This window comes from Carcharhinus amblyrhynchos, chromosome 5 (assembly GCF_965287045.1).
Source record: "Carcharhinus amblyrhynchos chromosome 5, sCarAmb.v2.hapA, whole genome shotgun sequence".
Lineage (NCBI taxonomy): Eukaryota > Metazoa > Chordata > Chondrichthyes > Carcharhiniformes > Carcharhinidae > Carcharhinus > Carcharhinus amblyrhynchos.
The window spans coordinates 30,098,539-30,386,896 of record NC_137328.1 but is presented as its reverse complement, the minus strand read 5'-3'; the positions used below and the strand labels follow the sequence as shown (position 1 = coordinate 30,386,896).

The 288,358-nt window shown below is 43.3% G+C and overlaps 3 protein-coding genes across 6 annotated transcripts; 2 read left to right on the top strand and 1 right to left on the bottom strand.

Moving 5' to 3' along the window:
* The first annotated feature begins 11,052 nt into the window (after positions 1 to 11,052).
* mboat4 (membrane bound O-acyltransferase domain containing 4) lies at positions 11,053 to 24,110 on the top strand. The gene is made up of 3 exons (XM_080189583.1): positions 11,053 to 11,087; positions 14,515 to 14,739; positions 23,132 to 24,110. The coding sequence occupies exons 1-3, from the start codon at positions 11,053 to 11,055 to the stop codon at positions 24,108 to 24,110; spliced, it is 1,239 nt and encodes a 412-aa protein (XP_080045709.1).
* Positions 24,111 to 48,096: 23,986 nt separating this feature from the next.
* LOC145343410 (bone morphogenetic protein 2) lies at positions 48,097 to 67,103 on the top strand. Its single transcript, XM_080189635.1, has 4 exons — positions 48,097 to 48,402; positions 53,769 to 54,369; positions 63,829 to 63,924; positions 64,015 to 67,103. Exons 1-4 carry the CDS (start codon positions 48,111 to 48,113, stop codon positions 64,130 to 64,132), a joined length of 1,107 nt encoding a protein of 368 aa, XP_080045761.1. The 5' UTR covers positions 48,097 to 48,110; the 3' UTR covers positions 64,133 to 67,103.
* An 8,899-nt stretch (positions 67,104 to 76,002) lies between these two features.
* Positions 76,003 to 275,520, bottom strand: ttc39b (tetratricopeptide repeat domain 39B). Of its 4 annotated transcripts, none has more exons than XM_080188564.1 (20): positions 275,386 to 275,511; positions 237,576 to 237,610; positions 189,212 to 189,316; positions 186,331 to 186,462; positions 158,817 to 158,893; positions 152,372 to 152,439; positions 136,407 to 136,471; positions 125,862 to 125,964; positions 125,679 to 125,744; positions 123,754 to 123,862; positions 121,627 to 121,694; positions 114,791 to 114,850; positions 111,880 to 112,041; positions 109,656 to 109,747; positions 107,982 to 108,102; positions 103,994 to 104,105; positions 103,219 to 103,336; positions 101,590 to 101,706; positions 94,287 to 94,408; positions 76,003 to 76,283 (listed from the first exon to the last, which is right to left on the bottom strand). In XM_080188564.1, exons 1-19 carry the CDS (start codon positions 275,416 to 275,418, stop codon positions 94,312 to 94,314), a joined length of 1,740 nt encoding a protein of 579 aa, XP_080044690.1. In that variant the 5' UTR covers positions 275,419 to 275,511; the 3' UTR covers positions 76,003 to 76,283; positions 94,287 to 94,311. The 4 variants fall into 4 exon arrangements, with proteins under 4 accessions (XP_080044690.1, XP_080044691.1, XP_080044689.1 ...); XM_080188565.1 differs by lacking the exon at positions 76,003 to 76,283 and adding an exon at positions 88,636 to 93,756; XM_080188563.1 differs by lacking the exon at positions 76,003 to 76,283 and having other exon boundaries at positions 88,636 to 94,408.
* Between the last annotated feature and the right edge of the window lie 12,838 nt (positions 275,521 to 288,358).

Genomic DNA, 288,358 nt, shown 5'->3' with positions numbered 1-288,358 from the left:
TGGAACAATGCCCAGGTATGTCCTGCACACAAAAAGCAGAACAACTATATCAGATCAATTATTGTTCTATCAATCTAATCTCAATCATAAGAAAAATGCTGAAAGTTGTCATTGACAGCGCAATCAAGTGATGTTTACTCAGAAATAACCTGACACAGATGCTCAGTTTTGGGATCTGCCAGAGCCACTCAGCTCCACTGAAATTACAGTCTCAGTCCAAACATGGACAAAAGAATAGATGTGAAATGAGAATTACCACCTTTGTTATCAAGGCACTAGTTGACCAAATGTAGTATCAAAGAGCACTGGCAAAATTTAAGGTCATTGGAAATCGAGGGAAAAATTCTCCAATTGGCTGGCAGAAAGAAAGATGGTTGTAATTGTTGAAGGCCAATAATCTTCATGCCAAGAAATTCTTGGAGGTGTTCTTCAGAGCAGTTCCCTGCACCAAACCACCTTCAGTTGCTTCCTTTCAATGCAAGGTGAGGAATAGGGATGTATGTTTAAGATTGCATGGTGTTTAATAATGCAGTTTGTGACTAAATGCAACGAGACCTGGACAGCATTAAGCTTGGATTAATGAGTGGAAACTAACATTTGTAACACAAGGGCCAGGCAATGGCTATTTCTGGCAAGTGAGGACTAAGTGAGACAAGCAATTAGTAAGAAGAACAAGAGCAACAGGCATCACCATGTGCATGTTCCCTCCAAGTCACAAACCATCTGATTTGGAAATATATCTGTTACTTTATCGGCACTAGGACAAAATCCTGAAACTCCCCAACAGTACTGTGAGAGAACATTCAAGGCACAGACTGCAACGGTTTAAGAAGATAACCCCCCACCACCTTCTCAAGGGCAATTAGGGATGGGAAATATACACAGGTTTTGCTAGTGATTTTCATATCTCATGAACAACTTTTTAAAATATTAAAATTACTTCAAAGATGTAATTTTTAAAAATCAACACTAAGTCAAAGAAAAAATACTAGGAGGAGGGACAAAAACTTGGTCAAAAGCAAAAGAGCTTAAGGGGGTTAATTCCAGAACAGGGTGCCTATGTAGCTGACGACTTGGCCATCAGTAATGGGACAAAGATAGGGCAATAATCAAGAGGCCCCCATTATTTTTTGGCAGTGCTTTGGCTTTCAATTTGAAGCTCACTATTCACCTTTTCCTTTGTAAGAACCCTTCTACATAGAGCATTATGGAGGACTAAGTTGAAAAACAGTGTGAGGTAGAACTTTTAACAAAATAAACAAGCATATTTACTGTTGGGTTCTGCTGACACAAAACAGAAAACCAACACTATAGATATTGAAATATTATTTTTTATTCTTATTGCTATCACTTATTTTTAAATTGGATCCTTCTGCTAAACAAAGACATTTAAGATGGTTGACTGTCCTGAAGTTATCACTGGTTCATGAACAAAATAATTCTCCTCTCAGTTTCGAAAATGCTCATTACGCTTAAGGAGCTAGTAACAGACAACTAGGGATTGATAGATCAATTTCAAAGGGAGCAACAGAACGCCATTTGCATTTGATAAGCCAATCTAATTAGTGGAGTCAGTGGGCCTATCGAGACCTGCCCAATGTCAGGCCCTCAACAGAAATAGCACCCCTTTCGACTCATAATGGCTGAGACATTATCAGTCCTGGAAACAAAGTCAATCTAGAAATTGAATAAACATCCCCTTTTTGAAGTCATTGAGGGGAAGGAATTATACATTATACGCAGCACAGTGGTGCAGTGGTTAACAAGTTCAATTCTGGTCTCAGGTGACTGTGTGGAGATGGCACATTTTCCCCGTGTCTGCATGGGTTTCCTCCAGATGCTCCCACACTCCAAAGATGGTTAGGTGGATTGGCCGTGCTAAATTGCCCCGTCGTGTCGGGGGATTAGTGGGGTAATTACGTGAGGTTACAGGGATAGGGCCTAGGTGGGATTGGGGTTGGGGCCGGCTCAATGGGCTGAATGGCCTCCTTCTACACAGTTGGGGTATTCTATAATTCTATAAAGTCTCTGGCCTTCTGAACAGTTGCATATTACCTTTCCTGAGCTGCACACCCATTTTGCTGTTTTACCTTCCTATTGGCTAACCACAAAGAAGCTGGCTGTGTCCAGGAAGGATAACTAAAAAAGAACAGAGAACAAAGCAAATTACAGCACAGGAACAGGCCCTTCGACCCTCCAAGCCTGCACCAACCATGGCACCCAACTGAACTAAAACCCCTACCCTTTCGCGTACCATACCCCTCTATTCCCATCCTAGTCACGTATTTAACAAAGAACAAAGAGCAAAACAGCCCAGGAAACAGGCCCTTCGGCCCAACGAGCCCGCGCCGCCATTTTAACACCACCAGTCCACCCCTCCACCCATGACCCTTATCTATTGTTTTATGGCCATCCACATTTGTCCTGACATCCTCAAGAACTGGCCCATTTATCCTGACTCTGCTGAAAGATCTTGTACCATCACCTGCAGAACTGTCTCAATCTCTGTGTGCCTACTTTATCTTGTGACATCAACACCACCTGAAAACCACAGTCAACCAAATTCTAAATGTTTTTGTGAAATAATTCCCCATTGGGCTCGGACTTTGGGATTCTGAAATGTATGTGAACCAATGTTCAGTTTTTCTGTGATCCTTGTGCTGTAAACCTCCTTCTGTCTATCCCTCCCTTTACTGTGTGAATATGGAGTGGGGCATTGCACACACTCCTTTCATGGACTTCGGATGCATGAATAAATTTACCATCCGAGTTAATCTTAATTTGAGTTTTATGCAGGATGATTAGTAAAACTGAATTTTAAGAAAATGAAGGGATTGGGAAAGAAAACGCCTCCGCTTGTTCTTTAAAACAAACTAAGCCAAAACACTTTCTGTTTACAGAGAAGTGGTAAGAGAAAAATAGTGCAGTTTGAACTGTTCATCTCCAAAAATCAACAAAATTTTAATTGGGGACCATGGGACAAACATATTGAGATATGGGATGCCAGGGGAGGACTAGTATACCAAGGAATTTATAGTTTTTGTTGGAGCTGACTGTCTTATTAACAGCAGTTTCTCAAGCCAGGACTTTATAATTCTGTTTGTGGTGAGACCTGTTGTAGGTGAGATGAAAAATTTGGAGAAACAGATAAACATCCATTTTAAAATTTTTAGTTTAAAATGTATTTATTCATTAGTGTTACAAGTACGTTTACATTAACATTGAAATGAAGATACTGTGAAAATCCCCTGAATCACCACATTCCAGTCCCTGTTTGGGTACACTGAGGGAGAATTTAGCATGACCAGTGCACCTAAGCAGCACATTTTTTGGACTGTGGGAGGAAATTGGAGAATCTAGAGGAAACCCATGCAGACATGGGGAGAACATGCAGACTCAGCATAGAGAATGACCAAGCAGGAATTGAACCCGGTCACTGGCATTTTGAGGTAGCAGTGCTAACCACTGTGCTACTGTGCCACTTTGACTTTGGGTAGGAATTTTGGTGGGACATGAAAATCCCACCCTCAATGTTTTTCTTCCTGAATTCACATGAAGTGGGGGTGAGTAAAAGCATCCCAAAGATTGACAACTCTGGTTCATCACATGATGGTTCATTCCATGTTTCCTGGCATGTTGTGCCCAGTTCCACCCTCCTTTCTTGCTCTCAGAATTGGTGATTGTCTAATTCCTCCATCCTCATTGAATTGATTGGAAAGCAAACTGTTTCTTCATCAACAGAGTCTTGATTATTAGTCAAACTGCCTTTCATTCTGTCTCCATTTTTTAAAAAAAACTAACGTTTTGAAGAATAAATATATATTTTTAACACCCTATGAGTTTTCTTGCAGCTGGTTAATCCTTAATTCCAGGAGACCATAAATCAGGATATAAACATATTTGACTGGACTAATAATGCAGACAACTTGAACTCAAACCTTACTATAGCAATTTAAAAGTTTGAATTCAGGTGAAAAAAAGGAAATAAAAAGTTTACGTTAGTAAAAGTGATCCTAAAGCAGCTGGATAACCAAGAAAACACAACTCATTCACTAATCGTATTTAGGGAATGAAGCCTGAAAAAATCTTACTGGGATTGGCCTCAAGTTTCAGATTAATCTAGCTGACATTTAACTGCTCTGTGAAGTAGTTTAGCAAGTCTTCCAGGTAACATGGAATGGGCAGTAAATCTCATATTTTCATTAACATTCTGGAGAGTTGGTAACTTCTTTCCCAACCATAGGTTGGTCTATCAACAAAAACTTCTTACCTCCCATTCCCACTGGCTTCCCCCACAACTCTGCCCTCACCCCAGCCCAGAAATGCATTCTCAGTAGAGCTTGCTGGGTTTTCACACCCCTTGGTCTGCCCATCAGTTAGATTGGACATCTGATGGAAGGCTGACCCATATAGCCAGTTACTTCCTTCCTCAAGGGATCGTCGAACACATCTTTAATGGTGGGCTCATTAAAGTATCTACTTTGTTGGTATCTCGGCAGCTGCAATGTTTGCATGCAAGAAGGATTTCAAAACTACTTTCATTTAAAACAGACCACATAAAGTAACTCATTGCTATACCTGTGGATAAATGATCAATTTTAAAAAATGGCACGGTTTACAGGAACTCACTAAGGCTTCTTGAATAGATATTCCCAAGCCTATGATCTCCACCATCTAGAAGAACAAATGCAGCAAGCGTATTAGAACATTATCACCTGCAAGTTCCTTCCAAGTCAATTACCGTGCAGGTGTGAAACTAGCTCCTATTTATTCACTTTCACTAGGTGAAAATACTTGAACTCTTGTCCTGACAGCATTGTGCGAGTGCTCACATTACGTGGACTGCAACAGTTCAAGAATGTGGCTCACCTTCTCAAGAGTAATGTTGGCCTTGCCAGTAAATCCTACATACAGAAAATCTAGAATAATAGAATGGTTACAACACAAAAGGCCATTCAACCCATAGTGTCTGTGCCAACTCTCTGCAAGAGCAGCTCAGCCAATTCCACTACCTGTCTTTCCAAAAAACCTGGAAATGACCTATTCCATTTTAAAAACCATAACTTAATCTGCGTCCACCACACTTTCAGCAATGCATTGCAGATCCTGACCAATTGCTGCTCAAAAATAATTGTCCTCATGTCACCTCTGGCTCTCTTATCAAACACGTTAAATTGGTGTCCTCTGGTTGTCAACTCTTCCACCACCAACTGGAATTGTTTCTCCCCATGTACTCTGTCTAGAACCCTCATGATTTTGAACATCTCTACTAAATCTTCTCTCAGCCTTCTCTATGGAGAACAAGTCTAACTTCTCCAAAAATCCTTGCAACTGAATTCCTTCAATTCTGGAATTCTTGTAAATCTTTTCTGCATCCTCGCCAATGCATTTGCATGTTTCCTAAACTCTGCTGTCAATCAATATTCCAGTTAAGGTCAAACCATTATTTTATAAAGTATGAAATACTTTATTACTCCCAAGCTTTTGTATTCTATGCCTATAATAAACCAATGCCCAAGAACCTGTGAAACTTATTAACATTTTCTCAACCTTCCCTGCCACTTCAAGTATTTGTGCACCCACACACCCTTCTGTTCCAAACCTCGTTTAGAATTATATATTGCTTTTCCTCTTCTTTTTCCTACCAAAACATATAATTTCACACTTCTTTGCAGTTCTTTTCATCTGCCACATGTCTGTCCATTCCACTAGCCCCTTGCAGTCTTTCACTATCTTCCTTACAGTTCACAATGCACCCATGTTGTGTGTTACTGGCAAGTCTAGGTCATTAATATAGATCACAAAACACCTGGGTGACAGATGCAGTTCTGGAGATATTTAGTGATTTAGCTGGGCAACAGGAGAGACAACATTGTTTCAACAAGGGCCAGAAGACCTACAAGGATCACTTACTAAAAGCAACGGGACAGACTAAGTCAACTCCCAGAGTCTTGGCACAAGGACCCAGTAGCAGTTTTACAAGAGATCTAATGATCACACATAGGTGGTCAGTGAATGCATCGTCACATGACTATCCACGACCCATCAGAAACCAACTTCTCAGACTGCTCAATGTCCCACACCCTTATCATTCACTGAACAGCAATCACTATCAGTCAAGACTAACAGATAACATCCAGGTATCCCAATTCATCCTCAGACATAGAACATAGAACATAGAACATTACAGCGCAGAACAGGCCCTTCGGCCCACGATGTTGCGCCGACCAGTTTTTTTAAAAAAAAACACTGACCCACTAATCTAAACCAATCCCTTTTCGTCCATAAACCTATCCATAGATCTCTTAAACGCCCCCAAACTAGGCGCATTTACAAGCAGGCAGGGCATTCCAATCCCTCACCACCCTCTGGGTAAAGAACCTACCCCTGACATCCGTCCTATAACTACCACCCCTTAATTTAAAGCCATGCCCCCTCGTGCTAGCATTCTCCATCCGAGGAAAAAGGCTATCACTATCCACCCTATCTAAACCTCTAATCATCTTATATGTTTCAATAAGATCCCCTCTTAGCCTCCTTCTTTCCAGCGAAAACAACCCCAAATCCCTCAGTCTCTCCTCATATGACCTCCCCTCCATACGAGGCAACATCCTGGTAAACCTCCTCTGCACCCTCTCCAAAGCCTCAACGTCCTTCCTGTAATGTGGGGACCAGAACCGCACACAGTACTCCAAGTGCGGCCGCACCAGAGTTGTGTACAGTTGCAACATGACGCTGCGACTCCTAAATTCAATCCCCCTACCAATAAACGCCAAGACACCGTATGCCTTCTTAACTACCTTATCTACTTGATTCCCAACCTTCAGGGATCTATGTACACATACACCTAGATCCCTCTGCTCCTCCACACTATTCAAAGTCCTCCCGTTAGCCCTATACTGAACACATCTGTTACTCCTACCGAAATGAATTACCTCACACTTCTCCACATTAAACTCCATCCGCCACCTCGCGGCCCAGCTCTGCAACCTGTCTAAGTCACCCTGCAAACTATGACACCCTTCCTCACAATCTACCACACCACTGACTTTGGTGTCATCAGAAAACTTACTAATCCACCCAGCTATACCCTCATCCAGATCATTAATAAAAATTACAAACAGCAGTGGCCCCAAAACAGATCCCTGAGGCACACCGCTCGTAACCAAACTCCATGACGAATATTCACCATCAACCACCACCCTCTGTCTCCTATCTGCCAGCCAATTCCTGATCCAAGTACCTAGATTACCCCCAATCCCATACATCTGCATTTTCTGCAGAAGCCCACCATGGTGAACCTTATCAAACGCCTTACTAAAATCCATATATACCATGTCAACTGCCTTACCCCTATCCACCTCTTTGGTCACTTTCTCAAAGAACTCAATAAGGTTAGTAAGGCACGACCTACCTGCTACAAAACCATGCTGACTGTCGCTAATCAATTCATTACTCTCCAGATAACTATAAATCCTATCCCTAATAATTCTTTCTAAAACCTTGCCCACAACAGAAGTAAGACTCACCGGTCTATAATTCCCGGGGAAGTCTCTGTTCCCCTTCTTAAACAATGGGACAACATTCGCTGTCCTCCAATCTTCCGGTACTATACCAGAGACCAACGATGACCTGAAGATCAGAGCCAGAGGCTCTGCAATCACCTCTCTAGCCTCCCAGAGAATCCTAGGGTAAATCCCATCCGGACCAGGGGACTTATCTATTTTCAAGCCCTCTAGAATATCCAGCACATCCCTGGTTTCAACTGCAATACTTTCTATTTTACACCCCTGCACCCCAGTGTCCTCCACAGCTACATTCATGTCCCCCTGCGTGAACACCGAAGAGAAATATTGGTTCAATGCCTCTCCAATCTCTTCCGGTTCCACACACAACTTCCCTCTACTGTCTATAACTGGCCCTAATCTTGCCCTAACCAACCTTCTGTTCTTGACATACCTATAGAACGCCTTAGGATTCTCCTTAATCCTATCAGCCAAAGTCATCTCATGTCCTCTTTTAGCCCTTCTTAACTCCCTCTTCAACTCCCTCCTAGCTAATCTAAAGCTTTCTAATGCACTACCTGAGCCCTCAAGCCTCATCCGAACATAAGCCTCCTTTTTCTTCCTAACCAACGAATCAACTTTTTTAGTGCACCACGGTTCCCTAGCCCTACCAAATCCTCCTTGCCTGACAGGGACATACCTATTGCAGACCCACAGTAGCTGTTCCTTGAAAAAATTCCACATTTCGGACGTTCCCAGTCCCTGTAATCTCATAGTCCAACCTATGCTTCCTAATTCTCTCCTAATAGCCTCATAATTACCCTTCCCCCAGCTAAAACTACTGACCCGAGGTTCATGCCTATCCCTATCCATCACTAAGGTGAACGTAACCGAATTGTGGTCACTATCACCAAAATGCACACCAACTTCCAAGTCTAGCACCTGGTCTGGCTCATTACCCAGCACCAAATCCAATATAGCCTCACCTCTAGTTGGCCTATCAACATACTGAGTCAAAAAACCTTCCTGCACACTTTGAACAAAAACTGACCCCTCTAACGAGCTAGAGCTATAGCAATTCCAATCAATATTAGTAAAGTTAAAATCCCCCATAACAATTACCCTATTACTTTCACTCCTAACCAGGATCGTCTCTGCAATCCTTTCCTCAACCTCTCTAGAACTTTTTGGAGGTCTATAAAAGACTCCCAACAGGGTGACCTCTCCTCTCCTATTTCTAATCTCCGCCCATACTACCTCAACAGACAAGTCCTCATCAAACTTCCTCTCTGACACTGTAATACAGTCCTTTACCAATAATGCTACCCCACCCCCCCTTCTACCTCCTTCTCTACTCCAACTAAAGCATTTGTACCCCGGGACCTGCAACATCCATTCCTGACCCTGCTCTATCCATGTCTCTGAAATGGCCACAACATCAAAGTCCCAGGTACTGATCCACGCTGCAAGTTCATCCACTTTATTGCGAATACTCCTCGCATTAAAGTATACGCATTTCAAACCCTGCTCCGCCCCACCCCCACAATGCCGTGCATTGCAGTCCCCAACTATGTCCCCCTCATTTTCACCCCCTCTACTCAGGATCCCACCCCCCCTCTGAATCAGTTTAAACCACCCCGCATAGCCTTCACAAATTTACCCCCCAGGATATTTGTTCCCCTCTGGTTCAGGTGTAAACCATCCCTCATATAGAGGTCCCACCTTCCCCAGAATGAGCCCCAATTGCACAAGTACTTGAACCCCTCCCTCCTGCACCATCCCCTCAGCCACAAGTTCAAATTTTCCCTCTCTCTATTCCTCTCTAAACTATCCCTTGGCACAGGCAAGAGTCCAGAGATAACCACTCTGTCTGACTTGGCCTTTAGTTTCCACCCCAACTCCATGATTCTCTGCTTAATATCCCCTTCCCTTAGCTTCCCTATGTCATGTGTCCCCACATGAATTATAACTTGGGGTTGATCTCCCTCTCCCCTAAGAGTCCTGAATACCCTTTCCGATATATCCCGGACCCCAGCCCCTGGTAGGCAACACACCAGCCCTGAGTCCCTACCATTACTACCGACTCTCCTATCCGTCCCCTTGACTGTGGAGTCCCCAATCACGAGGCCCAATCTTTTGCATCCCCTAACCACCTGAGCTTTTTCAATAGGCTCACCCCCAGAGACCTGCTCCCTTTGGCTATCCCCAGTTGATTCCTCCTCAACTGTAGCCTCCAGGACCGAAAACCTATTTTGGAGGGGAACAGCCCCAGGGGATTTTCCCCCCACTTGCCTCTTTCCCCTCCTCTTGGCAGTGACCCAAGACTGATTTCTAGGAGTGACTATCTCCTTATAACTCCTATCTATGTCCTCCTCTGCCTCCCGAATTATGCGGAGTTCCTCTAATTCCCCCTCCAGCTCCTTTACACGCTCCTCCAGAAGCTTCAATCTAACACACTTCTTACAAGTAAAATCCCCTGAAACACTACTGGAGTCCCTCACCACATACATCCCACAGGAGATGCAGCTCACTGCCTGAACTGCCATCCCTGAAACAATTACCAGCAGAAAAAAAAGACAAAAAAAAACTTTTCCACACTTATAATTTAGGTTAGAGGAGGTGGGAGGGTGGGATTCTCTACCAGTGTAGAGGATCGGGTATCCTCTCTGCGCTAATTTATAGGATTAGGGGCTCAAGAAAAAAAAACTACAACTACCGGTAAGTGTCCTAGTGACGACTTCCGGTTTCTAACTAATTTTAAAAAAACCGCTGAAAAACTCGCGACTTAAATTAGAAATAAACAGTTAAACAAAATAAACAGAAAAATTTACCTTTTATGCTGCCTCTTCACACGCCCAAAAATCGCTGCCTCTGGATACTGCTCCTCAGGAACATGTAACCAAAAGTTACATCCACTTTTCACTGCCTCCACATGCTACGAACTATTCAGCTGTGGTAGGCATATCACCAAACACAATGCTAAATAATCAGGAACATTCTGCCATCTCTCTCTCAGGGTAAAGTGACACATGAATTTGTAGGGCACAAGAACACAGGCTGCAATGGAGCTAGATGGCATCTGATGTCCCTGAGAACATTGAGGATGATGGCACCTCCCTGCCTTTCACCCCATTTCAACTCAGAGCATATTTGCTATTTCGCATTATGATGCAGATTGATCTCTTATTTTCAACCCCACCTGATTCCTACACACTAACTTCCCCCTTCTAAGTAAAACCCACAAATTGCCATTACACTGCCACAGCAGAGCAAGGAGAAAAAACTGGACAGAACAACAGGACAGTGTTGATGAAACAGCTCAATTACATGATCTATTGCTCATAGAAGCTCAGATACCAGGACTGCACTTAATCTTTTAGGCAAGACTAGTGTAGAATTAGGATCAGCACATGATGAATCACTGGACACAAGTGGGCTGCAAGCAGGCCAAGGATAAAGGATAATTCATTTACCAGCTCACTGGAGAAGGGGGTGGAAGGAAAATATCACTGTACAGGATTTGCAATAATGACCTAACTGGATTAGCATGCAAGAGAATGTTGAACGGAGATATGGACACAGGTTAGTTGTGAGCCTTCTAACACTGTTAAGGAGCATGAGCGAGGCTGGCACCAACTTAGCAGAGCAAGACAGGGATCTTGCCCTCTCTGCAGCCTCTGCCACGCTGTGGTGCTGCAGATCCAAAGGGCATTGTCACTGTTGCCCCCACATCTGTTGCAGCCTTATTGTGGACAGGTCACCAACTCCTCTGCTATCTCTGCAAGGGGACAGCAATACCCTCTGGTAAATGGGTCAAAACACTTCCAAAAACCTGCCAGAGTATTTTCAGATATTATCCGAAGATTTCAGTTACCTGCAATGAGGATGCTTGGTCTTTTAAATAGTGCTTCCACAGAGTTCAGCTTGCTGCTTCCTGCATCTTTTTCCCATTGCTAGGACCACCATTGTCCAAGTTTGGTATCCTCGCATCACAGCAGCTGGTTGGACTATTGCATTAGGATAGAATTGTACACAAGAGGATGGCTGTGTGCACCCATATTAATGAAGGATGTTGCATGGACCACACCAATAGTGAATGACCTGCATCGCTGCCTATTGCCCAAGGGAAGGTCAGTAGGCCTATGTAGCACTGCTGCTAATGATGCCACACAAACAAATCTCTCAGCTGTGGTCTATTGCAAGAGTGTACGTTCCACCATTTAAACAGTGAACCACAGATGTAAACTATAGTCTCCTATGGGAGGACATTGAATTATTTCAATATGAATTTATATTTACCTTTTATCCATGGTGATGCAATGTGGGGAATGTAATACCAAGTGAAAGACCAATGGTGCATGGACCCATGTTCCCTGGATACACACAGGTTTGCTCCAAACAGTCCAAGAAAACTAAAATATTTTGCTTTTAATGTAAGCTTTAGGCAAATACTGTAATTGCTAGAAGCCAATTAGCGTGCCAATTGTTCGCAGTAGGAATGCTAAGTGTCAAATAGTGCAAGCTGCTTATCTGGCACCCAGATTGAATTCCTCTCTGGAGCTGTTCAGTTACTGGGAAACGAGTACAGTAATCAGTCATTTCCCCTTTCTTATCAATTGACATTTCTCTCGTTGCATATTTTCTCAAGTTCAGTTTAAATATGGACAAGCATGTGTCACATTAGTTTGGTACTGCTGTGTGGTACAAATTGGGGTTCCATTTAAATATTGCCATTTGTGCTTGAATATAATTGCAGTTGTAAGAATAAGTTGCTTTGACCTGTGGTAATTCGTGTCCCAGGATGGATTTAGGATTTTTACAATTTGAGTTAGACTATTACCCAGTCACCATCTACCAGATTGTGAGTGTCCCACTTGCACTTATGTTCTATCACCTGTCCATCATAGGACATCTTTCTCTGACAGCAAGGTAAGAATGCCTAAAGTTTGTCAATAATGAGTAATACCAAGCCCTAACTCTTTTAATCATTAAAAGTTCTTAATTGCACCCCATACGTTCTACAACCTGATTGTTGTGAACATGTACATTATTAATTAACTGTTGGGTAACAGGATGGGTGAAATGTCTTTGGTAGGTTGAAATAAAGCAGCAATATCCAATTATATGCATTCCTAGATAAAAGGACTGGTTGGCAAATTGAATTAAAATATCATGGAATGGAATAAAAGGAAGATGAGTATCTTGTAACTTTATTTTGCAGGCAGATTGCTCCATTTGTAAATCACTAGTTTGAGTGTTTACCGATCCAAAAGAAAACTATGAAAATTGAGTTAAAGTTTCAGGTTGATGACCTTTCCTCTGAACCCTGATGAGAAGTTATTGACCTGAAATGTTAACACTCTTTCTCTGTCCACAGATGCTGCCTGACATCCTGCATATACCCCACATTTTCAGTCTTTTTATTTCAGATTTCTAATATTTGCAATACTTTTCTTTCGTACAAAAATGGAGTTGTGAAGACAAAAGAGAATAGTCGGTGGGGAAAAAAATCTAGCACAGTAGATCATTTCTTTCACTCTTTTGTTATTATGTAGAACATATCAGGAATTTAAGGAACAAACATAATAGTTTTAATTTGAGTGTAAATTATGTTCTTTACTTTTTTTTGTTGATCAAAATGGAAATTAGGGTTTCCTAAGTGGAACTCGCACTGTTGCAAGTAGCTGCCTCATTTAATATTAAGAAAAACCCAAATAAGTAAGTTCAGTCAGCTGTTTCATGACAGCTGAAATTATTGTAAAACTGTTCAATTGTTCAAAGTGCTTTAATTATATCACATAAAATACAATTTTTCTGTGTTATTCCTTACGGTAAGTCAAAGTTACAAACTCAATTTGGTTATGTAGTTAGCTCCACTGATACAATGACATGCTGGTGACTTTTCAAGATTAATTAACCAGAGGTTAAATGTTCATGAGCTTTATTCCAGTAATGGTTACATATTTGTTTTAAGTAGAGATTTTCTGTGTGAAAGCAAGCATACATCTATTTTAACTCTGGATGATCTATGAAAGAAATAATTTTTGTTATGTAGCACCCGCAGGATATTCTGAAGTGCTTCATAGGCATCAAAGGACGTCTTGAACTGTAGTCACAATGATAGGCAGCCAATTTGTGCACAGCAAAGACCCACACACAACAATAAGATAAATGATTTGATAATCTAGTGTTAGTGATACTGGTTAGGATTTCTCACCTGTCTGTGAGGGCAGACCTTAGTTTAATGTTCTCTCAGTAAAGTTTATTTATTAGCCACAAGTAGGCTTACATTCACACTGTAATAAAGATCCTGTGAAAATCCCCTAGTCGCCACACTCCTGTTCAGGTACACTGAGAGAGAATTTACCATGGCCAGTTAACCTAACCTGCACATCTTCGGACTGTGGGAGGAAACTGGAACACCTGGAGGAAACCCATGCAGACACAGTGAAAATGTGCAAACTCCACACAGACAATGACCCAAACTGGGAATTGAACCCTGGTCCCTGGTGCTGTGAAGCAGCACTGCTAACCACTGTGCCATTGTGCTGCCCCAACTCATTGATATGTTATCTGGTAATGTGTGTTTAATTCTTTGTGTGTTTTATTCTTTGGAGTGGAGTTGAACTGATATATTCCTTCATTAGAAGTAAGAGTTGCTACCGCTGAGCACTGTGTTCATGTATGTCAATGAACATGAGTTGCCATGAGAGCATACATATTATAAACAAATATACATACATGTATATATGAGCTTGTAACTATGTCTATATGTGTGACTACATAAAGTCTGTGTGTGTATGTTTGTGTATTTCAGTATGATTGAGTGTATGCTTTGATATATCAATGTGGGTATGTGTGGGTTTGGTTATGTGTTGGCACACATGTGCATCTCTGTGTTTGTATTTGTTTTAGAAAAATCAATTAATAAAAAAGTGCTGATGTGCACACTTAAGTAGAAGTTGATATGGGTCAAATTTAAAGAACAGAATTTGTCATATTTCTCCAGATACACATTCCTATTGTTCGGAGGACTCCTCATTGCGATTGTTTCCATGGGACCTTATGCTGTTCTGGTTCTCATACCTTCTGTTCTCTCAATGGTATTCATATTCTCTCTGGAGCCCAGAATTGTTCACAAATGTACCTTCCTCGCTCAGATGGTATGGCAGACAATGTGCCATCTCTGGCTACACTACAAAGACTATTATTTACAAGAAACAGCAGACATTAAGTAAGTATGTAATTTATAAGCACTTATTACAAATACCACTTGGTGATTAATTGGTCCATTACTCAGGCAAATATTGCTCTCAGATGGTGTTATAATTATGTTCCATCTTGCCTGGTCCTATTACTTTTCCTTTGTAGCTGTTTTGCTGGTTTGTCTGGCCTCTTTATTTTATTATTTTGCTTGAAAATAATGCTTCATGTTCATGATCTCATTTATGCACATGAGTATTGGAAGAGCTAACCAACACTAATATCCAGACATCTGTTCAATAGACTCCAGCGTAGCTATTAGGACTAACAAGCATTTGTGGACACAGATTTCACAGACCCACTGTCCAAATGAAGATCTATTTAATTGTAGGTCGATCAGCGCAAGATCCCTGGCAATCATGAAAGACTGGAGATTAGACAGGGGATTGGCACCCAGGCTAAATTTTGCCTGAGGGGCTGGTGGAAGCAGTCCTGCATCCCCTGATCCATAAGCAGTGTTCTAAAAACCACTAATCAATTCTATAGCCAATTATTCCATCTCCAATTAACTGTCAGAAGACTGGAAGCAAGATAACAAGTGTAAAAATCAGCAGCAGCAGGTTGAGCCATGTGCCCAGTCTCACTCAAGACCAATATTTTGCAAAAGCACAGACCTGTGAAAGAAAACTATTTTAAGATTAAACTTATTTATTATTGTCACAAGTAGGCTTATATTAATACTGCAGTGAAGTTACTATGAAAATCCCCTAGTTGCCACACTCTGGCTCCTGTTCAGGTACACTGAGGGAGAATTTAACCTGACTAATGCATCTAACTAGCGCATCTTTCAGACTGTGGGAGGAAACCAGAGTACCCGGAGAAAACCCATGCAGCCATGGGGAGCACATGCAAACTCAGCACAGACAGCGACCAAACCAAGAATCAAGCCCGAGTTCCTGGCACCATGAGGCAGCAGTGGTAACCACTGTGCTAATGTGCCGCGAAGGAGGAAAGCATTCAAAACATAAACATGCTAATTTGATTGTTTCAGTTAAGCTCATTGTTAATTTATTTTCATTCAACAAGTCCCAGTAACTGTTTGAGGTGTTACTCGGTTTACTGGAACTGTTCAAATAAGCTTAGAAACACTGATTAACACTGATCGATCCTTTCATCATACAAGAACAATTGTATGTAACGGCTAACCATAAATTAATAGCTTAGCATAAAGATTGCAAATATTTATTTTCTTCATTTCTTTCAGGAAGCTGGTTAGTATAATCTTTACTAACGTGTGTGTGTCCTACTTTCTGCAGGCTTGCTTTCGTTAATTTTTCATTAAATTAAAATGAGGCTTCTTCTCCTCCACACTGCAAGTAACTTATGGGGAACGATAGAAGAGCATGTGTCCCAATAACAACAAAAAAAATCAGAACCTGCAGACGCAGCAACACTGGAAATACCTTCCAGCACCAATGGGAAAGAAAGAGAAAATAAAACTATTAGTGAAAGTAAAAAGCCAAAATAAGTAGTGGTCCAAAATTAATACAATCAAAGTACATGACAATTAAAACACACAAGTGCTGAGTACAGAAGGCCTGTATTAATGTGAATGAATGATGAGATTCACTCCTTGGTGCAAATTAATAAGGGCTCTGGATAAAATTTCAGCAAGTTAGCATTACTGCCTCCCAGTGCCAGGGACTCGGGTTCAATTCCAGCCTTGGATAACTGTCTGTGTGGAGATTGCACATTCTCCCCATGTCTATGTAGGTTTCAAAGAACAAAGAAGAACACAGCACAGGAAACAGGCCCTTCGGCCCAACAAGCCCGCGCTGCCATTTTAACATTGTGAGTGCCCTTTTTGACCTATGAGCTTTGTCTACGCCTATTGGACTCCACAATAAAGGTGTGCAAATTTAGAGAATTATAACTAGATTGAGGGACAATTTGTTAACACCAATCAGCCTAAGAACACGTTTTTGGGGTGTGGGAGGAAACCGGAGCATCGGGAGAAAACCCACGCAGGCACGGGGAGAATGTGTAAACTCCCACATACACTGGCCCAAATACATGTATCTGCACAACAATCAGTGATAGTCACTCAGCTGTCATATTGCCCATCAGCTGGTCCAGTTTAAGCATACACTAATGACGTGAAGTACGAGACAACTCTCGAAGCAACATCCAAGAGCAGCCCTCGCACGACCCACCGTGTGTATGCCCCTTGTTTGACAACAAGGTGGACCGATTCACCTGTGGATGTAAAAAAAAGACATCAACCAACATACACAACTTATACAGACATTCACGGAATCCCCAGAAACTCAAACATAAGACAGGTGAGCCATAAAATATGGTGGACAGTCCATATGAATCTTTTGATTCCCAGGAACGTCCTGAGGCTCTTGATCCTTATTTAGAACAATCTTTTGTATCCCTCCATCTCTAGTCCGCTCATGTGCCTATCTAGGTAAGCCTTAAACAACTCGAGCGTGCTTTCCTCCACCACCCTACTTGGCAGTGCCCCCACAACCCTCTGTGTGAAAAACCTCCCTCTAACATCTGAATTATACCTCACCCCTCTCACTCGAAGCCCGTGGCCCCTCGCAATTTTTTGATTTCCTCCTGGTGCGCCAGTTTTCTCCCATGCTCCAAAGATGTACAGGTTAGGTGGATTGGTCATGGGAAAGGGTGCAGGTAAGGTGCTTTTTTGTAAAATTGGGTGCAAAATTGGTGAGCCAAATGACCTCCTTCTGCACTGTAGGGATTCTTTGGTTTCTAATTTAGAGGTCTGGAATTAGAGATTGGTATTTCTATTCTGCTACCAATCAGCCAATGGGAGGAGAATTATGTATATATTGGGCAGTTGCAGTAACTATGGTTTTTCCTTCACTCACTCATGTGCTGTGGCTCCCCCATTAGCCTCTACAGAAGGTCAGTCAGTCCCCAATTTTTCTTACACTGCCGTGTAATTCTGAACTGCCTAATAGGTGACCATAGAACGTAGAGCAGTACAGCACAGTACAGGCCCTTCAGCTTTCGATGTTGTGCCGAGCTATGTCCAAATCCAAGATCAAGCTATCCCACTCCCTATCATTCTGGTGTGCTCCATGTGCCTATCCAATAACTGCTTGAAAGTTCCTAAAGTGTCCAACTCCACTAACACAGCAGACAGTGCATTCCACACCCCAACCACTCTCCGAGTAGAGAATCTACCTCAGACATCCCTCCTATATCTCCCACCATGAACCTTAAAGTAATGTAACCTTAATGTAACAGCTACATCCACCCAAGGAAATAGTCTCTGCATGTCCACTCTATCAATCCCCCTCATCATCTTATAAACCTCTATCAAGTCGCCTCTCATCCTCCTCCGCTCTAAAGAGAAAAGCCCCAGCTCCCTCAGCCTTCCCTCATAAGACTTACCCTCCAAACCAGGCAGCATCCTGGTAAGTCTCCTCTGCACTCTCTCAAATGCTTCCACATCCTTCTTATAGTGAGGTGACCAGAACTGCATACAATATTCCAAATGTGGTCTCACCAAGGTCCTGTATAATTGCAGTATAACCGCACGGCTCTTAAACTCAAACCCCCCGTTAATAAATGCTAACACACTATAAGCCTTCTTCACGGTTCTGTCCATTTGTGGCAACCTTCAGAGTTCTGTGGATATGAACCCGAAGATCTCTCTGTTCTTCCACATTCTTCAGAGCCCTTCCATTGACCCTGTAATCCGTGTTCAAGTTTGTCCTACCAGAATGAATCACTTCTCAGTATTGACCAGTTACTGGGAGATTAAGATTAAGAAAATCTCTCATCTGCTGATGTTGTGCAGTGCAGTCAATTGCTGCACGAGGAGGGATCCCCTATACCAGCAACTCAATTCTTCAACATTTGCCCTGAATTTCTCGGTGTATAGCAATGTTTCAAGAGAGCTGGTGTTACCTTGTCTTTGATAAACTGCTGCCACAACACAGTTATCTGTTCCACTTGGATCCTCTGCTTTGGCTGAATAAATCTTATCTACATGTGTCTATCTTGGAACCTGCTGACTTAAATCTCATCTTCCTAAACCTCAGGCAAATTTGCACACATATCTCTGCCTGTAATTGGCTGCAAAAGTCATACAATCTACAACCACTTCCTGTTTTCTGTCTCCAATATTGTGCTTGTAAGAGATGCCATTTTACCTCTATTAAGTAAAGATTATTGAAACAGATTCTGAGAGTGTCTGCCAAGAGTTGTTCCAAACTCTTATACTCTTGTATAATTTAAATTCAAAGAAAATTGACCAATAGGACATGCTTCAGAAGATTTATTTCCAGTGGCAATTATTTCTAACAGTGATTTAAGGGTTCTGGAAAATCTCAAGTTAATGAAGCATAAATACATAGGCATGCCAAGCTACACTTCTTTTCCCTTAACATCTCGGTCTTTCTGTCTATCAAAATATCTTACTCAAGACAAGGCATATATTTATATCCCACTAATGAGCTGTTGCTGGGCACAATATGGAGCTGGCCTGTTTATCACTTGTAAGGAATGTTCTATTTAAGTAAACCTTTTTGATTTCAATTATCTCCCATTTCCCATCATTTATTCATATTGTGTAACCTTTAAGTGGAAACACCAGTTTGAGATTATTTTCATATTTTGTTTATGCTCTGTCAAAGTTTAAAGACATCATTGGCAATAACATTGTCACTGGGAAAGCCAGTGTGGTGAAATTACTCCCACAATGCACTTAGATATAAAGTTCCAGGATTTTAACCCTGTGGTGACAAAGGAACTGGGATATATTTCCAAGTAGCATCTCCACATCATATATTTCCAAGTCAGGACTGTGTGTGACTTAGAAACCATAGAAACCCTACAGTGCAGAAAGAGGACTTTGGCCCATCAAGTCTGCACCAACCACAATCCCACCCAGGCCCTGCCCCCACATCCCTACATATTTACCTGCTAATCCCTCTAATGTACACATCTCAGGACACTAAGGGGCAACATTAGCATGGCCAATCAACCTAACCTGCACATCTTTGGATTGTGGGAGGAAACCAGAGCACCTGGAGGAAACCCACACAGACATGAGAAGAATGTGCAAACTCCACACAGACAGTGGCGCACGGCTGGAATTGAACCCAGGTCCCTGGTGCTGTGACGCAGCAGTGCTAACCACTGTGCCACTGTTCTGCTCAATGTCTGATCTCTGCCCCCCATCAAATGTCTGAACCCTTCCCCTCCTCGAATGTTTGACCCCACCTCCCCTACCGAATGTCTGAGCTCTCTCTCCCCCCAAATGTCTGACCCCTCCCCACAAAATGTCTGACAATTTCTCCCCCACACCCCCAATGGAACAACCTCTCTCTCCCCTTAAACATCTGGCCTCTCCCGCAACAAATTACTGACAATCTTTCCCCCCACGCCCCCAATTGTCCAACCTCTCTCTCCTCCCCTAAACGTCTGACCTCTCCACCATCGAATGTTTGATGTTTCCCCCTGAATATCTGACCACTTCCCCACCCCCTGAACGTCTGGTCCTCCCCCGCACCTCCACCATCCCACATCCTATCAACTTACCATAGACACTTAATCTTCTAGGCCAGTAATTTTGAATGGGATCTTTGAACTCACCTTCTTTACGGCAGCTAGTATTGTAAAAGGGGCCATGTCCTCCATTACTCTGCTTCTTTTACACTTTGACACTGGAGCCTGTGTTGCTGAATCACAACTGGACTGAATCAGGAAGATCAGGCAAGACAGGCGCTTAAGAATTTTAGTGCAGATATACTGATTGCAACTCTGAGAAAGTTATGGCCCAATATCTTTGTAAATACCTATCCAGAAGACAGCTGATCTGGCTCAAGAGGTATCACTCCACATCAAGTGTGGCTGACCAAGAGGCTCTCTCACTTTTACCACCAGCACGTTTGGAAGGATTTGTAAGTTTACAGATTTGATCTATTTGACTGTGTAATAAATGTGCCTTCCTTGGTCATCAAGTCCTGAGGCAGGATTTGAATCTGGAGGTTCTGGCTCACTAAACACTACTTAATACTTCACCAAAACTCCTAGTTGTGCAAGAGTGGGACCATTTTACTGCCTTTACAAGTTAATTGTGGGGATGTGAGGGTGCCAGACTGAAGACTCACCTAGGGCAGAAAATGGTCTTATGCAAGGACCCTTGCTGTTTGTCATTTTCATAACTGATCTGGATGAGGAAGTGGAGGGATGGGTTAGTATGTTTGCAGACGATACGAAGGTTGGTGGTGTTGTGGATGGTCTGGAGGGATGTCAGAAGTTGCAGCGGGACATAGATAGGATGCAAGACTGGGTGGAGAAGTGACAGATGGACTTCAACACGGATAAATGTGGAGTGGTCCATTTTGGCAGGACCAATGGGATGAAGGAGTACAATATCAAGGGCAGGAGTCTTAGCTGGGTTGAAGAGCAGAAGGATCTTGGGATCCGGGTCCGTAGGACTCTTAAATCGGCCTCGCAGGTGGAGGATGTGGTCAAGAAGGCGTATGTTGTACTGGCCTTCATTAATCAAGGGATTGAGTTTAGGAGTCGGGAGGTAATGCTGCAACTTTATAAGACCCTTGTCAGACCCCACTTGGAGTACTGTGCGCAGTTCTGGTTGCCTCACTATAGGAAGGATGTGGAAGCTATTGAAAGGGTGCAGACGAGATTTACAAGGATGTTGCCTGGATTGGGAGGCATGCCTTATGAAGATAGGTTGAGGGAGCTGGGACTCTTCTCCCTGGAGAGACTAAGGTTGAGAGGCGACCTGATAGAAGTTTATAAAATGTTGAGAGGAATAGATAGGGTGGATTCTCAGAGGCTATTTCCCGGGGCTGAAATGGTCGCTACGAGAGGACACAGGTTTAAGGTGCAGGGAAGCAAGTACAGAGGAGATGTTAGGGGAAAGTTTTTCACTTAGAGGGTGGTGAGTGAATGGAATCGGCTGCCGTCGGTGGTGGTGGAGGCGAACTCGCTGGGGTCTTTTAAAAGACTTCTGAATGAGTATATGGGATCTAGTGGGATTGGGGGTTATAGATAGGTCTATGGCTTAGTAGGTATAGAAGTGATCGGCGCAACTAGTGGGCCGAAGGGCCTGTTTGTGCTGTAGTGTTCTATGTTCTATGTTCTAAGCCTGCGCCTTAATGTCACAGTAAGATAAATATCATTACCTTCTATCAGGACAATCCAACTTGTGGAGTGCAAGGGATGTAGACAAAAGTTGTAGGAAGAAGAAGGATTGGAATGAGGCACTCACTGAGTGTTAAAATGGGCAGCGCATTTCACAGTTGATGTTTCAAGTTCAGATGACCCTTTGTCAAACCTTTGTCAGAGCTTTGACAAAGAGTCACCTAGACTTGAAACATCAGCTTTTTTCTCTCCTTACAGGTGCTGCCAGACCTGCTGAGATTTTCCAGCATTTTCTCTTTTGCTTTTTAATGTTGTGTGATCTGAAATGCAATAATGACTGCCTGAAAGTGTCATGGAGTTAGATGCTTTAGTAAATTCAGAAGATTGAACTGAAAGGATAGAGACCTGAATGGAAAGCATTAGCAGGGCTATAGAAAAAGAACAGGGGATTGGCATTAATTGGATAATTCACAAAAAGCTGGCACAGATAAAGTGGATCAAATGGCTTCTTCAGGCACTGTGTCTTTCTTTGGCTCTATGGTAAATACAAACTAGTCTTTGCACTAACAGAAGGTTGATACTTGGAATAGGCTCAAAGTGGACAAGAGACAGTTGGAGGCAAAAAGAGTTCAGCAGTGCAATTGGAAGACTATGTATTTCAATGAAAAGATGAGGTGGGTTGATGGTCACCTTCATCCCTTGTGAAAGGGAATATTCAAAGAACATAGAATCCCAACAGTGCAGAAGCAGGCCATTTGGCCCATCAAGTCTGCACTGACTCATCTTATCCAGAGCCTATCCCCGTAACCCCACGTATTTATCCTGCTAATCCCCCTAACCTATACATCCTGGGACACTAAGGGTTATTTAGCAAGGTCAATCCACCTAACCCACACATTTTTAGACTATGACAGGAAACTGGAGCACCCAGAGGAACCCACACAGACACCAGGAAAACATGCAAACTCCACACAGATAGTTACCCAAGGCTGGAATTGAACCCAGGTCCTTGGCAGCAATGCTAACCACTGTGCCATTGTGCCAATCTTCATTGTTTTGAGGATTGTGTTCCTGTAAAGTTACAATTAATGGACAAAGAAGTCAACTGTAATGAGAAAGTACCTTAAAATTACACATTCTACCTGTTGCTTTCTTCCAATCTTCAGAATATTTTGATAAGTATCACTCCAGCAATAATTTAATTTATCATTGTAAAAAATAAGTTAATACATCACTATTCAGAGGTCTATGCCTGGTTTCACATCTAGGTTCACAATAGCGCTGTCATCCCTGATGTTGTTAACACAAAGAATAACATCAATGACATTGGACGTTCACGAAGGTGAAATCAGGATTCCAGCTCGAATTATGCAGCAGAAAGGTCTTGGCTCTAAAATTCTCTACTGTTCACTACCATACTTCAGCTACATGCTCTATTTCCCTGCACTACTTGGAGGACCTCTGTGTTCTTTTCAAATGTTCAGAATTCACATGGAAAATCTTGAAAAGACTGGTAAGAAAAACATGGCCAAACCCTTGTGGTCATTTTTTAAAAAGTGTGTCTTATTTTTCATGTTGAATACGCTGAGGATGTCTGTAAGAAACTGCATCGGTGTTATGGAGCAAAGTGACCAAGGACCCCTTCAATGGGATGTTTCTAAGGATATTTTACTGATTTGGATTACTGCTTTGATGTTCAGACTAGCATATTACTCTCAATGGTTTCTTAGTGAATCTCTTAACAATTTAGTTGGTCTCGGATTGGACAAGGACAGAACTGGAAAAGCTAATTTCTCTGATGTTGACATCTGGGCACTCGAGACAAGCAATAAGATATCTGAAGTTGCTCGAACTTGGAACAAAACGACAGCTTGCTGGCTAAGGAGGATGGTGTATGATCGCTGCAAATTTCAGCCTCTGATGTCAACATTTGTCTTTTCAGCTTGGTGGCATGGCCTTCACCCTGGCCAAATCTTTGGATTTATTTTGTGGGCTGTTACTGTAAAAGCAGACTATCATGTTCACCAATATATGGACTCACTTACTGCAGGATCAAGGTTCCTGAGAGTATTCTATAAAGTCTTGACATGGATGCAAACTCAACTGGTAACTGCATACATTTTAGTAGCTGTGGAATTACGGAGCTTTTCTTGCGCATTGGTGCTATGCAAGTCTGTTTGCACTGTCTGCCCGTTGTTGTATGTACTGGTACTAATAGGTACGCCAAACAAGCCAAGCAAAAATTAAAATGCATTTTCATTTTACCATGTGCTCTATATTCTTCTCATTTAAATAAGGTAGCATCACTTTCAGCTTACAAATCAACGGTGTTTTATCATAATAGCTATGGACGGTATCAGGTAGCTTCAGTGGATTGGAGATACTAATTTGCTGGAACTAGTAGATCACTTCAGCAAATGGGCAACCAAGATGTGCCTTTTGTTGTAGGGGGAGGGTTTGCACTGCTACCATAAATAATACTGGGCCTCCTGTCCCAGTCAACTTGGGACTTGTACATGCACATTCATGCTTGGATGCTTTGCTCCCACAAATTTTGACAGTCCAGACCATCATCAATTCATGTCAATTCATCCAGCCAGCCATCTTTATTCAGTCTTAATCCCCAAACCCCATATCTTTTTCTCAGGCTTTGTGAAATACATGTTCACATTCAGCAATGATTAATACTTCCATTAACCATTTAAAATGGACAATATTTTTTTGAAAACATTGTGGCAACTACCTCACTTACAAATCTTATCCACCCGGTTGGGATGAAGACTACTGTACAAATAAAAAAAACAATATCAATATGAAATGAAAGAACATTTGGATGGTGCCACAGTAATTACAATGAAATGCCTGTTATAACAGACTATTCAATGCAGTCGGTTCTTTCACTGTAGATTGATCTTCCTGGATAATTACAATTTTAGAATGTTGTATCCTGACTATCACATCTATCTACTCATCTGTAAAAACATCATGTGGCCACATACATTTTGTCCAATCATATTTCAGCCATTATACTTCTCCATATGTAAGCTTTGCACTATACTCATGTATGATTGGCTAGAATAGATAGGTTAGGAGAGTGAGCCAAAATGAGGCAGGTGGAGTTTAACGTGGATATATTAGGTTATGCATTTTGGTTGGAAAGATGGAAAGGTGACTTATTATCTAAATGGGGAGAGACTTCAGGCTGCTGCAGTACAGAGGGACCTGGGTGTTCTCATTTATGCATCACAGAAAACTACCATGCGGGTTCAGCATATAATAAAGAAAGCAAATGGAATGTTGGCATTTATAAGCTAAAGAAATAGGATATAAAGGTAGGAAGTATTGTTGCAACTAATCAAGGTATTGGTGAGGCCGCACCTGGAGTATTGTGCACAGTTTTGGCCCCCTTATTTGAGAAAAGATGTAATGCTATTTGAGGCAGTTGAGAGGGAGTTCACTAGATTGATTCCAGAGATGAGGGATTTGTTGTATGAAGAGAGATTGAACAGTTTAGGCATTAAAATCTCTGAAATTCAAAAGAATAAGGGGAGATCAAATTGAGGGATAAAAGATTAGTCCAAAAATGTGCAGGTTAGGTTGATTGGCCATGCTAAAATTGCCCTTAGTATCCTGAGATGCTAGGTTAGAGGGATTAGTGGGTAAATATGTAGAGATATGTGGGTAGGGCCTGAGGGAATTGTGGTCGGTGCAGACTCGATGGGCCAAATGGCCTCTTTCTGTACTGTAGAGATTCTATGATTTCTTTAATGATTTCTATAATAAAAGGTATGGATAAATTAGACGTGGAGTGGATGTTTCATCTTGTGGGACATTCTAGGACAAGAGGTCTTAGGATAAGGGGTAGCAAATTTAAAACAAAGTTGAGAAGAAACTACTTCTCACAAAGGGTTGTGAATCTGTGGAATTCACTACCCCAAAGTGGATGCTGGAACAGTGAGTAAAATTAAGAAGGAGTGAGGCAGATTTTTAATTGGTAAAGGATTGAAGGATTATGGGGAGAAGGCAGGAAAATGGAGATGAAGAGTGCATCAGCCATGCTCGAATGGAAGTTGGCAAACTCAATGGGCCAAATAGCCTAATTCTACTCCTATATCTTAACATAGAACATAGAACACTACAGCACAAACAGGCCCTTCAGCCCACAAGTTGCGCTGATCACATCCATACCTACCAGGCCATAGAATTATCTGTAACTCCCAATCCCATTAAATCCCATGTACTCATCCAGAAGTCTTTTAAAAGACCCCAGCGAGTTCGCCTCTACCACCACCGACGGCAGCCGATTCCACTCACTCACCACCCTCTGAGTGAAAAACTTACCCCTGACATCTCCTCTGTACTTGCTTCCCAGCACCTTAAACCTGTGTCCTCTCGTAGCAACCATTTCAGCCCTGGGAAATAGCCTCTGAGAATCCACCCTATCTATTCCTCTCAACATTTTATAAACTTCTATCAGGTCACCTCTCAACCTTCGTCTCTCCAGGGAGAAGAGACCAAGCTCCCTCAACCTATCTTCATAAGGTATGCCTCCCAATCCAGGCAACATCCTTGTAGATCTCCTCTGCACCCTCTCAATAGCTTCTACATCCTTCCTGTAGTGAGGCGACCAGAACTGCACACAGTACTCCAAGTGGGGTCTGACCAGGGTCCTATAAAATTGCAGCATTACCTCCTGACTCCTAAACTCAATCTCTCGATTAACGAAGGCCAGTACACCATACGCCTTCTTGATCACATCCTCCACCTGCGAGGCCGATTTAAGGGTCCTATGGACCCAGACCCCAAGATCCTTCTGCTCCTCAACACTACTAAGACTCCTACCCTTGATATTGTACTCCTTCATCCCATTGGTCCTGCCAAAATGGACCACTCCACATTTATCCGTGTTGAAGTCCATCTGCCACTTCTCCGCCCAGTCTTGCATCCTATTTATGTCACGCTGCAACTTCTGACATCCCTCCAGACTATCCACAACACCACCAACCTTATGAACTTATTTCATATTCACAAAAAATGGACAAATTAGAACAAATAGGGAATATACAAATTGGGTCTGGCGAGAAGGGTTACATACATTTCCAATGGGATACTGCTAAATACAAATGAAAAGGCTTGTATATGCAACCATCTTCAGCTGGAAATATCAAGTGGATTATTCCTCTTGGCAACTTCTTGAGGTTCTCACCATTGCTAATGTGTCTTCAGCCAACTTGATTAGTTCCAGCCAATATCAACAAATGTCGGCATTCACTGCAAACAGCAAAGGTTGTACACCCTGATCATAACTCTTGTAGCAATGTCCTTGGACTGAGATGATTGCCATCCAATAACCACAGTTAAATTGTGTTACAAATGACTCCAACCCCCTTTATATCTATTGACTTCAATTTTACTAGATTTTCTTAATGCCACACTCAGTCAAATGCATATACATTGTGGTGTGGCCTATTTTACCTGGAGATACTGTAGCCTGACTCTGGTACATAGGAACAGGGTTAGGCCATTCAGCCATCGCCCTTGCTCAGTTAGACCATGGCTGATCATGTACCCCAACATTACTTTCCCACTCTCTCTCCATATTCCTTGATGTTATCAGTCTCCAGAAATCCATCGATTTCTGTTTTGAGCATACTCAATAATTAAGCCTCCACAGCCCTCTGGGGTAGATAATTCCAAAGATTCACCACTCTGAGTGAAGAAATTCCTCCCCATCTCAGTCTTAACTGGCCGACCCCTCATCCTGAGGTTATGTTCCCTGATTTTAAATTCATCAGGAGGTGAAGATGACAGCTCAGTGACTATCGCCGATTGCTGTGCAGACACATGGATTTGGGCCGGTGTCTGTGGGAGTTTGCGCAGTCTCCCCGTGCTTGCGTGGGTTTTCTCTGGGTGCTCCGGTTTCCTCCCACACCCCAAAGATTGGCAGGAATAAATTGTCCCTCAATCAGTTTCCCTCAATCTGGATGGCCATAAAACATTAGACAGGGGTCATGGGTGGAGAGGGGGGCTGGTGGTGTTGAGATGGCGGCGCGGGCTCGTTGGGCCGAAGGGCCTGTTTCCCGGGCTGATTTTGTTCTTTGTTCTTTTTATCTACACCCACCTTGTGAGAATCTTCTATGTTTCATGAAGTCAGCCCTCAATCTTTGAAACTCTGGGGAATACAGAACCAGTCTCCCCAATTTCTTGTCATAAGACAATCCCACCATCCCAGTGATTAATCTGCTACGCTCTATTCCAATCCTCCCATGGCAAATATATTCCTCCTTAGATAAAGGGAGAAAAACTGTACACAATACTCCAATGAGGTCTCACCAAAACTCCGTACAACTGCAGCAAGACACCTTTACTCCTGTATTTAAATCCCTTTATGCTGAAGGCCAATATACCACTTCTTCCCCTTCCCAACCCAGGCGTGCTTTTACAAATTTTTTTTGAACTGCGCACGCGCAGTTCAGAGCTCCGATCATTCCGGCAGTACTAAGCCCTGCCCACAGCACGGATTGGACTGGAGCCGGTTGAAAGCTTATGGGCGCACTGCAAAGTGGATTTCAAGGTCGGATCTGTACTACGCCCAGATTCAGCACTTAGAATCAAAATGGTAAAATTGGACCCTAACTGTTCTGTATTTCTTCATTCTCCTTCCTCCCTTCTTAAATAGTGATATTTCATTTACTATTTTTACATCTGCAAGGAATCTTTCCAGAATCTATACAATTGTGATAGATAACCACCAATGCATTCAATTCTCTCCAGCTACCATCTTCAACACTCTGGGATGAAGTTCACTTGGTCCGGGGGATTTATCAACTTCCAATCCAGTTAATTTTTCATGTACTATGTCTTTACTGATACCAATATATTTTAATTCCTCAGTTTCACAAGTCACTTGGTCACCTAATATTTAGAGTCATACAACACAGAAGCAGATCCTTTGGCCCACCTTGCCTGTGCCAACAATTAAATACCAATCTATACTAATCCCATTTATCAGCACTTGGGAGATTTTTTGCATATTTTTTCATGAAAGCAGACGCAAGCAACTGTTTAGTTTCTTTGCCATTTCCCTGATCTCTGCTATCCTAGTATCTCATATAATGGGGCCACATTTGTCCTAGATAATCTTTTCCTTTTAGGTTACCTGAAGAAGATTTTACAATTCACTTTTACATTCTACGCTAGTTTGCATTCATATTCTCTTTTCTCTTCTTAAATCAGTTTCTTGGTCCTCCTTTACTGCATCCTAAATTGCTCTCAATCCTCAGGCTTATCACTTTTTCTGGTATCCTTATAAGCCACTTCCTTTGGTCTAATTTAATTTTTAATTTTCTTAATCATGGTTGATTTACCTTTCCGTTTGGGTGTGTGTGTCTTAGACCGCGTATAAGCCTCATTGTAATTTTTCAACTACTAGCCATTGCCTGTCTACCATCAAATCCACCATAGCCAATTTGCCCCTCACACCTTCACACTTTTCTTACTTCAGAATGAACTGTATCACATTCAAACTTAATGCAAAATTCTAACATTGTGGATCTATTGTGGATCATGCCCCTGGAGTCACTCAAGTCTGACTCCTACCTGTTCTCTGGATGCACGTTGCCACCTTGGCCCACATAGCAGGAAGGGTTGTGAAGACAAGCGTGGGGGGCCATCAGTCGGGGGTGTCAAAGGCAATTTCACTAAGGGTCCGGTGGATGGTGGGGAAGATAGGGCAGTAAAAAGTCTGACAACACCAGGTTTTAGTCCAACCAATTTATTTGATAGTAAACTCACAAGCTTTCGAGGGGACTCCCTCTTCGTCGTGAACTCTCTATTCACCTGACGAAGAGGGAGTCCCCTCGGAAGCTAGTGAGTTTACTATCAAATAAATCGGTTGGACTAAAACCTGGTGTTGTCAGACTTTTTACTGTGTTTACCCCAGTCCAACGCCGGCACATCCACATCATGAAGATAGGGCAGGCAGTTTGTAACATGTGGCCAAGTTCCACACAGTACACCAGTCAGTGCTTTGATGCATGGGAACGGGGAGCACTCAGCACTGCGGGGGAAGAGTCAGAGACACATTAGTCACACCTGTGAGGTGCAAATAAAAGTTTATTGTGCCCTTGATATTTAGCCTAAAGAAACCCTGACTACTGGTGACCTTCACCTGAGCCCTCTTAGTGAACCTACAGCTTTCTAACTTTGTGTGGGCTGCTGCTTTGTCTAGATACCATCCCAAGATGCACAAGATGGAGGTGTCCAGCTGTGCTGCACGCCCCATTGCCTGTGATGCCCCTGGCAGACATCCCCTGGGTGGCCGGGACCTGGAGGGTCCTGGCTGACTTGCAGATGGTACTGTTTGTGTTCCACCCTGTTCATCTAGCTGGCACTGAGAGCCACAATGTGAGGAAGGAGGGTATTGGAAAGTCTCGGGACGTTCAGAATCTCCTGCATGGAAGGCCACGGCATGGGCTCGAGCCCTTCCTCCTCCCTTTGGTGCCTAGAGGCCCCGGGGATACTCCATGGAATGTCAGGGTAGCTGGACTAATCCCCAGAAGCTCCGGCATCACTTGGATCCACCAGTGCTGAAGTCACACATGCATCTGCTCCATGGTCTGTCATCCCTCAGCCATGGCCCTCTGAGACTGGGTCAAGCTCTGGAGCCCCTCCTCTACAACATTCTGTGAGCCAGCCAGGCTCTGGAGCCCCTCAGCATTAGCCCTCTGAGATGGACTAAGTTGTTGAGGCTCACAGCCATGGCCTACAATGTCTCCAGAATGCCTGTGAGAACTCTGGCCATGGCCACCAGTGTTTCCAACATGCCCCTGATACCTATGGCCACGGAACAATGTGCTTTCTGGGTGTCAGGAACACCCTCAGCCATGGCCCACTGTATGTCCAGGATGACCGGGATCCTGTTACCCATGAAGATAGATCTCTGACCCAGACTTTCCATTGCGGACTCCACCTTGCATGTTGGCCTGGTTCGCACACTGTGCCAGCACCACCTCCTGCAATAGCAATGCAATTGCAGCATGGATGCTTACGGATCAACCACAACTCCCCGGGTTTGCTGATGCATCTCCACCAGCCTTGGGATGAATGAACACTGAGGCCCAGCATCTGGCTTGGGGACTGTTGAATCCTTACCTCTAGCAGACCCCCACTGTGCCTGAGCCCTTGGATGTGCCCACCCCCACCCAATGTGCATCAGTGTCTGTGATGTACTCACCAGTAAGTGACCCAGAAGCCTCAATATAAAAGTGCCCATTGTGGTGATAGTCTCTGTGTTGGTGGATTGTGTGATAGATGCCAGTGCTACTTCACTGGTGCTCCCCTCAGAGGATTTTTCAGGGCCTCCCTCTGAGGTATCACCTGGGGTGTTGTGGGGACTTTGCTCCAGAATGGTTGGGGGGGTGGTGTGGAATGCCAGAAGGGCCGGGTTCCTCTGGGTCCAGGGCTGTAATAACAAACGCATATTAGGGGAAGGGAGGGAAAACATCCTGTGCAGCATTGCACTTAGTTCAAAGAGGACTTAGGAAGAGGACTAAGCTGATGCTTACTTGCAAGCCAAACACCGACCTGGCTGTCAGTCACCATCCTGGCACTTGAATCACCCCCTGCCAGCTCCATTGTACACTGCTCAAACCCTGTCAACTGCTGCAGCTCAGGCACACCACCTCCAGTCTGTGTCCTCTCTCACCGGTTGGGTGCAGTTTCTTCCTGCAGGAATATAAGCTGGATTGTAAGCATTAATATACTGAAGTGCAATGTGTGCCTGTGTTTCAGACCTTGTGTTGGCAGTTTCGAGGAAAAGGGGCACCACTGGGGAAGTGCTACTTGAGGGGTGGGTGGCTAAGGGGTTAGATGCAGTTCTTTGAATGGGGGGTGCAGGGGTGGCTTTGCTGGATGCCCTTCAGGTTTCTAAACATAGTCTGAGATCCATCCCAACCATGTGCAGGTTTCAAAATGGGATGCTGCCCAAAGAAGGTCGTATAGTTTCTTCTTACACTATTGTTCAGACCGAGGTGTCAGGCTCCTGGCATTTAATGCAGCTGCCACCTTCTCCAACAATGCCCTCACAGTGGGTGTGCGACGGCCCTGATTGGGGAACAGCAGCTGGCGTCTCTCCTCCACTAAATCAAGCAGGCGGGCCTGGTAAGCCTCAGGGAACCTCGGCAGGTTTCTTGCCAGACATCTTTGTGACGTGACTAGCTGCGCATCCATCCTTGCAGCTTATATACAACTCAGCTTGTCAGGTGTGGTCAGTTTGGGTGAGTCACGGGCCAAATGGTAAAAATTTCTTGTGAGAAATTTGAAGGGAACCTGGTTTCAATTGAGAGTGAGCCATCTCTTGGAGTGCTGATTTGCTCTCATTCAACAAGCTTCTGTGTCGAATGGGGTGCAGTCTCAAGGCTCTCATTCAACAGGGGGAATGCTCACAAGCAGGGGTGGTGCATGGCAGCACAGCACAATTTCTGTGAAGGCATCAGTGAGGTCGATGTGTTCGGTGGTGGCGGTGGGGGGGGCGGGTGCGGTGGGAGCGGTGGAGTGGGATGGGGTACCTGCAATATCCAGCTCATGAGGGCATGGGGGCAGGGGAATAGGGTGAGAGGCCAGTGATGTCTGTATGGGAGAAATGGGGTGAGAGGCCAGTGATGTCTGTGTGGGAGAAATGGGGTGAGAGGCCAGTGATGTCTGTGTGGGGGAAATGGGGTAAGAGGCCAGTGATGTCTGTGTGGGGGGAAATGGGGTGAGAGGCCAGTGATGTCTGTGTGGGGGAAATGGGGTGAGAGGCCAGTGATGTCTGTGTGGGGGAAATGGGGTAAGAGGCCAGTGATGTCTGTGTGGGGGAAATGGGGTGAGAGGCCAGTGATGTCTGTGTGGGGGAAATGGGGTGAGAGGCCAGTGATGTCTGTGTGGGGGGAATGGGGTGAGAGGCCAGTGATGTCTGTGTGGGGGGAAATGGGGTGAGAGGCCAGTGATGTCTGTGTGGGGGGAAATGGGGTGAGAGGCCAGTGATGTCTGTGTGGGGGAAATGGGGTAAGAGGCCAGTGATGTCTGTGTGGGGGAAATGGGGTGAGAGGCCAGTGATGTCTGTATGGGGGAAATGTGGTGAGAGGCCAGTGATGTCTGTGTGGGGGAAATGGGGTGAGAGGCCAGTGATGTCTGTGTGGGGGGAATGGGGTGAGAGGCCAGTGATGTCTGTGTGGGGGGAATGGGGTGAGAGGCCAGTGATGTCTGTGTGGGGGAAATGGGGTAAGAGGCCAGTGATGCCTGTGTGGGGGGAAATGGGGTGAGAGGCCAGTGATGTCTGTGTGGGGGGAAATGGGGTAAGAGGCCAGTGATGTCTGTGTGGGGGGAAATGGGGTGAGAGGCCAGTGATGTCTGTATGGGGGGAAATGGGGTGAGAGGCCAGTGATGTCTGTGTGGGGGGAAATGGGGTGAGAGGCCAGTGATATCTGTGTGGGGGGAAATGGGGTAAGAGGCCAGTGATGTCTGTGTCTGTGTGGGGGGGGTGGCGGGGATGGTGTGAGAGGCCTTAGATATCTGCATGGGGGAGGGTTGTGGGATGAGGTGAGAGACAAAGCTGTGTGTGTGGAAGGGGAGTGAGAAGTAATACAGTCATAGAGGTTTACAGCATGGAAACAGGCCCTTCGGCCCAACTTGTCCATGCCGCCCTTTTTTTAAAGCCCTAAACTAATCAACTAAACTAATCAATGTTATACACTAGATACATTGATGACATTTTCTTCCTTTGGGCGCATGGTGAACAATCACTGAAACAACTATATGATGACATCAACAAGTTCCATCCCACCATTAGACTCACCATGGACTACTCTCTGGAATCAGTTGCATTCTTGGATACATGCATCAAGGACAGTCATATCAGCACTTCACTGTACTGCAAGCCCACAGATAACCTCACAATGCTCCACTTCTCCAGCTTCCACTGTAAACACGTTAAAGAAGCCATCCCCTACAGACAAGCCCTCCGTATACACAGGATCTGCTCAGACAAGGAGGATCGCAACAGGTACCTCCAGACACTGAAAGATGCCCTCATAAGAACAGGATATGGCACTTGGCTCATAGATCAACAGTTCCGACATGCCACAGCGAAAAACCGCACCGACCTCCTCAGAAGACAAACACGGGACACAGCAGACAGAGTACCCTTCGTCATCCAGTACTTCCCCAGAACGGAGAAGCTATGACATCTTCTCTGGAGTCTTCAATGTGTCATTGGTAAAGACGAATATCTCGTCAAGGCCATCCCCACACCCCGACTTCTTGCCTTCAGACAACTGCACAACCTCAAACAGACCATTGTTCACAGCAAACTACCCAGCCTTCAGGAGAGCAGTGACCACAACACCACACAACCCTGCCACAGCAACCTCTGCAAGATGTGCCAGATCATTGACTCGGATGCCATCATCTCATGTGAGAACACCACCCACCAGGTACACAGTACATACTCTTGCAACTCGGCCAACATTGTCTCCCTGATGCGCTGCAGGAAAGGATGTCACGAGGCTTGGTACACTGGGGAGACCATGCAGGTGCTACGGCAACAGATGAATGAACATCGCTTGACAATTACCAGGCAAGAATGTTCTCTTCCTGTTGAGGAACACTTCAGCGGTCATGGGCATTTGGCCTCTGATCTTTGGGTAAGCATTCTGTAAGGTGGCCTTCACGACACATGACAACACAGAGTCGCTGAACAGAGACTGGTAGCCAAGTTTCGCATACATGAGGACGGCCTCAACTGGGATCTTGGGTTCATATCATACTATCTGTAACCCACACGACTTGCCTGGGCTCGCAAAATCTCACTAACTATCCTGGCTGGAGACAATACACATCTCTTTAACCTGCGCTTAACCTCTTTCCACTGTCTGTACCTGTAAGACTTGATTACCTGTAAAGACTCGCATTCCAACCATTACTTTTAAAATTGAGTTTGTGTCTTTATATGCCCTGTTTGTGAACAGAACTGTAAGAAGTCTCACAACATCAGGTTAAAGTCCAACTGGTTTATTTGATAGTAAACCCACAAGCTTTCGGGGTTTGCCCCTTCATCAGGTGAGTGGACTGACCCACAAGTTAGTCATAGAATCCCTACAGTGCAGAAAGAGGCCATTTGGCCCATCGAGTCTGCACCAACCACAATCCCACCCATTCCCTACCCCCATATCCCTACATATTTACCTGCTAATCCCTCTAACCTACACATCTCAGAACACTAAGGGACAATTTTAGCATGACCAATCAACCTAATCTGCACATCTTTGGTCTATAGGAGGAAACTGGAACACTCGGAAGAAACCCACGCAGACACTAAGAGAATGTGCAAATTCCACATAGACAGTGACCCAAGCCAGGAGTCAAACCCAGGTCCCTGGAGCTGTGAAGCAGCAGTACTAACCATTGCACTACCGTGCTACCCTAAAGTTGTGTTCTAAGACTTTTTACTGTGTCGCCAATATAGGCAGCTGTATTATATGCTTCAGTCCACCACGCAACCTGCTTGCCTTTGTGTACCAGGCACTACCCACCAACAGACACACGCTCTTGAACTGATGGGTGTTAGGGATGTTAGCATGGATGTTAGGGAGCTTGGAGAAATAAATGGTGATGTCTTGACGAGTGTACAAATCACAGAGAAGGAAGTTCTAAAAGTCTTAAAGTGCATCAAGGTAGATAAATCCCCAGGACTTGAAGTGTGGGAGGCTAGGGAGGAAATTGAGTCCCCAGCAGAGATATTTGAATCATCGATTCTCACAGGTGAGGTGCCTGAAGATTGGAGGGTGGAAAATGTTGTGCCTTTGTTGCTGCAGGGAAAAGCCTAGGAACCACAGTGAGTTGTGGGTAAGTTGTTGGAAGGTATTTTGACAGAGAGGATCTACAGCATTTAGAGATGCAAGGGCTGATTACAAACAGTCAGTATGGCTTTGTGAGTGGAAAATCATATCTCACAAATTTGATTGAGTTTTTTGAAGGGATAACCAAGAAAGTGGATAAGGGCAGTGCAGTTGATTTTGTCTACATGGACTTTAGCAAGGCCTTTGACAAAGTACCGCATGGTAGGTTGTTGCATAAGGTTCAATCTCACTGGATCCAAGGTGAGGTAGTTAAATAAATACAAAATTGGCTTGATGACAGAAATCAGAGTGTGGTTGTAGAGGTTGTTTTTCAAACTGGAGACCTATGACCGATGGTGTGCCTCAGGGATCGATGGTGGGTCATTTGTATTAATGATTTGGATGAGAATATAGGAGACATAGTAAGTTTGCAGATGACGCCAACATTGGTGGCATAGTGGACAGTGAAGAAGGTTATCTTGGATTGCAACAGGATCTTGATCAATTGGGCCAGTGGGCTGATGAATGGCAGATGGAGTTTAATTTAGATAAATGCAGGGTGATGCATTTTGGTAGATTGAACCATGGCAGGACTTACTCAGTTAACGTTAAGGCACTGGGGAGAGGTACAGAGCAAAGAGATTGAGGGGTACAGGTTCATAGCTCCTTGAAAGTGGAGTCACAAGTGTCCACTTGTGGCGCAGAAGGCGTTCAGCATGCTTGGTTTCATTTGTCAGAACATTGAATACAGGAGTTGGGACGTCTTGTTGAAGTTGTACAAGACATTGATAAGGCCATATTTGGGACACTGAGTACAGTTCTCGTCACCCTAATATAGAAAAGATATTATTAAACTAGAAAGAGTGCAGAAGAGATTTACTAGAATGCTGCCTGGACTTGATGGTTTGAGTTATAAGGACAGGCTGGATAGACTGAGACTTTTTTCTCTGGAGCATAGAAGACTGAGGGGTGATCTTATAGAAGTCTATAAAATAATGAGGGGCACAGATCAGCTAGATAGTCAATATCTTTTCCCAAAGGTAGGGGAGCCTAAAACTAGAGGGCATAGGTTTAAGATGAGAGAGGAGAGACACAGAAGTGTCCAGAGGGGCAGTTTTTTCACACAGATGGTGGTGAGTGTCTGGAACAAGCTTCCAGAGGTAGTAGTAGAGGCAGGTACAATTTTGTCTTTTAAAAAGCTTTTAGACAGTTACATGCGTAAGATGGATATAGAGGGCTATGGGCCAAATTGGAGATTTGGGACTAGCTTAGGGGTTTAAAAAAAAGGGCTACATGGACAAGTTGGGCTGAAGGGCCTGTTTCCATGCTGTAAACCTCTATAACACTATGTATGTAGTAGTAATGTGTAGGGATGGCACAGTGGCCAGCACTGCTCCCTCAAAGTGCCATGGACCTGAGTTCAATTTCGACCTTGAGTCACTGGCTGAGTGGAGCTTGCATGTTCTTTCTGTGTCTGCATGGGTTTCCTCCGGGTGCTCCAGTTTCATCCTACACTCCAAAGATGTGTGGGTTAGGTTGATTGGCCATGCCAAATTATCCCTTAGTGTCAGGGAGATTAGTAGGGTAAATACATGGGGTTACGGCGATAGGGCCTGGGTGAGATTGCTGTCGATGAAGGCTCAAAGGTCCAAGTGGCCTCCTTCTGCACTATAGAGATTCTATGATTCTCTCATTGAACTAGTTATTCAGAGGTCCATGATCACAGAACAAAGATGTGTGGGTAAGGTAGATTGGCCATGTTTAAATGCCCCTTAGTGTCAGGGGGCTTAGCAAGTAAAGACATGGGGTTATGGTAATAGGGCGTGGGTGGGATTGTTATTGGTGCAGGCCTGATGGGTCAAATGGCCTCCTTCTGTATTGGAGGGATCTATGATTTTACACTGCTCTGGAACACAGACTCAAATCCCACCATTGCAGTTCGTAGAATTTAAATTCAATTAATAAAACCTGAAATTGAAAGCTAGATGATCATGAAACCATCACTGTTGTAAAATCTCATCTGGTTTACCAAGGTCCTTTAGAGAAAGAATCCATTATCATTACCTGGCCTGACTCCTGACTCACAGCAACATGGTTTAAACTGCCCTCTGCGGGGTAGCTTAGTGGCACAGTGCTTATCACTGCTGCCTCACAGCACCACAATCCGGGTTTGATTCCTGGCTTGGGTCACTGTCTGTGTGGAGTTTGCACAATCTTCCTGTGGCTGTGGCTGTGTGGGTTTCCTCTGGTTTCCTCCCACAGCCCAAAGGTGTGCGGGATAGGTGGATTGGCCAGCTTAAATTGTCCCTTAGAGTCAGGGGGACTTGCTGTGGTAAAATATTTGGGGTTATGGGGATTGTTGTCGGTGCAGACTCAATGGGCTTAATGGGCTTCTGGACTGTAGGATTCTATGATTCGATGCCCTAGCAAGCCACTTCAGGATGAGCAATAAGTGCTGGCCTTGACTTTATAGCCCAGACCTCATGATGGAATAAATATTGAAAAAATCAAAACAGTGCAGACCCCAAATACACAAAATTTGTAGACGATAACCTCCCTGCGTATGTCTAACCAGAGAGTTCATTAGTGGCCTCAAGGGAAATATCAATGGATGGGAGTTACGAAATCAGGAGTGAAATGTGCCAGAACTCTAGCCTCCATGTCCCCTACTGGCATTAGCAGAATGAAGGAACCTATTGTTATTCCAGCTGAAATGATGGGAGGAAAACTAAAGCTGGTATGGTCCTTGTTGCTTGATTTTCACCCCTTTGTTACTGATGATATAGAGAAAAGCCCAGTCCAAAATAGAAGTATTTTCTTGGCAGCCTCAGAACAGTGCACTCCGAACATTCAGGACCTCAGGAGGGCAGAAAGGTAAGGGGCATACACTTGCAGATGCCAAGGTGCACACATTGACTTTCCCCACATTCCCCTGCACAACATTCCCAGACCAACTTACTATATAACTCCACTTGGTCCTGTCTCTCCAGGCAATTCCTCACATTCCCATCTGAGCTGTCAATATGCACACTCAGACATCCTGTTGTCCTCAGATACCCATACCTCATGGTCACAATGCACAAATGTTATTTTTCCCTGCTAGCCACACAAGCCCACTGCAAACAGTCCTAACTCTCTGCTTTCCCTCAGCATGCAATCTTAGGGAGTGACAGAGATCTGGGAGCTAGCTCTCCAGTGACAGGCACCTAGTTGGCCATTGGTGCTGAGTTCCCACTAGGTCCAGAAGGAAAGAAATCTTGTCCAGAAGGCTACAGATAGCAGCAGCAACCTACCATGAAGACATGAGCCTCCTGATACACTGGCGCTCAGACATGTCAAGAGGACTGACCCTCCAGTGTAGATCCTGTGTTGGAAGTTTTGTCTCCTTGGAGCTCAATGTCCATTCCCTCTGCTCTATGTGGCATGTAACTGAGAAAAAAGCAGATGGTGTTTGTGTTCGTCCTGTGGTATTGGCATTTTTGCTTTTCCTGTTTTCCAGAAGTACGAGGTTGAGTTGCATAAACTACTCCCATGCTATACTGAAGAGTGGCAGCAGAAAAGTGCAGCTGCAAGACAGGTTAAGTGGCAATTACCTGTCAAGCATTGAATTCTCCAAATCACAAAATCAGAGGCTTGAATTTTCCATCCGTTGGCCACGTGTTGTTGGATCCAGATGCGGGTGCAAAATGCCACACTGGCTGGCCAATTAATGGGCACCTGGTGTTAAATGCGTGCTGAGAAAGTCTGGGCATTGCCAGGGGAAGGTGGGAAGAGGGTAGGTACCAAGAAAGGAGAAGGTGCAGGCTAGCACTTCGAATAGGCTCCCTCAAGAGAACAGCCACTGAAGACCTGTCTCTAAACTCCATGTCCCCCACTGGCATTAGCAGAATGAAGGAGCCTATTGTTATTCCAGCTGAAATGATGGGAGGAAAACTGAAGGTGCTATGGTCCTTGTTGCTCAATTTTCACCCCTTTGCTACTGATGATATAGAGAAAAGTCCAGTCCAAAATATGTTGCAAATTCTGGAAAAATAAATTCTGATGGGAAAACACTGCAAACTGTGTTCAGGCAGCATGCAAAAACACAAACCTCAGGCTGAAATAAAATTTTAAAAAGTATCTAGGGACTGACATTTCATCCTCTGGATCAATGTTATAGCTGAAAAGTAAAGGCTGCCTTGCCAATTGGCCCACCTGCCAACCATAGACATGGATTGCCACATTCAGTTGGCCTCTCAATGGGCTAAATTACCTGTTTGATTGGCAGCAGGTGCACTTCCAACACTCCAACGCATCTACTGACCAAAATATCTTGTAAGAGCGCAATGACGCCGGGATAAGAGCCCAAGATCATTGTGAGCATTTCACATGCTTCCAGGTTGGATGTGTACCCACCGGAGCAGCATAAAACTCTGGCCATAGAACTGTTCATGAGTAGAAGGAGTCACTTGACCCACTGCGTCTCCTTTGGCTCTTTGAATGAGAAATTCATCCAATGCCATTTTCCCTCCTCTTCGTAACCCTGTACAGTCTTTCTTTCCTGATAACAGTTTAATTCCTATTTAATTCCAGATCAGCCATGATCTTATTGAATGGCGGGGCAGGCTCGAAGGGCTAGATGGCCTACTCCTGCTCCTATTTCTTATATTCTTATGTTCTTAAGTGCTTCAGTTTAAAGGTCCTCCACCACACTCTCAAGCAACGCACTCCAGACCTTAACCACTTGTTGTGTAAATAAATTTTTCCTTATATCACTTTTGCTTCTTTTAGCAATTGTTCTAAACCTTGCCCTCTTCTTCTCGATCCTTTCACGAGTAGGACTAGTTTCCCATAGCTATGCTGTCCACATCCACCATGATTTAAAATATTGCTATCAAATCTCCTCTCAGCCTCCTCTTCAAGGAAAACAGCCCTAACTTTTTCAATCTATCTTCATAACTGAATGGTATCATTCTTGTAAATTTTTTCTTCCTTCTCTACAATGCCTCCACATTTGGAATCAATGGGTGCTTTTCTGGTTGGCGGTTGGTGACTAGTGGAGTGCCGCAGGGATCGGTGCTGGGGCCTCAGCTGTTTACCATTTACATAGACGATCTGGAGGAGGGGGATGAGTGTAGGGTAATGAAATTTGCTGATGACACGAAGATGAGTGGAAAAACAAATTGTGTGGAAGGCGCGGAAAGTCTGCAGAGAGATCTGGATAGGCCGATTGGGTGGGCGAAGACCTGGCAGATGGAGTATAATGTTAGTAAATGTGAGGTTATCCACTTCAGTAGAAATAATAGTAGGAGGGAATATTATTTAAAGGGCGAAAAGCTGCAGCATGTGACGGTGCAGAGGGATCTGGGGGTCCTTGTGCATGAATCGCAAAAACCCAATCTGCAGGTGCAGCAGGTGATCAAGAAGGCGAATGGGATGCTGGCCTTTATAGCGATGGGGATAGAATATAAAAGCAGGGAGGTCTTGCTGCAACTGTACAGGGCACTGGTGAGGCCACAACAGGAGTACTGTGTGCAATTTTGGTCAACGCATTTGTGAAAGGATATATTGGCCTTGGAGGGAGTGCAGAGAAGGTTCACTAGGCTGATACCAGAGATGAGGGGCCTAGCATATGAGGAGAGATTGAATAGACTGGGTCTGTACTCGTTGGAGTTTAGAAGGCTGAGGGGGGTTCTTATAGAGACGTATAAGATAATGAAGGGGCTAGATAGAGTAGAGGTAGAGACATTCTTCCTGCTTAGAAAGGATAGCAGAACTAGAGGGCACAGCCTCAAAATAAGGGGGGGGGGGCGGGCAGTTTAGAACAGAGTTGAGGAGGAACTTCTTCACTCAAAGGATGGTGAGTTTCTGGAATTCTCTGCCCATTGAAGTGGTGGAGCCTACCTCACTAAATATATTTAAATCACGGGTAGATAGGTTTCTGATAAGCAAGGGAATTAAGGCTTAGAGCAGGAAAGTGGAACTGATCCACTTTAGATCTTGTTGAATGGCGAGGCAGGCTCGAAGGGCTAGATGGCCTACTCCTGCTCCTATTTCTTATGTTCTTATGTTCTTACATCTTTCCTAAAGTGTGGTGCCCAGAACTGGACACAATACTCCAGTTGAGGCCAATTCTGTACCCTTGTTAATAAAACTTAGAACCCATTATCAAGGACTTTATAATAGAGCATTTAGAAAGCAGTGTCAGGATCAGACACTGTCAGCATGGATTTATGAAGGGGAAATTATGCTTGAGAAATCTGTTGAAATTCTTTGATGATGTAACTAGTAGAATTGACAAGGAGGAGCCAGTCAATGTGATATACAAGGATTTTCAGAAAGCATTTGACAAAAGTCCCGCACAAAAGATTATCATACAAGATTAAAGAGCATGGAATTGGGGGAAGTGTATTGAGATGGATAGAAAACTGGTTGGCAGAGAGAAAACAAAGAGTAAAATTAATGGGTGCTTTTCAAATTGACAGGCAGTAAGTAGTGATGTGCCACAGGGATCAGTGCTGGGACCCCAGCTATTCATATATATTAATGATTTGGATGAGACAATAATATTAAATATCTCAAAATTTGCACATGATACCAAGTTGGGTGGGAGGGTGAACTCTGACAAGGATTCAGAGATCTTTCAGAATGATCTGAACAAGTTGGATGAGTGGGCAAATCAATGGCAGATGCAGTATAATTTGTATAAATGAGGTTATTTACTTTGGAAGTAAAAACAAGAAGGCAGATTACTACCTGAATGGCTGTAAATTGGGAGAAGGGAGTGTGCAGCAGGACCTGGGTGTCCTTGTGCCCCAGCCACTGAAGGTAAGCATGCAGGTGTGGCAGGAGCTAAAGAAGGCAAATGGCATGTTGGCCTTCATTGTGAGATGTTTCAAGTACCAGAACAGGGATGTGTTGTTGAAATTATACAGGGCCTTGGTGAGACCACACATAGAGTATTGTGTGCAGTTTTGGTTCCCTTTTCTGAGGAAGGATGTTCTTGGTCTTGAGGGAGTGCAATAAAGGTTTATCAGGTTGATTCTGGGGACGGCAGGACTGATGGATGAGGAGAGATTGAATAGGTTAGGATTGTTTTCACTGAAGTTCAGACAAATGAGGGGGGGATCTCATTGAGACTTATAAAATTTTAACAGGACTAGACAGGGAAGATGCAGAGAGGATAGTCCCGATGGTGGGGAAATCCAGAATCAGAGGTTACAGTCTGAGGATTCAGGGTAGACCATTTAGGTCAGAGATGAGATGACATTTCTTCATCCAAAGATGGGAAGCCTGTGGAATTCATTACTGTGGTAATTGATGCCAAAACATTGAATGTATTCAAGAGGCAGCCGGATATAGCGCTTGGGATGAATGGGATCAAAGGTTATGGAGAAAAAACAGGATTAGGCTATTGAGTTGGATGATCAGCCATGATTGTAATGAATGGCAGAACAGGCTCGAAGGGCCAAATGGCCTCTTCCTGCTCCTATTGTCTGTCAAAGTTAATCACTTCACATTTCTCCACATTGAACTGCATTGAATCCAACTATTTGCCTATTCCATCAATTCACCTATGTCCTTCTGAAGTTCTTCACGATGGTCACCATAATTGGAAGCTTACAATACTTCCAAGATGCATATTATCTGCAAACTGTGAAATTATGACCTGTACACCAAGGTCATTCAGGAAAAGCAAGGATCTGAACACTGATCCCTGGGGAGCTCCATTGAAGACGTTCCTCCAGTTCAAAGAATATCCGTTGGCTTCTCTGTTTCCTGTCACTCAGCTAATTTTGTATCCATATTGCTTCTGTTCCTTTTATTCTATGAGCTATAACTTTGCCCACAAGTCTGTTGTGCAGCACTGTATTAAATGCTTTTTGGAAGTCCATGTACATCACATCAACTACATTACCCTTATCAATGCTCTTCAAAAAGCTATTCAAACATGATTTGCATATACTAAATCCATGCCAGCTTTCCTTAATTTTGTTCAGGGGTATTGTTTCTCAAAGTTTCCCCACCACTTAAGTTAATCCGATTAGCTTGTGGTTGTTAGACTTATCTTTACACTCTTCTTGAACAAGGATGCAATGCTTGCAATTCTCTAGTCCTCTGGCACCATCCTGAGTCCCAGGAGGATTGAAAAACTCTGGTCAGTGCCTCCACAATTTCCACACTCACTCCTTTCAGAATCTTTGGACATCTTTAGGTCCTGGGGCCTTGTTAACTTTAAATACAGAAAGACTATCCAATACCTCCTTATCAATTTTAAACTCTTCTAGTGTGTGAATTATCTCCTGTTTCACCATGGCCTAGGGAGCATCTTCTTCCTAGGGAATCACCCATGCAAAGTATTCATTCAATATCTCCATGTTTAAATTCCATTTTCGGTCCCTAATTGGCCCCACTGCTCCTTTTACCACCCTTTTACTATTTATATGCCTATAGAAGACTTTGGGATCTGCTTTTAATCGTGATGTAGAGATGCTGGCGTTGGACTAGGGTGAACACAGTAAGAAGTCTCACAACACCAGGTTAAAGTCCAACCAGTTTATTTGATAGTAAACCCACAAGCTTTCAGAAACACAGTTCCTTCGTCAGGTGTGTGGAAGGTTCTGATCAGAGAAGGGCATATGAAGGCACACACAGTTTACAGAATACTGATTAGAATGCAAGTCTTTGCAGCTAACCTGCTATTCAAGTCTTAAAGATGCAGACAATGTGAGTGGAGACAGCATTAGCATAGGTCAAAGAGATGTGTATTGTCTCCAGACAGGACAGTAAGTGAGATTTTACAAGCCCAGGCAAGTCATGGGGGTTGCAGATAGTGCAACATGAACCCAAGATCCCGGTTGAGACCAGGAAGAAGCTGCTCTTGAGTTGATTGATACGTGACCTCAGACTTTTAAATCTTTTTCCTGACGGAAGAAGGTGGAAGAGAGAATGTCCAGAGTGCAAGGAGTCCTTAATTATGCTGGCTGCATTGCCGAGGCAGTGGGCAGTGTAGATAGAGTCAATGGATGGGAGGCTGGTTTATGTGATGGATTGGGCTACATTTACAACCTTTTGTAGTTCCTTGCAGTCTTGGGCAGAGTTGGAGCCATACCAAGCCGTGATACAACCAGAAAAAATACTTTCTATGGTGCATCTGTAAAGGTTGGTGAGAGTCGTAGCTGACATGGCAAATTTCTTTGGTCTTATAAGAAAGTAGAAGCGTTGGTGGGTTTTCTTAACTATGATGTCGGCATGAGATGAGGACAGGGCCACCTAAAAACCTGAAGCTCTCGACTTTTCTACTTTGTCCCCGTTGATGTAGGTAGGGATATGTTCTCCTTCATGCTTCCTGAAGTCAATGACAATCTCCTTCATTTTGTTGACAAATTATTGTTGACAAATTATTAACAAATTATTGTTACCATACCAGTTCACCAGGTTCCCTATCTCATTCCTGTACTCTGTCTCATCATTTTTGAGGTACGACCCAATATGTGGTATCATCAGCAAACTTGAAAATTGAATTGGAGGGAAGTTTGGCCGCACAGTCAAAGGTGCATAAGGAGTATAGTAGGTGGCACATCAATGTTGAGGATGATCGTGGAGGAGGTGTTGTGCCTATCCTTACTGATTGTGATCTGTGAGCTAGGAAGTCTAGTCCCAGAGGGAGGTGCCAAGGCCATGGAGTTTGGAGATGAGTTTCATGGGAATAATAGTGTTGAAGGCTGATGTATAGACAATAGATAGGAGGGAATAATAGTGTTGAAGGCTGATGTATAGACAATAGATAGGAGTCTGACATAGGTGCCCTTGTTATCTAGGTGTTCCAGGATTGAGTGCAGGGCCAGGGAGATGCTGCCTGCTGTGGACTTACTGCGGCAGTAGGTAAACTGAAGTGAATCCAGATAGTCCAAATGATCAGCAAAGGATAAAACACTTTCCACCTTTCTAGAGTGCATCATTATCCTCTTGGAACTTCCACCTTAATTTAACACATGAAAACATTATGGTAATTAAAAATTAGCTACTAAGTTATGGTAACTTTGTAACTGGTAGACATTACTAGATCATTATCATCAGAACATAAGAAATAAAAGCTGGAACTCTTATGTGGCCCTTCTAATTTGTTCTGCCATTCAACAAGATCATAGTTGACCTCTGACAGCAGCAATAACTTCCAGTGCAGTCCCTGTATTTCTTAATCCCCTAAGTACAAAACACCTTGTATCTTGAATATACTCAACATGGAACATCCCCAACTCAGAGTTATAAAGATTCGCAACGCTCAGTGAAGAAATTCCTCTACCTAAGTCCTAAATGGCCAAGGGTGCCAGGGTAGCATAAAAGGTGGCATGGTGGTACAGTGGTTAGCACTGTTGCCTCACGTCTTCAGGAACCTAAGTTCAAAGCCAGCCTCGGATGTCTGTCTGTGTGGACTTTGCATGTTCTCACTGTGTCTGCGTGAGCTTTCTCTGAGTGCTCAAGTTTCCTCCCACACTCCAAAGATGTGTTGGTTAGGTTGATTGGCCATGCTAAATTGTCGCTTAATGTGAGAGGGATTGGTAGGGTAAATGAATGGGGTTAAGGGGATAGGACCTGGGTGGGATTGTTGTCGGTGCTAACTCGATGGGCCAAATGGCCTCCTTCTACACTTTAGGGATTCTATGATTCCATTCTCTTCTCTGATTCTATAATCTCCTTATTCTGAAACTGTGACCCCTATGTTCTGGATTCTTCAGTCAGAAGAACCATTTTCAAAACATCAACTCTGTCAAGCTCCTTAAGAACTCCAGCATGATGCCACCACCAAACAAATCTTCCCTCACCTTCCCAGTAGAAATTGCTCCCTCCATGACATGATGGTCCATTCTTCCATTATACTTAACACTGCGTCCCCTTCCCACTGCACTTCCCTTGCAATTGCAGCAAGTACAGAACCTGCTCTTTTACCTCCTCCTTCCACACTGTTCAAGATTCCAACAACTCCTTTCAGATGAAGCACTTGCACCTCTTCCAATTTGGTCAAATGTATTTGCTGCTCCCAATGCAGTCTTCTCTACATTGGGTGGACTAAACCCAGACTGGGTGACTGCTTTGTGGAACACCTTTGCTCATCCACAATGACCTTTGCATTGCTTGCCATTTCAACTCACCATCTTGCTCCCATGCTCACATTTCCATCCTTGGCCTGCTGCTGTGTTTCAGTAAAGCCCAACATAAACTGAAAGAATAGCACCTCATCTTCTGATTAGGCACCTTACAGCTTTTTGGACTTAGCACTGAGATCAACAAAATCAGACCATGAACACCATCCTCCATTTTGATTCTTTTTCTTAACTTCCCTCCCCTACGAGGCCATCTGTAGCTTGTTTTGCTATCACAGAACACTGATCTTCTGCTATTATTCTGTTCTTTTACCTTTATGTTATTATTAGCACCTTCTTTAGTCTTTAACACTACCCTTAACGCTCCCTTTGTCTTGCATCTGTGACATCTTTGTCAATTTCTCCTAAATTTCCACCTATGCCTGAACTTTTATTCTGCTACACCTTCTCCACCCACCTCTCCAGCTATATAATCCATCACAATTCACCCCACTTCAGCTCTGGAGAAGAGTCAACATGGACTTGAAATGTTAACTTTGGCCAAGAATCACCGGTCGTTCACAGCCTACTGCCAGGGGGTAGAGAACTTGGTGCTCAGCCAAATCGCCATTCACTGCACTGGGATGGCTGGTGCATCTAACCCCCGATCTCTCCACAGATGCTACCAGACATGCTGAGTCTTTCTAGCATTTTCTTTTTTATTTCAGATTTTCAGCAATCGACAATGGTTTTATGGTCATCATTAGACGTTTAATTCCAGTTTTTTTTACTGAATTCAAATTTCACAGTGGGATTCAAACCTAGGTCTCCAGAACATTACCCTGGGTCTCTGGATTACTAGTACAGTGACAATACCACAGTGCCACTGCCTCCCCTAATATTCAACACAGAAAAATAGTTTTGAAACTAAAAACAAAGTAGGAATTGAAATGGAAAGTATTTGGAGTGCTAATTGATCACCTACCAGTAAGCTTTCAAGTATCCATTTCTAATCCTATGTTTAACTGCACGCCAAACATATTTCTCTGTCCCTAGGGGGTTAACTACAGATTTCCTGCAGTTTCTTAATGTTATTAATGAGATTCAAAAGCTGCCAAATGTTTAAAGAATTTGCAATTAATTACAAGTTTCCTGGCTGGAGTTCATTATTATTCACTCTCTCTCTCTCTCTCTCTCTCTCTCTCCCCCCCCCACCCACCACCCAGCCCCCCTCCCCCCCACCCCCACACTTTCAGGCTCATATTCAGGACACTCACAGCGATCAGCTAGGGGTGTGCTGGGGAAAAATGAGTTTAGAAAACAAAATGCCAAGGGAACCGTTCCGCTTTCTTTCTGGATCTTTGTTGTTCATCTCTTTTTTAACATCAGGGATGAATTGCTACGCAGAAAGTAATCAGATACAGCAACCATTCAGTAAGGCCATTTTGGAGATGTTGCATATAAACACACTTACATTTCCACGGCGTATCAAGCTTCACCCTTACATGAGAATGATCTATCAGCAACTCAGCTCATCGGAGACCAAGGACTCCACTGCAACTGAGGGAACTCTAGTCCAAAGCTTCCGCAGTATCAAAGGTACAATGTATTATAAATTCATTCATCTTGGGTGTCTTAATTCAAAGATGCTTCAGTCAAACTTATTTTTCGAATTAAATTCTCACTTTACCTTGTTTTTATGTGAACAATTGAATATGGACCCAGTTACATCCATGCAAGGAGGGAAAGAAGGAAATATTGGACATTATGAAGTTGTTTATTTCAAATTGCTGGATTTTTTAAGCATAAAAAATGATTGAATGCTAACAAGCATAATATATTAAAACTATCTGATAGCATACTCACTAAGTGGAAGATAAAACCTTTCTTGAAAATAGCAAAGTGACTTGTTTATGTTGTACAAGAGGCAAAATAATTCACTATCAATCTCGACATTGATAGTGAATAGACTTGAACACTCAGCAGGTTCTGACAAACCTGACATATTCTAGTCAGGTATTAAGGATTCAGTTTTATGTCACACCTAAAACTCCAAAAGTGCAACATTACCTCCACACTTTATCAAACAGTAAGCATTGAATCTGTGCTTTTCAAAAATTATTTCATGTGATGTGGGCAAAGCCAGAATTTTGTTGCCCATCCCTAATTGCCTTTGAACTGAACAGCACGTTAGGTCATTCCAGAGGACTGTAAATAGTCACCCATGTTGCTGTCAGTCTGGAGTTACATGTAGGCCAGTTAAAGGTAAAGACAGCAGATTTCCTTTCCTAAAGGACATTATTGAATCAAATGGGTTTTTACAACAATTAATGATAGTTGTCATAATCTTATTAAATGGTGCAGCAGGCTCGAGAGGCCAAAATGCCCATAGTTGAACAACCTTTTCTTCGCTTTTTTTATGATCATTATTACTCGCTTTATATTCCAGATTTATTAATTGAACTTAAATTCCACCACCTGCCATATAGGATTTGAACCCATGTCTCCAGAGCATTTCCCTGAGGCTCTGCATTACTAGTCCAATAACATTATCATGACACCAACATCATCCCTAGCTAAAGTGTGGAGTTTGCACATTCCCCTCGTGTCTGTGTAGATTTGCTCCGGATACTCTAGTTTCCTCCCACAGTCCAAGGATGTGCAGGTAAGGTGGATTGGCCATGCTAAATTTCCTCTTGGTGTCAGCGGGACTAGCTAGGGTAAAATGCATGGGGTTATGGAGACAGAGCCTATGTGGGATCGTGGTCAGTGCAGACTCGATGGGCCAAATGGCCTCCTTTTGCACTGTAGAATTTTATGATAATTACTAAGTCTCTCGATCCCCATGATCTTGTGACTCTGAGGTGAGAGTGCTATGACTCAGTAGCTTTAAACATAACTAGAGGGAAATTCTCCCAGTGCATGTAGCGCATTGTCACTGCGTCTCCACTGACCTTAATGATAGAGCACGATGCCGAGCAAAAAATGAAGGAGGGGTTGGATAGACTGGAACTTTCTTCTCTGGAGCTTAGGAGGCTGAGGGGTGATCTTATAGAGGAGTCGGGAGGTAATGCTGCAACTTTATAAGACCCTTGTCAGACCCCACTTGGAGTACTGTGCGCAATTCTGGTCACCTCACTACAGGAAGGATGTGGAGGCTATTGAGAACATAAGAACATAAGAAATAGGAGCAGGAGTAGGCCATCTAGCCCCTCGAGCCTGCCCCGCCATTCAATAAGATCATGGCTGATCTGAAGTGGATCAGTTCCACTTTCCCGCTTTTTCCCCATAACTCTTAATTCCCTTGTCTGTCAAAAACCTATCTACCCGTGTCTTAAATATATTTAGCGAGGTAGCCTCCACCACTACAATGGGCAGAGAATTCCAGAGATTCACCACCCTTTGAGTGAAGAAGTTCCTCCTCAAATCTGTTCTAAACTGCGCCCCCCTTATCTTGAGGCTGTGCCCTCTAGTCCTGCTGTCCTTTCATCTGTCCTCCATCCCTTTCATTATCTTATACGTCTCTATAAGATCCTCCCTCATCCTTCTAAACTCCAACGAGTACAGACCCAGCCTATTTAGTCTTTCTTCATAGTCTAACCCCCTCATCTCCAGTATCAGCCTAGTGAACCTCCTCTGCACTCCCTCCAAGGCCAAAATATCCTTGCGCAAGTGCAGCGACCAAAACTGCACACAGTACTCCAGCTGCAGAGGAGATTGAGAGGCTGCAGAGGAGATTTACAAGGATGTTGCCTGGATTGGGAGGCATGCCTTATGAAGATAGGTTGAGGGAGCTAGGTCTCTTCTCCCTGGAGAGACAAAGGTTGAGAGGTGACCTGATAGAGGTTTATAAAATGTTGAGAGGAATAGATAGGGTGGATTCTCGGAGGCTATTTCCCAGGGCTGAAATGGTCGCTACGAGAGGACACAGGTTTAAGGTGCTGGGGAGCAGGTACAGGGCAGATGTTAGGGGTAAGTTTTTCACTCAGAGGGTGGTGAGTGAGTGGAATCAGCTGCCATCAATGGTGGTAGAGGCGAACTCACTGGGGTCTTTTAAAAGACTTCTGGATGAATATATAGGAATTAATGGGATCGGGAGTTACAGATCGTTCTATGGCTTGGTAGGTATAGATGTGATCAGCGCAACTTGTGGGCTGAAGGGCCTGTTTGTGCTGGAGTGTTCTATGTTCTATGTCAACAAAATAATGAGGGGCATTAGATCAGCTAGATAGTCAATACCTTTTCCCAAAGGTAGGGAAGTCTAAAACTAGAGGGCATAGGTTTAAGGTGAGAGGGGAGAGATACAAAAGTGTCCAGAGGGGCAATTTTTTTATATTGAGGGTGAGTGCCTGGAGCAAGCTGCTAGAGATAGTAGTAGAGGCTGCCTTAATTTTGTCTTTTAAAAAGCATTTAGATAGTTACATGGGTACAATGGGTATAGAGGGATATGAGCCAAATGCGGGCAATTGGGAATAACTTTGGGGTTTAAAAAAAAGGGCAGCATGGACAAATTGGGCCAAAGGGCCTGTTTCCTTGCTGTGAATCTCTGCGACTCTATGGGCCCAATTTTACCAAACATTTATGCCCATTTTTGGGTGAAAAATCATGGTAAATTTGCGTGTCGGGCCTTCAATGCGATCTGCACCCAAATCCAAGCAGATCGTGGCTTTACTGACACACGATTTGGGCACGGATCTGGTCTGCGTCCAAATCGGGCAGTCCGACGATTTAAATGTATTAGTATGCATTTAAATCGATTTAATGAACCGCGTACCCAACTTTACTGCCAAATCCCACTTTACCTTCGTTTGGTCCATTCCAGATCCATGCTGTAAGCAATCTGCAGAATAAAAATCTGAAACCGATTCCTATGCTGCAGGGGAACCTCTGAAGCCCATCCTCCTCGACCATCCTTCTCAGACCCCCCGCTAACCACCCCGGCTGCCCTCCCCTCCCGCCACCCCCATCCCGGGGGATCGGAACCCCGCCCCCGCCGAGGGAGGCAGGCCCTCCATCAGGCCCCCCCTCCAAGATCAGCCTCCCCCAGGAGGCAGGCCCCCTCGGCAGAGCACACCCCCAACCTACCTCGATCACTGGTCTCCCTCCACCATCCTTCTGACCTGCAGTCCTTCGAGAGCCTGCAGCAACTTCCTGGCCTTCCGCTGACGTCCACCGGAGGAGGGGGTGGGTTCAGATGGATCTCTGGTTTGCCGGGGGGGGGGGGGGGGGGGGGGGATGGGGGGATGGTGCGGTAGGACAGACTCGGAAGAATCTTGCAAACTGAAAATAATGTTGCATCTTCTTTGTGCTGCCTAATTATTTATGGGAAAGGTAATTAAACAACAGTGTCCTAGTGAGCAATTAGTGACCCGTATCATACACTTGTGATCTGTAACTGGATTGTTGATCTCACTGTAGCCATGAACCAGGTATTCAAACGTTCAGAGTCATGTGGCGAACTTGGAAGAATTGTCCCCGTGGTGGAACTTAGTTGGAAATAAGATTCCAGGAGATTACTAAATCTGGGAAATCAACCATAGTGAAAAGAAGTTTGTATTGGCAACTTTTCTCTCACATTCCATGGCAGTTGTGCCCCTACTTATGAATGTGATTTGTATGGGCAACGTTGGGTGCAGCTAATCTGCCTCTGCAGCAGCCTTGGATCCTTTTTTCATCTTGTTTTCATATGAATAGCACAGAATTAGAGGAATTCCCGATGGAAGATAATATCAAAATTATAATTGTAGGAACTAAAAACCTGACAGTCAAATAAATTGGGAAAATATTTCAAAATATATATCCCCCATCCATATTTTGAAATATTCCTGCAATTATAATTTTGACATTACCTTCCTCTAATTCTGTGCTATTCAGATGAAAACAAGATGAAAGAAAGGATCCAAGGCTGCTGCAGAGGCAGATTAGCTGCACCCAACGTTGCCCATACAAATCACATTCATAAGTAGGGGCACATCTGCCATGGAATGTGAGAGAAAAGTTGTCAACGCAAACTTCTCTTCACTATGGTTGATTTCCTACATTTCGTAATCTCCTTGAAATCTTATTTCCAACCAAGTTCCACCACGGGGACAATTCTTCCAAGTTCACCACATGACTCTGAACGTTTCAGCACCTGGCTCATGGCTACAGGGACATCAACAATCCAGTTACAGATTACTTTTGTATTATGTAGGTTACTAATTGCTCACTAGGACACTGTTGTTTAATTACCTTTCCCATAGATAATTAGGCAACACAAAGAAGATGCTACATTATGTTCAGTTTGCAAGATTCTCCCAGGTCCATCCTCCCCCCTCTCTGCTCTCTCTCTGCTGTTTTCCTCATGTGCGCCCAAGCGCGCTATTTCAGATTTTTTCAAACTGCGCATGTGCAGTTCGGAGCTCTGATCGTTCTGGCAGCGCTCAGCCCTACCCTCAGCGTGGATCAGATCAGAGCCAGCAAGAAGCGTATGGGCGCGCTGCACAGAGGATTCCGGGCTCAGATCCGTATTACACCCAGATCTGGCCCTTAGGCTCTAATTGGTAAAATCGGGCCCTATGACTCTATAAGTAGCTGAAGAAGTTAAAATGGAAATGAAAATATACAGTAATCTAATAAAGCAATCCCAACTTGGGAAAGTAAAAGTGAAAAGAATGAAATGTTTGGTCAAGATATAGATACTTCAGTCTTGTGAATTTAATCCATTTCTGAAAATATTTGATATTGTTTCTCCTTTTTACAATAATCTATTGATCTACCTGCCTCTGGGGAGAGGATCTGTCAGTTCAAAGACAAACATTCTGCTGTTAACACGATCACAGCAACTCCTTGCATTTGTATTGCACTTGGAATGCATTGAAACATTAGAACAGGATGGATAATGGAAGTCCAGCAAAAGGAAAATTTTCATAAAGGAATCAAATAAACCTCATGCTGATAAATGTTTTTGTCCCTGTTCACTTTAGTTCCTGAATATGACAATCCAGGATGGATATGGTTTAACATATCCAAGCTCAAGCCCTCCATGATGACAGCAGAGCTGGTGCTTCTGCGGAGAACTCTTCACCCAAAGTCACTGACAGTCAATGTGACAATACACAATATTGGTTTGCAAGGGAACAACCTCACCATTAGCGATCCACTGGACAAGAAGATTCTGAATCTGAGTGAGTTACCATCCTCTGGCTATGACACGTTTAACGTTTCCACCATACTGAGACAGTGGACAGTGGATGTGATAGGATTTCAGTTCCAGTTTACTGATGACAGTGGGAGTCTGGTATTGCACGATGCTCTGACTCAAAGCCTCTACTGCCTCGACACCAGCTCTCAGGATGAGCCACTACTTGTTGCCTATCGGTTGGCACTGTCTGAAAGGAAAAAGTTGGCAAATCTGCGCAGCAGCAGGAACAGCGGGAAGAACTCCAGAGAACAGAGATGGAAATCCCCACTCAGCAGAGATATTTCCAGAATGTGTAGCTTGCACCTGCGCTACTTGAACTTACAATCTTTGAAGTTAAATGACTGGATCCTTGAACCACAGGGTTTCTACGCTAATGTCTGCAGGTGAGTTCTAAACCAGTACTGGCTCTAGTATGATCCAGGTGAACTTTTTTGGATCGAAACAGACCAATTCTTTGCTTTCATTTTTGAAACTTTTCTTTTTAAACCTTCCTGCTTTCCAACCTCCTTCCAACTATCATTCCCACTCATTGTCCATCAATTTGACAAATATATAACATCATGGCCTGGAATGCCATTCACACTGTATGCTACTTTTATTATATTTTATAAAATAATGGAACCATACAGCACAGAATGAAGTCATACCACCCATTGTTCCTGTGCCAGCCTTTTTGAAAGAGCTTTCTGGTTTGACTTGCTCCCCTGTTCTTTCACTGTCATCCTGCATTTTATTTTTCTTTCAAATTCCTTTTCAAGTATATACCAAATTCCCTTTTGCAAGTTAAAGTGGAGCTGCTTCTATCGCTTTTATAAGGAGTGCAGTCCCAGGCTCTCTAGTGTTGTCACATCACTGATGGAGTCTTCCACCAGTGGTGAATGAAGTGTGTCTCCTTGAGGTGATCTTTACTGCTGGTCACCATCAAAAGCTCAGTGAAGGAAGTGTGGCCCCTGCTTGAAACTCCCATTCAGTCACAGACCTTTATTTATGTTTGATTGTGTATGGATGCAGGAGCCAAAGCTCAGACTCAGTGGAGAGGAAAATGCTCTTCGGATAGACTACTTCTGGATTTAGTTTTGCAGCAAATTACCAGGTGCAGTAATGGTCAAGATAAAACCAACACAGAAGACCAAATGCTCACCAACTCAGGGAAAGAAAGGTAGGAGCTTGCATTTCTAAAGCATCTTGAAAGCTTCGAGAGACCCCATCATGCTTTATAAATATTGAAGAACTTTTGGGACTGGATTTTCAAATTGGGATCAGGAAACCGAGGTCCTGGATCTGTTCCCGAGCTGTCACAATTCTACTTATAGATCAAAATGGCCTGATTAACCAGGAGGTGAGTTCAGTGGGTCTTAGTGCCCCAAAAGACGAAAGCTGTCTGCATGGTACAAGTGACAAAAATATGTTGGGGGTTGCAGTTGCCTTGCCAATTAGAGCAGAATGTCGGGAAATTGAATGTGGCAGGAAGTGGCCATGAAGGACAAGGTTCATGCCAGCACTAGTTAGTCCCACACAACTGAATAAATATAAACTACAACAAAACTTGTAGTTTTGTTCAAGGGAGTTCAAGGGAACGTTAATGTGCAGTCATAGTGTATCCCACTTCCTCCACCTAACAGACCCTTTGAAAGTCTCAACATTCAGATCTCAACATGACCACTGGGATATTTTATTTGGTCGTGGAATATGGGTGTTGCTGGCAGGGCCAGCATTTATTGCCCATCCCTGAGGAGCATTTAAGAATCTACCACATCGCTGTGGATCTGGAGTCATATGTAAGCCAGACCAGGTGATGACAGCAGATTTCCTTCCCTAAACTATATTAGTGAATCAGATGGATTTTTACAGCAACCAACAATGGTTTCACAGTCATCTTTAGAATTTTAATTCCAGATTTTTATTGAATTCAATTTCACCATACGCTATGGTGGGATTCAAACCCAGGTCTCCAGAACATTGCCCTGAGTCTCTGGATTACTAGACTAGTGACAATACCACTACATCACTCCCTCCCCATAATTTTTGAATTTGAACTCCTGCTTAGAATCATAGAGTCATAGAATTCTACAATACAGAAGGAGGCCATTTGGCCCATCGAGTTTGCACTGACCACAATCCCACCCAGGCCTAAGCCCAATAACCACATACATTTACCCTGTTAGTCTCCCTGACACTAAGGGGCAATTTAGAATGGCCAGTCTGCACATCTTTAGACTGTGGGAGGAAACCAGAGCACCCGGAGGAAACCCTGCAGACACGGGGAGAATGTGCAAACTCCAGACAGACAGTGACCCAAGCTGGGAATCAAACCCAGGTCTCTGGAGCTGTGAGACAGCAGTGTTAACCACTTGCCTTTTGTTCTGGGTCTTGAACTGGTGGCTCTTTGAAAGTCCAGCCCTTGTAGAGCAGTAAAGAACAACAATGCACATAGCAGGAATAATAGGTCCTACAAACAGCAAGACCCTTAAACATGGACTGCAGTGGTTCAAGCTGGTGGTTCACTACCTTCTCAAGGGCAATTAGGAATGGGCAATAAAAAGGCTGGCTTAGCCATTGATGTCCATCCCACAGAGTCACAGTGTTATAGAGGTCTACAGTACAGAAAAGGCCCTTCAGCCCATCACATCTGTGCCAGCCAGAAATAACCACCTAACAATTCTAATCCCATTTTCCAGCACATAACCTTGTATGCCTTGGCATTGCAAGTGCACATCTAAATACCTTTTGAATGTTATGAGGGTCCACATCTCCACCACCCTTTCAGGCATCGAGTTCCAGACTCCCACCACTCTCTGGGTGAAAATGTTTTTCCTCATAACCCCCAAACCTCTTGCCCCTTGCCTTAAATCTATGGCCCTAGGTGTTTCTTCCTGTCTTGTTATAACCATGCCTCTCACAAGTTTATACATCTCAATCTGTCTTCTCTGCTCCAAGGAAAACAACCCCAGTCTATCCAATCTCTCTTCATAACTAAAACTCTTCAGCCCAGGGAACGTCCTGGTAAATCTTCTCTGCACCCATTCCAAAGCCATCACATCCCTCCTATAATGTGGATTCCAGCACTGCACACAATACTCTAATTGGGGTCTAACCAACGTTTTATATGGTTCCAACAAAACCTTCCTGTTCCTAAACTCTATGCCACAGCTAATAAAGGCAATTATACAATATGCATTCCATTTTATCCACCTATTCTGCTCTGTTAAAGGACTGTTATATAAGCACACCTCAATGCTTCCCAGGGCCTGCCATTCACCATCTATTCCCTTGTCTTATTTGTCCTGCCCATGTGCATCACTTCACACTCATCCTGATTGAATTCCATTTGCTGCTGATCAGTCCTTCTATATCCTCTTGTAATCTAAAGCTATCCTCCTCAACATTTATCACCCCATCAATTTTCGTATCATTCACAAACTTACTGATCAACCCTCCTAAATCATTTACATACACCACACACAGCAAGGGCCCCAAAACTGATCCCTGCGGGACCTGACGAAGAGGCAAACCCCAAAAGCTAGTGGGTTTACTATCAAATAAACTTATTGGACTTTAACCTGGTGTTGTGAGACTTCTAACTGACCTCACTGGACACAGGCTTCCAGTCAGAAAAACATCCCTCGACCATCCCCTCTGCTTCCTGCCACTTAGCCAATTCTGAATGCAATTGGCCTAACTTCCTTGGATCCCATAGACTCTTACCTTTGCTATCATTGTCTCATATGAGACCTTATCAAAAGTCTTACTGAAGTCCAAGTGCATTGCCCTCATCTACACACCTGGTCACCTCTTTGGAAAATTCAAACAAGTTGGCCAGACATGACCTCTTTTTAATAAAACAATGCTGACTGTCCTTGGTTAACCCCTGCCTCTCCAAATGCAGATTAATTCTGTCTTTCCAAATTGCTTCCAACAATTTTCCCACCACTGAGGTTAGACTGACTGGCCTGTAGTTTCCTGGTATATCCCTTCCTCACTTCTTGAATAATGGTACCACATTGGCTGTCCTCCAATCCTTTGGCACCTCTCCTGTGACCAGCGAGGAATTGAAAATTATTGCCAGATTTTTCCTCAAATGTCTCATTCAACAGCCATTTCATACATTTCATCCACCCTGATGATTCATCTACTTTTAAGCCTGCCAAACCACTCAGAACCTCCTCTTAATTTCTTTAACTGTATCACAGTCCTTCTCTCTGATGTCTATACCCACATCATCCTTACTAGTGAACACCAACACAAAGAATTCATTTAGAATTTTACCTATGTCTTCCAGCTTCACACACAAATTGCCACTATGATCCTTACTGGGTCCTACTCTTACCCTAATTATGCTTTTACCCTGATTTGCCTTTATTTTACCTGCCAGTACTGTTTCATGTCCCCTTTTTGCAAACTTAATTTCTTTTTTAAAGTTCCCTCCTGTACATTCTGTTTTCTTCTAGGACTTCTGCTGTTTTGAGCCCTCAATATCTGCCATAAGCCTCCCATTTTCTTTTGATCCAATGCTGCATGTTCCTCAATATCCAGGGTTCACTTGATTTGTTCGTTTTCTTTATTGGGTAAAAAGTCTGACAACACCAGGTTTAAGTCCAACCGATTTATTTTCGGTTGGACTTAAACCTGGTGTTGTCAGACTTTCTACTGTGTTTACCTCAGTCCAACACTGGCACATCCACATCATTTCTTTATTGGATCATATTGGCCCTGCACTCTTCCTATTTCCTTCTTGAATGCGCCCCACTCTTCCGTCACAGATTTGCCGAAAACTGTCTGCCCTCAGTCCACTCAATTTGCCTGCATATCTGTTCTAATTCAGTCTGACTGTTAGGGGGCTATAGAACATTCCCAGCAACATGATTGCTCCTTTTTGGCTTTTAAATTCTACCCATATTCTTTGTTTGAAGAGTCTTCAAAGATGCCATCTCTCCTTTCTGCAGCAATTGATTCCCTGATGAAATTCCGACATCCCCTCCTCTTTTAACAACTTCCCTGTCTCTCCTCAAGATGCTATATCCTGGAATATTGAGTTGCCAATCTTGCCTCTCTCTCAACAATGTGACAGCAGTTACATCATACACTATGTTTTAATTTGTGCCCTCAACTCATCTGCCTTGCTCGTCAGATTCCTTGCATTAAAGGCCATCCAATCTTGCCAAACTCCCTTGTGCCTTATCTGGCCTATAGCTTCTATGCCTTCTTTACTTTTATAGAGTCATAGAGATACACAGCATGGAAACAGGGCCTTCAGCCCAACTTGTCCATGCTGACCAGGTTTCCTAAACTGAACTAATCTCATTTGCCTGTGTTTGGCCCATAGCCCTCTAAACCTTTCCCATCAATGTACCTGTTCAAATGACTTTTAAATGCTGTACCCATCTCTACACTTCCTCTGGCAGCTGATACCATATACGCACCACCTTCTGCGAGAAAAAGTTGCTCTTTAGGTCCCTTTTAAATCTTCTCCACTTACCTTAAACCTTTGCCCATTTGGACTCCCCTACCCTGGAGAAAAAAAACCTCGGCTATTCACCTCATGATTTTATAAACCTCAATAAGGTTTAAAAACCTTATCCTACTGCGCTCCAGGGGAAAAAGTTCCAATCTATCCAGCCTCTCCTTAAAATTCAAACATTCCAGTCCCGTTAACACCCTTGTAAATCTATTTTGAACATAGAACATAGAACATAGAACATTACAGCGCAGAACAGGCCCTTCGGCCCACGATGTTGCGCCGACCAGTTACAAAAACAATGACCCACTAGCCTATACCAATCCCTTTTCGTCCATAAACCTATCCAGAGATCTCTTAAACGCCCCCAAACTAGACGCATTTACAACTGCAGCAGGCAGGGCATTCCAATCCCTCACCACCCGCTGGGTAAAGAACCTACCCCTGACATCCGTCCTGTAGCTACCCCCCCTTAATTTAAAGCCATGCCCCCTCGTGCTAGCTTTCTCCATCCGAGGAAAAAGGCTATCACTATCCACCCTATCTAAACCTCTAATCATCTTATATGTTTCAATAAGATCCCCTCTTAGCCGCCTTCTTTCCAACGAAAACAACCCTAGATCCCTCAGTCTCTCCTCATAGGACCTCCCCACCTTACCAGGCAACATCCTAGTAAACCTCCTCTGCACCCTCTCCAACGCCTCCACATCCTTCTTGTAATGCGGGGACCAGAACTGCACACAGTACTCCAAGTGCGGCCGCACTAGAGTAGTGTACAGTTGCAACATTACACTGCGACTCCTAAATTCAATCCCCCTACCAATAAACGCCAAGACACCGTACGCCTTCTTGACAACCTTATCTACTTGATTCCCAACTTTCAGGGATCTATGTACACACACACCTAGATCCCTCTGTTCATCCACACTATTCAAAGTCCTCCCGTTAGCCCTATACTCGACACATCTGTTGCTCCTACCAAAGTGAATTACCTCACACTTCTCCGCATTAAATTCCATCCGCCACCTCTCGGCCCAGCTCTGCAACCTATCTAAGTCTCCCTGCAGACTATGACACCCTTCCTCACAATCTACCACACCTCCAACTTTGGTGTCATCAGCAAATTTACTAATCCACCCAACTATACCCTCATCCAGATCATTAATAAAAATTACAAACAACAGTGGCCCCAAAACAGATCCCTGAGGCACACCACTCGTAACTGCACTCCATGATGAATATTTACCATCCACCACCACCCTCTGTCTCCTATCTGATAGCCAATTCCTGATCCAACTTCCTAGATTACCCACAATCCCATACATCTGCATTTTCTGCAGAAGCCTACCATGGTGAACCTTATCGAACGCCTTACTAAAATCCATGTATACCACGTCAACTGCCTTACCCCCATCCACCTCTTTGGTCACCTTCTCAAAAAACTCAATAAGGTTAGTAAGGCACGACCTACCCGCTACAAAACCATGCTGACTATTTCTAATCAATTCATTACACTCCAAATAACTATAAATCCTATCCCTAATAATTTTTTCTAAAACCTTGCCCACAACAGAAGTAAGACTCACCGGTCTATAATTCCCGGCAAAGTCTCTGTTCCCCTTCTTAAACAATGGGACAACATTCGCTATCCTCCAATCCTCCGGGACTACACCAGAGACCAATGACGACCTGAAGATCTGAGCCAGAGGCTCTGCAATCACCTCTCTAGCCTCCCAGAGAATCCTAGGGTAGATCCCATCCGGACCAGGGGACTTATCTATTTTCAGCCCCTCAAGAATTTCCAGCACATCCTCTTTATCAACCGTAATACTGTCTATTTTACACCCCTGCAACCCAATGTCCTCCTCAGCTATATTCATGTCCCCCTGCGTGAACACCGAAGAGAAATATTGGTTCAATACTTCTCCAATCTCCTCCGGTTCCACACACAACTTCCCCCTGCTGTCTGTAACTGGCCCTAATCTTGCCCTGACCAACCTTCTGTTCTTGACATACCTATAGAACGCCTTAGGATTCTCCTTAATCCTATCAGCCAAAGTCTTCTCATGTCCTCTTTTAGCCCTTCTCAACTCACTCTTCAACTCCCTCCTAGCCAATCTAAAGCTTTCTAGTGCACTATCTGAGCCCTCCAATCTCATCCGAACATAAGCCTCCTTTTTCTTTTTAACCATCGACTCAACTCTTTTAGTGCACCACGGTTCCCTAGATCTACCAAATCCACCATGCCTGACAGGGACATACCTATCAAGGACTCGCAGTAGCTGCTCCTTGAAAAAACTCCACATTTCAGACGTTCCCAGTCCCTGTAATCCCCTAATCCAATCCATGCTTCCTAATTCACTCCTGATAGCCTCATAATCGCCCTTACCCCAGCTAAAATTGCTGACCCGAGGTTCATGCCTATCTCTTCCCATCACTAAGGTGAACGTAACCGAATTGTGGTCACTATCACCAAAATGCACACCAACTTCCAAGTCTAGCACCTGGTCTGGCTCATTTCCCAGCACCAAATCCAATATAGCCTCACCTCTAGTTGGCCTGTCTACATACTGAGACAAAAAACCTTCCTGCACGCTTTGTACAAACACTGACCCCTCTAGCGAGCTAGAACTATAGCAACTCCAATCAATATTCGTAAAGTTAAAGTCCCCCATAACAATTACCCTATTACTTTCACTCCTAACCAGGATTGTCTCCGCAATCCTTTCCTCAACCTCTCTAGAACTTTTAGGAGGTCTATAAAAGACTCCCAACAGGGTGACCTCTCCTCTCCTATTTCTAATCTCCGCCCATACTACCTCAACTGACAAGTCCTCATCAAACTTTCTCTCCGACACTGTGATACAGTCCTTGACTAGCAATGCTACCCCACCCCCCCTTCTACCTTCTTCTCTACTCCGACTAAAGCATTTGTACCCCGGAACCTGCAACATCCATTCCTGACCTTTTGAATCCTTTCCATTTAATAACATCCTTCCTATAGCAGAGTGACCAGAATTGAATGCAGTATTCCAAAATGTGGCCTTACTAATGTTTTATAGAGTTGTAACATGATGTTCCAACTGCTGTACTCAATGCTCTGACCAACAAAGGCAAGTGTGACAAGTGCCTTCTTACCACCCTGACAACCTGTGATGCCAGTTTCAAGAACTTCAAACACTTCGGTGGTCACAGGCATTCAAAGAACAAAGAACAACACAGCATGGGAAACAGGCCCTTCAGCCCCACGAGCCCGCGCTGCCATCTTAACAATGTGATTTTTCCTCCTCCACCCTTGGCCCATGTCTATGCTAATGGTACCCACATTGGAAACCAGATTAAGGGGAGAATAATTTAGGGACAATTTGTTACACCAATCAGCCCAAGAGCACATCTTTGGGGTGTGGGTGGAAACCGGAGCACCCGGAGGAAACCCACGCAACCACAGGGAGAATGCGCAAACTCCCACAGACACTGGCCCAAATCCATGTATCTGCACAGCAAACAGTGATAGTCACTGAGCCCATCTGTTGCCCATCTGCTGGTCCAGTTTTAAGTGTACACAAACAACGCGAAGTACTAGGCCACTCTCGAAACATCCAAGAGCAGCCCACGCACGACCCGCCGTGTGTATGCCCCTCGTTAGACAATAAGGTGGACCGACGCACCTGCGGAGTAAAAGAGAAAAACATCAACACATGTAACAGTTGATTTCCAGGAACGTCTTCAGGTAAGCGTTCCCAAGGCAGCCTTCACTACACACAACACAGAGTTGCTGAGCAGAGACTGATAGCCAAGTTCAGCATACATGAGGACAGCCTCAACTGGGATCTTGGGTTCATGTCACACTAACTGTAACCCCCACGACTTGCCTGGGCTTGCAAAATCTCACGAACTGTCCTGGCTGGAGACAATACACATCTCTTTAACCTGTGCTTAACCCTCTCTCCACTCACATAGTCTGTACCTTGAAGACCTGATTACCTGTAAAGACTCGCATTCCAATCATCATTTTGTAAATTGAGTTTGTGTGTTTATATGCCCTGTTTGTGAAGAGAACTCCAACTCGCCTGATGAAGGGGCAGCGCTCCGAAAGCTAGTGGCTTTTGCTACCAAATAAACCTGTTGGACTTTAACCTGGTGCTGTGAGACTTCTCACTATGAGATTTGATCCCAGAACCTTCCGACTTGGAGATGCTGCTACTGAGTCATGGCTAATATTGAAAAACGCAGGATACACATCTAAATCCAACTTTAGTGCAAACTGAGTTAAGGAAATCTGCACAATTGGAGCATATCTTTGAAGACCGTGTACTTTAATGACCTTGACATAAATGGCAGAATTATTTAATTTGTAGATGAATCTACATTTTGTATTTCTCCCCAGAGGTCAGTGTTTCGGCTCAACCTCCAGGGAGGAGAAAATGGCAACAACAAGCCCTGCATGGGGAACAGTGAAGGAAAACATAACCACATCACAAAGGCAAGGAAACCGCTCAAATTTTCTCTTGTTCTGTTTTCAATTTTTGAAAAATTCACAGGCCATTAATTTGTTCTGTTTCTTTTCCCGTAGGTGGCACTGTATCCCACAGGAATATTCTTCAGTCAGTGTAATGTACACAACAGAGTCTGGAGATATTTTTATTGAGAGGTTGAAAGAGATGTGTATAGAGAGTTGTGCATGCAATTAAGATCTTTGTCAGAATGAAACAGTGATTGCCTAATTCTCCCTACATTATCTATACTATATATTTTCATATTCCAGACAAGAATTATAGCACAAGAGAAATTAATGGATTAAACTATAAATAGATAATGTTTAGCATAATGTTTATGCAAGTGTTTAGCATATATAATATTCACACTACTTACATTACAGCTTTATCAATTGAGTTATTAAGCTAATGAGAGTCAACTGAATAAATTGGTCAGTCCCAGTTCAATGAAACTAAGAAAAAGCTTGAATAATGAGTAATTCCATAAATTTGTTGATTTTAAGGTATTATGATGGGCGACGCTTTACATTCCCCCACTTGCAGATTTGAAGGTGGCAGGGATTGTAAAATCCAAGGGCTGGTCTTCCTGTCAGCTCCCTGCCCACCCACAACTGTCTGAAATTGGAGGGGGGGAGGCATTAGGAGGCCTTTGGCCTATTGGGGCTCTGTTACAACCAGTACTTTAACTTCAGAGGTGGGAGGCACACGCCATGCAGTAGGGTTAGCAGCTTTAACTGTACTAGTTGGTTGTGAGCAACAGCAGGGAGTGGTTGGGAAGCACCTTCTGTGGGGGCCTCTGGCCTCTTTGGAGATACTCTCATATTTAATCTTTCCCCTGGTCTCTTAAATCACCCACTCATCGCCCTGAATTCCTGACCCTGTATTTACCTGGTTTCCTTAGCATTGGGAACTGCGTGCTGTGGCATGGCTGAGAGCACAGAGCAACCAGCAGCTCTCAAAGGTGGATCCTTCTTCTGAGAAAGGGGCAGAATTCTCAAGTAATTAACCCTGTTCCGAGGATGGAGTAGGGGAGGTGAGGAGGTGGGGGGAGGTGTGTGGATTCAGGGATCATGGTGACCTGTTAAATTCAGTCCCGTGTTTCAAAGTGAAATTTGATTTACTGCTTAATGTTAGTATTCTTGCACCACAAAGCCATGATCTACTATTTGGTTTGTCTTTCCTTCCTCCTATAATTATAAACTTCTAATTCTTGATTGTCATTTTCTGCTGAATTCATTTAAAACATGATGCTCAGCACTGTATGCTTTTACCCATCACCTAGATTTCTCACTAAACAAAGCTGTTAGTTAACAATCATAGTTAGAATATATCCTCCCTAATTCCACCTACTTTAGCTTCCAAAAGGACTCTCACAGTCTGCTCAATTTTTGCAACTTATGTAGAGAAAACACAATACAAACATAAGAATAGGCCATTGAGCCTGCTTCACTATTCAAACAGATCCTGGCTGATCACTCCATTTATCTCCACTATCCCCTTGATGTCATTAGTATCCAAAAATTTTTGTCTAAACATGCTCAATGATTGAACTTTCACTGCCCTTTGGGGTACAGAATTCCAAGATTGACCACCTTGTTTCGACAAGGTCTTATGTAACAGACTATGTAGATATCACATGGGATTGTCTTGAAATGGACAGAAAGCTGGTTAGGAAGCAAACAGTTGGCATAAATGGGTCTTTATCTGATTGGCAGTCAGTGACTAGTGGGATTTCGCAGGAATCTGTGCTAGGATCCCAACTGTTCACATTATATATTCATGATTTAGAAGAGGGAACTGAATGTATTATCTCCAAATTTGCAGATGATACAAAATTGGGTGGGAGGGTGAGCTGTGAAGAGGATGCAGAGACGCTTCAGCGTGATTTGGACAGGCTGAGTGTGTGGGCATTTGCACAGCAGATGCAATATAATGTGGATAAACATGAGGTTATTCATTTTGGAAGCAATAATAGGAAGACAGATTATTACTTGAATGCATGTAAGTTGAAAGAGGTAGCTACTCCATGAGACATTAGAGTCTTCATGAATCAGTCGCTGAAAATAAGTGCGTAAGTACAGCAAGCAGTAAACAAAGCAAATGGTATGTTGGTCTTCATAGTGAGAGGATTTGAGTATAGGGATAGAGATGTTTTGCTGCAATTGTATAGGGTGTTGATGAGGCCACATCTGGAGTATTGTGTGCAGTTTTGGTGTCCTTATCAGAGGAAGTATGTCCTTGCCACAGAGGGAGTACTTTGAAGGTTTATCAGGCTGATTGCTGGGATAGCAAGTCTGTCATATGAGGAGAGATTAAGTCGGTTAGGATTATATTCACTGCAGTTCAGAAGAGTGAGAAAGGATGTCATAGAAACTTACAAAATTCTAACTGGCTTAGACAGGGTAGATTCAGAAAGGATGCTCCCAATGGTGGGGAAGTCCAGAACTAGGGGTCAAAGTCTGAGAATAAGGGGTAAACCTTTTAGAACTGAGGTGAGGAATAATTTCTTCACTTAGAGTGTGGCAAATGTCTGGAGTTCACTACCTCCAAATGTAGTTGAGGCCAAAACATTGTCCGATTTCAAGAAAAAATTATATATAGCTCTTGGAGCTAGAGGGATCAAGAGATGTGGGAGGAAAGGAGGATCCAGGTATTGAATTCAATGATCAGTCATGGTCAAGGTGAATGGTGGAGCAGACTCATAGGACTGAATGGCCTACTCCTGCTTCCAGTTTCTAAATAAGTTCTTCCCCATCTCAATCCTAAACCTTTATTCTGAGACTGTGTTCCCTAGTTCAAGGCTCACCAGCCAGGGAAACATCTATCCACTTCTAACCTGTCAAACGCTAAGCATTTTGTAAATTTCAATGAGGTCTTAGAACATAGAACATAGAACACTACAGCACAAACAGGCCCTTCGGCCCACAGGTTGCACCAATCACATCTATACCTATCAAGCCATAGAACTATCTGTAACTTCCAATGCCATTAGATCCCATATACTCATCCAGAAGTCTTTTAAAAGACCCCAGCGAGTTCGCCTCTACCACCACCAAAGGCAGCCGATTCCACTCAGTCACCACCCTCTGAGTGAAAAACTTTCCCCTAACATCGCCTCTGTACTTGCTTCCTAGCACCTTAAACCTGTGTCCTCTCGTAGCGACCATTTCAGCCCTAGGAAATAGCCTCCAAGAATCCACCCTATCTATTCCTCTCAACATTTTATAAACATCTATCAGGTCGCCTCTCAACCTTCGTCTCTCCAGGGAGAAGAGACCTAGCTCCCTCAACCTATCTTCATAAGGCATGCCTCCCAATCCAGGCAACATCCTTGTAAATCTCCTCTGCACCCTCTCAATAGCTTCCACATCCTTCCTGTAGTGAGGCGACCAGAACTGTGCACAATACTCCAAGTGGGGTCTGACAAAGGTCCTATAGAGTCGCAGCATTACCTCCCGACTCCTAAACTCAATCCCTCGATTAATGAAGGCCAGTACACCATACGCCTTCTTGACCACATCCTCCACCTACGAGGCCGATTTAAGAGTCCTATGGACCCGGACCCCAAGATCCTTCTGCTCTTCAACCCAGCTAAGACTCATACCCTTGATATTGTACTCCTGCATCCCGTTGGTCCTGCCAAAATGGACCACTACACATTTATCCGCGTTGAAGTCCATTTGCCACTTCTCCACCCAGTGTTGCATCCTATCTATGTCGCGCTGCAACTTCTGACATCCCTCCAGACTAGCCACAACACCACCAACCTTCAAATCCTCGGCGAACTTACTAACCCATCCCTCCACTTCCTCATCCAGGTCATTTATGAAAATGACAAACAGCAAGGGTCCTAGAACAGATCCCTGGGGCACTCCACTGGTGACCGACCTCCATGCAGAAAAAGACCCATCCACAACCACTCTGCCTTCTGCAGGCAAGCCAGTTCTGGATCCACAAGGCCAAAGCCCCTTGGATCCCATGCCCTCTCACCTTCTCAAGAAGTCTTGCATGGGGGACCTTATCAAACGCCTTGCTGAAGTCCATGTAAACCACATCCACCGCTCTTCCTTCGTCAATGTGTTCAGTCACATTTTCAAAGAACTCAAGTAGGCTCGTAAGGCACGAGCTGCCCTTGACAAAGCCGCGTTGACTATTTCTTATCATTCTAAACTTCTCTAAATGCTCATAAATCTTGTCCCTCAGAATCTTCTCCATCAACTTACCAACCACTGAGGTCAGACTCACCAGTCGGTAATTTCCTGAGCTATCCCTGTTCCCTTTCTTGAAAATAGGAACCACATCCACAATCCTCCAATCCTCCAGAACCTCTCCCATCTCCATTGACGATGCAAAGATCATCGCCATTTCATTGCCAGGTCTTCTTTCATTCTTTGAAACTGCAGCGAATACAGGTCCATTTCCCTCATTCTCTCCATCTAAAACAATCCTGCCACCCCTGGAATTAGTCTGGTGAACTGCTTTTTGCACTTTCTCTGTGGCCAGTATATCCTTCCTTAAATAGAAGGCCAAAGCTGTATACAATTCTTTCATGTTTTTTCTCATTGTACCTTAGCCAACAGCCCCATTCCACATAACTGAACCGAGCAGTTCTTAAATTTTGAAATTTTAGTGAGCTTCGAAACCAAACTCCTTGTCAAATTCATTTGTAAAAATTTTATGGCAAAGAAATGTACTAAATTGAATGTCATTGTATGAACACCATGTAATGTAACCTGTAATTTGTTATATGCTTAAAAGGTGTTGAATTGTACTGAACTATACTGTACTGAATTCAATAAAGAACATTCTCAGAAACAGAACAAAAATATCTTGCAGTTGGACCAAGGGGAAAATGAAACATACAAAATTTACAGCACAGAAAAGGGCCACTCAACCCAAAGTTCTGTCCCCTCTGAAAAAGAATTATCCAGCCTAATCCCAAATTTCAGCTCTTGTTCTGTAGCTTTTGTTGTTTGATATCCCACTGAGAGGTCTGTAGACTTGTACTGTAGTGAATCTTTGGAACTCGGTGTTCCCTCCCTTCCTGGCCTCTGCATTAAGATCCCTACCACACTATTTAGAGGGATGTGAGGGGATTTGATAGAAACGTATCAAATCCTGATGGGACTGGACAGGCAAGATGCAGGAAGGATGTTCCTGATGTTGGGGAAGTTCAGGACTAGAGGTCACAGTCTAAGAATAAGGGGTGAGCCATTCAGGACTGAGATGAAGAAGAACTTCTTCACTCAGAGTTGTGAACCTGTGGAACTCATTACCACAGAAAACTGTTGGGGCCAGTTTGTTAGATGTGTTCAAGAGGGAGCTGGACATGGTCTCTTTGTGACTTAAAAAGATCAAGAGATATGGAGAGAAAGTGGGAGCGAGATTCTGGAAGTGCATGAATAATCATGATCATACTGAATGGCACTGCAGGCTCGAAGAGCCAGATACCTATTTCTGCACCTATTTCCTACGTTCCTATGTCTATCTATTAGGCGAGATTAGGTGAGATTTAGGATACATAGGTTGGAGTAGGAAACTGCAGGGGCTGGGAACAACTGAAATGTGGAGCTTATCCAAGGAGCCGCTGCTGTGAGTCCTTGATAAATATGTACCTGTCAGGCAGGGAGGAAGTGGTCATGCGAGGGAACCATGCTGTACTAAAGAAGTTGAATCTCTAGTGAAAAGGAAGAAGGAGGCTAATGTAAAAATGAGACGTGAAGGCTCAGTTAGGGCACTGGAGAGTTACAAATTAGCCAGGATGAAGCTAAAGAGAGTGTTAAGAGCTAGAAGAGGACATGAGAAGACTTTGGCGAATAGGACCAAGGAGAACCCTAAAGCTTTCTATAGGTATGTCAAGAATAAAAGATTGGTTAGGGCAAGATTAGGGCCAGTCAGAGACAGTAGTGGGAAGTTGTGCGTGGAGCCTGAAGAGATAAGAGAAGCACTAAATGAATATTTTTTGTCAGTATTCATGCAGGAAAAAGTTAATGTCGTCGAGGAGAATGCTGAGATACAGGCTTTTAGACTAGATGGGATTGAGGTATATAAGGAGGAGGTGTTAGCAATTCTTGAGAGTATGAAAATAGATAAGTCCCCTGGGCCGGATGGGATTTATCCTAGGATTCTCTGGGAGGCAAGGGAGGAGATTGCAGAGCCTTTGGCTTTGATCTTCATGTCGTCATTGGCTACAGGTATAGTGCCAGAAGACTGGAGGATAGCAAATGTTGTCCCTTTGTTCAAGAAGGGGAGTAGAGACCATCCTGGGAATTATAGACCTGTGAGCCTTACTTCTGTTGTTGGCAAAGTTTTGGAAAGAATTATAAGGGATAGGATTTATAATCATCTAGAGAGAAATAAATTGATTAGGGATAGTCAACATGGTTTTGTGGAGGGTAGGTTGTACCTCACAAACCTTATCAAGTTTTTTGAAAAGGTGACCAAAGAGGTGGATAAGGGTAAGGCAGTTGACGTAGTGTATATGGATTTTAGCAAAGCATTTGATAAAGTTCCCCATGGTAGGCTACTGCAGAAAATGCAGATGCGTGGGATTGAGGGTGATTTAGCAGTTTGGCTCAGGCACTGGCTAGCTGATAGAAGACAGAGGGTGGTGGTTGATGGGAAATATTCAACCTGGAGTTCAGTTAGTTTTGGGGCCACTGCAGTTTGTCATTTTTATAAATGACCTAGAGGAGGGTGTAGAAGGATGGGTTAGTAAATTTGCTGACGACACTAAAGTCGGAGGAGTTGTAGACAGTGAGGATGGATGTTACAGTTTGCAGAGGGACATAGATAAGCTGCAGAGCTGGGCTGAGAGGTGGCAAATGGACTTTAATGCGGAAAAGTGTGAGGTGATTTACTTTGGTAAGAGTAACAGGAGTACAGAATATAGAGCTAATGGAAGGACTCTTGGTAGTGTCGACGAGCAGAGAGATCTCGGTGTACATGTGCATACATCCCTGAAAGCTGGCACCCAGGTTGATAAGGTTGTTAAGAAGGCGTACGGTGTGTTAGCTTTTATTGGTAGAGGGATTGAATTTCGGAGCCGTGAGGTCATGTTGCAACTGTACAAAACTCTGGTGCAGCCGCACTTGGAATATTGCGTACAGTTCTGATTGCCACATTATAAGAAGGATGTGGAGCCATTGGGAAGGGTGCAGAGGAGGTTTACCAGGATGTTGCCTGGTATGGTGGGAAGGTCTTATGAGGAAAGGCTGAGGGACTTGAGATTATTTTTGTTAGAAAGAAGAAGGTTGAGAGGTGACCTAATTGAGGCATACAAGATGATCAGAGGGTCAGATAGGGTGGATAGTGACTGCCTTTTTCCTCGGATGGTGACGGCTAACACGAGGGGACATAACTTTAAATTAAGGGGTGGTAATTATAGGACGGATATCAGAGGTAGGCTCTTTACTCAGAGGGTAGTAAGAGCGTGGAATGCCCTGCCTGCAGCAGTTGTGGACTCGCCAACTTTAAGGGCGTTCAAATGGTCAGTGGATAGGCATATGGATAACATTGGAATAGTTTAGGTTAGAGGGTCATTAGATTGGTCGGCTCAGCATCGAGGGCCGAAGGGCCTGTACTGCGCTGTAATGTTCTATGTTCTATCTTTCTATCCCCACCAATTCCTTTGTGCACTCCAATCTCTTCCCCGTGACACTCCACCTACCTAGTCCTGTGCGCTCCACCTCTTAGACTGGTGAGATTAGTCCTGACAGTGGCCAGCGATCCTAATGGCACTGCTGGAATGACAGAGCTAGATTGGTAGGCAACTGTCTGAGGCTACATGTCTTCCTGAGTGAAGAGCATGAAATGACTATGGGATCGTCAGTATTCAGGCAGTGGGGCACAAAACCTTGCAACTCATAAAACTCTAAGGAATATTTCTTTTTGTTCCCTCTCATCCCGCCTAATTTATGGTTCCACAATCATGAGCAATTCAAAAGGGTCTCACCTTACTTGCTAGTGATATCAACACAGTATTCAAAGATGGAAGACATTCCAGCCGTGTCTCACTCTCTTTCCACATATTAACCACGTCTTCCAGCATCAAGTAGCAGGACACTGGGCTCATTTTAAATATGGGACACAGGCTGTAAAGGTGATCAGCTAACTCAACAAAGACTGTGAAATGAACTTGGAAAATTTAGGCCTTAGTGGTTTATTGTTGATCTGGACAGTGCTCACTAAGCCTTTGAAACCTGAGGGTTTCTCAACTATTACCATCTACAAATGAGTGAATGGGTTCTAGTTTGCTGTTATCACTCTCATAGAGTCATAGAGTTTTACAGCATGGAAACAGGCCCCAAGATAGTTCCAATTGCCCGCATTTGGCCCATATTCCTCTACACCCATCTTACCCATGTAACTGTCTAAACACTTGTTAAAAGACAAAATCGTACCCCCCTCTACTACTACCTCTAGCAGTTTGATATGGACACTCACCACCCTCTGTGTGAACAAATTGTCCCTCTAGACCCTTTTGTATGTCTTCACTCTCACCTTAAATATTTGCCCTCCAGTTTTAGATTCGCCTACCATTAGGAAAAGATACTGACTTCTAGATGATCTATGCCCCTCGTTATTTTATAGACCTCTATAAGAGCGCCCTTAAACCTCCTACTCTCCAGAAAAAAAAGTTCCAGTCTATCCAGCCTCTCCTTAAACTCAAATCATCAAGTCCCGGTAATATCCTCGTAAATCTTTTCTGCACTCTTTATAGTTTAATAATATCCTTTCTATAACAGGGTGGCCAGAGTTGCACACAGTATTCCAAGTGTGGCCTTATCAATGTCTTGTACAACTTCAACAAAACATTACAACTCCTGTATTCATTGTTCTGACCAATGAAATCAAGCATGCCAAATGCCTTCTTCACCATTCTGTCTACCTGTGACTCCACTTTCAAGGAGCTATGAACCTGTACCCCTTGATCACTTTGTTCTATAACTCTCCCCAGTGCCCTACCAATAACTGAGTAAGCCCTGCTCTGGTTCGAGCGACCAAAATGCATCACCTCACATTTCTCTAAATTAAACTCCATCTGCCACTCGTCAGCCCACTGGCCCAATTGATCAAGATCCCATTGCAATCTGAGATAACCTTCTTCATTGTCCACTAGGCCACCAATCTTGGTGTCATCTGCTAACTTACTAACCATGTCTACTAAATTTTCATCCAAATCATTAACATAAATTATTAATAATTTATATTAATGATTTGGATCTAGAGGGACTATGATCAGGACTAGATGATCAGGACTAGAGGGCACAGCCTCAAGATAAGGAGGGGGCAGTTTAGAACGGAGTTGAGGAGAAACTTCTTCACTCAAAGGGTGGTGAATCTCTGGAATTCTCTGCCCGTTGAAGTGGTGGAGGCTACCTCGCTAAATATATTTAAGACACGGGTAGATAGGTTTTTGGTAGACAAGAGAATTAAGGGTTATGGGGAGAAAGTGGGAAAGTGGAACTGATCCACTTCAGATCAGCCATGATCTTATTGAATGGCAGGGCAGGCTCGAAGGGCCAGATGGCCTACTCCTGCTCCTACTTCTTATGTTCTTATGTTCTTATAAATGGCAAATAACAGTGGACCCAGCACCGATCACTGAGGCACACCATTGTTCATAGGTATCCAGTTTGAAAAACAACCACTCTCTGTCTTCTGTCAAGCCGATTTTGTATCCATTTGGCTACCTCATCCTGGATCCCATGAGATTTAACATAATGCAACAACTTACCATGTGGACCTTGTCAAAGGTCTTGCTAAAGTCCATGTAGACAACATCAACTGCACTGCCCTCATCTACCTTCTTGGTTACCCCTTCAAAAAACTCAACCAAATTTGTGACACATGATTTTCCACTCGCAAAGCCATGCTGACTGTCCCTAATCAGTCCTTGCATTTCTAAATGCCTGTAGATCCTGTCTCTCAAAATACTTTCTAACAACTTACCCATTACAGATGTGAGGTTTATCGGCCTATAGTTCCCATGCTTTTCCCTGCAGCCCTTCTTAAACAATTTAGCAATTTAATCTTGTTTTACCAATAGCTGGCTAACAACCATTTCAAATTGCAAAGTATATGAAGCGTTTTATATATATATCCTGATTCTAGAATTCATTATGTAATGCAATATACTTGTTTAAACCTGGGGCTCCATTGGGAAGCAGTGCAATATCATATATTCAATTACAGATAACAGCATGACATTTCAGACTTATGGAGCAGGTGTCAGTTCTTATGAGCAGAATTCTCCTAACCAGCTCATGGCAGGTTTGCTAGTAGGTAGGTGCAGTGAATCTGGTGGGTGGGAAAAAATCAGAAAACTCACCGGCATAAGACCCCATTGCAATTCCCCCAGTGCTGGGTTGCTCTTCCCATTGACAGGTGACACAAACGCCATTTGCATCTTATCAGCAAACAACCATAGTTTTAAGTCATCTATATCTGTATTCATGAGTATTAGAAATAAGGTATAATTGGATTAAAGCTTTTGAAAGCTTCATGTCAAACAAACATAGCACACGTCTGTGAGTTTTAATTTCAAACTGTGCTACCTTAGTAAATCAAGGATTTAGTGTGTGAAAACAAACAGGTTTGAAAAAAGATTAGGCTGTTGCTTAGCAACCATGGCCCAAACTGTAAATCATGAACATTTCTGGTTCAGTTGGTATCAGGGCCAGAATTCTCTCAAAAAAATTCTAAGTGTCCAATTCACATGAAAACTGGAGTAATTCACATTGGTTTATCTCAGTGGGAATTCAGAGAAGAATCTCTCACATTCTGTGAAATGCAGAGATCATTAGTGTGTATATCATTAAAAATCAGAAGGTGTGGCTGATTCCCACTGGGGACGCCCACAGCATTAGTGCTGAGTGGACCACTGCGTGCGCAATTCAATTGGAATTTCAGTAAGACCAGTAGGCTCACAGCGTGACAAGCACCTGAGCGGATTTGAGGAGAAATCCAGAAGTTCTATAGGGTGGCAAATTTCACTGGTTTCAGAGTGTGGTGTGTCTGATCACACTTGACCTGTTGGTTTAAATGGACTGTGTACTTACCGAGAACATTATTGTATAAGATATATTTTGTAACTTGTGTTATCCTTAAAAATGTGTCCATCTTTGAATAAATAGGTCAGGTAAAGGGGTATTGCGTAATAGTCAATCTTTTCATGTTATAACAACAAGAGAAAAACATTTATTCAACATGAACAATTGATTATAATACAATGCTTTTAGCATAAAGTTCATGTCAGGATTTTGGAGTAACCCCTTTTCATTTCCTCTGACTCAATTGGCTTCCACTGATTTGGAAGGCCACAATTGCTTTAACTTTCAAGGCTCAGATTCTTATTAAATTCACTTCAAACCCAGCTTGCAGGTGCAGCAGGTGGTCAGGAAGGCGAATGGGATGCTGGCCTTCATAGCGAGGGGGATTGAATATAAAAGTAGGGAGGTCTTGCTGCAGCTGTATAGGGCATTGGTGAGGCCGCAGCTGGAGTACTGTGTGCAGTTTTGGGCGCCGCACCTGCGCAAGGATATTTTGGCCCTGGAGGGAGTGCAGAGGAGGTTTACTAGGATGATACCGGAGTTGAGGGGATTGAGCTATGAGGAGAGGCTGAATAAACTAGGCTTGTACTCGTTAGAGTTTAGAAGAATGAGGGGAGATCTCATTGAGACGTATAAGATGATGAATGGGATGGATAGGATAGAGGTGGAGAGACTCTTCCCGCTCAAAAAAGACAGTAGGACTAGGGGGCACAGCCTCAAGATAAAGGGGAGGCGGTTTAGAACGGAGTTGAGGAGGAACTTCTTCACTCAAAGGGTGGTGAATCTCTGGAATTCTCTGCCCGTTGAAGTGGTGGAGGCTGCCTCGCTAAATATTTTTAAGAAGCGGGTTGATGGGTTCTTGATAAGAGAGGGGATTAAGGGTTATGGGGAGAGGGCGGGAAAGTGGAACTGAGCCACAATAGATCAGCCATGATCTTATTGAATGGCGGGGCAGGCTCGAAGGGCTAGATGGCCTACTCCTGCTCCTATTTCTTATGTTCTTAAACGTTTCAGTTTCCTCTTAAGATCTGCTCCCTACTTTAAATCAAGTTAAATGCAATTGTCTCTAACACAGAGTACTTGGTTCCCTCTTCCTTGAATGTTTGTGAACCATACTTAGTCTCTATTGACTTAACTTCAGTTTTCTGCAATCTTCTTTGTCACATTTCCTCTGAACTGTCCATTAGTCCTTCTGGAGCTGACTTTCTTGCATTTTCCTCCATTGTTCTGCTTTTCCAGAGGATTGCTGACAGCTGTCTTCTAGCTCCTTTCCAGTCTCCAACTGCCTTCAGCTGAAACCCAAGAACAAAGAAAGCCATGTGCTTTACCTTACAGGGTCCAAAATTTCTAAGCAATGATATTTATTCTTCACACCATAGCTCTCTAACTCAATAGTATCTCAACTGGAACTGAAACTAACCAAAAAAACAAACAAAATTGTTCAGCATAAAATCTCACTACAACTCCTTTCCACGCACAGAAACATTAAATTAAGCCTACCTATAACTATATCTTATTTCTAATGTTTACCCATACAAATATAAATCCCTTAAAACTACCTTTGGTTTCCAAACGGTACAGTATATCTGTAATATGAAATCTGAAAAACATATTATGTACACTGAATCCTCTGGACAGAGTGGATAGTGAGATGCTCTTTCCTAGGGTAGCAAAGTCATGTACTATGGGGCATAGGTTTGACATGCGTGAGGAAAAGTTTGGAGGAGATGTGCGGGGCAAGTTTTCTTTAAACACCAGTGGTAAATGTCTGGAACACGCTGTCCAGGAAGATGGTGGGAGCAGGTATGATAGCGGCATTTAAGGGGCAACTGGATGAATACATGAATAAGATGGGAATAGAAGGATATGGACTCTGTAAGTGCAAACAGTTTTAGTTTAGACAAACATCATAATCAGTGCAGGCTCAAAGAGCCGAAGGGTCTGTCCCAGTGCCGTACTGCTCTTTGTTCATCTCAAGTTACAGTTATATATATGTGTCCGGGGAAAATTGTAAAACTTCAGAAATGTAATGATTACTGAAATAGTTGGAAATATTTATGTTCTTGAAGCAACCCAGCGATAATTGGAACACAAAAGTTACTAGAATGAAAACGACCAAGAGCCACTTTGTTTACATTCCACTATCCTGCTAGTTGCACTATGCAGTAATAATTGAGTTCTTAGTTCATCAATCATAGCAATTGATCTTTATCAGTTAGTCAAAACGTGACAAGGGAACCTCAGTGATTTAATTCTAGTACTATTTGATTATAGCACACAATAAAGCCACTCTTGCTGAAAAGACATTGGGGGAAATTTTCTGAACTTGTCGCACCTGGCGCAGATCGTGACAATCCCAAAAAATGGCTTGCGGGCCTAAAAATCATTTCTGCATGTGGCACCAAATGATTTGCAATCATCCAGGTCCCTTTCTGCTTGTGCAAATCTGATCTTGCTCAAAAGGCTGATTAACATGAGACTGACTTGACTTAAATCTCATCGGCGAGTTTGGCACACGCTCATCCACCTCCTGGAATGTTCCCTGGCACCACCCACTGGAAGTGTCAAGGGGACAGAGCCTGAGGACACAGGGTCAGACCAGAGGCAGACAGTTGGGTGGTGGGGAGATCACTACCACTCAGAGGCGGGAGGAGTGGCAATCAGCCATGGAGCCCTGCACAAAAATCTACACATGCACAACGGCTCCCTCTGCTGCTATCAGATGGCTTTCAAGGGATTTGGACGTCATCCACTCCTCCTGCTGGTGGATTCCCAGTTTGGCAAGTGTTTTTGATTGTCAGCTAAGATTTGACTTTTAAGTTGCCCAGAAAAGAACGACGCAAATTTCTCCTGTTTTCACACTCGTTTGGGCCTTAGAATTTTTTGGCTAAGATTGTCCCCTTTGTTTTTTTTTTAATTCTATCTACTATCGCTGTGGTGTTATTTACTCTCCATGTTTATAATAGCCAAATCAACATAATTTGTGTGAATGTGTTATGCTATTTGCATTATGTCAGCTACACTCTACTCTTAAAGCTGGTTTTATTTCAGCTGTGCAGGTTCGGCCCCTTACAACCATGACAGCGAGGTTTCAGTACAATTTGAACTGATTTCTTTTGGGTCAGTTGGAAATCCAGCATGAAATATTCTTAGATGACTGGATGTAAACTCACAGCAGAAAATTCTCACCATCTTATTTATGCCATAAGGGTGGCTGTTGGAAAAAGATGTAGCTGAGGAAGATCTTCAGATATGGGATTAAAGTATAATTTACTCAGAGCTCTGCTCCATTTATAAATATGCAGCATCTAAATTGGATGCAAAAACAACTCTGATGAACTGAAAATTTGCCAAAAGATGGATGCTATTTCAATTTTTCAAAATTAAAATCCAGCATCCAAAGTGGTACCCTCCTACAAATGTATCTCAGAGTACCAGTAGATAGAGTTATAAAGGTTTACAGCATGGAAGCAGGTCCTTTGGCCACCCTTTTTTTAAATCTCAAAGCTAGTACCAATTGCCTGCATTTAGCTCATATCCCTCTACACCCATCTTACCTATATAACTGTCTAAATACTTCTTAAAAGACAAAATTGTACCTGCCTCTATTACTACCTCTGGCTGCTTGTTCCAGACACTCACCAGCACGTGTGAAATAATTGCCTCTCTGGACACTTTTGTTTCTCTCCCTTCTCATCTTAAATCTATGCTCTCTAGTTTTAGATTCCCCTATCTTTGGGAAAAGATATCGACTATCTAGCTGAACTATGCCCTCATTGTTTTATAGATCCCTATAAGGTCACCCCTCAGCCTTCTAAGCTCCAGAGAAAAAAGTCCCAGTTTATCCAGCCTCTCCTTATAAGTCAAACCATCAAGTCCCGATGGCACCCTGGTGAATCTTTTCTGCAGTCTTTCTAGTTTAATAATATCCTTTCTATGGTAGGTGACCAGCTCTGTACACAGTATTCCAAGTGTGGCCTTACCAAAGTCTTATACAACTTCAACAATATATCCAAACTCCTGTATTCAATGTTCTGACCAATGAAACCAAGCATGCTGAATGCCTTCTTCACTACTCTGTCCACCTGTGACTCCATTTACAAGAAGCTATGAACATGTACCCCTAGATCTCTTTCTGTAACTCTCTCCAATGCCCTACCATTGACTGAGTAAGTCCTGCCCTGACCCAACTGATCAAGTTCCCATTGCAATTGGAGATAACTTTCTTCACTGTCCACCATGCCACTAATCTTGGTGTCATCTGCAAACTTACTAATCATGCCTCCTATATTCTCATCCAAGTCATTAATATAAATAACAAGTAACAGTGGACCCAGCACAATCCCTGAGGCACACTGCTGGCCACAGCCTCCAGTTTGAAAAGTAATCCTCTACAACCACCCTATGGCTTCTGTCATCAAGCCAATTTTGTATCCATTTAGCTACCTCACCCTGGATCCCGTGAAATTTAATTTTATGCAACAACCTACCATGCAGTATTTTGTCAAAAGCCTTGCTAATGTCCATGTAGACAACATCAATTGCACTGCCCTCATCTACATTCTTGGCTACTCCTTCAAAAAACTGAAATTTCTGAGACATGATTTTCCACTCACAAGGCCATGTTGACTGTCCCTAATCATTCTTGTGTCTCTAAATGCTTGTAGATCCTGTCTCTCGAAATACCTTCCAACAACTTACCCACTACAGATGTGAGGCTCACTGGCCCGTAGTTCTCAGGCTTTTCCCTGCGGCCCTTTTTAAACAAAGGCACATTTGCCTCTCTCCAATCTTCATGCACCTTACCTGTGACTATCAATGATTCAAATCATCTCCTAGGGGACCTGCAATTTCCTCCCTAGCCTCCCACAATATCCTGGGATACACTTCACCAGGTCCTGGGGATTTGTGTACCTTGATGCACTTTAAGACTTCCAGCATCTTCTCTGTAATATGTACACTCCTCAAGACATCACTATTTACTTCCCTAAGTTCCCTAACATCCATGCTTTTCTCAACGGTAGATACTGATGAGAATTATTAATTTAGGACCTCACCCATCTCTTGTGGATCTGCACATAGATGACCTTGTTGATCCTTAAGAGGCCCTACTCTGTCCCTTGTTACTCTTTTGCCCTTTCTGTTTTTGTAGAAGCTCTTTGAATTCTCCTTTGCCTTATCTGCCAAAACAATGTCGTGTCCCCTTTTTACCCTCCTGATTTCTCTTTTAACTTTACTCCTATACCCCTACACTATTCAAAGGATTCACTTGATCCCAGCTGCCTATGCATGTCATGTGCTTCCTCCTTTTTCTTGACCAGGACCTCAATATCCCAAGTCATCCAGGATTCCCTACTTCTGCCAGCCTTGCCCTTCACTCTCAGATGAATGTGCTTACCCTAAATCCTGGTTAACACACTTTTGAAAGCCTCCCACTTAACAGATGTCCCTTTGCCTTCCCAAAGACTCCCCCAATTAACTGTTGAAAGTTCCTGCCTGATACCATCAAAATTCGCCTTGCCCCAATTTAGAATTTTAACTTTTGGGTCAGACCTATTATTCTCCATAGCTATCTTAAAACTAATGAAATTATGGTCACTGGTCCCAAAGTGATCCCTCACTAACGCTTCTGTCACCTGCCCTTCCTTATTTCCCAAGAGGAGGTCAAGTTTTGCCCCCTCTCTATTCAGGCCATCCACATACTGAATGAGAAATCCCTCCTGAATGCATTCAACAAATTTCTCTCCATCCAACCCTCTACTATTATAGCTGTCCCAGTCAATGTTGGGAAAATTAAAATCCCCTAATATTACCATTCTATTTTTTTTGGAGCTATCTGTAATCTCCTTGCATATTTGCTCCTCAATTTCCCGCAGACTATTTGGGGGCCTATAGTACAATCCCATTAAAGTGATTTCCCTGTTCTTATTTCTCAGTCCTACCCATATAGGCTCAGTGGCCGAACCCCCCGATATATCCCTTCTCAGTACAGCCGTGATGTTTTCCCTAATCAAAAGTACAACTCCCCCTCATCTCTTACCTCCTGTTCTATCTTTCCTATAGCAGCTATACCCTGGAACATTCAGCTGCCAGTCTTGTCTCTCCCTTAACCATTTTTCAGTAATTGCTATAATGTCCCAGTCCCATTTACCCATCCATACCCTGAATTCATCTGCTTTGCCCATCAGGTATCTTGCATTGAAATAAATGCAGCTTAACCTGGACTTCCCTTGCTCTCTGTCTTGCTTTTGCCTGATCTGTCTGGTACTAGGATGACTGAACTGCCTTTACTACTTAACATGCTCTGTTTAACTTCTTTGCTGTCCTCAACCTTCTCTTCATCTGATCTATTTGAAATACTGAGATGTTGTACATTTGGAAGTACAGATAATCATACAACCTCCCCAAATACTTCTGGTCTCTTGATTTCTCCTTCGTATGTCTTTGCCTGATTGCTCTCCCTTTCCTGAGCAACGTTTCAACTGTTTCATTTCATGTCTCTAAATTTTGAGTCTTTAATGTATGGTTTCTTTCCTCTGGCACTACACTTCTACATCCATCTCCCTGCTGCAGGATATCCAATTCTTCTTCCTCAGGTCAATAAAAAAATGCACTGAATAGCAGTCCTATTGTAAACCCATCATTCAGAGCAAAATGAGTCCACTTACAATATTGAGAAAAGCATGCCATACTTGATGGTAGGTTTTCCCCATTCTTGTTTAAACAGCAGTGGTATAAATATAGGGACACCTGAGGCATCAGTCTGAGAACTTTGACATAAACAAAATGGACTAAGGCTTGAATGCAAGGGAGCAATGCAGAAACACCTTCCTAGGAGGTCACAAGGAAGGATTGCCGCAAGTTGCCTTGGATGAGTACTGGTAGATGGTATTGTAGAATATCAAAATAAATTAGCTTATAAAGCAAACAACTTGATTCCAAGATTGTAGACAATAATGGGTATAATAAATTATGATGTGGGTATGCCGGCGTTGGACTGGCGTAAACACAGTAAAAAGTCTGACAACACCAGGTTTTAGTCCAACCTATTTATTTGATAATATTCTCACAAGCTTTCGAGGGGTTACCCTCTTCGTCAGGTGAATGGAGAACTCTCCATTCACCTGACGAAGAGGGTAACCCCTCGAAAGCTTGTGAGAATATTATCAAATAAATAGGTTGGACTAAAACCTGGTGTTGTCAGACTTTTTACTATAATAAATTAGACATGGCTTGCTAGTAAAGCTACAAGGTTTAATGCACATGACTGAAATTGGTAGATTTAGTTACAATACAGCATAAATTATAGATGGAATTGAACTCGAGTAATTAATGTATTCTGTGTCTTTCAAAATATACACAAATGTCACACCAGTATCAGTATATTCTTTTATTGTAAACATAATAAGAGATAGAACTGAAAATTGGAATAAACTATTATGTTTTTGTTTTGGTTTAATAAATAGTTGTAAGGGATAAACATAATTACCAGCAAAGCAGACAAATTACAGTGCAACAGTCTAACATGTAATTCAATAGCATGATGCATCAGGGAATATACATACAGAAAAAAAATGAGAATTCCAATCTTCAGATTAAAAAAATACATATATGCTGCATATAGCTGAGCAGTCTTTGTCAATATTACCTCATTATAATTATACATTCATAATATGTAGCAACACATCACAGAACAGACAATGAATGTATACTGTGATCAACATAAAAATATACAACATTGCTATCCACTTCTCCCAAAATATAGTTTGAATACAATTGTGTCTAATGTTCTTCCATTTTAGAGCTAATATAAGTCAATTTGCGTTAGTTGGACAAAATAAATAATACATATCTGCAAATCCAAAATGCATTTCTTGTATTTCTATTTTAATATATCAAGATTCATGGAATGTTGCTTTTTCTGTATTAAAATGTACCTCATTTTCTGTTGACATTCAGAAAGCACGTGGCAAATTCTGACACCTTCACAACTATATTTATTATTTGACTCACCAAATATTGTACAAAAATATTCCAAGAAAATGCTCTGGTAATTAAAGCAAACACAATATTTTGTCCATAACAGCATTTTCAGCATGATGGTATGGAGTATCTTTTTTTCATTCATTGGGTTTAGGGTAGAATTCTCTTATTGTGAAGGACCTGTGCCATTGCTCATACTACCTAACACCTTGATTGAATAGTCATGGTGGAGTTCCAGAGTTCGAACCATCAAAACAGAGCAACAATAACAGTTGCCTTGGAAACACATTAACTGTACAGTTATGTACAGCTATAGTGCCATTGTGAAGAAGATCAGCAACTAAAAACAAAAATATTCTGGGAAGGAAACCGGAATGGAGAGGATCTATGAATTCCTTACTTCCAGATAAGTACCACAACAAATCAATTCTCTCATATTGGCATGTCGAGAGAGTAGACCCACACCAACTGAAAACTGGATTTAAATGATAGTCGGCTATCATTCGGAAAGAAAGGGACAGTCTGAATAAATCTTCTCTCCAAAACTAGTGTTTCCAGCCATTGATAAAATTTAGTGATCAAGGATTGAGTTAGTGGAAAAAAAATAATAAATTTTACTTTTACATTTCCTGAATAAAAAAAACATTTTAAATGTTTTGAAGAATATTGTGGTCTCTAATGATAACCTTGGATCAGCTAAGAAAAATCTAGCTTTGATACCTGACCCATCTTTTGTCCCTGTACATGTCCCATTATCATCTCCTTTTGCCATTCAATTATTCCTGCCCCCCACCCATCACAGACCTCTCTTTAGTTCTTTCCCTGACCCTCCACCCTTCTTTTCACTGGTTTTGTACTTGCTTAGAAGCTGTATATCCTGTCACTTTTAAGGTATGCAATAAAGGTCATCAATAGTCTAAGTGAGCAGGCGAAGGTCTGGCAGATGGAGTACAATGTTGGTAAATGTGAGGTCATCCATTTTGGTAGGAATAAAAGCGAAATGGACTTTTATTTAAATGATAAAAAGTTGCAGCATGCTGCTTTGCAGAGGGACCTGGGTGTCCTTATGCACGAATAACAAGGAGTTGGTTTGCAGGTGCAGCAGATAATTAAGAAGGCAAATGGAATTTTGTCCTTCATTGCTAGGGAGATGGAGTTTAAAAACAGCGAGGTTATGTTGCAGCTGTATAAGGTGCTGATGAGGCCACACCTAGAGTCCTGTGTATAGTTTTGTCTCCTTACTTGAAAAAGGATATACCAGCACTGGAGGGGGTGCAGAGGAGATCCGTTAGGTTGATTCTAGAGTTGAGAACGTTGGCTTATGAGAAGAGACTGAGTAGACTGGGGCTATACTCATTGAAATTCAGAAGAATGAGGGGAGATCTTATAGAAACATAAGATTATGAAGGGAATAGATAAAATAGAAGCAGGGAAGTTGATTCTACTGGCGGATGAAACTACAGCCAAGGGGCATGGCCTCAAAATAAGGGAAAGCAGATTTAGGAGGAGTTGAGGAGGAACGTCTTCACACAAAGGGTTGGGAATCTATGGAATTCCCTGCCTAGTGAAGCAGTTGAGGCTTCCTCATTGAATGTTCTTAAAGCAAGGATAGATAAATTTTTGAACAGTAAAGAAATTACGGGTTATTGTGAATGGGCAGGTAAGTGGAGCTGAATCCACAAAAAGATCAGCCATGATCTTAATGAATGGCGGAGCAGACTCGAGGGGTCAGACAGCCTACTCCTGCTCCTAGTTCTTATGTTCAATCTGAAACATTAATTACGTTTTTCTTCACAGTATGGCAAGCATGAACTTGTGTCAGTTCTAAACTATCTTATTCCTTTCATCCAGAAGTCTTGCATTCAGAACATGAAAATTATTTGTCTATAACGGACCAGTGATTTTTGAAATCAAATTATGATCATAGGAACAAAAGAACACCAATCAAACCCTTAAGTCTGTTCTACTATTCAAATAAATCATGCATGTATGCAGCACAACCACAAAACAAAGGATAAATGTACAGGCCCACAAAAGGACTAACTATCATGCTTAAAATGCAAAAGGTTCAAGCTTGAACTAACCAACAACATAATTTTTTTCTCCCCAGTTGTAAACCTATGGCTGAATATGCATGCACTGAGATTACATGGCAGCTGGGAAGTCTCCTGCCAAAACAAATCCCTTGATTTACTAATCAGCAAATCAGCAGCAAATTGTTAAATTAGGAAGTGGCTGAGCGATTTACCCAGCATCTTATCAATGGATTGAAAGGAAATCCACAGGCACTTGGGTGGAGAACCCTTTGTCCATTGAGGCCACTACAAGTATTCATAAAATGATCATTTCAGGTCCAGAATTTCCCAGAATTGTGCATTTGGTCCTGATCACCAGACGTTTGACCTTTACACTCCTTAATTCCCCAGTGGTAAATTTAACTCAAATCGTGCTACAGAATTGATCTGCATCTGCCATGATGATCAGAAATGGGGATTGAATTTAGGAGTCGCAGCGTCATGTTGCAACTGTACACAACTCTGGTGCGGCCGCACTTGGAGTACTGTGTGCAGTTCTGGTCCCCACATTACAGGAAGGACGTGGAGGCTTTGGAGAGGGTGCAGAGGAGGTTTACCAGGATGTTGCCTGGTATGGAGGGGAGGTCCTATGAGGAGAGACTGAGGGATTTGGGGTTGTTTTTGCTGGAAAGAAGGAGGCTAAGAGGGGATCTTATTGAAACATATAAGATGATTAGAGGTTTAGATAGGGTGGATAGTGATAGCCTTTTTCCTCGGATGGAGAAAGCTAGCACGAGGGGGCATGGCTTTAAATTAAGGGGGGGTAGTTATAGGACGGATGTCAGGGGTAGGTTCTTTACCCAGAGGGTGGTGAGGGATTGGAATGCCCTGCCTGCTGCGGTTGTAAATGCACCTAGTTTGGGGGCGTTTAAGAGATCCGTGGATAGGTTTATGGACGAAAAGGGATTGGTTTAGATTAGTGGGTCAGTGTTTTTTTTTAAAAAAACTGGTCGGCGCAACATCGTGGGCTGAAGGGCCTGTTCTGCACTGTAATGTTCTATGTTCTATACAAATTGGAAGTGGGAGCGGAGCAGTCAATTTCCGATAGATATTCAATTCAGGCTGAGTTGTGATGATTTCAGTGATGACATAGGTTGCAGATTCTCTCAGGAGGGAAAGACAAAAGAAATGGAATGTTTGAAATGAAAGACCAACAGCAACCTCTTGAAGACAGAGTCAACAATAGTGGAGAATGGAAATTCCCGTCAAGGTCAGAGGAAATAATAAAGTAATACAGAAGATGGAGCCAGTAATGGCAAAAGGTAAAAGTTGTTGGCTAGGTTTACAAGAACCAAACAGAAGCTGCTGTGCAAGTTTCATTCTGCACATTAAATGAAAATTATTTTGATCAAGTTGGGAAATCTAGGAAGACTGTATAGCAAAATGACTTTCCTCAAGAATTTAGAGAAAATAAACCCCACTTCCTGAAGAACTGAAAGAATTTTATTGTACCAAGATACATTCTCACATATCTTTCTCAAAACAGGGATGCTTAAACTGAAAGAGCAACATAGACCTATCCCAAAGCATGAAAAGGAGCTTCAACATTCAGCTTCCAGAGCAGAATTAATTGAATTAATTCTTGAATTAAAACTTGAATCAGTATGCACAGCTTAGAAAAGATCAGAACAAAACTAATCCAATGCAATTTATTCCAGGTTTGACCAGTAACTGCTCTGCCTTTCAAAAAAAACAAAGAATCAAATTGATAGGCTTATGTGTTACGTAAGGAAATGCTCATATCTATTATGGAATTGACTCACGGCAAAATTTTTGGAGTTGCAGGTGGAGGAAAGGCTTGGGAAAAATCAGAAAAACAGTGATTAGCATTTCTGGTTGGCAACGTGCCATTGTGGTTAGCACTTGCAACCTCACAGTGCCAGGGCCATGGGTTTGAGTTTGGGCTTGGGTGATTGTCTGTTCTTCTGGTGTCTGTGTGGGTCTCCTCTGGGTACTCCAGTTTCCTCCTGTGTTCCAAAAATATGCAGGTTATGTGGACTAGTTACTGTAAATGTGTGGGGTTATTGGGTGGGGGGTGGCTTTCCTCTGCAATGCAAGGATTCTATAGTCCAATGGTCAGTTCACATGGGAAAATGCAGTTGGCTTCAAATATATGCAGGTTTCGTTTGTGGGATATTCAAAAGGTCCAAAACTGCCAAGTCTTTTGGAGCCAAAAGATATCCTTTTGGAGAGATCCTGGGGCTCTTTTGGATAGGTCCAAGGAACCTTTTGAGAAAAGTCAAGTGTCCTTTGGGATTGTTAAATATGAACAAGAATGTTCATAAAAAGTGGACAAACTCATTGGAACTGTCAGGTTGTCAAGGCATTTAAATCCCCAAGCTGTATTTTTTAAGAAAACAGCTTACTGTGACTGTTTGCAATTTCAATGGATGGTTATCGACATAAGCCTGAGGGTTATCATTATAGGATTACTGCTGCTGGACTGATTCCACAACCAATCATTTATCACAGTGGGGAACCTGTATGTTCACAGTTTGATTGATAGCTCTACAAGTTTATAAAGTCCTTTATATGGGGCTATGAATACAAATATATGTTTTCTTAAGGATTAAGTACTTGAAGGATTTTAAATGTATTGAATGGATTTTTATCAATGAGAGTGCTGTTTTTTAAATAGTGAAGTGATCAATAGACATCTGGAACTTTATTTTGTTTCATCTGACCAAGGCTCCTGAGGTTTGCCCATGGTGGTTATTAGGTGAATTGAGTTGGAGGGTGTAAGTGAAAAAGATGGTGGATATGGAGGTCATGGATTGGCATGAGTTAGCACTAAGTTGGAGGTATAAAGGGCATCGCGATAAGTGAGGGGGTGATGGTCAAGTGTTAGCACTACAATGGCTACAAAGGGCCATGGAGGTGGGTCAAGGGCATCAGCTGGCTTGGACAGTATAAGGAACCATTGGGGGATGTGGGGCCTTAGACATGGGCACGGGGAGTGAGTAAGAGATGAAGGATGATAGCTGGAAAGCCTCCTTTTAATCAGCTGGGCAAAGTCTCAGATCACCAAAGTTGGCAGTGAATAATGCTCACATTCACACCTGACAGCCCAAAACTGCCTCCACATTGTTCCAGGGGCAGAACATAACTCCCATTAGCACCAGTCCCCTTGGCATAAAAATGAGAATATCCAAGACACTTTCTTCCGAATCAGTTTGCTGGAGTCAGGATTTTCCAGATGTATTGTAAAAGAAATGTCAAATGAGAGAAGAGTAACACAGAATCTCAAGGGATGGCCTGTAATTGCACTAATACAAGGCATGGGCAACAGGACATACATCTACAGAATCACAAAACATAAGAACATAAGAACATAAGAAATAGGAGCAGGAGTAGGCCATCTAGCCCTTCGAGCCTGCCCCGCCATTCAATAAGATCATGGCTGATCTGTTGTGGCTCAGTTCCACTTTCCCGCCCTCTCCCCATAACCCTTAATCCCCTCTCTTATCAAGAACCCATCAACCCGCTTCTTAAAAATATTTAGCGAGGCAGCCTCCACCACTTCAACGGGCAGAGAATTCCAGAGATTCACCACCCTTTGAGTGAAGAAGTTCCTCCTCAACTCCGTTCTAAACCGCCTCCCCTTTATCTTGAGGCTGTGCCCCCTAGTCCTACTGTCTTTTTTGAGCGGGAAGAGTCTCTCCACCTCTATCTTATCCATCCCATTCATCATCTTATACGTCTCAATGAGATCTCCCCTCATTCTTCTAAACTCTAACGAGTACAAGCCCAGTCTTCTATTGCACTCTGCTTTAAAGTTCATTTACGTTTGTAATAATATAAACTGAAATATAAATTTGCAACTAAAACACTCTTGGCCAACTTTCTATATTTTTAATGCTTAATTAAATGAAAACTAGTTTTTCATCCAAGGACTCGGTATAATTAAGTTAACCAGAACAGGAAATGCCAAACAAGAAATCTAGCACTGTAGACAGAACAGTCAGGCCCAATCTATTTCTTGCTCAGCAAATACATTCGTGCTTTCAGCCGGTGTTACTAGATAGACAGAGAGCAGGAGCAACATCACTGGCTCTCTTAAGTGCAGAGTTCCTGGAGACGAGTCTTTGTTGTTACAATGACCAAAAGATGTGGGGGTTAGGTCAATTGGCCATGATAAATTGCCCCTTAGTATCAGTGGGACTAGCTAAATGCATGGGGTTTGGGGATAGGGCCTGGGTAGGATTGTGGTCAGTACAGAATCAATGGGCCGAATGGCCTCCTTCTGCAATGCAGGGTTTTTATGACTCTATGACAACTTAGTGGACTCAACAAAGTGATGATTGAACCTGTGCAAGTTACGTATTTACATAACAAAATCAGCTGATTTTAAATCTAAAAATTTGATTCATCTCTTGGAAGAAATTGAACACTAACTTAATTCTTCCCAATGATAGACAAGGAAATTGGAGAGACATTCAAAACACCTAGTCCTTCTGCCTCCATTTCCAGTAGAACACACTAACTGAAACAAAACATTCAAATATCAGAATTTAGCAAATGATTCACTGAAGCTATCCTGCCATTCAAGACACTGAAATATAAAGGAATATATGAACGAGTTTCAGGTCTTAAATCATTTGGAATAGAAATTTGACATTTCACAGCAGCTGCCATTTTGCATAGCAGATGGATTAATTAAATTACAGAGGGACAGGGTGAATTAATGTGCATAAATTAACACTGGTGGCTAATCTTAGGAGAGATCCATTAGTTTCCTCTTGGTTTTGATTAAAACAAAGACCCAGGGAATTGCATTTCAAGGTACCCAAAACCATTAGTTTTCTGGTGGGAGTAAAAACAGGTTTCGCTGTATCATTCTGCAAAGTGGTCTTTAAATACAATTTACAATACTCTCCATGGATTAACGTGAGCAAGTTATAGTAACACACTACCTGAGCTGCAATAGAACAGGAAGAGAAATGTTGTGTAAAATTGTCAGGATGAAGGCTAAACTGTTCTTAGAAGTAATGGCAGCTGTCCGTATTCATTTTAATTTCAGTATTATCAAGTATTACCGTTTTAAGAGATCACAAATTAACTTCAGTTCCCCACCAAATCCAGGCTTTGTTGCCTGCACTTTTTCCCACTAGTGTTTACAAAGTGATTCTGTTCATTGAAAGAAAACATTTTCCATCAGAATCAAGTCAGCAAAGTTTTGTCATGAAAATATAAATAAAATTACAAGCATACGGAATCAATGGCTTCAAAGATTTGGCACTTTCTAGCGACCAAAGAATCCATATAGCGCAATATTTGCTAAAATATACTATAGCTTGCTGAGGGCATTTTGAAAGTGGACTAGGTTCATGTCAACAAAAGGGGGTTGGATATAATGTAGTCTATTACAGCAGAGACCATGGCAACTGGGCCCTTTAAATCGCAGAAGCCGCCCTCAGGAAAACCTCTCCTGATTAAGTTGGAGGGTGAAAGGGGTGGCACAGAATTCCTGGCTGCGAGTGGCAGGACGACTTAGTAATCAATTAATTGTTGCCCATTATCCATGAGCTTATCACAATATTGTTTGTGGCTCAGAGATTATATGGAGGTTACAGATCCACGGACGGCTGCCCAACAAACAATGTTTTCTTTGCCAATGGCCTCCAGGGTGGGTTCCTCATAGTTAGACAATCTGTGCCCAATTGAGGGACTTAGCATTGGGATAGGAGTGACAACTAAAAACCACCTCTTTGCTCTTGCTTCTGATCCTTTTGCCACACCAATCCCACCATTACTGACCTTTGGCTTAAGGTTCCTCATTGATCCTAGGCCTCTGGTCAGTGCATTGTCACCAGCTCCTCTTGGCACTGGCATCAATAAGAAGTTATTTTGATTGGCTGTCAGCCCTCCGATGGGACATTTTCTGCAAGGGACCTCTGTCATGGGGAGGGCTTGACAGTGATTCCATCAGCCCCCCCTTCATGGAACTAACAGGGGTTCCCTGCCAGATGTCTGACTAGAGGGCGAGACCCCAGTCAGGCAGTCAGCCCAGCTATTAAAAATTTTAATGGCAGTTTACACTGGATCCAAAAAGATTATGACTCAAATACAAATAAAAAATGTTGGAAATATTCAGCAGATCTGGTAGAATCCGCAGAAAGAGAAAAAGAGTTCATGTTTCAAGATTAGTGACCCTTCATTTTAGTTCAAATTCCCAGCATCTGCAATACTTTGCCCTTAGGTTATGGTTCCTTTTGTTGTCTACATTATATTGCTATTGGTGATTCATTCGTTGACAGAATGCAAGTAATTAAAACATGAGAATGTTTGGTTCATAAGCCAAACTGAAGCTACCGTAATTACTATCTGAACTTTGTAGATCCAAACAGTTTATTATTTTGCCTGTGAACATTTGGGGAGGTGTACTCAAAGACTAACAAAAAAATCACAGCCATTCCACACCACTTAGATCCAACGAAGACAGGTCTCTGACTCAGTACACTGGAGCAGAGCAGTCAGGTTACAATACACCTGTATAATATTAAAACATGCACACCACATGGTGTTATAACTTTGACTACAAACTGGTCAGAAATTCCAGCTATATAAAAAATTTAAACCAGTTTTGTACAACAACAACTCGCATTTATACGGTGCCTTTAACATAACACATCCAAGGTGCTTTACAGGAACATTATCAAACATAATTTGACACCGAGTCACAGACAGAAGTATTAGGCCAGGTGACCAAAAGCTTACTAAAAGTTTTAAGGATGGTCTTAAAGAAGAGAGAGGGAGAGAAATGTAGTTATATAAGTAGGAATTTCAGAGCTTAGAACCTAGGCAGTTGATCCATGGGCATCATAGATTAAAATTAGGAATGCTCAAGAGGCCTAAGATTATTTGAGCATAGAGATCTTTGGGGGCTGTCGGGCTGAAGATGATTACTGAGATGGAGATGAGCAAAGTAATGGAGGGATTTGAAATAAGGACAGAATTTTAAAATAAAGGTATTGCTTAACCAGTAGGCAATGTAGATCAGCAAAGACAGGTCAGATGAGTGAACAGGGCTAAGTGTGAGTAAAGAAATATTTTAGACAGTAGTCATCTAAATTGTTAGTACTGAAACCTTATTCACTCCTATTGTTTAAAAATGAAGGCCCCAAAAAGACCTCAGAACAATTGGGCTTCAGTTCAATTGCATTTGCAGGAATGGAATCAAATTTTCAATAGGAAATCAATGGCCAACGTTAGAAAGATAAATGCAGAAAATAGTAACCATCGTTCATATTGGGGAATTGATTTGTCCCATGCACAATTAATTAGAAAAATACAATGGCATGCAATAATGGTGCATACATAAAGAATATACAGTGTATGCCACTTATGTAGAATACATTTGTAGTGGCAGGAAAATTGGACAGAAAGCCAAATGGTTTAAAATAATGTATTTTGTTCTATTCTAATGAGTTGCATGTTGATTGGAGTCTATTAGTTATTGCATTTATTGCGTCCATGTATAATTTTCAATCTCAGACCTTGATGCAGTTTTGAGCTCATTTATTATAGCACTGGTCACTGGTATTCAAAGCTTTTAAGTTTGTCGGCCATGTAGCTATGTCGTACCGTGGAGCCTCATGGCCTAGGAATTTATATGCATCTTGACTACCAAGAATAATGGATCTTAGTGGCCTGATTCTGAATTTATTTAGCAATGAAAAAGAAAATTCAAGTACAGCCTTTGCCAAAGCTCCAATGCCACAACATACAAATCAAACAATCCAGGAAACAAATGTGACCAAATTGCTGGGAATAGAAGCCTGGACTGCGAAAATATGTGGGCTACACTCCCATATTCAGTTACTTGTGTCTTGGATATTGGAAGGTCAATTTCCAGCTGGAATCAGTACATAAAGGCCCAATTTTATGGATAAGTTGCGTCCGTTTTCAGGTGCGAAAACGTGGTAAAGTCAGGCATCAGGCAAGTAGCACGATCCGCGACCACTTCCATATCTGTTCCCCCTTTACCAAGCGGCTAAAATGGCACCCGAAACATTCATTCTCTGATGGGAGGGGTGGAGCGAGGCGGGGCAAATGGATCCCCTGGCGGATGGGGCGGGGGGAGGAGGGCAGTGGGATGGAGGAAGGTCAAATTATTCTTTGGTAGGGGGGAGGAGGAGGGAGGTGGGTCAGATGCAGGGCAGGGCAGGGTGTTAGGAACGGGGCTGTCTGCAGCCACTTTGCAGGCGATTGTTAGTTGGGGAAGTGGAGCAGGGGGCTGCAATTGATCTGGGTAGCAGGGGGGTGGGTGGATAAGGGGGATGGTTATGTTGTGAGGGTGGGGCAATGTCTGTGGGGGCCATCGCTTGTGGGATGCTTTATCTGGCTCAGGAGCATTTTTCATTTTTTTTGCTGCAGTTAGAGGTTCTGATCGGAGCAGCAGCTTTTCGGGATGAGAAAAGCCCCACCCACAGGCTTCTGCAGCATGATTCAGAATTGCTGCTTTTTTTCAGGCAGAGTGCATACGAGGGCGCTAGAGAACTGGTTTACAAGTCGGATTTGGATCGCTCTCACATTAAGCACTTAGAATCAAAATGGTAAAATCGGGCCAAATGAGTGGAGAGTGCTATACAGCCAAATTTACTATTGCAATTTCATGGACACTATCATGGTAACTGTTCCAATAACTAATAAATCCATGATGATGCAGAGAGAATGTACTTGTAGTAAGGATCCTCTGTAATGGACACTGAAAACACAGGAAATAAATAAAAGTCCATCAACAGTAAATGCAGATAATGTTTTGGATGGAGGCTCTCCATTCTGATGAAAGGTCTCCAGCCAAGTTTATTAACTTTATTGTGGATGCCAACAAGCCAGTTGAACATTCACATTTTCGGCTTTTACTTCAGATTTCTAACATTTATAAGGCTTTTTTATCCTTCTGCTCTTAAAACAAAGTTTAAATTAAAATAAACTGCCTAAATCACATATAAATTTGTTGCATCAGCGTTGTCCTGTTTGCACTCAAGTTAGAACAAATTTTATAAATATTATTTTGATAAGGAACAAATCTGTCTTTTACTTTTATACAAGAACATACTTTACAGCACTGTAGAAAAAAAAACCCTGGTTAATTTTGTAAGATGAGGATTAAGGGAACATATTACTACATTCAGAATACTTCCAAGACAGCAGATTTTGTCAGCATTATTTTGCTCGTCTGTGATTTGTATTTCACTCCTACCCGTACACAGGCATTTATTTATTGCAACATACTTCAGGAACTTGCTCTGAGGAATTGTCAAGGTGTTGAGGTAGGGGAATTCTTCAAGCTATTCAGTGCAGCATGAATCCTAAAATGTAACCGAGATTCCATTGAATAGTCTTTGTAGTTATTCCTGCAATAGGAGCAAAGAAAACATAAGAATATATTCAATAGAAAAGAATTTTAACAAAGTAATGAAGATTCAATCTTCACTTTAACTTATTTAGGATATGCACATTTCCTCATGGCCATTCTTGGCTGGAAAAGCCAAATAATGTTGAATAAAACTATTGTTTGTGCTAGTAATTAAGGTTAGGCAATAATGATGGTTGAATAACCCTTGAATTAGGTTTGAAGGTTTTGTATTCACAGGTAATAGTCATGCAAGATATATCCAACCAGCCATTTTGTTAACCTTTATGTTAAAATCCCAGCAATACAACTAGATGAAAAAATTCTATTATTCTATTTACATCGTAGGTCAGTCTTCTTGACATTTGCCCAGTGTTTCAACAAGTTTCAACTCATTTATACACATAAATAATGAGGCATGTTAGACCAATTCTAACAGACCTCTAGGACATCCTACCTCAAGATGATGGAAAAATATTCCCCAGTCTTCCTTACTGTCCCCACCCTGGGATCCCTGCCACTTACAAGGCTAGATCCCACGACTTAGCCCTAGGTATCTTGGTGTAGCATCTCTTCTGCCCACTGCAGTGCTGCACCTGGAGTGACTGGAAAGCTTTTGGCCAATCTGAAGAACAATCATACAGGCTCGAACTCTGTTTCTCTCTCCACAGTTAAAACAACCATCATCGAGTTAGGGGGAGACCTTACCTTCTCGTTCCATTGGGCAATGGGTGGGGCAAGCCAGTAAGATCAGGAGCTAGATCAGGTTCATGCCTGTTTTTTCACCTATTGCAATCTTAGCAAGCCCAGATATCCAGTGACATCAGCTGATCTTAAATATTTAAATTTGATTTGATTTATTATTGTCACATGTAAAATGTGACATGAAAAATATTGTTTCTTGCGCGTTATATAGACAAAGCATACCATTCATAGTGAAGGAAAGAACATAAGAACTTAAGAACTAGGAGCAGGAGTAGGCCATTCAGCCCCTGAAGCATGTTCCACTATTCAATAAGATCATGGCTAATCTTTTTGTGGACTCAGCTCCACTTACTCACCCACTCACCTTAATTCCTTTACTGTTCAAAAATTTATCTATCCTTGCCTTAAAAACATTCAATGAGGTACCCTCAGCTGCTTCATTGGGCAGGGAATTCCACAGATTCACAACCCTTTGTGTGACAAAGTTCCTCCTCAACTCCTCCTAAATCTGCTTCTCCTTATTTTGAGGCTATGCCCCCTAGTTCTAGTTTCACCCGCCAGTGGAATCAATTTCCCTTCATAATCTTATATGTTTCTATAAGATCTTCCCTCATTTTTCTGAATTCCCATGAGTATAGCCCCAGTCTACTCAGTCTCTCCTAAGCCAGCCCTCTCAACTCCAGAATCAACCTAGTGAATCTCCTCTGCACCCCCTCCAGTGCCAGTATATCCTTTCTCAAGTAAGGAGACCAAAACTGTACACAGTACTCCAGATGTGGCCTCACCAGCACCTTATACAGCTGCAACATAACCTCGCTGTTGTTAAACTCCATCCCTCGAGCAATAAAAGACAAAATTCCATTTGCCTCCTTAATTACCTGCTGCACCTGCAAACCAACTCCTTGAGCTTCCTGCACAAGGACACCCAGGTCCCTCTGCACAGCAAAATGTTGCAATTTTTTACCATTTAAATAATAGTCCATTTTGCTGTCATTCAGCCAAAATGAATGACCTCACATTTACCAACATTGTATTCCATCTGCCAGACCCTCGCCCACTCACTTAGATTATCTACATCCCTTTGCAGATTTTCAGCATCCTCTGCACACTTTGTTCTTCTACCCATCTTAGTGTCGTCTGCAAATTTTGACACACTACACTTGGTCCCCAACTCCAAGTCATCTATGTAAATCGTAAACAATTGCAGTCCCAACATTGATCCCTGAGGTACACCACTAGTTACTGATTGCCAACCAGAAAAACACCCATTTACCCCTACTTTTTGCTTTCTGTTAGTTAACCAATCCTCTATCCATACTAATACATTACCCGTAACACTGTGCACCTTTATCTTACATAGCAGTCTTTGGTACGGCATCTTGTCAAAAGCCTTCAGAAAATCCAGATACACCACATTCACAGGTTCCCTATTGTCCACTGAACATATAATGTTCTCAAAGAATTCCATCAAATTAGTCAAGCATGACCTGCCCTTCATGAATCCATGCTGCATCTTAGCAATGGGACAATTTATATCCAGATGTCTCGCTATTTCTTCCTTGATGATAGATTCAAGCATTTTCCCTACTACAGAATTTAAGCTAACCAGCCTATAGTTACCTGCCTTTTGTCTACCTCCTTTTTTAAACAATGGCGTCACACTTGCTGTTTTCCAATCTGTGGGAACCATCCCAGAGTCCAGCAAAGTTTGGTAAATTATCACTAGTGCATTTGCTATTTCTCCCGCCATCTCTTTTAGTACCCTGGGATGCATTCCATCAGGATCAAGAGACTTGTCTACCTTTAGTCCCATTAACTTGCCCAACACTACCTCTTTTGTGATAATGATAGTTTCTAGGTTCTCACCCATCATAGCCTTCATGTCATCAATTTTTGGCATGTTATTTGTGTCTTCCTCTGTGAAGACTGACACAAAATACCTGTTCAATGCTTCAGCCATTTTCTCATCTCCAGTTATTACATCCCCCTTCTTGTCCTCTAAAGGACCAATGTTTACTTTCGCCACTCTTTTTCGTTTTATATATTTGTAGAAACTTTTGCTATCTGTTTTTATGTTCTCATGAGTTTGCTCTCATAATCCATCTTACATTTCTTTATAGCTTTTTTCGTGGCTTTCTGCTGACCTTTAAAGATTTCCAAATCCTTTAGGTTCCCACTAATCTTTGCCACTTTGTATGCATTTTCTTTCATTTTGATACCCTCCTTTATTTCCTTAGATATCCATATCTGATTATCTCTTTTTCTACAGTTCTTCCTTATCACTGATATATATTTCTGCTGAGCAGTGTGAAATATCGTTTTGAAAGTCTTCCACTGTTCCTCAATTGTCCCACCACAAAGTTTTTGCTCCCAGCCTACCTTAGCCAACTCCTCCCTCATCCCTTTATAGTCTCCTTTGTTTAGGCACAAGACACTGGTATTGGATTTTACCTTCTCACACTCCATCTGTATTTTAAATTCAACCATACTGTGGTCACTTCTTCCAAGAGGAAACCCCAACTGCAAGATCATTAATTATTCCCATCTCATTACACAGGACCAGATCTAGGATAGCTTGTTCCCTTGTCGATTCCATTACATATTGTTCAAGGAAGCTATCGAAGATACATTCAATGAACTCCTCCTCAAGGCTGCCTTGACCAACCTGGTTTGACCAATTGATATGTAGATTAAAATCCCCCATGTTAACTGCTGTACCATTTTTACATGCATCAGTTATTTCTTGGTTTATTTCTCGCCCCACCATGATGTCATTATTTGATGGCCCATAGACTACGCTTATCAGTGACTTTTTCTCCTTGCTATTTCTAATTTCCACCCAAATTGATTCAACCTTTTTTCCATAGAACCTATATCATCTCTCACTACCACCCTGATATCATCCTTAAATATCAGAGCTAAACCATCTCCCTTACTTTCCTATCGGTCCCTCCAAATAGTTTGATAGCCCTGGATATTCAACTCCCAGTCATGACCACCCTGCAACCATGTCTCTGTAATTGCCACCAAATCATAACTCATTCGCAATGATTTATGAATTTACCTTGTTTCAAATGCTAGGAGCATTCAGATAAAGTGCCCATATGGTAGTTTTTGTACCTTCTTTTTGAATTCTAACACTTCCATTAATAACATCTCCTGAGTTCTCCTTCCTATTAAATTTTTTTCTAATTTTTGATGTAGTTGGAACCTTCTCCCCACATTTTGTCCTTGCTCCCTCCTTCTTGGACTCCTTACACAGGTTCCCAACCCCCTGGCATATTAGTTTAAGCTCTCCCCAACTGCTCTAACAAACACTCCCCCTAGGACATCAATCCCAATCCTGCCCAGGTGTAACCCACCCAATTTGTACAGGACGGGTACAGGACAGCTCCCCCAGAACCGGTCCCAATGTCCCAGGGATCTAAAACCCTCCCTCTGACACCATGTCTTCAGCCACCATTAGAAACAAGGCAGTACAGAATGTAATGTTACAGTCATTAGTAAATTTGCTGATGACACCAAAGTTGGAGGTGTGGTAGATTGTGAGGAAGGGTGTCATAGTCTGCAGGGAGACTTAGATAGGTTGCAGAGCTGGGCCGAGAGGTGGCGGATGGAATTTAATGCGGAGAAGTGTGAGGTAATTCACTTTGGTAGGAGCAACAGATGTGTCGAGTATAGGGCTAACGGGAGGACTTTGAATAGTGTGGATGAACAGAGGGATCTAGGTGTGTGTGTACATAGATCCCTGAAAGTTGGGAATCAAGTAGATAAGGTTGTCAAGAAGGCGTACGGTGTCTTGGCGTTTATTGGTAGGGGGATTGAATTTAGGAGTCGCAGTGTAATGTTGCAACTGTACACTACTCTAGTGCGGCCGCACTTGGAGTACTGTGTGCAGTTCTGGTCCCCGCATTACAAGAAGGATGTGGAGGCGTTGGAGAGGGTGCAGAGGAGGTTTACTAGGATGTTGCCTGGTATGGTGGGGAGGTCCTATGAGGAGAGACTGAGGGATCTAGGGTTGTTTTCGTTGGAAAGAAGGCGGCTAAGAGGGGATCTTATTGAAACATATAAGATGATTAGAGGTTTAGATAGGGTGGATAGTGATAGCCTTTTTCCTCGGATGGAGAAAGCTAGCACGAGGGGGCATGGCTTTAAATTAAGGGGGGGTAGCTACAGGACGGATGTCAGGGGTAGGTTCTTTACCCAGCGGGTGGTGAGGGATTGGAATGCCCTGCCTGCTGCAGTTGTAAATGCGTCTAGTTTGGGGGCGTTTAAGAGATCTCTGGATAGGTTTATGGACAAAAAGGGATTGGTATAGGCTAGTGGGTCATTGTTTTTGTAACTGGTCGGCGCAACATCGTGGGCCGAAGGGCCTGTTCTGCGCTGTAATGTTCTATGTTCTATGTTCTATAACTACGGTGTAGAGAAATATCAACTTAATGCAAGGTAGGTCCATTCAAAAGTCTGATGGCAGCAGGGAAGAAGCTGTGCTTGAATTGGTTGGTACATGACCTCAGACTTCTGTATCGTCTTCCTGATGGGAGGAGTTGAAGAGAGAATATCCGGGGCGAGTGGGGTCCTTAATTATGCTGGCTGCTTTGCCAAGGCAACGGGAAGTGTAGACCAAGTCAATGATAGGAGGCTAGTTTGCGTGATGGATTGGGCTATGTTCAAGACCCTTCGTAATTTCTTGTGGTTTTGGGCAGAGCAGGAGCCCTACAAAGCTGTGATACAACCAGAAAGAATGCTTTCTATAGTACATCTGTAAAAGTTGCTGAGAGTCATAGCTGACATGCCAAATTTCCTTAGTTTTCTGAGAAAGTAGAGGCATTTATGGGCTTTCTTAACTATAGTGTCAGCATGGGGAGACCAGGACAGGTTGCTGGTGATCTGGCCATCTATAAACTTGAAGCTCTTGACCATTTCTACTTTGTCCCCATTGATGCAGACAGGGGCATGTTCTCCATTATGCTCCCTGAAATCTATGACAATCTCCTTTGTTTTGTTGACATTGAGGGAGAGATTATTGTTGCTGCATCAGTTCACCAGATTCTCCATCTCATTCCTGTACTCTGTTTCATTGCTATTTGAGATCCAACCCAAACTTGAAAATCGAGTTGGAGGGGAATTTGGCCTCACAGTCATACATATATAAGTAGAGTAGGGGGCTGAGGATACAGCTTTGTGGGGCACTGGTTTAAATCTATTTAAATAGAGATTTACATATTACAAATGAGCCTGGGATGCAATCATTCAGGCTCATTGCCTTCTCACGTTTGTGGAGAGAGAAACAAAGCCAATGTCTCGAGCCCATATGATTCTTGTTCAGATTGGCTAGTCACTCCAAGCACATGAAAGTTGCCTGCAGCTAAGTCCCAGGACCTGGAGGACAAGTAAGTGGCAGGAGTCCCAGGGTGGGGAGGGTAGGGAACGCTTGTGTGGGGAGGTCGAGGGGGGTTGTTGCTTTTCCATCATATTGAGGTTGAACTTCCATTCCTGTGCAACCTGCTGAGCAACCTGGCCAATACTTGGCCAACGAGGCCAATATTCTGAAATGGACCAGGCTTACCACTGGCAGGAACATGCAAGTATTCCACTTGTACTCGTTTGTTCCATGAATGAAGTTAAATGAATCTCAGTGTCTCTACATATTACCCTCCCCATGATTGGACGAGACTTGTATCTGGAGATTAAACTGTGTCCAAACAATGAAGGAAGATTAGATCTATGATACCTGCTTGTCTTACTTTCCCTTTTTCTTGATGTGTTTGCTACAACCTCTTCCTCCTCACCTTCTGTCGTCCCTCTGAATTCTGATTGTTCACATTGCGTGGTTTTTATGGTTTCTTGTGTGAGGGTGCCATGCTCATCTATGTTCCTTTGCGTGAAGTGCAATGTACCCTTCTCAGGCACAAATTCTTTCTTCACCTTTGGGGGCAGAAGTCTATAGGGGCAAAGAAATTGCCCTGCAAGTCCACCACTCCACCCTCTGACACCTGTTATGGACAATTATGGGCAGTGATGACAAGTTTAAAGTTATCTTGGCTATCCAAAGAAATGCAAATAATTCAGGCATGCTCTTACCACATTTACTCTACACACTTCAGGTTCCACACTCTTAGGCTACCAAGATCTGTTTTGAGTGGAGGTAGCTGATTATCTAAATAGTTAACTGCCTCCCTGCATGTACAAACATGCCCCACCTCCATTCCAATATCAGTGAAAAAGGGAAGTGCCATTCTGAGGGGTAGGATTTATGACTTCCGGACTCATCTGCTATTTTCACCATGATTGAGAGCCTCTCCCTCATGGCAAAGGTTGAAGCTATATTGACCTAATGTCACACTGAAATTTCAGTCTGAATTTGTTTGAGAGGTTTATTCACATGGTAGATAGAAGAAGAAGTGGAAATGAAAAATAATCAATTAATTATTGCTAAATACAGCTGTAAATTTAACATTTTATTATGGTACTTACTTTGCTGTTTCAAAGTACATTCTGGCTTTATTGTTGTGTCCTTGCTGTTTGTATAACAATCCCATTTCATAAAAAGTAAATGGCACCAAATAATGGTCATACTTTATCCTCTTCTCACTATATAAAATAAAACAGAAAGCTCAAATATTTATAAATACTCACAAACCTGACCACAAATGACCTAGAATGTCAACTATATCCTGCCTGTGGTTTCAATTGTTGCCATCTAGCATATCTGTAAAGATGAAAAGTGGAGCTACCAGAAAACCAGAGATCAAAAATTTGCAATCCGTCGGAATGGCATAAATCTGTAGATTCATACTTCTGATCATTTATTTACTTTTACAGTTCTTGGCTGCTCTCAGTCTAGAGCACTACTTCCTCTAATGCTGGACATCAACATGTTGTGGAGATGCCAGTGTTGGACACAGTAAGAAGTCTCAACACCAGGTTAAAGTCCAACAGATTTATTTGGTAGCAAAAGCCACTAGTTTTCAGAGCGTTGCTCCTTAGTCAGGAAAGTGGGAGTTCTGTTCACAAACAGGCAAATAAAGACACAAACTCAATTTACAAAATAATGGTTGGAATGTGAGTCATTACAGGTAATCAACTAGATTACCTGTGAATTGAGTTTGTGTCTTTATATGCCCTGTTTGTGAACAAAACTCCCACTTACCTGACAAAAGAGCAACATTCTGAAAGTTAGTGGCTTTTGCTACCAAATAAACTGGACTTTAACTTCATGTTGTGAGACGTCTTACTGCATCAACATGTTCCATGGAAAAAATAATAAAATTTCCATTTGGGGATTAACCAATTTTGGTTTCAAATACTGGTCAAGATTGTACTCAGCATAATAATCCTTGGATTTGGCTGTGACAACACAGGGCATAAAGTTGGAGCAGAGGAGCTCAATAAGAAACTGCCTTGCAGCCCAGAGTAACCATGAAACCAATGCCAGTTTTTGTATAATTATACTCCTGTGAAGTATCTTGGGCCATTTTTCTTTGTTAAAGACACTACATTAATGCAAGCTGTTGTTTAAAGAGATACATAGATTAATATACATCATGCAGATTTAGAGCTAGATGTCATTGTGTTAATCAATACATTTAGTGATTTCACCCACTCTGAATAAATCCTCAACTGGAAGATCTTATTTCTTCACTTAATTAAAATATGCTGTGCTTGCTTATTTAAGTCTACTTGACTGCATTTTCTTTATGCTCATTAAATCAGCAAACTCTCCAAGCACTCACCAAGTGGTGCAATGGTTAGCAATGCTGCCTCACAGTGCCAGAGACCCAGGTTCGATCCCAGCTTGGGTCACTGTTTGTGCATTCTCCCTGAGCTGTGTGGGTTTCCTTCAGATGCTCCATTTTCCTCCCACAGTCCAAAGTACATGCTGGTTAGGCGCATTGGCCATGCTAAATTCTCTCTCTGTACCTGAACAGAGTACCTGTGGCGACCAGGGGTTTTTCACGGTAACTTCATTGCAGTGTTACTGTAAGCTTACTTGTGATGCTAATAAATAAACTTTAAAAAAAACTGCACACTGGTATGCAACTTGCACTTGAAAAAATGGAATTTTAAACCAGTAAATGAAAGTGTGTTAGCAAGCGACCTTACCTTTGGATCACCTGATTGAAGCAGAGTTCAGCTTGTAAGAGACGACCCAAATGTTTTAGGCATAGCCCTTTTAAAAGCTGTACAAGACTCTCATCATCTGCTTGGTACTCAACAGGCTCTTTTAGAGATAAGAAACAACAAGTGAAATCTTGCAGTCAATAAAGTTCGACAACTTTTGTACATCCCCCCAAATTTATGTCTCTTTAATATCTTATATACGTATCCTACATTTATTTGGATACTTCCTTTAATTGGATAAGATTCCAGATTATCAGGAAGCATCAGCTGTAAACCCAGACAGTGGACAACATCAGGTAATTCATCTGAGCAGGACAGAAAAGATCACAGGCAAGTGTGGGTAATATACATCATTGCCCAAACTTCATGTGTGCACTCCATTGCAAAGGGTCACTAAATAGTAATCAGACTAGGACACACTAGCTTATTTTTTTCTAGCCAAGGCAAAAATAACTTTTCTATAGCTATCATACCTGAGAATACCTGACAAAACAGCAACAGAAGCTCAAAGAACCACCTTCTAAAATTTACTTTGGAATCTATTTATATTATCTGAGTTATTTTCCATTTTGTGCCTCTAATTATTCCCCACTTTTAGCTTGCCACAGAGAGAATTTATCAAATAGGAGTTCTAGCAGATCTATCACAACATTTCTCACAGGTCATTTAACTGAGCCAGGCAGTGGAGGTAAGCATTTGAGGCAAACTTGCCATCCTAGTTTTCTTTTTAAAGTGTGCAACATTACAATGTACTTACTGGGGTTTTTTTGTAACTCTATTTCTGCCTTTTCTATTGTAACCAACATGTTCTCAGTCAGGTCTGCTCGTTTACCCAATATTGCAAATCCATTCCAGACATACATCATTTCCTGTCAAGAGGAATAAATTAATGTATTTATCAAATTAATAATAATCAATCCTGTCTAAATAGCAGAATGAAATTACATAACATCAATCTGACTCTCGACTTGCAAAGGCTTCATAAGAACATAAGAAATAGGAGCAGGAGTAGGCCATCTAGCCCTTCGAGCCTGCCCCGCCATTCAATAAGATCATGGCCGATCTGAAGTGGCTCAGTTCCACTTTCCCACTCTCTCCCCATAACCCTTAATTCCCTTGTCTGTCAAAAACCTATCTACCCGTGACTTAAATATATTCAGCGAGGTAGCCTCCACCACTTCAACGGGCAGAGAATTCCAGAAATTCACTACCCTTTGAGTGAAGAAGTTCCTCCTCAACTCCGATCTAAACTGCACCCCCCCCCCCCCCCACTTATCTTGAGGCTGTGCCCTCTAGTCCTGCTATCCTTTCTAAGCGGGAAGAATCTCTCTACCTCTATCCTATCCATCCCTTTCATTATCTTATACGTCTCTATAAGATCCCCCCTTATCCTTCTAAACTCCAACGAGTACAGACCCAGTCTATTTAGTCTCTCTTCATAGTCCAATCCCCTCATCTCCAGAATCAGCCTAGTGAACCTCCGCTGCACTCCCTCCAAGGCCAAAATATCCTTGCGCAAGTGCAGCGACCAAAACTGCACACAGTACTCCAGCTGCGGCCTCACCAGTGCCCTGTACAGTTGCAGCAAGACCTCCCTGCTTTTATATTCTATCCCCCTCGCTATAAAGGTCAGCATACCATTCGCCTTCTTGATCACCTGCTGCACCTGCAGACTGGGCTTTTGCGACTCATGCACAAGGACCCCCAGGTCCCTCTACACTGTAGCATGCTGCAGCTTTTCACCCTTTAAATAGTAATCCCTCCTACTATTATTTCTGCCAAAGTGGATAACCTCACACTTGCTAACATTGTACTCCATCTGCCAGGTCCTCGCCCACTCGCTCAGCCTATCCAGATCCATCTGCAGACTTTCCACACCCTTTCCACACCTTTCCTTCATCCACAGCACCTCCCAAACTTGCAATTCCCACCACTTGAAAGAAAAAAACATGGGAGCTCAAATTGCCTCCAAGTTCCTCACCAAATCACATACCATCCCAACTGCTCTTTTATTGTCGCTTAGCCAAAATTTTGTAATTTCAAAACTAACAGCACTGGGACTACCTTCACCATGTGGCCTGCAGTGGTCCAAAAAAAAAATTAAGGATGGGCAATAAATGCCCACTCCACCAACAGTGCTCACATTTCAAGAAAAAAGACAAAAAAAACTCATTGCTTAAAGGTTGTTTTTACTTTTTTTTCCAAATAACATACTAAGCTCAAACTAAGTCATCTTGTTATATACTATTAATATAAACATTGAATAGGCAAGTGCATAAATAAATTCTATCTATTCACAGAGAATCATAGCATCCCTACAGTGCAGAAGGAGGCCTTTCGGCCCATTGAGTCTGCACCAACAACAATCCCATGTAGACCCTATCCCCGTAACCCACATATTTACCCCGCCAACCTACGCATTCCAGGACACAAAGGGCAATTTTAGCACGGCCAATGAATCTAACCCACACATCTTTGGATTATGGGAGGAAACCAGAGGAAACCTATGCAGATACAGGGAGAATGTGCAAACTCCACATAGACAGTGATCCAAGCCGGGTATTGAACTCAGGTCTGTAGAGCTGTGAGGCAGCAGTGCTAAGCACTGTGCCACGATGCCACACATACTTTGTTTAACTCCGGTAATGCATGAGTTTTTTGTATGAAATGGCATTTGAAAGAGTGTGATGGCAACTCTTAAAAATGTGCCTGAATTTATTTGTATAGGTCCACATCACAAATTCGATCGTTTCTCAATCCAGTTATTTGTTTGCCAGGATTGTCCGACACAAATCTCCATGGTGGGGAATACTAAAGTTAAACAGGTGTAGCCTGAGTAGAAAATCAGGACCCGGTGCCAGGCTTTTCTCTATCAGGACTTCTATATTTTTTGGCTGCATAATACACCAGCCAACAGATTAGACAGGCATGTAATGATACCTTGCAAATAAGGAGTATTTCTTACCATTCACACATTAGAAACAATTGGCACATGGGACATCCTGGCATCCAGTGTTGGTAGAAGCACTGGGGTGAGGGAGAAATTTAAACTTTAAAATGCTAACTTCCGTTCTGCAATCAAATATAGAACTGGAGATGCGCACTCTTTGCACTGTAAAAGGTGTGGACATCCATCCAAAACATGGAACCACTACTGGCCCAGAAGGTGTGTTGAGGTGAAGTAGGCAGATTAATGCTCTCTTTGCCATAAATTCAGTGTAATTATAGAGGGAGGAAGCTTTTTCCTCCACCTGCTTTTTAGATTCCCCACTTATTATATTAATTCCACCAATGGATTGTATTAAGTAAATGAAGACTGTCCTTTTATATACATGGATACATATTCTGGATATATAGCCAGATCAGGAGTTTATAGACTAGCCAGGTGATCAACATTAAGTTTTAGCTTGGCCGGTGCAAAAGTCAGGATTACATATTCAGCCTTGTTAAAGGAGTAATATTCCATTTACCATAAAATTGATGGCCAGGATTCTCCAAGCCTGCTGCATTGCTCGAGTAGCACAGTGGGCCAGGAAATGGCGCGATCAGCCGGGGTCTGGCTGATCGCTGGTCTGCCAGGTCCTTTTTCCCCACATAATCAGTCCCACAACGGGGCTGATTACCATATGGAAATTGCTATTTCCATATAATTAGTGAGCCTGGGACGGTAGTCTCTGGGCCGGCTAGAAAGTCCCCCCGGGCCGGGAGAGGTTCCCAACAGCACAGTTTACAACTGCTCCCCCCAACAAGGACTAGGTGTGTTCACCCGGGTCTTTGAGGCACCCCCAGGAGGTTGGGGACAGAAAGATGCCCCTTGGGCAGTGTTAGCATGGCAGTGCCAGCCTGGCACCACCCATTGGACACCAGGCTGTGCCAGAGGGAACGGGGCCTACTGGGTGGGGAGTGGGGCGGGGGGAGTGCTGCTGGCCAAGGCGCTGTCAGGGGAGTATCATAAAGGCTGGCAATTAGGAGGCTGGCGATGGTGTTCCAGTGCATGTGCGCAGTTATCTACACTGACAGATTGGCGCATACACAGTGGCCTGCTCAGCACTTTATGGCCAGTCTCTCCAACAGGATGAGCCCACCCCCTCCACTTACTGGTGTGAATCTCACTAAGGTACTCTGTGATGCACAGAGTGCCAGAGATTTGTAAAACTAAGTACGCCCAAAAATCAGGAGGGAAATTCTCTTTTATAACAGTAAGCTCAGCACAGTATTTGAGCTTCTACAAGAAGCTTCTTAATGAGTTGCTAATTTTGGATTGTAAGTCAAATGTATCAATTTTAATAAAAACAGCATTTGTTAAATCTAGTTTCCACAAAATACAACAATTTATGTAATAGATATTCCTTTCTACCCAAGTTTGATTAGACCCCAACCTTTGACTTATTAACATAAACAAATTCTACTGCATATCAATTTGCTGTTTTCCCAGAGAAATATGTTAACCTTAATTACACTGCAATAAGTTAACTTCAGGCTCCAAGTCAAATGATCACAGGCTAAATATTGGGAAATTCCTCATCCAGCATGGAATTTTGTTGGCTCAGATTGGAAGTGCAGAGTTGGCTCCATTGAAAGGGACATATGACTAAACCCCTGTTACTAAAGCTCTGTGTTTTCATCCATTACGCAACAATACTTCTGCTTCTGACTCATCACTATTGAGACACTGCCTCTCCCAGCCTACATTTTTAAGAGCTCATTACATCTGAAAAATGTGTGTCAAAATAAAGAATCCTTACCAGTAAAGGCACGACCAATTTGACAGGCTTTGGAGACATGTACCGCCTGGCTTTTCGCACCGCAAACTTCTCTGTGGGTATAGATTTCCCTGCAATCCGTTGCTTCAGGCCTTCAACTTGTCTGCAATTCAAATAAGAGTTGTATAACAGCAGAATCAATATTAAGAGATAGGATTATATTAGATGGAATTTAGAAGAGTGAGAGGGGATCTCATAGAAACTTCTAAAATTCTAACAGGGTTAGACAGGGTCGATTCAGAAAGAATTTTTGCAATGGTAGGGGAGTCCAGAACCAAGGGTCATAGTTTGAGAATAAAGGGTAAACTTTTAGAACTGAGGTGAGATCTTTTCACCCAGAATGGTGAATGTGTGGAATTCACACCACAGAAAGTAGCTGAGGCCAAAACATTGCGTCATTTCAAGAAGAAATTAGGTATAGTTCTTGGGGCTAAAGGGATCAAGGGAAAAGTGGGTGGGAAGGTAGGATCAGGATACTGTGCAGCTATGTTCAAAATGAATGGTTAAGCAGGTTCAAAGAGCCGAACAGCCTACTCCTGCTTCTACTTTCTATGTTTTTATATTGCAATTCTTCATGAAAGGAAACATTTGGTCAATATTCTGTCATTGTATTAAGAAAACAAAGCCAATTTGTAGTTATCTCGTGCCTTTAGTGTGCTAAATCCTCCAAAATGCTTTACAGTGCTTTCTACAGTATAAATGGGAGATGGGAGGAGATACAGGGGAATGGAGATCAGATTGAGTCCTACTTTCACAGAGTTATAGGCAATATCAGCTGGGGAGTGTTTCTAATTGGATAGATTTTTCGAAGAGCCAGCAAAAGCATGATGGGCTAAGTGGCCTTGTTCTGTTCTGGAAGATTCTATGAAATGGGATAGGTTCAGTGCTGCAAACAGAGACTGCAAGGAATAAGGGGGAGGTTAGAGGCTAGATTCAGTGCTCTTTTTTTAGTACATCATCACACCCACACTGTTCTTTCCCTTTATGAAAAAGGTTCCCGAGCCAGTTGTAAGCCCATTAAACCATATAATGAAAGTGCCTTCTGTGGCAAACAGGTCCTCGTAATGGACTTGAACCTGCGACTTCTGGACTCGAGGTAGGGGCATTACCACTGTTCCACAAGACTTCCATCCTATTCGGTGCCATTTATGGCATTTGAAAGAAATAGGAGCAGATCATGGAAAATGGAGTCTCAGTACAGTATCTGTGTACAGTATCTGCAACAACTGGGGCAGCACAATGGCACAGTGGTTAGCACTGCTGCCTCACATCGCCAGAGACCCCAGTTCGACTCCCGGCTTGGGTCGCTGTCTGTGGGGAGTTTGCACATTCTCCCCATTTCTGCGTGGGTTTCTCCAAATAAGTGGGGTTACAGGGAAGGGCTGGATGTGATTGTGGTCGGTGTAGATTCAAAGGGCCAAACGGCCTCCTTCTGCACTGTAGGTGTCTAGTCTATGTCTAACTGGGAAGAGATGCAGGAGAATGGAGCCCAGATTTGATCCTGTTGTAGGTCTTGAGACCAAGTACTGTATTTGAGGTCATTTTATTTAATTTGTAAACAAAATAGCCCATTAACAAATGGGATTGCTGCAGAGTCCTTAAACATTCAACATCTTAAGATAACATTTTGCCAGTAACAATCAAAATCTCACTGACCTGAATAGTTCTTCTACTTTTTCCCCAGTCTTTTTAATGTCTTGCTCAGGAAGCATGCTGAGAATTGCAGCTTTCTGAAACATGTAGATTGCCTGCAGCAAAAAAAGTAATCTCCTTTAAGAAATCTTCCAAATTCACTGGAGAACATGGGATATCACATTAATAGACACGTACCGGCTTTACTTACAGCCAATTTTAAAATGTTTCTTAGGCTCACATTCACAAAAGCAGATACAGTTCATATATCACACAACTTCTCATTATAGTATATTGGATTAAAAAAAAGAAAGAACTTGATAAAGCAATTTTCAAGATCTCTGCATCTTCAATATATTTTAAAATATTATCACCATTGTATGTAGGAAAATTGCACACAGCAAGGTCCTATAACCAGCCGTGAGATAATGAACAACTAATTTATTTTTGGTAGTCTGGATAAAATTGGCCAGGACACTGGAAAGAACTGCCCTGCTCTTCTCCTCACATGCTGCAGGATCTTTTAAACCCAAAAAAGAGGGGCCTCACTTTAACGCTTCATGCAAGAGACAACATCTCAATGAGGCACTCTGATACTGAAGTGATGCAAATAAGAAATGCTGCTCAAATGTTAACAGTGATGGAGAAACTTTTGCTGAAATGAACTGTAACTAAATAATGGTCAACTCCTCCCAATTCATTTTCATGGGATCATCAAATCTTCAACACAATGGGCAGAATTCTCCCATCTGGGACTAAGTCCCATGGTGAGGGTGGAGATAGGGAGTGTTTCCCGCTATGGAGGCCAACAAGATATTACAGCATATCTTCTGGTCCCAACCTTATTAATAATGCATCTGGGGATATAATGCCATATTTTGTGGTGGGGCAGGCTTGATTGTGCATGCCCCTCCATCATATCTGGATGGCATTTAGAAAGGTTCCCAACATTACTGAAATAAAACAGACCCTGAAAAAGAAGATGGATCTTCAGAAGTACTCCGAGGCTGGGAGATGGAGCTCCTTGATGACACTGAATCTGGAAGATACACCCACCCACTGCTGTTCTGTTCCAGGGTCCAAGGTCGCTGGTGGCCTCCATCCCGAAAGCAGCCCATGGAATCCTTCAGGTAAGTCCTGATTTCTGCATGCCATGTTGTTCCAGATTTATTCTGGACTGCCGAGTTTTCCTGCTGGCATCACAGAGAATCGGGCATGGGGTAAGGCTCCAGTTAGGCCTTCATCTGCATCCATCAGTTGAAAAAAAATCAATTTCTCCAGCATTATTTCTTTAGGAATGCTATTATCTTTAAGCCCTTCATTTTCACTAGACCTTTGGTTCTGCTTACTACTGGAATGTGTCTTTTTGTGATTTCTGCCATGAAGACTGATACCAAGTATTTGTTAAGTGAGTTACACCTCATTATAATTACTTCTGTCTCTCCATCCAAGAAATACACATATACTTTTGCTAACATTTTCCTTTTTACATACCTATAGAAGTGTATAAAAGCGGTTTTATTGGGAGGATTTTCTGCCCCCCCTCTCTTCAATGGTGAAGGCAGCCCAACATTAGCCAGCAGCAGGCTCTTCTGGTCTTATTACTTTCAACAGATTTTCCCTTTGGTTTCACCCTCAGCTGCCATGTAACATGCTGCATGGGGGGAGGAAGTTGTCATCTTGGGGACCGAAAACTACCACCAGTGGAGATGGTCAGAACATTTCAGCGATGTCTCTACACTCACATCCCTTTCTTTATCAGTTCATCCTTCAGCAAATTTTTAAATCTCTCCGATCCTCAGGCCTATTCAAGTTTTGGAAAGCCTCTTCCATTAATTCAATTCTAACTTTAAGATCTCAATCTCCATGGTAAGGCAAATTTTCCTGTTCATTCTTTAATGGATTGTACAAATTATTTGCTAAACATCTACAAAAATTTTTTTTAAAACCTAGTTTCCCAAACTTCCTTAATTTCCTTTTGTTCAGCTTAACGCATTAGTTTTGATCTTAACTAAATCAATTCCAAATCCTATTTCACCCGGGCCTCCCGCGTGCTTCCAGCCTGGGTCTACCACCACTTCCAAATTGGATTCCAACATGGAGTATATTTCAATACTTCCACTGTAATTTAGAATTTAACATGCAGAGGTGGGTTGACAAGCATTAGTAGCAAATAAAAAGGAGCTAAACTCAAAACATGTAGAATACAAGATCTTTTGTATCGCATATTCTTTACAAATGTACTGACTTGAGACCATCGGCTTTCTTTGCAGAGGAGATCAGCGAAGCGGTATGCCTGCAGCCATTGCTGCTGAAAGGAGTTACTCCACATTAGTTCCCAGTAACACAGGTGATGAATCTGTCTCCACTCTTCCTGAGCTTGAATGCATTCCTCAAACTTCGCCTGAGCCTAAGTTTTCATCATTAAAAAAAAGACAAATGGAAGAAATGTTGATTAACATGAACTGAAAATAAGAAGAAAGACTTGCATTCACGTAATGCCTTTCATAACCTCCCAAACTGATTTCTGGCTAATGAAGTATTTTTAAAATATTGGCAGTGTTGTAATATAAGGAAACTCAGCAGCCAATTTTGGTGCAGCAAGCTCCCACGAACAATGATACAAACAAGACTATATAGTGTTGCTGTTTGAGTAAAGATATTAGCCAGGATATTAGGGAATGTTGCTTACTCTTTTTCTAAATATTGTAATTTATGTCCCACCTGAGAGGGCAGACAAAACCTTGGTTTAATTTCTCATTAGAAGGACAGAATTCCTTCAGCACTGCACAACCAGTGCATCCTGTATTTATCTACAAACTGATGTTCATATATGTCCATCAGTCAATGAAGAAAATACTTTAACTCCTGTAAATGTCTTTCTTTTCAATGTTTAACCTCATCTTTTAATGAGGGCTGCCGACTTTGTGCCCCTTGAAGTTTGGTGCAAACATATTTCAATGTTGGTCTCATGTCGCACCACTCTTCCTTCCTTAGTCACCTCCAGTTTAGTACTCTCAAGTGGCACAGCAAGATCGAAAAGGTGTTAGAATGTCCTTTATAGCACTGTGGATGTACCTAACCACATGGAGTGCAGTGGTTCAAGAATACAGCTCACCACTACCTTTTGAAGGTCAAATAGGGTTAGGCAATAAATGTTGGCCTAGCCAGCAAAGCCTACATTCCATGAATTAATTTTAAAAAATCTAATAAAGTGACTTTTGCTTCCTTAGAATTTTTTTTATAAAAGTAACAACATGGCAACAAACTTTTTCTGTTAAACATCCTCAAGGATCAGCCCTATTTTTGGAGCATCTTACCTGAATATGGATTAGGGAAGACTGGGTGTGGAAACTGTTTTGGTCCTTACTTGATTTATTCTTGATTGCCTCCCCCAAAGCCCCATTCCTCATCCCCCCAAAGTAGCACCCTCCTGAGAAGCGGGACATCCTAGCCTGAAATTTAAACTGTCTGCACAAGTGAGCAGCCCAGGAAATATCAGTCTCATTTAAATGAAGATCAATGCTAATACTGGATGTGCATTCAACCTGCCCATTCTGGCAAAGATTGATCCCATTTTTAGATCGTCGCGTTTGATAAGGTTCACCATGGAAGGCTTCTGCAGAAAATGCAGATGTATGGGATTGAGGGTGATTTAGGTAATTGGATCAGGAATTGGCTGGCGGATAGGAGACAGAGGGTGGTGGTTGATGGTAAGTATTCGTCATGGAGTTCAGTTACGAGTGGTGTGCCTCAGGGATCTGTTTTGGGGCCACTGCTGTTTGTAATTTTTATAAATGATCTGGATGAGGGTATAGTTGGGTGGATTAGTAAATTTGCTGATGACACCAAAGTCGGAGGTGTGGTAGATAGTGAGGAGGGGTGTCTTAGTTTACAGGGAGACTTGGACAAGTTGCAGAGCTGGGCCGAGAGGTGGAGGATGGAGTTTAATGTGGAAAAGTGTGAGGTAATTCACTTTGGCAGGAATAACAGATGTGTAGAGTATAGGGCTAACGGTAGGACTCTGAATAGTGTGGATGAACAGAGGGATCTAGGTGTATGTGTACATAAATCCCTGAAAGTTGGGAATCAAGTAGATAGGGTTGTTAGGAAGGCATACGGTGTCTTGGTGTTTATTGGTAGGGGGATTGAATTTAGGAGCCGCAGCGTCATGTTGCAACTGTACAAAACTCTGGTGCGGCCGCACTTGGAGTATTGTGTGCAGTTCTGGTCCCCACATTACAGGAAGGATGTGGAGGCTTTGGAGAGGGTGCAGAGGAGGTTTATCAGGATGTTGCCTGGTATGGAGGGGAGGTCCTATGAGGAGAGACTGAGGGATTTGAGGTTGTTTTCGTTAGAAAGAAGGCAGCTAAGAGGGGGCCTTATTGAAACATATAAGATGATTAGAGGTTTAGATAGGGTGGACAGTGATAGCCTTTTTCCTCGGATGGAGAAAGCTAGCACGAGGGGGCATAGCTTTAAATTAAGGGGTGGTAGTTATAGGACGGATGTCAGGGGTAGGTTCTTTACCCAGAGGGTGGTGAGGGATTGGAATGCCCTGCCTGCTGCAGTTGTAAATGCGCCTAGTTTGGGGGCATTTAAGAGATCCGTGGATAGGTTTACGGATGGAAAGGGTTTGGTTTAGGTTAGAGGGTCATTGCTTTTTAACTGGTCGGCGCAACATCGTGGGCCGAAGGGCCTGTTCTGCGCTGTAATGTTCTATGTTCTATAAACACAGCCCTTGAAGCAAAGCTCAACCCAAAATCCTTCCCATATAGAAAAATCCCAAAACATGACAAACACCTCTCAAGTTCTCAGGACACTTTAAAGACATTTCATAATGATGGATTCATTTTTGAAGACAGTTACTGGAAAACACAGCAGCGAACTGAACTGAGCACTGGAATTATTGGCTTCACAGTTTAGAATTTAGCAAATTTGAGCAAATTGTGAAGATCTTCGAGGTTAACAGCACAATGAGAATTCATGCGCTCCATGAGTAGACCATAAGACCCAGAATTAATGCAACATACATGACTGGTAAAAATTCTCACCAAGACAGCTAGCAGTTTGTTATACTGTGTGTTACGAATTGAACATATACCAAATAAAAGCCTGTTGCATTTTCTAACATTCAAAACGAAATTAAAAAGACTCACCATTTCAAAGTCTCCCCTGAGTATTTTTATTCTTGCTGAATAAAATAATATAATGGAGCCCTAAAGGCAAAGGACAAAAGCTTGTTATCTCATATAAAATTAAGGATTTCAACAACAGGCTGCTTTAGTTGCAAAAATATAATTTCCAACCGAATAGGGTTTTTTTAAAACAAGGTACTGATCGGTGAGCAGCGTAATTGAAAATTTTGTGAATATGTGTACTCAAACTGCAAGTACTATGCTGCAAGATCAACACCTTGTTTTAGAAAAAATAAAAGGAAGAGAGGAAATAAAGTAAAAGAACAAAAAAGATTGCATTTATGTAGCATTTCTTAGAATCTCAAGATATCGTAAAGTGCAGACTGGTCTCCCAATGGGACCTCCACCACACAGAAGGAGCCAAACCCTGCCAAGCAAGGATGTACTAACAAGAGCAGCACCTGCATGAGGAGGAGAAGCAGAAACAGCTAAAACAAAAGAAGCATCCTGAAGAATTCCAATGACAGTTTGATAAAAGGCTCAGGACAAACCAAGGTCTAGTTTTGTTAAGTAGTGATAAGGGCAGGTAAGAGGGAGAGTTGCACATTAACAGGCCCCCCTATTTCCTTCTTTAATAGTTATCCTATTGCTGTTGCATTTAGTACTACCATGCTCAATTCTGATCTTAACTGGGGTTGTCAGTGAACCAACAATTGCTAGAAAATTATCTGCCTTCACCATTGTTCCAAAGCATTGAAACAGTTAAACAGGTTTCTGTCCAAAGTGGAGAGAGGTTGGGTGTTTGAAGCAGAGAAGGAATGAGGAAGCCAAATGATTCTAGAAGTGGATATCTAAAATTGGCCCACCTAATCTTTCTCCCGCCACCATTCTCTGCAGCTATCCAGGTACAGGAGAAGATCGGTACAGAAGGAAATCACCCAGCCCATCGAGCCCCATCAACATCAATCCTATCCAGGCCCCAGCCCCACAACTCCATGTATTTATCTTCCTAATCCCCCTGATATTAAGGGTCAATTTAACATGGCCAGTCAACCTAATCAGCATAACTATGGAGTGTGGGACAAAACCGGAGCACCTGGAGGAGACCCATGCAGATGCAGGGAGAATGTGCGAACTCCACATAGACAGTCACCCGAGGCTGGAATTGAACCCGGGTCTCCGGCACTGTGAGGCAGCAGTGCTTACCATTGTGCCACCATGCCATCCCTAGCGTATGTGTCATTCTAATAATAAAAATGCAATAAAAAGGGTATACATGCTTCCTTGGAGATCAGGTATGATGATTGAACGGGTAATCCAGAGCGCTGGGCTAATGAAGCAGAGAATGAGAATTAAAATCACATTACAGCAGTTCAAATTTGAATTTAGTTTTTAGTTTTAGATTCCTGGATCATTTGGACCATTCCTGGGGAAGGTGGGACATGTACAACTGGGACGGTCTGCACGTGAACCACACTGGGGCCAACATCCTTGCAGGAATGTTTGCTCGTACTGTTGGGAGGAATTTAAACTAGTCTGGCATGGGGAGAGGATCGATGTGGATGTGCCGGCGTTGGACTGGGGTAAACACAGTAAAAAGTCTGACAACACTTGTGAGTTTACTATCAAATAAATCGGTTGGACTAAAACCTGGTGTTGTCAGACTTTTTACTATGGGGAGAGGACACAGAAAATTGATGAAATAGAGATACATCAAATACAGCAATAGGATGCGAGTCAGAGTGAGTTCAGCTATGTTGAGTGTCCAGAGAGTAAGGCACGACTGGATGGTCTTGACTTTGATGCTCGGAGTGTAATAGGTAACACTAAGGAGTTAAAGGTGTGGATTGATACATGGAAGTTTGATATTGTTGCCATCACAGAAACATGGTTCAGTGAAGGGCAAGACTTGCAATTCAACATTCCAGGATTTAGAATGTTTAGGTGAGGCGAAGGAGGGTGTGAAAAGGAAGGTGGTGTAGCACTATTAATTAAGCAGTCAATTACTGCAAAAAGAGAGATGATGTGTGGGATTCCCCCAAAAAAATTCTAAGTGTCGAATTTGCGTAAAAACTGGAGAAGATCCCGCTGGTTTTTTCAGCGAGACTGTCAAAATGAATCACCCACACTCCTTGCACTGCAGAGTGCACTAGCGTGAATATTAAAACCAACGGGAGCTGGAAATGCCAGCAGCATAGCACTGAGTGGGCCACCGCGCATGTCTGATCTGTCATAGCGGAGATCAGCGCATACGTAATAGCCCCACACTGCTGGCCTCCCAATCGTTGGCTAGCTCAATCGCTGGCCAAGCCCCACAACTCTGCATCGCTGGCCTTGCGACCTCCCCCACGGCCAAATCACTGATCTGCCCCCCACCCCCCGCATACCCCGATGGCCAGCTCCGATCGCTGGCCTCCCTCCATCCCTTTGTTTCCGCTGAGTGCAGTGTGGCAGAGGGATTCTCCCACCCCCCACTGATCACCCCCTCAGGCCCTGCCCTCTTAACACTGCCCAATACTTGGTGGGCAGTGCCATGCTGCCCCCGGGCACTGCCAATTTGCCCTTTGGGTAGTACCATTGGGCCAGGCTGGTATTACCAAGTTGGTATTGCTCAGGAGAAACCCCCCTTTACCCCAAGCTTCTAGGGGGCCTCGATGGGGTCAGGCTGCCACTCCCCACTAGTGGAGAGCTATTGTAAACCTCGCTCAAGTGAAATACACCTGGCAGGCAGGGAGGTGGGGGAGACTTTAGCAGGCCCGGAGACTTCAGTCCTGGGCCTGCTAATAATATTTAAATCAGTATTTAAATAGTTTATGCAGCTCCGCACCGATTTCTGGCTCAGGGTTGACAGTGCTGGAAATACAGCAGCCGGAGATGCCCTGAGGCCGTGACATACAGAGGGGAAGCCTGCTACATGGCCTCTGCTCGAGTCTCCCAGCCCACTGCAATGGCTGGGAGAATCACCCCTGATATCTTGGAAGGGGCTTCAGACGAGGCTTTGTGGGTAGAACTTAAGAATATAAAAGGGGCAGCCACATTATTGGAAATGTACTCCAGGCCCCCAAAGAGTCAGCAGGAAATAGAGGGGCAAATATGTAAATAGTTAGTGTAAGAGTGATAATCGGGTAATTATACTTAGGGATTTCAACTTTCCCAACGTAAATTGGGACAGTCATAGTGCTAAGGGAATGGATTTCTTGAACTGTATTCAGGGGAGTTTTTTGTATCAATATGCAGAAGGCCAAACAGAGGGTGGTGCAGTGTTGGATCGGGTTCTGCGGAATGAAGCCAGATATGTGTTCAATGTGGCAGTGGGGGAGAATTATAGCAATTGCGACCACAACACTGTGTGGTTCAGAGGAAGGATGTTCTTGCTCTTGAGGAAGTGGAGTTAAGGTTTACCAGGCTGATTCCAGGGATGGCGAGACTGACATATGAGGAGAGATTGACTAGGTTAGGATCGTTTTCACTGGAATTCAGAACAAATGAGACTTATAAAATTCTAACAGGACAAGACAGGGTAGATGCAGGAAGGATGTTCCCGATGGTGGGGGAGTCCAGAACCAGGGGTCACAATCTGAGGATTTAGGGTCGACCATTTAGGACGGAGGTGAGGAGATATTTCTTCACCCAAAATGTGAGGAGCCTGCGGAATCCATTACCACAGGAAGTAGTTGATGCCAAAACATCGGATGTACTCAAGAGAAAGCTACATATAGCACTTGGGGCAAATGGGATCAAAGGTTATGGGGAGAAAGCAGGATTAGGCTACTGAGTTGGATGATCAGCCATGATCATGACGAATGGCAGATCATGCTCAAAGGGCCAAATAGCCTCCTTCTGCTCCTATCATCTATGTTTCTATGATTCAAATTTGTTATGGGCAGCGAAAGATAGCCTGCAAAAGATATTCAAAAAGGAGCTGAGGCAAGTACAGATCCGACATGTACTCTTTAGAGGAAAAGGTAAGGGCAATAAGTTCAGGGAACCCAAGATGTCTAGGACAATTCAGGACTGGATGAGGAAGACGAGAAAGGCTTTAAGCGATTCCAAAGGGAGCAATTCTGCTGTGGCCCTAAAGGAATATAGGAAGTGCAAGAGGGAACTTAAGACAACAATTAGAAGATCAAGAAAAGGGAAATGATAAAGGACTCACAAACATGAATAGAGAGAATCCTAAGAGATTTTATAAATAAAGGGAAGAGTTAATCGGGGAAAGAGTAGGACCCGTCAGAGACCGAGGGAGCAATCTGTGTATGAAGCCGTAGGATACTGGGAGAATGTGAAATGAATAGTTCTCATCGGACTCACTCAGAAGAAGGAGAACATAGGTACAAATTTCAGGAAAAAGGACTGTGAGGAACTTGCACAGTTTAATTTCGGAAATGGGAAAATATTAGAGGCTCTGGCGGGCTTAAAAACAGACAAATCCCCTGGCCCGGATGAATTGCATTCCAGACTGCTTTGAGAGGCAAGGCAGGAAAATGCAGGGGCTCTGACACATATTATTAATTCCTCTCTTGCCACAGAGAAAATGCCAGAGGACTGGAGGATGGTTATTGCGGTTCCACTTTTCAAGAAGGATTGTGGAGATGAACCAGGAAATTACAGACTGCTAAGTCTCATGTCAGTGGTAGGGAACTATTGGAGAAAATTCTGGAGAATATCCACTTGGAAAAGCATGGGTTAATTATGGACAGGCAGCATGGCCTTGTCAAAGGGAAGTCATCATGCCTGACAAAGGTTAGAATATTTCAAAAATGTGTATAGACGAGGGAAGTTCAGTTGATGTTTATATGGATTTTAGCAAACCTTTGATAAGATATCACATGGGAGACTGATTGAGGAGGTTAAAGCACATGGAATTCAGAGAAACTTAGCAAGATGGATCAGAAACTCATGGCACCAGGGACCCAGTTCAAATCTTGTCTGTATGGAGTTTGCATGTTCTCCTCATGTCTGCATATGTTTCTTCCGGGTTTTCTGGTTTCCTCCCACACTCCAAAGATGTGCAGGTTAGATGGATTGTCCAACTTAAATTGCCTCTGTGTCAGGGGGACTAGTTAGGGTAAATACATGGGGTTACTGGGATTGGGTCTGGGTGGGTTTGTGGTCAGTGTAGACCCTTGGGTCGAATGGCCTTCTTCAGCACTGTAGGATCCTATGATTCTACGATTCTAAATTGGCTTAGTAACGGAACACAAAGCGTAGTGGTAGAAAACTAGCAGAATGACTGGAGGCCAGTATCCAACACACTGCCACAGCGATCCATTCTGGGACCCTTATTATTTGTTACATACATAAATGATATAGATGAGACAGTAGGGGAAATATTAAGCAAGTTTGCAGATGACAACATGATTAGTACGTGATCAATAGCGAAGAATATAGTTGTAAGTTACAGGAAGATATAGATGGGTTGGTCAGATGGTATTTAATCCTAATAAGTATGAGGTGATGCATTTTAGAAGAATCAAGGTGATGGTGTATAGCAGGGTTCTGGGAAGCTCAGAGGAACAGGGGAATCTTGGAATAATTATTCACAGATCCCTGAAGATGGAAGAGCATGTTACTAGGTTAATTAAAAAGGTATATGGGTCACTTGTTTTTGTCAGCCGTGTATAGAGTTTAAGAGCAAGGAGGTAATGTTGGAGTTGTACAGAGCGCTGGTTAGGCCACAGCTGGAGTATTGTGTGCAGTTCTGGTTACCTCATTATAGGAAGAATGTGATAGTACTAGAGTGGGGTACAGAGGAGGTTCACCAAGACATTGCCTGGGATGGAGCATTTGAGCTATAAGGAGAAACTTGATAGGCTTGGATTGTTTTCTTTAAAGCAAAGCAAGCTAAGGGGACATTATTAAGATGTATAAGATTACGGGAGGTATGAACAGGATGAGCAGCTGTTTCCCTTCATTGAGGGGTCAATCACAAGGGGGCATAGTTTTAGGGTAAGTGACAGAAGATTCAGAGGGGATTTGAGAAAAACTGTTTCACTCAGAGCATGGCAGGAATCTAGAATGAATTGTCAAGGAAGGTAGTGGAGGCTAGAAATCTTATAACTTTTAAAAATATTTAGATGGGCACTTGAAATATCATAACATTCAAGGATATGGGATAAGTGCAGGAAAATTAGACTAGTGCGCCTTATTGGTAGTTATTGTCAATGCAGACTCCATGGGCCAAATTACTCTATGACTCCAATCTCGGAATAAAAAATTGGAATTTATAAAACTGATCATGAAGCTGCCCTTAACCAGTTTGGCCTACCTATGACTCCATTCTGAAACCACAGTGATTGATTCTTAACTGCCGTCAGAAATGGCATAGCAAGTTGTGCATTTTTGTTAAAGTACAATCAATAGAAGAGCTACCACCACCTTCTCAGGGCAATTATGGTCAGGCAGAAAATACTGCCCTGGCCAATGCACCTACAAGAAAGTGTACCATACTTGTTTAAAAATTATATTCTATGAATTGTAATATGCCTTTAAGAAACTGCATCATGAAATCACTAGAAGGGAAGTATATCATGCAATCCAGTTTTAATTACACTTCTGCTTTTGAACAGAGCACAGTACACATGCAGCTCTGCTGCTGATATATTTAGCATAAATATTCCCATGTGTCTGACCTCAAAAGTGAACCCACAAAGTGTTTGCACATTTCCCTATCAACAATTATATCATAAAATGATAACACTATGAACGCTTGCTCCTTATCAGTTATTGCTAATGTTTTAATTGAATCTCTTCTAGTAACTCATTCTTTGATGCAATATTCAGTACCAGAGTTTTCATTGCAATTGAAGATTCAACACAAGACTGAAAATTAGGAATTATTTTTCTTCAATACTTGCATTAGGATATTTTTCAAGATAAGGTTGAAGAAGTGCTTCAGCTTCTTGGAGGTTGCCTTCACCTGTACCTGTTAAAATGTTATTTGGTTAAGATATAAAAAAACTCAGAGAAAGGTAGACCAAAGAAAAAGAAAATCACTTCCACTAAAAGCTACCCAAAGAAGTACATGAATGTTCATTTATATAGAGTTTTTCACAACCTCAAGGCACAAAGTGCTTCACAGGCAAGTAAATATGTTTGAAATGTAGTCATTGATGTAATGTTTGAGTTATAAGGAGAGGCCAGATAGACTGGGGCTTTTTCCTCTGGAGCATAGGGGACGTAGGGGCGATCTCATAGAAAACTATAAAATAGAGGAGCATAGATGAAGTAAATCAACATCTTTTCCCAAAGGTAGGGGAGTCTAAAACTAGGGGCATAGGTTTAAGGTGAGAGTGGAGAGATACAAAAGGATCCAGAGGGGCAACTGTTTCATTCAGAGGGTGGTGAGGACCTGGAATGAGCTGCTAGAGGCAGTGATAGTGGCAGGTACAATTTTGTTTTTTAAAAAGCATTTGAACAGTTACATGGGTCAGATGGTTATAGAGAGATAGGGCCAAGTGCAGGAAACTGGAACTAGTTTAGTGGTAAAAGCTGGGTGACATGGACGGGTTGGGCTGAAGGGTCTCCTTCCATGCTGTGACCTTCTATGACTCTAGAGAGCTCAGTAATTCATTTTCACAAAGCAAGGTCCTACAAACAGCAAGGAGCTAGTGACCAGATAATAGGCATGATTTTCTGACCTTGCTATGCTGGTCAAGTAATATAGTGAAGCAGAAAATGTTGGTGGGTGTCAATAATGGGACACCAGCCACAATCTTCCCATGCCATTTTTTCATGATGGGATCAGCCTCATATCGGGGAACTGTGTGAGGCTGATTTAAATAATAATTGTCTAACTGAAATCCATATAGCGAGCTTTGGATGGTATTATCTGGGCTCACTTGGTTTCCAACCTCATCAGTGGAAGTTCCCACCAACGGGGAGCACAGATGGTCCCCAGCAATGGGGACCTGACATGACGGCCTTGCTGGTGGGACTGGAGCCATTGAGTCCCCCGGGGAGGTGAAGGAAAGGGGGTGGCAGTGTCCCCTAGCAGGGGATGGGTGCAGTGGGGGAAGTAAGAGAGGAGGGAAGGGAGGAACTCTGTATCGGTTGTGGGGAGTGTGGGCTGATGTGGGGCAGGCCATCAGAGGTCGGTGCTGGCCATCAGCAGAGGGGCGGAGGGGGTGGGGGGGCATGTCAACTGATCTTCCAGTATACTGGGAGGTTGCCACATGCCTGATAGCCTTCTGAACACTGCTGCTGACCTCTTCTGTGGTCCTCCCCCATCCCTCGCCACCATCCCACTGCGATTCTCTGTATTGCACAGAATGCCATAAATTCATTTAACTCAGCTTGCCCAAAAAAATGGGTGAGAAACCATCCCACTTTCCTGCCTGTTGGGCACTTAGATTCATTTTGTGAAAAATTATGCCTTATATGTTTTAGTGGTTGAAGAATCGATATTCCCACCCAATTCCCCATACCCCAGAGATCTCTGGATTACTAGTCAGAGATATAACCTTCTAACTGTTTTGTTTGAATATTGCCATACCCAGTTCTACATATTGAAAGTCAACTGTTGTTAACAATATTTTTTAGCAGCAATTGTGACCATTCAATCTCTACCGCGTTTGCTCAGTGTCTGCATGGGTTTCTCAGGGTGCTCCCACAGTCTAAAAATGGGCAGGATAGGTGGGTTGGCCATGCGAAATTGCCCTTTAGTGTCCAAAGATGTGCTGGTTAGATGGATTGGCCATGTAAATTGCTCCTTAGTGTCCAAGGATGTATAGGTTAAGGGGATTGGCCCTGGTAAATATGTGGGGTTATGGGAATAGGGCGGGGTGGGCAGCACCTGGGTTATATGTCCTTTGGGAGAGTCAGTCCAGATGCAAATTGCCTCCTTCTGGACTGTATGGATTCTATGATTCCTCAACCCATTTACAAAATGGAAATCTGCATTGATTTATTTGACAAAATATTAAAAATTGCAATTATTCTATCGACAAGTAAAGACTTAGAAGCTATAAAAAGATTCAGCTTACCAAGAACTACAGTGATGTAAGTTTGATACATCAATAAAGTCAAGGCACACAATACAGCTCTCAAGCTATGGGTCCTAGCACCTTCACGCAGCATAGATAACCCCAGATCCTGCAGCAAACAGTGACATGTAAATACAACACAATCCTAACTCACTTACACAACTAAGAAAGGACATAAACAATTAAATTATTAGAAGTTATGAGTAATTATTTTGGGTCACATATTAAACATTATTCTACAAATGCCAAAATTTTGGGGAGCTGTTATTCACAGAAACATGAGAAGCTGGAGGCAGAATTCTTTTCTAAGTCACTCAGCCTTTCAAGCCTGCTCCATCATTCAGCTCGCTCCTTTGGTCCAAATTCTTTGATTACCTTCCTGATCAAAAGTTTATCAACTTCAGCCTTGAAAGTTGACCTAGCATCCTCTGCTTCAAGAAGAGAGCACACCAGATTTCAACTACCCCTTGTGTGAAAAGGTGTTTGCCAATTTCAACTTCTGAATAATTAAGTTCTTATTAAGCTCTTCTAATAAAGTTATGATTAAGTTTCCCTGTTCTTGAGTGAACTACCAGTGGAAATAGTTTTGCTGTATCCACCCTACTGTATCCTTTTAAAGTTTTAAATATCTTAAGAACATAAGAATTAGGAGCGGGAGTAGGCCATCTGGCCCCTCAAGCCTGCTCTGCCATTCAATAAAATGTCTGTGCATACAGGACAGACTTTTCCAACATTAGATTCTGGAGTACAAGGAGTCAATTTCCAGATCACAAACCTGTTTTTCTGATTAGTGGACTTTCTGGATGCTCTTTTCCAGATTAGTCAAATAACTACCTATGGGTTTTTCAACCAATCAGGGAGAGGAGGCAAGATGGCACATCTGATGTAGAAAATAAGAATCACAATTGAAAGTAACACCACAGCATTCAAAGTGGAAGAAGTGCATGAAGTAAGTCACTCAGCATGAAGCAGATGAGGACAATGGATGGAACAGGCCCCCAGATTCATGGACACATCCCTGCAGATAATGCTTGAAGCATTCGAATTTCCCGACTCCAACTTACACCAATATGCTATCAACTATGATGAGCTCCCCACCGTTCACATACAACATTTCCTGAAAATCTAATCAGTTTGTGCCATGGCATAAGAAAACAAACGCTAAACAAATGCAAATTCAGCATAATCATTAGAAACAAAAAAAATGCTCCTTCTTACAATCATTACTTTAGTAATACTAAGAAAATTATTTTGAAGCTATCAAATCATTGTTCTCACAGTCTAAGATGACTACAGTTTAAGAAAATGCACTTATGGAAATTTTTCTTTTCAATATTATATATATTCAAAGTTATGGAATATACGTGCAGATCCCAGTGTGAAAAATTAGTACAAAAGATCCTAAAATATCAATATCAAACATCAAGGCTGAAACTCGTATGTGACATTGGTTTTAGTTTAGGTGCCGATGTAGTTGTAAATTTGTATCCATTCGGAAAGTCAGAAATGCAGGAAACTTCTCTTATCAGGGCTACATTATGGATTATTTTGTGGTTTGCTGCCGTTGCTCAGGTGTGTCGCCATTGAGGTAATTTGTGAGTAGAAAGCTTCCAGGCCAAGCTCACTGAAGTGTGCATTCCGCAGAAAAATTGAGCACAACATGATGTATCAAAAATTAGAAAGACAATCTGGGCCTGGTTGTCAGTTGAAATTTATGCACTATTGCACTTTGCCAGTAGATGTCAATGTATGGCTATAAGAACAAATAATACTGGCATTGCCAGCCTTCCATTTTCAGCACACAGGCACAAAGCAAGTACTCTCAAATCAAGGTTCTACTTTAAAAGACTGTGAGAGGCAGTGGTGAAACTTCAAATGTAATTGTTGTAAATTATTTTTACACATACACACTTACTGATACATACCCGATTACCCGAAAATCCAATAAATTCAAGAAGTCGAAGAATCCTCAAAGGTAGCAGAGACAGCATCTGGGTGGGAAGGGGATGAAGCCATTTTAGTTCAATAAAGTACTCAAGTAACAAGTGTAGTAATATTTTTGCAACTTAGAGAATAGACAACTGTGATGTAACAGGGACATGCTGTACCAGGTTAAAAGCTCCAATCCCTAGTTTGATACCTCCTTCAAACTGGCAGTAGACATCGGTTTTGACTCGATCCTGTGTCATCTGTACGATCTGTTGACATTCTCTTAATAAATAGATCAAATATTAGCAAAAGTATACAAGATAAATGATAAACATAAATAATTAAATAAATAAAAATAACACTGATACCTAACCAAGAGTCTAAAGTATAAACCCACCTTATCACCAACTGGCACATTTTAATGTCATCTGGCTTCTATGTACATGTCAATCATTGCACTCCTGACATTAGCATAGCTTTACTTACAATTAACCAAATATATCAAAAAGGAAGTCATAAAGGATAGAGCTTTCTTCCTTCCAGAAAGAATCCTAATTTTCCATTTGTAGGAACCTTTATTTGATTTCATTCATCTCCCTCCCTTTCAGAGGGAATTGGCCACCAAAAACCTTCCTTCTCACTGGGACATTATTCGACCGATGCATTACAAGTGCATCAGGAACAAGCTCCTAAGTGAAGCTTGGAAATCAGCTGGATCTGGCGTGGGCATTTCTAGATAGCCCAAAAACCGAGGTACTGCAGTATGTCCCTGGCTCATTTAACCTGAATGGTGGCTTCACTATCAGGCTTAAAGATGCCCACAAAGCCAGTATGGTGTCTCAAAACTGGCTTCGACCCTGCCAAAATCCCAGCTGCAGTACTAAGACTTGTGCTGCAGAACCAGTCATGCCTCTGGCTAAATCATCCAAAATTGCGATGACATGCATACCAAGTTGCATCACAGCGTGAAGCCGGAAAAACAATAAAACTGGGCAGCAGGAGAAAAGGAAAGAAAAGGAAGCAAATCCTGCACTCCAGATCCCATAAAAAATCTGCCACATGTACCCAATGATCTGCGGGTCAATAGTTGGCTTGTTCAGTCATGTCACCCCACGGCAGAAACTCATGACTCTGAGTATTTGTCATCCTCACAATGAGGGACAGATGGTGAATAGAGCTACAGAACTGGCATCTACCTGACAATGTGAAAAATTACTTAGTTATGCCCTGTCCTGGCAATAAACATCAAGATAAATCCAGTCAAGCTGATTACTGCCACACCATCAAATATCAGCAAAGAATTAGAAGTTGTCATTGACAGTGCTATTAAGCAGTTTTTAGCATTAACCTGCTTACCGGTGCTCTGTTTGAGTTCTGTCAGCACCATTTAGCTCCAAACCTCCTTGCATCCTTGCTCCAACATGAACAAAAGAGCTGAATGCCAGAGGGAAGGTGAGAGTGACCACCCTTGACATCGCAACTGCACTTAATTGAGTGTGGCATTAAGGAGCCCAATAAAACTGACTCTTTTGGGAATCAGGGAAAAATCTCCATTGGCTCAAGTCATACATAACACGAAGATAGATGTGTGTTCTGGAGGCCAATCATCTCAGTCCCAGGACATTACTGCAGGTACGTATCAGGGAAATATTCTAGGTCCAACAATCTTCAGCTGCTTCATCAATAACCTTCCCTCTATCATCGGATCAGTATTGGGACAGCATGCTGATGACTGCAGTGCTCAGCCCCATTCACAACTCCCCAGGGAATGAAGCAGTCCTTGCCTACACACAACATCAAGCTTTCATTAATAAATGGCAAGTAATTATTGTGCCACAGAAATGCCAAGCAATAATAACCATCTAAAAACATTCCCCTTGAAATGTAAAGGCACTGTCACCAGTGATTCCCTCATCAACATCCTGGGTGACAACATTGGCCAAAGCTTAATTAGACCAGTCACAAAAATACTATGGTTATAAGGGCAGGTTAGAGGCTGGGAACTATAGGTCAGTCACCTGCTAACTCCCAAAGCCTCTCCACCATCTGTAAGCCACAAGTCAGGAGTGTGACAGGACACCATGTAGAACAAAACCATCTGTTGAATTGACATACAATCCACCACCTTCAACATTCACTCGCCCCACTACCGGTGCTCTGTTCTTACATGTGTGTACATAGAACATTACAGCACAGTATAGGCCCTTCGGCCCTCAATGTTGTGTCGAGCTATGTCCAATTCCAAGATCAAGCTATCCCACTCCCTATAATTCTGGTATGCTCCATGTGCCTATCAAATAACCACTTGAAAGTTCCGAAAGTGTCCAACTCCACTATCACAGCAGGCAGTCTATTCCACACTCCAACTACTCTCTGAGTGAAGAATCTACCTCGGACATCCCTCCCATATCTCCCACCATGAACCTTATACTAGGCCCCCTAGTAACAGTTACATCCACTTAGAACATAGAACATAGAACATAGAACACTACAGCACAAACAGGCCCTTCGGCCCACGAGTTGCGCCGATCACATCAACACCTACCAACCTACAGACCTATCTATAACCCTCAATCTCATTAAACCCCGTATACTCATCCAGAAGTCTTTTAAAAGAGTTCGCCTCCACCACCACTGACGGCAGCCGATTCCATTCACTCACCACCCTCTGAGTGAAAAACTTACCCCTAACATCACTTCTGAACTTCCCTCCCTGCACCTTAAATCTGTGTCCTCTCGTAGCAACCATTTCAACCCGGGGAAATAGCCTCTGAGAGTCCACCCTATCTATTCCTCTCAACATTTTGTAAACTTCTATCAGGTCGCCTCTCAACCTTCGTCTCTCCAGGGAAAAGAGTCCCAGCTCCCTCAACCTAACTTCATAAGGCATGCCTCCCAGTCCAGGCAACATCCTTGTAAATCTCCTCTGTACCCTTTCAATAGCTTCTACATCTTTCCTATAGTGAGGCGACCAGAACTGCACACAATACTCTAAATGAGGCCTGACAAGGGTCTTATAAAGTTGCAGCATTACCTCCCGACTCCTAAACTCAATCCCTCGATTAATGAAGGCCAGTACACCATACGCCTTCTTGACGACCTCCTCCACCTGCGAGGCCGATTTAAGAGTCCTGTGGGCCCGGACCCCAAGATCCTTCTGCTCTTCAACACTACTCAGACTTCTGCCCTTGATAGTGTAAGGAAATAGTCTCTGCACGTCCACTTTATCAATCCCCCTCAACATCTTATAAACTTCTATTAAGTCGCCTCTCATTCTCCTCCACTCTAAAGAGAAAAGCCCCAGCTCCCTCAACCTTTCCTCATAAGGCCTACCCTCCGAACCAGGCAGCATACTGGTAAATCTCCTCTGCACTCTCTCCAATGCTTTCACATACTTCTTATAGTGAGGTGACCAGAACTGAACACAATATTCCAAATGTGATCTCAACAACGTCCAGTATAGTTGTAGATGGGACACTGACTGTCCCATCTGCAAGTTGCACATTAGCAACTCACCAAAGACTTCTTTAACAGCATCTTTCAAATCTGTGTCCTCTACCACCTAGAAGGCAAGGACAGCAGACTCATGGAAATGCCCCCCACCCACTCAAAGCTTTCCTTTGAGCAACACAAGGGTGGCATGGTAGCACAATGGTTATCACTGCTGCTTCACAGCTCCAGGGACCTGGGTTCAATTCCCAGCTTGGGTCACTGTCTGTGTGGAGTTTGCTCATTGTCCTCATGTCTGCGTGGGTTTCCTCCAGATACTCTGGTTCCCTTCCACAGTCCAAAGATGTTAGGTTAGGTTAGGTTAATTGGCCGTGCTAAAAAAAAAATTGCCCCTAGTGTCCTGAGATGTATAGGTTAGAGGGATTAGTGGGTAAATATGTAGGGATATGTGGGGTAGGGACATTGTGGTCAGTGCAGACTCGAAGGGCCAAACGGCTGCTTTCTGTACTGTAGGGTTTCTATAAACAAACTTGGAACTATCTCACCATTCATTCATTGTCACTGGGCCAAAATCCAGGAACTCCCTTCTTAATGGCACCTGTAGGCATATTTTCATCACATTGACTGCAAGGATTCAGGTGGTTCAAGTGCAATAAGGGACAGTCAGACCAGCAACACTCAAATCCCAGAAATTAATTTTTTAAAAATCAAGAAGCAGCAGCAGGTGAGGACAGAGAAGCCTGCGTGCCTTAATCCCTGTGAAGGAAACAGTGTCGCCCATCATGGGAGACACTTCGTGTCACAAAGGCCATAATTGGGGTGTTTGATTATGAGGGTAACTGCACACCTAATCCTCCTCCTCTTTTTCATTTTACTCATGAATTATAAATTGCAGATGATGGTAGGAGGGAGGGAGGAACTTAAAACAATTGTCACCAACCAAATTAATGGCACTAAAGATTAGTATCATTCCTGGACCAAATGGCCTGCATTTTAATGTTACAAAATATGCCATTGCAGAGATATTGGATTCATTGGTTTTAATTTTCCAGATTTATTTTTGCTCTGGAAAGGTCCCAGAGAATTAGAAAGCCCCAAGTTTAATGATCCTTTTAAGAAAGGAGGAGAGAGAATGTAGGAAACTGTAGGCAAAATGCTAAATTCATTATTAAGGAATAAGCAGCAGGACATTTAGAAAATCATAATGCAATCAGGCAGAGTCAACATAGCTTCAATGAAAGGAAAACCAAGCCTGACAAACTGCTTTGAGGTTGTGATGAGTAACATAAGTAAAAGGGGAACAGTAGGTGTGGCCTGGGTTTCCAAAAGACATTCAATATGAATGGTTACTGCACAAGATGAAAGCTCATGGATTGGTGGTCATATATCAGGGTGGAGAATTGGCTAAATAACAGAAAACAAATTCAAGATATAAACAGGTCAATTTTCTGGCTGGCAAACTGTAACTTATGGGGTGCCACAGTGATCAGTTGCTGGGACCCCAACTATTTAAAATCTACAGTATATAAATGACTTGGATGAAGGGGTGGAATGTATTGCAGTCAAATTTGCTAATATAAATAGATGGGAAAACAAGCTATAAAAAGGAGAAAGAGTCTAAAAAGAGATACAGATAGGTTAAGTGAGTCTCCAAAAACTTGGCAGGTAGCATATAATGTGGGTTATTTACTTTGAAAAGAATAGAAAAGCAAAATATTTAATGGACAGAGTACAGAATTTTGTGTGACAGAGGGATCTAGGTATTTTAAATGAAAAATGTTAGCAAAATAATGAAGAAGGCAAATAAAATGTTGGCCTTCATTGCTAGCGGTATGGAGCCTCAAAGTAGGAAAGTCTCACTACAACTGTACAGGGCATTGCTGAAATTACAGCAAGAGTACTATTTACAATTCTGGTCTCTTTATTTAAGGACATAAACACTTACATTGGAAGCAGTTCGGAGAAGGGTAACCAGGTTAGTTCATGGATTGAGGAATTTGAGGGGGCATATAGATAGGCAGAAGGATCTGAGTGTACAGGTACACAGGTCACTGAAAGTGGCAACGCAGGTGGAGAAGGTAGTCAAGAAGGCATAAAGCAAGCTGGCCTTCATCGGCCGGGGCATTGAGTTTAAAAATTGGCAAGTCATTTTGCTGCTTTATAGAACCTTAGTTAGGCCGCACTTGGACTATAGTGTTCAATTCTGATCGCCAGACTACCAGAAAGATGTGGACGCTTTGGACAGGGTACAGAAAAGGGATGTTGCCTAGTATGGAGCGCATTAGCTATGAGGAGAGGTTGGAGAAACTTGGTTTGTTCTCACTGGAATGACAGAGGGCGACCTGAAAGAAGTCTACAAGATTATGAGGGGCATGGACAGAGTGGATAGTCAGAAGCTTTTTCCCAGGGTGGAAGAGTCAATTACTAAGGGGCATAAGTTTAAGGTGCAAGGAGCAAGGTTTAAAGGAAATGTATGAGTTAGATTTTTTTTACACAGAGAGTGATGGGTGCCTGGAACTCATGGTTGGGGAAGGTAGTAGAAGCAGATACGACAATGACTTTTAAGGGGCATCTGGACAAATACATGAATAACATGGGAATAGAGGGATATGTCCCCTGAAGGGTAGGGGTTTTAGTTCAGTCGGGCAGCATAGTCTGTGCAGGTTTGGAGAGCCAAAGGGCTGTTCCTGCGCTATAATTTTCTTTGTTCTTTGAACAGTTGAACAGGTTAGACTTCTAAACTCATTCGACTTTAGAAGAATGAGAGATGGCTTTATTGAAACATAAAATATTTTGAGGGGGCTTAACAAGGTAGGTCCTATGAGTTGGTTTCCCCTCATGGGAGAATCTTAAAGTAGGTGGCATAGTTTCAGGAACTTATATAGCACACAGAGGTTTTTGTTCGTGGGCTGCTCTGGAGTTCATATCTGTAATTTCGTAATTTGTAATTTTGCGATTATGAGTGTCTTTGCCACCACCAAACAAGTGAAATGATCAGGAGCATGAGGAACAGGGGGATGCTGAGAAGCAAGGAAGAGAAGCTTTGTTTCAGGCAGAGGTTTGTGATTTTTTGGGGGGGATTCCTGATGCCAAGAGCTGTGTGATTGAATATTTTCAAGGTTGAGACCGAAAGATTTTTGAACTATAGGGGAACAGAAGGTTACGGAAGCAGAAAAGTGAAGCTAAGGCCAAATTCATAGTACTGAATGATAGAGTTGGCTGGAGGGGCCATGTGGTTTACCCCACTCCTATTTCTTACATTAGCATGCATTTCTTACTTTCTCCTCTCCCTTCACCACAACCCACCTCATGTTCTGTTTTCATTTCAGATACCCAAAACCTGGAACCTGTCCAGAAGGGAGATAGCAGTGAAGATGAAAGAAGGGACAGGCTGTAGAAGAGGACTCATGGACGCACACAGCAAAATGCTCTTTGTCTGGAAATCCTGCCAGAAATGCTGCACAAGAAGCTTGGAAGAGTTAAACACCAACATAGTATAGGCCTCTGTGCAGAGCTTGGAGCTCAAACTAACAGAGGTGATAGTCAATGTACTTTACAATGCGCCTCGGTTTACATATCGGGAAAGGACTGACAAGTTGGTTCTCTATTCCACTGGGAAAAAAGGCTGAGGGGTGACCTGATAGAGATCTTTAAAATTCTGAAAGATGCTGGCTGGCATGGTGGCACCGTAGTTAGCACTACTGTCTCACAACGCCAGGGACCTGGGTTCAATTCCAGCCTCGGGTCACTCTCTATATGGAACTTTTACATTCTCCCCGTGTCTGCCTCTGGGCGTTTCCTCTGGGTGCTCCGGTTTCCTCCCACAGTTCAAAGATGTATGGGTTAGGTTGCTTGGCTTTGCTAAATTGCCCCTTAGTGTCAGGGGAACTTGCAGGGTAAAGACATGAGGTTACATGGATAAGGCCTGGGTGGGATTGTTATCAGTGCAGGCTTGATGGATCAAATGGTCTTCTTCTGCACTGTAGGAATTCTATACTTCTTTTGAAAAAGGTACAGGTGGTCACTTCATATCCCCACACTGGTGGAGTCCACCGTGATTCAGAGTTGAGGAGGAACTTCTTCACTCAAAGGGTGGTGAATCTCTGGAATTCTCTGCCCATTGAAGCGGTGGAGGCTACCTCGCTAAATATATTTAAGTCACGGGTAGATAGGTTTTTGATAGACAAGGGAATTAAGGGTTATGGGGAGAAAGCAGGAAAGTGGAACTGATCCACTTCAGATCAGCCATGATCTTATTGAATGGTGGGGCAAGCTCGAAGGGCTAGATGGCCTACTCCTGCTCCTATTTCTTATGTTTTTATGTGATGCAGCACGTGATAGCCAATGTCACAGTTCCCACTATAGTATGAATGATTTATAGCAAAGCTTGAGGATTGGGTGGAAGCTCAGATTGCTGCCACCATAGCTCTAGACAACACTGGTCAAGAATATCTCAAATCTGGTTTCAAACAGATTAGTTGGATTATTATGTCACCACCCCAGCAAAGTGGTAGTAGCTTTTGAACCTTCTGTCCTCTCTCAGAATAACATCATTTTTGCTCCCATTTTGCATCTCTTCTGATGTTTTCTGTTGGGCTCATTGGCCCAATGCCTGGAGGTCACAGTCTCAGGAAATCAGCAGTGTCGTCAATGGAAGCTCAGCATCCTTTTACACTTACACTGCAGACACTAAGGAAGCACCTTGGAGCACACAGGAAAAGCAAAGCACAAATGTACAAGAGTAATTATTTTTGAATCTTTTAAAAAAATTGAAACTATATTTTCTGGTGGTTCTTGTCTTTTGTGTTGTCACAAAGTGAATGGTATCATTGTCAATGATGAGGGAAAGTTAAGCAGTGCAAGACTTTTGATAATTGGGGAGGTGTGAACAAGGTTACTGGAATTCGTCATTATTTATCTGACCAAGTAGAGCCTGGGCAGAAAAGGACCATATATGTAGCTTCCCTTCCACTAGTTCCCATCATCCTTCCTCTTGCTCATTCTTCTGATCATCTGATTTGTACTCCAGGATTCCCCCAGAGCAGCCCAGGTAGCAGAAATGTGAAGACTTCAATGTGTGCTATACAACATTCCTCCAAGAATAAGGTTTTCATCGTAGGCTTGCTGCATGTGCATGTGTAAGTGTGGGTTCCAGTCTAGAGTGCTGTGCCATGTTGATAAACCTTGCTGCCCAAAGCTAATCTTTGTGATATGCGATGGTGGAACAAATGCATATGGCACAGTGGATTGCCAAAGAATGAAGGAATCAGGACTACTGTCAGGATAATGGGCATACACCAATTTGATGTAAAAACAGAAAATGCTAAAGAAATTCAGCAGGTCTAGCAGCATCTGTGGAGAGAGAAACAGAGTTCATGTTTTGAGGCCGTATGACTTCTTCAACTATATCATGTGTTTCTTGTGATCATATACCAGCTGCAAATTGAGAATGTGAATCCTTTTCAGTTCATTAAATCAAAGAGTTCAAAATATGCACGCAAGTCAATGTGCATGAAGTCAGCAGCATTCAGATTTACAGGAAGACCAATTGATGCAAACTCTCAGGTTTCACCACTTGGTTTTGTCTGGCAAGAGGGAATGAGATTCACATGTTCGCTCCTTCTGCAGCAATGCACTGCAAAGTATGAGATATTGCTTATAGTTCCAATACAAGCTAGGCAGACGTAAATCACAAGCCACAATCATCCTGACAGCTGCACACAATGCTGTTGCAATCCCTTAATGGACACCCTTAGCATCATTCTCAGCCTTTATCATCACCATTTATATACCCTTTATCCCTTTGTTTATGCCATCCTTATCGAGTAAACCCTCCAACCAACTCCCTCCATTCTCATTGTATAAATCTTGTCCAATTTTTCTTGTCTTCAGCTCTGACAAAGGGTCATCCTGACTCAAAACATGACTATTCTCTCTCCAAAGATGCTGTTAGACCTGCTGAGATTTTCCAGCATTTTCTGTTTTGTTTCAGGTTCCAGCTTCTGCAGCATTTTGCCTTTATCTGTTATTTCCCTGTTTTGAACACTCGATGCTAACTGTAGTACTCGGTAGATTTCAGCCACAGCCTCGTTTGTGAAGCAAAGGCACCTCAAATATTGGTCCTCGTTGAAGCTGACATGAGAAAATTGTTCCCCAAATACTTCCAGGCCTCCTGTTGAGAGCCTATTCTTTCCCCAAGACCACCCCAACCCCACAACTCCCCTCTCCTCCTCCTCACTTTGTGTGGCCTTACTTAATTCTTCCAGTTATTCTCACTTCCTTAGCAAGCCACCCATGATCAGGAACAACTTTTATCATTACAAGTTTCTCAATCAACAAGGAACTAAAAAACGGGCACTAATTGCTCCAATTTAGCCCCAAAACCGTCCATCTAGGGTCAATTATACAATGGCAGGCACTGAGGTACGTGGAGCTCTTGCTTCCCAACAAAACCCGCAATGCTCGGCGCACTCGGTGAGGGTAACAACCAAAGAGGTCAAGACACATTCTGTGTGCTTTCCCTCTCATATTTTAATGCCATGCCTACTTCAAGATACAAGACACAGTTGAAGAGCAGGCTGCATAAAATTTGATACCCTCTTTTTTCACCTGTGGCCAGGCACTAGAGCCATCAATACCACGCCTCACGCCAATACCAGATACCCTTCATACCTCCCACTGCCCATCATCCAAGCTGGAAATTTCCCAGACCAATTTTTCCTAAAAAAAAATTCGAAGCGCTGAACGAACGAGAAAACGGAGGAGTTTCCGTTTTTTTGGGTGAGATTAAAAATGCAATCTTATGACAGAAGTGCAATTCTCACCAGGAAGAGGGAACCGAGAGTAAGCTCCCAGTGAAGCTGGTTGCAGGGTGCTTATGGCCCCATTGCGCAAACGCCCTGATCTCCCAATGCACTGGGAAATCTCCTGTCACTGTCCTCACCCCCTTGAACATTGGCACATACCCATGCCCTCTCCCCCGCTCCCTGTGCTAGTCCTCCACTCCCTCTAATCACTTCTTTTGCTGATCAACCAGTGCAGTGGGTCAGAAAGATCATGCCCCATGTCATTGGCTGCTGGAATATCTAGAAAGATGCAACCAAATGTCAATAATTTATTAATTGTATCAGTCCAAACCAACCTTACTTGGTTTGGAGCTTATTTGTGTGAAGGTTCATGTAGCATTTGCACCACTATACAACTCACTGGAAAGTTTGCATAAAAAACCATTTTTAATCAGAATTCCTTAGGGTTAGAGAGAAAGAGTCATTTACCTGTAGATGTTGTAACTTGTTCGTATTTTAATTCCTCCTTTAATAAAATTTATCATATTTTCATCCTAGAAAAAGAAAACTTGCGTTTATGTTGTGCCTTTCATGTCTTTAGGACATCCAAAAATGTTGTAAGGTTGGAAGTGAGGCAGCCAAGTTATGTAAAGTCCACAAAATAACAATGTGATAATGACCAGATAATGTGTTTTGAGATTATTATTAATAATGTTGAGGGATGGGCAGGAGATTGGAAAGAAAAAAAATCTTCCCTCTCTTGAGCAGTTCAACAGGTATATTCCACCTCTGGTGCTACTCACAAAAGCAATGACCATGCAGGAACCTAGTGTACCACAAGCTATTCAACAATGGGATGAATGTAACAGCCGAACCTAATCCTGTTCTGATCCAGTACCCACACATGCAGGTTTTCCAGCAATGGCAATTGAGCAGTAATCAGGAACAGAGAATTCCAGGCTGATTTTATCTTATCCCAACTCTGGGCTGTTGAGATCAATTATTTGCACCCTCATTGTTGTGCACAGTGAGATCAGCTAATCCAACCTTCCTAGTTCCATCCAGGTTATTGGGAGGGGAGTGAAGGTGGAGAGGACAGGGAAGAAAAAGAGAAAGAAGTTTCATTAATTAGCTCAAAATAAAAGGGAAGCAGCACAAACTGGAATTTTCATTGCTGGAATCTGCAGCAATCCCTAATAAAATGCTTTTGTAATATGGGCCGAGATTCTCCCAGCCTGCTGCACTGCTCGAGCATGCATAGTAAGTAGTCTCACAACACCAGGGTAACGTCGAACAGGCTTATTTGTTATCATGAGCTTTTGGAATGCCACTCCTTCATCAGGTGAGTGCAGGATTTGTTTCACAAACAGAGTAAAGTAAGACACAAACTCAATTATAAGATAATGATTAGAATGCGAGTCTTAACAGGTAATCAAGTCTTTACAGGTGCAGACAATGTGGGAGGAGAAAAGGTTAAGCACAGGTTAAAGAGGTGTGAATTGTCTCCAGCCAGGACAGTTAGTGAGATTTTGCAAGCTCAGGCAAGTCGAGGGGGTTACAGATAGTGAGACATGAACCCAAAATCCCGCTTGAGGCCATCCTCATGTGTGTGGAATTTGGTTATCAGTTTCTGCTCATCGATTCTGCATTGTCATGTGTCGTGAGGGTCACTTGTCCCAAGTTTGTCAGGACACGAGACATGGCGTACAGAGTATCCTTCGTTGTTCAATACTTCCCTGGAGCGAAGAAGCTACGACATCTTCTCCGGAGCCTTCAACATGTAATTGATGAAGATGAGCATCTCGCCAAGGCCATCCCTACATCCCCACTTCTTGTCTTCAAACAGCCACATAGCCTCAAACAGACCATTGTCCACACCAAACTACTCTTCAGGAGAACAGTGAAGATAACACGACACAAACCTGCCACAGTAACCTCTGCAAGAAGTGCAGGATCATCAACACAGATGCCATCATCTCACATGAGAACACCATCCATCAGGTACATGGTACATACGTAGGCAATTTGGCCAATGTTTTCTACCTGATGTGCTGCAAGAAAGGATGTCCCGAGGCACGGTACATTGGGGAGACCATGCACACGCTACGACAACGGATGAATGAACACCGCTCGACAATCTGTTCTCTTCCTGTTGGCGAACACTTCAGCAGTCACGGGCATTTGCCCTCTGATCTTCTCCAACACGGCTTTCACGACACATGACAACGCAGAGTCGCTGAGCAGAGCCTGATAGACAAGTTCCGGTTGATGGCGTCAACCGGGATCTTGGGTTCATGTCACACCATCTGTAATCCCCACGGCTTGCCTGGGCTTGCAAAATCTCATTAACTGTCCTGGCTGGAGACAATACACATCTCTTTAACTTGTGCTTAACTCTCTCTCTACTCTCATTATCTGTACCTTTAAGACTTGATTACTTGGAAAGACTCGCATACCAACCATTATTTTGTAAATTGAGTTTGTGTCTTAATATGTCCTGTTTGTGAACAGAACTCCCACTCACCTGATGAAAGCTAGTGGCTTGTGCCACCAAATAAACCTGTTGGACTTTAACCTGGCATTGTAAGTGTTCCCCAACAAGAAGGGAACACTTGCCTTGTGATTGTCAAGCGGTGTCCTTCATCCGTTGTTGTAGCATCTGCATAATCTCACCAATGTACCATACCTCAGGATATCCTTTCCTGCAGCATATCAGGTAGACAATGTTGGTTGAGTTATAACAGAATGTGCTGTGTAGCTGGTGAATGGTGTTCTCACGAGATGATGGCATCCATGTCAATGATCCACTACATCTTGCAGAGGTTGCTGTGGCAGGGTTGTGTGGTGTCATGGCCACTGTTCTCCTGAAGACTGGGTAGTTTGCTGCGAACAACGGTCTGTTTGAGATTGCGTGGTTGTTTGAAGGCAAGTAGCGGAGGTGTGGGGATGGCCTTGGTGAGATGTTCGTCTTCATTGATGACACGTTGAAGGCTCCAGAGAAGATGTCGTAGCTTCTCCGCTTCGGGGAAGTATTGGACAACAAAGGGTATTCTGTCCGCTGTGTCTGCCTTCTGAGGAGGTCTGTGCGGTTTTTCACTGTGGCATGTCAGAACTGTTGATTGATGAGCTGAACACCACATCCTGTTCTTACGAGGGCGTCTTTCAGCGTCTGTGGGTGTCTGTCGCAATCCTACTTGTCTAAGCAGCTGCTGTGCTTGAGCAGCGCAGTGGGCTGGCAGACACCAGCCTACAGTGGAGTTCAACACCAGCGTCACACTAGTTGCGAGTTGCCGAGGCACTTCTTTTGAGCGTAATCAGCTCCGCGCCAAGCTGATTATCATATTGAAATTACCATTTCAATAGAGAACAGCATGGTGGCACAGTGGCTAGCACTGTTGCCTCACAGCACCAGGGACCCGTGACCGATTCCCGGCTCAGGTCACTGTCTGTGTGGAGATGCACATTCTCCCCATGCTTGTGTAGATTTCCTCTGGGTGCTCCAGTTTCCTCCACAGTCCAAAAGACATGCTGATTAGGTACATTGACCCAAACAGGCACTGGAATGTGGTGATTAGGGAATTTCACAGTAACTTCATTGCAGTGTTAATTTAAGCCTTACTTGTAACTAATAAATAAAACTAAAATAAAAAAACTGATTAGTGGGCCCTGGATGATATTCTCTGACCCAGCTCGTGTTCCCCCCCAACTCTGCTGGGTTTATGACTGCTCCCCACTAACAAGGAACGGACGCCCAGACCTGGCTAGAGGGAACAGAGACCACTGAGGCCCCCTGGAGGTTGGAGCAGGGAGGATATCTCTTGGGCAGTGCCAGCCTGCCCACTAGGCACCGTAAGAAGTCTGACAACACCAGGTTTAAGTCCAACCGAAGAGATCATTCACCTGACAAAGAGGTAAACCTCGAAAGCTTGTGAGTTTACTATCAAATAAATCAGTTGGACTTAAACCTGGTGTTGTGAGACTTCTTATTGTGTTTACCCCAGTCCAACGCCGGCATCTCCACATCATGACTAGGCATCGAGCAGTGTCAAGGGTGTGGGGCGGGGGAGGGGGGGTGTGACCCGCTGCCATTTTGCTATTGGGATCAGTGGGAGATGGAGGAACTGGGAGATTGAAGTTTGCTGGGGGGAGGGGGGAGGAGGTGGGAGTGCACAGGATTTGACCCGGGAGATCCAGAGGCCAGCAGTAGGGGAGGGGTGGGGTGGTCAAGAGACCAGCGATCAGGGGTGTTGCAGGACTGGCCAGTGATTGGAAACGCCATCAACGAGGGAGGCTGGCAATGGAGTACCACTGTGCATGCGCCAATCTCCACGCGGACAAGTTGGCGCATGCACACTGGCCCCGCTATGCCGCCAGCCTTTTGGGCAGGAATAGGCTTTGCCCACCACTTACCAAAGTGAACCCCACTGAGGCACTCTGCATTGCTCTCAGTATTGGAGATACGCTCTGGTAGCTATGCCCAAAAAACCGGTGGAAAATAGTCCGTCTTCCCACACGTTGGGCACTTAAGAACATAAGAACATAAGAAATAGGAGCAGGAGTAGGCCATCTAGCCCTTCGAGCCTGCCCCGCCATTCAATAAGATCATGGCTGATCTGTTGTGGCTCAGTTCCACTTTCCCGCCCTCTCCCCATAACCCTTAATCCCCTCTCTTATCAAAAACCCATCAACCCGCGTCTTAAATATATTTAGCGAGGCAGCCTCCACCACTTCAACGGGCAGAGAATTCCAGAGATTCACCACCCTTTGAGTGAAGAAGTTCCTCCTCAACTCCGTTCTAAACCGCCTCCCCTTTATCTTGAGGCTGTGCCCCCTAGTCCTACTGTCTTTTTTGAGCGGGAAGAGTCTCTCCACCTCTATCCTATCCATCCCATTCATCATCTTATACGTCTCAATGAGATATCCCCTCATTCTTCTAAACTCTAACGAGTACAAGCCTAGTTTATTCAGCCTCTCCTCATAGCTCAATCCCCTCAACTCCGGTATCAGCCTAGTAAACCTCCTCTGCACTCCCTCCAGGGCTAAAATATCCTTGCGCAGGTGCGGCGCCCAAAACTGCACACAGTACTCCAGCTGCGGCCTCACCAATGCCCTATACAGCTGCAGCAAGACCTCCCTACTTTTATATTCAATCCCCCTCGCTATGAAGGCCAGCATCCCATTCGCCTTCCTGACCACCTGCTGCACCTGCAAGCTGGGTTTTTGCGACTCATGCTTAGACTTTATTTGGGAGAATCCCAGCCATAACTTCTAACTGCAGAGACAAGAAAACAGGAAAAGTAATGTTTGAGATCAACAATGGATACGAAAGGAGGAACCACTTATAATGCAAGTTAGTTAGTTACACCTGCACAGTCAGACACATAGAAGGATTACTGTCAGCTTCTGGAGGGATTGTATTCCACAAATTCTCATCATTCTCCCACTTCATATTGTGAGATCACAATAATTTTATTCTTTTAATCTGCACATAGCCAAAACTTTTTATTACTGAGTTTACTTTTCACATCAGGGAATATCAGGATAAATATAGTGTCGCTCAGAACGAAGAAATGAAATGGGTGGACATTGTCGCAAAACTCTTGGCCAAAGTTGTGTTTTAGTGAAATTGCTAAAGATGATATGCTTCTGCTGGAAATATGAAGTTAGAATCAATTGGAAATATGAATTTCTGCAAGGTTATGAAATGCCTTAGAGAAATCCTACATTTAAAACTTGATCATGTAAATATCTTTGCCAGGGCTGCAGCCATGATGTTTCACAGAAATATATACTGACAAAGTTTAAGAGCACAGTATCTCCAAATTTGCCATTCCAACACAAAAATTATCACAGGTGAAATTTTAAATTATTTGTCAGATTTCAAAGTTTAGTCATAATTTAACAAGTTAACAGACAACAGAAAATCATGTAATGTTTACTGATCATTGATTAGATTTAATTCATGTGTGACAAGTGCAGGTGGATCATACTTGTGCTTTTCCATCAGTCAAAATGAGTTATTAACCAAGTAATCTGGATAATGCATCAACCTACCTTACAGTCCAATTGATTCTAAATAAGTAGGCAGGTTAAGGTAATTATAAATTGCCTTATGTATAGTGAGAATTCACAATATGCAAAGGTATTGCAAACGGTATAACCACAATTTAACCAAGCATTATAAAATTAAACTATATTATTAATGTGTTTGTGAACTTTAGCCAAACAACAATCTGTCTGCTCAGCATTTTAGGAAACACAATGGTAGGGAGACCAAATTCTTTTAATGCAATGGAGTATAGAAAGGCATCTGTTTTGGATATACAAAAGCAAGTTTAATCATAAGCTTAGAATGCATGGGAGTGAATTTGCTCATGGGTAGCGAGGCTGGTGCAGTCTCTCAGCTGATAAAAAAGGTCCCGATTCGAGCAAGAGAATGGCTCCTTTTGCCGATTAAAATTCGCAGATGCAAGCTGTGACTTTGGACATTGGATTCATGGGGGTTAGGTTTCCGAGGTAACAGGGGAGAAACCTGCAGGGGCAATGAGCTAATGATCTCCTAATCCTGTTGACAGGTGGAATGTTATTGGCTAAGGTAATAATTGTGTAATATTATAATTGGACCCTCCAGAATGTATGACAGGCTGGGCGAGGATATTGAAATGTTCAGAACAGTGTAACAATTTTACGGTTGTGATATTAGCTCAGAGAGAATAGTCAATCCTTGACTACTCTTTCTCCTGATAAATGCATGAGCAAATAAATTCCTTTTCATTCCCTAACTACATGTAGACTTTCGTAGTCTGTGTATTGGTTGAGTGAAATTGACTGAGTTCAAGATACCCCAGTGGGACACCTCAGAAAATTCCTCTTACAATTTGACATTGTGACAGCAGGGTACTCATTGGTGACTGGAGGCAAGGCATGTTCCTAAAAATGTAGGTAAGTAGAAATCAGAGAAACCCTACAGTGCAGGAGGCCGTTCAGCCCATCGAGACTTCCAACAATCCCACATAGGCCTTACCCCCCCCCGTACTCCATACATTTACCCCACTAATCCCTCTAACCTACACATCCCAGGACACTAAGGGGCAATTTTGAATGGCCAATCAGCATAATCCACACATCTTTGGACTGTGGGAGGAAACCAGAGCAAACTGAAGCACCCGGAGAAAACCCACGCAGACACGGAGAGAATGTGCAGACTCCACACAGAGAGTGACCCAAGCTGGGAATCAAATCCAGGTCCTTGGAGCTGTGAGGCAGGGGTGCTAACCACTGTGCTACCCGTACATTCTTTAAATACCACCCAGTAATTAGGAGTCTATGCATCTGGCAGTCAGAAGCCACAAGTTGTGTATCTTAGGCTGGGAGAGAGTTGCAAAAGCAGTGTGTATATAAAGAGCCCATACTTAATGTAGAGAGGCTGGGGACGGACACTCAGATCTCCTATGGAGCAGCATGTAAATCTATGTGGGTAGAAGGGGCATTTGCAGAGTAGCTATGCTTAAACATAGCGAGGCTGTGGACAGACATTCAGACACTCCTATGCAATGGCATGTAAAAACTGCATAGCTAGAGAAGTGTCAAGGGGCTAGATCGTGCACACAGACGACGGCTGGCTTGGACACAAGGAACTCACAGGGAGGGGTTCAGAGGTAGAGAAGGGACAAGGCCATGTGAGAGAACTGGCAGGGAGAGGTCTCAGGAGTACAAGTCTCCTGTGAGAGATTTGTGAGAGCGAGAGACAGAATGAAACTGGTTGGTCTGAAGCACCATAGACCAAAGAGGGTTAACAGAAGTAAGCAGGTGACTGACTTGCTTTGTATGATGAAGAGACAGAGAGTATGTAATTGTGCAATCTAGCGTACCATGTGATGAAGTAGAGTATAGCAAGTCAAAGTGAATTTGCATTTGTGAGAGTTTAATAAATTACTTTCCCCCAGTTGAGATTTTACGATAGTGTAATTGATGCAGGGTCAAGATATAAATTCTAAATTACTTAATCTTAGAAATCATAGAAATGCTACAGTGCAGAAGGAGACCATTCGGCCCATCAAGTCTGCACCGACAACAATCCCTCCCAGGCCTATCCCTGTAATCCCACACATTTATCTCACTAATCATTCTAACCCACGCATCCCGGGACACTAAGGGACAATTCAGCATGGCCTTTGCACCTAACCCGCACATCTTTGGACTGAGAGAGAAAACTGGAGCACCGAAGGAAACCCACGCAGACACAGGGAGAACATGCAGACTCCACACAGACAACGACCCAAACCGAGAATCAAACCTGGGTCCCTGGAGCTGTGAGGCAGTAGTGCCGCCCAATCTTGTAATGATCAATGACCATGGTTATTTTCAAGAATAGGAATCCAAAAGAGATTTGAGCTCTGCCATGTTGGAAAGTCAATTTCAAGTGGCATTACATTACATCTGAAAAGCAGTGAGAGTTAGTCATTTCAGCACACAGTTGATTTGATTTTGTATTCTGTTGGTCACAGAGGCAGAGCTGTAGGAATAATTAAACATGCAAATTTTGAGCTTAAACGGGAGAGATTGATAGTAAGTGTAAAAGTCTTAATTCAGTAGGGATATTTAAAAATGATAAAAAATGATAAAAAAATTTATTCTGGATTAATCTGGATTAGTCTTTTTGTTAAATTTGAAATGTAATCATGATAGAATGGAAAATGAAAAGATAAATGAAAAGTATTCTCGAGTGCTTGAAGTGATGATGTCCATCTGAGCAAACAAGCAGAGAAGTAACCCATTCTGTTCCAGACAGGATGGATCTTTGCATTATAAGACTTGCAGTAGTTTTAAGACATTTGAGAATTTATTCATAAATTTTCTATGCATAGAAATTATTGGCTTAAATCAAACATCTAACAGAGAGAGAGAGAACGTTTAGTGAGGAGTTACATAAGGTAGAATGGGAATTAATGTTTAATGATGGAAATTATTATACTGCCATAAGGAAGTCTAGTTGAAATATGTGAATAGATAATCAAAGTTAGTCAATCAATCTCAAGTAGTTCTGAACACATAGCAAACCCTGTTGTAAACTTTGAATATGGGAAGGTTGAAAACTATATTAGATGCCAGACGGGCTAAAAGGGAGAGCCGCCTATAACACCAAATTGACAGATCAATATAATTAGAGATGAGGGAAATAATTCAGCGGAACAAATGAGAAAAGAAAGTGAACAGGGTAATAAAAGATATGTTATAGACGAGCTGATAGTAATTAGGGGAGGACAGAATTAAAGGTGAGATTCATTGGACACAAGAAAAACATTTAAAGGGATTCTAGGAAGTAAAGCTCAGTTTAGCTGATAGTTATGAATGAAGGAACAAAGCTTTTTGGGATCAAAGAGATAAGATAGACACTAATGGACAGTTGAAAGCTCATCACACCATTTTCTGAGTTAGGGATGATTCTGACATAAGAAAATGAGCTGTAAGCAAGTTACCTTAATAAAATGATGTTATTTAAGATAAGAATGAACAATCAAAATAAGTTATCACCTGGAATCAAATTGAAAGGTTTGATTTCTGTTTCAAACATGTTATATTATAGGATTCAAGTGTAAGTTGATAGGGATTCTTAAACGGCACATTCCTATAAGGATGAAGGATAAGTATGGCGAGTTTTGGGAATCTTGGATAACGAGTGATATTGTGAGCCTAGTCAAAGAGAAAAAGGAAACATTTGTCAAAGCTAGGAGGCTGGGAACACGCAAAGCAAGTGTGGAATACAAGGAAAGTAGAAAGAAACTTAAATAAGGAGTGAGAGAGCTAAAAGGGGTCATGAAAAAGCATTGGTCAGCAGGATTAAGAAAAATCCCAAGGCTTTTTATACATATATAAAGAGCAAGAGGGTAGTCAAGGAGAAGGTTGGCTCACTCAAGGACAAGGGAGGGAATCTATGTGTGGAGCCAGAGGAAATGGGCGAGGTATTAAAAGAGTACTTTGCGTCATATTCACCAAAGAGAAAAACTTGGTGGATGATGAGTCTGGGAAAGGATTTGTAGATAGTTTGATTCATGTTGAGATCAAAAAGGAGGTATTGAGGTTTTTGAAGAACATTAAGGTAGATAAGTTCCAGGGCCTGATGGGATATACGCCAGAATACTGAGAGACAAGGGAGGAAATTTCTCTCGGGCCTTGAGAGAAATCTTTGTATCCTCACTGGCTACAGGGGAGGTCATGATGTGGAGATGCCAGCTTTGGACTGGGGTAAACACAGTAAGAAGTTTCACAACACCAGGTTAAAGTCCAACATGTTTATTTGGTAGCACAAACCGCTAGCTTTCGGAGCACTGCTCCTTCATCAGTTAAGTGGGAGTTCTGTTCACAAACAGGGCATATAAAGACACAAACTCAGTTTACAAAATAATGGTTGGAATGCGAGTCTACAGTTAATCAAGTCTTAAAGGTACAGACAATGTGAGTGGAGAGGGCATTAAGCACAGGTTAAAGAGATGTGTATTGTCTCCAGCCAAGACAGTTCATGAGATTTTGCAAGCCCAGGCAAGTTGTGAGGGTTACAGAAAGTGTGACATGAACCCAAGATCCTGGTTGAGGCCATCCTTATGTGTGCGGAACTTGACTATATTCCAGTCACTGAACACAGACATGATGCCCAAGGATCCTGGTAGAATTGACAAATGGATTTTACAGGGCTGTAACCACGGGTACAGGAAAAATGTACTGTTTAATAATTGTAGACTAGTTTACTCAATGGGTTGAAGATAAAGATGCCAAAGCTACAACAGTAGCGGTGATATTAGCAAATGAGATAATTCCCAGGTGGAATGCCTCTTCAGCTAGATTCTGATCAGGGAACTCATTTCATAGGGAGAGTTTTGAAACAGGTTTGTCAAAAGCTGGGAATAAAGCAGAGGTTTAACATATCACCCTTAGAGTTTAGGGATGATGGAGAGGATGAATCGAACACTAAAGAATGGTTTAGCCAAGGTTATCTTAGAAATAATTGGGTGCAAGCCTTGCCTGCAATCTTGCTGCATCAAAGGGCTGCTAGTGGAACAGGATTAACCCCTTTTGAACTGATGACATGGAGAGTGATGCACCTCCCAGAGGATGCAATTACAAGTGGAGGAGAATAAGCCAAGGCATGGTATTTCAGTATATGAGGAATCTAAAAGACAATCTGCATTTTCTCAAAAAGCTGGTGATCATACAACAGCAGCACCAAGATTGGACTATGTCGCCTTCACTGGAAAATAAGATGATGGTGAAACTCATGACAAACAAAAAGGGACTAAGAACTCGCTGGGAAGGGCTTTTTGATGTGGTGGTTATAAGGCAGACATATGTACCCTAATTGATGAGAAGTGCAGCCCATGGTGGAAACACTGGACTCAGTTGAAGCTTTATCCCGGTGGTAAATGTCAAGACCGCAAACTTGACACAGCAACTGAATAATTTAGTATAATAGTAGAAGTAGAGAGAATCTGATAAAATAGAATTTATTCTGATTGCTAATTTTAAGGCTGCGAGGCCAACTGGGCTTTATTACAGATTATATGCTAGCAGAGGATACTTGGAGCTCTACAGACAAGATTACAATCAAGACACAGCTCCAATCAAGATCGACCGAACATCCCCCAATGCAGAAGCAAGTCAAGTCGCAGCACGTACAAGTGTGGCACGGTGATTGTGCAAGTTTTGTAAACAAGCTGTGTTATTCCCTGACACTGATCAACAATTGTGTTTGATGATTGTCAGACAGAAGTTGTAGAGACTACTATAATGAATGCATGCGATTCTACCTTTTTAGTATTGAATGTACAGATTTTGACTCAGATGGGACCAGCAATGAGGTCCTTCACCGTTCCCCTGGGAAGGTACTTGTTAAAACCTATTTAAATATGGCACACAATATGCTAGATTGACCAGTGAGGCAAAGTGTAGGGTATGTTTGCACATCCCAATACATGCAGGAGGGGGAGTACCTTTACAGCCAATGTCCTTAACATGGTCAGAATTAGGAATGGTAAATCAAACAGCCCAGAATTCCAAGTATTCTGTACACCCAATACCAGGATTCGTCAGTAGAGAGGTAAGGAAAGAATTACATAAGTGAGTCTTGTGCAGAGAGGTTAGGTCATATAAACACATACATACCTATCTATAACTTAGGGAAACCAGCTCCTAATTCAGTTTTAAAACAGCCAATACCAAAACCAAAAGGGATATATTCTGCTAGAAACATGGAAGGCCAATGGAAAAATTTAGGAATGAGTGAATGTGACCACATGGTAGATAAAACCACCTGGCTATGCCCAAGTCCACCTAGTAATGGCTAATCTTGAAATATTTCTTATTGCTTCAGAGAAGGCAATACTTATTAAACTCTCAAAGGAACACATTGGATTTGTGGGGATAAGACATATTTTTGGCTCCCTGTCAGATGGAAGGGGTCATGTTACCTTGGATATGTAATCCCATATTTATATCATACTCCTAAACTCCCTCCCCTGCCAAGACATTGATGAGCTATTACAGAAACAGAATGGTTTTTTGGTATGTTGTTTCCCCAATAAGGAGTAGCTAAAGCGATGCGAAAAATTCTGGTTCTATGTTCCAAATTGAAATAAGTCACCAATGATACAGCAACTGCCCTTGTTAAGGTTAGTGACGAGATGGTAACCATGTGCACTGTGGTACTTCAACATAAATTGGCATTGGATTATGTCTTGGTGGCAAGGAGTGTGACTTGTGCAGTGATTGGGTCAGAGAGTTGCACGTACATACCACTCTGGTGGCACGGTAGCATAGCGGTTAGCACTGCTGCTTCACAGCTCCAGGGACCTGGGTTCAATTCCCAGCTTGGGACACTGTCAGTGTATGTACATTCTCCTCGTGCCTGTGTGGGTTTTCTCTGGGTGCTCCGGTTTCCTCCCACAGTTCAAAAATGTACGGGTTAGGTCGATTGGCCATGCTAAAATTGCCCCTTAGTGTCCTGAGATGTGTAGGTTAGAGGGATTAGCAGGTAAATATGTAGGGATATGTCGGTAAGGCCTGGGTGGGATTGTGGTCAGTGCAGACTCGATGGGTCCAATGGCCTCTTTCTGCACTTAGGGTTCCTATGATTCTATGACACCAGATAGTTCAGAAAACACAACTAATCTGGTTAATCATATCTGGAAAGAAGTGGAGAAATTCAAAGACCCTGAACAGTTTACCTTTGGTGGTTGGCGCTCAAGCTGGCTACAGTCCTTGGGAACATCAATCCTACAAGGGACTGCAATATTCTTCATGGTGATCTTGTCATTGATGGTGCTTGTCAATGCAGTTAAATAAGACAGTGTAAGGTAGTCCAAGTCCATAGAAGGGATGATAACAATGATGGCAGTTAAGTTGAGGAAGCAAGGATATGAAGGGATCAGTCGTCCTTTAGAACACAGGAACAAGTATTAAGAGATTTCTATTTGGTGGCCTTATCTTGGACTATTGCCAAGGTCCAAAACTGGGGACTGATGGGGGGTAGTATAGGATTCTTCGTATGAGGCCCTTCGTTTTGATTTTGTTGTAATAAGTAGACTAAATTATAAAATGCCTTATATATAGTGAGAATTTACAATGTGCCTGGAACAAAATATGCAAAGGTATTATAAACTGTATAATCACAATTTAACCAAGCATTATGAAATTAAACTGCATTATTAATGTGTTTACAAACTTTAGCCAAACAACAATGTTTGCTCAGCATATTGGGAACCACAGTGGTAAAGAGACCAAATTCTTTTAATACAATGGTGTGTAGAAAGAGGGTTTCTCTTATCTATTTTGGATACCCAAAAGCAACTTTAGTCATAAGCCTAGAATGTATGGGAGTGAATTTACTCATGGGTAGTGAAGCTGATGCAGTCTCTCAGCTAATAAAATAATCCCTGATTCAAGCGAGAGAATGACTCCAATTGCCAACTAAAATTCGCAGATGTAAGCTGTGGCCTTGGATACTGGGTTCATATGGGTTAGGTTTCCTAGGTAACAGCGGAGGAACTTGCAGGACAATGAGCTAATGATCTCCTATTCCTGTTAACAGGTGGAATGTTATTGGCTAAAGTATAAATGTGTATATTGTAATTGGATCCTCCTGCATGTATGACAGGCCGGGCGGGGACATTGAAATGTTTAGAACAGTACAACAATTTTACAATTGTGAAGTCATCTCAGAGAGAATAGTCAACTCTTGACTGCTCTTTCTCCTGATGCATGCATTAGGAAATAAATTCCTTTTCATTCTTTAACTACGTGTTGACTTTCATAGTCTGCTTATTGGCTGAGTGAAATTGATTGAAGAAAGCGCTTTATCCCAGTGAGACACCTCAGAAAATTCCTCCTACTGTTCCTGACTGCTGGCTCGTTCACTAATAGCTGAATCTTAATTCATTCAGAGAAACTAGGAATAAGCAATAAATACTGCTTTGCCAGCTTCACTCACATCAGAGATGGGTTTACATTTTGTGGGGCCCTGTGCTCAGCTTCGTTTACATCCCTACTACCCCTAGGATCTGAAGGTTGAAACTCAGCCCTGCCAGGCACTCCTCCCATAACCATTGCCCGCACTGTCTCTGTCCCCCACCCCTAATGTACACTCTCTCTCTCCTTCCATCAGCAGTGATGTACTGGGAAGTTTTTAGGTGCAGCTGCTTGAGTATTGGCCATATAATTCACAACTTTCTTTAAGTAGTTATCTTATGTATTAATTATTTAAGTCTATAAACCGATTACCCGCAAAGTGGCAGCGGACACCCTGCACACCTCCCCGCCCCCCACCCACCAGAAATCCATCTGACCTCCCACCACCACCTGTGAATGATCAGGCCTCCCCCCACATTCCCCCCCTCCCACCAGAGATACATCTGACCCACCCCCTCCTCTCCGCACCCACCCCCCCCGACAACGATCTGGCCTCACTCATTCCCCTCCCCAGAGAATGGTTTGGCTTCACTCACCGCCCCCCCCACCCCCAGAGGAACATCTGACCTGCTTCTTCCCCCCACTTCCCCACCAGACAACGATCAGCCCTCCCCCCAGCCCCCCAGACAACAATTGGCCCTCCCCCCGACAACGATCGGCTCACCCCCTGCAACACCAGAGATACATCTGACCCGCCTCCTCCTCCTTCCCCCTCCCCACCAGAGGACGATTGGCCCTACCCTACCCCACCCCATCCCACCACGGATATAGCTGGCCCGACTCCTCCACCTCCCCCCCAACCAGACAATGATCTGGCTTCACTCCCGTCCCTCCCCCCAATCAGAGAATAATCTGACCTGCCTCCCTCCTTCCTGCCCCACCACTGACCTGGGTCAGAGAACCATTTTGGAGCACTGAACACACTCGTTAGCAGCTGGAGCACCCGATTCAGACTTTTATTTAGCAGGTCCATTACGGCGCGGTTCCAGATCAGCAACAGGTAAAGAGGGGAATTTGGATAAAGTTGGTCGGGCAGTTCACTAATTCAATTTAAATGCATGCATGCAAATGCATTTAAATTGCTGTTGTGCCCGTTTTGGGTGCGAAGCAGATCGCCACTATTCCCGGGTTTCGGTAAAGGGGCAATCTGCGTGGATGGGGGCGCAGATCGTGTTAATGGGCGCACACCCAATTTTACCACACTGTCGCTCATGTTTGCAATGGTAAAATTGGGCCCACAGTCATCATTTTGGGATCTCCTGTCATTTGGAAGTCTTGTGCCAGGGCATGGTATATAAATTCACCCGACTCATACCCAGAGAACTTATTGTTAATATCCGGCATGTGATTAGTTCACCAGTCTCAGCTAAGCAATGACACTTGATCTCATTACCCAGGGCTAGGGACAAATAAAGTAAAAAGCTCTTTCCCCCAACACACGATGATACCCATCATACTGAAGAAGATAGAATGTGCTTGAGATAATGATATGCATTGGCTTTAAAATTACACTGGAGAAGCTTACAAATTTAAAACTGGGTTATGATGACACTGTTGTCAGTTCAACCACAGTTAATGCAGATCTGACCCAAATATTAAAAAGAGATTTTCCCCACTCTGAGATAGGGCACAGAATGTCAGCCATGGTTCACCCACATCAATATTGGGCCCAATTGTTGTATTTGTCATGGCTGAATAGCCAAAACCTTTCACATCCTGGCCTATATGAGGAACGACCACATGCACAATGAACTGGGCAATGATCAATGATCATGGAGCCATACACCATCAAAGGACACTCCAACACTTCCAGGAGGACAAAGGGACAAGTTAAAAATGTTATTCTGGAAGCCTTTGATTTCCCTTCCCAAATCCAACCTTATTAAAAGCAATTTTAGATTGGTTACAAATGACTAAATGGCAAATAATGCTTCATTGTGAACTCTTTGTTTCATTAATAAAACCAACCGTGTTTAAACGTAGAAGTGATTTCTTACCTGGACTAATGTTAGAGCTGCCTTCTGAAGTAGGCATTCGGCATAGCACATTTCTGCATGCATCTCCTCTAATGGAGAAAAATATATTCAGGACCATTTGCAATCAAAATTTAGGTTTAAAATAGCACTTAGAGATATAAGAAATAAGCATAAGAAATTATACTCATGCACTGACATTGTCCGGATTATGCATTCCAAACTTGTTTTATGAAGCGGATGTTTTTACAACAGCCAGAAGTAGAAATGATATCAAAGGCACAATAAAATGGCACAAGGATGTGGGGGAATGGCATGTCCATTGTCTTTCAGATGGCACTGCATTTTACCAGCAGCCACCCTCCCAATGGCCATTTGAGCCTCTTAAGTGGCTAATTAAGCTTCTCTTCCTGTGACAGCTGGTAATTTACTCGTGGCATGTAAGGGGACCTATAATAGGTTGGGAGATTGCAAAATGAACCCTGGTGACCTCCCAGCAGGTGCAGGGGTTTGAATCATGGAAGCATAGAATCCTACAGTGCAGAAGGAGGCCATTCAGCCAATTGAGTCTGCACCAACCACAATCCCACCTAGGCTCTATCCCATAAACCCTTGCATTTGCCCCAGCTGGACCCCTTATACTACCAGGCAATTTAGCATGGCCAGTCCACCTAACCAACACATCTTTGGACTATGGGAAGAAACCCACGCAGACACAGTCAGTGATGCAAATGGGGAATCGAACTCGGGTCCCTGGAGTTGTGAGGCAGTAGTGCTAACCACTGCGTCGCCCACAAGGTTGGGCCATGGTCATCCCCAAGAAAAGGCAGTAGCATCAATTGGTCTCACCAATGACAGCCCCTGACCTGCACCCCCACCACTTGCCAGGGCCTGCCTCCACTGTCCCCAGACCTCTTAGGCACAGTTCCCGTGGTATCCTCTACTTCCAAGTGCAGTCCCAACAGTGGGCACCTCTTCTGACAGTCCTGTTGAGACTATTCAATTACCAGCCCTCCAACAGAGCTGCAACCTCTGGGCAGGCAGTCCTACAGTTCTCCAAAGTGGGTGTTCCCCACTGTCACTCTCACTTCCCTGCCCCGCCCCAAAAGGAGAAAAACAAAAAACTCAAACTGTGAAATAAAGTAACTGAGACATTTACAAATCTCCATTGATTTGTTGTTAGCATTCGATTATTAAGGATGTAATTGCAGAGTACTCAGAAATGCATGGTAAAATAGAGCTGAAGATATTTAGAAAGACTGAGTGTTGAGAAAGTGGGGAGGCTGCAGAATAACTTGGATAGGCTCGAAAAGTGGGCAAGATGGCAAATGGAATGCAATGTGGGAAAGTGTCAGGTTATGCACTTTGGTAGGAAGAATAGAGACATAGACTGTTTTCTAAATGGGGAAAGGCTTCGGAAATCTAAAGCACAAGGGGACTTGGGATTCCTGGTTCAGGACTCTCTTAAGGTTAACATGCAGGTTCATTGTCAGTTAGGAAGGGAAATTCATGTTAGCATTCATTTCTAGAGGGCTAGAATATAAGACTGGAGGGGAGGTGGGACCTGTATAAACTGGACAGATTATACCTCGGCAGGATCGGGACTGAGGTCCTTGGTGAAGTACTTGCTAGAGTGGTTGAGGTGGGTTTAAACTAATACGGCAGGGAGGTGGGAACCTTTGCAAGGATTCAGAGCAGGGGGAATTAAGAACAAGAGGAGTAAGGAGAATATGGAAAGTATAGGCAGAGAAATCAAAGGTCAGAGTAAAAAATAGTAGGAAAGGGAAAAGAAATGTCAAAAGTGCCCACCTTAAGGTTTTGCACTTGAATGCTTGGACCATTCAAAATAAAATGGATGAATTAGTTGCACAGATAGACGTAAAGTGTAGTTATCATTACAGAAATGTGGCTCCAAGATGTGCAAGGATGGGAACTAAACATTGAGGGCTATTCAGTGTTTAGGAAGGAAAGACAGAGGTGGTTAGTTGCATTGTTGATTAAAGATAATATTGATACGATATTGAGGAAAGATTTTAGCACAGATTATGTGGAATCTGTATGGGTCGAGTTAAGAAGCAACTGGGGGCATAAATCATTGGTGGGGATGCCATAGAAACCACAAACTGTAGTGGCAATGCTGGGAAAAGCATTAGACAGGAAATCAGAGATACATGTGTTAAAGGAACATCTATGATTATGGGCGACTTTAGTCTGCGTACAGATTGGGAGAGTCAAATTAGTCACTGTACCAACACAGGAGAAATTTTTGGGAATGCATACGGGATAGTTTTCTGGAGCAATACATTGAGGAGCCAACAAGGGATCGGGCCATATTAGACTGGATGTTGTGCAATGAGAAAGGATTAGTTGGCAACCTACTTGTGAGAAAATCCTCCGGGACGTGTGACCATAATATGGTAGAATTCTTTGTCAAGATGGATAATGATGTAGTTGATTCTGAGAAGGGAGGATCAGGGTCCTGAATCTCAATAAAGATGACTATGATGGTATGAGGCATGAATTAGCCATAACGGACTGGGAAATGGCAGGCATTTAATGAACGAATAGGTGAACTCCAGTTGTATATTCCAGTTTGGCACAAGAGTAGTAAGGGAATTGTGGTCAAACTGTGGCTTACAAGGGAAATTAGAGATAGTATCAGATTCAAGAAAGAAGCATACAAGTTGGCAAGAAAAAGCAATAGGCCTGAAGATTGGGAGCAGTTTAAAATTCAGCAAAGGAGGGCAAAGGAATTGATTAAGAAGGGAAAAATGGAGTATGAGAGTAAGTTAGCAGGGAACATAAAAACTGACTGTAAAAGTTTCTACAGATATGTAAAGCGAAAAAGATTGACAAAAACAAATGTTGGCCCCTTACAGTCAGAAATGGGAGAATTCATTACGGGGAACAAAGAAATGGCTGAGGAATTAAATTTGTACTTTGCTTCAATCTTCACAAAGGAAAACATAAATAATGTGCCAGAAATGCTGAGAGAAACATGTTTTAGTGAGAAGCCGAAGGAAATCAGCATTAGTAGAGAAATGGCTTTGGGGAAACTGATGGGATTGAAGATGGGTAAATCTCCAGGTCTTGATAATCTTCATACTGTAGGAAGTGGCCCTGGAAATAGTAGATCCATTTGTGGTTATTTTTCAAAATTCTATGGACTCTGGAATAGTCCCTATAGATTGGAGGATAGCTATTCAAAAATGGAGGTAGAGAGAAAACAGGGAATTATAGACAAGTGAACCTGATATCAGTACTGGGGAAGTTGCTAGAGTCTTTATCAAGGATTTCATAACTCAGCATTTGGAAGGCAGTGGTATAATCAGACAAAGTCAGCATGGACTTACAAAAGGGAAATCATGCTTGACGAATCTACTGGAATTTTTTGAGGATGTAACTAGTAGAGTTGACCAAGGAGAACCAGTGAATGTGGTTTATTTAGACTTTCAGAAGGCTTTCGACAAGGTCTCATATAACAGACTACTATATAAAGACTACTATATATACACATGGGATTGCCGGTAATGTCTTGAGATGGATAGAAAGCTGGTCAGCAGATTGGAAGCAAAGAGTTGGCATAAATGAGTCTTTTTCTGATTGGCAGTCAGTGGCTAGTGGGGTTCTGCAGGGATCTGTGCCAGGACCCCAACTGTTTACATTATGTATTAATGATTTGGAAGAGGGAACTGAATGTATTATCTCCAAGTTTGCAAATGATACAAACTTGGGTGGGAGGGTGAGCTGTGAGGAGGATGCAGAGATGCTTCAGTGTGATTTGGATAGATTGAATGTGTGGGCATCTGCATGACAGATGCATATAATGTGGATAAATGTGAGGTTATCCACTTTGGTAGCAATAATAGGAAGACTCATTCTATACTCATTGGAATTCAGTAAAATGAGGAGAAATCTTATAAAAACATAAGGTTCTGAATGGAATAGATAAGATAGAAGCAGGAAAGCTATTTTCACTGGCAGGTGAAACTAGAACTAGAGGGCAAGCCCTCAAAATAAGGAGCAGGTTTAGAACTGAGTTGAGGATGAACTTCTTTACCCAAATTGATGTGAATCTGTGGAATTCCCTGCCCAGTGAAGCAGTTGAGGCTACCTCATTGAATGTTTTTAAGGCAAGGATAGATACATTTTTTAAAGTAAAGGAATTAAGGGTTATGGTGAGCAGGCAGGTAAGTGGAGCTGAGTTATGAAAAGATCAGCCATGATCTTATTGAATAGTGGAGCAGACTCAAGGGGCTAGATGGCCTATTCCTGCTTCGAGTTCTTATGTTATGTTCCAAACAGGTTATTACTTGAATGGGTGTAAATTGAGAGAGGCGGATAGCAAATGAGACTTTGGAATCCTCCTGTACCTGCCACTGAAAGTAAAAGTGCAGATACAGCAGGCAGCAAAGGCGGCAAATGGTATGTTGACCTTCACAGTGAGAGGATTTGAGCATAGGGATAGGGATGTTTTGCTGCAATCGTATAAGGCATTGGGCGAGGCCACACCAAGAGTATTGTGTGCTATTTTGGTGCCTTATCTGAGGAAGGATATCCTTGCTATAGTGGGAGTACAGCAAAGGTTTACCAGGCTGATTCCTGGGATGGCAGGTCTGTCATGTAAGGAGAGACCATGTTGGTTAGGATTATGTTCACTGGAGTTTAGAAGAGTGAGAGGGGATCTCATAGAAACCTATAAAATTCTAATAGGGTAGATTCAGAAAGAATATTCCCAATGGTGAGGTGTCTAAAACTAAGGGCCATAATTTAAGGATAAGGGGTAAACCTTTTAGAACTGAGGTGAGGAGTAATTTCTTTACCCAGAGGGAGTGAATGTGTGGAATTCACTACCACTGAATGTAGTTGAGGCCAAAACATTGCCTGATTTCAAGAGGAGATTAGATATAGCTCTTGGGGTGAAAGGGATCAAGGGACACGGGAGGAAGGGGGGATCAGGATATTGAATTCGATGATCAGCCATGATCAAGACGAATGGCAGAGCAGGCTTGAAGGGTTGAATGGCCTTCGCTTGCTGTAGCTTGAAGTTCTAGTCAGACCCCATTTGGAATACTGTGAGTAGTTTTGGGCCCGATACCGAAGGAACGATGTGCTGGCCTTGGAGGAGGCTCACAAGAATGTTCCCAGGAATGAAGGGTTTGTAATATGAGGAGCGGTTGAGGAGTCTGGGTCTACAGACGATGAAGTTTAGAAGAGTGAGGTGGGATCTAATTGAACCCTTACAGAATATTGGAGGGGCCTAGATCGAGTGGATATGGAATTGATGTTTCCACGAGTGGGAGAACTAAAACTCGAGGGCACAACCTCAGAGTGAAGGGACGCTCCTTTAAAACTGAGATGAGGAGGAATTTCTTCAGCTAGAAGGTGGCCAATCTGTGGAACTCATTGCCACAGAGGACTGTGGAGACCAAGTCATTGAGTGTCTTTAAGACAGAGATACTTAGGTTCATGATCAATAAGGGGATCAAGGGTTATGGGGAGAAGGCAGGAGAATGGAGATTAGGATCAAATTAACCATGATTGAATTGTGGAGCAGACTCAATGGGTCGAATGGCCGAATTCTGCTCCTATATCTTATGGTCCTCACCTTGACTTAGTTCAGAAACTCTTTCTGAAAGCAAAGATCATTTTGATTATGGATATTAAAACACAATTGCAAATGTGTAAAATTAGTGAAGTCACACAGATTTCAAATTTTTAACTGCTTTATTCATGCAGCAAACGTAAACATAAGCAAGATGACACCAGCCTAGTGACATTTGATTTGATTAACTTAGTTACTTTGGGAGAAGCTATATTGACTTTACTTATCTTTATCTCCCTTTGTATGCTTCAGCTCCCACAATACTCTACTCATCCAAATTCATTTCTCTTCATTTCCATCTTATTCTCTTCCCTCATCACATTGATTCCACTCAAGAATTTTTTGCTGATCTTGCTTTTGTCTCAGTTACTCCATGCCTCTTCACCTCTATATTGGTCCTTCACACTGCCTCTCTATCTTTCCCTCTCTCTGCCCTTTTGTCCAACCAGCACCACTGTTCTCCATTTATGTTTAGAGTGCCCCCTCATGGAATCTAAAATACTTTCTTTCAAATACTCATTAGACCTGCACCATTCTCTTTGCCCAAACTTATACTTCGCAAGCTAATCAATCATTCCTTTCCCATAAATGAATCATCATACAACTTCATTCATTCACTGCCCCATTTCTCCTTCACTATGTTCATTAATCCCTACCCTGGTTTGTCACCAGCTCTCCCTTCCCTTTCCATACACTGTTACATCTTAACTATCTGCACCAATCCAAATCTTTAACACTTCCCAGTCCAACCATTTAATACTCTGTCTGAAATACTCACTAACCTATATAGTTACATTCCTAGCTCCTAAATTATCGTGTAACTTAGTCATGTTTTTATATATTTACACTAAAAGTTTACTGTACCTTCTGTCAGCTGGTCAGACTCTTGCTTTGAAACTAAATGCGATAATGACTCCACAACAGAATTCTTCTTTCGAAACCTGAACAAAACATTTTTAAGCCTGTTGAGAACTTTGATGTAGCAATAGATTGCTGTTTGAATTAGTCTTGTTTTATGAAGAAATAGCATGCTTTTTAATAAGAGTCAATAGATTTTCAAGCCACACGTTGAAAGGCTTTCCATACTTTAATTTTCCAATATTGAGACAGCTACAATAGCTTTTCTGAATCCAATTATTGTCCATCCCCAGTTGCAATTGGTAATGCAGTGGCCAACCTGAGCTGTTACATTCAGGTGGTCAAGGTACTCTCCCAATGCGGTTAGGTAGGTGTTCCAGAATTTTGACTCACTGATGATGAATGAACAGCAACTTAAGTCAGAATAGCTTTAAAGTGAAACGGAGATTTCTATTGTCTAGAATGATGAGGACAACAACACATATTTTTCCACACTATGCTCCATTTGCCAGATCTTTGCCCATTCATTTAATCTATCTATCTCTTTGTAGTTACCTCCTTACGTATGCTTCACAAGTTATTTTTCTACCTAGCTTTGTCATCAGTAAATTTGGCAACCATCACTGCAAAACCTGTTTACAATTAAATTTTTACAATTTAAATAAATGACTTAATAAGTTGCAAAGCTTACATGAGGAAGTTACCACAAAGAGATAGATAAAGTGAATGAACAATGATCTGACAAATGGAGCATAATGTCGGAAAATGCGATCTGCTGTACTTATCATTCTAGATAATAAAGATTTGGATGCATATCCATGTTTAGGGTCTGCAACATACAAACAATGGTGTGATGCTGGCTGCTATGTTGTGACCCAAACAAGTGCTACGGCAGTCCTATCCCCAGTTCTCCTCTCTTTATATCATTGGTCCTATAGAAATTGAGTCTGGAAAATTGATAATGGAAAACAAGCAGATGGCAGATGAATTGAACAGGTGTTTTGCATCAGTCTTCATTGAAACAAGTAACATCTCAGATGCAGCTACAAACCAGGAAATGGAAGGGAGGGAAGAACTCAGGAAGATAGAGTCATCAGAGAAGTGGTACTGAGTAAATTGTTGGAGCTATGGGCTGTTAAGAGCCTTGGTCCTGATGGATTTCATGAGCCTTAAAAGAAGTGACTGGAGAGATAGTTGATGCATTGCTTTTAATTTTCTAATAAATAAGTTTTCCTTAAATAAGTTCAAGCAGGGCACTTGGGTAAGTACAAGTTAATCAAGGAGAGTCAACATGATTTTGGGAAAGGGAAGTAACCTGTTCTGTGGATAAAGGGGAACCAGTATGTGTACTGTACTTAGATTTCCATAGGGCATTTAAAAGTGGCACATCAAGGTTATTGTGAAAAATGAAAGTTCATGTCATAGAGGATAACATATTGGCATGGATAGAAGATTGGCTAGCTAATAGGAAGCAGAGATTAGGCAAAAATGGGTCTTGTTCTGGTTGGCAGGAGGCAACAGACAAATTGTAGAATCCCTCCAGTGCAGAAGGAGGCCATTTGGCCCATTGATTCTGCACAGCCAACAGTCCCATCCAGGCCCTATCCCCGTAACCATACGTATTTACCCTGGTAATCCCCTGATACTAAGCGGCAATTTAAGCCAATCAACCTGATCCGCAAATCTTTGGGATGGTGGGTGAAAACCGGAACACCTGGAGGAAACCTACATAGACACAGAGAGAACGTGCAAACTTCACAGTGAAGTTGGACCCAAGGTTGGAACTGAACCTGGGTGCCTGGTTCTGTGAGGCAGCAGTGCTAACCACTGTGCCACCATGCCACTCTTATGGTGTGCCACAGGAATCAGCGCTGGGATCTCAACTGTTTACAATTTAAATAAATAACTTGAATGAAGGGATTGAAGCAATGGTTGTCAAATTTGCTAATGACTCAAAACTAGGTAGGAAAATAAGTTGTCAAGCATACATAAGGAGGTAACCACAAAGAGATAGATAGATAAAGTGAATAGGCAAAGATCTGGCAAATGGAGCAGAATGTGGAAAAATATGAAATCACCCATTATGGCAAGAAGAACAAAAAATATATTATCTAAATGGTGAGAGATTGCAGAGCCCTGAGATGCAGGGGATCTGGGTGTTCTACTACATGAATCACAAAAGGCTAGTATGCAGATACAGCAAGTAATGAGGAAAGCAAACAAAATGTTATAATTTATTGTGAGGGCAATTGAATACAAAATAGAGAAAATATGCCTCAGTTGTACAGGGCACTAGTAAGTGGGCCACATGGTGGTACAGTGATTAGCACTATTGCCTCACAGCGCTAGGGACCCAGGTTCAATTCCTAACTTGGGTCACTGTCTGTGCAAATTCCACACATTCTCCTTGTATCTACATGGGTTTCCTCCTGGTGCTCCAGTTTCCTCCCACAGTCCAAAGATTGTGTAGGTTTGGTGGATTGGCCATGCTAAATTGCCCCTTAGTGTCTAGCTAAGGTAAATGCATGGGGTTATGGGATAGGGCCCAGGTGGGATTATGGTTGGTGCAGACTCAATGGGCTGAATGGCCTCCTTCAGAATTGTAGGATTCTATGAACTCTATGACCCTATTTGGAGTGCCATGTACAGTACTGATCACCTTATTTAAGCAAAAGTGAAAATGCATTAGAAGCTGTTCAGAAAAGGTTCATCTGACATGAATAAGTTCCATCCCACCATCAAACTCACCATGGACTACTCTCCAGAATCGGCTGCACTCTTGGACACACACATCTCCATCAAGGGCACTTAACTGTACCACAAGCCCATGGAACCTCAGGATGCTCTACCCTAAACATGTTAAAGGAGCCATCCCATACAGACAAACCCTCCGTATACACAGGATCTGCTTAGATGAGGAAGAACACAACAGACGCTGAAAGATGCCCTTGTAAGAACAGGATACGGTGCTCAACTCATCGATCAACAGTTCCGACGCGCCACAGTGAAAAACCGCACCGACCTCCTCAGAAGACAAACACGGGACACGGCCTTCGTTGTCCAGTGCTTGCCCGGAGCGGAGAAGTTATGACAACTTCTTCAGAGCCTTCAACATGTCATCGATGAAGATGAACATCTCGCCAAGGCCATCCCCACACCCCCACTATTTGCCTTCAAACAATCGCTCAACCTCAAATTGTGCACAGCAAACTACCCAGCCTTCAGGAGCACAGCGATGCCACACAACCCTGCCATAGCAACCTCTGCAAGACATGCCGGATCATCAGCACAATGCCATCATCTCATGTGAGAACATCATCCACTGGCTACACGGTACATACTCATGCCATTCGGCCAACGTTGTCTACCTGATACGCTGTAGGAAAGGATGTCCTGAGGTATGGTACATCAGCGATTCAATGCAGATGCTACGACAACGGATGAATGGACACCGCTCAACAATCACCAGGCAGGAGTGTTCCTTTCCTGTCAGGAAACACTTCAATAAGAAGTCTCACAACACCAGGTTAAAGTCCAATAGATTTATTTGGTAGCAAATGCCACTAGTTTTTGGAACGCTGTTCCTTCGTCAGGTGAGTGGGAATTCTATTCACAAACAGAGCGTACAAAGACACAAACTCAATTTACAGAATAATGATTGGAATGCGAGTCTTTACAGCTAATCAAATCTTAAAGGGTTATGGGGAGAAAGCGGGAAAGTGGAACTGATCCACTTCAGATCAGCCAAGATCTTGCTGAATGGTGGGGTAGGCTCGAAGGGCTAGATGGCCTACTCCTGCTCCTATTTCTTATGTTCTTATGTTCTTAAAGGTACAGACAATGTGAGTGGAGAGAGCATTAAGGACAGGTTACACAATTGTGTATTGTCTCCAGACAGGACAGTTAGTGAGATTGTGTAAGTCCAGGCAAGTCATGGGGGTTACAGGTAGTGTGACGTGAACCCAAGGTCCCGGTTGAGGCCGTCCTCATTTGCGGAACTTGGCAATCAGTCTCTGCTTAGCAACTCTGCGCTGTCGTGAGTCATGAAGGCCGCCTTGGAGAACACCTACCAGAAGATCAGGGGCCGAGTGCCCCTGACCGCTTCACTAGCCAAGGGCATTAAGCCTCCGATCTTTGGGTAAGCGTTCTCCAAGGCAGCTTTCAAGACACATAACATCACAGAATCACCGAGCAGAAACTAATAGCCAAGTTCCACACACAAGGATGACCTCAACTGGGACCTTGGCTTCATGTCACACTACCTTGGGCATGGGCTTGAGAAATCTTACTAACTGTTCTGGCTTGAGACAATTCACACCTCTTTAACCTGTGCTTAACCCTCTCTTCACTTGCAGCTGTAAAGACTTGATTACCTATTAAGGCTCACATTCCAACCATTATCTTGCAATTGAGACTGTCTATATATGTGCTGTTTGTGAACCCAACTCTCCACTCACCTGATGAAGGAGCAGCGCTCCGAAAGCTCATGCTACCAAATAAACCTGTTGGACTTCAACCTGGTGTTGTGAGACTTCTCGCTGAGATTAATACTCGGCATGGGTGGATTGTCTTATGAGTCAAGATTAGATAGGGTAGGCTAATATCCACAGAAGAGTAAGAGACGACTTGATTGAAACATAAGATCCTTGGGGGTCTTGGGATGTGGACAGGATGTTTCCTCTTGTGAGAGGACCTAGAATTAGCAGTCATTACTTAAAAGTAAGGGGCCACCCATTTAAAACAGGGAAGCTGAAAGTCTGTTATGCAGAGTACCACAAGTCTTTGGAATTCTCTTATTGAAAATGTTGTGGAAGCAAATAATGAATATCGTTAAGGCAGAGTAAGACAGATTCTTGATAAGCAAGGGGGTAATTGGTTATCAGGGGTAGGCAGGGTCCAGATTTGAGCTAGTATTAGATCAACCATTACCTTATTCAATGGCTCATCAGGTTTGAGGCGCCGAATGACCAACCTCTGCTCTCGTTCACATGTGCATACGTCAATTTTGATAACCTTATTGTGGGAGCAGTAGCCAGAATCACACACAACCTTTCTAGGGACTGGCACAGCTGGTTCCCAAACAAGTTTGGACCATTACAGCAGACTCCCACCAGTCTTTCAGCAAAAGTGATTTGGTGACCCTGCTATATAACAAATGTTATTTATTGGTCTCACTCACTGAAGCTGTTTCTGATGATTCAGTTTCTTTCACAAAAATAATTTGAATTATCCAATATTTTGCATTAAACAATGCAAAGCACAATCTGATTCTTAAAAATTTGGATCAATTGAAGAATTTCAATTAAACAATCATTAGTTCACCAGATTGGGCCCAGGACATCTTGTAGATTTCCTGATTTCTTGGCAGCTCATTTAAAAGTTACAAATTCATCCAGAGGAACAAGGCAGCAAATGCCTGCAAATTTCATCAGCTCCAATTTTCTCACCAAGTCACACACCATCCTGACTTAAAAATCTTTTGCCATCCCTTAATGGTTGCTGGATCAGAGTTTTGGACCACTCTACGCAATAGCATTGTGAAAGTATTTTTCTCACACGGATCGCAGAGGCTCATAAAGGCAGCTAGCCGTCTTCTGCTCAATGTTAACTAGAAATTAGTAATAAATAAGGACCTAGTCAGTAACACCCACATCTGAAATCCCGCTGTTTATGTGTACAAGCAGGATACCCACCTCCTTATTTGTATCACCCTACCTTTGAAGCAATGTTGTATTATAAACCAATTATCTCTTTCGCCTTGTAGTCTTATAAAAGAGAATCCCAAGATACATTTTCCCCATACTATCGTACCACAGGGGATTCTCTGAAGAGGTTCTCACTAATAAACAACTTACCAGTTGTCCTACACTGACCTAGTTTTGGAGAGAATCTAATTTCCATTTCCCTTTCTTCTTCAGATGTAGGCAATACTGACAAAAGTATTGTTCATCCATAGCTGTTTATGTGGTATGAAGCTGGAGTTATATGTATGCCAGACTACGTAGAAGTGAAAATTTCTCCCTGGAGGGTAATGGTGAACTAATTGGATTTGTAAACAACAAATCCAGTGTCTCTTCACAGTTTTTCAGATTTATTAAGTTTAATTTCACAAAGTACCATACTGGAATTTAAATTCCATGACCTCTGGATTACTAATCCAATGCCAATATCAGCAACGCTACCATTCCCATAGTAATTGTTGATCCAGGAAATATATATATATGGTGTGACCTATTATGTTTCTGGCCTGCTTACTGTTTCTGGTGAATGTTGCTTATAGTCTACAAGGTGCAAGGAGGTACAATTCTGTCCATCCATATTCCCTCCTTACCACCAAGCCTCGGAGTTTTGCTTTGTCTGAATGAGACTATTATTATGACTGAGTTTGGGAATCCACTGCCTGGGAAAATGCCAGGCATGAACTCCTCCTCCATGGCACAGTACAAATTTGGAGCTAATCCTAACTTTGAGAAAAACACATTGGAACTACAAAACAAACCTTGCCATATTCTGCTGAGTTTCAGGAATGATTCAATAGTGATATTCTGCAGTGATTCAAGCAAACATTTTATAAATCAATGAACTAATTAAGTCATCAAATGTTTTTACTAGAGAGGCTCTCTCAATTGCCTCAAGATATAGAACCAAACTAGGAGGTGAAGGGAAATAGCTTTAATTATTTTGCTAATTAAAGGGTTTGTAGTCGGTATTTATCAGAAGAAAAACTTAAAAGAGCTGCACGCTGGGAGGGCAGTAGTTTCAAATTAGTTTGAAAATGAAGTCATGGAGAGTTGACCAAGCAGCTAGACAGCAGTTCATTTCAAACCCCACAGCATCTCATCAGAATGAAAACATGGGGCATTTTTTTTTGAGATACCGAGGTGAAGTTCTGAAAGTCTACAAGCAGATTAAATTAGACAAAGAGAAGCAGGGCAGTGAGGTTAGAAGTGGCTGGCTCAAATTTCAACTTTGAAATTCTGTAAATTTTGCAAAAGGAAAGTTGGCAGTTTTGCAATCTTAGACATAACTGAGTTTGAGTAGGTTTCCACAGAATGAGCTTTGTGAACTGGAACCAACAATGCAAATAAGGGGAATTGGGTAAAATACAGGCATATCTCCTCCTTCACTCTCTCTCAGCAATTGACCACCTTTTCCTCATGTTCCAAATCCAGCAAATGCTGATGGCATCCATCCCTCCTGCTACCCCTTCATACAAGGTTACATCACTGCATGGAGGTAACTTGGCGATTATTTTCTAGCGAAGTGATTAATAGATGCTCTGACATTGTTAACACTGATTGTTGAATATATTTTTTGTAATTTTTCTCAAAATAGAATATGCATTTTCCAAAGCACTGAGCATAACATAGGAGCAGAAGTAAGTAAGTCAATCAGCTCCAAGCCTGTTCTACCATTTAATTTGATCACTACTGATTTATGTCTCAGTGTCATTCACCTACCTTTAACACATTACCTTACCCTGGTACATTTATCTCACCTATTGATCTCTGCCTCAAAAGCATCAATTGAACCAGCAGCCAGAAAGTTTTGGGAAAGGAGCTCCAAATTTCCACAACCTTTTTTCAAAATGGGGGCATGCAACTTAAGTGAGAAGAGGAAATTTCAAAGAAGATGTGAGAGGTAATTTTTTTTTTAAACAGTGATAGTTGTCTGGAACACATTGTCAGGGTGGTGATGCAGGCAGATATGACAGGGACATTTAAGGGACTTTTAGATATGCAAATGAATTTGCAAAGAGTAGAGAGATATGGGCCAAGAAGGGTTTTGATTAATTTGGCGTCATGTTCAGCACAACGTTGTGGACCAAAGGACCTGTTCCTGCTGTATTGTTCAATGCTTAATGTGCTTCTTGATTTCAGTCTTGAATGGCCTGTCTCTAATTTTGAGATTATACACCTTGGTTAAAGCCTGAATACTTCAGCAATACGAGTTTAGAATTTTCATTGCTAAACCCATGACGTTCAGATTTTGGAGATTTGTTCAGTATTTTACAACAGCGACACTAATTGAAGAGGATTTCAATTTTAAAATATGACCAGTTTTCATTGTATTATCTCCCAGGTGCACCAGAGAGCCCAACACAGAATAAAGGGTTTACACCTTCCAGCTGGCCCTGTCATTGTAGGTTCAATTTTCTATAGCGAAATTAAAAGAGAGATTAGGCAAGCTAATGAGTCTATTTTACAAAAGACTACCAGGGAACATCAAATGCAACAACAAAAGCTTTTAAGCACGTCAAAAACAAAAGGATGTCATCTAGGAGGTGGGATGAAGATGATAATGTCACAGCAGAGAATAAACGAATGACAGATGTACTTTAGAACTCTGCATAAGCTTTTAGGGAGAAAGGTGAAGGAGGGGTGCAGGAGACCCCTGGAGGATGTTTCAAATACTAAAAAGGAAATGGTATATTTTTAAAGTCATTATCAGGACGTGGGCATTGTTGGCAAGGCTGGTATTTATTGTTAATCACCAGTTGTCCAAAGACGAAGTTGGTGGGCCTTCTTCTTGAATCGCTACAATCTGTAGAGTGAAAGGCCTCCCAAAATGTTATAGATAGGATGCTCTGCAATTTTGACCCAGAGCAAAGAAGAAACAGTGATACATGCTCAAGTCAGGATTGTATGTTAGAATTCTGAAAATGCTTGATAAAGACCTATAGAAGAGATGGGCTATAGAAAAAGGGCTTTGACAAAGAGTCATCTGGACTCGAAACGTCAGCTCTTTTCTCTCTTTACAGATGCTGCCAGACTTGCTGAGATTTTCTGCATTTTCTCTTTTGGTTATAGAAGAGATGTGATGCCACAATCAAGATCCATGGTTTAAAGGTAGGGACATAGAAGAATAGCTGAAGGACAAAGAACAGAACAGGAATAAAAATTTACAAAACGTTTTTGGAATCATGCCCATGAATGTTTTGCAAATATTCTCTCTTTCTTCAATTTTGAATAAGTAATTTGGAAATTGGAATGAAGGAATTATCAAAATTTGCAGTTGGTGCCACGTTAAAAGGCACAGCAAACCATGGGAAGGAATGCAAGAAGGCACAGATCAGTGGGTGCACAGAACATTGTTCAATGAGGATAAATGCAAAGTGGCATGCAGAGTATGGAAAACAAATAACAGAGAGGATAAAAAAAATCCATGGTACAAGTACATAGGTTTAAATAACAGATTCAGATTAAAAAAAGACATTGGAATTCTAATATATATATTAAATACAAAAGATGTTCCTCAACGTCAGTTGAGCTGGAATTCCTCTATAGAAAGGATGGTGAACACTCAAGAAATGATAGCGATAAGGATAATATACTTGAAAAACTGTAAGTGTAACACTGAGTATGGACAGTTACGATAGATCTCACATTTTTAAAATTTTAAGAGGTTACATAGTGAGGACTTATTTCCATTGCTTAGTAAATTAGTAACCAGGAAGTCTAAACTTATGATCTGCACTGAAACCAGAAAGGACAAAGTTAGAATAATATTTTTCATGCAAAGGGACATTATGATGATATGGAGTAGGTTATCACAGGTGGCAATAAAGCCAAATGATTATGGTGTTCAACACAGAATTAAATGCATGATTGGAAAGAAAAAAATATTAAAAAGGTTTGGGAAACTGCAAACAAATTGGATTATACTAGATAGCCACAATGTGGAGTAAAGACTAATACAATTGCTACCTGTCAAAAGGCCTCAATCAATAATGAAATTTACATCACTATCCTCTACATAGTTACGCCTGTTTCCCTACTACTTTACATCACATATCTTTAAGCTCATTATCTTTTGAAAGAAGTTTTACATTAGTGATGTACAAAAGGTCAGAAGCGTTGGAAATTTAGTCTAGCTACTAAGTTTACCTGATAATCATTAAAGTATACATATTTATAACAATCCTCAAGCCTGATTTATTGGTCATTTGACTGCTGAATATTGCATCTGAAAGAAAATAATGAACACTTAAGAATGTTTCTGTTTTATACTTTTTTATAGTTTTTATTTTGCCACACTTTGATTCTTCTTACAAAATGTTGGGCAAACAGTCTGTTATTAATGCATCCATAACAACAATATTTTAGGTTAGAAGGATTGTGGACCGGGAAGACAGTTAGGAACTTCAAACTGCCTTGATAGAAAACTGAATTATTTAGTAGGATGTACATGCTATCATTTCAAAGATAATTAGGTATGCCAGACAAAACTGCTTTACTGAAAACCAATCTTAGTAAAAGTTCATTTTATTTGAGTTCTGAGCAGAAATCATTTAGACCTTGTGACAAGGTGCAATGACTCAAGATATTCATGTGCTTCTTCCCGACATGGAGATAGCAGTGTAAGATACAATTTTCACTTGCTATGCGCTGCTTAGTCGCCAATATCCTGACTGGCAGGTTTGCTAGTATGGTTTGGGTGAGTTTAAACTAATGTGGCATGGATGTGGGAATCAGAACAGTCGGCCAGCTAGTGTAGATACTGGGGATGAGCATGGCACCAAGGCCAGGCTAGTTAAGAGAAAGAGCAGGCTGGGGGAGATCAAACTCAATGGGCCTGGAAGTCTGGAGTGCATCTGCTTCAATGAAAGGTGTATGACAGATGAGACAAATGAACTTAGAGCCATGACTCGTGCAAGGAATGTGGATGTGGTTGTGGTAACAGACACCTGGTTAATAAAGGGACAGGACTGGCAGCTAAATATTTCAGGATATAAATGTTTTAGGCGAGACAGAGGAGAAGGTAAAAGAAGTGGGGAAGTTGCAATACTGGTAGGGAGGACATCTTGGAAGAATCATGTAACGAGACACTTTGGGTAGAGCTCAGAAACAGGAAGGGGCCAGTCACTATGAGGGGGGTGTCCTACAGGCCTTCCAACAGCCCACTGAAAGTTGAACAACCGATATGTGAGCAGATTCTGGACAGTTGTAGAAATAATAGGGTTGTTGTAGTGGGAATGAGCCCAGCCAGGTCATCAAAGTTGCAGTGAAGGAACATGTGGCAAAGAGTGACCACAATTCCATAAGCTTTCAGATACTCATGGAAAAGGACAATTGTTGTCTTAGGGTTAAGGTGCTAAATTGGGGGAAAGCAAACTACAACCAGATTAGGCAGGATTTGGAGGCTGTTGTTTGGGAGCAGCTGTTTGAGGGTATATCCACATTTGGCATGTCGGCATCTTTTAAGGAGCAGTTGATCACAGTGCAGGACAGGCATGTGCCTGAAAAAAGGAAGGACAGGAAAGACAGGATTCAGGAACCGCGGATGACAAGGGAAATTGCGAGTCTAGTCAAAAAGAAAAAGGATGCACACGAGGTTTAGGCAACGAAAAACAGATGAAGCACTTGAAGAATAAAGTGGAAGGTGAAAAAGAGCTCAAACAGTGAGGAGGACAAAAAGGGGTCACAAAATGTCCTTGGTAGGCAGGATTAAGGAGAATCCCAAGGCATTTTATACATATATTAGGAGCAAGAGGGTAGCTAGAGAAAGAGTTGGTCCACTCAAGGAAAAAGGAGGGAAATTATGCATAGAATCGAAGGAAGTGGGTGAGATCCTTAATGAGTACTTTGCATCAGTATTCATAAAGGAGAGGGACACATTGATTGCTGGTGTCTCAAAGGGATATGTAAACCCTTTCGAACAAGTCATCATTACAAGGGAGAAAGTGTGAGGTGTGTTAAAACGCATTAAGGTAGACAAATCCCGAGAGTCAGATGGCATCTACCCCAGATTACTGAAGGAGATGTTGTCCACATGGACTTTAGTAAAGCATTTGACAAGGTCCCTCATGGCAGGCTGGTGCAAAAGATTAAATCACATGGGATCGGGGTGAACGAGCTAGATGCATTCAAAACTGGCTTAGCCATAGAACACAAAGGGTAGCGGTGGAAGGGTGTTTTTCTGAACGGAGGTCAGTAACTAGTGGTGTTCCATAGGGATCAGTGCTAGGACCTCTGCTTTTTGTAATATATATAAATGACTTGGAAGAAAACGTTGATTAGCAAATTTGCAGATCATACCAAGATTGCTGCAGTTGTGGGTAGTGATGAAGATTGTCAGAGAATACAGCAGGATATGGAGAGGCTGGAAAACTGGGCGGAAAAATGGTAGATGGGATTTAATCTGGACAAATGTAGGTGGGAGCTGTAAAATAAATGGCAGAACCATCAGGAGCACAGACACACAGAGATCTGGGAGTACAGGTCCACAGATCCTTACAAGTGGCAGCACAGTTGAAAAAGGTGGCTAAGATAGCATGTGGCATGTTTGCCTTCATTAGCTGGAGCATCAAGTATAAAAGTTGGCAAAATATGTTACAGTTATATAAAGTGTTGATCAGGTCACATTTGGAATATTGTGTCCAATTTTAGTCACCACACTAACAGATGATGTGGAGGCTTTGGAGAGAGTACAGAAAAGGTTTACAGGATGTTGCCTAGTATGGAGGATATTATCTATGAGGAGAGATTGAATAAACTGGGATTATTCTCCCTCGAAAGACAGAGACTGAGGGGCAACCTGATAGAAGTTTATAAAATTATGAGGGGTATAGATAGGGTGAACAGTTGGAAGTTTTTTTTCCCCAGGGCAGAAATGACAATTACAAGGGAGCACAAGTTCAAGATAAGGGGGGAAATGTTCAGTGGAGAGGTGCAGGGGAAGGTTTTTTTTACATAGAGGGTGGTGGGGGCCTGGAATGCACTGCCAAGTGAGGTGGTTGAGGCAGACAAGTTAGCAACATTTAAGACTTATCTGGATAGACACAGGAAAAGTGGGGAATAAAGGGGTACGGCCCTTTATTAGATAGGACAAAATGATCAGCGCAGGCTAGTAGGGCTGAAGGCCCTGTTCCTGTGCTGTACTGGTCTTTGTTCTAATGCCTTTCCTTGGAAATTAGTAACTCTCAAAAGTATCTAAATCGATCTGTGCAAAAGATGCAACTTTGGAAACTGTCAAAGCCCATGCTTGAGAAAAAATATTCTTTTGATATATCTGGTAGCAGGCAAAGCGGCTGGCCAATAGTTTGCTGTGAATGAAACAGGGAAGCATTCTTAGCTGAAAATTTTAGAAACGTGTCCATCTGAAAACTAAATCAAACACATCTGATCGAATATGAAGGCCAGAGCTTCATTAACTCAAAACCAAAATCAAACTAACTTGTACAAAACAAATGAAAACTGAGCTGATTTTGGATGAGAGTCCAAAGAATTACCTGCAAACACCTATGGCTGGTGCCTGGTATTGGGGAATGATCCTGGTCAGATGCTCAATGTTTCAATAGGGGAGCAGTTTGGGCACAGTGATCACAATTTTGTAAGCTTTAAGGTGCAGATGAATAAAGATAAGTGTAGTCCTCAGGTGAAGGTGCTGATCTGGGGGAAGGTTAATTACAACAATGTTAGGGAGGAACTGAGGAATGTGGACTGGAGGCAAATGTTTGAGAGCAAATCAACATCTGGCATGTGGGAGGCATTCAAGTGTAAATTGATAGGAATTCAGGACCAGCACATTCTTGTAAGGATGAAGAATGAGTATGGCAAGTTTTGGGAACATTGAATAACGAAAATATTGTGAGCCTTGTCAAAATGAAAAGGAAGCATTTGTCAAGGCTAAGAGGCTACGGACACATGAAGCAAGTGTGGAATACAAGGAGAGTAGAAAGAAACTTAAGCAAGGAGTCAGGGGGGCTAAAAGGGGAACAGGATAGCCAAGGAGAGGGTTGCCAGGGAGAGGGTTGGCCCACTCATGGATAGGGGAGGGAATCTATATATGGAACCAGAGGAAATAGGTGAGATATTAAATGGTTACTTTGCATCAGTATTCACCAAAGAGAAGGACTTGGTGGATGATGATTCCGATGAAGGGAGTGTAGTTTAGACCATGTTGAAATCAAAAAAGGAGGAACTGGAGTCTTGAAAAAAATTAAGGTAGACAAATCCTCACAGCCTGATCGGATGTACCCCATAATACTGAGAAGGGCAAGGAAGGAAATTGCTGGGGCCTTGAGAGAAATCTTTGCATCCTCACTGGCTACAGGGGAGGTCCCAGAAGATGGGCGAACAGCCAAAATTTTCCCTTTGTTTAGGAAGGGTAGCAATAATAATCCAGGTAATTATGGGTTGGTGAGCCTTGCATCAGTTGTAGGGAAATTATTGGAGAGGATTCTTCAAGGCAGGATTTACTCCCACTTGGAAATAAGTGGGTGTATTAGAAAGAGGCAACATGTTTTTCGAAAGAGGTCGTGCCTCACTAACTTGATCGAGTTTCTCAAGGAGGTGACAGATGATTGATGAGGGTAGGACAATGGATGTTGTCACATAGACTTCAGTAAGGCCTTTGACAAGGACCCTCATGTAAGACTGATACAGAAGGTAAAGTTGCACGGAATCAGAGGTGAGCTGGCAAGATGGATACAGAACCGGCTCGGTCATACAGTGGAGATGCCGGCGTTGGACGGAGGTAAACACAGTAAGACTCACAACACCAGGTTAAAGTCCAACAGGCTTATTTGGTAGCAAACGCCACTAACTTTCAGAGTTCTGGTCCTTTGTCAGGTGAGTGGGGAGTTTTGATCACAAACAGAGCATATAAAGGCGCACACTCAGTTTACAGAATAATGATTAGAATGCGAGCTAATCAATGCAGACAATGTGAGTGGAGATAGCATTAAGCATAGGTTAAAGAGATGTGTATTGTCTCTAGACAGGACAGTAAATGAGATGTTGCAAGCCCAGGCAAGTCATGGGGGTTACAAATAGTGTGACAAGAACCCAAGATCCCATTTGAGGCTGTCCTTATGTGTGCGGAACTTGGCTGTCAGTTTCTGCTCCGCAACTCTGCATTGTCATGAGTCGTGGAGGTTGCCTTGGAGAACATTTACCTGAAGATCAAAGGCCAAATGCCCGTGACCGCTGAAGTGTTCACCAACAGGAAGGGAACAGTCTTGCTTGGTGATTGCCGAGCGGTATACATTCATTATTGTCATAGCGTCTGCATGGTCTCCCCAATGTACCATGCCTCAGGACATCTTTTCCTGCAGCGTATCAGGTAGACAACGTTGGCCGAGTTGCAAGGGTATGTACCGTGTACCTGGTGGGTGGTGTTCTCACATGAGATGATGGCATCCATGTCAATGATCCGGCATGTCTTGCAGAGGTTGCTGTGGCAGGGTTGTGTGATGTCGTGGTCGCTGTTCTCCTGAAGGCTGGGTAGTTTCTGTGGATAATGGTCTGTTTGAGGTTGTGCAGTTGTTTGAAGGCAAGAAGTGGGGGTGTGGGGATGGCCTTGGCGAGATGTTCGTCTTCATCAATGACATGTTGAAGGACTGGAGAAGCTGTTGTAGCTTCATTCCGGGGAAGTATTGGACGACGAAGGATATTGTATCCACCCATGTCCCGTGTTTGTCTTCTGAGGAGGTCAGTGAGGTTTTTCCTCTGTGGAGCATCAGGACTGTCAATCAATGAATCGGAACATCTCACCAAGGCCATCCCCACACCTCCACTTCTTGCCTTCAAACAGACCATTGTCCACAGCAAACTCCCCAGCCATGAGGAGAATAGCGACTACGACACCATACAACCCTGCCACAGCAACCTCTGCAAGACATGCTGGATCATCGACGTGGAGCCATCATCTCACGTGAGAACACCATCCACCAGGTACATGGTACATACTCTTGCAACTTAGCCAACGTTGTCTACCCGATACGCTGCAGAAAAGGATGTCCCGAGGCATGGTACACTGGGGAGACCATGCAGACGCTACAACAACGCATGAATGAACATCACGTGACAATCACCATGCAAGACTGTTCCCTTCCTGTTGGCGAACACTTCAGCAGTCATGGGCATTTGGCCTCTGATCTTCAGGTAAGCATTCTCCAAGGCAGCCTTCACCACACACGACAGCTCAGAGTCGCTGAGCAGAGACTGATAGCCAAGTTCCGCACACGAGGACGGCCTCAAACAGGATCGTGCTCATGTCACATTATTTGTAACCCCCATGACTTGCCTGGGCTTGCAACATCTCACTTACTGTCCTATCTGGGGACAATACACACCTCTTTAACCTATGCTTAATGCTATCTGCATTCACATTGGCTGCACCTTTAAGACTTGATTAGCTCTAAAGATTCGCATTCGAATCAATATTCTGTAAACTGAGTGCGCGCCTTTATATGCCCTGTTGTGATCAGAACTCCCCACTCACCTGACGAAGGAGCAGCGCTCCAAAAGCTAGTGGCGTTTGCTACGAAATAAACCTGTCGGACTTTAACCTGGCGTTGTGAGACTTCTTACTCGGTCATACAGGACAGAGGATAGCAGTGGAAGAGTGCGTTTCTGAAGGGCTGTGACAAGTGGCATTCCTCAAGGATCAGTGTAAATTTACAGATGACAACGGTTGGTGGATTCGTGGATAGAAATGAGGACCATCGGAGGATACAGCAGGATATAGATCGATTGGAGACTTACTGGATTGCAGACGGAGTTTAACTCAGAAAAATGTGAGGTAATGCATTTTGCAAGGTCTAATACAGATGGGAAAGATACAGTAAATTGCAGAACCCTTAAGAGTATTGATAGGCAGAGGGATCTGGGTATACAGGCACACAGATCACTGAAAGTGGCAATGCAGATGGAAAAGGTAGTCAAGAAGGCATAAAGCATGCTTGCCTTCATCAGCCAGGGTACTGAGTTTAAAAATTGGCAAGTCATGTTGCACCTTTATAGAATGTTAGTTAGGCCGCGCTTGGAATATAGTGTTCAATTCTGGTCACCACACAATGAGAAGGGTATAGAGACTTTGGAGAGAGTACAGAAAAAATTTACCAGGATATTGTCTGATATGGAGAGCGTTAACTATGAGAAGAGGTTGGAGAAACTTGGTTAGTTTGCATTGAGACAACAGAGGTTGAGCGGCAACTAATAGAAGTCTACAAGATTATGAGGGGCATGGACAGAGTGGATAGTCAGAAGCTTTTTCCCAGGGTGGAAGAATCAATTACTAGGGAGCATAGGTTTAAAGTGCAAGGCGCAAGGTTTAAAGGAGATATACGAGGCAACTCTTTTTTACACAGAGCATGATGGGTGCTGGAACTCACTGCCGGGGGAGGCAGTGGAAGCAGATATGATAGTGACTTTTAAGGGGCATCTTGACAAATAAGTGAATAGGATGGGTTTTAAGGGCTATGTCCCCAGAAGGGTAGGGTTTTAGTTCAGTCGGGCAGCACGGTTGGTGCAGGCTTGGAGGGCCGAAGGGCCTATTCCTGTGCTGTAATTTTTTTTGATATTTGGGATCCATAAGCTGCGCAAGTGATCTGCAACTGTTGCAAGGAAGTGTCCGTATTACAGTCTCCCTTCCCTGTTTACATCTCTCATGCTCATCAGAGGTAGCAACCTGTGTCACTAATCATTTGTTGTCACCAATCATTTGTTGTCACCAGAGGCATCAATTATAAAGAGACTGCTTAAAACACATTAGGGCACACTGCCCATTTCATGCAGTTCAATTCAATACTTACAGTTTTCAAGGTGGATTAAAGTAGCCCCAAATCTGCACTTTCCAAATGCCTCCAATAGTTGTTAGCAGTGTGAACAGTTGATCCAGGCTTTGGGCAGTATTTGTCAGATGGTTTTGCCATTCACCACATAAGCATGCAATCACATTTTCATATTTACACCACTAAATGCAGTTATGTTCTGTACATGAGTTGTCTAAATTTCTGCAATGAGCCCCAATTATATGAACAGTCAAACATATAACGCAGTCACAATTAATTTGAGCCTCCCAACCTCCTATGATCTCGAGAATAGGTCAAGCAATGATCACCACCCGAGCACAAATTACCCGAGCACGTTGAGTCATTAATACTGGGGGATTATGAAGAGGACCAGTTATCTCGTCTCTTCCAAATTCGCATATAGCTTTTGAATCCTAAATTGCTTAGGAAATTGTTAAGATATTTAGTACTACAAGGTACCAGCTTATATTAGGCACAAAAGTAAGAGGCAAATTAGGACAGAAATATTTACTATACAGTAACGGTTTCACTAAAACGCTCAAGGAATTACACTCTACATTTTTTTTCAAGGGCTAAGATTACTTTTAAATAGCTAATTACATTAGACCATAATCCTGAAGCATCCTTAGTTAATTGTACAGTAATTGAGTATTTAATAGTACAAAGAACAACAGCCAAACATAAACTCTTCAGCTTTTCGTCCTAAGCCCATTAAATACTTATGTCCCTATTCATGGAGTAAAGTTGTATTTTTCTCCTCCTCTTTCTCCACTGTCAAACACAGCTTGTGCTTTTATAAATTAAAAGGAATATTAAATACTGTGAGCATTTCAATTTTTTAAGTCTAAGGAGGACTTTTACTTATCTGACTTGCAGGGAAGAAAGACAGGCTGGAAGTCAAAGGGATTTAGAATTCCCACACATCAAGATTGACAGGCTGGGTCTTCAGTGAAGCTGGGAGCTGACTGGTGATGCCCATGGTAGTAAGCAAGGAGCATGGGAATGGAAGGCTGGACTCAGTACGGGACAGTCAAAAGACTACTCGGGGAATGAATCAAGGGCTTAGTGATGGAGACTGAGTAGAGAATGGTGAGGGGTAGGGGGTCCAGGGTTCGTCGAGGTTGAAAGGTTGGATTGGAGGGGATGTTAATGGTGTTGTTGCCAGATTGGACATGCTTTTCTGGCAGGCACCTGAATGAAGGTATTTACTTCCTGAATCCACAAAGCCTTCGCCTCGACGAAACTGCTGTGTTTCCCAATGTTTTGGAAAACAAGTTAATAGGAGTTAAAGTTGAAAAGCTGAATGATGATGAGACATGCAGTCGGATTATCGTCTTTCAAAATTCCAATCTACATCTTCGGAATGGATTGGTCTCTTTTCCACCTTCTAACCTCAGTTAAAGCCAGAAATGAGCAAGTTGGAGATGGGTTTGGGTCAGAAAACAGATTTCTCAGACTTTAACAACTTTCTGCCCAACCCAATACCTCCCCCCCGCCCCCATCTTGTTTGATGATGGGATATTAGAAGGATTGCACAGTGTAACAACGGTTTGCACTGCTGTCTCACAACACTATGAACCTGGGTTTGATTCTGGTCTGGCCTTGAGTGACTGTGCAAACTCCACACAGACATTCTCCCGTGTCTGCATGGGTTTCCTCTGGGTGCTCCAGTTTCCTCCCACAGTCCAAAGGTGAGCAGGTTAAGTGGATTGGCCATGGTAAATGCACAGGGTTATGGAGATAGGGTGGAGTGGTCCTGGGTAAATGCTCTTTCAGAGAAGTTGGTGCAGACTCAAGGGGCCGAATGGTGTCTTTCTGCACTGTAGAGGTTCCATGGTTTTACAGCTATGGTGAGAGTTGAAAGGCATTGCAAATAATGTTGGAAGGTCAAGGCCAGAGTGGGTAACAAGGCATCAGTGGAAAATGTTTGTAAAAGATTGTTTTGAAAAGTTGTACATAGAGGAGGTGAATCCAGTTGATATGACTTTCAGATAGAGGACTCAGGGTGGAGTACTGAACAGCTTCTGGAATAAGTCAGGAAATAAAATATTTTGAAACATTCTTACCTTGATCTTGTGTAGTAGGGAAGCAAAAATAAAATTAAAAGAGAAAAAATGATTTTCATTATTTGATCCAATTTTGTCGAGACTAAGAGGAGATGGAGAGGTAGAAAATAAAGACAGGCAAATGCTGCCAAACTGAACATGAAACTAACAGCCAAAAGACAGCTAGGAACAGGTTCACCATGTTTTAAACACCTTTGTTTCACTATTTTCCCGCATTTTCCATAACCGGCACTTAATACTGCAGAGACCTTGATAACAGCAAATATGGTAATATGATGAAGATAATGTTACTTAGGCAGCATAGAAGGAAGCCATTCAGTCTGGACTGATACTGCCATTTCTTTTTTTTTAATCCTATCAAAAATATTACAATAGCATCTTGTTGTTTTGGAAAGTCAAAGGAAAAAAAGGACAACAGATGCCAGGTATGATGGGCTGAATGGCTTTCTTTGGTGTTGTAAGATCAGCATGTTATTTTTCATAGTCTCTAATTCACTTCCCCACTTATTCATTGGAATAGGAGTAAGCCATTCAGCCCATCAAGCCTATTCCACCATTCAATATGATCATGGCTTTTAATGTCTTTAATACATACTATCCCCATAACCCTTTACATTATTGTTGATAGGAAATCTATCAATCTCTACTTTAAACATACTCAATGACTGAACTTCTGTAGGGTAGAGAATTCCAAAATTCATTCTATGTAAAGAAATTTCTCCTCATTTCATTCCTAAGTGGCATCTTCACCCCCTCATGGATCAACAGTTTCCTCTTCTTGCAAATTAGCACTATTGTATTTAAATCTTCACCAACGTGATAAGAAACTGTTCTACACATTTGTTTTCCATCAAATACTTCAGGATGAAACAAGATCTTAGAAGAATGAGGGGAGATCTCATTGAGAAGTATAAGATGATGAATGGGATGGATAGGATAGAGGTGGAGAGACTCTTCCCGCTCAGGAAGGACAGTAGGACTAGGGGGCACAGCCTCAAGATAAAGGGGGGGCGGTTTAGAACGGAGTTGAGGAAGAACTTCTTCACTCAAAGGGTGGTGAATCTCTGGAATTCTCTGCCCGTTGAAGTGGTGGAGGCTACCTCGCTAAATATTTTTAAGACGCGGGTTGATGGGTTTTTGATAAGAGAGGGGATTAAGGGTTATGGGGAGAGGGCAGGAATGTGGAACTGAGCCACAACAGATCAGCCATGATCTTATTGAATGGCGGAGCAGGCTCGAAGGGCCAGATGGCCTACTCCTGCTCCTATTTCTTATGTTCTTATGTTGTTAAGATACTGCTGGTTGTATTGTCTGGTGGCCTTCAAGTTATCCTCCTGATCAGGCACCCTGTTAAAAGGCACTGCAAATAATGTTGGAAGGTCAAAGCCAGAGTGGGTAACAAGGCATCAGTGGGAAATGTTTGTAAAAGATTGATTTGAAAAGTTGTACATAGAGGAGGTGAATCCAGTTGATATGATTTTCAGATAAAGGACTCAGGGTGGAGTACTGAACAGCTTCTAGAATAAATACAAAATATTTTGAAACATTCTTACCTTGATCTTGTGTAGTAGAGAAGCAAAAATAAAATTAAAAGAGAAAAAATGATTTTCATTATTCCCCAGACGCAAGAGTCCCCTCCACCCTTCTAAATGAACACTGACTGTCCTCTAGGAAGTCCATCCTAGTCTGCTTAACTGGCTCTGGCAAGCCCATTCCACTGACTTTTCTTCTGGGGCCTCCTTCATGGCACCTAGGCCAGGGCTTGCTGCAGTTCAGTAGTGACTAAAGGGCTGTTGGTCCTCTGATTGATCAGCAACACTTGGAGATGGGCTCCTCATCTTTACAGGCATGAGAGCTCAAGCAGCAGGCTATAGGCTGGCATTTAATCTCATCAGGGCTCCCAAAAGTGTCCACAATGGAATTATCACTAGCTTTTTAGCCTGGGGACAGGTCAACCACTTGATATAAACCTCCTATACTCTAACTAGTAAGAAAATATCTTTCCCTGACTTAATGGCTTTTGTAAAGTTGTAACTAGATCATTTGCCCTGTACTCTTGTACCAGACAGCTTGCAAACAAATTGATGAGCAGGATGTATTCAAAATAGCACAATATAGGATTAGAAAGACGCTCAATTAATATTTAGATTGCCTTTGGGGGTGACGAGTGTTGGTGGCAAGTTGCAACATTCCATCAGGTTAAGTAAATTGTACAAAGTGTAAGATAAAGAAAATTGTGTATAATCTGTCGACAGAATGACATGATATACTAATGGACACATTCTTCCTTGATACAAAGAAGTGTGAAATGATCTCTCCTGCTAGGAAAGGTAGGAAGAATCAGGAGAGGTAATAAAAACTAAGAGGTACAATTTCAAAAAGAGTGCTAGGGCAGAGTCACTTGGAATTTTATGCAAAAGTCCTTGAAGGGGTCATGACAAGTGAGAAAGCTGCTAAAAGGCATTTTGACCCTTGCCTTCAGAAGTAAGGCATGTTCAAAAGCAAGGAAGTTATTCTAATCATTGGTTAGATCCTCAGCTGGAGTGTGATGTCCAGTAATGGCCACGACACTTCAGAGATAATAGCTGGAGCTTTAGAATCATAGAATCCCTACAGTGCAGAAGAAGGCCATTCATCCCATCAAACCTTCACCACCAACAATCCTACCCAGACTCTATCCCCTTAGCCCTACATATTTACCCTACTAGACTCTGACACTAAGGGGCAATTTACCATGACCAATGGACCTAACCTGCACATCTTTGGAGTGCAGGAGGAAAAGGAGGAAATGCATGCAGATGCAGGGAGAATGTGCAAGCTCCACAACGATAGTGATCCAAGGCCGGAATTGAACCCAGGTCTCTGGTGCTGGGAGGCAGCAGTGCTAACCACTGTGCCACAGTGCTGCCCTATACCCAGTCTTGAAGGCGGGGGGGATGTGTGGAAAATTACTCCAAGGGGCATGAGGTCAACTCTTCGACATATTCCCACCTCCAGGCACACACACCAGAAGCAGAATCACAGTGGGACTGGCTGCCCATTCATAAGAGGCAGGCAGGCCATTAACACACTTAGGACCTCAGTTAGAAGCTATTTTCATAATGACAAGAAAACCTCCTGGCATTGCATCAGCTATAACAGGAGCCCAGCAATATATCAGAGGCGGCTTTTCAGTGGGAGGTCCAAGATGCATTACAAATGATATCTTTTAATCATCTGCTGACGGTATTCTCATGCTCTCACGTATCCCCAAGCAGAATGTATTTCACTGCAGCCAGTTCATGTTTCCACTGCTGTACCCAAGCAGTGGCAGTCACTCCCCTTCTACTGAAGCTGTCTCGATCGCGCTACTGCCACTCCTGCTACTTGACCTTCAGCAATATTCACACTGCAAAGACAGCCATTGGCCATACCTACAGAACATCCTGAATACACTTTTGGACTGTGGAACTTGGCCACTATACCTAATTCGACAAGGCTCCTGGAAGCAGCTTGTTAATTGATCACATTCCACAAGATCACACCAGAAGGACAGAACTTAGACACTAGTTTCTAGCTTATATTAAAGTCTTGAAAAGGAGATATTCTAGAACGGGCATAAGAAATTTGAGATATGTGGAAGAGATGACAGAAATTGGATTGTTCTCTCCACTACAGCAAAAATTAAGAGATGATATACTAGACTACAAAACTTAAAGAATTTTGATAACTGAATATGGAGAAGTTGTTTCCAGTGGCAGAAAGGCTAATAGAGGACACAGAGTTAGAGTAATCAGCAAAAGAGGCAACATGAGAAAATAAAGTTGTTCACGTAATAGGCTGTGATCGGGAATTCACTGATTGAAAGGTTGGTGGATGCAAATTCAATAATAATTTTCAAAATAGGATTGGGTAAGTATCTGAATGGGAAAAACTATACAACTATGGGAAAAGAGCAGGGGAGCAGTACTAATTTTATAGCTCTCTCAAAGAATTGGCAGAGACATGATGGACCAACTGACTCCTGCTACCCTGTGTTACTTCATTATTTGCTTAAATCTACAGTTGACTAAGGGCCCAATTTTACAAACATTTGCGCCCATTTTCAGGCGCAAAATTGTGGTAAAGTTAGGTTTGTGGTCTTTATCGCAATCTGCACCCAAATCCGCGCAAATTGCCAATTTACTGAGACCGCGAATGGCGGGAATCCATTCCGGGTGCAACAATGATTTAAATGCATTTGCATGCATCGAAGTTGAATTAATGAACTGCCCATCCACCTCTGCGGAACTGGTGGATGTGGTGTTTCTCGATTTTCAAAAGGCGTTTGATAAGATGCCGCACAAAAGGTTGCTTCAGAAGATAAGGGGGCATGGATTTGGGGGTAAGGTGTTAGCGTGGATAGAGGATTGGTTGTCTAATAGGAGGCAGAGAGTTGGTATCAATGGGTGCTATTCTGATTGGCGGTTGGTGACTAGTGGAGTGCCGCAGGGATCGGTGCTGGGACCTCAGCTATTTACCATTTATATAGATGATCTGGAGGAGGGAGCTGAGTGTAGGGTAACAAAATTTGCTGATGACACAAAGATGAGTGGAAAAGCAAATTGTGCAGAGGGTGTGGAAAGTCTACAGAGGGATCTAGATAGGCTGAGTGAGTGGGCGAGGACCTGGCAGATGGAGTACAATGTTAGCAAGTGTGAGGTTCCACTTTGGCAGAAATAATAGTAGGAGGGATTACTATATAAAGGGCGAAAAGCTGCAGCATGCTACAGTGCAGACGGACCTGGGGATCCTTGTGCATGAGTCGCAAAAAACCCAGTCTGCAGGTGATCAAGAAGGCGAATGGGATGCTGGCCTTTATAGTGAGGGGGATTGAATATAAAAGCAGGGAGGTCTTGCTGCAACCGTACAGGGCACTGGTGAGGCTGCAGCTGGAGTACTGTGTGCAGTTTTGGTCACCGCACTTGTGCAAGGATATTTTGGCCTTGGAGGGAGTGCAGAGGAGGTTCACTAGGCTGATACCGGAGATGAGGGGGTTAGACAATGAAGAGACACTAAATAGACTGGGTCTGTACTCGTTGGAGATTAGAAGGATGAGGGGGATTTTATAGAGACGTACAAGATAATAAAAGGGATGGATAGGGTAGAGGTAGAGAGATTCTTCCTGCTCAGAAAGGACAGCAGGACTAGAGGGCACAGCCTCAAGATAAGGGGGGAGCAGTTTAGAACGGAGTTGAGGAGGAACTTCTTCACTCAAAGGGGGGTGAATCTCTGGAATTCTCTGCCCGTTGAAGTGGTGGAGGCTACCTCGCTAAATATATTTAAGACACAGGTAGGTAGGTTTTTGACAGACAAGGGAATTAAGGGTTATGGGGAGAAAGCAGGAAAGTGGAACTGATCCACTTCAGATCAGCCATGATCCTATTGAATGGCGGGGCAGGCTCGAAGGGCTAGATGGCCTACTCCTGCTCCTATTTCTTATGTTCTTATGTTCTCTATCAGCATTTCCGCGTTTACCAGTCCAGATCTGCGCTTTTAGGGACCTGCTGAATAAAAGTCCGAGTTGGGTGCTCCAGCCTCTGAAGAGCGTGTTCAGTGTTTCTGACTCAGGTCAGTAGTGGGGGAGGGCAGTGAGGTCAGATCATTGTCTTGGGGGGGTAGGAGGGAGGCGGGTCAGATGGATCTCTGGTGGGGTGGGGGGGGCAGTTAGATGGATGTCAGGTGGGGGAGGCGGGGGGGGGGGGGGTGGGCGGAGGGGTCCACTGCCACTTTGCAGGCAAATCGGTGGTGGGGAAGGGGCAGAGAAGCCAATCGGTCTGGGTAGTGGGGGCATGGATAAGGGGGAAGTGATGTGTGTGTGTGTGTGTGTGTGTGTGTCCCTTATCCACCACCCCCCCCACTACCCACACACATCACTGCCCCCTTATCTTCCCCCCCACTACCCAGACTGATCACCACCCCTGCCCCCCTCACCCCCCCCCACCGATCACCCACAGAGTGGCAGCGGACCCCCCCTCAACCCCCACCAGTGATTCATCTACCTCTGAAGAGCGCATTCAGTGTTTCTGACTTAGATCAGTGGTAGTACAAAACAAAGAACAAAGAACAACCCAGCACGGGAAACAGGCCCTTCAGCCCAATGAGCCTGCGCCGCCATCTTAACAAAGCATTTTCCTACACCCACCTTGCCCCGTGTGTGAATGATATCCCTATTGTAACCAGATTCCGGGGAGAATAGTGTAGTGTCAATTTCGGACACCAATCAGCCTAAGAGCACATCTTTGGGGTGTGGGAGGAAACCGGAGCACCCGGAGGAAACCCACGCAACCACAGGGAGAATGCGCAAACTTCCACAGACACTGGCCCAAATCCATGTATCTGCACAGCTAGCAGTGATAGTCGCCGAGCTGTTGTGGTCCCCCTCCCACCAGAGATCCATCTGCACCCTCGCACCTACTTTGCGTTCCTGGGCCACTTTCTCTACGTTGTGCGGCTCTGGAGCAATCTGACATGGGCGCGCTTTTTCCAATTTTTTCTAACTGCGCATGCACAGTTCAGAGCTCCAATTGTTCTGGCAGCACTAAGCCCCGCCCAAAGTGCGAATCAGACTGGAGATGGCTGAGAGTGTAGGGGGGCACCTGAAAGTGGACTTTTAAGTCGGGTCTGTACTACACCCAGAATCAGCACTTAGAATGAAAATGGTAAAACTGGGCCCTAGGTTTTAAAATTAAAAACACTGATATTATGGAAAAAAACAATTATTTGGCAGCAGTCAATGAACAAGGCATTAACCAGTTTTCATAAAATGAGAGATTAGTAAAGTTAAAGATTATCTTAAGTCATTGTTTAACTTCAGAATACTTAGGAATCAAATTTGCACTGAACTTTCATCACTTTTTCAGACAAAAACTACCTTTCTTCCTATTGTTTCTTTTGCTGTATCTAATCTAAAGCATCAGACTGAATTTAGCCTTCATGATTGACTGATCCGAGGGAAATAAAGCAGAAATCTTAAATTCACAAGTGCTTCATGCCAGTAGGTTTTCATTTCAAATACAGCTAGAAAAGTTGGTGTCTTTGCTTTGGGTTGTTTGATCTTTTATAGAATATGATAATGTCTATTATAGCATATCTTTTTATTCCTACATAATCTCTGTTAGCATGCAATTTTCTTACCACAAATACTATGCAGTCCATAGACTTGTACGAAAGGCTGACAGCCCAAAAAACACTTCTAACACACATAAACTTGACCTACAACTGTAAGGAACTTACGATATTCTGATTTCCCATAAAGAGCAGATGATTTCATAAAACATAAATAAGATGTCATTGTAACTTCTCATGACTGACTGATCACTAAAGCTCAACTACTCAGCAAGCAAACATAGCACCATATTGCATCTCAGTCTATTTGGCTAGAGACAGACTTGTTACGTTTTGATGCCAATTTGCAAAATTTAAGAATTTTTTAAATGTACTTAACCCACACTCAATTAAGACTTGGCTGGAAAATGGAGCCAAATAGGTCTGCTTAGTGCTTTTACAAGATTAACCAACATGCTAACCTTTAAAAACTGAAACAGCTTGAAGCCATCAAAACAGTGAGGAGCATTTCAACTTTCCAAAGAATGCACAAGAGAGATCTAAAAACAAATCTTATAATTGGTTACAGTGTTAGGTGTTTTCATCATAGCAGATGATCATTTCAAAGGAGATTTTCTATGTCACACGTGAACATTTTTCGCAGTGCCATAGCATAAATATGAAGGCAACAAAAATGTCATCAGAAAAATGAATTACAAAAGGAACATCTTAATAATCACAAAACAATGTGGTAGTGTCCAATCAAACTGAAGACTTGTATGTTAATAGTGGTTGTTTGCCAAAACAAATCACAAAACATTTGGTACAATACTATCATTGCAAAACTTACCTCTGGCAGGTTTGCAAAGCATCCTTCATTGTTCCAATGGCTGCAAGGATATCCTGTTGCTCAAAGGTCATGGCTGCTTGCATCGCATGCATGGTGCTGTAACCTAGGGCATGGTACATGCTGTTTTTGGACCTGTATTAAAAACAATCAATTATGTATCTGCAGAAAAAAATCTGAACACTTCAATGGCAAAGAGGGAAGTCCATACCAGGTAGATTTGCTGTTATCACAATTGAATTACAGAGACATTTTCCTCCAACATTTTTGGCAAACTTCTCTTCCTTTATTTTCTTCCATTCATTTCTTATGTTTACATTTTTTGAGCTACATCAATTGATTCTATGCAGCGGCATGGCAAAGTTATTCCATTTAAAATCAACAATTGAAAAGGATGCTGCATGAATACCACATTCACAATATGTAATTGAACTGTTTTTTTCTGACTCTATTCCCTTCACCAGCCTTGAAGGATTCTTCATCCTGCCATCATTCTTGCTGAGGGATAAATATTATAAAAACTTGATGTCTGTGTCGATATGCGCAATCTTCTTGGACATCCTCTCCACTTGGATCCGGCAGTTTGCGGTGTCGATAGTAGTCATGATGTGCATGTGCCGGCATTGGACCAGTCCAACGCCGGGACATCCACATCATGGATAAATATTGGCCAGGACCCAAAGGAGAATTTCCCTGTTCTTCATCAAACAGGTTTCATGGGATAGTTGTGACTTGAACAGATGGAGTCTCAATTTAATGGCTCATCCAAAAAGGCAATGTCTCTGACAAAGCAGCACCCCCTCAGAACTACATTGGAGTGAAACTTGAAACAAAAACCTTCTGAAAGGATTTCTGATAGAATGGATAGGCCAGGCCTGTCTAACCCTCTGGTAGATAGGCTAGATGCGGCCCCAAAGGCATCAAGCCCACCACATAGTTGAACTCAGCTAATGATATTTTCATGGACAAACCTTTGAAAAATGCTGCGAGTCTGATCATGAGCCTATCACCAGCCAATGTAGGGAAGAATCAGTCTGTGATTGGATAGGCCACATGCAGTCAATTGCCTGGTTTTTTTTAATTCTCCATTTCAGCGTGGGGAGCAATGAATAACAGGTAAGTACAGCGTGGGCAGGGTCACAAGGGACAAAAATTGCAGCGGCCAGGAAGGGGAGAGGGCATGGTGCAGTAGGAAATATGCAGCAGTGCATGCATGAGTAAGCCTTACTCCCAGCCTCAGGATTCTCACTCACTCTCACCACCCCTCATCAACATATACACATGCACCCATTCACAGTAGGCAAGTGGGTAAGTACACTGAGATTGTGTGAGAAACGGACATGCACACACTGAATCCTCCGACCTGGTCACTTGTATTAATTACTCTTTAATTTATTAAATTAATGCTATAACATTGCTTTACTTGTGCTCAGCTTTTTTATTTTCTCAACATCTCAACCTTTTTTTGAAACTCAGTTAATTATTGCGCTAAATGTGATCTTTCCGAAATTTGGAAATTGGCCCCTTGAGTGAGAAAGAAATGCAAATATTGCCCCTGGTAAAAAGGTGGGAAAAGTCTATAATAGACAAAAGATCCATATGGTAGGCATACTTCAGAGACAATATGCAGCCAGTAATCTGAATGAGATTATCAATTTGACCACAAGCCAACCACATGTCAAATTATGGGCAATTTTGTGTTATGCAAATCACAATTACCGAGAACTAGTTCAGGACAGGACTTACTCAGTTAATGGGGAGAGTTATAGAACAAAGAGATCCTGGGGTACATGTTCATAGCTCCATGAAAGTGGAGTCACAGGTGAACAGAGTGTTGAAGGGTGTTTCATTGGTCAGAACATTGAATATAGGAGTTGGAATGTCTTGTTGAAGTTGTACAAGACATTGGTAAGGCCACCCTTGGAATATGTGTACAGTTCTGGTCACCCTATTATAGAAAGGATATTATTAAACTAGAAAGCACACAGAAAAGATTTACTAGGATGCTACTGGGACTTGATGGTTTGAGTTATAAGGAGAGACTGGATAGACTGGGACTTTCTTCTCTGGAGCATAGAAGGCTGAGGAGTGATCTTATAGAAGTCTATAAAATAATAAGGGACAAAGATCAATCCCAATGGGGAATCTCAAACTAGAGAGCATAGGTCTAGGGTGAGATGGGAGAGATATAAAAGTGTCCAGAGGGGCAATTTTTTCACAAAGAGGGTGATGAGTGTCTGGAACAAGCTACCAAAGGAGTAGTAGAGGCGGGTACAATTCTGTCTTTTAAAAAGCATTTAGACAGTTACATGGGTAAGATGGGTATAGAGGGATATGGGCCAAATGCAAGCAATTGGGATTAGTTTAGGGGTTTAAAAAAAAGAGCGGCATGGACAAGTTGGGCCAAAGGGCCTATTTCAATCTTCTATGACTATAACTAAGTTTAAGCTATAAAGTTCATTTTACAAAGAAAACATCTCTATTCCTTCAGTGTCGGCAAGGTTCAAACAAAAACCCTTGGAGAGAACAGCAGTGTAACAAGTTTAACAACCGACTTTTCAAGCTCAATAACCTAAACCCACCTGTTAAAAGGGAAATTACAAGAAAATGTATAGGACTACAAAAATAATTTTTGTGATAACTAACAAAGCACCTTGAAATTAATGCAAATTTGATTATTTTCTCTTTTCAACACATATAAAAACACACACTCTATACTCTAAGGTCAACTTTATTCTTTTACAAGAATATTCACAACACGTATGCCATTATTGTAAATAATGACTGGACAGGAAAGCAGTCCAAATTCTATGTAAAATCTGTCATGGGAAATGTGGAAGTACAAACTGAAAAAAATCCTCATTTAATTCAAATGACTTCTTACCAAGGCCGCAGCAAATCCAAAGCTTCAGAGAATTTGTTATTTAAGAATAAGCTTAGGGCAATGTTGCATTCCTCCAGGGCACTTTTCAAGTCCATCTGGGATGCCCTAATGTAACAGAAAGCAAACAATAAACTCTTCTGGCAATGGGTGTCATTCTGCACATTATAGGAATGAATGAAAAATTAACTGCAAACATGAAAAACACGTAAGTAGACTAAAACTGAAAGCTGTCTAATGTTAATAACTTTCCACAGGTTCATTGTAACTTAAAAAGGAAGTATGAAGGGTTCGTTGGGAAGAAAGGGATCATGCCTGCACCTTTAATAGGTCATTATCAAAATAAAACAAAACACACACCTATCCTGAATCACAAAACATAAAATAGTTTGCCAGCACAGAAAAGAAATAGATACCATGGATTAGACATCTCTTACATCCTCAATAAGATGATATTATGGGGCAGAATCTGAAGAGAGAATTCCAAGGCTGCATTATTTATTTCTTAACAATTATTTCTCATTTCTTCCATTCAAATACATTATCCTTTATTATTCTACAGTTCTATAAGCCCCATTTACCTCTCTGTACCTTGTCCAAATAATCAGCATTCATGTGCAAGTCTCAACAGTGAGCACAAGCAAGTTAGTTATCGAATTGCGGGGGTCATGATTGAGGTGGCCAATCCTTTCTCATTCAAGTCCACACAGAGTGTGCATTCAGCAGAGATTGCTGGACACATCCAATCAGCACTAGCAACCCTAGATTTTTTCCCCCACCACTAACTCAAATGTTAGGGCTAGCAAGTTAGCATCTTTATTGCTGCTGTGGCAGAGAATAACTTACACTATGCAGGCAGAAACCTGGGATCTTGCTGATTATGTCTGACTACAGGTTGAATAAATATATAGAGCCAAAAAGGGGGCTGATTCACTTTATTTTCAATAGTCAACAATGAAACAGGGCATCATGGATCATACAGCTCACGTAATGTTTTGAATATTGAAAAACATCACAACACTGCTCAAGAAGGTTTAAGGGAAATGGAAATCAAACCGAAATGAGTGAATTAGGACAAAATTTGAATTACGGAGTTGGGTTTTATGAGGGATCGGCTGTGGCGATTGGAGGTGGGAGAGAAAAGTATAATAAAAAGGATGACAAACTGAGAAGACAATAGCAGGAGTAAATAACTTATATTTGTTTCATGCTTCAAATATAGGATGGAATTCTCCCCAAAAAATTTTAAGTGTTGAATTTGCATGAAAACTGAAAAATTCACGCTGTTTTTTTCAGTAGGAATTCAGAGAAGAATCTCCCACACTCTGTGTACTGCAGAGACCACCAGTGTGAATATCATTTAAATTTCAGGGGGTGGGACCTATTCCCACTGGAGAGGCTCAAATCAGCGTGCTGAGTGGGCCACCACACATGCACCAATCTGTCAATGCGCAGTGGTCCTGCACTGCCGGCCTCCCAATTACTGGCCAACTCAATCATAGGCTAGCCCCACCCCGCAACCACCGCAATGCAGGCTTTCCGTCTCCCCCCCCTCCACGGCCCAATCGCTGGCGTCCCAATCATTCCCAGGCCTGGTCCTGAACCCCCATTCCCGCCATGATCTCTGACTCTCATATCGCCGCCACCACCACCTCCACCCCCCCCCCGCCCCCCCGCCCGCCCCCCCCGCCCCCGCCCCCCCCCACCCCCCCCCGCCCCACCCCCCCCCCACCGCCCCACCCCCCCCCACCCCCCCCCCCACCGCCCCCCCCCCCAGCCCCCCCACCCCCCACCCCGCCCCCCCACCCCCCACCAGCCCCCCCCACCCCCCACCCCCCCCACCGCCCCCCCACCCCCCACCGCCCCCACCGCCCCCCCCCCCCACCCACCGCCCCCACCGCCCCCCCCACCGCCCCCCCCACCCCCCACCCCCCCCACCGCCCCCCCCACCCCCCACCCCCCCCACCGCCCCCACCGCCCCCCCCCCCCACCGCCCCCCCCCCCACCGCCCCCCCCACCCCCACCGCCCCCCCCCACCCCCCCACCCCCCACCGCCCCCCCCCACCCCCCCCACCCCCCACCGCCCCCCCCCACCCCCACCCCCCCCCCACCGCCCCCCCCACCCCCCCCACCCCCCACCCCCCCCCCCCACCCCCCCCCCCCACCGCCCCCCCCACCCCCCACCCCCCCCCCCCCACCGCCCCCCCCACCCCCCACCGCCCCCCACCGCCCCCCCCACCCCCCACCGCCCCCCACCGCCCCCCCCCCCCCCCCCACCGCCCCCCCCCCCCCCACCGCCCCCCCACCCCCCACCACCCCCCCACCCGCCCACCCCCCCCCCCACCCCCCCACCCCCCCCCCCCCCACCGCCCCCCCCACCCCCCACCCCCCCCACCCCCCCACCGCCCACCCCCCACCGCCCCCCCCCCACCCCCCCCCCACCGCCCACCCCCCACCGCCCCCCCCCCACCCCCCCCCCACCGCCCCCCCCCCACCCCCCCCCACCCCCCCCCCACCGCCCCCCCCCCCACCCCCCCCCCCACCCCCCCCCCCACCCCCCGCCCCCACCGCCCCCCCCCACCGCCCCCCACCGCCCCCACCGCCCCCACCGCCCCCCACCGCCCCCCCCCCCCACCGCCCCCCCCATCCCCCACCCCACCGCCCCCCCCACCCCCCACCCCGAGTGCTGACTGCCCCAGCAAGCTGATTCCATCCCCTGCCCTGGCTGACCCTTGGCACCTCCCAGCCCACCCAGGTCACTGGCCTCCCTCCTTCCCCCACCGTCCCTGACTGCAGAGCAGCAGCAAGACCACCCCCCCCACCCGACTGACCTCTAGGCCCTGCCCCCATTAGATCATAGGCTTGGCACTGGTGGGCAGTGGTTAGGGCTCAGCACAGTAGCACAGTGGTTAGCACTGCTGCCTCACAGTGCCAGCGACCTAGGTTCAGTTCCAGCCTCAGGTGATTGTGCGGAGTTTGTATGTTCTCCAGGTGACTGCACGTGTTTCCTCCGGGTGCTCTGGTTTCCTCCCACAGTCCAAAGATATGCAGGTTAGGTTGACTGGTCATGTTAAATTGCCCCATAGTGTCAGGGGAACTATCAGAGTAAATACATAGCTTTAGGGGGGATAGGGCCTGGGTGTATTGTGGTCAGTTCAGACTCGACGGGCCAAATGGCCTCCTTCTTCACTGCAGGGAATCTATGATTCTATGACTATGAAATCATCATTGATTGTTGTAAAAACCCATCTAGATGGAAATCTGCCATCCTTATCTGGTCTGGCCTATAGGTGACTCCAGATCCATTACATTGCGGCTGACTCATAAATGTCCTCTGGAATGGCTTATCAAGCCACTCAGTTCAAGGGCAGACACATAGATATTGCAATCCAGGCTCCCGTAACTGTTGGTGACTTAGTTAGGACAGGTCACCAAATCTTCTGCTCTTCCTATAAAGGTTTCAACACATTTCCTATCAAATTCAAAAACTCACCAAAACACCTCCAAATAACTTGACAGTATATAGGCACTTTGCAATAGTAGAAGTTCATCAAATTCACCACAATTGAAATTTGGGTACCTGATCCTTTACACAATGATAGTGCTGGGCCCTTCTTGCAGCAGAACACTTTTTTTGATGCATGATTCAAATTCACTGAATGGATCCACATCGACCAAATTAGGGGAATGGGCAGCCGGAGGTCTGCTTGACTAGTTTAGCTGCTTTAAGCTCTTGCAAGCAATACTTGCATGAGTACTGTCACAAAAGCCATGACAAAAGAAGCTACCGTTCCCCTTGACTAGCTTCCAGAACATCACCTCCAGTGTAGCCAAAGGGTCCATATTTAAGGCAAGAGGACAGAAAAACATTGAGATAGGAAGTTGATTAGTGACAACAATGTAGTAGTTTAGAAGGAGCGTTTCAATAATCTTAGGATTAACACAAGATAGATTCTAAACAAGATCAATTTAGATTTGTTGTGAATGACTACCTACTCAACTTCATCTGTTATTTTCACAAGTTACTCTGGCAAAACAAACTCAAAAATAAAGAATATCACGTATCATCTAAGCATTTATAATAATTCACCAGGAGAAAGGGGTAAAAATATTCTCACAACCCAAGGGAGAACATCAGATAGCATGCTGAGTATAGAACTAGGGTGTCCGAGAGATAAAACCCATTTAACACAACAAAGAATTCAACTTTACCGTAGTGGGGAAATTGCCGCCTAAGTTAAAAATATTTATGACTTATTAATTACGTCTGTAGCAGAAATTTTGCTAATTTCCATTACTGCTTGATAAACGTGCAGTCATTAGCACATTATAACTTAATAAAGCTTCTAAGTTAATCCTACCATGACAGTGATACTGCATCTAACACTGTCCCATTTCAGTGGGAACAATTCATAGAATCATAGAAACCCTACAATGCAGAAAGAGGCCATCTGGCCCATCAAATCTGCACTGACCACAATCCCACCCAAGCCCTACTCCCATATCCCTACACATTTGCCCGCTAATCCCTCTCACCTGAGCATCTTAGTACACTAAGGGGCAATTTCAGCATGGCTAATCAACCTAACCCACACATCTTTGGACTGTGGGAGGAAACCAGAGCACCCGGGGGAAACCCACGCAGACACAAGGAGAATGTGCAAACTCCACACAGACAGTGACCCAAGCCAGGAATCAAACCCTGGGGCTGCGAAGCAGCAGTGCTAACCACTGTGCTACCGTGCTGCCTATTTCCGTCTTATTTTTTACATGATAAAATTATACTTCTAGCTTTCACAAAATTAAAACTACAAACGGAATAGATTTCTTACCATACATAAATAGACAGTGCCCATAAGCAAAGCTATCAATGAATTAAATTTCTCATTGGACTTAGTGAATACCGTGTACAATTGCTGAAGAAACCGTCAATGGCAGAAGCACAATGAGGTTGCAGAAAATAGACAGACTTTTATTACGAACTTCTTATTCTCAAGAACCTGGCTGCATGACTATCCAATAGACCCACCAGGAAATGGGGACATGTCATATGATACTTTACGTAATTACCACTAATGGAAAGCAGATAATATGATTAGCTGTTTGATTGCAGAAAACTACATTGCAGAAAAACAATGTAGAAAACAGCTGCCAAGGCCACAGGATCCAACACAAGTCCTGTTATACACAGACAAGGAAGACGGTCACTATACCTCTGTCTCACTCTCCTCCTTTAAGGTCATTAGAAATAGGAGCAAGAGGTCATTTGGCCCCATGCCTGCTCCAACTGTTATTAAGTTCATAGCTAATCTGACTGTGATCTTAACTCCACTTTGCTGTCCAATTCCCTTAACCCTCAATTCCCTTGGTGATCAAAGCTCTGTACAACACAGCCACCACACTTTCTGGGAAAGAGAATGCCAAAAACTAATGACCCTCTGAGAAAAAATACTTCCTGAACTCAGATTTAACTGTGAGACCCCTTACTTTTTAAACTTAGAATCATAGAAATCGTAGAAACCCTGCAATGTGGAAGGAGGCTATTTGGTCCATCGAGTCTGCACTGACAACAATCCCAGTAGGCTCTATCCCTGTAACCCTATATATTTACCCCACTAATCCTTCGAAACCTACGCTTCCCAGGACTCTAAGGGGCAACTTAGTATGGCAAACGCACCTAACCCACACATCTTGGGAGTGTGTGAGGAAACCCACCCAGACACAGGGAGAACGTGCAAACTCCACACTGACAGATGACTCAAGCCAGGAATCAAATCCGGGTTCCTGGGGATGTGAGGCAGCAGTGCTAATGATTGTGCCATCTTGCCCCCTATTTTTAGATGTTCCTTTGAGGAGAAACATCCTCCTAGCATCCACCCTTTCACAGCCCTCGGTATTATACAAGTTTCAATGAGATCATCAATCCTTCATCTAAACTCGAATAAGTATAGGGCAAACCTACTCAATCATTTCCCATAAAGCAACCTCTTCTTCCCAGGAATCAGCCTGACTTTTTCTGAACTGTTGCTAATGCAAATATATCCCTCAAGTAAGGTATCTCTATGGATTCTGTCATATTCTTAAGAACAGATAGTTTCCTACTTTTTGTCTCTGCCCTTTCTTGAAAGTGGTGGGATGGCACGGTGGCACAGTGGTTAGCATTGCTGCCTCATAGCTCCAGGGACCCAGGCTTGATTCCCAGCTCGGGACACTGGCTGTGTGGAGTTTGCACATTCTCCTCCATTCTCCCACCATCCAAAGAGTTAGGTGGATTGGCTATGCTAAATTGCCCCTTAGTGTCAGAAGGACTGGCTAGGGTAAGTGCATGGGATTATGGGGATAGAACCTGGGTGAGATGGGGGTTGGTATAGACTTGATCGGCCAAACGTAGGATTCTTTTCTATGAATTTCTGGTTTTCCAATCTGTTTTGACTTCTAGAATATAGGGAATTTTGGAAGATTACAAACAATGCATCCAAACATGGTGTGACCAATGGCCTGTACAATTGTAGCAATATCTTTTTATTCTTGTATTTCAACCCCCTTGAAATATAGACCAACATGCCACTTGCCTTCCTAATTGCTGTAACTGCATGCTAACTTTTTGTGATCCCTCATGTACAATGGCATCCAGATCCCTCTGCACTACAGCGTTTGGTAGTCTTTATTTAAATAATATTCTGCTTTTCTATTCTTCCTGCCAAAGTGCATAACGTCACATTTTCCCACATCATACTCTATCTGCCAAATTTTTGCACTCACTTAGCCTACCTATATCCCTTTGCTGGCTCATTGTAACTCATCACAACTTGCTTTCTGACTTATCTTTGTATTATCAGTGAACTTAGCTAACATACAGTCAGATCCATCATCCATGTCATCTACATAGATCAGAATTGTATTATGATTTCCAAAGACCTTAGCAATGGATTCTGGCATACTCCCAATGACAGATAGTTTCCTACTCTTTGTCTCCCTCCTTTCTTGAAAGTGGTGTTGTATTTGTGATTTTCCAATCTGTTGGAACTTTTCCAGAATCTGCGGAAGTTTTGAAGATTGCAAACAATGCATCCACTACCTCTGCAGTCTTCTTTTAAGACCCTAGGATGCAGACCATCAATTTTAGGAGACATGTCAACCTTTAATGCCATTAGGTAAACTAGCACTTTCCTCTAGTAATTTGCTACTGAGGTTGTAAGGTTTTTGTGTCTTATGCTGTGAGAACAGCTAGAAAATACTTGTTCAAAATCTCTATCATTTCCTTGTTTCTCCTTATTAATCCGCCAGCCTCATCTTCTAAAGAACAAATGTATACTTAAGGTAATCTTTTCCTTTTTATTTGCTTATAGTAGATTTTACTGACCTCATATTTATTGCTACTTTCTCTCTAATCTAATTTCTCATACTATTATTTTAAGACACCTGACCTAAGTTCTTATTTAGTTCTGTGTCATATTTGGTTTTATAATGTTCCAGAGAATACCTTGGGACATGTTATGCTATATAAATACAAGTTGGTGTTATTTATTCAGGTTTGATTGGAAACCTCCAGCCAAATCACTGCTCCCTCACTTTGAAAAATGCTTTCAATTGTCCAAGTTCTTCAAAAAATCCTCCTCACTCCTTCAGTCTCTTTTAATTTTCAACCTATCCTCAATCTCCACCCAGCTCTGCAGAGCTCTTGTGTATCTGCCAGGCTCATCTTAGCCACCACTTGATTTGACTCCCTCCTATCAGATATCTACCCTGCCCACAGAATCAAATCAGCTCCATCATGCATTATCCCTCCTTGGTCTTTCTGTAGCCCTCAGCACAGTTAATCATACCATCTGCCTCAAACGCCTCCTCGCTATTTATGCAGCTGGGTTGGACAGCTCTCGCTACTTCCATTCCCACCAGTAAAATTGTATTTGGAGCATCTGTAGCAATCCATTCTGTTTCACCCCTGAAGTAACCTCAGGAGTCCCCCCAAAGAATCCACGCAGGTTCTTTTCCTCACCTGCATCCTGACTTTTGCAATTACGATCTATAGACATGAGTCAACCTTCATTCATAGATAGATGACATCAGCTCTACCTCTAGACTACCATTCACACAATCTCAAATGATCAGTAATCTTCTCCATTTAAGCATTGGGAAAATCGATTTCATCTTCAACCCTTAGCCACAAACACAATATCCCTGTCACTGACTCTAGGGCCCCTGTTCGCAAACACTGCTTCCTATTTACACCAGAACTCATTTCCAACCCCATACCCACGACATCACAAAAGACCATTTGCTTCTAAATCCATAATGTTGACCAGTTAAACTACCTCATTACAATACCATAACTACCTTATTTGCCACCGAAACGCTCATCCATGCCTTGGTCACCTCCACATGCTCCAAGCTGCAACCAATTCCCTACCCTTAGTAAACTTCAATACACACAAAACTCATATCCTATACTGTACCAAATACTACTCAGTTTTGAACCCTGTCGTTGCTGATCTATAATAACTCCCAATTTCCCCCATGGCTTCAAATTAACATTTTCATCCAAGCGTTTAAGTATCTCATACTAAACCCTTCTGATAATGTAAACTATCACGATAACCTTAACGTGCCCTTCAAACTCATTGAACATAAGAAATAGGAGCAGGAGTAGGCCATCTAGCCCTTCGAGCCTGCCCCACCATTCAATAAGATGATGGCTGATCTGAAGTGGATCAGTTCCACTTTCCCGCTCTCTCCCCATAACCCTTAATTCCCTTGTCTGTCAAAACTAACTATTGCCATAACTATTGGCTCCTCTGACTTCCTCCCACTTCTTGAGCACCTCCCTCCTTACGTTCTAACATTAACAGTAGAGCCTCCAGACACCTAGGCCCTTTTTTTGGAAAAATTATATTATGATAAAATATCTGAAAAAATATTACAAAACAATTCAAAAAAGCCATCATGCAAAATGCAATAGCATTTGAATTTGCTACATAATTAATATTTCATCCTGAGGTGTTTCAACAGAATAAAAATAAAATTACAAGCATTTCAAAATGATGATTACAGAAAGTGAAATGACATTCAAATTATCTACACAGATCAATTGCATTCTGTGGTGCTGGCCCTAAATCCTAGAACTTCTTTCCTAAAATCTAACACTCTCTCTCAACCTTAAGACCCATCTCAATGGACAATCTTTTGGTCAATCTTTTTATTCTTTTCTTCTTTGCCTCATCATTTGTTTTTTCCTTAGATCTCTCAAGTAAATACCTTGGGTATTCCTTAAAGGTCACAATGCTGTTGCTTCTGATTGCTACTATTCTACCCACTGCTACATATATCATGGCAACTTAAAAAAATGCTCGTCTCTCCTAAAATTGCAATTGGTAATCTAAAAATTGGCAGGAGTTAGATGGAAATCTTACATTAAAAAATCTTAAAGTTTTGTCACACTGATTAAGAAATTCCACTAAATTAGGTAATGGTCAATGTGACAGGATTACTGAAAGCAGGTACGCTGAGACAAATGCTGAAACAAAGAAAAGACTAAAAAGATTGACCTAAAGGTTGGTCATTGAGGTAGGTCTTAAGGTTGATAGTGTTAGATTTTAGGAAAGGAGTTCCAGGATATAGGGCCAGCACCACAGAATGCAATTTAATTTACGTAATCAACTTAAATACCTTTCTCCCATTTATAATGACCAATGCCAATATCAATCTATGCTTTATCCAAAATGAAAGATCAAAGGAGTAATGACTTGAAGGTCTGATGATGTTGCGGTGATGTAGTAATGTGCACTGAAGCTCAAAACAGATTAGAAACTCTAGATAATGGCCAAAATCTCCATTGTCGTTCACATCTGGATTCTTCAGAGCCACTGAAAGGGAATGGCTGGAACTTCTCCCGGGGTGGCCACAAACGAGATCAAAGAATTTGGCTCCATAATGCAATGAGGAGAAGGCAGAGAGTGGTTGTAGATGGGTCTTTTTCTGCATGGAGGTCGGTCACCAGTGGAGTGCCCCAGGGATCTGTTCTGGGACCCTTGCTGTTTGTGATTTTTATAAATGACCTGGATGAGGAAGTGGAGGGATGGGTTGGTAAGTTTGCCGATGACACAAAGGTCAGAGGTGTTGTCAATAGTTTGGAGGGATGTCAAAAGTTGCAGCGGGACATAGATAGGATGCAAGACTGGGCGGAGAAGTAGCAGATGGACTTCAACCTGGATAAATGTGTAATGGTACATTTTGGCAGGTCAAATGGGATGAAGGAATATAATATTAAGGGTAAGACTCTTAGCAGTGTGGAAGATCAGAAGGATCTTGGGGTCCGAATTCATAGGACTCTCAAATCGGCTTCGCAGGTAGTGGTTAAGAAGGCGTATGGTGTACTGGCCTTCATCAATTGAGGAATTGAGTTTCGGAGTCAGGAGATAATGCTGCAGCTGTATAGGACCCTGGTCAGACCCCACTTGGAGTACTGTGTTCAGTTCTGGTCACCTCATTACAGGAAGGATGTGGAAGCCATTGAAAGGATGAAGAGGAGATTTACAAGGATGTTACCTCGATTGGGTGGCATGCCTTATGGGGATAGGTTGAGAGAGCTCAATCTTTTCTCCTTGGAGAGACAAAGGATGAGAGGGGACCTGATAGAGGTGTATAAGATGATGAGAGGTATTGATCAGGTGGACTCTCGGAGGCTTTTCCCCAGGGCTGAAATGGCTGCCACAAGAGGACACAGGTTTAAGGTGCTGCGGAGTAGATACAGAGAAGATGTCAGGGATAAGTTTTTCACTCAGAGGATGGTGGGTGAGTGGAATCGGCTGCTGTCGGTGGTGGTGGAGGCAAATCCAATAGGGTCTTTTAAGAGACTTCTGGATGAGTACATGGGACTTAATAGGATTGAGGTTATAGGTAAGCCTAGTAGGTAGAGATAAGATTGGTGCAACTTGTGGGCCGAAGCGCCTGTTTGTGCTGTAGTTTTTCTATGATTCTGATGTCAAGACTTATGATAAAATGTGGCAGAAGAACAGAAATAGATATTAAGATGTTCTAGTCTATAAAGAGATTAGTGATAGGCATCAAACACTGGTTATGTTGGCTGAATAGCGCGCATATGTGGATACGATTAGGTTCAGTCATGGTGGTTCTCGACCTGCCTGCCACCACTCACTATAAAATTAGCTTCAGGGAAAATGCCACTTAAGCATTGTGCTGTCAACACCAGTGAAACTGTCACCCAACCTAGATCATTGTTCATCCAGGAAAAATAAACTTGAATTGTGCCCATTAAACATTTGTTCAATGCTATTTTTAAAATCACTGAGATTGTCAATTATCTTCAGCGCTCATCAATCATAATTCTTTGAACACTTGTTCAACAAAATTATTCAACTGCTAAAAGATATGAAAATTATTTGTGTAGGCAATGAGGTAAAGGAGGAAGGAAAGAGAAAGAGGAGGAACAGTAGGGCAGTAGGGCTGGAAGAATGAGAGTGGAGGCAGTGGAAGGGCAGTAGATCTGGAAGTAGAACAGGAATGTGATATCTGAGTGAAGGGTGGGGGGGCGCCTGGGCAGGGGGTGCCTGGCAAGGGACCAGGGACAGGGGGGGTTGGGCGGGCCCCCGGGGGGGTGGGGCAGGGCGGGGGTGGGGGCCCCCGAGGGGCAAGAGCAGGGGCGCAGGTTCAGGGCAAGAGCAGGATCAAATCAAGTCTGGAGGAAGAGCAGGGGTGGGGGTCTGGGGGAAGAGTCGGGGCAAGGGGTCTGGGGAGGAGGAAAAGGAGAGGGGAAGAGGATGCTGGCATGGTTACCACAGATTGGAAGATAGCAAACATAATACATCTATTTAAAAATGGAGGAACAGCAACAGCAGAGGTCAGTTATTCTGACATAAATGGAGAAATTGCTACAGTCTCCATTACAGCAATTGTAACAGAGTACTTTAATACTAATAATATGTAAGTGCACAGAATAAACAGATTTATCAGATGGAAATTGTACTGGACAAATTTGACAGATTATTTTTTAAAATTGAAGCCAGTAAACTAGTGAAGGGGGGAGCCAGTGGATTCGATAGCTTTGCAATTTCATAAAGCATTCAGTGAGATTACTCCTGAGGAGTTTTTACAGCAAGTTCAAGATTATGGGGTCTGAAGTAATATCATCATGGGTTGAGGATCGGTTAACAGACAGAAACACAGCAGGAATAAGTGGGTCATTTGCAGTTTGACAGTTGGGAGGGCAACCACTTGCAGGTGCTTCAGAAATAACTATCTAGAACAATGACTTAGATGAAGAGTTTAAGCAGATCAAAGTTTACTGACAATAAAAAGCTGGTAGCAAATCAAGCTTTGAGGAGGATACAGAGACTACAAAAGGATAGAGACAGGTTAAGTGAGTAGGTAAGAATTTTGACAGATGAAATAGAACATGAAGAACTGTGACATTATCCATTTTAACAGGAAGCATAGAAAAGATTTTACACCTGATTGCATGACTAAACAATAGATTCATGAGGAGCTGGATGTTGTGGGGCGGGGAAACAACGAGGGGGAGGACGGGGCGGGGAAACAAGGAGGGGGAGGACGGGGCGGGGGAATTAGAAGGGGAGGTTAAGTGGGCGATTGGAGAGAATAAATTGGGGAAAGAGGAAATGGTAACATCATATAATATATTGACATCCAAAATTAAACATTACTGGATGGATCTTGAACGAATTTGCTTTCGACTTAGTGATGTTTTAATAGGTTTTGGTATAACTCACCAAGTGATAGGAAAGCAAAGCCCATAATGAGGTGGGGAACGTAATTTGCATTGTGTGACATAGCTGCTCTATGATTCAATCTTATCATCACCTTAGTCTCAAGTATCATATTCCTTACGGGGAGCAAGAAACAGGGAATCTAGGCTCTTAAAACTCCAGATCGAATCAGAAACTCAATAATCTCGAATTGTATTATATTCCATTAGCTCAACTGTCATTGTCTACAATGGCCCAAATGACATAGGTCGGAAAAGTAGCAAGGTCCTGCAATGGCAATTCAGGGAGTAGAGTGTTAAAAAGCAGGACCTCTAGGTTAGTAATTTCAGGATTACTGCCCATGTCACGTGCTAGTGAGGCTAGGAACAAGGAGATTGTGCATCTGAACACATGGCTAAAGAGCTGGTGCAGGACAGAGGGCTTCAGATTTTTGTATCCTTGGGATATCTTCCAGGGAAGGTGGGGCCTGTACAAGAAGGACAAGTTACACCTGAACTGGAGGGGCACCAATATCCTGGCTGGGAGATATGGTATTGTGATTCGGGCGGGTTTAAATGGGTGTGGCAGGGGAATCAGAAGAGTAGGTTAGCAAGTGTGGAGACTGGGGATGAGCATGGGACCAAGGCCAGGCTAGCTAAGAGGAAGAACGGACTGGGGGAAATCAAACTCAGTGGGCCTGGAGGTCTGGCGTGCATCTGCTTCAATGCAAGGAGTATAACAGGGAAGACAGATGAACTTAGAGCCTTGATTCACACACGAAAGTTTGATGTGGTTGCAGTAATGGAGATTTGGTTAAAAGAGGGACACAACTGGCAGCTTAATGTTCCAGCATATAGGTGTTTTGGAAGAGACAGAGGGAAAGGCAAGCAAGGTGGGGGAGTTGCAATACTGTTTAGGGAAAGTATTACATCTGTACAGAGGGATGACATCTTTGAAGAATCATGTAACAAGGCACAGTGGGTAGAATTCAGAAATAGGGACGGGGCAGTCACAATGATGGGGATTATCTACAGCCTCCCAACAACCCACGGGAAGTTGAAGAATGGATATGAAAGCAGATATTGGACAGATGTAAAAATAAAAGAGCTGTTGTAGTGGCAGATATTAATTTTCCCCACGTTGACTTATCCCTTACAGCTCGGTGCACAGATGGTGAGGAGTTTGTTACATGCGTCCAGGAAGGTTTTTTAGAACAATAGGAGATATTCTGATAACAGGGGGGCTATACTGGAGTGGGGATAACAGGGGGGCTGTACTAGGGAATGAACCCAGCCAGGTCATCAAAGCGGCACTGGGAGAACATATGGCAAACAGTGACCACAATTCTGTAAATTTTTGGATACTCATGGGAAAGGACAAACGTTGTCCTAGGTTAAGGTGCTAAACTGCGGAAAGGCTAACTTCAACCATATTAGGCACAATTTGGAGGCTGTCGTTTGGGAGAGGCTGTTTGAAGATAAATCCACATCTGGCTCATGGGAGTCTTTTAAGGAGCAGTTGATTGGATGCAGGACAGACATGTGCCTGTGAGAAGAAAGGCAGGATTCAGAACTGTGGATGACTAGGGAAACTGCAAGTGTAGTCATAAAGAAAAGGATGTAACATAAGGTCTAGGCAACTAAAAATAGATGAAGCACTTGAAGAATACGGGGAAAGTAGAAAAGAACTCAAACAGGGAGTTAGGAGGGCAAAAAAGGGTCACAAAATGTCCTTGGCAGATAGGATTAAGGAGAATAGCTAGAGAGTAGCTGGAGAAAGAGTTGGCCCACGCAAAGACAAAGGAGCACATAGAACCAAAGGAAGTGCGCACCAGAACCCCAGCACCAGGTGGCATCTATCCAGATTACTTGCGCAAGGATATTTTGGCCTTGGAAGGAGTGCAGAGAAGGTTCACTAGGCTGATATCAGAGATGAGGGGGTTGAACTATGAAGAGAGGCTGAATAGACTGGGTTTGTACTCATTGGAGTTTAGAAGGATGAGGGGGGATCTTATAGAGACGTATAAGATAATGAAGGGGATGGATAGGGTAGAGGTAGAGAGATTCTTCCCGCTTAGAAAGGACAGCAGGACTAGAGGACACAGCCTCAAGATAAGGTGGGGGGGGTGGGGGGGGTGGGGGGGGAGGGGGCGGGGCAGTTTAGAACGGAGTTGAGGAGGAACTTCTTCACTCAAAGGCGGGGGTGAATCTCTGGAATTCTCTGCCCGTTGAAGTGGTGGAGGCTACCTCGCTAAATATATTTAAGACATGGGTAGATAGGTTTTTGGTAGGCAAGGGATTTAAGGGTTATGGGGAGAAAGCAGGAAAGTGGAACTGAGCCACTTCAGATCAGCCATGATCTTATTGAACGGCGGGGCAAGCTCGAAGGGCTAGATGGCCTACTCCTGCTCCTATTTCTTATGCTCTTATGTTCTTAAGTGGGTGAGATTCTTAATGAGTACTTTGCATCACTATTCATGAAGGAGAAGGACACATCGACTAATGTGTCTCGCAGGGGTATGTAAACCCTCTAGAGCAAGTGATCATTATAAAGGGAGGAAGTGTTAGGTGTATGAAAAAGCATTAAGGTAAACAAACCCCAGCACCAGATGGCATCTATCCAGATTACTGAGGAAGTCAAGGCAATTGCTGGGCCTCTAACAGAAATCTTCATTTCCTCGGTGGCCACAGATGAGGTCCCAGAGAATTGGAGAATAGTCATTGTTGTCCCGTTATTTAAGAAGAGTAGCAAGGATAACCCGGGTAATTATAGGCTAGTGAGCTTGATGTCAGTGATAAATGAAATTGTTGGAGAAAATATTAGGGATAGGATCAACACACATTTGGAACTGAATGGCATCATTAGCAACAAACAGCATGGTTTTGTACGAGGTCATGTCTCACTAATTTTATTGAGTTTCTTTGAGGAGGTGACAAAAGTGATTGACGAGGGAAGGGCTGTGGATGTTGTCTACATGGACTTTAGTAAAGCATTTGAAAAAATCCCTCATCGTAGATTGGCACAAAAAGTTAAATCAGATGGGATCAAGAGTGAATTAGGTAGAAGGATTCAGAATTGGCCTGGCCGTAGAAGGTAATGGTGGAATGGTGTTTTTCCAAATGAAGGTCTGTAACTAATCGTGTTCCACAGGGATCATTGCAGGGACCTCTTTTGTTTGTAATATATATAAATAACTTGGAAGAAAATGTAACCGGTCTGATTAGCAAGTTTGCAGATGATACTACGATTGCTGGAGTTGCGGGTAGTGATGAAGATTGTCAGAGAATACAGCAGGATATAGATAGGCTGGAAAATTGGATAGAGAAATGGCAGATGGGATTTAACCCAGACAAATGTGGAGTGATGCATTTTGGTAGATTCAGATGGGAGCTATAAAACAAATGGCAGAACCTTCAGGAGAATAGGCACACAGACATCTGGGAGTACAGGTCCACAGATCCTTAAAAGTGGCAGTACGGGTGAAGAAAGCATACGGCATGCTTGCTTTCATTGGCTGGGGCATCAAGTATAAAAGTTGGTATATTATGTTACAATTATATAAAATATTGGTTAGGCCACCTTTGGAATACTGTGTCCAATTCTTGTCACCACACTACCAGGAGGACATGGTGGCTTTGGAGGGAGTACTGAATAGGTTTACACCAGGATGTTGCCTGGCAAGGAGTGTATTAGCTATGAGGAGAGATTGAATAAACTGGTATTGTTCTGCTGGAAAGACAGAGGCGAGGGGTGACTTGATAGAAGTTTATAAAATTATGAAGGCATAGATAAGGTGAACAGTTGGAACAAAGAACAATACAGCACAGGAACAGGCCCAAGCCTGCACCAATCATGTGTCCCTAACCAGACCGTCCATTTGTATCCCTCTATTCTCAGTCTGTTCATGTGACTATCTAGATAAGTCTTAAAGGATCCTAGTGTGTCTGCCTCAACCACCTTGCTTGATAGTGCATTCCAGGCCCTCACCACCCTCTATGTAAAATATGTCCCCCGCATATCTGTATTGAACCTTGCCCCTCTTACCTTGAACTTGTGACACTTTGCGTTTGTCATTTCCAACCTGGGAAAAAGCTTCCAACTGTTCACCCTATCCATGCCTTCATAATTTTATAAACGTCTATTAGGTCACCACTCAACCTCCGTCTTTCAAAGCAGAAGAACACTAGTTTACTCAATCTCACCTCATAGCCAATATCCTCCGTACCAGGCCACATTCTGGTAAACCTTTTAATAGAACATAGAACACTACAGCACAAACAGGCCCTTCGGCCCACAAGTTGCGCCGATCATATCTATACCTACTAGGCCACAGAACTATCTATAACTCCCAATCCCATTAAATTCCATGTACTTTCTGCACTTTCTCCAAAGCCTCTGGTAGTGTGGTGACTAAACTGAATGCAGTATTCCAAATGTGGCCTAACCAACATTCTCTATAACTGCAACATCATATGCCAACTTTTATACTATATGCTCTGTCCAATAAAGGCAAGCATTCCATATGCCTTCTTCACCACCTTTTCCACCTGTGCTGCCACCTTTGAGGATCTGCGGACTTGCACACCCAGATCCCTCTACGTGTCTATACTCCTGATGGTTCTGCCATTTATTGTATAGCTCCCCACTGCATTAGATCTACCAAAATGCATCACTTCACATTTATCTGGATTAAATTCCATTTGCCATTTCTCTGCCAAATTTTCCAGCCTATGTCCTGCTGTATTCTCTGACAATGTTCATCACTACCCGCAACTCCAGCAATCTTTGTGACATCCACAAACTTACTAATCAAACCAGCTACATCTTCTTCCAAATCATTTATATATATATCACAAACAGCAGAGGTCCAAGTACAGAGCCCTGTGGAACACCACTGGTCATAGACCTCCAACCAGAAAAAGACCCCTCCACTGTTACCCTCTGTTTTCTATGGCCAAGCCAGTTCTGTACCCATCTATCTAGTTCACCTTTGATCCCCTGAGATTTAAGCTTTTGCACCAGCCTACCATGAGGGGCCTTGCCAAATGGTTTACTAAAATCCACGTAGATGATATCCATGGCATCCCTCATCAATCACTTTTGTCACCCCCACCAAATTTGGTGAGGCATGAGCTCCCTCATACAAAACCATGTTGTCTATCGCTAATGAGACTATTTGGTTCTAAATGTGTATAGATCCTATCTCTAAGAATCTTCTCCAACAATTTCCCTACCACAGACATCAAGCTCACTGACCAATAATTATCCGGTTTTTCCCTGCTACCTTTGAATAACAGGACCACATTTAAGAACATAAGAACATGAGAAATAGGAGCAGGAGTAGGCCATCTAGCCCTTCGAGCCTGCCCCGCCATTCAATAAGATCATGGCTGATCTGTCGTGGCTCAGTTCCACATTCCCGCCCTCTCCCCATAACCCTTAATCCCCTCGCTTATCAAAAACCCATCAACCCACGTCTTAAAAATATTTAGCAAGGTAGCCTCCACCACTTCAACAGGCAGAGAATTCCAGAGATTCACCACCCTTTGAGTGAAGAAGTTCCTCCTCAACTCCGTTCTAAACCGCCCCCTCTTTATCTTGAGGCTGTGCCCCCTAGTCCTACTGTCCTTTCTGAGCGGGAAGAGTCTCTCCACCTCTATCCCATCATAGAACATATAGAACATAGAACACTACAGCACAAACAGGCCCTTCACCTATCTATAACCCCCAATCCCATAAAACCCCATATACTCCAAATGAGGCCTGACAAGGGTCTTATAAAGTTGCAGCATTACCTCCCGACTATCCATCCCATTCATCATCTTATGTGTCTCAATGAGATCTCCCCTCATTCTTCTAAACTCTAACGAGTACAAGCCTAGTTTATTCAGCCTCTCCTCATAGCTCAACCCCCTCAACTCCGGCATCAGCCTAGTAAACCTCCTCTGCACTCCCTCCAAAGCCAAAATATCCTTGCGTAAGTGCGGCGACCAAAACTGCACACAGTACTCCAGCTGCAGCCTGACCAATGCCCTATACAGCTGCAGCAAGACCTCCCTGCTTTTATATTCAATCCCCCTCGCTATGAAGGCCAGCATCCCATTCGCCTTCCTGACCACCTGCTGCACCTGCAAGCTGGGTTTTTGCGACTCATGCACAAGGACTCCGAGGTCCCTCTGCACCGTCGCCTGCTGCAGTTTTTCGCCACGTAAGTAATAATCCTTCCATTATTCCTACCAAAGTGGACCACCTCGCACTTGCCAACATTAAATTCCATTTGCCAGTTCCTGGCCCATTCGCCCAGCCTATCTAGATCCTTCTGCAGACTCTCCACACCCTCCGCGCAATTTGCCGTTCCACCAATCTTGGTGTCATCAGCAAATTTCAACACCATACACTCGGTTCCCTCCTCCAGATCATCTATATAAATGGTAAATAGCTGAGGCCCCAGCACCGACCCCTGGGGCACGCCATTAGTCACCAACCGCCCATCCGAATAGCACCCATTAACCCCCACTCTCTGCCTCCTATTTGACAACCTCTTTTGCTATCCTCCAATCCTCTGGGACCTTACCTGTGTCCAATGAAGAAACAAAAATTTCTGTTAGAGGGCCAGCAATTTCATCTCTTGTCTCTCTCAGTAATCTAAGACAGATGCCGTCTGGTCCTGGTGATTTGTCTACCTTAATGCTTCCTAAAGCACCTAACACTTCCTCCCTTGTAATTGTGATTTGTTCTAACGGGTCTGCACATCCCTCTGAGACACTACCAACCAACGTGCCCCTTTCCTTTGTGAATACTGATGCAAAGTATTCATTTAGGATCTTACCTACTTCCTTGGGTTCTAAGCATAATTCCCCTCCTTTGTTCCTGAGAGGTTTGATTCTTTCTCTGACAACCCTCTTGTTCCTAATGTATGTATAAAATGCCTTGGGATTCTCCTTAATCCTGTCTGCCAAGGACATTTCGTGACCCCTTTTTGCCCTTCTAACTCCCTGTTTGAGTTCTTTTCTACTTTCTCTGTATTCCTCCAGTGCTTCATCTGTTTTTAGCTGACTGGACCTTATGAATGCTTCTTTCTTCTTTTTGATTAGCCCCTCAATTTCTCTGGTTATCCATGGCTCTCGAAACTTACCTTTTCTATCCTTCCTTATTACAGGAACATGCCTGTCCTGCGCTTCTATCAACTGCTCCATAAAAGACTCCCACATGCCAGATGTGGATTTACCCTCGAACAGCCTCTACCAATCAACAACCACCAAATCCTGCCTAATTTGGCTGTAGTTAGTCTTCCCCAATTCAGCACCTTACCCATAGGACAACACTCATCCTTTTCCATGACTATCTGAAAGTTTACAGAATTGTGGTCGCTGTTCGCCACATGGTCCTCCACTGAAACTTTGATGACCTGACCAGAATCATTCCCCAGTACTGGGTTCAGTATAGCCCCCTCTCTGGTCGGACTATCAACATATTGTTCCAAAGAACCTTCCTGGACACATTTTACAAATTCCTCCCCATCTGGACCCCAACCCTAAGGGATTTCTAATCTATATAAGGGAAATTAAAGTCTCCCACTATAACAACCCTATTTTTTCTACACCTGTCCAGAATCTCCTTACGTATCTGTTCTTCAACTTGCCGTGGGCTGTTGGGAGGCCTGTAGTATAACCCCAGCATAGTGATTGCGCCTTTCCTGTTTCTGAGCTCTGCCCATAGTGTCTCATTACAAGATCCTTCCAAATTGTCCACTCTCTGTACCACTGTAATATGCTTCCTAACCAGTATTGCTACTCCCCCACCTCTTTAGCCCCGCCTCTGTCTTGCCTAAAACACTTATACCATGGAATATTCAGCTGCCTGTCCTGTCCTTCTTTTAACTAAGTCTCTGTCATTGCAACCACATCCAAGTTCCATGCATGCATTAAGGCTCTAAGTTCATCTGTTTTGCCTGTTACACTCCTTGCGTTTAAGCAGATGCACTCCAGACTCCAGGCCCACTGAGTTCATCCTCCTCCAGATTGCTCTTCCTCTTAGGTAGCCTTGTCTTGGCCCCATGCTTGCCCCCAGTCTCTATGCTTGCTGACCTATTGTTTTGATTCCCACCCCCACAGCCACATTAGTTTAAATCCACCCAAACGAAACTAGCAAACCTCTTTGGAAGCTTTTTCCCACAGCAGAAATGACAATCACAAAGGGGCACAAGTTCAAGGTAAGGAGAAATGGTTCAGTGGAGATATGCAGGGGAAATTTTTAAATACAGGGGGTGGTGGGGACCTGGAATGCACCACCAAGTGAGGTGGCTGAGGCAGACAGGTTAGCGACATTTAAGACTTATCTAGATGGGCACATGAACAGGTGTAGAGGGATACAGGCGGTTGGTCTAGGTAGGACGTGATCAATGCAGGCTTGGTGAGCTGAAGGGCCCATTCCTGTGCTATACTGTTCTTTGTTTGTGTGAGCTGACCTGAAAGAAGCTGGACATCCTCAGTATTAAAGCACAATACTAAGGATGTCCAGCTTCTTCCAGGTCAGGTCACACCTAACAAAGAACAAAGTACAGTACAACACAGGAACAGGCCTTTCTGTCCTCCAAGCCTGGGCTATTCTAACGTACCTAAAAAATGCTCTTTAAATGGAATAATGGGCCTGATTTTCACATTAGCTTTGTTTTGACACCTTAATTAACTGCCCTTACAGAAGGTGATTAATTATCGTGACTTATACAGGCCTAGGTCACAATTTACGTATACATGGCCACATTGATTAGGTGTTGTTGCTAACCTGTCTGCCTCAACCACATGTAAAATGTAACAGGCAAGACAGATGAACTTACAGCTTTAATGCATGTGTGGAACTTGGATGTGGTTGCAGTGATAGAGACTTGGTTAAAAGAAGAACAGGACTGGTAGCTGAATATTCCACAGTATAAGTGTTTTAGGCAATACAGAGGAGGGGCTAGAAGAGGTGGGGGAGTAGCAATAATGGCCCTGTAGAGTGTCACCTGCCAGTAGTCAAATATTTTTCTGCACTTAACAAAATAATTAGGCAGGTGACTAATGCTGTTGGTCAGTCTTGTATAAAGTTCTGTTTCCACATGCTCACTCCTTTAGGGCTAGATTTTTGCTGGAGCAGTCTTTCTGCCATGTGTCCCTTTCCACTATTCTCTTAACAATTTTTAAATGGTAAAAAATTGCAGCGTGTTGCTGTGCAGAAGGACCTGGGTGTCCTTGTCCATGAATCACAAAAAATTGGTTTACAGGTGCAGCAGGTAATGAAGAAAGCAAGTGGAATTTTGTTCTTCATTGCTAGAGGGATGGGGTTTAAAAACAGCGAGGTAATGTTGCAGCTGTATAAGGTGCTGGTTAGGCCAAGCCCAGAATACTGTGCACAGTTTTGGTCTCCTTACTTGAGAGAGGATATACTGGCACTGGAGGGAATAGAAAGGAGATTCACTAGGTTGATTCCAGAGGTGAGAAGGTTGGCTTACGAGGAGAGACTGAGTAGTCTGGGGTTATACTGATTGGAATTCAGAAGAATGAGGGGAGATCTTATGGAAACATATAAGATAATGAAGGGAATAGATAAGATAGAAGCAGGAAAGTTGTTTCCACTGGCAGGTGAAACTAGAATTAGGGGGCATGGTCTCAAAATAAGGGGAAGCAGATTTAGGACTGAGTTGAGGAGGAACTTCTTCACACAAAAGGTTGTAAATCTGTGGAATTACTTGCCCAGTGAAGCAGTTGGGGCCACCTCGTTGAATGTTTTTAAGGCAACTATAGATAAATGTTTGAACAGTAAAGGAATTAAGGGTTATACTGAATGGGCAGTGGTAAGTAGGGCTGAGTCCACAAAAATATCAGCCATGATCTTATTGAATGGCAGAGCAGGCTCAAGGGGCCAGATGGCCTACTTCTGCTCCCAGTTCTTATGACATCTGGGACTCCATGCTCCTGCAAAGGAGCAACTGGGCCAAAAATCACTACTGGGCCAAAAATCGGAGTTGTGTCCGCACTGCCAGCTGCAGCCCACCTTGATCTTAGGTTGACCTCAAGTTGTTCTTGGAGGTCCTGCCTCCTCCTCATGCTTCCACAATGTCAGGAAATTGATTGCATTGCCTGAGTACTTATTGCTGACTCTCCCTGCCACCTACACTATGCTGATGGCACCTACCTTCCTGAGAAAGTGCCCTTTGCACCAGTCACCCCTTAATGAAGCCCAGCTATTTTCTTGTGGCATCCATGACTGACTCCCCACTGTGCACCTGCCTTCATAGACCCGGTCTGGGTGCAGCCCATGTGCTTCTGCGGAAATCATAACAAGCTCCAATGAGCTCTTTAACCATCTAAATTAGCCGACAGAATCGATCGCACAGATCTCAGGGTTGGGCCTAACCCCGGGCCCAACCTCCCGTCCTGGTAAAACTGGCTCATACCGGAAACCTGGCAATGATATTTCAACCTCTCCGCCATCATTCCCGCCTTCAAAAACTGAAAATCGCCTTTGGACAAGTTATCCAAGAGCAAGTAAAGCACATAAGCATGGAAGTTACCTATATTTAAAGCATGTAAGTATAAAGCTAAGAGCTGCTTTTCAGGGAACATCTATTCATCCTGCTCCCAGTAAGTTCATTTAGCTTTATCTGATCTAATCACGTAAGCCAACAGTACTAAGCAAGTTATATGAACATTCTAGACATGTTATTTTGTACATATTGTTTCATGAAAGCTTATACACATTCACTGCTGTTATTCCAATACACCAGCACTTTAATCTTCATAATCTCAACAGCACTGTCGCAGCATCTATTCCATACATTTAGAAATAATTTTAATTATACCTGAATGTATATGTACATTTAATTATTCATTATCCCAGCTATTCATTGTCCATTTGGACCTGAAGCTCCTCCTACCATTAACAAAAATACGCAGTACTAATATTCTGTATACTCAGGATCAAAAAATACTGCACAGCAGTATTGCACAGCATGCTGTATTACCAAACATGATGGAGACATCACAATCAAGCTTGCTTTCTTAAAAAAAACAAAGAAACTGCAAGTCACTTACATTCCTTATCTGTAATGTTTCCTTCATGAGGGACCATTAAACTGTCCTATGGTTCACTGACAGTCCCAGCAAATGTAAGCAGCAGGCAAGGTTTTTGCAGGCACTGCAGCTTTGTGAAGATTGGGCAAGGCTGTCTCACTGTACAGCTCTACACACGTTATTGGGAAAACGTCATGCAGTCACAATAAATCCTATGAGCAAATCTGAGCAGTCTTCTTTACTATCACAGAACCTGGTGCCAGTGTGATACAGCTGCATCAGCCATCTACAGGAAACAGCAGAGGGCTTTTTTAAAAAACATTCTTGTTCTTACAGGTTTGCAGATATTTGTTTTTAAAAGTTACACTAAAAACAATAGACCACATACAAAGTCACGTGGTTTCTAATTATTTTCCAGTTTAAGACAAATAATTACCCTGTAAATAAACATTTTTAGATTTTCAGAATTCATTGCTTACACACACACACACACACACACACACACACACACACACACACACACACACACACACACACACACACACACACACACACACACACACACACACACACCCCGACTCTTAAACACAACTCCCACAGAACGACCACCACCACCTCCATCGTGTCACCTTGGCTATCTCTTAAACATTTCTATTTTTTAATTGTTTAATAACCAATAAAGATGTCATTTTGTCACTGCTTTCTCTGGTTCACAATGAACCCACAACCCCCAACATCATTTATTCGCCGTTTATGGTTTTAACAAAGAAACTAACCTGTTATAAAAATAAGATTTTTGTAAAAGGGGATTACACTGCAGGAGTATTGCTTTATTGAAAACACCATCTTTCAGATGAGATGTTAAGTAGATGCTCTGTCTGTCTGTTCACTGGGTTTCAAATGATCCCATGTCACCTGTTTTAGAACATAGAACATAGAACATAGAACATTACAGCGCAGAACAGGCCCTTCGGCCCACGATGTTGCGCCGACCAGTTACAAAAACAATGACCCACTAGCCTATACCAATCCCTTTTCGTCCATAAACCTATCCAGAGATCTCTTAAACGCCCCCAAACTAGACGCATTTACAACTGCAGCAGGCAGGGCATTCCAATCCCTCACCACCCGCTGGGTAAAGAACCTACCCCTGACATCCGTCCTGTAGCTACCCCCCCTTAATTTAAAGCCATGCCCCCTCGTGCTAGCTTTCTCCATCCGAGGAAAAAGGCTATCACTATCCACCCTATCTAAACCTCTAATCATCTTATATGTTTCAATAAGATCCCCTCTTAGCCGCCTTCTTTCCAACGAAAACAACCCTAAATCCCTCAGTCTCTCCTCATAGGACCTCCCCACCATACCAGGCAACATCCTAGTAAACCTCCTCTGCACCCTCTCCAAAGCCTCCACATCCTTCTTGTAATGCGGGGACCAGAACTGCACACAGTACTCCAAGTGCGGCCGCACTAGAGTAGTGTACAGTTGCAACATGACGCTGCGACTCCTAAATTCAATCCCCCTACCAATAAACGCCAAGACACCGTACGCCTTCTTAACAACCTTATCTACTTGATTCCCAACTTTCAGGGATCTATGTACACATACACCTAGATCCCTCTGTTCATCCACACTATTCAAAGTCCTCCCATTAGCCCGATACTCGACACATCTGTTGCTCCTACCAAAGTGAATTACCTCACACTTCTCCGCATTAAATTCCATCCGCCACCTCTCGGCCCAGCTCTGCAACCTATCTAAGTCTCCCTGCAGACTATGACACCCTTCCTCACAATCTACCACACCTCCAACTTTGGTGTCATCAGCAAATTTACTAATCCACCCAACTATACCCTCATCCAGATCATTAATAAAAATTACAAACAACAGTGGCCCCAAAACAGATCCCTGAGGCACACCACTCGTAACTGAACTCCATGATGAATATTTACCATCAACCACCACCCTCTGTCTCCTATCTGATAGCCAATTCCTGATCCAACTTCCTAGATTACACACAATCCCATACATTTGCATTTTCTGCAGAAGCCTACCATGGTGAACCTTATCGAACGCCTTACTAAAATCCATATATACCACGTCAACTGCCTTGCCCCCATCCACCTCTTTGGTCACCTTCTCAAAAAACTCAATAAGGTTAGGAAGGCACGACCTACCCGCTACAAAACCATGCTGACTATTTCTAATCAATTCATTACACTCCAAATAACTATAAATCCTATCCCTAATAATTTTTTCTAAAACCTTGCCCACAACAGAAGTAAGACTCACCGGTCTATAATTCCCGGCAAAGTCTCTGTTCCCCTTCTTAAACAATGGGACAACATTCGCTATCCTCCAATCCTCCGGGACTACACCAGAGACCAATGACGACCTGAAGATCAGAGCCAGAGGCTCTGCAATCACCTCTCTAGCCTCCCAGAGAATCCTAGGGTAGATCCCATCCGGACCAGGGGACTTATCTATTTTCAGCCCCTCAAGAATTTCCAGCACATCCCCCTTATCAACCGTAATACTGTCTATTTTACACCCCTGCAACCCAATGTCCTCCTCAGCTATATTCATGTCCCCCTGCGTGAACACCGAAGAGAAATATTGGTTCAATACTTCTCCAATCTCCTCCGGTTCCACACACAACTTCCCCCTGCTGTCTGTAACTGGCCCTAATCTTGCCCTGACCAACCTTCTGTTCTTGACATACCTATAGAACGCCTTAGGATTCTCCTTAATCCTATCAGCCAAAGTCTTCTCATGTCCTCTTTTAGCCCTTCTCAACTCACTCTTCAACTCCCTCCTAGCCAATCTAAAGCTTTCTAGTGCACTATCTGAGCCCTCCAATCTCATCCGAACATAAGCCTCCTTTTTCTTTTTAACCATCGACTCAACTCTTTTAGTGCACCACGGTTCCCTAGATCTACCAAATCCTCCATGCCTGACAGGGACATACCTATCAAGGACTCGCAGTAGCTGCTCCTTGAAAAAACTCCACATTTCGGACGTTCCCAGTCCCTGTAATCTCCTAGTCCAATCTATGCTTCCTAATTCACTCCTAATAGCCTCATAATTGCCCTTACCCCAGCTAAAGCTACTGACCCGAGGTTCATGCCTATCCCTTCTCATCACTAAGGTGAACGTAACCGAATTGTGGTCACTATCACCAAAATGCACACCAACTTCCAAGTCTAGCACCTGGTCTGGCTCATTTCCCAGCACCAAATCCAATATAGCCTCACCTCTAGTTGGCCTATCTACATACTGAGTCAAAAAACCTTCCTGCACGCTTTGTACAAACACTGACCCCTCTAGCGAGCTAGAACTATAGCAATTCCAATCAATATTCGTAAAGTTAAAGCCCCCATAACAATTACCCTATTACTTTCACTCCTAACCAGGATTGACTCCGCAATCCTTTCCTCAACCTCTCTAGAACTTTTAGGAGGTCTATAAAAGACTCCCAACAGGGTGACCTCTCCTCTCCTATTTCTAATCTCCGCCCATACTACCTCAACTGACAAGTCCTCATCAAACTTCCTCTCCGACACTGTGATACAGTCCTTGACTAGCAATGCTACCCCACCCCTCCTTCTACCTTCATCTCTACTCCAACTAAAGCATTTGTACCCCGGAACCTGCAACAACCATTCCTGACCCTGCTCTATCCATGTCTCTGAAATGGCCACAACATCAAAGTCCCAGGTACTGATCCACGCTGCAAGTTCATCCACTTTATTGCGAATACTCCTCGCATTAAAGTACACACATTTCAAGCCCTGCTCCGCCCCACCCCCACTATGCCTTGCCTTGCATTCCCCAACTATGCCCCCCTCACTTTCACCCCCTTTCCTCACTATCCCTCCCCCCCTCCGAATCAGTTTAAACCTCCCTGCATCGCCTTTGCAAATTTACCCCCCAGGATATCGATTCCCCTCTGGTTCAGGTGTAGACCATCCCTCTTATAGAGGTCCCACCTTCCCCAGAATGAGCCCCAATTGCTCAAGTACCTGAACCCCTCCCTCCTGCACCATCCCCTCAGCCACGAGTTCAAACTTTCCCTCTCTCTATTCCTCTCTAAACTATCCCGTGGCACAGGCAAGAGTCCAGATATAACTACTCTTTCAGACTTTGCCTTTAGTTTCCACCCCAACTCCATAAATCTTTGCTTAATATCCCCTTCCCTTAATCTCCCTATGTCATGTGTCCCCACATGAACTATAACTTGGGGTTGATCTCCCTCTCCCCTAAGAGTCCTGAATACTCTGTCCGATACATCCCGGACCCCAGCCCCTGGTAGGCAACACACCAGCCCTGAGTCCCTACCCTTACCTCCAACTCTCCTATCCGTCCCCATAACTGTGGAGTCCCCAATCACGAGGCCCAATCTCTTACCCCTAACCACCTGAGGCTTGCCAATAGGCTCACCCCCAGAGACCTGCTCCCTTTGGCTATCCCCAGTTGATTTCTCCTCAACTGTAGCCTCCAGGACCGAAAACCTATTTTGGAGGGGAACAGCCCCAGGGGATTGTCCCCCCAACTGCTTCTTTCCCCTCTTCCTGGCAGTGACCCAAGACTTATTTCTAGGAGTGACTAACTCCTTATAACTCCTATCTATGTCCTCCTCCACTTCCCGAATTATGCGGAGCTCCTCTAATTCCACCTCCAGCTCCTTTACACGCTCCTCCAGAAACTGCAATCTGTTTTCTCTGCATTATAACAGTGATTACATTTTAAAGGTAATCAGCTGTAAAGCACCTTGAATGTAAAGCACCCATTGTAGAGCAGAATGTCCTGAAGTCATGAAAAGCGCTATGTTCATTCTTTTTTCCCACACAAAGGATAGAATTCTCCCACTTTGGGATTAAGTGCGGTGGTGGGCAGCTCTGGCAGTGCCTGTCCAACCAACCAAATCCTGCTCTCCTGGCAGGCCAGCAGCTGATTTGTCTATCCACACTCAACTGACGTGTTCGAAGGTCCAGGCACCATACTTAAATACCAGCCCAGCACAGGCATATCACTCCGCAGCCCAACTCTCTTCACCAGATTACGCAAATGTTAGCAACCCACAAGAATTTTGCCCATTCATTGCAAGAAGAAAATAGTCAGTAGGCTCTATTTTCAATGACTCTCCAATAGTTCCTCCAGATCCTAAACAATTGAAAGATTGACTGAATCAAAAACTAAAAAAGATGATGGTCAGTTCTCAACAAACTGAGCATTCTGGCAGCTCATAGGGAAGTTCTGCAATTCTAACGTTATTCCAAAATCCTTCGCAACCCAAATCTTTTGCTTAGCAATCAAAAGCTATTGTTACCTTTTTTAAAAAAAATTCATGTCACTGATACAGCCAACACTTATTATCTTTATGATTTAAATGTTTGAAAGTTTTTTTTATCTTTTAAGTATAGGGCAGAGGTCATTTTTTTTAAAAAATTCTTTGATGACACGTGGGAGGTCAATATTTGTTGCCATCCCTAATTGCCCGTGGAGTGGCCTTCTAAGCTATTTCAGAGTGTGGTTAAGAGTTAAGACATTATAGAATCACTACAGTTCAGGAGGCGGCCATTCGACCCATACAACCTGCACCAATAACAATCCCACCCATACCCTACCCCAACAACACCACGTATTTAATCCCCTTGACACTAAGGGACAGGAAAGAGAGAGAGAGAACAAGGGCAATACATCTTGCTGCTTCCCTTTAACACTACCTAGAGAAACAATTATAAAATTCGCCTGCTAGCTCTCTTCTGCTTGTACTTGTTAGTAAAAGATGACTGACTGGTTTAAAATTAAATTAGGGATAAAGTGACTGACTTTGCATATATTTTGTTAAGATAGCCCAAACTAGGATTCAAACGGGTCTGTCCAAAACGCCAGAGTTTAATAATTGTCCACAATTTTTGATAAAGATCGCAACGATGCTCTAGCTTTAGTTCTCTGTGCCATCACGACAGTCAGAATTTTGATTGGCCATTAAACTGTGCATAGTCAAAGTTAAAAGGTCAAAATAAGCAAAGCTCACTCCATCTTGTTCAGCCAGTCCACCAGCTCATCCCCAAACTCATTTCTCAATGTGATGCACGCTGAGAGCTGGTTACCCCTGAAATGATATTCAAAGCCTGCTTCTACTAACACCAAGATTTCCTTCTTTCAAAGCATGGTCAGTCTTTTCCCCCAAATTTGCCTACATTGGCTTTGGTTACCTGTTGTCACCTAACTCAACTTCTCCAATGCCTTTCCAATATCTCCTAGCACCATCTCCCTTATACACCAATTGATTCATAAAATCACATCTGACCGCAATCCCTCAAAAATCCCCATTCACCTACCAGTCTTATTGTTTAGTCAGTGGCTCCCTATCTCCGAGTAGATCAACTTCAAAATGCTTGCGCACATCAACAAATGAAGCAAATCCTCTTGTATTTGCAACATTCATCAGTTATATAAGCATGCCTTTGTAAACACCATAGGCCCATTGGCCCCATCCTCATGACTCCACCTGCCCCAAGCCAGTGATCCCCGCCCTCCGGTCCCATCCCTATCAACACCAACCATCCCCCCCCATCCCATCCCTGCACCCCACTGTGGCCTCATCCCTGCCGCCACCCCCTCTCCGGCGCCATACCTTTCACCACCACCACCCCTCCCCCGACCCATCCCTGTCGCCTGCCCATCCCTGGCCCCATCCTTCAGCCTCCAGTCCCATCCCTCTCCCCCGGCCCTACCTCTCCTTCCCCCAATATCTGTTGCCCCCCCACTCCAGCCCCACCCCGTTGCGGCCCTATCCCTGTCACCAACCCTCCGACCTCAACCCCGCCCAGCCCCATCCCTCTCGTTCCCCCCTCCTCCCCGGCCCCATCCATGTCGACCCTTTCCCCACCATCCCCACCCAATCCCATCCCTGTTGGCTCCCCCTCCACAACTTCCGGCCTCATCCTTGTTGCCGCCCCCTAACTGGCCCCATCCCTGTCACCCCTTCCCCTCATTCTCTTTAAAAGAAATATTCGCTGTATTTATTTCAATTTACAAACAGTGCCTTAAATATAGTGATTATCATTAACAGCAATCAGATTAACATTTGAAAGCATCCATGAACCATGCATGAAAGCCAAGATCTTCAGTCTGAGAGGGAAGTTATTTAAACATCCATTGCAGCAATGTTTTGTTTTGTTACTGCATCCTTCAGAATGAAAACTAATGTTCAAAACCACGAACAAGTATAAATAATGCACCAGCATCTCGGATGACTTGCCAATATGCTGAAGGATAATGAACTCATTTTAATCTGTAATCCAGCAACCATCTGTTAGTCACAAACAAGAAGAAACTCATTTCATAAAATGGAACCAGCTAAAATCAAAATGTTGACACAATCAAATAAATAGTTCTGAATAAAGAGTCATTATGTTTAAATAACTGCACATTATGTGTGTCAGTCATTCACTGACTAAATGCTTATGATATTGAGCCAAAGGCAATTTATTAGAGGTAGAGAATGCGGCGAATAGTAACCATATTAACAAAATAAATGCTAAGGCTTTAAAAACATACATATGTAGTAACATACTCACAAGAGCAGCTATTAGTTCTATGAATAGTCAAGCCATACTAAAGAAGCAAATTTGGCCTGTAAAACGGTAGGTGATAGGGAATGAACATAAGAAATAGGAGCAGGAGTAGGCCATCTAGCCCTTCGAGCCTGCCCCGCCATTCAATAAGATCATGGCTGATCTGTCGCTGCTCAGTTCCACTTTCCCGCTTTCTCCCCATAACCCTTAATCCCCTCTCTTATCAAAAACCCATCAACCCGCGTCTTAAAAATATTTAGCGAGGCAGCCTCCACCACTTCAACGGGCAGAGAATTCCAGAGATTCACCACCCTTTGAGTGAAGAAGTTCCTCCTCAACTCCGTTCTAAACCGCCCCCCTTTTATCTTGAGGCTGTGCCCCCTAGTCCTACTGTCTTTTTTGAGCGGGAAGAGTCTCTCCACCTCTATCCTATCCATCCCATTCATCATCTTATAAGTCTCAATGAGATCTCCCCTCATTCTTCTAAACTCTAACGAGTACAAGCCCAGTTTATTCAGCCTCTCCTCATAGCTCAACCCCCTCAACTCCAAGAATATACAACTTTCTTATAATGTTCTCTATGAAAGCACAACATCAGTTTGCAAGTACACTGACAACAGCCAGTTCTACCTTGTCACCACCATTTTCAATATTGTCCCTAAATTGTCACATTGTCTAATATCCACCGCTGAATGAATAGAAATTTCTTTCAACTAAATATTGAGCGGACAAAAACTATGGGCCTGTTCCATGTAGTTGTGATGCCTCATAAATTACAACACTGATACACCCCAACTGCTTGGAGTCATCTCCTGGGGGGAGATACAAAATAATTTAAAATCTCAGGTTAAGTAGGGAGAATAATCTTGAAAATTCTTCAACAACCCTTTTAGGCTTCAAAAGTAGTACAAGAAACGTACTGCATGGTATACACTAGACTGAAATAGGCATTGATCAGCAAACAAGTCCGTTGAGCATTCCTTTCAAATGATGACAGTTCAAATCTAGGCCAGATATATTTTAGTTTTTTTCTTAATTGTTGCACTACTTGATCCTTTTTTTAAAAATGTTGTCTTTTTTTCCTGCAAATTTGCAAATGTTGAAAAGTTTAAAACAGAACAATGGCCAGGATTTTCTGCCCTGGGCCCCCCAGTCCCGTGGTGGGTTAGGAAATGGGAATATTTTCCTCTCTGCAGAGCCGAACAGGAAAGCATAATGAATCATGTGATGCTGGACTTAGCAATTATGTAGCTAATGGTACAGTGGGCAGGGTGTCACATTATATCCGTGCGCCATACTATTTAGAAATGGCCTGGAGACAAGCAAGCTGCACTGGCACTCTGATTTAGTGACCCACATCTGGAGGCACTACTCAATGTACTAGGAGAGGACGGACTTCCTATACTCCAGGAATGGAAGGAGGAGGCCCATCTGACTCACCTGTATGGTAGTCACCAGAGTGCAAACAGCACACACTAGAACACCTGTTTTCAGCCAGTGTGTTGAACGAGAGAATCATACCCGTTTTTTAGGTGAGTTTCCTGACACAATCATACAGTACTTAGAAAAATAAATAAGGCAAAGTGCAATTCTCACCAGCAGGTGGAGAAGACTGAGCCTACTCTCACTGTGAAGCCAGCTGCAAAGCTGTGGGGCACCACTGCACAGGCACCCAGATCTCCCAGTGCACTATGTACAAGTCTGTTATTTCCTCTGGACATCACCCCCTAATATTGTTTTCCCCGCCAGCCGCTCAGTCCCCAAACTCCCAGACCCTGGCCAATCACCATCCCTGACCAAATCGCTACCCCAGCCAATACCCAGTGCAGAATACTCACCCCACAGAGCTCCTCACCACCCCCCTCCTCCCCACCCCCACGACTCCCAGTCATGGCCCCACACCCGTGATGGGCCCCATGCCTTGTCCCTTTTGCACTCCTGGTACCTGGTTGGTAGTGCCAATGGTATGGTGTTCGGCTGGCATTGCCTGTCCCTTCCCCATCCACCGGAGGAATCTCAATGGTCTCCAGTCTCACCGGCAAGGCCATCATGTCAGGTCCTTGCTGATGGGGACACTACATGATTCTCGCTGGTGAAGACCTCCACCGGTGAGATTAAGGGAGGTGAGCCCGGACGATTACGTCCCGGACTCACTAATAACATTTAAATTACCACATGACTACTTAAATCAGCCTCATGCCCAGAAAGGCCAATACTATTATGACAGCATTGTGTTTCCTCTGTCTCAATCAAAGACTGCATCCAATGGATCCATGTGAGTTTGTGTCTACCGACATTTTATTTCCTCCCTGACTAGGAGAAATGGAGAGAATGGATTTTATTATTATAGAGGCAGATCTTATAATTTAAAGAAGTTTACAGCAGCATGTCCCATGTGATTTGCTTCCAGTTGATCCAGGCCTGTGTGTTCATGTTAATTTCATGAAAGACCCATTCCTGTTTGTCCTGAGACTTGAATTGAACACTTCACTGGTTGTGAACAGAGCCCTGATAATTAACCTTCAGGGAGGAAATTATGCTGTCAATTAACATCCAGAAACACTTTATAATGAAGCACTATCAATATCTTGTTAAATATAATGAATATACCTATCTTCTGTTCAAAAAAGAGCTGCTTGTGAATTAATACAACATTGGACATAGATTTGTAACAGATAACTGCCATCTGTTACGATCCCAGTTGATGTTATAATTGGATGGAAAGATCCCAGAATGTAACCCTGGTTCAAAAGGCAATGGGCGTGATTTTCATGAACCGCTATATTGATTGAGTAGGGCAGTGGCTGGGAAACATCAGTGTGTAGCCAAAACCAGGGATCGCAACAGGCATCCAGCTGGTTGTAATCTTCCCAGGTCTTTTTTTTTGATGTCATCACTCTATGCAAATGGTTATATGCATCGATTCATAGCCCAGGACACAATCTTCCGGACTCACTAAAGTTTCTGAGCCCACCAGTGTAAATCCACACCAGCAGGGATCACATATGGTCCCCAACAATGGGAACCAAGTGTGACAGCCTCGCTGGTGGGACCAGAGGCAATTGAAGCCCCCCAGGAGTTCAGGGGCGGGGGGTGGCCCTTGGGGCACTGGAGTGCTCAACCAGCACAGCACAGTACCAAGGGAGAAAGGCCTGAGGGGGCAGAGGGAAAGGGGGAAGGAGGGGAAGGGAATGGAGTGGATTCAGCCTTGGGGGTAAGGGCTGGTGGTGTGGCCAGCTCTTAATGATCTTTCAGCGTGCTGAAAGATTAGCGCAAGCACACTGGTGCCCCTCAGCAGTCTGATGCTGGCCTCTCAAGCAAGATTAGGCTCCCCCCTTTCTCCCCCCAAAACTGGCATAAATCACCTGACGGACTCTGTGCAGTTCACAATGCCAGAAATTCATTTTACTAAGCTCGTCCAAACTACGGGTGTAAATACCTCCCGTTTTCCTACGCATTGGGCCCTTTCTGTCTGTGTGGAGTTTACACATTCTTCCTGTGTCTGCGTGAGTTTCCTCCAGGTGCTCCGATTTCATCCCACAGAGCACAGATATGTGAGTTAGGTTGATTGGCTATGAATAGTAGGGCCTGGATGGAATTGTTGTCATAGAGGTTTACAGCATGGAAACAAGACCTTCGGCCCAACTTGTCCATGCCACCCCTTTTTTTTTAAAACCCCTAAGCTAGTCCCAGTTGCTCACATTTGGCCCATATCCCTCAATAGCCATCTTCCTCATGAACTGCCTAAACGCTTTTTAAAGGACAAAGTTGTAACCCCCTCTATTACTACCTCTGGCAGTTTATTCCAAACACTTACCACTCTGTGTGTGAAATAATTGCCTCTCTGAACCTTTCTGTATCTCTCTCCGCTCACCTTAAACCTATGCCCTCTAGTTTTAGACTCCCCTACCTTTGAGAAAAGATATTGACTATCTAGCTGATTTATGCTCCTCATTTTCTTATAGACCTCTATAAGATCATCCCAAAGCCTCCTATGCTTCAGAGAAAAAAGGCCCAGTCCTTATAACTCAAACCTTCAAGTCCCGATAGCATCCTAGTAAATCTCTTCTGCACTCTTTCCAGTTTAATAATATCCTTTCCATAATAGGGTGACATGAACTGTACACAGTGTTCTAAGTGTGGCTTTACCAATGTTTTGTACAGCTTCAACAAGACATCCCAACTCCTGTATTCAGTGTTCTGACAATGAAATCAAGCATGCTGAATGCCTTCTTCACCACTCTGTACACCTGCGACTTGGCTTTCAATGAGCTCTGTACATGTACCCCCAGATCTCTTTGTTCTATTACTCTCCCCAACACCCTGGCATTAACTGAGTAAGTCCTGCCCTAATTCAATCTACCAAAATGCATCACCTTTCACTCTTTCAAATCATTAATATGTAATGTGAACAGTTGGAGTCCAAGCACAGATCCCTGCAGAGTGACAGAGCAGGCTGGAAAGGCCAAATGGCCTACTCCTGATCTTATTTCTTATGTTCTTCACCCAGAAGGGTCTGTTGGAACTTTGAAAATGTGAGGTTAAATCCAGCTGTCATGATTCATGTTGGAACAAATAACCTAGGTAGGAGCTGGAAGAGACCCTGTTAATATAATATCTAGAAATTAGGCTCAAAGTTTAGAAGCAGGGTCTCAAAGGTAATAAACTCTGAATTGTTGCCTGAATCAAGTGCAGATAAATGTAGAAACAGCAGATCAGCTGAATTGACAAACAGCTAAATGGCTGGTGTGGGAAAGTGGGGTTCCATGTTACTGGATGCTTCATTTCTGAGGCACAAAAGAGCTGTAATGGTAGGATGGACTCCATTTAAATCAGAATGTCCAACAAAAGGAGTGAATACGAAGGTGACAAAGGCTTTAGAATAAAGAGTGTGGGTGTGGAGGAACCCACAAGAAGCATAAGTAGTCTAAGTGTTAATGAAATGGGGCATGGTAAGAATAGATTAAGGGTGGGTATGAATGCAATGGAATATATAGATATAAAGAGCCAAAAAGGATGGTTAGACATCAAGTAAGAGGAAATCATTAAAAATTAGTTAAAATGTCTGTATAACAATGAATGGTGTCCATAATGAAACAAGGTTTTGGAGGTAGTTGTGTAGGGGAACCAGATGTGCTGTAGGAATTACTGAGACGTGGCTATTGCAGAAGTTGGACTGGGAATTAAACATTGCATGGTTTTATCATATTTAGACAAGATACTGTGGGCAAAAGAGGACACAGAGTGGCACATTTTCCCCGTGTCTGCATGAGTTTCCTCCTGGTGCTTCAGTTTCCTCCCACAATCCAAAGATGTGTGGGTTAGGTGGATTGGCCATGCCAAATTGCCCCTTAGTATCAGCAAGATTAGCTAGGGTAAATGCTTGGGGTTATGAGGAAATGGCTTGCATGCAGTTGTGGTTGGTGAAACTCGATTGGCTAAATGGCCTCCTTCTGCACTGTAAACTAGGCTTGTATTCGTTAGAGTTTAGAAGAATGAGGGGAGATCTCATTGAGACGTATAAGATGATGAATGAGATGGATAGGATAGAGGTGGAGAGACTCTTCCCGCTCAGAAAGGACAGTAGAACTAGGGGGCACAGCCTCAAGATAATGGGGGGGCAGTTTAGAACGGAGTTGAGGAGGAACTTCTTCACTCAAAGGGTGGTGAATCTCTGGAATTCTCTGCCCGTTGAAGTGGTGGAGGCTACCTCGCTAAATATTTTTAAGACGCGGGTTGATGGGTTCTTGATAAGAGAGGGGATTAAGGGTTATGGGGAGAGGGCGGGAATGTGGAACTGAGCCACGACAGATCAGCCATGATCTTATTGAATGGCGGGGCAGGCTCGAAGGGCCAGATGGCCTACTCCTGCTCCTATTTCTTATGTTCTTATGTTCTTATCACCTTGCTTTTATCTAAATTAAACTCCATCTGCCTTCATCAGCCCACTGGACCAAAAAAGGAATGAAGAAAATTACAGCACAGAAACAGGCCCTTCAACCCTCCAAGCCTGCATCGAACATGCTCCCCGACTGAACTAAAACCGTCCTACCCTTCCAGGGACCATATCTCTCCATTTCCATCCTATTCATGTATTTGTCCAAACACCCTTTAAAAGTTATTGTCGTATCTGCTTCCACTACCTCCCACAGCAGCAAGTTCCAGGCACCCACCACCCTCCATGTAAAAAACTTGCTTTATATATCTCCTTTAAACCTTGCCCCTCACACCTTAAACCTATGCCCCCTAGAAACTAACTCTTCCAGCATAGGAAAAAGCTTCTGACTATCCACTCTGTCTATGCCTCTCATAATCTTGTAGACTTCTATCAGGTTGCCCCTCAACCTCCATCATTCCAGTGAGAACAAACCAAGTTTTTCCAACCTCCCCTCACAGCTAATGCCCTCCATATCAGGCAACATCCTGGTAAATCTTTACTGTACCCTCTCCAAAGCCTCCATATCCTTCTGGTAGTGTGGCGACCAAAACTGAACACTATATTCCAAGTGCACCCTAACTAAGGTTCTATAAAGCTGCAACATGACTTGCCAATTTTTAAACTCAATGCCCCAGCCAATGAAGGCAATCATGTCATATGCCTTCTTGACTACCTTCTCCAACTGTGTTGCCACTTTCAGTGAACTGTGTACCTGTATACCCAGGTCTCTCTGCCTATCAATATTCTTAAAGGCTGTGCCATTTACTGTATATTTCCTATCTGTACAAGACCTTCCAAAATGCATTACCTCACATTTGTCCGGATTAAACTCCATTGCCCAAGTCTCCAAGTTCTATATCCTGCTGTGTCCTCTCAATGATCCTCATCGCTATCCACAATTCCACCAAACTTCGTGTCATCTGCAAACTTGCTAATAAAACCAGTTACATTTTCCTCCAAACCATTTATATGTGTGTGTATATAGCAAAGGTTCCAGCACTGATCCATGAGGAACATCACTTGTCACAGCCCTCCATTCAGAAGCGTACCCTTCCATTGTTACCCTCTGTCTTCTATGACCAAGCCAGTTCTGCATCCACCTTGCCAGCTCACCTCTGATCCCATGTGACTTCACCTTCTACAACAGTCTGCTTGTCAAAGGCTTTACTGAAGTCCATGTAGACAACATCCACTGCCCTACCCTCATCAATTATCTTTGTCACTTACATAAGAAATAGGAGCAGGAGTAGGCCATCTAGCCCTTCGAGTCTGCCCCGCCATTCAACAATAGCTGATCTGAAGTGGGTCAGTTCCACTTTCCCGTTTTCTCCCCATAACCCTTAATTCCCTTGTCTATCAGAAACCTATCTACCCATGACTTTAATATATTCAGCGAGGTAGCCTCCACCACTTCAATGGGCAGAGAATTTCAGAGATTCACCACCCTTTGAGTGAAGAAGTTCCTCCTCAACTCCAATCTAAACTGCACCCCCCCCCCCCCTTATTTTGAGGCTGTGCCCTCTAGTTCTGCTATCCTTTCTAAGCGGGAAGAATCTCTCTAACTCTACTCTATCTAGCCCCTTCATTATCTTATATGTCTCTATAAGATCCCCCCTCAGCCTTCTAATCTCCAACGAGTACAGACCCAGTCTATTCAACCTCTCCTCATAGGCTAGCCCACTCATCTCCGGTATCAGTCTAGTAAACCTTCTCTGCACTCCCTCCAAGGCCAATATATCCTTTCGCAAATGCGGCGACCAAAACTGCATGCAGTACTCCAGTTGCGGCCTCACCAGTGCCCTGAACAGTTGCAGCAAGACCTCCCTGCTTTTATATTCTACCCCCCTTGCTATAAAGGCCAACATTCCATTCGCCTTCTTGATCACCTGCTGCACCTGCAGACTGGGTTTTTGCAATTCGTGCACAAGGACCTCCAGATCCTTCTGCACCGTCGCATGCTGCAGCTTTTTGCCCTTTAAATAATAATCCCTCCTACTATTGTTTCTACCAAAGTGGATAACCTCACATTTGCTAACATTATACTCCATCTGCCAGGTCCTCGCCCACTCACTCAGCCTATCCAGATCTCTCTGCAGACTTTCCGCGCCTTCCACGCAATTTGCTTTTCCACTCATCTTCGTGTCATAGCAAATTTTGTTACCCAACACTCAGCCCCCTCCTCCAGATCGTCTATGTAAATGGTAAACAGTTGAGGCCCCAGCAACCGATCCCTGCAGCACTCCACTAGTCACCAACTGCCAACCAGAATAGCACCCATTGATTCCAACTCTCTGCTTCCTATTAGACAACCAATCCTCAATCCACAGTAACACCTTACCCCCAACTCCATGCACCCTAACCTTTCGCAGCAACCTTTTGTGCGGCACCTTATCAAATGCCTTCTGGAAATCTAAAAACACCACATCCATCGGTTCCCCTCTGTCTACCGCACTAGTCACATCGTCATAGAAGTCCAATAAATTCGTTAAACATGACTTCTCAATGAATCCGTGCTGCGTCTGCTCGATCAAACCGTTCTTTTCTAGGTGCCTCGCTATTTCTTCTTTGATGACAGATTCTAGCATTTTCCCAACTAAGGACATTAAACTAACCGGCCTATAATTCCCTGTCTTTTGTCTACTACCTTTTTTAAACAGTGGCGTAACAGTGGCACTGTCTGGGTTGCTGCCCAGTACAAGCAGGGCTAAGAATGACGAGATCATGCAGTTGAATGCATGGTTGAGGGACTGGTGTAGGGTAGAGGGGTTTACTTTTGTGGATCACTGGGAGGTGTTTAGGAGAGAAAGGCAATTGTACAGGAGGGGTGGGGAGGATTTGAACGGGAGGGGGACTAGTGTCTTAGCAGGGAGGTTAGCTGGGGTGTTCAGGAATGATTTAAACTAATAGGGAGGGGGGGTGGGGAGGTGGCTGGGAGAGAGTCGGGTGAAAGGAAAATTATAAGGGAGAAGGTGGTTCCGAGGGACACTTGTGGGTTGAACTGTGTCTGTTTCAATGCTAGGAGTGTGGCAGGGAAAACGGATGAGCTTAGGGCCTTGATGTTTGTGAGGCAGTTAGATGTGGTGGCTGTAACGGAGACGTGGTTACGGGAAGGGCAGGACTGGCAGCTGAATGTTCCTGGGTACAAGTGTTTTAGGTGTGACAGAGGAGGGTTGAAGAGAGGTGGAGGGGTGGCACTGTTAGTCAAGGAAAACATCACAGTAGTGCAGAGGGAGGACGATATGGAAGAGATAGGGATTGAGTCAGTGTGGGTGGAGTTGAGGAATAAAAAGGGAGAGATCACATTGCTAGGGGTGTACTATAGGCCACCCAACAGCCCAAAGTCAGTGGAGGAAGGCATTTGCAGGGGCATTTTGGACAGGTGCAGGAAGAATAGAGTGGTAGTAGTGGGTGATTTTAATTTTCCCAGAGTGAATTGGAGGGGGCCTAGAGCTGGGGGTACGGAGGGAGAGGAGTTTGTGAAATGTGTTATGGAAGGGTCGCTAGAACAGTATGTAACTAGCCCGACTAGGGGAGGGGCTATACTGGATTTAATGTTGGGAAACGAGCCGGGGCAGGTGGGTGAGGTAGAGGTAGGCGAACATGTGGCGAACAGTGACCACAAGTCCGTCTACTTTAGGATAAAAATGGAAAGGGACGAGTGCCGTCCGAACGGGAGTGTGCTGAACTGGGGAAAGGCAAGCTATGGTAGGATTAGGAGGGAGCTGCAGCAAACTGATTGGGAGGGACTGTTAGCTGGCAAGTCCACGGTTGGCAAGTGGGAGGCTTTTAGGGACAAAATGAAATGGTTGCAGGGGAGGTATGTTCCGGTTAAGCGAAAGGATGGGAAAGGTAGGATTAGAGAGCCGTGGATTACGGGGGATATTAAAGACTTGGTCAGGAAGAAGAGGGAGGCGTATGTTAGGTCAAAACAAATGGGTACGGAGAGTGCGCTGGAGGAATATAGAGAGAGTAGGAGGGAGCTAAAAAGGGGAATTAGAAGGGCGAAGAGAGGGCATGAGATAGCTTTGGCTGGTAGGATTAAGGAAAATCCAAAGGCATTTTATTCCTATATTAGAGGCAAGAGAGTAGTTAGAGGGAAAATTGGTCCTCTTAGGGACAAGAGTGGAGGGTTGTGTATTGAGTCGGAGGGAATGGGGGAGCTCCTGAATGAATACTTTGCGTCGGTATTCACGAAGGAGAGGGGTTCGGAATCGTGCGGTCTCTTGGAGGGAGCGGAGGTTCAGTTGCAGGATATAGTTATTACGAGAGAGGAAGTGCTAGGGCTTTTAGGTAGCGTAAGGACGGATAAAGCTCCGGGGCCTGATGGTATTTATCCCAGGCTGCTTAGGGAGGCGAAAGATGAAATTGCTGGGCCTCTGGCGCAAATCTTTGTCTCTTCTTTGGACACAGGTGAGGTCCCAGAAGACTGGAGGGTAGCAAATGTGGTCCCGTTGTTCAAAAAAGGTAGTAGGGATAACCCTGGGAATTATAGACCGGTGAGTTTGACGTCGGTGCTAGGGAAGTTAATGGAAAAAATACTTAGGGGTAGGATGTATGAGCATTTGGAGCGTTGCGATCTGATTAGGGATACGCAACATGGCTTTGTTAGAGGGAGGTCTTGCCTTACGAATCTGGTGGAATTCTGAGGAGGTGACAAAAACGGTTGACGATGGGAGAGCCGTTGATGTCATCTATATGGATTTCAGTAAGGCGTTTGACAAAGTCCCTCACGGTAGGCTGGTAGAAAAGGTTAAGGCGCATGGGATACGAGGCCAGGTAGCTAGGTGGATTGAGAACTGGCTGGGAAATAGGAGACAGAGGGTAGTTGTGGAGGGGACCTTGTCGGGCTGGAGGCCAGTGACCAGTGGTGTGCCGCAGGGCTCAGTACTGGGACCTCTCCTCTTTGTAGTCTACATAAATGACTTGGAAGAGGGCGTAGGTGGTGTGATCAGCAAATTTGCTGATGACACCAAGACGGCAGGGTTGGCGGGTACGGAACTGGATTGTCAGGTGATACAACAGGATATAGATAGGTTGGTGCAGTGGGCAGATAGGTGGCAGATGGCATTTAATCCTGACAAATGCGAGGTGATGCATTTTGGACGGAATAATGCAGAGAGGAGCTATGTGATAAAAGGTAGGCCGATTAGGAGTATAGACATACAGAGGGACCTGGGAGTGCAGGTTCACAAATCCATGAAGGTTGCGTCACGAGTGGAGAAGGTTATTAGGAAGGCTTATGGGATGTTAGCCTTTATAGGAAGGGGCATAGAGTATAAAAGCTGCCGTCTAACGCTTCAGTTGTACAGAACGTTGGTTAGACCGCATTTGGAGTACTGCGTCCAGTTCTGGTCACCTTACTACCGGAAGGACGTGGAGTCTCTGGAAAGGGTGCAGAGGAGGTTTACCAGGATGTTGCCTGGCATGGGGGGACTGGGTTACGAGGAGAGGTTGAAGAAACTGGGACTATTCTCCTTGGAAAGACGGAGATTGAGAGGGGACATGATAGAGGTATATAAGATACTGAAGGGAATAGATAGAGTTAATAGTGAGAGACTGCTCCCTAGACTGGGTACGAACACGAGAGGTCATCATCTAAGGGTGAGGGGGGAGAGGTATAATTTGGAGGTGAGAAGAAGGTTCTTTACGCAGAGAGTTGTGGGGATCTGGAACGCGCTACCGAGTAGGGTGGTGGAGGCAGGAACGTTGGACTCGTTTAAGATGCAGTTAGATAGGCACATGAGTGAAACGAGAATGGAGGGATATGGTAGGGGCTATTAAATAGGGTTAAACCTCGGGAGACACCGGAAAGGCAGGCTGTAAGATTAATATTTTTGTCTTTATTCCACAGGTGGAGGTCCACCTCGTGTCAAACGAGGGGCATGCACACGGCGGGTCGTGCGTGGGCTGCTCTTGGAAGTTCCAGGAGTGGCCTAGTACTTCATGTCGGTGTGTGTGCTTGATCCTGGACCGGTAGACGGGCGCCGCAACAGCTCAGTGACTAGCACTGCTAGCTGTGCAGATACATGGATTTGGGCCTGTGTCTGTGGGAGTTTGCGCATTCTCCCTGTGGTTGCGTGGGTTTCCTCCAGGCGCTCCGGTTTCCTCCCACACCCCAAAGATGTGCTCTTAGGCTAATCGGTTTTTACCAAATTGACACTATTTCTTCCCTGAATCTGACTGAGTAGGGTTCCATTCGTAGACATGCAGGGTAGAATAGGTGTAGGGTGATGCGGCGGCGTGGGCTCGTTGGGCCGAAGGGCCTGTTTCCCGTGCTGGGTTGTTCTTTGTTTTTGTTCTTTGTATTAGCCGTTTTCCAATCTTCCAGCGCTTCCCCAGAGTCCAGCGAATTTTGATAAATAATTACTAAGGCATCTGCTATCACCTCTGCCATTTCTTTCAGAACCCCGGGATGCATTCCATCCAGTCCCGGGACTTGTCCATCATCAGTCCCATTAGTCTATCAAGCACTACCTCTCTAGTGACACTATTTATTTCCTCAAATTCCCGAACATCCGTGCCTTTCTCAACACTAAATACTGATGAGAAATATTCCTTTAGGATCTCACTCATCTCTTGGGGATCCGCACATAGATTACCTTATTCATCCTTGAGACATCCTATTCTCTCCCTAGTTACTCTTTTGCCCTTTATATATCTATAGAACCTTTTTGGATTCTCCTTTGCCTTATCTGCCAAAGCAATCTCATGTCCACTTTTTGCCCTCCTGCCTTCTCTCTTAACTCTACTTCTACACCCTCTATACTCTTCAAAGGGTCCACTTGAGCCCAGTGTCTAAGCATATCATGTGTCTCTTCTTCTTCTTGATTCGAGCCTCAATATCCCATGTCATCCAGGGTTCCCTATTTCTGCCAGCCTTGCCTTCACTCTCAGAGGAATGTGCTTACCCTGAACCCTAGTTAACAAACTTTTGAAAGTCTCCCACTTACCAGCCATCCCTTTGCCTGCCAGACTCCCCCAATTAACTCTAGGAAGTTCCTGCCTGATACGATCAAAATTGGCCTTGTCTCAATTTAGAATTTTAACTTTTGGGCCAGGCCTATCATTCTCCATAGCTATCTTAAAACTAGTGAAATTCTGGTCATCAGTCCCAAAGTGATCCCTCACTAACACTTCTGTTACCTGCCCTTCCTTATTTCCCAAGAGGAGGTCAAGTTTTGCCCCATCTCTAGTCGGACCATCCATATACTGAATGAAAAATTCCTCCTGAATACATTCAACAAATTTCATCCAGCATTTCGAGATCTCCACCATATGATGCTGGATAGTTGTGAGTGATTATGATTCATGTTACGTTTGAACTGCAGTCCAATACTGCTACACCTCCCCCAGTTCCCACACCCTCCCGTAACCAGGGTTAACATTTGACCTTTCCAGTTACCCTTGAACTCCACCCACCCAATCATCCTCCATACTGTACATGCAAATGCTCACATCCCCTACACTCCTGAGGAGCTCACCTGTGACAGCAGATCTACCCATCCCCTCATTCTGCTGATCCCCAGAATTGACTTTTATTTTCGTATCCCCTCCAACATCCCTTCACCCTTGATTGCTGAATGCCCTTCCTACGTGCTCCCACTTTAACACTCACCATCCATTTCTATCAACTATTCCCTCAGTATGCCCCTAGGAGTCATCAGTTGACAGCCCGGCCCCTCTCTGAACTGATTCCCCCTGCAAACTTTGTCACCCCCGACTGTCCATACTCATATGCGCAACTACCCCCACCCCCCCAACCCATGCCTATATACAGTCCTTCCCATCATCCCACTCCTTAAACAAACTCAATCCATAGCTGCTGAAAAATCTAATTCTTTCCCATACCATCCGCAACCTCCCTTGCCCCCCCTAGCCTACACACCTGCACATATTTTCATTGCTCTCCTCCCCATCTAATGTCCAACATCCCTCCCCAATACAGACCAACACCACCCATGGCAGGAATGGCATTGCATCATTAATCCACCATGACAGTCAGAACTGCAAGTTCCCGCCAGGGAAGAGTGATTTTGCAATTGTCAATTCCCCAGTTGTAGTGATAGATGGAGGTTGGTATACCTGTTCTTTATACAAGGTGGATGAACTCTGAACTTGTCTTGATAGTTTTTTCTCTTTTCCTTTTGTGCAACTCACCATAATGCACACTGGAATGGAAAATGGCTCTTCCTGTGGTGAGGTGTGACTTAGTAGTAAGCTTAGCTGGCATTAGGCTGCATGGTATGTTATCATCAGTGAATGTTTGCTCCTCTGTTCCAGCACTGTTTATAATATTGTCATGCTACCTGGAGATTGCATCATCTGCTCTGTACTCTTAAGGGTTTATCACTCCAAATGGGATTGGACAGCTTTCCAAAGTGTCCTAACTGATTACATTGAAAAACTGGGCTGAAATTGCCAGACATTTATCACACCTTTAGGGACACTTTGCACCACAGTGCTGGCATGGTCACTTTACTGATCAATTAGGATATTGCTTCCCTTGGTCTGGATTGTACCTATTTTGTGTTGTTTCACTGATTGGACAGTGGGGTTTACTTTGTACCACACTTTTTTTTTCTTTCCTTAACATGGGTCTATGCTGCAACCTGGGTGGTTTGCTCAAAGAATAGATTTTCCTTCACATGAAGCATGTATGAGATTGCGTCCTCTGCTACTTCTAGCCTCCCATTTTATTCCTGATTAGCTCAAATTTCAGGTCAATCACAGCCTTCAGACATTCTGTAATGAAGGAGTCAACAGGTTCTCCCGACTGCTGGGCACATTTCCAAAATGCCCTTCCATGGATTTTGTTACATCTGAGTTGAAATAAGCATTGAATGATTTTAAAATTTGAAATTTAGAAGACCGTATATCTAAGGAATGTTTTTCTCCAAAGATCCCAATTTTGTGATTAATCTGGGCCTTGGATAAGTCCAAATTGACCTGGAAAAGTGGATTTCTGATCCATATTAAAATTTTCAAATTGCATGTTTTCAGCTTTCAGAGGTTTCCAAAAATTCAAAATAATGCTGCTGTGGACATCTTCACAGAGGGTGTTCAGTTTTGACAGACAGCACAGCAGTGGCAGTGACATATTCAGCATTTAAGTTTTTTCAGTAATGGTTGCCTGGATTAACTGATTCGAGGTTTTCCTCTTTATTGCATTGAATTCTAGCTTTTGGTGGGTTTTTTGAGCTGCCTACTCTGTTGCGATTATTTTTTCTTTTTTCAGGAGCAAGCTTTGGCACCATGTGTCCATGTCTCAACTCAGGGACTTAAATGGCAATGTGGTCACTGTAGTAATTTAACTTTTTTCAGGACTTGTTTTCCAGGAGTTGTGATTTTCAGCCCCCGTGATGATGCATAAATAACTGCTCGTTCCAGGTGTTGCAACTGCATTTCCACAGAATTCAATTGAGTCTTCTATTGCAGTGAGAAATATAATACTGCCTTCAGCTTCATAGAATCCCTACAGTACAGAAGGAGGCCATTCAGTCCATCAAGTCTGCATCGACAATCCCATCTAGGCCCAATCCCCATAACCTAGCTAGTCCCCTGGCACTAAGGGGCAATTTAGCATGGTCAATCCACCTAACCAGCACAACTTTGGACTTCTAAGCCTTTCATAGGAGATTTTCTCTGGTGATATCTTTCTGTGCCTTTGCTTATTGAGCTTTTCTTCAGGTGAGAATGCATCTTAGATTTATCCTTTAGTTTTCCAGGACTTTTGTTTTTCTGCAGTTAGTGCAAAGTTTTGAGTTGTTCCATTTGCTCCCAACATGTTGGAATGTGTTGGGTGTAGTTCAGTAGGTCTGGTAGGTCTTCAGTAGGTCTTGTGTAATTCAAAGGTAAGTGTTTTTGAATTACTATAAACTATGTACTGAAGGACAGTAAAGATCCAAGCTAGGAGCTGTTCTCCATGCTTGCTTTTACACATGGCTCTGTCCAACGCTATACTGACCCATAGAGTATGTGTTCTCTTACATCATAGTGTGGGCAGTATTACATTCAGTCACACGTTAACCCTTAGATAAAAACAAATTACTGCAAAATCTGAAACAAAATCAGAAAATGCTGGAAAAACTCAACAGGTGTGCCAGCATCTGTGGAAAGAGAACACAGCTAACACGGAGTCTGGATGATTCTTAGTCCTTTTATATGCCAAATTCTTAAACCACAAACACCACATCTCAAATCCCTCTTCTTTTTCAAAACCTTTAGTTCGCTTGTCCCCCATGCTGTATTGGCTGAACCAAAATTTCCTCAAATTGAATAATGCACAGACTGAAATTTTCAGGGCCACCACAAATTCTGTTCCATGGTCATCAACTTCACTCCTCTGCTGTACAACTGTGTTAAGTTGAAATATTTGCAAATTTGGGACCAAATGTTTTGCTTGGATGTGCAAGTGCTTTTTGGTGCATGTACAACAAAACTTAGGCTCAGATTTTTGGGAAGTCATTATAATGCCATACCTTATTGAGAATGGTGCCTGAATCTCAAAGTCTTGACCATGTCTAGCATGAATCATTTTCACCATGGGTGTGGGAAACAGGTGCAGGATGGATTTCGCACATGGGCATTTCAGCACATTTAAAAGTGCTGCTGACCACAAGCAGAAGTAAATTTCTTTATTGGCATTTCCACAACCACCTAGTGTCCCTTCCAATTTTGTGCAAAAATTGTAAAGCCAGCCTTAGGTCTTTGGTGAGGTCAGGAACCCTTTAGGAGAGCACAAAAGTTTGATGAAATACCATAGATGTTCACCCATTCCAAACATATAGTTGACATCCTTACCGTTGCTAAAACAGTATCAACAACTACACAGCACATCAAAAATAGCTAACATGCACACAATACACAGCCATTCTATGTTTATCTCCCTTATCAATGCATTGACAGTTCTCTTTTAATACTTAGGAATATCTACAAATGATAGAAACTAAATGTGAAAAATGATTACAAATAATGGTGAAGCAGCTATAAATTAACCATATATGTTTTTGCCTCCTCATGTATGCAAAGCCTTGCACAGCTTAAGGTATAGTAACATTCTACTCTACTTACACTGGGATGTTTTCATAGGCATCTTCAAATTGGTCCTATAAAACAAAAAGGATAATAATGTCCCTCTAGTGGCTGGTTAAGCTAAAGAAACTGATAACTTGAAGATTATAATTCACAATTTATCTGTGGAGGAAAAACATTACATACATTTTCAGATGATTCTATTGTCAGTTTTATATTTGAATTTAAACTGTAAATTACTGCGCTTCACAAAATAGGTTAAGTCACAGAGCAATGGCTAAATTTATCCCCTCCCTGAAAATACAATAAGTGGTATGAAAAGAGAGAAAAAAATGCTAACTGCATACATCATACAGTGATTGAGAGAGAAAACTGATGCAATTGGCACTGCTTTATTTAAATTTTGACTTGGGTTTAAAAACAATAAAAACATTCTGTTTAGGTTATTGCATTTGAATTGACATAGATCAAAAGGCCATCAGAGAACTGTCATATCAACATTCAAAAGAGATTAACATAATGTTTTGCAACTTAATTTGAGTTATCTGCCCCTTTCCACCTCTCCAATATGTTGCCAAGAGCTAAGTTACAGACCTGTTCTTAAAGACAGCTATGACAATTGTCACAAAATTGTAGATGCTATTAAAATGAATTTATTTCTGCACAAGTAAAATCAAGTCCCGACAGCAACTAAGAGAAAGGGAAGAATCGGGAACAGGGTGTTAGAACATAAGAACATAACATAAGAACATAAGAAATAGGAGCAGCAGTAGGCCATCTGGCCCTTCGAGCCTGCCCTGCCATTCAATAAGATCATGGCTGATCTGTCGTGGCTCAGTTCCACATTCCCGCCCTCTCCCCATAACCCTTAATCCCCTCTCTTATCAAAAACCCATCAACCCGCGTCTTAAAAATATTTAGCGAGGTAGCCTCCACCACTTCAATGGGCAGAGAATTCCAGACATTCACCACCCTTTGAGTGAAGAAATTCTTCCTCAACTCCATTCTAAACTGCTCCCCCTTTATCTTGAGGCTGTGCCCCCTAGTCCTACTGTCCTTTCTGAGCGGGAAGAGTCTCTCCACCTCTATCCTATCCATCCCATTCATCATCTTATACGTCTCAATGAGATCTCCCCTCATTCTTCTAAACTCTAACGAGTACAAGCCTAGTTTATTCAGCCTCTCCTCATAGCTCAACCCCCTCAACTCCAGCATCAGCCTAGTAAACCTCCTCTGCACTCCCTCCAAGGCCAAAATATCCTTGCGTAAGTACGGCACCCAAAACTGCACACAGTACTCCAGCTGCGGCCTCACCAATGCCCTATATAGCTGCAGCAAGACCTCCCTACTTTTATATTCAATCCCCCTCGCTATGAAGGCCAGCATCCCATTCGCCTTCCTGACCACCTGCTGCACCTGCAATCTGGGTTTTTGAGACTCATGCACAAGGACCCCGAGGTCCCTCTGCACCGTCGCCTGCTGCAGTTTTTCTCCACGTAAGTAATACTCCTTCCTACCATTATTCCTACCAAAGTGGACCACCTCGCACTTGCCAACATTAAATTCCATTTGCCATTTCCTGGCCCATTCGCCCAGCCCATCTAGATCCTTCTGTAGACTCTCCACACCCTCCGCGCAACTTGCCGTTCCACCAATCTTGGTGTCATCAGCAAATTTCGACACCCTACACTCGGTTCCCTCCTCCAGGTCATCTATATAAATGGTAAATAGCTGAGACCCCAGCACCGACCGCTGGGGCACTCCACTAGCCACCAACCGCCAATCCGAATAGCACCCATTGACCCCCACTCTCTGCCTCCTATTTGACAACCAGTCCTCTATCCACGCTAACACCCTACCCTCAACTCCATGTCCCCTGACCTTCTGCAATAACCTCTTGTGAGATACCTTGTCAAACGCCTTCTGAAAATCAAGGAAGACCACATCCACCGGCTTTCCTCTATCCACCGCCCTAGACACATCCTCATAGAACTCCAGTAAATTTGTCAGACACGACTTCCCCTTAACGAAACCGTGCTGCGTCTGCTCTATCAAGCAATTCCCCTCAAGATGCCTCGCTATTTCCTCCTTAATGACGGATTCTAACATTTTACCTACAACAGACGTTAAACTAACCGGCCTATAATTTCCCGCCTTTCGCCTGGCGCCCTTCTTAAACAACGGCGTAACATTAGCCGCTTTCCAATCTTCCGGCACTTCCCCGGAATCCAGCGACGTCTGGAAAATAACCACCAAGGCATCCACTATCACCTCTGCCATTTCTTTCAGAACCCTCGGATCCTGGGGACTTGTCCACAATCAGCCCCTCCAGTCTGTCGAGCACCGCCTCTGTAGTAACAGTAATGTCATCGAGACCCTCCAGTCCTACCACCTTTCCATCTCTAACACCCGGCAAATTATTCACGTCCTCCTCCGTGAAGACCGAAACAAAAAAGTTATTCAAGACCTCAGCCATTTCCCCATCCCCTACCACTAAGTCCCCCTTCTCATCCTCTAAGGGTCCAACGTTCACCCGAGCCAGCCTCTTCCTTTTTATATATTTATAAAAACTCTTGCTCTCCTTTTTTATATTAAGCGCTAGCCCGGCTTCATAGTTTCTCCTACCCTTCTTTATCAATTTCTTTGTCAATCTTTGTTGACATTTAAACCTCTCCCAAACCTCTTCTCGCCCACTACTCTTAGCTACTCTAAACGCCTCCGCTTTTAATTTAACACTTTCCTTCACCTCCTTCGTTATCCACGGATTATTGCCTCTCCTCCTACGGTCCTTTTTAACCATCGGAATAAATTTCTGCTGAGCACCAAGAAAGATCTCCTTAAAGATCCTCCACTGCTCCTCAGCAGACCTACCTTCCAACGCGCTCCCCCAGTCCACATTCGCCAATTCTTCTCTCATCCTACCGTACTCCCCTGTGTTCAAACAAAGGACGCGTGTCTGGGAACCCACTTTCTCCTCCTCCACCTGCACCAGAAACTCTACCATACAATGATCACTCTCCCCAAGAGGATCCTTCACCAGTAGGTCCCTGATTCTACCCGCCTCATTACATAGCACCAGATCCAAGATAGCTCGCTCCCTCGTCGGCTCCAACACACACTGTTCCAGGAAACTATCCCGGCAGCATTCCAAGAACTCCTCCTCGAGCCCACCGCATCCAACATGGGTCGACCAATCAATATGCAGATTGAAATCCCCCACAATTACGGCCGTCCCATTCCTGCACGCCGCACTTATTTGCGCGTTAACAGCCCGCCCCACCTCCAGATCATTATTCGGGGGCCTATAGACGACACCCACCAGCGTCTTCCTCCCTTTGCTGTTCCTAATCTCTACCCACAACGATTCCACTTTCTGCTCTTTGGCTCCAATATCATCCCTTGCTACCACCCTGATGCTATCCTTAATCAGCAGAGCTACGCACCCCCCCCTTTTTCCTCCCGCCTATCCTTCCTAAACACTTGATACCCCTGGACATTCAGCTCCCAGTCCCTGTCACCTTGCAGCCACGTCTCTGTAACAGCCACCAGATCATATCCATTTGTGCTGATCTGCGCCACCAGCTCATCCACTTTATTCCGAATGAGGGGAGTATGGTAGGATGAGAGAGGAATTGGCGAATGTGGACTGGGGGAGCGTGTTGGAAGGTAGGTCTGCTGAGGAGCAGTGGAGGATCTTTAAGGAGATCTTTCTTGATGCTCAGCAGAAATTTATTCCGATGGTCAAAAAGGACCGTAGGAGGAGAGGTAATAAGCCGTGGATAACGAAGGAGGCGAAGGAAAGTGTTAAATTAAAAGCAGGGGCGTTTAGAGTAGCTAAGAGTAGTGGGCGAGAAGAGGATTGGGAGAGGTTTAAATGTCAACAAAGATTGACAAAGAAATTGATAAAGAAGGGTAGGAGAAACTATGAAGCTGGGCTAGCGCTTATAATAAAAAAGGATAGCAAGAGTTTTTATAAGTATATAAAAAGGAAGAGGCTGGCTAGGGTGAACGTTGGACCCTTAGAGGATGAGAAGGGGGACTTAGTGGTAGGGGATGGGGAAATGGCTGAGGTCTTGAATAACTTTTTTGTTTCGGTCTTCACGGAGGAGGACGTGAATAATTTGCCGGGTGTTAGAAATGGAAAGGTGGTAGGACTGGAGGGTCTCAATGACATTACTGTTACTAGAGAGGCGGTGCTCGACGGACTGGAGGGGCTGATTGTGGACAAGTCCCCAGGACCGGATGGAATGCATCCGAGGGTTCTGAAAGAAATGGCGGAGGTGATAGTGGATGCCTTGGTGGTCATTTTCCAGACGTCGCTGGATTCCGGGGAAGTGCCGGAAGATTGGAAAGCGGCTAATGTTACGCCGTTGTTTAAGAAGGGCGCCAGGCAAAAGGCGGGGAATTATAGGCCGGTTAGTTTAACGTCTGTTGTAGGTAAAATGTTAGAATCCGTCATCAAGGAGGAAATAGCGAGGCATCTTGAGGGGAATTGCTTGATAGAGCAGACGCAGCACGGTTTCGTTAAAGGGAAGTCGTGTCTGACAAATTTACTGGAGTTCTAAGAGGATGTGTCTGAAGCGGTGGATAGAGGAGAGCCGGTGGATGTGGTCTTTCTCGATTTTCAGAAGGCGTTTGACAAGGTACCTCACAAGAGGTTATTGCAGGAGGTCAGGGGACATGGAGTTGAGGGTAGGGTGTTAGCGTGGATAGAGGACTGGTTGTCAAACAGGAGGCAGAGAGTGGGGGTCAATGGGTGCTATTCGGATTGACGGTTGGTGACTAGTGGAGTGCCTCAGGGGTCGGTGCTGGGGCCTCAGCTATTTACCATTTATATAGATGATCTGGAGGAGGGAACCGAGTGTATGGTGTCGAAATTTGCTGATGACACCAAGATTGGTGGAACGGCAAATTGCGCGGAGGGTGTGGAGAGTCTGCAGAAGGATCTAGATAGGCTGGGCGAATGGGCCAGGAAATGGCAAATGGAATTTAATGTTGGCAAGTGCGAGGTGGTCCACTTTGGTAGGAATAATGCTAGGAAGGATTATTACTTACGTGGAGAAAAACTGCAGCAGGCGACGGTGCAGAGGGACCTCGGGGTCCTTGCGCATGAGTCACAAAAACCCAGCTTGCAGGTGCAGCAGGTGGTCAGGAAGGCGAATGGGATGCTGGCCTTCATAGTGAGGGGGATTGAATAGGGAGGTCTTGCTGCAGCTATATAGGGCATTGGAGAGGCCGCAGCTGGAGTATTGTGTGCAGTTTTGGGCGCCGTACTTACGCAAGGATATTTTGGCCTTGGAGGGAGTGCAGAGGAGGTTTACTAGGCTGATGCCGGAGTTGAGGGGGTTGAGCTATGAGGAGAGGCTGAATAAACTAGGCTTGTACTCGTTAGAGTTTAGAAGAATGAGGGGAGATCTCATTGAGACGTATAAGATGATGAATGGGATGGATAGGATAGAGGTGGAGAGACTCTTCCCGCTCAGAAAGGGTAGTAGGACTAGGGGGCACAGCCTCAAGATAAAGGGGGGACAGTTTAGAACGGAGTTGAGGAAGAACTTCTTCACTCAAAGGGTGGTGAATCTCTGGAATTCTCTGCCCGTTGAAGTGGTGGAGGCTGCCTCGCTAAATATTTTTAAGACGCGGGTTGATGGGTTTTTGATAAGAGAGGGGATTAAGGGTTATGGGAGAGGTCGGAAACATGGAACTGAGCCACGACAGATCAGCCATGATCTTATTGAATGGCGGGGCAGGCTCGAGGGGCCAGATGGCCTATTCCTGCTCCTATTTCTTATGTTCTTATGTTCTTATGAATGCTTGGTGCACTCAGATAAAGTGCCTTCATCCCAGCCTTCACCTGGACCCTATTTCCCGGAACGCCACCAACCATACTCACACTCCCCACACCCTTTATTATTGGGACATCCTTGGCCTCTACCCTTACCTGTACCCTCTCCCTAACTTTAGGCCTCGTAATGTCACCTACCCTCACACCCTCCTCGTCCCCTAATTAGTTTAAAGCCCTGTCTACAGTCCTCTTTACACGATTCGCCAGGACTCTGGTCCCAGCACGGTTCAGACCAACCCCATCCCGCCCGAACAGGTCCCACCTACCCCAATACTGATGCCAATGCCCCATAAATTCAAACCCATTCCTCCCACACCAATCCCTGAGCCACCCATTCACTTCCTTAATCCTGTCAACCCTATGCCCGTCTGCACTCGGTTCAGGCAGTAGCCCAGAGATAACCACCTTGTCGGTTCTACTTTTTAATTCCATTCCCAGCTTTTCATACTCCCTCCCCAGATCCTCAGTTCGCATTTTGCCTATGTCGCTGGCACCCACATGTACCACAACGACCGGATTCTCACCCTCCCACTCCAGGTTCCTCTGCAGCCCAGATGCGACATCCTGGACCCGAGCACCAGGCAGACAACACACCCTTCTGTGCACTCTGTCATTGTGACAAAGGACAGTGTCAATACCCTTCACCCCACTATCTCCAACTACTACTACGTTCCTTTTCACCTTCTCTTTGCCTATGTCCTGCTGCATCACTGTACCGTGTGCAGTTTGCTCACCGACCTCACCTCCCTCGTCCTCGTCCACACTGGGAGCAAGAATCTCAAACCTGTTATGCAGTTTGAGAGGCTGAGGCCTCCGCTCCCCACCCCCCTTCCTCCTCTCCCCACCCCCCTTCCTCCTCTCAGCAGCCCCCTCTTGTTCCTGACCGTTAGAGTTAGCCAGTCTAGGGGGGGTGGATGTCACTTGCACCCCATTGACAATGGCACCCTCTCTCCCCCTGATGAGCCTCAGTGTCTGTAGCTCAGAGGCCAGCTCATCTACCTTGAGCTGGAGCTCCTCCAGCAACCTGCACGTAAGTTCTTTGCATCTTATAGGAATAAGTGTGTTGTGATTTAGGAAGCAGCTTAGACACAGATGAGGTGTTGAAGAAGCATCAGCAAGAGAGTTGCAACCATCTCCAGGAACTAGTTCAGCCAGAGATTAGGGGCTGAAAGCAGCAGCAGAGTGGAGAGAGAGGCAACCATCTTTAGGAAACAGCTTAATTAAAGCCAGTTGTTCAATATATTGTTTCTTTCGCTGAATCAAGTACCATTCCCAAGTCCTGGTCACATAAATTGAATGGTAATCACTGGTTAAATTTGAGTTTAGGATTATCGTTTGGGAAACTGGATCTCAGTAGAGTTTAGGATTATAGAGTAAACAAATACTTTGGGTTTTCAGTCTCAGAGTTGAGACTGAGGGTAAAGCGCTTATTGTTATTATGCTGCAATATAAAATTGTTCTTTGCAGTGTTTTATTATCTTTCTTCTGCTTTAATAAATACTGCTATTTGTGGTTTGAAGAAAGAGAAGTCAGAGTTCTCACTGTTTCCACAAACGTTTCTTACTAATATCCAAAAAACAATACACCGTACAAAACAAGCATTTCAGGTTGGAACCACTTTAGCACATAATATCACTGACATTTCGTAAGACAATAGATCCTCTTACTGCAAGCACAAGAGTTATAGAAAATGACAAACAACAAGCACACTTTGAGAAAAAGAGACTTTAAAACTGGTAACACTGCAAATCATAAACCACAGTCCCCCTGTATGAGGCAGGAGAATTTACTTGAAGGCTGAAACAAATACAAGCTTCTTATCTGTTAATTCATAGCTGAGACAACGGGCTAGATTTTTGTGTCAGGCCATTTGCTGCCTGCAAAGGCCCAAGCCCATCTCTGCCCACATGGCCATATTTTCATCACCAGAGCAGGAAAGTTCTATTTAATGTTCAAGTTAATTCATTTGTAACTGAATTCTAACCAATTTAGTCTGCATTTTATCTGGATTACCCTTTCCTTCCTTAAGGTTCAATATCGCAACTATCTCTGCTTTTTGGCACCTACTTTTAAATCTGTTTCTGCCATTGTTTATAAATTACAGAAGTCACCAAAGATCCTTAGGCAGCACCTACCAAATCCAAAAAAGTCAGTGAGAGTCATAGCTGACATGCTAAATTTCCTTAGTCTTCTGAGAAAGTAGAGGCATTGGTGGGCTCTCTTAACTATAATGTCGGCATGGGGGTACCAGGACAGGTTGTTAGTGATCTGGACACCTAATAACTTGAAGCTCTTGACCCTTTCTGCTTCGTCCCCATTGATGTAAACAGGGGCATGTTCTCCTTTATGCTTCCTGAAGTTGATGACAATCTCCTTCGTTTTGTTGACAGAGGGAAAGATTATATTTGGCTCATCGAGTCTGCACTGACCACAATCCCACCCAAGCCCCATAACCCCATGCATTTATTCTAGCTGGTCCTCCTGAGACTAAGGGGCAATTCAGCATGGCTAATCTACCTAACTCACACATCTTTGGACTGTGGGAAGAAACTGGAGAAAACCCACTCAGACACAAGGAGTTAGTGCAAACTCCTTTCTTTGTTCTTTGGGTAGAGGGTTTTAGTTCGGTGCAGGTTTGGAGGGTCGAAAGGCCTGTTCCTGTGCTGTAAATTTCTTTGCTCTTCTTTGTTTTTTGTTCCACACAGACAGTGGCCCAAGCCAGGAATCAAACCTTGGTCTCTGCCATTGTGAGGCAACAGTACTAACCATTGTGCCACCAGGCTGACTTCAGTCATTGGCAAGAGTTTAAAGTATTAAAGATGCGATCACGGAGAATTTGGAAGTGCACGATAAAATAGCACTGAGTCAGCACGGCTTCATCAAGAGGCAGTCATATCTAACAAATCTGTTAGAATTCTTTGAGGAAGTAACAAGGAAGTTAGATGAGGAGAACCAGTGGACATGATTTATTTAGATTTCCAAATGGCCTTTCACAAGGTACCGCATAGGAGACTGTTAGATAAACTAAGAGCCCTTGGTGTTAACAGTAAGGTCCTGACATGGATAGAGGATTGGCTGACTGGTAGGAGGCAGAGACTGGAGATAAAAGGGTCTTTTTCAGGATGGTAGCCGGTGACTAGTAGTGTGCTTCGGGGTCAGTGCCAGGACCACAATTTTTCACAATATATATTAACGATTTGGAAGGAGGAACTGAAGGCACTGTTGCTGAGTTTGCAGATGATACAAAGATATGTAGAGGGACAGGTAGTATTGAGGAAGCAGGGGGGCTGCAGAAGGATTTGGGCAGGTTAGGAGAGTGGGCAAAGAATGGAATACAACATGGAAAATGTGAGGTTATGCACTTTGGAAGGAGGAATGAAGTCATAGACTATTTTCTAAATGGGGAAATGCTTAGGAAATCAGAAACAAAGGGACTTGGGAGTCATTGTTCAAGATTCTCTTAAGGTTAACATGCAGGTTCAGTCAGCATTTAGGAAGGCAAACGCAATGTTAGCATTCATGTCAAGAGGGCTAGAATATAAGAGCAGGGATGTACTTCTGAGGCTGTATAAGGCTCTGGTCAGCCCTCATTTGGAATACTGTGAGCAGTTTTGGGCCCCATATCTAAGAAAGGATGTGCTGGCCTTGGAAAGAGTTCAGAGGAGGTTCACAAGAATGATCCCTGGAATAAAGAGCTTGTCTTATGAGGAACGGTCGAAAACTCTGAGTCTGTACTTGTGGAAGGATAGAAGAATGAGGGGGGGGATCTTATTGAAACTTACAGGATACTACTGGGTCTAGATAGAGTGAATGTTGAGAGGATGTTTCCAATTGCAGGAAAATCTAGAACCAGAGGGCACAACCTCAGGCAAAAGGGACAATCCTTTAAAACAGAGAAGAGGAGGAATTTCTTCACCCAGAGAGTGTTGAATCTGTGGAACACTTTGCCGCAGAAGGCTGTGGAGGCCAGGTCATTGAGTGTCTTTAAGACAAAGATAGATAGGTTCTTGCTTAATAAGGGGATCAGAGATTATGGGGAAAAGGCAGGAGAACGGGAATGAGAAAAATATCAGCCATGATTGAATGGTGGAACAGACTCGATGGGCCGGGTGGCCTAATTCAGCTCCAATGTCTTATGATGACTAAGTCTTCTGAGGGTAGTGGGGATGTGGGGTGTTTCCCGCTGTAATAGTTGGCAGGAAATCACTCCATATCTTCTGGCCACCACCTCATCAATTATGTAACCAGGGGATTTGTGGCGTTTTCCATGGTGTGGCAGACATGATGGCAGATAGTCTGCCATCGTATCCAGATGCCAAATTGAAAAGGCAACCAATATCACTGACCACTATGGAAGGAAGATTGATGTCCTGAAAAAGACAACGGCCGGAATTTACCGGCCGGTCCGCCATGGGAATCAGAGCGGTTGAGGGACAGAGCATAGGAAGGTCCATTTACCTCAGGCAAGATTTTATAGTTTCAGAAGAGCGAGGCCATAAAATCCTACCTCATGGATTTTCAGGAACATTGAGGCTATAGATAGACCTCCTTAATGACTATGAATTTGGAAGATCAACCAGTAAACGTTGCCGCCACTCACATCTGTAGTGTTCTGGGTTCAGGGTTGCTAGCAGCCTCCTCTCTGAACTCAGGAGTCAGCCCTAAGCATTGTTCATCTGTACCCTGCGTTATTCCAGGTGTGTTTTGGACTGACGTGTTTTCCCACTGCATCACGTAGAATGGGGCATGGGTGGATGATTCCAGTTGGGCTTTCAGCTGTATCGCATTAGCGGGATGCAGATCAGTTTCACACCAGGTAAATTCCGGCCGTTGTCTTTTTCAGGACATCAATCTTCCTTCCATAGTGGTCAGTGATATTGGTTGCCTTTTCAATTTGGCATCTGGATACGATGGCAGACTATCTGCCATCATGTCTGCCACACCATGGAAAACGCCACAAATCCCCTGGTTACATAATTGATGAGGTGGTGGCCAGAAGATATGGAGTGATTTCCTGCCAACTATTACAGCGGGAAACACCCCACATCCCCACTACCCTCAGAAGACTTAGTCATCATAAGACATTGGAGCTGAATTAGGCCACCCGGCCCATCGAGTCTGTTCCACCATTCAATCATGGCTGATATTTTTCTCATTCCCGTTCTCCTGCCTTTTCCCCATAATCTCTGATCCCCTTATTAAGCAAGAACCTATCTATCTTTGTCTTAAAGACACTCAATGACCTGGCCTCCACAGCCTTCTGCGGCAAAGTGTTCCACAGATTCAACACTCTCTGGGTGAAGAAATTCCTCCTCTTCTCTGTTTTAAAGGATTGTCCCTTTTGCCTGAGGTTGTGCCCTCTGGTTCTAGATTTTCCTGCAACTGGAAATTTCCCGATCTGCCATGAGAGGCACTAGTGCTAGATACCATGGGGAATTCACACTGGTGTGAAACCGATTATTTGCACTCCCGCCAAAATCCCTCCCATTGATCCTGCCAGTGGGATAAAATTAGAAAATTGTGAAAATTGAGGCCGCAATATCTCTCAATTTCTAAAAATACATTTTGCTTCAAATAGAGAATTTATTTTTTGATCAAAACTTGTTCTCAGAATGTTGTTGTTTACGCTGCATTTATTGTGGATCCCATGTCTTCCTGAGAAGGTGGCTTTAACAGTGGTCAGCCTTCTTCTTAAACTGCTGTAGTTCAGATGCCGAAAGCACGCTCAGGATGCTTTTCCAGAAGTCATTTACTTGGACACATCTCAAACGAATCCTGAGAACTTTTAACCACATTTCTCTTCCCAATGTGCGACAGAACTCACAATCAGAAAGGCAGTTGTGATTTGTAACCTTTAGGCAAAGGCTCTTACACAAGAGGTACATATTTGTTTTGCTGTTGCTCACTACCATGTAACCCTCCCACAATGTAAACAGTGCACACAGCACAAGCACATCAGACCATTACTTCTTCTTGAAAAGTTCCTACAATTTAAATCTAATATTAGTTTCCCATCCCACAGAGACTCGTCATTTCACTCGGGAACCCTGCAGGTGAAGGCAGCTAATCAGTAAACAGCTCTACAGAAAACACCAAAGTCCTCTTCTGAAACACCAACCAGGTAGCACTCAAGCTTACAAAGTTCAGTATTAGTATTATTCCTTTCTTAAAAACATAAATTGCTCTAGGATATGAATGCTGTTACCCATTTCTCATGCAACTGAATGATTTGCTAGGGAACTTCAGAATGCACTTTAAGAGATAATCACATTGATGTGTGTGTCAAGTCATGACTACACTGTACTACTTACCCTTACAGGAGGTTTTTCATCCTTGTACAGCACTGAACCAGTCTCATTTTTGGACCCCTGCTAATCTCTGCTACCACCTAAGGTAGGGGAGTCTAAAACTAGAGGGCATAGGTTTGAGGTGAGAGGGGAGAGATACAAAAAACTGTCCAGAGGAGCAATTTTTTTCCGCACAGAGGTTGGTGAGTGTCTGGAACAAGCTGCCAGAGGTAGTAGTAGAGGCGGGTTCAATTTTGACCTTTAAAAAGCATTTAGATAGTTACATGGGTACGATGGGTATAGAGGGATATGGGCCAAATGTGGGCAATTGGGATTAGCTTGGGGGTTTTAAGAAAAAAAGGGCAACATGGACAAGTTGGTCCGAAGGGCCTGTTTCCATTCTGTAAACCTCCAAGACTCTATGGCACCTCTGGCAAAGAGAGCCTCCTGCTAACATCATTGGGAAACAGGACCTCCCACCATTCACAGATTACCTGGAGGTGAATCGACAGGGAGGCATTGATGAACCATGGGACCACTCATTGTCTGAGCTAGGGCATAGAAAGTGATCGCAATCAACAGATAGGGAAGTGGCAGCTCTCCAGGGATCGTTGTTTGAGAGTTAAGGAAATGTTGGTGAGAATCCTTGGTGTGAAAAGATGATTCCACCTCAGACCTCTAGATTACTAGTCCAGTAACACATTGAACTGTATAAGCTGTGAATCAAAAGGCTGCTCCAAGTAAACTACAGACTTCTTCCCTGAAAGTTTTGTTATCAATCAGCCCACATCGGAAGTATAAAAATAGCAGCTACTTGGCAACTGGTCTTAAATTTGAAAAAGAGCTAAAACAATGAGCATTCATAACATTGCACATAACAATATGCATTAATACTGTTCGTACTGACTACCAAAGTGGGTCAGTCTTCTTGAATGAAAAGATGTTGTTCAATAAATATGTTTTGTTTTAAATAATTCGGTCATCTGCACCACGATAAATCAAGAGGCTACACTTCACCCACTTGCATACAAGTTCACACAGGCCTCAAGTAAATAGAAAAACTAAATAGATGACCAATAATGCTACGCATGACAGAAGTCAAGTAATTTCATTGTAGGTTACTACAGATTAAACATGGAGTAGGGAAAAGGAGAAAGACAAAGCTAAAAGGGTTAGGAAAAGAATAAGCTGGTAAGCTCCCCTGTAGCTCTGCACAGTCTTAATTTTTAGATAAGGATCCAATTTATTTTTGAATGACTTAATTGACCCTGCCTCCACCACACTCTCAGACAATGCATTCCAGATTCAAACACCTCGAATATGAAAAATTTCCCTCTCACGTCACCCTTGATTCTTTTGCCAATCATTTTAAATCTGGCCCTCTGATTCTCAATCCTTCCAACGATCGGAACTGTTTCTCCCTGTTCACTCTTACTAAGACTCTCGTGATTTTCAATACCTCTATCAAATCTCCTCTCAACCATGGCTTTTCCAAGAAGAACAATCCCAACTTCTCCAATCTATCAATGTAACTGAAGTCTTTCATCCCTCAATCTTTCCTGCACTCCTCTCTAATGTTTTCCCATCCTTCCTAAAGTGTAACCCCAGTACTGGAAACAATACTGCAACTGAGGTTGAACCAGTGTTTCATATAGGTTCAACATAATTTCCTTGCTTTTGTATACTATGTTCCTATTGATAAAACCCAGGATATAGTATACTTTATTAACCATTTTCTCAACCTGTCCTGCCACCTTCAATTATTTGGGCACATGTACACCCAAGTCTTTCTGCTCCTTTTCCCTTTTAGAATTATACCTATGATTTTATAATGTCTCTCTGCATTCTTCCTACCAAAATGAAATACTTCACCCATTGTAGTTCACCCATTGCAGTTGTAAATGCGCCTAGTTTGGGGGCGTTTAAGAGATCCGTGGATAGGTTTATGGACGAAAAGGGATTGGTTTAGGTTAGTGGGTCATTGTTTTGTAACTGGTCGGCGCAACATCGTGGGCTGAAGGGCCTGTTCTGCGCTGTAATGTTCTATGTTCTATGTTCTATATCTATTTTAAATTTCATCTGCCTTTTTACCACCTATTCCACCAACTTACCTGTGCCCTTTTGAGGTTCCACACCATCGTTCTCATGGTTCACAATACTTCCAAGTTTTGAATCATCTATAAACTTTGAAATTGTGCGCTGGATATCAAGGTCTAGGTCATTAATTTCGATCAAGAAGTGCGAAAGTCTTAACACCAATCTCTAGGAAATTCTACTCTAAACTTTCCTTCAGAAAAAAAAATCATCCACCACTACTCTATGTTTGCTGTCACTTAGCAAATTTTGTAATTATGTTGCTACTGTCCTTGGTCATGGCTGGAATTTTCCAGCCATTCACAACCTGCTGCCTCTATAAGCAAGGACGGAGAATTTGGTGCTCAGCCAAACCTCTGTTCACTGCAATGGGAGTAGAGAATGCCACCAACGTGAACAGCAAAAAAATTCCAACCCACAAGTCTGCCATGCAGCACTTTACAAATGTCTTCTAGAGGTTCAATTACATGACAAAGGCATTACTCTCCTTTCAAAAACTCAATTTAAATACAATTTGGCTTTCCTTAATCAACCCATATTTTCCCAAGTGACTATTAATCTTGGCCCAAATTATCATTTCTAAAAACTTCCTTATCACTGAAATTAAACTGACTGGCCTCTAATGCTGGGCCTATCTTAATATCCTTTTTGAACAGTGTGTAACGTTGCAATTCTCCAGTCCACTGGCCTGTGCCTGAGGAAGACTGGAAAATTATGGCCGGTGCCTCCACAATTTCCACTCACAATTTGCTCAGGATCCTTGATTGCATCTCATCCACTCCTGGGTCCTCACCAACTTTATGAACAGAAGTTCCTCCTATCAATTTTAAACATTTTAATTCTCAACTATCTCCTCTTTCATCATTATCTGAGCAGCATCTTCTTCCTTGGTAAAGACGGATGTAAAGTATTTATTTAATACCTTAGCCATGTCCCTGCATTGATGTATTAATCCTCTATGTGGTTCTGGACAGTCCTAATTTCCACATTTAAAAAGCCATGAATGGAACTGTATTTGACAGGTAGTCAAGTGACTTACTCACCACTTGGGAGGTTATAAAAGGCAGGCATATTCTGGCATTTGTCACTTTGGAATATCCTATGGATGTGAGAATCGGTAAAAGAATGCAAATGATTTATTTCTTTGATTTGATTAATTATCATCACATGTATTAACATACAGTGAAAAGTATTGTTTCTTACGCGCTATACAAAGCACAGTGTTCACAGGAAAAGAAACAAGAGAGTGCTATACAGACAAAGCACTATACAGACAAAGCACACCATTCATAGAGAAGGAAACAAGAGAATGCAGAATGTAGTGTTACAGTCATAGCTAGGGTGTAGAGAAAGATCAACCTAATGCAAGGCAAGTCCATTCAAAAGTCTGACAGCAGCGGGAAGAAGTTGTTCTCGAGTCAGTTGGTACGTGACCTCAGATTTTTGCATCCTTTTCCTGACGGAAGGAGGTGGAAAGGAGAATGTCCTGGGTGCATGGGGTCCTTGATTATGATGGCTGCTTTGCCAAGGCAGCGGGAAGTGTAAACAGAGCCAACGGATGGGAAGCTGGTTTGTGTGATCGATTGGGCCATATTCACGACCTTTTGTAGTTCCTTGTGATCTTGGGCAGAGCAGGAGCCATACCAAGCTGTGATACAACCAGAAAGAACGCTTTCTATGATGCATCTGTAAAAGTTGGTGAGAGTTGTAGCTAACATGCCAAGTTTCCTTAGTCTTCTGAGAAAGTACAGGCGTTGGTGGGCTTTTTAACTATAGTGTTGGCATAGGGGGACCAGGACAGATTGTTGGTGATCTCGACACCTCAAAATTTGAAGCTCTCGACCCTTTCTACTTCGTCCCCACTGATGTAGACATGGGCATGTACTCCTTTAAGCTTCTGAAGTTGATGACAATCTCCTTTGTTTTGTTGACATTGAGAGATTATTGTTGCCGCACCAGTTTACCAGATTCTCTATTTCATTCCTGTGCTCTGACTCATCATTGTTTGAGATCCAATCCACTATTTCCACACTTAAAAAATTTATTTCTACACTTAAAAAATTTATTTCCTTCTTGGTTTGACACAATTCGTACAGACGTCCATTGCATCTTTTAATGTTTATCCAGCTCAATTCCATAGCTTGAACTTTGTACATATTCAGGAGCAGTCTAGCCCACTATTCACTGTGCATGTCTAACACCTGTTAGCTTTGTGAAGAAAATTAGGCCTTATTAAGAATATATAGAAGGCATCAATAGTGAAAATGAATAATTTTCAGGTGGATGTAAAGATTCTATAGTGCTATTTCAAAAAGTGTGTTAGTTCTCCCCATTCTCTGGCAATCATCACAAAGTTGTTTATGGGACCTTGCTGCCATAATTCCTTTAATTGTTGAAGTAGTGCCAGTGCCAATGAAGATGCACACTTTTGTTGTTGATTTCATTTAAACTGTGCTAATCTGTAGGCAGTAGCATTTTGTCATCTTAAATCAACAAAAGGATTAAGTTGGCACCCTGCCATAATAAATAGCAGCCATAAATTTAATAGTTTAATTTTATTTGTTTTGTTGTATTCCCTCAATTTCAACACTTTCCAGCAGATTAAACAGCATTTATTTCAATGCAAGAGGCCTGACGGGCAAGGTAGATGCACTCAAAGAGCATGGATGGGTACATGGGACTGGGATATTATAGCAATTACTGAAACATGGCTAAGGGAGGGACAGGACGGGCAGCTCAATGTTCCATATGCTATAGGAAAGATAGAACAGGAGGTAACAGAGGAGGGTGGAGTTGCACTTTTGATGAGGGAAAGCATCACGGCCGTACTGAGAGGGGATATATCCGAGGGATCAGTTACATGGGTAGAACTGACAAATAAGAAGGGGGAAATGTTTTTCCATAAAACATTAGATAGGGGTAATGGGTAGAGAGGTGGACTGGTGGTGTTGAGATGGCGGCGCGGGCTCGTTGGGCCGAAGGGCCTGTTTCCCGGGCTGATTTTGTTCTTTGAAATCACTTTGATAGGGTTGTACTATAGGCCCCCAAATAGTCAGCGAGAAATTGAGGAGCAAATATGTAAGGAGATTACAGATAGCTCCCAAGAAAATTAGGGGAGTAATAATCAGAGATTTTAACTTTCCCAACATTGACTGGGGCAGCCATAGTATTGAGTAAGATAGACAGAAATTTGTTGTGTGTATTCAGGAGGAATTTCTCATTCAGTATGTGAATGGCCCGACTAGAAAAGGGGCAAAATTTCACCTCCTCTTAGGAATTAAGGAAGGGCAGGTGACAGAAGTGTTAGTGAGAGATCACTTTGGGACCAGTGACCATAATTCCATTAGTTTTAAGACAGCTATGGAGAATGATAGGTCTGGCCTAAAAGTTAAAATTCTAAATTGGGGTAAGGCCAATTTTGATGGTATCAGGCAGGAACTTCAAAAGTTAATTGGGGGAGTCTGTGGGAAGGCAAAGGAATGTCTGGTAAGTGGCACACTTTCAAAAGTGTGTTAACCAGGATTCAGGGTAAACCCATTCCTCTTAGAGTGAAGGGCAAGCCTGGCAGACATAGGGAACCCTAGATGACTCAGGATATTGAGGCTCTGGTCAAGAAAAAAGAGGCACATGACACGCATAGGGATCAAAAGAATCTCTTGAAGAGTAGAGGGGGTGTAGGAGTAGAATTAAGAGAGAAATCAGGATGGCAAAAAGGGGACATAAGAACATAAGAAATAGGAGCAGGAGTAGGCCATCTAGCCCCTCGAGCCTGCCCCGCCATTCAATAAGATCATGGCTGATCTGTCGTGGCTCAGTTCCACATTCCCGCCCTCTCCCCATAACCCTTAATCCCCTCTCTTATCAAAAACCCATCAACCCGCGTCTTAAAAATATTTAGCGAGGTAGCCTCCACCACTTCAATGGGCAGAGAATTCCAGAGATTCACCACCCTTTGAGTGAAGAAGTTCTTCCTCAACTCCGTTCTAAACCGCCCCCCCTTTATCTTGAGGCTGTGCCCCCTAGTCCTACTATCCTTTCTGAGCGGGAAGAGTGTCTCCACACAAGATTGTTTTGGCAGTTAAGGCAAAGGAGAATCCAAAGAGCTTCTACAAATGCATAACAGGCAAAAGAGTAACAAGGGAGAGAGTAGGTCTCTTAAGGATCAACAAGGTCACCTACGTGCAGATCCACAAGAGATGGGAGAGATCCTAAATTAATCTTTCTCATCAGTATTTACTGTTGAGAAAAACCTGGTCATTAGGGAATTTGGGGAAATAAATAGTCACATCTTGAGGAGTGTACACATTACAGAGGAGGTGGTGCTGGAATTTTTAAAGCGCATCAAGGTAGATAATTCCCCAGGACCTGAAGAAGTGTATCACAGGACATTGTGGGAGGCTAGGGAAGAAATCACGGGACCCCTAGCCGAGATATCTGAATCATCGATAGTCACGGGCGTGGTGCTTGAAGATTAGAGAGTGGCCTTTGTTTAAAAAGGGCTGTAGGGAAAAGCCTGGGAACTACAGGCCATTGAACCTCACCTCTGTGGTGGGTAAATTCTTGGAAGGTATTTTGACAGACAGGATCTACAGGCATTTAGAGATGCAAGGACTGATTAGGGACAGTCAGCATGGCTTTGTGAGTGGAAAATCATGTCTCAGAAATTTAATTAAGTTTTCTGAAGGGATAAAAAAAAAGGTAGATAAGGGTAGTGCAGTTGATGTTGTATGCATGGACTTTAGCAAGGCCTTTGACAAGACACTGCACCTAGGTTGTTGCATAAGGTTAAATCTCACAGGATCCAGGGTGAGGTATCTAAATAGATACAGGGTGGTTGTAGAGGGTTGGTTTTCAAACAGGAGGCCTGAGACCAGCAGTGTGCCTCAGGGCTCAGTGCTGGGTCCACTGTTATTTATATCAATGATCTGGATGAAAATATAGGGGGCATGATTAGTAAATTTGCAGATGACACCAAGATTGGTGGCATAGTGGACAGTGAAGAAAGTTATCTCCGATTGCAACAGAATTTTGATCAATTGGGCCAGTGGGCTGATGAATGGCAGATGGAGTTTAATTTAGACAAATGTCAGGTGATGCATTTTGGTAGATCGAACCAGGGAAGGACAAATCAGGCAGGCCAAATTACTAAACAGTGCATCCTCAGCCCCATCAGGCTCCCTATGCTGAGTTTGAGGCTCCTATCCACCCTCTGTATCACTTCATGCCCTTAAGCCAAGCTCTGGTAGTTCTCATCCAATGGTTTTAGGAAGCATACAATGGATCAAATATCACATTGTAGAGTGGGATGTTTAACAATAAAACTGAAAAATAAGTACTCCATTGATAAGGCTCTCATATGGAAAAAAAGTCTGAAATGAATGATGATAAGAGTGTCAAAAATCCAAGTCTTCAGAAGCTTCAAAAACCACAGAAACCTGTAAACATTTGCTTATGTCAACAAACATCGAAACTGACCGCAGATATTAGAGAGCCTAAGCTACCAATCGAACAATGTGCTCTCAGCCAAAGATATATAACAAGGTTTGACTGAACCCTGATATTAGAATAGCAGGCAGAACATCTGCTCCCCAGTGTAAACACTGTTTGAGTGACAGTTCAGGCTCTCTTATATCTGCAATCATTTTCCAAGTGTTTCCTGGCGTAAGCAAATTGATATAACTATTTGTGACTTTTGAAACTTCAAAGGGCCTGGATGATTGACATTTAATTAGCTTTCAGTCCAGACTTTCTTAGAAGATACTTATCAATGGCGTACATTTTCTCAACACTTCTTTTTACACATCCCACTTTACAATATGATGTTCATTGACTCCAGAAAGTGTACAATGGGTCAATGACAAGGAACGTTACCATCTGGCATGGGAACATGAGGGAATATTAGGGATTGGTGGGGAGACATAAGAATAGCAGTAGGGAATATTTGGAGACTGAGGGGGTGAGAGCTCAAGGGAGCTTTGTTTTTTTTGTCACCAGGACAAAAAAACACAGTGGTGCTTTTAAACAGCCTGTCTCAGCACCCTGTGGCTACCTCTGCCCTTCTTTCCAGGTCATCTGGCCCAACTCCAGCTCGCTCCTCACCATGGATAATGAAGAACCTGCCTTGCAATTATAGAATCATTTATACAGTGCAGAAAAGGTCCTTCAGCCCACTGAGTCTGCACCGACACTGAAGTCACGCAAATTCCATTTTCCTGCCATTGTTCCATATCCTTGAATATTATGATATTTCAAATGCTCATCCAAATATTTTTTAAGGGTTGTAAAGCTTCCGGTCCTGATTACCTTCCCATGGAGTGCATTCCAGACTCCCACCACCCTGTGAAAAAGTTTTTTTCAAATGCCCTCTGAATCTCCTGTCACTTACACTAAAACTATGCCTCCTTGTGATTGACCCATCAACCAAGAGGAACAACTGCTCCTTACTCACCTGTCCATACCCCTCATAATCACATCTCAATCATGGCCCCACCCTCCCACCCCACCCCTTTGCCTCCTCTGTTCTAAAGAAAACAATCCAAACTAGTCTCTCCTTATAGCTCAAATGCTCCATCTTAGGCAACATCCTGGTGAACTCTCCAGTCCTCTGGAACCTTGCCTGTGGTCAAAGATATCCTCTGGAACCTTGGAAATGTCAGCTCTTTTCTCTCCTTACAGATGCTGCCAGACCTGCTGAGATTTTCCAGCATTTTCTCTTTTGGTTTCAGATTCCAGCAGCCGCAGCAATATACTTTTATCCTCTGGACCCTTGTCTTTGGTCAAAGAATTGCGTAGCATGTTGGAAATATGGTATGATGTTATGATCTCGGTAGAAAAATCTGAAATCCCAAAAATGTACTGAAAGAACAAAGCCACAAGATTCCATGGTTTAAAACAGAAATTACTACACAAGGCTCACACAAATAATAAATATTATCTTAGAATATTGGAAATAATCTAACACCCTGAATCAAAACAATTGAACATGAATCAACAGGCAAATTGTGGTCAATTATAAACTACACATTAAATGTCAGATATAACAAAGACAGATCTAATGAATGGGCTTGGTAACCCAACACAATACATAAGTCAAACAACTCAATCACAAAATCCTTCAAAACTTTGTTTTCCTTACAAAGAATTTCAGCTAATTGCCTTCTAAGATATAGTTTGATCCTCAGCAGACAACAGCACACAACCAATCCAAGTTCTATGATTAGGGTCTTCACTACAAATAGCATGCATTTGCAGAACCTCAACTCCGTCTGGATGATGGCATCCACTGTTACCTTGAAGTTACAGGAACAGCTGCAGTACCCAATTCTCAGCTTCTCAATCTGGACTCTGTCTTTTTCAGCTTACTGTACTGCACTACTGGACTCATCAATTATTATTACTGAACCTATGTGGCTCTGTGTCCCCTTTACATAGCCTTGACGAGTTTCAGTCTTCCCAGAAACTTTGGCTTGTAAATCTCAGGTTCTGTTTGTTTCCTTAGAAATGGGGAGGGTCAGTTTTCTTTCTGTTTCTTTTTTCTGATTTTCCCTTATCAGTTTCTGTTTTCAATTCAGGCCTGCCTCAAAAAGCACGTGCTTGGCAACCAGGACAGTGAAGCACTTAGAAGTATGGTTGCTGGTTACAGAATGATAACTTCTCTATTAACGTTGTGCAACAACAGCTGTGTTTTCTTATTCACACCTTGCAGCCTTGATCTACCACATTCTTGTTATATTCAGGATGATGATAAACAGAATGCCTTGAATTTTTGGCCCTGAATCAAAGACATCTAAAATGGATTATAAACAATTTAGCAGCATGCCTGCCTAGTCACTTGTATGATGTTAGTGCTGTGAAGCCCAGGATCCCCAATCATGTCTAGGGTCAGGCAGAAAGGGAGAATTCTTCAAGTGGCGGGGCGATACGGAGGGAAAGCCCACTAATTACATTTAGATGTATTGCAATGAGATTCCTGACCTTCCTGGAAACAAAAAAAAAAATCACAAAATGAGATCTCACCAGCAAGGTTCTCATTTTCCAGCTCTCGTTGGATTTTGTGCCCACCATAATCATTTGCGCTCGCAGTGAACATGGGCGCAAAATCCCTTCTATTATTTGATTTCTAGCAACTTGCGTTTGTTTTATTGTTTAATGGTCTGCTGTTAATTCACTTTTTTGCTTCAGATTTTATTTCTAAGTTAACAAAACTCAGCTGTGGCTGGACATGCACATTAGGTCAACTTCATCAATCCAACAGGGCCTGGGCACAATTTTATACAACAAAGCCATTTCCCATTGGTATGTCCCAAGCATTGCTGCTTTCAGATTACTGTGTATAAGTTTATCATTTAGTTCATAGGGAATGGTTCTGGACTGGAGAAAAAGCTGGAAAGGATATAAATCATATCATATCAGAGAATAAAATGCCTCCATCACACTGATAAAGCTACTCAAATAGTTCTGCTTTCCTGCATATGTCATAGTCCAACAAACGTTAATTTTACAATTCCCTTACAAAAGTACCTATAAAATGTGCTCCCACCACCTTAGCGAAACACAGAATACTACAGTGCAGAAGAGGCCCATGGAGTCTGCACCAACGCATGAAAGGCCTCAACCTGCCCATCTAATCCCACTTGCCAACACTTGCACAGGCACTGCACTTCAGATCACAACGATTTGCTGCATAAAAAAAGATTCATTCCCTCTGGTTCTTTTAGGACAACGAAGAAAAAGGGTGGAGAAGATGAAATATATAAAATATGTAAAATAGCTAGTAAAATAAAATAAGATTGCAAGAGTTTTTTTATGATATATAAAAGGTGAGAGGTAAAAATGGACCACTGGAAAGTAAGGCTGGAGAAGTAGTAATGGGGGACAAAGAAATGGCAGAGGAACTGAATGGGTACTTTGTATCAGTCTTCATGATGGAAGACACCAGTAACACAGAAGGACTTCAAGAGACTCAGAGGACAGAGGTAAATGTAGTGGCCATCACTAAGGAGAAGGTGCTAGGGAAGCTGAAAGGTCTGAAGGTGGATATATGACTTGGATTGGATGGACTACACCCCAGGGATCTGAAGGAGATAGCTGAGGAGATTGTGGCGGCATTGATGGTGATCTTTCAGGAATCACTGGAGTCAGGGAAGATACAGTAAGAAATCTCACAACACCAGGTTAAAGTCCAACAGGTTTGTTTGGTAGCAAAAGCCACTAGCAAAAGACCCCATTTCCTATCAAATGAACCTGTTGGACTTTAACCTGGTGTTGAGAGACTTGTTACTGTGTTTAACCCAGTCCAACGCTGGCACCTCCACGTCAGGGGAGGTCCCAGAGGACTGGAAAAATGCTAATGTAACACCCTTATTTAAGAAGGGAGGGAGACAGAAGATAGGGAATTATAGACCAGCTAGCCTGACCTCAGTTGTGACTAAGATCCTGGAGTCCATTATTAAGGATGAAATTACAGGGTATTCGGAAATGCGTAGTGAAATAGGGCTTAGTCAGCAAAGCTTCATCAAAGTGAAATCTGACAAATCTGTTAGAATTTTTTGAGGAGGTAACAAAGAAATTAGACAAAGGAGAGCCAGTGGACATGATTTATTTAGATTTCCAGAAAGCCTTACAGGAGGCTGGTAAATAAGCTAAATACCAATGGTGTCAGAGACAAGTTACTGGCATTAATAGAAGATTGATTGACAGACAGAAGGCAGAAAGTGGGGATAAGGGGGTCCTTTACAGGACCGGTGACTAGTGGTGTTCCACAGGGGTCAGTGTTGGGACCACAACTTTTCACTATATACATTAATCAACTGGAAGATGGAACTGAAGCCATGGTTACAAGATTTGCAGATAATACAAAGATATGTAGAGAAACAGGTAGTGTTGAGGAAGTGGGGAAGTTGCAGAATGAACAGGTTAGAAGGGGCAAAGAAGTGGCAGATGGAATATAATGTGGTAAAGTGTAAGGTAGGATAGGAAGAATAGAGGCGCAGACTATTTTCTAAATGGGGAAGGTTTCGGAAATCTGAAGCACAAGGTACTTCTGGTTCAGGACTCTCTTAGGTTAAGGCTAACATGCAGGTTAAACTGGCAGTTAGGAAAGCAAATTCAATACTGGATTAATTTCTAGAGTGGTAGAATACAAGAGCATTGATGTACTGTTGAACATAGAATATAGAACATAGAACATTACAGCGCAGAACAGGCCCTTCGGCCCACGATGTTGCGCCGACCAGTTACAAAAACAATGACCCACTAGCCTATACCAATCCCTTTTCGTCCATAAACCTATCCAGAGATCTCTTAAACGCCCCCAAACTAGACGCATTTACAACTGCAGCAGGCAGGGCATTCCAATCCCTCACCACCCGCTGGGTAAAGAACCTACCCCTGACATCCGTCCTGTAGCTACCCCCTCTTAATTTAAAGCCATGCCCCCTCGTGCTAGCTTTCTCCATCCGAGGAAAAAGGCTATCACTATCCACCCTATCTAAACCTCTAATCATCTTATATGTTTCAATAAGATCCCCTCTTAGCCGCCTTCTTTCCAACGAAAACAACCCTAAATCCCTCAGTCTCTCCTCATAGGACCTCCCCACCATACCAGGCAACATCCTAGTAAACCTCCTCTGCACCCTCTCCAACGCCTCCACATCCTTCTTGTAATGCGGGGACCAGAACTGCACACAGTACTCCAAGTGCGGCCGCACTAGAGTAGTGTACAGTTGCAACATGACGCTGCGACTCCTAAATTCAATCCCCCTACCAATAAACGCCAAGACACCGTACGCCTTCTTAACAACCTTATCTACTTGATTCCCAACTTTCAGGGATCTATGTACACATACACCTAGATCTCTCTGTTCATCCACACTATTCAAAGTCCTCCCGTTAGCCCTATACTCGACAAATGCAGCCTCTTACAGCAGAAAGACACACACACACGCGCGCACACACACACACAGTGAAATTTGGGATGACAAAATTTCTAGCATGTACAGTCAAGAAAACAGATTTCCTCCATTCATGATTTTTGAGGATCAAATAAGTTGGAGATAGTCACTGCTTTTCAACAATTAATATGCAACTGTTGGTACAGCAGATTGCCAAAGGTGATTTACAAAACCAATCCTTTTTTGCAATTACAAATGTACCAAAAATGTTCCCCACTTTACTGGTGCAAAACTAGTTTTCCAGATGGCATTATTAACTCTCCTCTGATGTGTTCCTGTTTTCTCGCTGCTATTACCAAACCCTATCTCACTGCATCAATACTACATTTTTAATTACATGCCTGCACCCACATGGGTAGAAGAAGCTTAATGCCAGAAGCACAGTTGAAAGTTATGTCATGTGACACGCACTTCACCCAAAAACAGGTCATTGGCTCATTATCTGCTGATACTTCATCCTGAGCTGTTTTCATGGCAGCTTTTCTTTGTCAGTCATTAGTAGAAAGTAGTGCAAAAAATTCAAATCCACTGCACAAGATATAGGTTCAAGAGGTTGGTTTTATGTTAAACGACAAAAGCAATGGCATAAACCGAGTCAAAAACAAATGCTTTTAATTGTCTTTAAAAAGGCCTAACTTCTTCAGTTGAGATGTGGAAACCCAAGCTGATCTTTCCGATCCCTATTCTGGATTCACATCTCATATAGGCCACTCCCATCACAAGCTCAGCTAAATTAAAAAGATGAAGGTCAAACCTGAAACCTTGCATGTCTCAATACTGTAGCCCATACATTTACCTTTTAAGCCATCGGGAAAACAGAACTGCATTTCAACGGGCACCACAATCTTTCCAGAGTTCAAAAGGTATTATAAACAATGGGATATAAGAACATAAGAACATAAGAAATAGGAGCAGGAGTAGGCCATCTAGCCCTTCGAGCCTGCTCCGCCATTCAACAAGATCATGGCTGATCTGTCGTGGCTCAGCTCCACCTTCCCGCCCTCTCCCCATAACCCTTAATCCCCTCTCTTATCAAGAACCCATCAACCCGCTTCTTAAAAATATTTAGCGAGGCAGCCTCCACCACTTCAACGGGCAGAGAATTCCAGAGATTCACCACCCTTTGAGTGAAGAAGTTCCTCCTCAACTCCGTTCTAAACCGCCTCCCCTTTATCTTGATGCTGTGCCCCCTAGTCCTACTGTCTTTTTTGAGCGGGAAGAGTCTCTCCACCTCTATCCTATCCATCCCATTCATCATCTTATACGTCTCAATGAGATCTCCCCTCATTCTTCTAAACTCTAACGAGTACAAGCCCAGTTTATTCAGCCTCTCCTCATAGCTCAACCCCCTCAACTCTGGTATCAGCCTAGTAAACCTCTCTGCACTCCCTCCAAGGCCAAAATATCCTTGCGCAGGTGCGGCGCCCAAAACTGCACACAGTACTCCAGCTGCGGCCTCTCCAATGCCCTATACAGCTGCAGCAAGACCTCCCTACTTTTATATTCAATCCCCCTCGCTATGAAGGCCAGCATCCCATTCGCCTTCCTGACTACCTGCTGCACCTGCAAGCTGGGTTTTTGCGACTCATGCACAAGGACCCCGAGGTCCCTCTGCACCGTCGCCTGCTGCAGTTTTTCGCCACGTAAGTAATAGTCCTTCCTACCATTCTTCCTACCAAAGTGGACCACCTCACACTTGCCAACATTAAATTCCATTTGCCATTTCCTGGCCCATTCGCCCAGCCTATCTAGATCCTTCTGCAGACTCTCCACACCCTCCGCACAATTTGCCTTTCCCCCAATCTTGGTGTCATCAGCAAATTTCGACACCCTACACTCGGTTCCCTCCTCCAGATCATCTATATAAATGGTAAATAGCTGAGGCCCCAGCACCGACCCCTGGGGCACCCCACTAGTCACCAACCGCCAATCCGAATAGCACCCATTGACCCCCACTCTCTGCCTCCTATTTGACAACCAATCCTCTATCCACGCTAACACCCTACCCCCAACTCCATGTCCCCTGACCTTCTGCAATAACCTCTTGTGAGGTACCTTGTCAAACGCCTTCTGAAAATCCAGAAAGACCACATCCACTGGCTCTCCTCCATCCACTGCCCTAGACACATCCTCATAGAACTCCAGTAAATTTGTCAGACACGACTTCCCTTTAATGAAACCGTGCTGCGTCTGCCCTATCAAGCAATTCCCTTCAAGGTGCCTCGCAATTTCCTCCTTAATGACGGATTCTAACATTTTACCTACCACAGACGTTAAACTAACCGGCCTATAATTCCCCGCCTTTTGCCTGGCACCCTTCTTAAACAACGGCGTAACATTAGCCGTTTTCCAATCTTCCGGCACTTCCCCGGAATCCAGCGACGTCTGGAAAATAACCACCAAGGCATCCACTATAACCTCCGCCATTTCTTTCAGAACCCTCGGATGCATTCCATCCAGTCCTGGGGACTTGTCCACAATCAGCCCCTCCAGTCTGTCGAGCACCACCTCTCTAGTAACAGTAATGTCATTGAGACCCTCCAGTCCTACCACCTTTCCATCGCTAACACCCGGCAAATTATTCACGTCCTCCTCCGTGAAGACAGAAACAAAAAAGTTATTCAAGACCTTAGCCATATCCCCATCCCCTACCACTAGGTCCCCTTTCTCATCCTCTAAAGGACCAACGTTCACCCTAGCCAGCCTCTTCCTTTTTATATATTTATAAAAACTCTTGCTATCCTTTTTTATATTAAGTGCTAGCCTAGCTTCATAGCTTCTCCTACCCTCCTTTATCAACTTCTTTGTCAATCTTTGTTGACATTTAAACCTTTCCCAATCCTCTTCTCGCCCACTGCTCTTAGCTACTCTAAATTCCTCCTCTTTTAATTTAACACTTTCCTTCACCTCCTTCGTTATCCACGGCTTATTACCTCTCCTCCTATGGTCCTTTTTGACCATCGGAATAAATTTCTGCTGAGCACCAAGAAAGATCTCCTTAAAGATCCTCCACTGCTCCTCAGCAGACCTACCTTCCAACGCGCTCCCCCAGTCCACATTCGCCAATTCTTCTCTCATCCTACCATACTCCCCTCTATTCAAACAAAGGATGCGTGTCCGGGAACCCACTTTCTCCTCCTCCATCTGCAACAGAAACTCCACCATACAATGATCACTCTCTCCAAGAGGATCCTTCACCGCAAGGTCCCTAATTCTACCCGCCTCATTACATAGCACCAGATCCAAGATAGCTCGCTCCCTCATCGGCTCCAACACACACTGTTCAAGGAAATTATCCCGGCAGCATTCCAAGAACTCCTCCTCGAGCCCACCTCGTCCAACATGGGTCAACCAATCAATATGCAGATTGAAATCCCCCATAACTACTGCCGTCCCATTCCTGCACGCCGCACTTATTTGCGTGTTAACAGCCCGCCCCACCTCCAGATCATTATTTGGGGGCCTATAGACGACACCCACCAGCGTCTTCCTCCCTTTGCTGTTCCTAATCTCCACCCACAACGATTCCACGTTCTGCTCCTTGGCTCCAATATCATCCCTTGCTACCACCTTGATACTATCCTTAATCAGCAGAGCTACGCCACCCCCTCTTTCCTCCTGCCTATCCTTCCTAAACACTTGATAGCCCTGTACATTCATCTCCCAGTCCCTGTCACCTTGCAGCCACGTCTCTGTAATGGCCACCAGATCGTATCCATTTGTGTCGATCTGCGCCACCAGCTCATCCACTTTATTCCGAATGCTTCGTGCATTCAGATAAAGCGCTTTCATCCCAGCCTTCACCTGGACCCTATTTGCCGTAACGCCACCAATTGGGACATCCTCGGCCTCTTCCCTTACCTGTACCCTCTCCTTAACTTTAGACCTCGTAACGTCACCTACCCTCGCACCCTCCCCCCCCCCAATTAGTTTAAAGCCCTGTCTACAGTCCTCTTTACTCGATTCGCCAGCACTCTGGTCCCAGCACGGTTCAGACCAACCCCATCCCGCCCGAACAAGTCCCACCTACCCCAATACTGGTGCCAATGCCCCATAAATTCGAACCCATTCCTCCCACACCAATCCCTGAGCCACCCATTCACTTCCTTTATCCTGTCAACCCTACGCCCATCTGCACTCGGTTCAGGCAGTAGCCCAGAGACGACCACCTTGTCGGTTCTACTTTTTAATTCCATTCCCAGCTTCTCATACTCCCTCCCCAGATCCTCAGTCCGCACTTTGCCTACGTCGCCGGCACCCACATGTACTACAACAACCGGGTTCTCACCCTCCCACTCCAGATTCCTCTGCAGCCCAGCTGCAACATCCTGTACCCGAGCACCAGGCAGACAACACACCCTTCTGTGCACTTTGTCATTGTGACAAAGGACAGTGTCAATACCCTTCACCCCACTATCCCCAATTACTACTACGTTCCTTTTCCCCCTCTCTTTGCCTATGTCCTGCTGCAGCACTGTACCGTGTGCAGTTTGCTCACCAACCTCACCTGCCTCATTCTCGTCCAGCCTGGAAGCAAGAACCTCAAACCTGTTATGCAGATTAAGAGGCTGAGGCCTCCGCTCCTCACCCCCCTTCCTCCTCCCAGCAGCCCCCTCTTGTCCCTGACCCTTAGAGTTAGTCACTTGCACCCCATTGACAATGGCACCCTCTCTCCCCCTGATGAGCCTCAGTGACTGTAGCTCAGAGGCCAGCTCATTTACCCTGAGCTGGAGCTCCTCCAGCAACCTGCACTTACTACAGACATGGTCACTTGCAATGTTCAGTCAGTTCCAGCAAAAGCCATTTGTGCCCCATGGACGAGTGAGCAGAATCAAACATTATGGTCCAAAAACATGTGAACATTACATAATGCCATCCAATAAAAGTATAATTTGTTACGTTCACTCATTACAAATCAATAGGCACAATTATAAACAGAATGGCTTCCCCTATTTACTGGTGAAAAAAAATCACAAAATCTATTACAGCAAAGTGGAATTTGGCATGTTTAGTTACCATAGGAAGTGACCATGTAACAATTGTTAATACATAATCACGATGGCTGCTGTTTGAGTAAATGTTGCCAAGTTTCACACTGCGTAATAGAATACCCAAATGTTAACAATAAACTAATGTAATTTTACCACCAGAGCTTGCATGCTTCTTTATTATAATATACTAATTAGTCTTCCATCAGTGACTGGGAACAGAACATTGAAGCTAAATAGCTTGAAGAGATTGTTGCTGAATATTCCTGTCTAACTGCAGCGTGAACCATTTTTCAGACAGAGTACAGCCAAATATCAAATACAACTGATCAATTATCATAACTTTTATTTGAACAAGTCTGTATGGAAACAGTAGCAATCCCAATTGAATCACAGAAATACCACCTGAGTTTATGAACTCTCTTTCCTTCAAGGCTTTGCCCCACAACAAGATCCAGATTGCACCAGGCTTTGCCCTTTCCTGACTCATTTCTCCAACTTGGGGCTTTTCTCTTCTTCGCCAAGAGAATTTTTAAAAATTGTCTGCAGGGAAAGAGCCACACACAGGCTCAGGCTCAAACTGTCGGAGCTGCCACTAGCAAAGAACAGTACAGCACAGGCACAGGCCCTTCGCAGCCCACCAAGCATGCGCAAACACATGACGCCCATGTAAACTAAAGATCTTTTGCCTCTATGCAGTCCATATCCTTGCATTCCCTGCCTATTCATGTATCTGTCAAGATGCCTCTTAAACATTGCTATTGTATCTGCTTCTGCCACCTCCTCTAGCAGTATATTCAAAGCACTTACCACCCTCTAAAAAAAACTTGCCTCTCACATCTCCTTTAAACTTTCCCCCTTTTATCTTAAACATTTGTCCCCTAGTAATTGACATTCAGTATCAGCCTGCCATGAGGGGCCTTGTCAAAGCTCTTGCTAAAGTCCATGTAGAACACATCCACTGCCCTGCTCTCATAGAATCATAGGGCGGCATGGTAGCACAGTGGTTAGCTCTGCTGCTTCACAGCTCCAGGGTCCTGGGTTCGATTCCCAGATCGGGTCACTGTCTGTGTTGGAGTTTGCACATTCTCCTCGTGTCTGCGTGGGTTTCCTCCGGGTATTCCAGTTTCCTCCCACAGTCCAAAGATGTGGGGGTTAGGTTGATTGGCCATGCTAAGAAATTGCCTCTTAGTATCTAGGGATGTATTGGTTAGAGGGATTAGTGGGTATAATATGTAGGGATATGGGGGTACGGCCTGGGTGGGATTGTGTTCAGTGCAGTCTCGATGGGCCAAGGGGCTTCTTTCTGCACTGTAGGGTTCTATGATTTCTATGATTTTCCCTACAATACAGAAGGAGGCCATTCAACCCATCGAGTCTGCACTGACAACAATCCCATCCACACCCTATTCCCCATAACCCCACGTATTTACCCAGCTAATCTCCCTGACACTAAGGGCAATTCACCTAACCTGCACAGAAAACCTGTGCAGACACAGGGAGAATGTGCAAACTCCACACAAACAGTCACTCAAGGCTAGAATTGAACCCAGGTCCCTGGCACTGTGAGGCAGCCACTGTGCCATCAATCATCTTTGTCACTTCCTCAAAAACTCAACCAAGTTTGCGAAACACAACTTCCCCTGCACAAAGCCATGCTGCCTATTGCTAATAAGTCCATATTTTTCCAATTGCCTAAGAATCCTCTCCAATAATTTCCCGACCACTAATGGAAGGCTCTCTGGCCTGTAATTTCCCAGATTATTCCTACTGCCCATTTTAAACATAGGAACAACACTGCCTATTCCCTGGTCTTCTGGAACCTCTCCTGTGACTAAAGAAGATACAAAGATTTCGTACAAGACCCCAGAAATTTTGTTAAAGACCTCATCCATTTTCTCCAGCTCCATGAATTAATTCCTCCTGTCCTTGAGTGAACCTACCTTTTCCCTAATTATCCTCTTGCTCCTTATAATAAAATGCCTTGGGATTTTCCTTAATCCTGTTTGCTAAGGACACTTTACGGTCCTTTTAGCACTCCAAACTCTTTGTTTAACTTCTTTCCTGCTTTCTTTAAATTCTTTGAGGGTTCTGTCTGTCTTCAGTTTTCGAAACCTTACATATATCTCCTTTCTCTTTTTAACTAAGCTCACAATTCTCTTGTCATCCAAGGTTCCTGAATCTTGCCATCCTTATCCTTCATTCACACAGGAACATGCCAGTCCTAAACTTTAAATCAACTGGCCTTAAATGATTCCCACATGATGGATGTGGATTTACCCTCAAACAACCACCCCAATCTAAATTCCCAGTTCCTCATAGTTAGCCTTCCCCCAATTTAGAACATTCACCCAGCACTACTTTTATCCTTAACCACAAGTAACTTAAAACATACAAAATACAGCCAGAATGCTCCCCCACTGAAATTTTGATTACTGTGTATGTATTTGTCTGCAATTGAAGAGAGGCCAGGGGCTAATTATATGGGGGGGGTTGGGGCATTGGGAGGGACTTCACATAGTCTTCTGTCACCTGGGAATATGAAGACTTGGATGAAACCTCAGTGATGACAAACAGTCGCATATTATGTTCTGTGCCTCTTCTGAAGCACTCCCAATCCAGAAGCATTGGGAGAAGGAACTTCAGACAAGCTGCAAATTAAGTCCATTTTATTTTAAAGCCAAATTGTGTATAGCAGAAATCACAGTGAAATTGCAGCCTTTGGTGCTGTGATGGACAACCAAGGCCCTCTTAGATCTTAGTGGGCTGCAAGTTTGAAATCAGGCTTGTTCACAAACCATAAGCCTTGAATAAAACTGAATACATTTAATACACACTGAACACCCCATAATGAGTTATAGAAAATGCTAAATCATTCCTATATTAATAGAACTATCAACGTCAAATGGTAAAAACAAAACAGATACTTATACTTGAACAGAAGGAGAAGAAGTGTGCAACTTTCATTGTCAATATGCTCACTTCACATGCTCTTCCTTTATGCGTGTATAACTTCAGTTGTACCTACAGGAAAAAAACTATGTGGATGGAAAAAAGCAGAATGTGGCAACCCTGCACGCAAACAACAGTCGACAAAATGTCTCGTAGGCCATACTCAGAAACAGATGGGCTACAGGTTACTCACCACTGTTATGAAACTACAAATATGACTTTGTGTCATTCGAAATTCTCAGTAGAAAACTAAATTTTATTTGAATCGCCTCACATTAAAATCAATGCTATCAAGATGGCCTTTAGGGAATCTGTGTGTGTTGTTGCTCTGGACAAGTAAAGCTGAATGAGCGTGCCTCCTGGCAAAGGTCCATGAACTGCAGTGACTCAAATGAAGTTACAGACTGGTGATAAATAAAATAACATTTTTACACTACTTTAAAAACAGAGTTCATATGTTTATTATGTGTTATGCATTGATCCAGAATATGCAGATCATAATTGTATTACTATGCTGTGTTGTTTTTGTTGGCATCTGAGTTCACATAAATTTTATAGTGCTAACATTGAGTTACATTGGAAAATAGTTTAGGCAACACTAGGATAAATGAACCATCTAGTGTGCTCCTGCACCTCGTAAGTTAGTTCAAGTTAGCTGAGGAAGAGAACCATGGTTCCTATTCTGATCTGTATCCAGTGGTACTTCGTCTCAACAAAGGCCTCAAGTTCCTAAGTTCCTAATTTCAGCTAGGTAGCATGCCAGATTCCATGGGAGTGATTCTCCCAGCCCGTTGCACTGCTTTAACAGCGCAGCGGACCGGGAGACTTAAGCGGAGGCTGTTTAGTGGGCTCCCCACTGGGGGCCACAGCCTGTGCGAGTTCGGGGCGCCAGATTTCCGGCATCATCAGCTCCATGAAAAAAACCTATGCAGAGCTGAATAAATTACGCTGATACTCACTGTAATACACTTTATAATCTTATTAGCGAGCCCTGGATTGACGTCTCCAGGCCCGCTGGGATCTACCCCTACCCCCACCCTCCTCTCCCACGTCCAGGAGTGTTTCACCACAGCATAGTTTACAATAGTTTCCCACTTGCTGGGAGCTGACGGCCTGACCCACTGAAGTAAAGGAGGCCATCGATGTCCTCCAGGAGGTCAGGGATGAAGGAGATGCCCACCAGGCATTGGGCAGTGCCAAGAGGGTGGGGCAATCGGTGGGGTCAGAGGTGTCCGTCGAGCCTGGTCCAGACATGTCCAGAGTGTCAGCAGTTGGGCCATGGGGACATCGGTGGGGCAGCAATGGGGGGGTCGTGGGGCTGGCCAACAATTGATCGGGAGGCCAGCAGTGCAGGACCACTGGACATGCAGCAATCTTGGCACTGACAGATCAACACATGCGTACTGGCCTGCTCAGCGTTATGCTGCCAACTCTTCAGTTGGAATAAGCCCCACCCACCCACCCACCTTTTGGTTTACGCTAGTGCACAGAGTGTGAGAGATTCATTTTGAAAAAGCCAGCTTGACTTACTCCAGTTTTTAACTTGAATTCAACACTTAGAATTATTTGGGGACAATCGCCCATCATATCTCCCTATTGGAGGAAGAAAAAGCAGAAAGGTGGGGTATCTCTGAATCTTATTTTGAAATTCAACAAGTCAATTATGTTCAATTCTGGAAATCAAACTTCAGGAAAAATGTCAGTGCCTTGGAGAGAGTGCAGAAGGCATCTATGAATCCACAAAGGGACTATATAGAGATTTGAAAAAAAACAGAAAATGAGAAACAACAGTTTGCATTATAAATAAGCCAATGTACTGAGGATTGAGATAAAACCTAATACCACAACAATTAGAATCATTTAATCTGATTAAGACATCAACTATTTATCATGATATCTTTTATTGCATTTGGAAAAAAAATTCTTAGTTTGAAGTGAATAAATATGTTCAGGTGGCATTAATAATTCACTAACCTTAACTCTTAAAAGTTTTTCAGGATTTCAATCACTCAGCATATATTGGAACAGCTTACAATCTGTGCCCTATCCTATATGACTAACACTAATTTATCATTATAGGTCAAAAAATAAAGTTGCCATAGTCCTAGATGAGCATAAGCTGCTCTTCCCTTTGAGAGAGAGGGAGAAGGAGCTGACTGGTGGTGATTTTAACCAGAGCATCACCACACCTCAGGCAAGGAGCAAGGTTGAATAGGTGGGCCTTCATGATAACCTCAGCTGGTACAGGAATTGAACCCATACTATTGGCATTATTCTGCATCACAAACCAGCTGTCCAACCAACTGAGTTAACCGACTATTATAAATAGCACATTGAAAAAGACAGTTAAGCATGACAATAAACTGTCAGCTTTAAATATTTGGTTGACTGCCTCAATGTAAATTAACTAATGTGTAGCAAATTACACATTTACTGAACTCTAATGAGTCAAGTCACTAAATTTTACCTCACATTTGTTCAGCAAAAATTGCATTAAAAATACATTTTTTAAAAAAATCAGACATGTTGTAATGACAATTATGCATGATATATATTCAAGACAAGTGGTAGAAGGTGTGGAAGGTGTAGAAGGTGTAGAGGGAACATGAGGGAGAAATCTTTACGCAGAAGGTAGTGGGTGTCTGGAATTCACTGCCTGAGTTGGAGGTGGAGGCAGAGACCCTAAACTCTTTTAAAAGTACCTGGATCTACGCCTTAAGTGCTGTAAGATACAGGGCTCTAGGCCCGGTGCAGGAAGGTAGGATCAGAAAGGGCACCTGGATGTCCTCAGGCCAGCATAGACAAGTTGGGCCAAATGGCCTTTTCTGTGCTGTAACTTTAGTATGGTTCTATATGCAGGTTTACTTAGCTGAAATGAACATAGATTATACACACACTATTACAAAATATATTATAATTATCAGTTTATGTAAAGAAAAGACTAATCCTTCTAAAAGCTTATTTAAAAAATACAAATGGGCTTAAATTTGCATAGCATTAACCCAGTCAGCTTCACTTGCTTCATACATTGGGCTAGCACCTTGCAGACCTGATTGCGTAGTGCAATCATTAACAAAACTTTCAATCCCACATTTTAGTAAATAGTGCCTGCATAATTCAAGGATATCTTATAACACAGATATATATTTCCAACATGTTGGCTGTATTGGAAAACCCACTTTATTCTCTACATGTTCTAAAGACTTGGCAAATGAAAAGGAAAGGTTTGGGAAGGGAAAGGAAATAAACAAGAGATTAAAAATATATATATAGATCTTCAATGCAATTTTTTGTCAAATTTGATGGACAGGTTGAATGCCAAACGTATTCTTAAAAGTAAAAAGGAAGGATTTTTCAGCTCGACGCTCCGTAACGCTGGATCAACTAAGCTCAGGCAATATGGCAAATCACAAGGTCAGAGATTACACCCTCAAAGAATCTCACCTAGTTTATTTCCATTTATTTAAATACGTGGATTCCTTTGCAGGCAGATACTTCAACCCACCTATTTTCTCAAGCAATCCATCCGGCCAGGGCAGAAATTCAGATAATCTCCCTCATATCTGGCGAGTATGGAACAAGATTATACTTCAGGTGTTAACAGTTCATCAGAGCTTCTGATGAAACACAGTCTCGGCTAACATTTCAGTACTAAGAGAACGCTGCACCCTCAGAGAAGCTGTTTGCGAAAGAGATGTTATGACAAGGGCACGTCAGTCCTCTCAGGTGAAACCTAAAAGATCCCACGGCACTGTTTGGAAGACACTGCAGTTACTCCTCAGAATACTGGCCAAAATCTATCCTTAAAAAATACACAGTGCTACTTGGAGAGCCTTGCCGTGGACAAATTGTATTTCCTACACAAAATATGCCCATCATCTCCAAGGTTTGGTTTCATATGGTTGCCCTCTGATTTCTTTTGCATTTGTTATTTCAAAAAACTACGTCCTTGAATTTTCCTAACTCTCTCGTGCAGCAAGCTAAGGCGCAGCGTTGAACTCTGAAGAGGCAGACCGACAGGTAAACCTTGGACAAACCTGCAGCGTTTGGGACTGCTCCTGAGAGCTTCTACCCTCAGACTAGGGGATGAGTTGGGACAAATGATTAGGGAATGAAAGAAAAGGCCCTGGTTAAAAAAAAACCATCACCAGATTTAACACTGCGCTCTACGAGCTGCAAACATACTGCTGTCCAGTGTCCTCTCAGTAACACTAAAACGGAAGGGGCTATACACATAACGTAAGCAAACACATTGTAAATAATGCTTCACAAGAGAAAAAGAGAAAGAGTGAGGTTAATATACAGTAACGGGGGGGGGGGGTGCGTCACTACCTGGAGACAACATGGATGGCAACAGTAACAAGATGTCTGATCTCCAAAAATGTACAATAAAAGTCGTGAATGTGCTTTGGCGAAAAGGGAAGAAAGGTTACGAGGCTTAAAAATACTGGACTTCATAGGATTAGGTTGCGCAACACAGCCCGTGGGCACCCGAGTAACAAAATGGGTGAAAGACCTTCCACGAGCAGCCAGTTTAACACATATATAAAGAAAATACTTCATATTTTAACCTGACTCACCAAAACCTCTCCTGCAGCATATTTAATCCCTCTCCCGCGTTGGAATCAGTGTCACAAAACCCGAGACAAAAACACATGCAATTTAAGATCAAATATCTCCCCCCCACCCACCCCACACCACACAACACAAATATTAGGTCGGAGAATTTACCTCGTCAGGCTCGCTTTCTGTGTGGTTGGCCATGATCTCCACAACAAGCAGGGCGAGCGACCCTGTAGAAAGTTTCTGTCACTGGCACCGGCCGGCAGAACTGAGAACGAAGCGCTTCCCTGTGTCGTGGTCTTTCCGCCGGATGGATCCAGCCGCTGTGTCACTAGAAAGCGAAAGGAGAGCAAGTCCTCTGTTAATCATCTGAGCAGACTCCTCCTTCCACAAAGCTGGAGAGGGAGCAGACACCTGTCCGCCAGGTACAACGCTGAGATCATTTTGTACACCGACTTAGATATTTGTAGTTATAACAGGCAAGTCTCAGTTGGATTTTCCTAACAATTATCTGAAGATAGATAAACTCAGACCTGCTGAGTTTATCCAGCATCTTTTGTTTTTATTTTAAGACAAATCTCTATCTTTTTTAGCGACTCAGTGAAAGCGGCAGCGGAATTGTTTAGCGTTTAGAGGGCTAATAGTTAGCAAATGTGAGTTCAAATCTTGTAAAAGCAGTTAGTAATTTTAAATTTAAAAATGGAATAAAAACGATGACCCATGAATCTGTTGGATTTTCCTAAGAATTTAATAATTTCACAAAAGTTTTGCCTGTTGCTTCCCAATAGTGTTTTTATAATTTGGTGGTGGTGGGGTGGGGGGAGGGTTACTTTACCATAAACATACTACAAATTATTTCCCTGAAATCAAACAAGATAAAGGCACATTAAACAACATTATAGAACGTTCATGTTGATTACGTAGGACGTATGACATAGACATATATCATATGTCATAACAGGTCCAGGCATCTATATAAGAGGGAATGGCCCTAATAATAAATAGTGACGTAATGATATCAGTGAGAAAGGATCTTGGATCAGAAAATCAGGAAGTAGAATCAGCATGGGTGGAGATTAGGATTGCAAGGGTGAGAAAACATTGGTGGGGATATATTCTTCTCAGTTTCCTACCCAAAGGCATGTCCAATCCACAGTGGCATCTTAGATCGGGCAAGGAGACAAATGCCAAAGCCACTCCAGCTAGAACAGGAATTGAACCCGTGCTGTTGGTACCAATCTGCTGCACTGGCCATCTATCCAACTGAGTCCCACAAGGAGTCCCCAGTTTGCTGCGACAAGATGCACTTTTACATACCAAGTGTAGCCTGGAGCTGCAAATCATAATGGTCAATGCTCCAGTTTCTTTCCATCACAGGACTGACCAGGGATTTATCCCATTCTTACCTCCTGTTGTTGACACATGGTGGAAGGGTTTACAAGTTGCCACACAATCTGGTTAACTGCATAATGAATGCACCTTCTTGGGCCATCAAGTAGCAGAGTGGGATTAAAACCAGAACTTCTGGACCAAAGGCAGGGACACTATTCCCTGCACAACCAGATCTCTATGAGTAGTTTATAAACTCCTTAACACTAGTTGGATGGTGCATTAAACAATAAGTTATTAGAGCATGTAACAAAGGTCATGCAAAAGTTGTGGAGAACTTCAATTTGATTTGATTTATTAAATAAACATGAATAAACTAAATTTTGCTACAATTGTAAAAGGCTTTGGTGAGGTCATATCTGGAATACTGCATTTCAGGAAGGATATATCTGCATTAGAAGCAGTACAGTAAAAGCTCACTAGATTGGTCTCTGGGATAAAGAATTATGATGAGGAGCTGAGTAAATTGGACCTATATTCTACGGAGTTTTGAAGAATGAAAGGTGATCGTGAAGTGGATGATAGGGACTGAGGTTGTTTCCCCTGATTGAGGAGTTTAGAACTAGGGAGCAAAGTTTCAGGATATCGGGTCAATCAAGAAACATTTCTTCACTCAAAGGGTTATGAATCTTTGGAATTCTCTACTCCAGAGCATTGTGGATATAGCATTATTGAATATATTTAAGGCTAAAATCGACAGAATTTTGGTCTCTCAGGAAATCAAACAATATAGGGTGTAGGCAAGGAAGAGATGTTGAAGCACAAAATCAGCCATGATCTTATTGAATGGTGGAGCAGGCTTATCAGGCTGCAAGGTAGCCTTCTGCTCCTGTTCCTCATTTTCTAATGTGGCATCTGTCCACCTTATGGATGGCAATTTGTCAATGGGATAGTCAAAATTGTGCAAGCAATGGAGCAACTAAACTTAAACACAGATGTTCCATCAATTTATAATGCCAAATACACCAAAATTCAAACATTTGGACCTGACGCAGTACAACTTCTGGGTGAGTGGACTCAATCAGAGACACAGTGAGGAAGACTTTGGGGTTCCCGTTCAGGGCTTGCTTTCTACCTGCTGTCCTTATACAGTCTGGTCTTTATGTAACTCCAGACCCAGTACAATGTGATTGATCCTTAAATGCCCTCTGCAATTGTCTAGCAAGCCATTCTCTTCTATTAAACTACTAAAAAAGGCATAATAAAACCAGATGGGCTACCTAGCATGGACTTGGGCATCAGTTAGATATGACAAAGAAATGCCCAGTCCAGTAAACCATACATATTCCCCTTGGCTGCAGACTGTTTAATTTTGGTTTGATTGATTATCGTCATATGTATTAGGATACAGTGAAAGATATTTTTACTTGCAATACAGACAAGGCACACCATTTGTAGAGAAAGAAAAAAGGAGGGAATGCACAATGTAGTGTTACAGTCATAGCTAGGGTGTAGAGAAAGATCAACTTAATGCAAGGTAGGTTCATTCAAAAGTCTGATGGCAGCAGGGAAGAAGCTGTTCTTGAGTCAATTGAACGTGACCTCAGACTTTTGTATCTTTTTCCCGACGGCAGAAGGTGGAAGAGAGTATGTCTGGGATTTGGGGGGGGTCCTTAATTATTCTGGCTGCTTTTGAGGCAGTGGGAAGTGTAGACAGAGTCAATGGATGGGAGATTGATTTGCATGATGGATTGGGCTACATTCACAACTTTTTATAGTTTCTTGCAGTCTTGGGGAGAGCAGGAGCCATACCTATCTGTGATAGAACCTGAAAGAATACTTTCTATGGTGCATCTGTAAAAGCTGATGAGAGTCATAGCTGACATGCCAAATTTCCTCGTCTTCTGAAAAAGTGGGCTTTCTTAACTATAGTGTCAGCATGGGGGGACCATGACAGGTTGGTGATCTGGACACCTAAAAACTTGAAGCTCTCAACCCTTTCCACTTCATCCCCATTGATGTAGACAGGGGCATGTTCTCCACCACGCTTCCTGAAATTGATGACAATCCCCTTCATTTTGTTGACATTGAGGTAGAGATTATTGTCATTGCACCAGTTCACCAGATTCTTTGTCTGATTCCTATACTGTCTCATCGTTGTTTGAGATGCGACCCACTACAGTGATGTCATCAGCAAACTTGAAAATTGAGTTGGAGGGGAATTTGGCCACACAGTCATTGATGTATAAGGAGTATAGTCTATGTGGCTGGCCTGGGGCAGTAGTTTACTACTGTCTTCTGGCATCTTTGATGGATCTCCTTTGATCATATCTGGCTTTCTTGTATCGACAGTAAGAGGTCTCACAACACCAGGTTAAAGTCCAGCAGGTTTATTTGGTAGCAAACGCCATTAGCTTTCGGAGCGCTGCTCCTTCGTCAGGTGAGTAGGAGTTCTGTTCACAAACAGGGCATGTAAAGACACAAACCCAATTTATAGAATAATGATTATAGATTAATGGTACAGAGGAGATTTACAAGGATGTTGCCTGGACTGGGAGGCATGCCTTATGAAGTTAGGTTGAGGGAACTGGGTCTCTTTTCCCTGGAGAGACGTAGGTTGAGAGGCGACCTGATAGAGGTCTATAAGATGTTGAGAGGAATAGATAGGGTGGATTCTCAGAGGCTATTTCCCCGGGTTGAAATGGTCGCTACGAGAGGACACAGGTTTAAGGTGCGGGGAGGAAAGTACAGAAGTGATGTTAGGGGTAAGTTTTTCACTCAGAGGGTGGTGAGTGAATGGAATCGGCTGCCGTCAGTGGTGGTGGAGGCGAACTCGCTGGGGTCTTTTAAAAGACTTCTGGAGAGTATATGGGGTTTTATGGGATTGGGGGTTATAGATAGGTGTTGATGTGATCGGCGCAACTCGTGGGCCGAAGGGCCTGTTTGTGCTGTAGTGTTCTATGTTCTATGTTGTTCTATGATTGGAATACGAGTCTTTGCAGTTAATCAAGTCTTAAAGGTACAGACAATGTGGGTGGAGAGAGCATTAAGCACAGATTAAAGAGATGTGTATTGTCTCCTGGTAGGATAGTTAGTGAGATTTTGCAATTCAAGGCAAGTCGTGTGGGTTACAGGTAGTGTGACATGGACCCAAGATCCCAGTTGAGGCTGTCCTCACCGCACCAACCTCCTCAGAAGACAAACACAGGACAGGGTGGACAGAGTACCTGTCATCGTCCAGTACTTCCCCGGAGCAGAGAAGCTATGACATCTCTTCCGGAGCCTTCAACATGTCATTGATGAAGACGAACATGCCGTCAAGGCCATCCCCACACCTACACTCCTTGCCTTCAAACAACTGCACAACCTCAAACAGACCATTGTCCGCAGCAAACTACCCAGCCTTCAGGAGAACAGTGACCACGGCACCATACAACCCTGCCACAGCAACCTGTGCAAGACGTGCTGGATCATCGACATGGATGCCATCATCTCACATGAGAACACCATCCACCAGGTACACGACACATACTCTTGCAACTTGGCCAACATTGTCTACCTGATACGCTGCAGGAAGGATGTCCCGAGGATGGTACATTGGGAAGACTATGCAGACGCCACAGCAACAGATGAATGAACACTGCTCAACAATCACCAGGCAAGAGTGTTCTCTTCCTGTTGGGAAACACTTCAGCAGTCATGGGCTTTCGGCCTCCGATCTTCAGGTAAGCGTTCTCCAAGGCGACTTGACAACACATGACAGCGCAGAATGCTGAGCGGAGACTGATAGCCAAGTTCCACAAACATGAGGACAGCCTCAACTGGGATCTTGGGTTCATGTCACACTATGTGTAACGCGCCCCCATTTCCCCCCGCCCCCCCCACCCCCGACGACTTGCCTGGACTTGCAAAATCTCACTAACTGTCCTACCTCGAGACTATCTTTAACCTGTGCTTAATGGTCTCTCCACTCACGTTGTCTGTACCTTTAAGACTTGATTAGCTGCAAAGACTCGCATTCCAATCATTATTCTGCAAATTGAGTTTGTGACTTTATATGCCCTGTTTCTGAACAGAACTCCCATTACCTGACGAAGGAGCAATGCTCCAAAAGCTAGTGGCTTTTGCTACCAAATAAACCTGTTGGACTTTAATCTGGTGTTGCGAGACTTACTGTGTTTACCCCAATCCGACGCCGGCATCTCCACATAATTTCTTCTATAAGTCAGATTCGCGTGAGTTGAGCGCATCAGACTTAGACTTCAGCAAGCAGTGATTATCCCTGTTCATCCATGGTTTCTAGTTAGGATTTGCTTCTTTGGCACACAGTCTTCTACACACTTACAAAAGAAGTCAGTTACTACAGTGGCAAACATCATTCAGACTGGTTACCGAGTTTTTTAAATACTGACCAGTCCACTGACAGTAGATAGTCAGAAGATTTTTCCCAGGGTGGAAGCGTCAATTACTAGGGGGCATGTGTTTAAGGTGCGAGAGGCAAGATTTAAAAGAGATGTACAAGGCAAGTTTTTTTAGAGGGTGGTGGGTGCCTGGAACTCACTGCTGGGAAAGGTATTGGAAGCAGAAATGATAGTGACTTTTAAGGGGCATCTTGACAAATACATGAATAGAATGGGAATAGAGGGATATGGTCCCCAGAACGGTAGGGGCTTTTAGTTCAATCAGGCAATATGGTTGGTGCAGCCTTGGAGGGCCATAGGCCCTGTTCCTGTGCTGTAATTTTCTTTGTTCTTTGTTCTTTGACTTTAAGCAGTCCTGTAAGAGATCATCCAATTCCTCAGACCAACATTGCATGACTTTCTTTGATGGATTCTTCCGCTTCAGCTTTTGCTTGTAAGCTGGGAGCAGGAGCACAGCCTTGTGGTCCTTGTACCATTATTGGGAAATCATAAGAACATGAGAACATAAGAAATAGGAGCAGGAGTAGGCCATCTAGCCCTTCGAGCCTGCCCCGCCATTCAATAAGATCATGGCTGATCTGTCGTGGCTCAGTTCCACATTCCCGCCCTCTCCCCATAACCCTTAATCCCCTCGCTTATCAAAAACCCATCAACCCGCGTCTTAAAAATATTTAGCGATCTGTCCCATAAACTTACATCTCCTCCATCACCATCCCTGTTCTATCCACCAGTAGGGCGGGCGTACAATTGGCAGGGAAAAATCCTAGGAGTCATTAACATTCTGGACTCCATTGTTTTTCATGGCGTTAATTCAAACATGAGCAAGGAAACTATCAACTGATTACTATTGTGGATCAACTAATACTCCTCCATTGAACTGCACTAAAGATAGCAAGAGCACTAAAATTCAATGTCCATTACCAAGTGGCTCAGAAGTAAATTATTGACTGAGCTGGCCGAATCCCAAAGGACTTTGAAGTTTGAGTTCTGTGCACTATCAGCATGCTAAATGGGTTAGATTCAGAACAGATCCAGTAGATCAAAACCAGGTATCTATGAGGCATTGTGGGCCACCTGCAGGAGAAGAAGAGTATTCCACAATATCTATAAACTCACTATCCATCTCCCATTGCCATCAAGTCAGGCAACTAATCCTGGCTCATTGAGGATTGTAAAAGTGTACGTCAGAAACAACACCAGGCATATGTAAAAATGAGGTGCCACTGTGGAGAAGCTACAAGACAAGGTTCTGTTCAGACTGTATTAAATTGTAGAAGTAGCACAAAAATGGGAGGTGATCACACAACCAACATTCAGACCAAAATTTTGCTGTTCTGCCACATCTAATTCTGAATTGTGGTGGACAATTAAACAACTAACAGGAGACTCCAAAAACAATCCCATCCTCATTAATCACAAAGCCCAGCACGTGAGTACAAAAGATGAGCCTGAATCATTTGACACCATCTTCAGGCAGAACTATTGAAAGGACAGTGATTTTGCTACATTTTCTGCCTCCTCTGGATGTTCCCACTCTAACAGATCCAAGTCTTAAGCCAATTTGATTTACTTCACATCAACAACTAAGCATTCTGGATACAACATAAGGCTGGCTGGCAACATGTCCGCTGTACTGCTGTAGTCTTGTGCACCAGAACATATGCTGTATGTAGCTACATTGTTCCAGTGCAGCTACAAAATAGGTATCTACCTGAAAAAAGTGGAGAATTGCCCATGTGTGCAAGTCAAATCCAATCCAGCCACCTACCTTTCCAACATGTATTCAATCATCAGCAAAGTACTGTCAGCCATGCTATTTAAGCAGCATTTACCTACAATAACCAAATCACAGATGTTAAGTTTGGGTTTCTCCAGTTCCATTCAGCTCCATATCTTATTATGTTCTTGGTCTAAACATAAGCATAAGTGCTGAATTTCAAAAGTGAGATGAGAATGACTGACCTTGACATCAAGATAGTATTTTGACCGAAAGTGGCATTAAGGGCCCCTGTAGAAACTAATTACAAGGGGGGGAAATCTCCCCATTGGCTCCACTGGGAGTAGGGCCAGTGCAAGAGTTTTAGATGTCCTAGATCTAACACTGCAGGCGTTCCTCAGGACAGTGTCCTGGGCTCAGCCTCTGGAGTAATCTCTGGATCATTCTCAGTGCTACATCTGATGAGTATAGAAGAGGAGCATGCAGCAGACGAATGCTTTGCAAGAGAGAGGGCTTCTTGGAACAAAGAACAAAGAAAATTACAGTACAGGAACAGGCCCTTTGGCCCTCCAAGCCTGCACCGACTATGCTGCCCGACTTAACTAAAACCCCCTACGCTTCCAGGGACCATTTCCCTCTATTCCCATCTCATTCATGTACTTGTCCAGATGCCCCTTAAAAGTCACTACTGTATTCACTTCCACTTTCTCCCCTGGCAACGAGTTCCAGGCACCCACCACTCTCTGTGTAAAAAATCTGCCTCATACATCTCTTTTAAACTTTGCCTTCACACCTTAAACCTATACCCCCTAGTAATTGATTCTTCCACTTGAGAAAAAGCTTCTGACTATCCATTCTGTCCATGCGTCTCATAACCTTGTAGACTTCTATCAGGTCTCTTCTCAACCTCCGTCGCTCCAGTGAGAACAAACCAAGTTTCTCCAACTCTCCTCATAGCTAATGCCCTCCACACCAGGCAACATCCTGGTAAATCTTTTCTGTACCCTCTCCAAAACCTCCATATTCTTCTGGTAGTGTAGCGACCAGAATGGAACAGTATATTCTAAGTGCGGCCTCACTAAGGTTCCAAAAAGCGTCAATATAACTTGCCAATTTTTAAACTCAGTACCCTGGCTGATGAAGGCAAGCATGCCGTATGCCTTCTTGACTACCTTCTCCACCTGCATTACCACTTTCATTGACTTGTGTACCTGTACACCCAGATCCCTTTGCCTATCAATACTCCTAAGGGTTCTGCCATTTACTCTATATTCCCTATCTGTATTAGGTTTTCCTATCTGTATTAGAACTTTGCAACCCATTCTTGTGAAGGTGGAGAGGCCAGAAAAATTGCACCTCCACAGAACTGGAATCAAAATCATAGAGTCTCTACAATGCAGAAGGAGGCCAACATTATTCTTTACTGCTGTACTGGTCTACACTGACCACAATTCCACCCAGGCCCTATCCCCATACCCTCATTGTATTTACCCTAGCTAATCCCCCTGACACTAATCTAATTCCAATTCCACCCACAGCGTCCCCCCCCAATGAATTTTCAAAAATTAAATTTGTGCATTTGTGTGAATAAACATTCTGCATTCATAATTACAGATTTATTTTGCACGAAAAAGGATATCATGACTCTAATTATATATTCTCATTGTTCTGTACCTTTCACAAAATATGTACTAGAAGTAATACAAGTCATGTATAATATGGCTCACATGATGTCTTCTGTCTTCCTGCAATAATTACTAGATTATGATTAATGCACAATTTACACATCAATAATTGTTAAACATCACATGAACAGAAATTAACAAATGTACAAATTTTTAAAACACATGAACAGAATAGGAAAGACTGCAATATAAATGCATTGAAATTTATATATACATCAGTATATTTGGATGTACATTAGTAGATCTACACCTTTCATTCCCAATGCTGAAACCTATTTCTTTACTTATGTAATTTCATGAATAGTTCATTCAGTTCTTTGCCATGCACATCCCCCACCCACCACCCCAAATTTTGCCACTCGAGCCAACCACCTAGTTTTCCTAATGGTTGCGCCAGTCTTGACTGGAGTCATGTACGGCACAAGGTTGGAAGCCAATCATCTTAGTGTCCCCCTAACACTAAGGGGCAGTTTACCATGGCCAATCAACCTAACCCACACATCTTTGGAGTGTGGGAGGAAACCAAAGCACCCAGAGGAAACCCATGCAGACATGTGGAGTATGTGCAAACTCCCCACAGTCACCCAAGGCTGAATTGAACCCAGGTTCCTAGCGCTGCAACGCAACAGTGCTAACCGCTGAGCCACCGAATCATGGGACAGTTTGTTAGTGCTGCTGGAAAGGATTTGAACAAACTTACTCACCTCTATAAATTAGTGCACAAAGGGCACAGGCTTAGTAGACTTACAGTTTACTGTTCTTGGTCAGGCTGTTGCTGTTCCACAATTTTACCCAGCTTAGATAACAGCTGCAGCTTTTGCAATTCATGTGTTGATTCTGCATCAGGTGACAAATTACTGGTGATTGTGAGCCTAGACATGTGAAGCTATCAACAAGCTTCAGCATTACATTGCCAATCTGATTAATTCCATATGGCTAATGCCTGGACCATGACCAAAACCATAACAGTCTATTGTCCTTGTGGCTATAAAGATATGGGAATTAATGTCCAAATTGGGATGATGTATGAATTGGATGGAAATTTGGAAGTGATGGCATTCCCATGACATCATTGGTGCTTTTTCTTTTTGGTGATTCAGCCCATAGTAGGAGGAAATGCTGTCAAATTAAATTTTGTGAATTGCTGCATATACAACCTGCATCTGCATGGACAGAGTGGATAGTCAGAAGCTTTTTCCCAGGGTGGAAGTGTCAATTACTAGGGGGCATAGGTTTAAGATGCAGGGGGCAAGGTTTAAAGGAGATGTAAGAGGCAGATTTTTTAAACAGAGGGTGGTGGGTGCCTGGAACTCGCTGCCAGGAGAGGTAGTGGAAGCAAATACGATAGTGACTTTTAAGGGGCAAATTGACAAATACATGAATAGGATGGGAATGGAAGGATATGGGCCCTGGAAGGGCAGAGAGATTTAGTTCTGTGGAGCAGCATGGGCAGTGAAGGCTTGGAGGGCCAAAGGGCCTGTTTCTGTGCTGTAATTTTCTTTGTTCTTTGTAATACTAACTTCAGTCATAATGTGCTGGTGCTATGAGTCTTTACGAATGCAATGACATTGGCATCAATCTAAGCATGAATAAATGAGATAAAAGTCTCAGTAAGGAGCACAACTAAACAAAATTTGTATATGCAAATGAAGATGTATTTATGTTGTTGGTTTCAACGACATGAAAAGAAACCCACCATTGTATATTTAAAACTTTATTCTTATTGTTTTAAATTACTTTTTCTGCTGAATGATGAAAACTAAGATGACTGTTACAATCACCTGATCACAGGGTACGCCCTCTGTCAGGGAGCTATCCCCAGTAGTTTCAAGAATAAAATAATTATTTTTTTCAGCTTCTATAATTTTACACTTCACTATACAAATTCTTTGTAATCAACAAAAACAGAGGAAGTGCAAACAAACTCTCCCTCACAAAAGAGAAAGATCAAAACTGGAAGAGATACTAATAGCCAATTTATCTCTCTTAAGGAGGAACAATGGAATCCTGACCAGGAACACAGAAGCCAATTGTTATGCTGCAATTAGCCATGCCATATGATTCAACCCTCTGGTCTCTGAACAGTTTCAATATTGCAGCTTTGAGCCTAAAAAAATGCAAAAGTCTGGGATCATGTACCAATTAGTTCAAGAAAAACTTCTTCCCTGCTGCCGTCAGACTTTTGAATGGACCGACCATTGGGTCATATTCCTGCCTCATAGCACCAGGCGACCCAAGTTTGATTCTCGGCTTGGATCACTGTCTGTGTGGAGTCTGCACATTCTCCCCACGTCTGCGTGGATTTCCTCCAGGTACTTCAGTTTTCTCTCACACTCTTAAAGACGTGCTGGTGAGGTGCATTGGCCATACTAAGTTCTTCCACAGTGTACCCAAACAGGCACCAGAGTGTGTCAACTACAGGATTTTCATAGTAACTTCATTGCCATGTTAATAAAACTATATATTAAGCTGATTTTTCTCTACAACCTAGTTCTGTCCAAAGATGTGTGGGTTAAGTGGATTTGCCATTTAAATTGCTTCTTATGTTAGGGGGACTAGCAAGGGAAAATACGTGGGGTTATAGGATAGAGTCTGGGTGGGATTGTGGTTGGTGCAGACCAATAGGCCAAATGGCCTCCTTCTGTACTGTAGGGATTCTGTGATGACTGTAACGCTATATTCTGCACCCTCTCCTCCTCCCCTACGTACTCTACAAGCAATATGTTCCTTCTGTACAGTATGCAAGAAACAATACTTTTAACTGTATCCCAATATTTATGACAACAATAAATCAAATCAAATCACAGTCAATCTGCTGTTCTAGTATTGAACTGATGAGCCAAGAAGCAGGCTCCTCCAAACTCAGTAGTAACTTGGCCATGTAGCCTGGCTCTGCTGGAAGATTTTGCACCATTGCCTACATGATCAACTAATCTCTGCATTAAGACAAAATACTGCAAATGCAGAAATCAGTGACAAAAACAGAGAATGCTGGAAAAACTCAGCAGATCTGACAGCATTTGTGGAGAGAGAATAGAGCCAATGTTTTGAGTCTGGATGACCCTTCGTCAGAGCTACTAATTGGATCTATTCTCTCTCAATCTCTGCAAATACCTACTTCATCTTATGGGATCATCCCCACTGTAGGGTGAATGCTACAACTCCCCAGCTGAACTCAAATGCCTACATGAAAGAATTTTTCATTGAACCCCAATTATGGACTCTGGAAGTCGCGTGAACTAATATTAATTTTCCTGTGGTCCTTGTATTATAAAATCCCAATTCTTTATATGCCTGCCCCTGCACCACCTACTTGACTGTGTGCATGTGCATGTGTGTGTACACACGTGTATGCGAGTGGGTTGCTGCCAACATTCCTTTTTCCAAGATGTAAAGATGTAAAATAAACTAACCTCAGAGTTAATCCTAACTCAGATTTGCTGTGGATTATTAGTAAAGTTGGATCACAAAAAACCTAACACATTATCACCTGCCTATTCTTTTCAAAACGAATTCAAACACTTTCTCCTTACAGAGGAGAGGAGATCAGTGCAGGTCGACTGTTTCTCTCCTGTCTATAACAATACAATGATGACAGAAAGTTTTTAAAGTTAGGGAATTATTTTTCATCAAAGTGCTGGAAAAACTCAGCAGGTATGATTGCACCTATGGAGCGAAAGAAACAAAGTTAACATTTTGAGTCAGATATGACTCTCATTGGAACCCAGTTTTACCAGTACTTTGCTTTCATTTCAGATCTCCAATATTCCAGTGTTTTGCTGTTTGTTTTTCTTATGGTCCAGGATGAATAATATCTCCCTGTATGTTGTGGTTGGAATAAGATCATTCAGCCCATCAAGCCCGCTCTGCCATTCTTTAAGATCATGGCTGATCTGATTGTGCGATTAACTCAACTTTCCTACCTGTTCCCCCACAACATTTGACTCCTTTGTAGATCAAAAATGTGTCTAACTCAGCAATAACCCCAG

Bases quoted from the DNA above. Each gene is read 5' to 3' on its own strand.
- ttc39b (XM_080188564.1), bottom strand. From the start codon at position 275,418: ATGGCCAACCACACAGAAAGCGAGCCTGACGAG. The intron at 237,611-275,385 runs GTAAATTCTCCG...TTTGTTTTATAG, and splicing joins CAGAAAGCGAGCCTGACGAG to GACCAATTTGAAGATGCCTA. The intron at 104,106-107,981 runs GTAAGGATTCTT...TCCTCTTGACAG, and splicing joins AATTGGTCGTGCCTTTACTG to GAAATGATGTATGTCTGGAA.
- LOC145343410 (XM_080189635.1), top strand. From the start codon at position 48,111: ATGAGTTTAGAAAACAAAATGCCAAGGGAACCGTTCCGCTTTCTTTCT. The intron at 54,370-63,828 runs GTGAGTTCTAAA...ATTTCTCCCCAG, and splicing joins TTCTACGCTAATGTCTGCAG to AGGTCAGTGTTTCGGCTCAA. The intron at 63,925-64,014 runs GCAAGGAAACCG...CTTTTCCCGTAG, and splicing joins AACATAACCACATCACAAAG to GTGGCACTGTATCCCACAGG.
- mboat4 (XM_080189583.1), top strand. From the start codon at position 11,053: ATGCAAGAGAATGTTGAACGGAGATATGGACACAG. The intron at 11,088-14,514 runs GTTAGTTGTGAG...ATATTTCTCCAG, and splicing joins GAACGGAGATATGGACACAG to ATACACATTCCTATTGTTCG. The intron at 14,740-23,131 runs GTAAGTATGTAA...TTTCACATCTAG, and splicing joins CAAGAAACAGCAGACATTAA to GTTCACAATAGCGCTGTCAT.